General features: G+C 43.9%; 5 protein-coding genes across 6 annotated transcripts; 3 read left to right on the forward strand and 2 right to left on the reverse strand.

Annotated features, from left to right (window-relative positions):
* Positions 1-2988: 2988 nt before the first annotated feature.
* LOC116491895 (putative Dol-P-Glc:Glc(2)Man(9)GlcNAc(2)-PP-Dol alpha-1,2-glucosyltransferase) lies at positions 2989-30571 on the reverse strand. 2 transcript variants are annotated; one of them, XM_032192265.1, is made up of 3 exons: positions 30379-30571; positions 29723-29920; positions 2989-3263 (listed from the first exon to the last, which is right to left on the reverse strand). In XM_032192265.1, the coding sequence occupies exons 1-3, from the start codon at positions 30541-30543 to the stop codon at positions 3207-3209; spliced, it is 420 nt and encodes a 139-aa protein (XP_032048156.1). In that variant the 5' UTR covers positions 30544-30571; the 3' UTR covers positions 2989-3206. The 2 variants fall into 2 exon arrangements, with proteins under 2 accessions (XP_032048156.1, XP_032048149.1); XM_032192258.1 differs by lacking the exon at positions 2989-3263 and adding an exon at positions 26054-27127.
* Positions 30572-30686: 115 nt separating this feature from the next.
* Positions 30687-34805, forward strand: TPRKB (TP53RK binding protein). The gene is made up of 4 exons (XM_032192276.1): positions 30687-31005; positions 31653-31775; positions 32078-32254; positions 32657-34805. The coding sequence occupies exons 1-4, from the start codon at positions 30841-30843 to the stop codon at positions 32738-32740; spliced, it is 549 nt and encodes a 182-aa protein (XP_032048167.1). The 5' UTR covers positions 30687-30840; the 3' UTR covers positions 32741-34805.
* Positions 34806-44309: 9504 nt separating this feature from the next.
* GTSE1 (G2 and S-phase expressed 1) lies at positions 44310-55884 on the forward strand. The gene is made up of 12 exons (XM_032208083.1): positions 44310-44330; positions 45474-45557; positions 46270-46333; positions 46413-47028; positions 48227-48394; positions 49418-49550; positions 50715-51092; positions 51283-51355; positions 51755-52000; positions 53030-53204; positions 54294-54434; positions 55412-55884. Exons 2-12 carry the CDS (start codon positions 45479-45481, stop codon positions 55493-55495), a joined length of 2157 nt encoding a protein of 718 aa, XP_032063974.1. The 5' UTR covers positions 44310-44330; positions 45474-45478; the 3' UTR covers positions 55496-55884.
* A 1571-nt stretch (positions 55885-57455) lies between these two features.
* Positions 57456-69844, forward strand: TRMU (tRNA 5-methylaminomethyl-2-thiouridylate methyltransferase). The gene is made up of 11 exons (XM_032207781.1): positions 57456-57569; positions 57894-58059; positions 59887-59993; positions 60469-60591; positions 62467-62639; positions 63846-63899; positions 64371-64437; positions 64941-65041; positions 66496-66640; positions 66904-66986; positions 68083-69844. The coding sequence occupies exons 1-11, from the start codon at positions 57479-57481 to the stop codon at positions 68227-68229; spliced, it is 1257 nt and encodes a 418-aa protein (XP_032063672.1). The 5' UTR covers positions 57456-57478; the 3' UTR covers positions 68230-69844.
* An 11209-nt stretch (positions 69845-81053) lies between these two features.
* Positions 81054-240408, reverse strand: CELSR1 (cadherin EGF LAG seven-pass G-type receptor 1). Its single transcript, XM_032201043.1, has 35 exons — positions 237219-240408; positions 173341-173979; positions 153656-153878; positions 148812-148927; positions 145402-145490; positions 126785-126942; positions 125536-125699; positions 124110-124235; positions 122366-122532; positions 121742-121927; positions 121331-121444; positions 120791-120965; positions 119858-119999; positions 117985-118105; positions 116575-116758; positions 115670-115771; positions 113813-113907; positions 112829-113038; positions 110037-110220; positions 107655-107798; positions 106293-106494; positions 105797-105964; positions 103161-103287; positions 102601-102801; positions 97771-97945; positions 92970-93082; positions 91573-91652; positions 90131-90257; positions 88098-88223; positions 86415-86551; positions 85803-85906; positions 84819-84986; positions 83866-84108; positions 83309-83573; positions 81054-81670 (listed from the first exon to the last, which is right to left on the reverse strand). The coding sequence occupies exons 1-35, from the start codon at positions 240406-240408 to the stop codon at positions 81646-81648; spliced, it is 8790 nt and encodes a 2929-aa protein (XP_032056934.1). The 3' UTR covers positions 81054-81645.
* Between the last annotated feature and the right edge of the window lie 21636 nt (positions 240409-262044).

Genomic DNA, 262044 nt, shown 5'->3' on the forward strand with positions numbered 1-262044 from the left:
AAAAGGAGCTGCAGAGCAGAGGACAGCCAGGGGAGCCACGGGCTCGATCAGCATCAGACCTCCCCCAGCAGAGGCTGCAAATGAACTGCAATAAATTTCCACCACCTTCCCGTGTCTCTCCCCAAGGAGAAATTTGTAGCACTGCAGCTTAGATGGAGTTACAGAATCACAGAATCACAGAGAGCTGAGGCTGGCGGGACCCTCTGGAGGCCGGCTGCTCCACCCCTGCCCAAGCAGGGACACCCAGAGCAGGCTGCCCAGGACCACGTCCAGGCAGCTTCTGAAGGTCTCCAAGGAGGAGACCCCACAGCCTCTGTGGGCAGCCTATGCCAGTGCTCAGTCACCCACACAGCGCAGAAGTGCTCCTGGTGGTCAGACAGAGCCTCCTGTGTCCCAGGTTGTGCCCACCACCTCTTCTCCCAGCAACGGGCACCACTGAAATGAGGCTGGCTTTGACTTCATCACATCCTCCCTTCAAGTATTTACATACATTGATGAGATATCCCCTTAGCCTTGTCTTCTCCAGACTAAAAAGCACCAACAGTCTTAGCCTTTTCTCATCAGAGAGATCCCAGTCCCTTCATCACCTTTGTGGCCCTACGCTGGACTTTTTCCAGTGTGTCCATGTTGCCCGTACTGGGTTTTCTGTCTTGTACTCAAGTATTTCTGCACATCTATGCTAGCAAGGCTTTCACCCACATCACCTGTTCTTCTGCCAGCCAAAATGTGCATCATCCACCATTCCTGAGTGCACAATGAATTGCTCCCAGCACCTCCAGTGGGGAACTTCTGGTGCACAGCATGAGGCCCAGTGGTCCCAGCTACCTTCTACAACTCCCTGGTGTCTTGCTGCAGCTGGGGATGAGCATTACTTCATCATCTGAAATGCCAAGCAAATACATTTTAATTTGATTCAGAGTTGATCATAATATTGATTAAAGCTGGAAGATAGCCTGTGCTTTTCTGTGCATGCAGGCAAGACATATTTGAATGAAGAGGAGCCATTTACAGCTACCCAAGGGAGAATAATTCTAGCTATAAATGATGTTTGCCAAAATACATTACCTAGCATTATAGACAGAGGGTATAAATTAATATCATGATTACCTTTTTTAAATCTGATAAGTTATCCAGGGCTTGCAGTGCGGATTCCTTTATGCTCAGTCTGTGTAAATGAGCTGAAAGATATATAGCCTTTGCCCAAGTCCTTATAGATGAGCAATGTCCCTGAAGTCTAGTCCCAGTGTATGCCTTTAGCAGGTGTTTGTTTGTTTTTTTTTTTTTAATATTTTTTTCATTCTAGGGCTATATTTAGGAGTATGTAAGAAACAGAGCTGAATTTTCTTGCTCTCATTTTAAGTGAGAACAAATCTGGTGTAGCTGCTACTGATGTATATTGATACAAGGCTCTGGAAATGATGGGTGGATGAGAGGAGATGGGTTTCTCCCACATAATTAACAAGCAAAACAAACACATTCTCAGTGCTGATCTTATGGGAACAACAAATTTCCTCTGACATTGCAGCTATAAATTCTATAAATTCTGAAGTTGTTTTTTTTTTTTTCATCAGAAGTTTAAGGAAACTGAGAAAAGTTTAAGTTTATTGTACCATACCAGATGGTTAAAAGCTCTGTGTGCAGGAGCACCATATATTAGAAGTTATCCACTCTTTCAAGGGAGAAATAATGTCAGAGTTGAAGCTATCAGTCACCACTTACCTGTTTTATCAACTAGCAGCCAGACTTGGACTTCATCAACACTGGGACTGATCCTGACAAGCTCAGTTTGACTGTAGGTAAGCTAATATTACGGGAGGAAATGTGAGTACCAAATCAGTCTCAGAATGCAGGTTCTTCTGGGTGTATTTAGCGTGGCTGACAAATATCTGGGGCTGGGAAGAGAGGGGATTGTCAATGACATTTACAAGCATGAGGTGGGCTTCATCTCACCCCATTCAAGCTTCTGAAGCTGTGAGGACACATCTCTATTGCTAAATAAAAGCAGGTCTGATTCCTGGCTCTGAAGCCAGGTGATTGTCTCAATTCATTTGTGTGAGGGCAGGATCTTCTAGGGCCATGTCAGCTCCACGGGACCCCAAGACTTGAGTCTCTGCTGGACTCGGTGTGATGCACCTGTAGACCTAAAATGTCATTATTCTTGTGTGTGTGTTCCTTTTCAGTTCAAAGGCTCTGAAATGACATGAGGGCTGTGCTGCTGCCTGCCGTGCTTGTGTTGTTACATCCCAGTTGTATCAATGCATGTTGCATGCTGTGGGGATGCTGTGAGACATATGCAGGGTACTCGAGGTCACAATTTCTGCACAGATAACACTGGCAAAGAGAGGAAGGTAGAGGGAGTCAGACCTGATTCTTTTCCTGGAGGGAATTATCCAGCAACCATGGCTACGTTTTCCAGGAAAGGGCTGGCAGGGATGGCCCAAGGCAGAGCCAGAGAACGAGCCAGCAGGTCAAGGAACGTTCTTAATAGTTTTTAAGTTTGTGATTCCTTTTAGAGTTGTAAAATAATCAAATACATATGTGTAAAGATACATGTTTGTACTTTATCTATCTATATATATGTATACATAAGTACTGTGTCTATTATCCTAGATAAGTAGGTATCTAAGTAAGCAATAATAAAGCATATTGTAGGATACCCAACTGGCAAGCATGGGAGCTACCAAAATATCTGGAAGTCTTCCAGATTATGCTAATTTATACAAAAGAAAAAGCAGCTCCATACATTCAAAGAAAAAACAGATTTTCTTACTATTTTTTGAGCACTGACAGTGTGCTCATCTCTGAAAACCTTATCTCCAAGCATCTTACCAGTGAAGGACTGTAATCAGATCCTGATCCTCTATATGAGAATTGAGTCACAGGGCTAAGCAGTAGTTAAACATCACCCTTAAAATGTGAATATTATTATTAATTTTAATATAAAGACTGCTATGCATCATTATTTCTTGCTTTCTGTGTTTATTGTTTAATATTCACCTGTTCATCACAGCTTTTTTCTCTGATGCAATATTTTTGAGCAGTAAATAACACTTCAAAATGTGTGCACATTTCTGAAATAAAATAAGAAAATAGTGTATTTGAACAGATTTCATTTTGCTTTAAATCTGCAGAATCCTTCAACACGGTCTTTTTCCAGGTCAGCCTGGGGTACGCCTTCTGTTCATTTTGGTTTATTAATTAGTCTCCTATGCTCTTCTGGAAATCAGGATACACAGTTGTCTGATTTTGATGTAAGACAAAGCCTGAAAAAAAATGATATTTCCTTAGTTCGTTTCTCTTCATTTAAATTAAATGTAATTTAAATAGCATCTGAAATAAAGGTATGCAACTGGCTGGGTGTAGGTCATGATTCATATGCCTTTCATAAACAGCAGGGAAATAATAGCTATTCTGACTGCTATTGCATATATTTTTGGCTTCAGAAACCCATCTACCATGTCAGTTAATAGTCACTATTTGAGCCAAAAATAACTGTCACTTTTTCATTTTTAATTACTGCATCTGTTATCCTATTTAATCTTGGCATAATAACACAATAGGACATTGCCAAAAATAATGCCACAAATTATTTCCAGGCTCACGAAGAAACCACCGGTGGATTTGCATAGCAAGAAGGCAGACCCACAGAAAGGGTTGCAGCAGTAAACACTGCTTTTTCGGGTGCAGAAATGTTCCTAGTTAACAACCAGGTGCTTCTCTAACTGAATATGCCTTGGTGGCATCTCTGACTTGTGGCACTCACCAGGGATGCTCTGGTCCATGAGAGGAGGTGGGATGGGAGCTGATGATGTGCCCAAGCAGTACGTGGTACTAGAGCCACAGTGCTGTCTCCCTCCACTAACTAAAGTCATTAATGACACCCATGGGATCGCCCAGTCCTCTCCAGGCTCTCCAGCAGGAATTGGTTCCATTTTGGGTCCCTTTAGATCATGCTGTGTTGAGTGGATGTGGAGATGGGCTAGAAAAGTGGGGGGATGCAGGTGATGCTGAGAGTCCAACCTGGCCCCTGGGACTGGTCACTAGTGGAGTCCCCCAGGGCTCAGTACTGGGGCCAGTTCTCTTTAATATCTTTATTTGTTTTAATGGAATAATTTTAGCATAGGGCTAGAGTGGAGAGAGAATTCATAACCAAGATGGGCGGTTAAGCTGGATTCTCTGATTTCTCTACAAAGCTGCTATTGATGTTCTTTCTATTCAAGGAATGTTTAGGAAACCTTTTCTTTTGGTCTTCAACGTATGAAGATGTAGCAGTGTACATGTGAAGTCTAGTGGCTGTCTTCCCCAGCAAATTGAAATGTATTTTGACAAAGCAACTAGCAAAAGCACTGTAAAATTTTCTAAGTATGGTATAGGTTATCAGTAGTTGCTGGGTCCTGCTTGGATTATTATTGTCATTTTAAATGAAAATATCTGTAGAATGATTTATGACACTTACGTTTTGTTTTCATCTGCCTTGGGAGTTTTGGAAGTTAATAAAATCAACCTGCATATCTCAGTAATTTTGTTTACAGAAAGCTAGTCTTTAAATTCAGATTTTTTGCTTAATATTGTAAGATTACTGTCTTCAATTGCTCAATTAGCCATTCTAAGCATTTTCTTTTTGCTGGAAACTTCAAATAAGTTAACAGATTTATCTGCACATATCAAGTATATAAGATACAGTGTTTATTTTCCCTCCTTTTAGGATAATAACGTCTGTGGGGAATGCTGGAAGCTGTTTTTTAAGATGTTGCAGAGCAGAAGCAGTGAGAGGGGAGAAAGCAAAGCATTGAGAACACAGAAAGAGAGAGAAAGAGACTGAGCTTTATTCAAATAATTGGCTCCCGGTGGCAAAAAAAAAAAAAAAAAAAAAAAAAAAAAAAAATCAGAACCCCATTGCTGACAATTTAGAGGTAAAAGCTTTGAGAGAGTTGTGCCTTCATTTAATCTCAATGTCAGTCCCTGCGTGCTGAAGCCAGCTGAATTACACAGCCATATCCTTCACACGAGCAGCACAGCTGTATCTTTTGCTGAGTAGTGAGCTGTAACAGGTTGATGTTGTGTTTGAATGGGCGGCTCTAAGGTGGCAACATCACAAGAAGATAAAACATCCGCTAGCAGCCAAGACTAGTAGGTCTGACCCAATCGTGCTTTTATAAATATTCTCCAGAAATTCTGGGCTTGATTTACAGTGATTTGAAAGCTGCGTTTTCTAGTCATCAAATGAAATTATCAGAAGGAAACTACTTCAGATAAATACATCACTTGAAATGCTGATGAGTGCATTTCTGGCATTTAGGGAGCATTTCAATCAGCAATAACAACATACCCCTTTTGGGTATATTACAGGACAGATTACGAAACTCCTCTAGCATGCCATACCAAGAAGATAACTAATATAAACTGGATCATCTTTGAGGGTGCCAGCAATAATGTTATGGACTGGAGATTAACCATGAAAAACATATTCAGTAAATGCTAGAAACTGTGCTTGTCTCATGAGAGAGAATATCTTAGGAAAAAAAAAAAAAAAAAAAAAAAAGAGGATGTATTATGGAAACAAGATGAAAATGATGTTCTTTTAAGTTAAAGTGATTGCCTGCTGCACTGTACAGTACATGACTGGAAATCCTTTTCATAAATTCATCCATTTTGATCAGACAGTGTTTCCAGACTTTGGAGAGCTGTATGTGTTTGACCTCATGGCTACACCTATTGGGATCACGGTGAATGCACCCAAGCACCCATGTGTATAAATACCATACACGTTGTCACTCCTGCTCCCCTGGTCTCCCGCTTCATCTTCATTCAGAATCCCATCCTCAACCAACATCATGTGAATGCGGTATGGACCTGTGCATACACAAACTTCTCCCAGTTTTCATTTCTAAGATTTTTTTTCACCTACTTCAGGCTTTCAGAAAATCTTACAAAGCATTTCTCGGGTACTGCGTCTTGTTCTTAGCAGTAAGGACAAGGTTTGACTAACCTGAGCAGTGTGGGGGTTAGTTCTGAGAGAAGCTCTGGAGGTCCTGCCTCAGCCCCAGGAGAGATGGTTTGCTCTGTCCTCCTGGGGCCAGGAGAAGATCAACCTTTGCAGTTAAGCCAGAGCCCTCCTTGGGACTTGTGTCCCTTGTCATGCTGGCCATGGGGTCATCTGGTTCTGCAGAGCTGCTCTGTAGACCTCATCCTGGCCCTGTTGAGAGCTAGGGCAGTTGTGCAGTTCATTTAGCAAACCAGGAGTTTCCCTCATTTCCTTCCTCGGGCTGGGTACCAGCACCCTACAGCATTGCTGGGATGGAGGCTGGTCTGAAATGGGGCCCTGGGCCCTGGGCAAGGCCCAGGGCAGGTGGGCAGGGACATGAGTGCCCTCAGGGCCCTGCCATAGCCAGAGGCCTGCCTGTCATCACGGGGTGATAAAAACAGGGCTATAGAAAACATGATCTGCTGTCTTTACCACAGAATAAGCAATACTTTCTCTTACATTCAGGACATGATAAATACAGAGAATTATGGAGCATTTTGCCGTGATGCTACCTGACTACCTCTGTGATTTTTTTCTCTAGGTGATCCCTTTTTAAGTTACTACATTTCACTGAGACATCTTCACAATTCTGTTCTTGCCTAAATCTGCTCTTTGTCGTGTCCTGCTGCTTCCTTTCTTCCTCCTTGGTTGGACTGTCTGATCCATTACCCTAACAGCTCAAATCACAGGCTGCTTTGTAGCATCTGAGTTGAGAGCATTCCTGCTCACAGAAAAAAAGTCTTTGCTGGGCTTTATCCATCCCTGGAAGCTGTTATTCTTTTCTTCTTTGCTTGCCCGTCTATTGAAGAAAGATTTTTCATCTGTTGCTTTCCTAGAGCTACATAACGGTTACTAATCCTAATCCATTTCCTACACGGAAAAATGCAGGAAAGTAATAAGACTTTTAAAGCTGCTTCTGAAGCCTTTGAGGGGTCATCAGAGAGCCCAGGCAGGTGGGTCCTGCTGCTAGAAGACATTTTTTCAATATTTTGGCAATGACTCCATAACAAGCTAAAATTTAGAGAGTAAAAGCGTTAATGAAAACCAGAGAAAGCAGGAGAATCTTGATGTAATGAAATCACTAGCAAATATTTTTCCTGGTAACATTTCACATATTTTGTCCAACATGAAATAAAATGAGGAGGTGATTTTAAAAATTACACACACACAAACAAAAACCAACTAACAGTCTGAGGAATAAGGAGGCAATGATTTTCTTTCCATAAAATATTTAAAGAAATTCTTCTGTACTCAAAAGCTCAAAAGACTCTTAACATGCTAAATTTCTGTTGTAACCTTATCAAGGACCTACAGCATAAATGTTCTGATTACTTATAGGCTGGTATTTATTTTCTGGGAGCAAATTCAAACTTGCTAGGAAATTTTTTATGAAATTGCAAAAAAGTTCCCCATATTACAAGGTACAACAGCACCAGTAAAAATCCATTTACTATTGCTGTTAATATAAAATAGTTGAAATGGTGGTGTTATGAGGTACAGGTGTAGCTAAGCTCTACTACAAAGAGAATTAAATTGGGTTTTAGAAGCAGCCAGACTAGAGGGCCCATGCCTAGATGACTTCATTCAAGTCCCAAGACACGTCTTCCTGGTCATTTGGTCATCACATGTTTTAACAAAAGGATTCTGATAGAGTTTAGGTAGAGCAGAAAGAAATTAAAAGCAATAAAAGGAAAGGAGGCAAGGCAATACAAGACTGCCAATCAAAACATTGATCCCTGTCCATACAAGTGTATCAATATGAGTCAACTTTTTGATTTTTCAAGCCAGTGGGTCAAATCAAGTTAAATTATTCCATCTTGTTGCATGTTCCAGAACTGAATACAAAGGCAATTTTAAGATTTCTTGGACAGATCCAGTGGACAGGTTTTCAATTTGTTTTAGCACAAGGCACTTGCTATAAGGCTTATTAAACTTTTGCATTCTGTACAAACTTGCTTAAAGGAACTCCTTTCTTCTGTAGAAACATGTTTGTAGTCTTGGAAATAAAGGTCCATCAGTTTGTATGAAAAGTACTTGCACAACCAATGTTCAGACAGTCTTGGAACTAGTACAGTGCAGGATATGACAACTTTGGAAGTCAGTTTTGAGTCACTAAGAGCCCCATGTGTCCTAACCACCTGTGACTCTTTGGGTAGCAAATTCACTGTAGGGAGCAGATTACAGGAACCAAAGTGACCCTTTAGTTCTCAGCTATGCCCCAAGGCAGCCAGATATTTGTACACATTCACACCACGAGCAGCTGCTCAGGGGAGCACACAGAGTGCAGCACACTCAGGTTTTGCAGGGTGAAACACCTGCACTGCATCAGAAAGGTGAGGGGGCAGCATCTCCGTGTGCTCCGCAAGCTTTCTGCAACTTCAGGATGCTGTGCTCAGCTCCGAAAGAGCTGAGCACATTTTAGACAGATCTGGTAAACTTGAAACCTGTCAGTGACAGATGGCTTTCTTTCAGGACAAAAGAGCCAGCTCCCAGGACTCAAAGCCACCAAAGCAGCCTGGTCAAATACAGAGGGATCTGCTTTAAAGCATTTGTGGTAGGAGAAGCTCTTAGGAGGAGACGCTAAGCAAGTACAAAGGGAATATGAAGGGATGGAAGGAGTACGTATTTCTGTCACACAAAGCACAGTTTGTCTCTTACAAAAGTCTTCGGTTATTTGTAATAAGAGATTAAACCTATGTTTAAGAAGTGATTTCTAAATTGATGGCTCTACAATCCTTCTCCTGCTGCATGTACATAAACAATACCGAGTACCAACATTAGCAGGAATAAGTTTGTTTCCCTGGTCTTCTCAGTAGAAGATCTTCACTGGAATAGTAATGAATGTCCCATTAGCCTCTTCAGCCTTCCCTTCCCCCTGTTACCTTGAAATCTGATGTCCCCCTTCAATTTGTTTGTGTTTTACGGGACGACATGTAGCCTTTGACTCTAACCCAAAGAGATGCACTTCACTACAGATCAAAGGAAGGCTGGTTTCAGAGGGCTTATTTTAGATTCACGACCACGGGCTTAACTAAGGCAAAGCAAGAGCAGGAGGCTATAGCCTGCCTTGTGGTGGGTATCTCATCCAGGGTGCTCAGCTGAGCGTGGAGATCAGGCTACGTGTACCACCGCTGGCATGAAGGCAGCCAGAAAACAGCAGATGTTCACCATGACCCAGACAGACTGGCTTAAAAATGACATATCCATGTACTCAAACATGCATTCCCGAGGTCTGGAATTTGCTGTAGGCCACTTAGATATGGCTGACGAGGTTCCTGGCCAGAGCTGATCTCATTTCTCAGGTTTGCAGAAGAGGGAACCATTCCCAAATGCAGGCTGCCCTGCAAGATCTGTTTATTTCCTCTTTTCCATCCAAATCCTGCAGTAAAACACCACTTTTAACCTTTGTAATAATCCAGAAGCACAGTCACTGACTTGAGTGTCCTGGACTTCCCAAGGAGGGTCTGCTCTTTCACTGGTGACCATGCTGGAGCCCACCAAGACCAGCTTTCCATCTCCTTCCATGGTTTGGGAGCCTCAGGACAGACAGCATGGAGCCCCTCTTTTCTGTGCTCTACACTCACACAAGGTGTTAACTCATTTTCCTAAATGAGGGATAAATATGCGAGTGGGTGTTCTTTCTGACCTATTTCTCCTGTCAGTTTACTGTTTGTCACCATATTTTCAAGGCAGTGCCTGGGGTCGTGGCTGCGTTATCCCTGCTTGAGCCGACGGAGAGCGCGGGGCAGCCTTTGGAAATGCAGCAGCTCAAGTGCCAACATCAACACAGACTGATTTCATTAAGCTGCATAAGCTGTCTGATGCTATTTAAAGCTCTCTTCAGCAAGACCTATGGACAACGGGCATGCTTGTGAAGGGAGGTTATTTAAAAATACACCAACTTTTTTTCACCTGGCAGCATACCCTGCCTTGCCATCCAAGGAAAGCTCCTGCATCGCTCTCCAGCAAGGAACAAGGTGTCTGTCCCCACAGGGCAATGCCAACACTGTCCTCATAGTGCTCGGATGAAGGCCAGGAGGGACCCTGAGTCCTGGCAGAGCCTTTTGGCACATCTCCCCAAGTCCTTTTTCTTTCCCAGTCCAAACCTTGCAGGGAGCACTGCTGGGGTGATGGGTCGCACCTCCTGCAGCCTGAGGGGCAACCAGGGTGCTCAGCAGCTGAATTCTCATTAGCAATGAATTAAAATGAAAGGCAAACCCTTATGGCCAAGATTAGGAAACTGAAATACAAATTTCAGGTCTCTGTGGTACAGCTTTCTACCTTACTCATGCATCTTCCTCAAAGCCGAGTCTATTTTTCTCCGTTTCATGCTGTTAAAAATAGCTCTGAGAATGTGGCTTTTAAGTGCTATAGAGATGATGACACGATACAATACAGGGCACTTTTTTCACTGTTTTGTAGCTGATTAAAATAGAAGATCGAAAGTGCTACTTACTATAATATTAATCTCCTACACAAAGACTATTTATCCCTCCTCCCCCAAAGTAAATTGCAGGCTTCGTTACTAAAATAGTGAATCAATTTGTAGACATGCCCGAGTCATTGATAACTTTGCAATCTTCTAACCCTGCTAGGATTATTTAGGGTATATTTTGGCTCCCAATTACCAGACAGCATTTATATATGAGTTCATATTCCTTGCAAGTCTTCACTATTTTATATCAAGAATAGAATTATCCAAGCCCTCCTCTGGGATCCTGATGCTACAGGCAAATTCTTCATTATTTTGGGGAAGGTGTGCTCTGTAGAAAAAGAATGCCCCATCAAAGTTTTAGCATGCATTATAGTAAAGAGAAGTTATGGTTTTAAAGGAGAAATAAAAATGAAAATCCAATTATTTTTTAATTCTAGAATATGGAGTTTATTGTTGCACTGTGATTGGTACTAGATTTATGGGTCAAGTAAGAATTTACAATAAAGTAGATAAATTAGAATTAGATACGTTTTGGGCCAGATACTGCAATATCCTGTGAACCCTTACAGGCTAGCAATCAACAAATTGATTGTGATGGATGCTGGTAACATTAACGGCGAAACGTTATGACTGTTGATCACCAAGTGTGTCATCATCAGCTTCAATTACAATAATTTGTCTCTAGTCAGGTAGATCAAAATCTGAGTGATTTTCGCTATGAAAAATGCACATGCCTTCAACTGACTGTTAAAGACATCCTAATTAAATCCGCGTGGCTCAAATCAGACTACATTGTTTTGGTTTAAATCTCAGGGGATCAGAAGGCTCTTTCTCCCTGAGCTAAATCACAGCAGTTATTTATGAGAGACTGATGCACTGATATAGAGAACTGCTTCTGATCCATTACTAGGTCTAAAATATCAGAGGAAGAACTAAACACAAGGACAAAGGATGAAGTTAAATTTTCCTTTAAGATGAATGTCTTTTGGAAATTTTGGCTTTTTGGAAACTAGTTAAGTCATCAGCTATTACCTCTGCCTGGATTCTGACCACAAGAACATGACAGACTTATTTTCTTTGCATCTTGTTTAATTAACGTGCCTTCAGAGGAGCAGTGGCAGTGGCAGCACGGCCCACCCCTGACACTCACTGAATTCCAATCAGCATCTTCTGTCCTCCTGCAGACAGCCTTTATTTGACAAGCTCTTTCTGGCTGACTAATGCGCCTTGGGTCATGTTCATGGTTAGCATAGATACTTGTAGAGCAGATATGACTTATTACAACATGTGCCACTTGTAATGAAAATCTCATACTCTCTAGGAGAGGGGGAAAAAAAAAAAAAAAAAGAAACAAGCAACAGCTTTATAAAGGAATGTCTTTTGAGCTGTTATGTTTAGGCAACACCTAATTCCATGCATACCAGCATTTTATTTTCATTCAGACAAAAAATAATTACTTTTGGAAGCAGGATTGCTTTGTGTTAGAGAAATGCTGTTTTAAAATGCATTACGTTTCTAGAAATGCCAGGGATTAAAGAGAAATACAGCACCATTTGCAATGAACTGGAAAACTAACATGAAAGAGGCAGTGCTAAGGCCTCTGCTTTTTCCTTATTATCAGTGTTGTACAGTAATAGGTGAGGTGAAGAGCGAAAAATGTCAGTGTTTGAATCAGGAGTGCCCAGAGCTGTGGTTTTCATCAGTAGGTCACCTACTTGCTCTCAAGTTTTAAATCATCAGCAATTATTTTAAAGTTTCCATGAGGGAAAATTGTCCCAGATAATCACAGAACAGGAAAACTTTACATTTGCTAACACTGCACTGTACAGTTTTGTGTGTTTCTTGGACTCACTTTGACATCAGATTTATGTCATCACTGCACAGCTATTACAAGGACAATTGGAAGAGCATCCTCTTTCTCCCGGGTTAATACTAGGCTAAATAAAACCTTGAGCTGCACAGTAAGTCGTGCACCAGTGAGCATAAGCAGAGGCATGGCCACTTCTCCCCCCATCCAGCGACACCGATTGCCATGTCTCTGTGCTGCTTTTCAGGCAGAAACACGTGTGTTTGTGCTTTGCTGTGTGAGGGTATAAACCTGGCGTGCCTGGGATGCTCCCGACTGGCTGCCTGTGTGCGGTGGGGCTGATCTGCACACAGGACTGAGTTCACTTGGAAATCCTACCCAAGTTTTTCAAATCCTCTAACACTATGTGAGCGAGACTTTCAGCTGGAGAAAGAGGATGTTCCTAGGAAAACAAAGGCATGTGCTCTGTCTCCATATCCATCTGGGCTCCTGCACAGCATCAAAACCTTCCAAAAACGTTTGATTTTCTCTCCTGTGCAATGATTTGTGAGGTGCACGGAGATAATAGGTAGCTACAGCCACCCACAGAGCAGGTGCAGGGGTAGCTCCAGCACCTCCATGGAGAAGATGTGTGCTTTTAACAGCGTGCAGCCAATGTGCTCTGAGAGCTGCACTTCAGGGGCTACTGCAGCATTTTTAGGTGATCACTGCAAGTCTGTGCCAGAGCTTATAACCGCAGTGAGTTTTTAACAGGGAAAGATAGGGAAACAAGTGCTATAGGAAAGGAGGAGCGCGGGAGGGAGCAGGATGTGCTTCTCTTCTCAGGCTGCCACCAGCAGCCCCAGCAACATCTGGTTCAAACCACAGTGCTGCCAGTTTCCCAAGCAGCTAGTGCTCCTTTTCCTTCCCTTTTTCTTGTAAATATTCAGGGGCTTATGAGCTCTGGTTACCGCTGTATCACCCCTGGTGTTTCTAATTGCTACAACAGTCGCTCACCCTGCAGCAGGTTGTTGTGGGTTGGGGCTGGGGCTGGGGCTCCTCCCTTGGCTGCAGGATACTTGTCAGATGCTCTGACATTCACAGCAACAGCACCAACTTCATTACCTATCATTGCCTTTTGCACTCATGTTTGGCCTTGTTATACATCTGTTTGTCTCTTGGTGCAAGGACTTTCATCCCCGTGGTTATTTATATAGTACATTTTATATATATCTTCATTACAGTGTTAGTAAGAATATTCTTTGCCCATTTTAACTATCATTTCAGCAAGTCCAAATCCAAGCCTTGAAGGTGTTGTCCTTTTAGTAATGTCCATTAGGCATTTTTACGTATTTTTTAACTTTTTATAGACATTCCTTTAACAAACCTGAATGCTGTGGGCTCTCATTCATGACTTTAAGACGTACTTTAACTTCTAACAGTCAAATCCTGGTTTACTGTCTGCCATTACTACAACAGGCATGTCATCCTAGTAAATACAAATTTCATTCTTGAAAGCCCTCATTTACCAGAGTATTTTCTAGCAATGTTATTTCTGAAAAGTAACGATCTGGTATAACTCTACTTCTCTGTTAAAAAAAAAATAAATATAAATATAAAAATAAATCCATGTTAGCTTTGTGTCTGATATATCTGGAATTCCCACCAGAGGCTATATTCCTTTTCAGTAGCTTCATTTGCCTACAGGTATGGCATAAAGCTTGATTGAACCTTTCCAGTCATGTCCTGCACCTGTTACCATTCCCAGCTGCTGCAAAGCCCTGTTATAAGCCCCTGTCATTTATGACCCCAGCCAGTGGCTTCTTTGCTGGTTTTGCCCCAGTTCCAGTAGCAGATTTTGCTATTCACCATCGCTTAGCTATGATGGCAGAAAATGCCAAAATAGATCAGAAGAAATAGCTACTATAAAAATGCCAAATGGGCAGTTTCCCCTGAACCAGGGTGAGGAGAGAGCAAGTTAAGCTTATAATGAGAAAAGCCAAAATCTGGGCTCAGCTGGTGGGAGGTCAGCTCTCCAGGAAACACAGAAAGTATTGCAATGGGTGTGTGGACTTCTTGCACACCATCACAGCACCCCTGCTCACTCCTGTGAAGGACCTCTTCAGATGGCAGGAAATAACCTTATTAGAAGTTTGGAAACTCAAAGATCTGTTAACAGCCAACACTACTTAACACCCTGGTTTCTCTTCATTTACCCATTATTTTTTTTTAATTGTCCAGAAGCATTATTTTTATGTGTATGTATCATTTGCAAATTATTTTTTTAAGGGGACCAACAAAGAGAAGGTTTTATAGGAGCAGCAGAGATTAGAGGATATTGACTCCTGCCGTCCAAGAGGAGAATAATACCAGTCTGTGCCTTGTGAGAGGAGCCAAAACATGAAGGTCAGCTTTTACAACCCCACTATTTCCAAACAAAGTCTCTTTTATCGTTAGTGATAAAAGATAAGTCTTCAGTCTAATGTTTTTCCTTCAGTGAGGATTTTTTTTAATCCACAAAGGAAGAAAACTATACGATATATTTCCTTTAAAAAGCACTGGTTATAAGTCTTTGTTGGGTTATATGTATCCTAAACAGATTTTAAATATTGCAAATTAAAAATAAATAAAAAAGGAATGAGAGAACAACACAGTTCTACCTAATTAACTCTTATCTTCACTTTATACTAAAACATTTTTTTGCCATAAGATAAAGGAAAAAATAAAAAGTAACACAAAATTGGAAAAAATATCCTTCTCCAGTAAGAGGAAAGACAACGAGACTAGTTTGCCACATATCACAGATGAAATACAAAAAGAAGAAAGCAACTAGAAATGAAAGAAAAAAAGTCATTTCCAAATGCCACTTATCCTCTAACAGCAGCTGCACTCATGCATTTTGAAGAACATCAAACTATAATGGGCCACCGAGAGAATCTGTCTCACTAGAAAAAAAATAAAAAAAAATAAAAAAGTAAAATTTTCTAATCTTTTACAGGGATACATGTGCATGGAGAGCAATGAAAAGTGAATTTTATTCTGTAGGCATATTTCTAGTGAAGAAATATCCTTTTGTGCATTATCTCATTCTGTCTTGACTACCTCCGGTGGGACACTGCACAGAACAAAAAGGAACACCACCGAAAAAGTGTTACAAGGTCATCTGGCATACTTCAGTTTTCCACATCCATGGATATTTCCATAATCATGCCACTTTTAACAAAACTACATTTAGTGAATCTCTGAGTCTGAGAGATTAAGAACACCTGACAGAAATTGTCCTTTCCTTTAATTTTGAGCCACAGGATTTCTGGAACTTGAATCATAATAATTTAGTGCTTGCGACTGGCAGGTATGTATTTGTGTCTTTGAAGTCATCTTCCAGCAGTGGTTTAGTGACACAGTTTACACTAGCTCCAGTCCGAGTTAAACCGTTAGCAAGTTCTGAAAACACTGAAATGCAGCCCCTGGATCTTGGGTTGCTCAAGAGCTACACATCTCCAGGACGAGTAGGTTGGGACACCACAGCACCTCAGACGAGGAAGCCTAAGGGCTAACAAGTTGCTGGTAATTTTGGGGCTGTCTGTAACACTTGTTGAGGGTGGAGCAATGCAATCTGCTGAGCTCGGCCACTTTGTAGCTGCCATTTTAGGACTAAGGAGAAAGGGCTTTCAGCTCCTCCCAGCTAAAATGGCACAATCATCTGGAGAGGCCTGTGAAAATCAAGACCAGCAAAGCCTCCCTCTGCAAATTTTGCTTCTGACAGCTAGGCAGGATCATCACGCACTCCTTTCCCCAGGCAAATCTTTTCCTATTGAGGTGCCATCCCACCACGCTGATGATAAGTACAGCCTACGTTCAGATTTCTTGAAGTCCTTGCCAGAAGGAGCTCTGGATTCTGTTTTTCAGTAGCAAAAATGATGGCAGGGGATGGCCTCAGGTTGCCAGGTGGTCAGTATGAAGTCAGTATGACTGCAGATGGCCTGTGGCATGTGCTTATGTGAAGAAGAGAAAGTTGCACCAAAGGAGGAACAGTCAAGCAGCTGCAGGAGGTGTAGGGGCTAAGATGTGGAGAGACAGGGCAAGAGATGGGGATCTCCAGAAGAGGGGGATTTAGGAATATGAAAGAGAATTGAGAGCTTGAGGAATTTGTGCCATGGAAGCCAGCAATAGGAGGCCTGGGGAGCTCTGCTTAAGGTGATAAAAAATGCAGGAATTTGCTCAGTTGCTGAAGGTGGATGGCAGGAATGATGGGTCCTTGGGTCAGGCAAAGATAGGCCTGAGGTGGGAAAAAGAGGGATGGCCTATGACGGGAGGAATGGGTTCATCCTGCAGAGGGATGAAACTGGATGCTGAGGGGCCAGGGTTGCCATTACCACAGAATATATTCCTGGCCCAAACTCTCTGCAGACACATACACGATTATTTTCATCTTTCTTCTCTTCCATGGGACCACCAGGCACAGCCCTCACTTTATTCTCTTATTTGTTAACAAAATACAGAAGTCCTAATGACGGTTCAAAGAAAAAGATCAGATTTGTTAAGGTATTTAGGTCCACATAAATGGTGATGAGCACCTGCACTATGAGGTCCTACTTTTTTAGATTCAATCCACATCTGTTTTCTACCTTATCAGAGCTGATGATAGAAAAACTGTTACAAAAAAATAAATAAATAAAAAAAAAAAAGTCTTTTCAGCTTATTTCCCTATATATTATCTGATTGTTTTAAATATTAAATGGTACCTTGCATAAAAAAAAAGCAGTCACTGCTGTGAGTTTTACTTCATTTTTTTGTATCATTTCGTATTTTACTAAATAGACCAAATCCAAAAATCTTCCAAGGTCTTCATGACTGCTTTTTCAGTTTGTAAGACTGAGAGTATGTGGCTGAAGTGTTTGAAGAAGGCATTATTATTTCTTTAGTGTGCAAGTTCCTGTTGATTTAGATCCTCCAGATAGTGTCCTTGGAGAATGCGGTATTGAAATGAAAATAGATCCATCTCATGAAGTTGTACTTACAACAATTTCAATTAACTTAGTGTGTGAGTAATGGAAAAGAGAGTTAGATTGTAATTATCTTCCTCAACTCTGCCTCAGAAGTGTATGTTCAAAGCACCCAAAAAAATTGTCAATATCCATACACTTTCAGAGTAACATTAAAGGTTAAATCTGATTCCCAATTATTCTGCTTACTTTATGTTAGATGTAATGAGAAAATAAAGTATTGAATGTAGGCTGTCAACAAGTGCCACGGCCTGCGTTTCGATTACAGCGTATAGGTCCGCTTCTAACTCCGGCATTAACATTGCAGCAGCACTGCAAAGGCAGTAGGGATCTTTCTCAATGTTCCTTGTAACTTTGAATAACTACCTCGGTGTCATGTAATTAAACATCTTACCACAGATGCTGATGCTATAGACTGCAAGTTCCTAGCTGTTAAAAATGTGTGCAGAACCACTCGCTCACTTATGTATACTCTCCTTTACCTTTACCTTAGTTAAGAAGACCCCCAAATCAGGTGTTCATCTAAGAGCTAATAAAGCCAAATACTGCAAAAAGGATCCTACAAAAAGAAAAAAACAAAAAGGGCTGAAGAGCATTTACCCTGAGTTCCATCACAGCAAAAACTACCAGAAATCTTCTAGTGCTGCTTACAGAAAGAAAGGTGTTGACTACCAGCTGATTTTGACATGCTATTTTTTTCCCCGAGTAACTGCAGACTATCAAGATTTTATAGCTGACTTTAAAGCTTTTTCTTGTTTGTTTGCTTACTCTCTGGCAAAATGATGGGCAAGAAAATTCAAGAGCATCAAGTCCTCTATTATGTATGACTTAAATAGCAAGTTGGAATCTTTGCAAGTGTTTAACATCTTTGACTCAGATTCAGTCACAAACAACTTACGTTAACTGATCTGTACCATAATTGTATGCCAAGGTTTATAGAAGCCTTAATTGCTGGCAAGATTGACATTTATTTTACAGAAAGGCTCCCTATTCACAAAGTTTTAATTATAAAGCTAGGATTTGAAAATGCAAGAGGAATGTGCCCACGAGTTTTGGTGGCAGAGTTAATTTGGTTTTAGAAATCAAAGGTTTCTTGCCAAGTTAAAATGAATAAAACAAAGCCATAAACCCACAAGTGGACTGGCTTCATGGTTAGAGAGTAGTTAGAGCCCCATCAGGGCAATTGCAATTTGACTTAATCAAGCTAAGGAAAAGGAAAGGTGGTCTTCCAGAGCCACCCCATCATCTGGATACCTCTACTTCAAACCACACAGGAAACAAAAAATGATGTGCTCAAATTCCACAACGAAATCATATCTTGAGGCAAATATAAGAAGCTTCTCAATACAACAGCAAGCTACTCAAGGTAGCCCTGGCTCTACAGACCAAGACAGCAGACGGTCTACCCAATTTACCTCCCTAAGCATTTAAGGAGTTCTAGGGGAGGGGAAACAGCCAAATCATTAGCTGCTTGGCCAAACCTCACATGCTGTTCCCCTTTCTCTAGCCACAGCAAAGCAGTTGTTATGGGACTTGTTAGGAAGTCTAAGTTGTATTTTCTGGTATTTTTCCATTACCATGACCTTAGAAGTCCAAAAGCAATGCTTCACCTACAAGATAATGGGCACACTGTTCAAAATAAGGGTATACAGACAAGGTGCCATGGAGCTTGCCTTGCCTAAGTAGAGCAAGCTGTATGTATGCCTAGGTTGATGATACTGCTTCTATACAAAACAGAACAAAACAAAACAAAACCAAGAAAATAAAAATGAAGAAAATAGAAGAACAGAAGAGGTCAAAAGTGTTGTTCTGACATCAATTCTGGTGACCATATTTGTTCACATGTTGGGAAGAAAAAAAAAAAAAAAGAAAAAAAAAACACACAAAGCCAGAGGAAGAACTATCTGGAAGGAAAGAGTCCTCATGGTTTTGTGGGTCAGTAGGTTAAGACATTGGTGGGTTGTGATCTGCATGTAGCAGCATAAATGGAAGCGAGCATATCCAGAGGTACAAGAGGAAAATGGGGAGATCTATCTGTCTGCACACAGATGTAGCATAAAGCCAATAACCAGAGGAAAAAAGCTTTTTTTTTTTCCTAGTAAAAGTTATTATATCTTTGAAAAAGCTTGTCAAAGGGCATAGCGAATTCATCACTACTTGATGGCATTAAATAGAGTGTGTTTTCAGAAGATGTGCTCCATTTCAGCCACAAGATATTAAACTCTACAGGACTCATAATTTGGAAGCTAATTCCCTCTCAGTGGAAGTTGCTGGATGAAGTTCGATGGCCTACTGCCATGCATCAGCTGGATTGGGTCATTACAACGCTGCCTCCTCCGCCGCCCCCTCCAAAATTTAAGCAGCGTATATTGTACAAGCAGCAAAGGAGGGAGGTGGGAAATTAATAGTATTTATCTTGGAGGCAAACTTAAAGCTCCCTCCAGACATCAGAGAGCCCCAAAATCCCAAACATTATTTCTTCTTAATTCTTTAGGAAAGTGCAAGTTTTTCTTTTGGCTTTTAAGCAATGAGCTATCACTCTTCCCCATTTCAGAAAAGAATGCAGAAAATGTTTCCATCTTAGTGATAATTAACTGAACAAAACTCACTGTTGTTGAAGCAAATCTGTACCAGTATATTTTTAGCACAGACACATCCAACTCCATGCTGATTATAGTAATAATCAGCAAATAAATTCCTTTTCCTTTGACAGGCTGCTGGTTCTTCTGTAGGAAGGGAACTGGACAGGGCAAGTTATTCCCCAACTTTTCTTGAGACTTTAAAAACAAGCTAACATTTCACACTGAGCTGAAAGTTTCCACGTTTAGCCAGCAGAGCGGTTATCGGGGAAATCAGCTCAAACCTTGGTCCTTCTGGCCTAACTGCTGGCTGTGGGGGCCTCCCCAGCTCACAATACACTGCCAAAACACACCGGGCTCTGGAAAGTAGGTGCCAGCAGCAGGTAGCTTTGGCAAGACGCCTGACAGATGAATTCCTACCTTCATAGCTATCTCAGTTGACCACTGCCATAAAATCATCTCCTTGGTAATGAGAAGCATACAGTGTTTTTTTAACAGTGCACAAGTGCACAGAGTAAGGAATCCTATCTGAAACAAAGAAAATGTTAGATAAAAAGCAGCCAGGCTGCTCCTGGCCAGCACTACCGTTCTGAAGTGCCTCCTCCCACCCAGCACCAATGCTGTGGCATTTGCTCAGCACTGACCCAGAGGGCAAAATGCTCTCTCTGAAATCAGTAATATTCCTGGGCGTCTCTCCTTTGTTCTTTTCGAGCTTGTCATTTAGATTCCAATTCAACCAGGCAGTGTTTTGTTTGAGATTCGACGGGAACCCAGGAAAATGCAGCACGAGTTACGTGTCTGAAATGTGCAGGTCTGAAGCAGTGCCCTAAAATTAGAGACTCTTGTCAGCGATAATCACCATAAACATTCCTTTTGCGCTGTGCAGGCACAAGATTATTTCTATGACAATACTTCTAGGACAGTTGATACGAAAACATGGAAACGTAATCTCGTTAGAGAAGATCTGAAGGTAGCTAAGGACACAAACTTCTGCAATTACATCTTTGAGAAGATACAGTGCTACCACTAATACCAATTCATACTGATTCCAGTCAAATGCACTGTGTATTAATCTACATCTGCGTAGATCCAGGAAATAAAGCACATGCAAAGACTGTTTTCAAAGTTTATTTTTTTAAGATATGAGATTTTTTTGCTTTATAAATACAGCAGAGTATCTGGACAACAAATGATCTGAAAACAAAAGCAACCCCTTCCCCACTACTGACACAGGGGTGCAATTCAAGTAGGCTCATATTTCTTGAAAACCTTAAAGTTATAGATCCACATCTATGTAGCAGAAACATCATTTGATAAACCAATTAATTGCCAGGTTTACCAAGACCGTTCTACCAGTGATCAGGCCAGCTCCAGCAACAGGCAGCCTCTCCTTCCTGTGGAGAAGACATTTTCCCTCAGGCATGGCAAACCCCTCTCCCACACCACCACACGCTTAACCGAGCTACAGAGCACTGCTCAGTGCAGCAGTGCCCCAGAGCATCCCATCCATGTCTGCTGCTGGTAGTGTTGCAACAACAATTGGCTGTAGCAATCCTTTCCCTTTTGCTTCCTGCTCCTGAAATTCCAACTTTCCCCGGAGCTAAGGAACAGCATGAGGTCCTGAGCACACTCTGAGATTAAGCACAAAGCCCAGTGACAAAAACTCACAAATTAAGGACATTTTAGCTACAGGTTGCCAGCTAGGTTAGCATTTCTGTCTCATGGACAGATTCCTTTTGTCTGCAAAATGATGTTTGCTAGTAAAAAACAGTTCTCTGGATTCATCTAAAGCATACTTTTAAGAGTTTTGTTTGTTTGTTTGTTTCCTATAAAAGACATCTCAGCTGACGTACAAATGTCACTGACTCAAAAATAAAAGGTGTATACAAACCAACAAGGAAAGCAAAGCTTTTTTAAGGAAAGAAAACAAAACAAAAAAAAAAAAACAGGGCAGTGAATAGAAACACAGAATTTGAGGTAATTGGAAGCAGATATTTTCATGGACTCTGGCTACAGACTTTTTCATTACACAAAAAGCAGATGATGCATATAAAATGCTGTGTGTCAGCTACTACAGGGCTAACAGACATTTGAACATTTGTATTTTGTATGCGCATCATCTAACAAAAAGAGCGAATACTTCAGAAAATCACCATGTGTCAGTCTCAAAAGTATAATTACTTTGCTTTCCTCAGTTTGTCCTCCAATGTATTTTTCTTATTTTAAATGGCAATTAATGGACCATATGAAGGAAATAACAATCTGTGAAAGTCCGTAATAAAAGCAGAAGGAAATCTAACTTTCTAAGCAACTGTAGTGTTTAAAGTATTGACATCATGTCAAGAATAAGCTTTCAAATTTCATTTTTGTTATCTAAGACCTGACATGAAAACTTGATAAACAAAAATATCAAATAAAAATATCAAATACATTTTAAAGATGAGCAAAACCAGTGCTTCTTCTAAAACTTATCATACACTCTAAATTGATAATTAAAAACATGAACGTTTTAGCTAAACCAGTTACTGAAACAAGCACTCAGCCATGACAGAACTCGAAGTTTTCTAATTCTCAGGAAATAGCCAAGCTAAGAAACCTGATGCTGTGATTTCAAGCAGCATTGCATTAAGCAGTTGGTCACCCCAACAGGATGGCACAAGGCTGCCACCTTGTGAAAAAATGCAAACCAGCATTGAGAGAGCAAAAATCAACAGTCTTGTCTCTAGGCTATAGAAGACTTTTTCCTACAGTATTTTAACAGAAGTAATCCTTCTGGTTTACCTACTTGCAATCAAAGTAATAGGTAAAAAAAAATCTTTCAGCATGCACATATTGCTTTTGGTGTAAAATTCATACTAATTTTGAACACAAACATGTTGTCAAAGGACTTTAGAGGAACAAAACCAATACAGAATACTCACAAATAACAGAAAATACAGGTTACTGTTTACAAACAATCTACCTACCTTCCCAAATAACCACCTATATGTAACTTCAAAAGTTTTCCATTACTTTCCTTGTGTTTTTCACCTCAAAACAATTCAGCCACACTGTGGCTGTTCAGTTCTCTGCTTGGGTTCTTCTGAGAATGATTGAAAAATCGCCTTCTTTCTGTCTCAGGAAAACTGAACCTGAGCCTTTATTTTTCAATGGCAATTATAAAATTGTTAGCTGCATTTTCTTTTAATCTCAGACATTACATTTCAACGAATTACTGCAGCTTTTTTCTCTAAATGGATAGCTGATTAATAAAATTTACAGTGATAATTGTTTTAATGCTGTTGGAAGTAATTTCATTGCCAATTTACACCAGCGCAGGAATTAACCAGAAGTAATTCCTCCTGAAGCTAGAAGACCATGGCAACAAAACCAGGATAAACACAGCCCTTTCTGCATGTCTCTACACCGAATGGGTCATGCATTACAAACAGCCACAATGGAAATATTGCAGAAGCAAAATACTAAGATGAATTTTCCAAGAGATGCTCCAAGATTATCCAAGTATGTTAAACGAATTCTTATATCTAGATTTTAAAACTGCCACTGCTACTGATACTTCTGAAATGTCTAGGAAACACTTTCTTTGTGATTAATCATAATGTAATTACAACCATCTTGATTTATGAAACTGAATCAGACTAATACCTGTAAAGTCCCTCTGGCTCATCAGCAAAAGTGAAAATACAGCTTTACTCCAAAAACAAATTTCTTCTTTCATGTTTTAATAATTCATGGATTTTCATATTTCTTATTATAACTTGTAACTTATTTCAACTCAGCTTGATTTAACTTTGCAAAAAACATTGAGAAGAATTGTACAGTTACATTAAAATATACAAGTACATTGGTGAATCCCATTATAAAATATTATGCTGTCTTACAACGTTCTTAAAAAACAAATTAATAAAACAGCTCACAGAAACCTCTCTCTATATAATTTTTCCAGTATCTTTTAACATGGTCATTAGTCATTATCATGGTCATTTGTGGGTCTTTTGCATTCACTTTTCTTTTTGAAATAAATGTTTAGTTGCATTAAATAGCATTTATCTAAACTAATTTCTTTTCACTGGAAACATGGCTGCTATCTCAGTTGAGGGTAAGTTTGAAGCATAAGCACTCTCATCATTAACAGATGATTACAGGCATTCAAATACCAACATGGATAGACATCATGGACAAAATAAAACAGCCGTGCCCTATAGAAGTACAGGAATGTTTTCATTTTGTCGAGGAAATGAACAACAGCTCCTCTATATAAGCCAAAAAAATCAAAGAGATCTTGAAGACAGGTCAAAGTAGTGTCCAGGGCCCCATCACTTCCCACGTTACCCTTCCAACTCATTCAGTACCACAAGTTGAGGACACAAATGCAGTTGCACTGAAACATGCATATATGCTCTTTACCTTGTTTACATTTTTGTAATGTTATAGAAAAGCAAAACTGGATGCAGAAGGCATGCAAGACTTCCCCCCAAACCCATCATAATAAAATCACTGCACAGCATCCTGGCTTCTGCAAGAACCATGCTGGATGCTTGAAAAGCAAGCCAATTCAGGCTTCTCTTGGCCTGTCAGCTTGATACAAAGCCAAACAGGGAGTGATGGAAAATTGCTTTCCCTATTGTACGCACGTTGTCAGCAAATTACCATACTGGCAACAGGGCAAAAAGAAAGCAGTGACCTGGCAAATGTTTCAAATGCAATATAAATAAACCTACTCATTGAGTAGCTTTAAGGTTTCCTTAGAAGAAACAGGGTTGCAAAGACAGTGGACAGGAGAATCTGAGCCAAGCACACTCTTCATGGTGTTAGTACAGAGAAGGGCTCAGAGCCAGAACATTGATCTGTATACTATAAAGAAAACAAAAAATAACAGCACTGCTGCGAGTACTGACCTTTCGAAGCGCAATTCCATTTCAGAGTGACTGGAGTGGCAATAAGATAATATGTTTGCATAGATGTGACTGCAGTATTTTCATTACAGGGCAAGAAAGACCTTAGAGATGTTAAACAGTATGTGAAGCTTTGCATCTCCCCAGCACATAATTTAGTTATATTTATAAAACCGTTCAACTGTTAACTTGAGGTGATCAAATATTTTTTAGTCTAATTAAAGACATTTACTGACAGGAACCATTACAGTACTCAAACTTCTTTTATTCTGAAGATAATGTGCTAGATGCTTTAAAAAAATCACATACATTGTATTTTACCTTTGTAAAACAAAATATATACTCCCTTGTTCCATTAGATTTGTACATATAAGAAAAACATTTAAAAGAACAATTCAGTAATGCCATTAGTGCTTATTTAAGATTGCACGGCAAAGATCTTAGAAACACCGAGTTCAACTTGGGAGTGTACTCATATCCTACACTTCAATACAAATCTGCAAGCACAGAACTTCAGGACATAAAAGCCTTATTATTTGGAAGGGTATTCATTATACCGCATTCCACTGTGTAACGACACATTTCAGTCTGACACACGTAAATTGCTCCCCTTCTAATAGGCCACATTATCAACTGCAATTTATCTTTTGTTGTACAATAACATTTATTCCCCCAACGAAGGTAGATGCATACAGCTTCCACTGTATTTTCTAAATATCAGTTGGAAGTAAAATTTTCCAAATGTCCTAATCATTAAAGAGCCTACATTCTGTTTGCAAAACTAATGTAAGCGTTTATTGACAAAAAAACTCATGAAAATTCAGTGGGACGTAGGTGTTTTTGCAAACATTATACTTTAGCAGTGTTTCATACCTTGACCTTTAGCAGCCGTAGATGGAAGCGGCCCGTTCCAGTGAGTAAACATGCACCCAGAAGTAACAAGGAGGTTAAACACTTAGGTACTCTGTTTTAAAGAGAAGCCTCTGAAACATCAACTGTCATATCTTCAAGTACATTAGAGAATATATTATAATGCGAAATGACTGTAAACATCCCCCATATTTCACATTAATTACTGGAAAGTGTTCTCAAATTTCCTCTCCTACTGAATTTGTTAATTCCAGGAGCTCAGAAATTCAATATTTATAATACCTTCACTTTACGAGATACCAGACCTCACATTCAGTTCCAAGAACATAAGCAACTTCCTTCCTTCCCCAATCCCCACTGGGGCATAAATGTTCATACATAATGCAAAACACAGTACTTCATTCCAGAGTGCACAGCCTTGAAATGGTACTGGCTTTTCCTCAAGGTATGAAGGTTAAAAAAAAAAAAAAAAAAGTCACCACATAAACCTCTGGACTTCCACGCTATTTGGCCATTGAAATGTTTTGTTTAGAAAAAGAAAAAAAGCTACCATGTTCACAGCAATATAAAAAGCCAACTCAAGGAGTTGTCTGGAAAGAGAGGGAAATGGAATATTGAGCCTGTATACTAGGAATGGTAAAATAAAGTAACGAAATTCTAGCAGCTTTTGAGGAACGGTGACTGCTAATAAGCACACAGAATACATTAAGGTCCAGAATACTGGTTTTGTTTTTAGGGTATCAAAAAAACTCCAGCCAGCAAATATATAGGCTGGAACTAATGCATATTTAACAAGTTCGTGCCTTTGGAAGATTTTTCTCCAGACATAGAACGTGTAATGTCTGTTATCTGCTAGTAAATACTTATGAACGTAGGTAAATTTCCAAACCAGGAATAAAGAGATGACGGTGATTAAGCCGTATTGCACAGGGTGTTTCCGCAACGACAGAAGGAATTTGCTGATTTTAGTAGGGGTCAGTAAGTGAGGGAAGGAAAAAAAGACAGTAAAGGACAGAAAATAGAACAGCTGAGGAAAGTGCAAACAGGCTTCGTGGCTACTTCTGTCACCAACAACTATCCCACCATTGACGAAGACAAAAACAAAGAACGCAGTGACTAATATGATATACGGCCAAGTTAAAGCAACAAGCGTAACTAAGTTTTTAGGTGATGTAAGATATTCAATAAGAAACTTCAATACTCTGATCAGATCTGGAAACGATCCTTTCATGGCAGAGATCTTTTCATCTTTCTTTTTCAGTAACTCTGTCTTCCAGGCTTCATTCAGCTTCTCTGCAACAACATTTCCAGCACAAAAAACTGTCCACACAATATTTGTCTGGCGAAACATGAAGCCACAAAATCCGAGCAGAGCTGAAGCTTTATGGTTACCATAAAGGCACATTAAATATGCAAAGAGAGTAAAAAATACTGATCCCGGGTCCGTATAATAAAGGAATGTAAAAAAATAAAGGGTGGGAAATATTGCAAGAGTCAATGCAGACAAAATTCTCTGGAAACCAGACACAGCCTAGAGAAAAAGCAGAAAAATGTGATTAGTAACATCCAATAAATTTATATATATTATTTGTGAGAATTCAATTACCACAATATAGCATCTCTAATGCTCTTTGATTCCATTGCTGCACGAGCACACACGCTAGTTTTGTTAAGCTCCTGCTATGTTAATATAGAGTGCTGGATGATACAATGGTAAAAGACAAACGAGAACATGGCACGTTATTGCTGGTGAGATAAAATACGGCGAAGAAAATGCACCAACTCCTTTCATAAGTCAAGTGTTCACAGATTTGTGGTATCAAAATTATTATGGGAGTATAACTGCTCCCATACCTAGGATAAAAGAACTATAACAGACAAAATAAAGAGGGAAAAAAAAATCAGTTCTTCACCAGGTTCTGTTTGTGAGACAGCAGAACACATCATTCTGTGCTTTTACTATTGCATCTTTTGAGGCCAGCACACGAAACAGTCAGTTCAAGTTTCTAATCTTTGGTGCAGCTTTTGTTTTTTATTTTCATTATAATCCACAATTTAAAAAAAAAAAAAAAAAAAAAGAAACTTTAAAGAAGGTAGGAGATCATATAGTTAAAAACTCCTCCCAAGTATGCCACTCACTACATGACATGATGCAACTCACAGTGTTAAAAAATGCTGCGTGTTCCTGAAGGATGTAGTCTGAGATGAAACAGACGGTCACCACCAAACAGAAAGGAGAATACAGAAAACGCTCAGAGCTCAAAGTGGCAACAACACAAGCACATTTTCTCACACTTATACTACTATCAAGAAACTTTTTGTTTGCTTATATTTATATTCCCACTTCCAAACATAAACTTATTTGTACCAAAAAAAGAAACAATGTATTGAATTTGACCTAATTCTGTGTCTTATCCTGTGCTTACGCATGAAGAGTTTTCTGTATGATAACACATCAGAGGAAGTTTTCTTTACAGTAGTGGAATCCTTGAATTAACAGAGAGCAAGAAAAAATGTTCTTATGGTTAAAAGAGAAACAAAAGAACTTTCACTAAGGCAAGAGGTTTTGAATAGGCCATAAACCACTGTAACAATTTACCTACAAGAGTGGTAGATACTCCATCATTTTAAAAATACAATAGTCTTGTATCCAAGTTGGAATGTTATGTTCTGGATGGGTGAATAGCTACACAGGTAAAAAATTGGCTGGATCAGTGTACCCAAAGATTACAAGAATATTGCAGAGATCTGTACTAGTATCTGTCCTGTTTAACATTAACATTTGTTGATGATCTGAAACAACAGAGTACAACTTCATCACGTTTGTAGGTGATGCTAACCTGTGGGGACTTGGGCAGTATGCTCAAGGGAAGGGCTGCCACCCAGAGTGACCTGCACGGGCCAGAGGAAGGGTGCAACAGAAGTCTTATGAAATTCAACAATGGCTTATAGCAAATGCCAGCATCTGGGAAAGCAGACCCCTTACAATGATACAACCTGAGCATGGAGTAGCTGAGGATCTGCTGCACTTTGGAAATTGACCTGGGGTTCTCAGCAGGCAGCAAGGTGAACATAAGCTAGCAGGACACATTGGCAGCAAAGGAACAGCAAGAACCTCTTGAGCTGCTTTAACAATAGGGTAGCAGCAGATCAAGGAAAGTGACTATCCCTTTTTACTCCGTATTTGTCAGGCTGCATTTAGCGTACCGTGTCCAGTTTTGTGCTCCACGATATAAAAAAGTCATCACTAAACTGGAAGAAGTTTAAGGCTACCTGCAAGCAAAGGGCTACCAGGAGAGACAAGGGCTGAAGCACCTGGCCTGGGAGGAGAGGCTGAGAGGGCTGGCCTTGTTCAGCCTGGAGAACAGATGGATTTGGGGTGTCTGAACAGCAGCCTACCAGTACCTATAGGGAGGTTAAGGCAAAGCGAGGTAAATGGAGCCAGGATTCTCAAATGGTGCATGGTGGGAGAACAAGAGACAATGGGTATAAATTGAAATGAGAGGCTCAGACTGGATGTAAAAAAATATATATAAATAAAAAAGAACCCACCCACACACTCCTTTTCCACCACAAGGACAGTCAGGCAGTGGAACACGTTGCCCAGTGCGGTTGTGCAGTCATTCTCCATCCTTGGAGATTTTTCCAGTCCCCACCCTGAGCAACCTGGTCTGATCTCAGGGCTTGCCTGCTTTGTGCTAGAGACCTCATGAGATCCCTTCTAACTTGGATTATTCTCCAGTTCTAAATATTGACATCAAATGTGGTATATTTCTAAAGAACGTATTTTGGTTCACACACAGCTTACAGGGCTGCATTCAGGATTCGGTGGTTAAAAGTTTTGTGGAGAATCTTAACCAACTAGATGAGTTAGTATCTAATAATTTTAATTTATATGTGTATTTCAATGGGACTACTTATAGTTACGCGTAACGCTGAAGTTTTAGAGGATCACACCCTGACAGAGAAAAAATACTACGTTTTTAAAAGAAAAGGAATGACTAAACTGGTAGGAGTACCTGCAGTTATTTAAAACTGACAGTAGCTCATATATGTAGTGAAGTAAACACACAGAGTCAAGAAGTTGTTTGTACTAGTGCATAAAATAACACAACTTTGACCGTACCTTATTTTTCTGGTGGATCTTTAGGAGCAGTAAATAGAGCAGGTAGAAGTTGCCAGCGCTGAAGAGGAGGTTGATAAAGCGGAGCATTCCCGTGGAGCACACGATGGGGCCCGTCCACCCGAAGAGCCAGGCCGCAGGTTTCACCACGCCGACCGACAGCAGGTACAGACCCGGCAGGGTCGTGATCATGGGGTCCCACTGGAGGATGGGGACAAGCAGAGAGGGGGGTCAAAGATGTGTGACAGAGACCTGAGACGTGCAGCAGGGTTAGGATATGCAATGTCAACCCCCGCTCTGTTTCATCGTGTGGGTCAGGGAGTTATTATGGTTGGAGATGCCCTCCAAGCCCACCTGGTCCAACCACCCCCTGCCACCAATGTCACCACTAACCCATGTCCCCAGGCACCACGTCCAACCCCTCCTTGAACACCCCCAGGGACGGTGACCCCACCACCTCCCTGGGCAACCCGTCCCGATGTCTGAGCACTGTTTCTGAGCAGAAAATGCCGTTTTGTTGGACTTGAGGCGTTCTTAGCCCCAGATCTCCTTCATGGTTGACCTCGCGTCCCACCGCCCTCGCTCGCCCCACCCGCGGCAACAAGCGGGCAGGGCTCGGGGAGCAGCCGAGCCCGGGGGAGAGGAGGGAGCCGGGGCACCTGCAGGAAGCTGCCATGGCAGTAAGCTTGTGCCTGGGGGACGTGGAAGACCTCGTCCATGTAGGGCTCCCGCAGGCGGCGGTTGAACGCCGCGAAGAGCAGGGAGGAGACGAGGAAGGCGCCGCTCATGGCGGCGGAGAAGCCGTACGCCTCCACGCCCTCCATGCTGCCGGCCGGGGAGGGCAGGACGGACAGGGGGAAGGAAGAATGGACGGAGGAAGAGGAGGAGGAAGAGGAGGAGGAAAAGGAGGAGCCAGGCGCAGGCTCCCGCTGCTGTGCAGGAAGGAGCGCGTGGTGCTGCAGGCGGATCGGGGGTTTTTAGGGGTGCCGCAGCCGGTTTTTCCCCCTTCACCAGCACCCCTAGGCGGGTGCGTGCAGCGAGGGCTCTGTTTGCTGTGAGAAAAGGGCGAAAGGGTCCCACAGCCCTGCGGGCAGCAGCCCCACGGCCGCCCAGCCTCGGGCATGGAGGCGCCCCGTGAGGCGGGGCTGGAGCTGCAGCAGGAGCTGGAGCTCTTCCCCGGCCGCAGCGTCGCCCTCCTCCTCTTCACCGGCGTGCAAAACGCGGCCGCCCTGCGGAGGAAAGCCATGGAGGGGGCCGTGGAAGGAGCGCTCCTCAACCCCGCCATGGTGAGGGGGGCCCGGTGCTAGCGGGGGGCGGTGCGGAGGGGCCGCCGGGCGCCCCCCTGCAGGCGCCATGGCGGGGCCGCCACGGGGCCGCTGCCCCCGCGGGGCCCTTCAGCGTCGTGCGAGGGTTTCTGTGTAAAACATGCTGCCAGGGAAGGATGAGAGGCATAAAAAGGTGTCTTCTTGGTTCCCGTGGCATCTGATTTCCTAGAGTTATTTAAATGTAGCGCCACCTGCGGAATGTATTATGAGCTGTGCGCTGCTCTTGTCAAAAATCAATGGTGTGCAGAGCCTTAGGGCTTGTGTAAACTCCTTACTACTTTCTGAACCGATTGTTTGTTGTCACTAGAATTAGCAAAGCAGTAGTCATGAAGGAAAACAAGATTTGAATCTGTCAACTTACCCATAGGAGATTTATTAACGCGATTATTTTTCATAAGATTCCAGTAATCTGACTGACAGTGTAATCATTATTTTTACATCAAGCATTGCCCCTCTCAGTAAGCCATCCCACTCGCTTTGGAAGAACAAGAATTGCTAAAAACATAAAGTACACTTAATTGCTCACTCTTAAAATTACAGACTCAAGCCATCAAAGTTATTTGGTCAGTTATGTTGAATTTCTGTTTAATTTATGTCATATTTTACAGATTGTAGATCCTTTTCAAGTTCTTGTGGCAGCCAACAAAGCAGTTCATCTACAAACGATAGGTAAAATGAAGACCAGATCTCTCAACGCAGAAATTATTTTCAGCCTTTCACCAAACAACAACGTAAGATTTACTGATCAAATATCATTTTTGCCAAAGAAGCTTGCTAATATCCCTGCAGCCAGATTAAATACAGGTATCCACCTAACAGTTTACCTGGAATACTAATAGAAGTTACTGTTATTTTTAGTAACGCTGATATGCTGTTATTTCTTGTAAGCTTATCAGAATTCCATTATCATAAAATGTTTGTTAATTTATACTTCGGGTTTATTTGATCCAGTAGCTGAAAAGATTGTTTAGATGTAGTGAGAAAATGACTTGCAGTATTTTGATCTTTTCCATCTTTTTCCATCTTTTCATAGATTTCAGATGCATTTAAAAAGTTTGGCATTTCAGACAGTGACACAGCAGTACTCATTGTTCTGGTTGTAGACAGAGAAAAACCTCTAAATCTGGAGGATATAGCATCTCATGTAGAAGGCCAACAGGTTGCTCTAGATGAACTTTCCCAACTGACAGACACTGCCAAAGTTAAAAAGGTATGTAACAAAAAGAGATGACGGGTAGAGAAAAGAAATAACGTATATAAATTGTCTATGTATATGCTTCAATTTACATAATTCACGTAGGGTTTGCTTTTCTTTACTATGACTGAAAACTTGTTTTACATGCAGCTTTTTCTTATAATGCTTTTTTACTCTGGAAAAAAGTTGTAGTCCTAATGCTCTGACATCACAAATTTTAAGCTGTCAGATTCTTAATGTTGTCAGGAAATTGAAACATAAAAAATGAATTCCAGATTCATTTTGATTTTCGAGGGGGAAATCTTTGTGTATGTGTACTTTTTTTAAACGTATGCAATGGACTTTTCTTCCTGCCACAGCTTTCATGTTTTTCTTTCTTTTTTTTTTTTTTTTGTTTTTGTTTTTGTTTTCCTGCAGATGTACAAGATTACTCCACAGGAAGAAAAAATGGGCACCTTATTAGACAGTATTGTTTGCAGAATGTCAACAAAAGATGTTTAGCGAAAATGTGGAAATAAATTTATTTTGAAGGAAAAAGTGGACTTCTGAAGATGTAAAAACACTTTGCAACTCTGTATCTCAAGACAGTATGGTGTAGTACTGAGTTGTTGGTTACATCTGAGCTTTAACTGAGTAAGCTTGGATGCGGGGGTTATCCGGGCTGTATTCTAAGCACAGAGATTAGTTTGGCTGTGCTAAACAGAATTTGCCATTGACAAATTGTTCATTTTCCTAATGATAAAAAATGACTTTTGCCAGAACCTTAAGCTGATCATAAACAGAAAGTTTGGAAATTTGTACTTACTTTTTTTTTTCCAGCAAATGTTCTGTTATCCCTCCACAGGTTTCAGATATTTTTTATCAACCCTACCTTGATTTGATACCTGAATTTGATGCACAATATCATTTTAATGATACTGCTGTCATATTTTTCTGTCTCTGTAGTGTGAAGTATTGCTGATGGCCTAGGAAAATGGAAAGTTTCTATAAACTGTCTTCAGTACTGTCTTTCTACTAATGGGACAGTCATTGCCCAGCATTTGGGAAAAGGAATGGGGGTGCATCGTGGCACCCAGCAATGTGTGCAGAGGTGCATTGTGGAGCAGGGGTTTCAGTGATGTGCTGAGGAATGATTAAGGTCAGTATGGATGGTGTTAGCACCAGACAATCTGATGTCATAGGATGCAGTGTTGTGCTGAAATACTGCTGGATTGCTGAGTTATTTTAGTGTTAGGTTTAAAGGATAATGAGAGCTTCTTTTACTGTATAACACCAAGCGGCAGTGCTGACATCTGAAAGCTTGGTTCCAGGTACAGAATTCACAGAGAAGTTTGCACCGTAGATTTACTCACTTTACATTGTGGATATAATTTACGTGGCATTCCAAAAGAATTGTTGAAATAATTTTGCTTGGCAGAACCACTGTTAGGAAAGAGCATCAAAGGCAGCTAAAGAGAATGCTGATTTCCAGCAGTCACCAGGTCTGAGTGCCCTGAGTATCATTTGATCACAGGCACCCTGATTAAGACAAATGACTGTCCTAATTAGGTAGCAGTCTTTAGTTTACTGTTATGCTTTATTGTTTTTCTGGGACATGTATAAAACTGTATATTTCTCTGCATTTTTTTCCCGATGTTCTGAGTTGTTAGGTTTTTTGTACTGTAGCCCTGTGATGGAAGCATTATTAGGACATTATTATGGGTTCAAATCCTTCTTCTGGATTGTTGCAATTAGAGATCTTAATGAATTGATTAGAGGTCCTTTGCAGCCATTTTTTCTAGGATATAGCCAATACTTAGCAAATGCTAAGGGAATGGCAAGGTTTATCAAAATAAAATATTCAAGAGAAGTGGGTGTGCTGATTTCTTGATATGAAAATGGTTTTACAGAATGTGTTATCCTTTCTAAAGGAAATGTGAGGCATTATTAAGAGATGGAGCTTAGGCAGGGCTTGAGTCTTCCTGACATAAAATGTGAGTTACATCAGCATGGCAGAATGACTGTGGAAAATAAAAGACTTGTTTTTATTTTATGACAGTCCAGTTGGTACATGGAGTATGTCATCAGATTTGCTGGCTCAACTGCTGACATCGGTTTGAGTAGTTTAGAATAACAGCAGACAGGTATGCTTAAACCACAGCCTTTTTTGAACGTGTATAAATCATCAGTCTGGTCTGGTTAATATAAAAGAAATATTAATGAAAAGATCACTGTGTAATAACCGATACACACATTCCAAACGTGGGTTCTCAGTTTTTAATTCTAGTGAGGTTACTTCATTGGTGCAGAACCCATAACTAGTTTGTTACTGTTGTCATGTATTCTGAGTTAGATTATGAAAGTGATTTACTGTGGGAGCTGTTTTCCTGGGTGGATTTACAGGGAATGATTTCAAGAGCTGTAGACTCCATAACATTCGGTCAGAGAGGTGATTTGGATCTGTTGACAGAGAGGGACTGTGCCATCACCCTACTTGACCACATTTTTCCCCTACCCATGACTGCGTTATCAACTTATTTACAAAAATAAAAACAGTAATAAATGTAGATTCTGTTGACCCTGCAAATTTCTGTTTGTCTTTCTGAATACATTAAATATTAGTGAGTTTATTCCTATAATTTAACTGTTAGTCAACTACCCCTTCTATCCAGCAAGGCAAAAGTTTGAGAAAAAATATTTAACACTTTGTAACTTACAGTATTGATGCATCCAAGCCAGCCTAGATACATTTAACAGCTTAAGATACTATTTGATGGTACAGATAAGCCAGTCTAAGAGTCCACTCTTGCTGGAAGGCCGTGGTCTGATTTCCCCTTTGATTCACGTTCTCACAATTTTCCTCGTTTGTCCCAGCATGCGTTGGACTAGCTACGTCAAGTCAATTTGCAGAACAGTAATCCAAAAAAGAAGTGGGTTGCTTTCTGCCACATTAACGTGCCAAGTCAGGAGAGCCAGCATGGGAGCAGTGAAAGGGTACGTCTAGAGAGAAGAACACCCCAGCTGTCCCAGCATTTCCACGGCTGTTCCCAGTGCTGCCTTAGCCATCAAGTGCGACTCTGCTTCTTTGTCAAAAAACGTGGCTAGCCACTGGGGCAAAAGTGAGCCACCAGTTACCATGTTCTCTCTCAGGGTGGTGCCATTTATTCTGCTAGTAATCTTTAATATGACTTCTTTGTTCCATTTCACAGAATCACAGAAAGGCTGAGGTTAGCAGGGCCCTCTGGAGGCCAGCTGCTCTAACCCCTGCCCAAGCAGGGACACCCAGAGAAGCCTGTCCAGGACCATGTCCAGATGGCTTTTAAGTATCTCCAGGAAGGGAGACTCCACAGCCTCTCTGGGCAGTTGAATTTCATTTATTAGGAAACTTAATTCAGTACAGTCTTTCACACACAAAGAAATCTTACAAGTACACCTGTCCTACCTCTGAAAAGTACAGTACTAGATTGCTTTCAGAGTCCTCAGTATAACTGAGAGTACTTTTCCACAAAGCTCAATGATGAAGTCTGAGATATGATTATGGAGGAATCTGAAAGAGACGTCTTGTGATCAACATCAGTGCAGCAAGTGATTATTCCCCACTCTCCTGCTGCATTGCAATCCTTAGCTAAGGAGAGTGGGGAAAAATCATGAACACAATCTTTTTATAAGGAGGCTGTGAAAGGTACATTCTGCTTTCTCAACTTCATGGTGACCCCTGCTCCCCTTTTTTTTGGTGGTATCTCAAATTCCAGATACCTTTATGTATTCTTCAAGAAAATAGAGATTTTTTTTAATGAAGATGAAAATTTGGTGGTTTTCAAACCATTGAACTTTCTGCTATGTCCTCTGAACTTTCATGTTTTCTTCTCCTCTATCATAAGGTGAGAGAGAGGAAACAACCATTTTCAATACCCTATTTGGGTCTCCAGCGCTTCACAGGCAGGAATATATCTGCAGTATTTACAAAATCAGTGAATAAATCCTAAACTCTGATGTGCAGCCAATTGCTCTAGCCTTGTGTGTGTGGTGTGCAGCCAAATCCTCCAGCTCTGTTTGTGTGTGTGTGTGTGGTGGTGGTTCTTTTTGTTTGTGCCGCCCTTTCACTATTAGGTCTGTACATGACATGGATTGAACAAAACCAGCAGCCTGTGCTTCTAAAAGTCAATGACTAAAACCTCCTATTCTGTTGAACTCACTTTCCTGATTAAATGCTTTGCAATACACGAGTTTCTTGGAGGGGGACTATGTAGCAGAATACACAAAGCTGTATTTTACAATGAGGTTATAGTTCTTGCTAAAGCCAGCAAATCATTACTGTTTGAGTTAAAGATGATGCCAAGCTTTCAGCCTAGGCAGATCTGATACACGACACATCTGAACTACTGGCCAGTCCATCATGTAACAGGTGTATATAACCACTTCTGGGCACGTGGTGGATATATCCTTCAGGAAAACCTCATGCTCTCATGGCTGAGGCAGTCGTCCTCCCCTCAGGGGGCTGCAGACAGCCTTCACCTGTGGGATGGTGAAGGATCAGAAGTATACCCACCACATGGCTGGAGAAATGTACGTTTTGGCATAAGATGTGAGAGGTTCTTGAAGGAAAAAATCTGATGACAGATTCTTCAAGGAAAGAGAGAAGCAGAGAGTAGGCTGCCTGCACATCCAACCAATTCCACCTGATTGTGCTCTGGCCATATCCAAAAGCAACTGTGAAGAACATAGCACATAAAACATAGCATAGAACATAGATTACTTTTTCTCCAGTCCAGTTTATGAGCTGCAGCCTGTGCACCTCTGAACTATGTGTTTAATACCAACGAAATGTGTGTTTCTTAAAGCTGTGTATGTAGCTTATGATTCTGTACATCAGGTTCTTAGAACAAGTAGCCAATCTGATGCACAAAATCTTAAGCAAAGGAAAAAAGTGCTTCAGCCCTTGGTTAAGAGTTCAGCAAGTTAATTCCCTTCACCTTTGAGTGTGCCTGCTCCTTCTCTGTTCAGTGGCTTCCTCTCTTGTCATCCTAAGCCTCAATTGCCTGGTTTTACTTCCCCGAGCCCTTCACGGTTTACATCTGTCTCCTCAAGCATAAGCTTGTTCTCTTGCTTAGTTATGTTTTCAAAGCAGCAGCGTCAGGCCTCCTTCTGTGCCTACTTAAGCCAGGGGAAACTCTCTTCATCACTTTCAAAATAGGTGATTACAGAGGACCACTCCTTGACCTCTTGTCATAACCATCTCTCTCTCTCTCCTATAAAAGCTGTGATGATGGTAAACGTCCAGAGTGCTGAGCCCGGCGCCCATCTCACAGCCCTAGTAGCCTGTTTCTTTTCACACTGTTGTCAGGACATATAAATCCCTCTGTCTCCTCTTGTACTTAAAAGGTACATTAACAAGGGAAGGGACGGTGCTTGTGCTCTCACTTGTAATATTAATTCATCATCCGTGCTTTATGACTGGACCTGTGTGTTCTATGGCAATGTATTTAATACACCAAGCATCTGTTTTCTTATTCCCATGTGTGCTGCTCTTCAGGCAGCATTATCAAAGCTCAGCTCTCATCACAAACCACGAAGAGATGCTGCCTTACCCAGGGTGTTTACCTGGGGCTGCAGGAGCACTGATTCCACACTGGCCTGCTTACAGCCGACTTGGGTCTCTGCTCGGGGCTGCACTGAGCTTTGTGAATACTCCTTGGGGTAACTCATGTAGGCCTTCTCAGAAACATCTTCGTTTCCATACCCCTCCTGGTTATGCATAGATAGCAGAATAAAGTACATTGTGCTTACAGGAATTGTGTGAATACGGTGGTAGCTTAATCTCGATTTCCAATATCCTCTTTTTACACATCCAACAATCACAAACCCTATTGGCTCTAGTAGCACACTCAGAGCTCACATTGAGTTGTTGTCTGCTATAACAGCCAAAGCTTTGGGTGGTTTTTGTTTGTTTCCTTTGTATTGCTACTTCCTAGGACAGAATCCTCTGTCCTTTAATATGACTTAAGTCTTCTCCATACAAGCGTACCATCTGCCCAGATTCCAAGGAGGAAAGTCGTCTGCAGCTACTACTTAATTAAAAACATGTATCTATCCCTAAATATTAAAGATGTCTTGCAGTTCTTTAGTTATTGGAATATTATTTGTTAGTTTAGGCAATGCTGAAATCTAGAAACTAAGCTAAGTTTGAGCTCCAAAGGATCAGACTCTGTTCCCAACAGCCGCTGCCCTTCAGAGCTGCCAATCAACCTGAACTAATCAGGGCTAGGTTACCATGCAAAGCTGAAGACTGAGCCACATGGTCCTGCAACAAAGGATGCTTAGAAATACAGTTTATTTCATGGGTTCATTCCTGAGGTTACACCAGAAGTTGAACGCATGCAGATGCAAGCCCCGTCATCCATATAAACTCCCTTCAGCAACTGAGATGAGAATTTGATTTGTTCAGAAGTCCTTTGTCTGCAGGATAGCTGTTTTTATCGATTGATTAATTTATTTTTTTTTTCCTATGTTGTTGTGGCAAGGCAGATAGTTGCCTGTTCATAAAGCATGTTTTACCATGGATTTGGACAGGTAATCTTAGCAGAGGTAGAGACTGGACAACGTAAGATTAGAAAATGGAAAACTGCTTTGATATACTAAACACTGACAGATAAAAATACATGTATTAGTTGAACTCTTCTTCCCAAGAGTGTATTATGCTTAGAATGTTTCATATACATGCAAAGGGTACTACAAACAAGTTTATATGTTATATACAAACACTTATATTATTCACAATGTCATGTTCTGTACATTGCCTATTAAATCTCTTCACAGCTTCAGTTCCACAAGTAGCAGTAGTCTAAGCAGTTTCAAGTACACCATAATAGGCAGGGACCATTCTTTGTGTACCTCCTGGGTACAAATAATCAATACGAGTATTTTTTTTTAATATTTGACAAAGAAAGCGTACTGCTACTACTATATGTATGAATCCTTCCTTGTCCAGGCTCCCCAGATTGCCATCAAAAGGACCATGACGATCACTGTGTAAAGCGTAAGGACTGTAGCAAGCTCATCTCCACGCTGTCGCTTGAACCCAGAGGTACTGTGCCAGTTCTCGTGTGTGTTGGCATTGTTTCTCTGTCTGTTGTGAGCACGGAGCGAATGTATCCTACCACAAAAAAAAAAAAAAAAAAAAAAAAAAAGATAAAAACAAAACCGATTCTGTTTATTAACAGTTCAATAGTGTTTATAACGAGTCCAGAGTGTGCGTTGAATCACAGGCTAGATTTGGGAAAGAGCTCTTCAAAGTGGATGGGGCTAATAAAGGAATTTCCATAATTGGAAACGCAGAACATTTACTGGCCGTTTGGTATATCTCTCCCACTGACACGCAGAGAGATTGGACACAGGCTCCTGAGAGGATGCACAGTGCTCTTATTCTCTGCTGTTGATACAGATCAGTTTTATGAGAAAAAACACACCCTTATGTTTGGCAATATTATGCAAGTGGCACGGTGAAAAAGAAAACAAGCAAACAAAAAAACACAACAATTTCTAAAGCTTTAATCCATGGGAATAAGCACAGCATATGCTGTGAGAGTTTCCCATTCTGCTCTGATGATGGGTTTCTCTCTCTGCTTTTTAAAGGGGATTACCCCCAGTGATCTATGTCACCGTATTCTTTAGCCAGCGATACCAGTCAGGAGCAAATACACAAACAGTATCTCCAGTGTTCTCTGAAGTAACATTTTATTCTCTCTGATGCGGATTCTACATTGCTTTGCCACCTTTCCCAAATGGTTTGAAAGTGGAAGTGCTAGTCTAGAGTAAGTGACCTCCAGCTATTGTTATCTCAACTGAAAAATTGCCTGTTAAGCTCCAGTGAACCTGCTTTCTATTTATTTATTTATTTGTTTATAGAGAGAAAAATGTTAAATGCCTACAGTTTCTCTTAAATGGAACGCCAAAGGGAGATCAATCAGCCTGTGACTTTGCTGTATCTTAGGAAGGGGTCTGAGGAGTATTAGACGCATTACAGCTCTGGTTCATGCATTTTTCTGCTGTCATTATCACAAAAGAGTAGGAGTTACCAAGAAAAATGTTATGGCAGATACAGCCTATAAATAAAGAGCTTTAAATACAAACTATATTTAGATACCTATGCACTCTTGGAAGAGAGCTGTCAGAACCGAAAGAATGAAAAATGAGGAAGTGCAATCTGCAAAGGTAATTCATCAATAAAAGAGAAGTTCTGCAGCTGAGATTTTACAGGAATTTGTTTTAGAATAAGAAATGCACATTTATCAATGGTATAAGGACAAGGGCTACCTTCTGTGTAATCAAAAACTAGGTAACATAGATCATGATTATCTGGCAGCATTATGTTAAGACTGCGAGGTGAATGTTGTCAATATTTTGCTTTCCCATTTCTACCTGCCTGAAGTGAATGCAGCTTACCTCCTGCAAGCATTCATGGTATCGTAGTGATTGTGTTCCCAATGAATCGGATTTCTTCTCGCAGAGAGGAAGAAGTAGTCCTTGTTTATCCTCTTCTCTCCTTTCACAAAAGAGGAAAATCTTCACTCTACCAGCAAAAAGAATCTTTCTTCTGAGCGCACCAATTTGACCAACGCTGGTCTGGGAGTGCCTGATATGTGTCCATCAAAGCTCTCAAATTGCTGGTCTTCTAAAGCTAATTTTGACACAATTCTTCAAGAAATTCCCTGGAGCAGCTCACCAGGCAAGTGATGAGTAATCCCAATGACTGACTTCTAGCTGCTGGGATCCCTTCTTATAAACAGTGGCTAGCTGCTAACATGCTGCCAGATTCATAGCAACAGAAGTAACGCACAGATGGAGGGTGCTGCTGGTGAAACATGCAGGATGAGCTGTAACTCAGAACTTTCTATTAGATCACAGGCTATTTTTGTGTAAAACTTAGTTCCTTTCTATAATTGTAATTGGGTTTAACTTGCCTAGAGTGAAATTTCAAGCTACCACCACTTAGATGTACTCTAATATTCAAACATTTTAATGAAAAATATGAATCTTCTTTAATAATTTGTTGATTTTTATAAGACAATCATATTCTATAAGCAGTCAATAGCCAGTATATCAGCACAAAACAAAATATTTGGGCATTTAGGATTAATAAATAAGTCACATACATCCTATTCTTCCCTGCTCACCAGAAACCATCATTAACAAGAGACTGTGCTAATAGAAAAGTTCTCCCCAAAATTGTGCATTGCATCATTAGCTGGGTTTATGATGGTTTAAACATAATAAGTCAAACAGGCCATCAAGCATTTGTAGGGCTCATTAATAGAGGGGATTTAAATTTGTAGTTTAGAGAAACAGCCAAAAGCCTTTCTTTCCTGATAGAAAATCTGAACATCATGCATCATCTTTAAAATGCCGCACAAATAAAATAACCTTACTACTTATTTAAATGTTACTATAACCTTATTGTCACATTTAATTGCTGTTGACTTAAGACAATTCCAAACTTGTACTTCTGGTACGTGTGTAAAGGTTTTTGCCATTCTCTCCCATGGCGTTTTTGTATAAATCGTATTTGATTCCTTTAGTTTTACTAAAATCATTACCAATGCCCAAATATCTCTTGGGATATCACTTACACTCTAGAAAGTCTGTTAGATAAAATTTAAAATACAAAATAAATGTTCAAGTTTACAGAATTAAATGCTTTAAATCTTGAGACTGAGCTTGTTTACTCATGCTCTCATCTGTCTTAAAACTCTATTCTGTGAATACCATTTGTAAAAAAGGGCTATTTTGTTCTCATCAAGACTGTACCGGTTTAATAGAAACTGTTTGGAGTCTCCATTTCCTTTAAATGAAGGCACTGCAACTATAAAGGCAGTACATCAGTGTGCACTTCTACAGGCGTGCATGTGCCCTTTACGTCACAGCTATGTGAGGAGCAACACAGTGTCCCTGTAACCAGTGGTGTTACTGAGGGTATCGCATTTTTCATTATTGAGAATATTTTAAGCATAGAATAACAGAAATATTACAGTGACTTCAAGGTAGAAATGTAGACATCAGTAAAAAATTATAGGCTTCCACTGATTTTAATCAGTTATAGCTTTTACAGATCTCGTTCTGAGGATATAGACAGTTACAATTTTTGGATTCTGCAAAAAGAGCTGGATGCCTGTATTCTTAAACAATATATGCAGAGGGGTAGATGCCACAATAAAAGCTGTACGCTATTTTTTTTCTGTATATTTTTAGTTTTCATCATTGTTTGTTTTGTTTTGTTTTGTTTTGTTTTTTCTACTTTAATCCTAAGATCTATACCACTTGCTGCCTACTTGTCCCTTTCTCCATTAGTTTCATCTCATTTTTCTGCTTCTTTTTGATCATTTCACTTTTTGACTGAACTAAGCAAAAATAAGTAGGTGGAAGCCTAATGTTAGAAGTGTGAGATTGATGATCTTTGGACACGCAATAAACTTTTGAGATCTCCCAAATTTTCTTCATCACTCTGTTTCTATCTCTTTCTGTCTCTTTCCCATCCAGTATCATAATTTTCTGTGGGGAGTATTATCCTTTATAGTGCACATGGCCCAGTTTTGTTAATACAGGCACGGATGCTTGCTCATCTTTATGGAAAAATAATCACTGTTGAGCTGTTGGTGAAACATTCTCTAGGATAAAGCAATGCAAGAGAAGAAAGGTAAAAGCATAGAATTGAAATGGTTACATCAGTAATAGTAATTCAGGGACCCATGAGAAAAACACAAAAGGGAACAGCTATAAAATCCTGAGAGAAAAAGCCAGAAGTTGAAAGATAGCAATTCTTAATTAGCAAAGATTTGTCCTTTTTACAAGCAACAAAACCAGACAATTCCCACCTCACTGACAAGCGCCTGCCAGGGAAGACTCAGGTACTTTTGCTGGGTGATGGGGAGAGAGGGAGAGATGGAGGGATGTGAGCATGTTAATTTTCAGCCTGGTGGTCTATTAGTCCCATTCATTTACTGTTGATAAGACAAGAAATAGGACATTTGTAATAACACTCAAGTTGCGTATATACTGCTTTGAAGTCTCCATCAACAGTGAAAGACAACAGAATTGGTGGCCAGGTAGAGATAGAGTTACACAATATTTTCTTTGCCTATATGAAAATCTGCAGGTCATGATTAATTATTGTTATTCAGCTCCTAAATTCCAATCCAGTGATTTAGATAGTCATAGTCGAATGCTCAGAAAAAAATACACCACTTGACTTTTATTTCTGAGACAATGTAAACCCGTATATATCTTAGGAGACAACCCTGAGCGCTGTGTAGCACAGGATTATCTGTCAAGAGGTAATGGGCACAACACAGGAGGTGCTGCCTGAACATCAGGAAGCACTTCTTTATCGTGTGGGTGACTGAGCACTGGCACAGGTTGCCCTGAGATGTGGTGTATAGTTTCTGTCCTTGGAGACCTTCAGAAGCCGCCTGGACGTGGTCCTGGGCAGCCTGCTCTGGGTGTCCCTGCTTGGGCAGGGATTGGAGCACCTGTCTGCAGAGGGCACTGCCAGCCTCAGCCATGCTGCGATTTGGTTAGAACTGTTAAAAAGCGGCGTTGTCCTGGTGTTTCTTAGTGGCATTACTCTAAATCTACCACATTGATCAGACAGCCCATTTCAGCTGGCGCTGACAGGGATTGACATCCAGGAACGTCACCGCTCCTTGTAACCTCCCTGCACGGGATTTTTCCCTCGTGTGCATGCTGCCGGGGTCAGGCAGGTGAACAAGAAGCGGGGATGACATTTCAAGCCCCTGAACTTGAGGGATGTCAAGTGTTGAGGGGTGGCCAGCTGTGTGCGCCCAAGTGGAGCAGGAGGAGCCACCGCCTTGGGCATGTGCGCCACAGCAGCCCCCGAAGACCCTGTGACTCTCCAGGGGAGCCATCCTAATTGCAGGTGACTAATGACGTGTGTTTAATTCGTTAAAAACTGGCCGCTGTGGGAGCCGCCGGGGTCCCGCGGCCAACTACAACCCCCACAATGCCCCGAGGCGAAGCCGTATCGTTCGAACGGGCCAATGGCGGCGCGCGGGGGGCGTCACGTGAGGGGGCCGCCATTTCAAACGGCAGCCCCGCGGAGGTGAGGCGGCTGAGCGGGGACGGGTGGGCGCCGTGTGAAGGGCCCGCTGAGGGGGGCTGGGCTGGGCTTTATTATTATTATTATTATTATTTTAAATATATATCCCGGCTGATTTATTTTTAATTTAGAGCTGTGGAAGGTGCTCGTAGCCTTGGGGGCGGTGGGGTTCTGGTACAGGGCTCTAGGAGCGTTGCCCACCTCAGTTGTGTGAGTCTAGCTGTAGAGCTTCGAAGTTCTTAAGGAATTTCGTTTAAGGAATTAAGGAATTTCATGAGTCTTAGGCATTGCTGCCATGTTTGAAGGCTTTTTATAAAGGTTGCAGAACCGTATGTATCTATATGGTCTATATCTATCCACATGTATTCATATGGATATATATCTATATGTTTAAACGTGTGTATATATATATAATCAGATAATTCAATACTTCATTTCAAAAGAGTGTGGTGAGATCTTTCTCGTAAGCCATGTTTATGTGGCTGTCACTCACCATTACATATAGGGATGTGTGATGGTTTTACCCAGCTGAGCTCTGCCACTCTCACCCCTCAAAGGGAAAAGGGGAGAAAATCTGATGGAAGGGGCTCCACAGGCTGCAGGGAAGCTTCAGATGAAGCTTAAGAAACTTCATGGTGGAGTTGGACTCAATGATCCTTATGGGTCCCTTCCAACTTGGGATATTCCGTGATTCTATGATTCTGCTCTGGCACCTGGAGCACCTCCTGCCCTCCTTCTGCACTGACCTTGGTGTCTGCAGGGCTGTTCCTCACTCCTCTCTCCCAGCAGCTGTTGCGTAGCAGTTTTTTTTTTTTGTTTTGTTTTGTTTTTTTTTTCCCTGCTGTTAAATCTGCCCTCACAGAGGCACAACCATCATCACTTACTGGCTCTGCTCTGGCCAGCAGTGGGCCCCTTTGGAGCTGGCTGGAACTGGCCTGTATCTGACATGGGGCAGCTGCTGAGCACATCTCACAGAGGCCACTCCTGCAACCCCCCTGCTATCAAAACCTTGTAAACCCAATACAGGATCTTCAAACAGAATGTTCACCTCCTTACTAAGTTGGTGGTAACAAAAAAAAAAAAAAAATCTGTGACCTAATTGTTGCTTTTAAAACCCAACTGCATAGGTAATTCTTTGTTTTTTAGACGTTATGGAGGAAGGAAAGGAAACGGTATCACGTCACTCAAGTTGTGTGATTGAAGAAAAACTGGGTATTTGCATGAGCGATGGTAGGTGGAAGAGATAATGGGATATTTTCTAGCTATTCCTCATTAAAAATTAAGACAGTTCAGATTGTTAGACCTCTTGTAATTGCTTAGCATCTTGTTCTGTGTACTTCTTTTCTTCGTTACCGGTTTCAGGCTTAAATGTCCTCAAGATGTTGTGGAACTCTGGTTTTTAGAGTATGCAGTGATGTGGGTGACACGAGGTCATCAACTTTTCTCCTATATACCCAATCTGAGCTCTTCTCTTTTCCTTATCTGCCTGCTGCTGATTCAATTAGTATTCAGTGTATATATTAGTTAACAGGAAAACTTCTTCTCATTGCCTCGTCTTAATGTTATGTAGCGGTCTCAACTGGAAGAGAACTGACTGGCTGGATGTCTGGCTTGTCATCTAGCTTTTGATTATGTATTCTCAATTTTCGTGATTGGGGGCTGCTGATAACCCTTTCCCACAGTCAGATCCTATGGTACTGGTATGGATGCTTAGAAGTTACTGTCTAGATCTTTCATGATGTTTGGGAATCTGTCACAATTATGATCATATTTGCAGCTGTACCTTTAAAATAATAAAAAAACATGTTCAAAGAAGTTACATAAACCTGACAACTAAAATGTCCTTTGCCATCTGACATTGGCTTCACAGAGTTACAAAAACATAATGTAGTAATTTTTATTGAAAATCTACACTGACAGAATTCTAATGAAGTTGTTGTAGTTTCAGACATTCCTCTTCTGACTGATGAGAAGTTTGATTTTGACCTTTCACTCTCTCCTGCGAGGTATGTTAAGTGCATACAGGTAAATAAACCTTTTAACACATACATAATAAGCTCTTGATTTACTTATTTTTCTTTATAGTGGAAATGAAGATGAAGTTTTTGTTGGACCTTTGGGACACAAAGAAAAATGTATTGCTGTCAGTATTGAAGCAAAAAAATGCACTGAAAGGAGTGAACCTGCTTCTGATGAGAAACTCATGTGGAGCCCACTGACAGGAGAGAAATTTGTGCAAATTTTCAAAGAAGCTCACTTGTTAGCTCTGCAAATAGAAAGAGGAAGTAAGACTGAACAGGATAAAATAAGCCAGGCAGAAGAACAGGAAAAGCAGACTATAGAAAAATTTGTTGAGGACTCAAAATCAAAGCTAAAAATACTGAGAAATGAAAATATAGAGCAAAGTCCCAGGGCTGTTAAGAGGGAGACGTACTGCGTGTGGGATAGCCCAGCATCAAATCTGCCGCCTGTTTTTCAGAAGGGATCAGATAAACTTTTGTCAGGTAACGAAACATACGTTCTTCATACTCCTTCAGACAGAAGCCCCGTCAAAATTCATTTATCTCCTGCAAAAATCACTGGCACCCCTCTGACCCAAGAACAGAAAACTAAAGAAGAAAATAAGAAAGCAGCTGGCAAACTGCCAATGGCTAAGCCTTCAGCTACTCTTGGAAAGAGCATTATGTTGACTGTAGAAAAGGTAAAGACATATCTGGGTAATGATGTTTTCCTTAAACATGCCCTTTTTTACAGGAACACTTAAACTGCCTATGAGGTTTTTATTTTTATAAGTTAACTTTAATCTTCAGGGGTTTTTCTACTTCTTAAAATCCTCAGGCAGGAAATTTGCACGTTCAAAAGGAAAGTGGGCAGGTAGTATAGTTCAGAAGCCAGCTACTTTACCTATTATGGTGATGTAGAGTAACTGCTGGCAAACTTCTTTTCCATTGTATTCTGTTTTGGGGAATACCTTTATTCCTGGCTTCTGTTTAAATGCTGTTGTTTGGTGGTTTGTTTCTGCTTGTAAAATTACTGTCTGTTCTTTGCAACTTACTGTGCAAAAATGGGTTTGTGCTGATAACTCGTAAAGGGAGCTAAGGAAAAATGCAAATTATTTTGATATGACAGGATTTTTTTTTTAGTTCTGGATCTTGTTCATATCTCTTCCCCAATTGTGGGAAGGACTGATGAGTGGTATAAGATTTAGGTTGTGGCTATGGGACAAACTGAAAATAGAATTCTAGGAAAAATTATCAGAATTGTAAGGGAACAGGTGTTTGCTAGTGACCTTGTGCATACAAATCCCAGTCTAGTATACCTTCTGGATTTTAATGCTCTGTATTTTATGACTTAGGTTCCATTATGTAATCCAGATTTTACTAAAAATGGGAAATTTCCATCACCTATAAAAATGGAAGATTTTTTTTTTCAGGTGCTTTGAGAAAAAGCACAGACTTAATGCTTTAAGTAGCCAAATTTTACACTATTGCCAGCCTAAATAGGCACTTCAGATAATGCGATCTACTATTATAGTCTCATCCTTTGCAAGTTTAGAGTAAAGCAGAAGAGTACGCATTAAATGGAGATCTTAAAGGTGTAAAAAACAGCCATTACAGCATGCAGGTAAACATGATTACATGAAGTGTGCTGATGACAGTTGCAGAACTGTCATTTGGTTGATTTCTAATCTGTTCAAGGCTGTTCTAATAACTTACCAAATATACTTGCTAGTCTAAGATAAACTATATGGTATAAAGACTAAGTAAGGGCTTGACTGGATTCAACAGCTGTTTTATTGTCTATTGTCTTGGTTTCTTAACAAAACAGCTTGAGCAAAACCTTTGTAGTGGTTTCTAGAAACACTTGCGGCTTTTAAAATGTTGTGTTGAAATTTGCAGCCCAAACAAGGAAAACCTAGTACTTCTGCAAAAAGAGATGTGACCAGCGTGGGATCATCTGAAGATCTAACTTCTGATAAATCAAGTGCTGCTTCAGATGTCTTTGAGTCTTCGTTCAGTGGCAGTTCCTCAGTGCAAGGCAAAAAAGTCCTTCCTGCACCAAGTAAGGTAATGGCAAGCATTCTTAATATGAAATTTGTCTTTCTGATGCTCCTGTAAGATGAGAAAACTGAATCTAGCTTGCTTTCTTATTTAAACCTGTATTTCTGCATGTGATGGGTTCAAGGAAAGGTAGCTCCTATGCTGTAATTGTCATCTTGACTGTGTCTTCTATGTCAATAACACAATGAACATACTTGAGAGCAACTAAAATGCATTGGAGTAGTAAGCACTGCCTTTGTTTTTAAAGCACGAGCTGCAGATAAGGGATTGGCAGTTTGCTGTAAGCAGCAGTGTGTAGTACTACCTGAAAAGGCTGCCGTAACTTCCTAGAAGGAAGGAAACCTATAGCTGTCATTTCATTTGCAGCTGTAGACATCTGCTTAGCCCTGGGTGCCACTACTCTGCTGCTTTACACTTCTTTCAGTATGGTGCTGCAGTTTCCTTGAGGATGGTGTGGGTGGTGTAGAAAGGTAGAAGGAAGAAGGCATGAGATGTGTAGCAGAAGACAGATCAGTGGAACTTGGCGTTGGGTTTGGCTCGTGTGCACTTGTGGGGACTGGTTGCCATCTAGTTGGCCTTTCTGTAAGTGGCAGTAGCTTGCTTGCTTCTAAGCAGATGGCAGCGTATTTAACAGAAGGTATTTGTTCACCCTCACATGACAGCATAGCCCTACGGTCCTGAAAAATTACTCAGTGTCGTGGCATCTACTTAATTAAAATAATGCAGAGAAGTTTGTAGGAGTCCTGTATAATATTTACAAGAGGATAAGTAAGATACAGAAAGTCCTTTTAAGTCTACACTTAGGTTTCTGACAGAAATAGAAATCATGTTCCTAGATCTTGTATTCCAGTTCTATATAACGACCCAGTTATAATGAACTGTTTCCACGAAAATTCACTTTTTAAACTGTAATTTGAGGAAAGAATTTTTCCAATGGTCACTAGCAAATTACTGTAATGCCCAGCAGAAGCATAGCAGAGTAATGTGTTGAATAATCTTTCTGCTCACAAATGATATCTTCTGATTCAGCCTGATCTCAAGAAAACACATCTGAAACTTCCTGGTGTTGCCAGTCGACTCCCATGGAAAACTAGTTCCTCGTCATCTTTGTCAGTTTCCAGCCTGAACTCAAGTTTGCCCATTTCTCCCATAGGAAAGAATGGTAAATGCTCTTACTACAGAAATCAATTCTGAAGTAGATAAGTGTCTCTTGGCCTGTGGGTTTGAATGTTTTTAATGGTGTCTAGTACATCCAAGCAGTAAGAAATGTTTTGAGTGGAAAATAATATTTTTTAGGCTACCCAAATAAATCCCTGTGGACTAAAGATAAAATTTTAAGCTTCTGTTGCTGGTGATAAATAGATTCAGGTATGCATGATACCTCCATGTGAGTGACACAGCTAGAAAGTAAGCAATGCCTCAGGAAAACGGCTTTTGTTGTGTGCTATCTTTTATTATAGCCAAGCGTGTGAGCTTCTGAATGTTGTAAGCTTATCCAACTTTGAATTTAAAAAAGAAAACAACCAATACAAAACACCTGGAACTACAGAAGTGAGATGGAAAGCCTAGTTCCAGGTACTGAGTTTCTGTAAGACTAATAAAAATTCAAGCAGATTGAAAAGACTCTGGAGATAATCCTCTTGGTTGTATTCAGTTTTTTATTCCTTACTGTAGTAAGGATATTAATTTGACCCTTACAGTAAGCCTCAGAGGATCAAGAAAAAAGTCTCCTAAAAGCACTGACAGATGTCACCACACTTCTTGTAGATGTAGCAATATGCTAAATTACAGCAAATTTTTATCATGTACTTTTTCTGGACAGACTATAAGGTATCAGTAGAAGTTAAGCCTTGGTAAGAATTTTTATGAGAGGAAGTATATAGTCAAGATTCATCCTAGTCTGTAGGTTGCTTTCTGTAGAAGAAGTAAGAACCATGCTGAAAACTGAAAAAGCACCTATGGGGTAGTTCAGGTTGTGCTGTTAATCAGCATAACTTAAAGCATTAACCACTAAATGTCTGTTTAAGGGAATGATCCCAACTCTGCAGAGCAAAAATGATGAAAATGTAACTTGGATCTGCTAGCTGTTTTGGCGTTCTTTGAAGAGTATTATTTGACTTAATTGCAGTAATTCAGGTAGTGAGAAGAGTTTCCAAAGCAAACAACACTGAGTGTTCAGGGAGTAAGTTTTCAACAGTTGTATATTTTGTCCTTAAACCTGAGTTGTTTGAATATAAATTGCTGTTTTCCTGTGTGAGCTTAATCATTTTGATTTAGCCAAAAACTTGTTATTTCTGAATCATTGCTTGTTGTCTTTCTATTTCAGGAAAATCAAGCACATCTTCAAAAGCTAGCATGAGTGGCTCTAAACTTTCAACTGGTACGAATAGGCTGGCCCTGGTCAGACCTACTAGGGTGTCATCTCTGCAGTCTGTCAGTACTGAGAGATCCAGCAAGCAAGAAAGATCAGCTAGTACTCCCAAACAATCTAGTGCTGTAAGCCTGGCTAAACCTTCAGCTTCTGCAATGTCATCTGATACTGTAGGCAGTGGAATTCAGAGGATGAGCTCTCTTCCCAATCTGCGTAAGCTATGCCAACAAAGTAAAGATGGAAGTGCAATAAAAGGAAGCCTGTTTCAGAAGCCCAAGTCTAGAGTTTTGTCCGTTCTTCCAAGTCAAAATAAGGGTCCAGTGAAAGCTGGAGGTAAGCATATGCTTTACATGGCCTGTCTTCTACTGACTTGGCTGTTAAATGTTCCTTTGATTGCTTGTTGTTCATTTCACCATACTTCTATCTACCTCTTGGTAGAAACAGGTATTTTAATCAAAAGGTATCTGTAGTTATAAAAAGCAATACGAATGTGAATAGCAATTAACGAAGTGTTTCTTTTTAGATACAACACCAAACAAGTTGGCACCAAAAGTAGCACCATCTCTTGGATTAACGTTTTGTGGCACAATTGGAAGGTAGGTCCAGGTTGAATGTACCAAAGTATACTTAGAATGCAACATGGACGGTTGGTGCAACAATCTTTAAAAGTTCTAACTACTTTGAAAGAAACTTCCTCTAGCCCCTTAAGACCCTCCAGGTTAGGCTGTGTTAATGGTTATAGGAACCAATTTCAAAATTAAAAAAACACTACAACCAAAGCACTTGAGAAAGAGGGTCACTTTTGTAGGGCTAAACTAGAGTTGTTCATGGAAGGATTGTGAAGTCCCTATAGTAATGTAGTTATTGACTTCACAATATTGCTGTTCTTTTATTGAACAAAGGCTAATTGATTTCTATTGTCTGGTTTAAAAAAAAAAAAAAATTGAATAAAACTGTTTCTAGGAGCTTTTGGTTAGCATGTGTTCCTTTCTTAGTGCCATGGCAGTCAGCACTCCCGTGAAAGCTTCAGAAGATGGGGTATTTCAGAATTCTGGTGTTCGTGAGAGGTCCGTCTCCGTGACTCCTGCCAGTCTGAAACAGTCTGCCTTACCCACACCTGTCCGTCGTATCTCGGGATTTCCAGCAGCGACTCCTAGAACTGCACCAAGAATGGCATCTTCTCCATGTGTTGCATCTATTCAAAGCTCTAGCTTTTCTACCAAGAAGACGCATACAAATGGGTAAGGAACACCACCACCATCCCCCCAAAACTAAGTATTGTAGGCAAACTGCCTCTGAATAAAGTTTAATGACTTTCAGGCTTCAGGGTTCTCAGCTAAATGTGAGAATATAGCACTTGAGCATTGAGATGCTGTATAGGACAAGTGTGTGTGTGTGTATCTTGTGATTAGTAAAATACTGTCAGCCTTCAGATAAACCAACATTAAAGAACTATAGGAATTACTTGTATTTCTTGAGCTAGTGGGCAACTTAAAACTTGTGTCTGATGGTTTGACTGAAAACCAGATTTTTAGCTGGTGGTATTTTTGCTATTGTCTTTTGTTGAAGAGAATTAAGTAGATAAAATTAATTTTGCCCCATGCTGTCGCTAATGGTTCTGTAAAATTCCTTGGAAGCATCAGTCAAAAGGTCAAGGATTTAGTTGACAGCTTCAGTTTGAGATTTCCATTGATGTAATGGCTTGTACAAAGGGGGAATCCTATGCAGGTAGTTAGCAACAGCAGGTTTTCTGTGAAGAGAATGTTATTGCCTTCTTATTAACTCAGCATCTTCTCACAAGTGCCATATATACACTTGCAGGCTTGCTTCAGGTTTGGTGGTGGTGAACACTCTAAGAGATCAGGCATCATTCCTACTTTGTCATGTTACTTAAGCCAAACGTCCCAAATAGTCTTTTTCTCTCAACGAAACAAAATTTCTGTAATCTTCAAGATTACAATTCCTTACAAAAACCGATGTGTGAAACAGACAGCATGTATATGTCAATTTAAGATTAAAGTCTTCACCATCCTAGCTCACTTCTTTGCTATAGGCTATAAATTTATTGCAGCACAAGATATTTTGTGTTTTTCAATTAACTAGCATGCTTTTGGATCAAAATATGGGAAGCTGTATAGCCATTAAAACTTGGGGTGAAGAAAAAGAGAAAATGAAGTTAGAGTGCTGCAGCTTTTCTGGAACAGTTTGATTTTATCTGTCTTTCATATTTCCTGCTGAGTAAAGAACTCAGCCCGTGTTCTTCTCCCTAGTTCTAAACAGGTGAAGGATGCACAAATATCTTCCTCAGAAGATGATATATCTCCTCCACCCGTGCTGCCTCTTATGCTTGACTTCTCACCAGAAAAACCTGCAACAGAAATAGAAGAAAAATCAAAAGAGGCTGAAGTACAAAATCAGCTGGCTGAAGAGAAACAAACTAAGGAGGTAAGAAATGAGAATCCGTTTTTCTACAGAACTAAAACTGCTTGAAAATAAATTAATTCAAGCCAAGGGATAAGTAGGAAAAAACACTTCAGTACACACCATTAAAAATGGGTTAGCTTGAAGTGTGCACCCTCTAGTGTCTACTTCTAGTACTGAACATTTAGGTTTATACACTGTTTAATCCTGTGTCAAAGCCAAGTGGTCACATACTTGCAGGTTGTAGAATTAAACTTCTAGATAAGCACTGCAAAGTCTTTGGATTCGGTTAGGGAAGCAGTGTCACAGGGTGGCTCCTAACACAAAGCTCAAGCTTTTTAGAGGAAAAAAATGCACTGAAGTAGAGAAATACAGTTGCTTAGCAGCGATGCAAATCTACATACAATGCTTAAGGATTAAACCCCAAAGTTCATGTAGCAATAAACTTAGTTAACTGTCACCTACTTAGTCCAGCAAATGCTGTGTTATCCCCACTGTCAGTAAAATTAATCTGGCTTCATGTTGAAAGCTGGCACTCAACAGGTATTAAGGAAAAAATCTTTCAGATGTACCAGTTCAGACCTATTAACCTGTCAAAATGTGGCTATAGGTTTCCAAGTATTCAGGCGTAGAATAAAAGTTGTAGATGAATTACATGTTATTGTGTCAGTTTCTTACTGCATTAGCTTGACCTACTGACAGACTTGAAGTATCTGTTACAGAATTACTTAGTACATGGATAGAGAAGCTAAGCCAGACAAAATGTAACAAAGTCTGGAGCTCTTCAGATTTTGTTTAAATAGTCAAGTCTTAAATATTTTTATTACTCTTATGTTCTAAATTTGACTTAATTTACAAGGAAAAAAAGTGTTTTATGTTCCAGATTTCTTTTGCTTTGCCTTACTGTATCTTCCCTATTTGTGGTGCTAGCCATTGGCAGAACAAAAGCTGAGTTTTCATAATGTGTGCAAACAATTCTGCAAGAAAAATACCCAAACTTTAAACTAAACCTGTCCTGTGATTATTATAGCTGTGTAAACCAAATTGACTGTATAAGTGCTTATGAAGGAAGCATGGAAAACAGAAGAAAACCTTGAACTATTTTTTTTTCAGGTGTTACTGATAGATATTGAAGTAGATAAATCTCCCCCAGAAGCTTTGGAATGTGAAAGTAGACCTCTGATTGATCTTTCCAATACACCTGAGTTCAATAAGATTATTCCCCTAAAGCCTACGTTCTCAGGGCAGGTAAAGGTAAGTTGTATTCATGTCCTCTGGAGAAAAAAATAACAAACTGGTGCAGATATGCTAGCAGAAAAACGTCAGGTGGCTGCATATGCTTGTCTGCAGAGCAGCTCTACAGTAGTGTAGGAATTAATACCAGCTCAATATGTTCAGTATGATGCCGGATGTTAATCTGCTCTTCAGTAAAGAACATAATGTTTAAAATCTATGTGCACTGAACTAGAGCTGAGTGAACAGTTTGCAAATAAGAAAGAGGAGGAGGCTGGAGAAGAGCCTAATGCTTAAAGTATTTGTTAAAGAATGAAACTGTTCCTGAAGCAGGAAGTGAATTCTGTCTTCAGTAGAGTAGGCATGGTGACTACAAGTCTGTCTCTCCTGTGTAACTCCTCTCCTAAACTCCTCCTCATCTGGAAGATGTGTTGGAACCCAGTCTAAATTTGACAAGAATTTCTTGGCATTTTTTTTTTTGTACAAAAGTGGCTTGAAGGTGCATTCCTCCAGATGCTTTCAGATGAATGGTGGTAACTATGAGGATGTAGCCTCTGACATTAGATGTACTTGAGATCAATTTAATATCAGGCACTTTAAAACTTCAAAGCATCCTCAAAAGAGGATCACAGAAGTCTGACTTCATATGATGTTTGGGGCTATGTTTAGAGGGGTTCAGAAATGCTCTGCCCTGCCTGGATGATAGTGTCACTTGAATATGCATAGTAGTGAAACCTAAAAGCATTTTAGGTTTTTAAAGGTAAGCATGGGGGAATATCTACCTTGTAAGAAGCTTTGAGAAGCTTGTGCTTGTCTAAGAATGAGCTAGATCTTTTTTTTTAAAAAATACTAATCTGAACCTTAATGCTTGAGCACAGTGCTTGTATCTGTACTTTGGATACTAATAGGAATTCTAAACGAAAATTTAGAATGTTAATAGAGACTAGCTCTTTGTACATTATTAGTGGTGTTAAACTTTATCGTTTATTTTCTTTCAGTTAATTGATTTGAGTTCTCCTCTTATCACTCTGAGTCCTGATGTAAACAAAGAAAATCTGGATTCCCCTCTGCTGAAGTTCTGAACTTGGACTGCAATGAAGAGTTCCTAGTATCTGTGATTTTTAAAGTCTTAGGTGCTACTCTTCACTCACACAGCTTTATGAAGATGAATGATGAAATGGTGTAGCAATAGAATTCTAACAGTCCTTATACAGTAAAACTCAATCTGACGTGGTATATCCATGAGGAAAACCTTAACGGCGTATTTAAACTTAAGTCAGGGATAGTCTCTGTATTGGAAGCCTGCCTTTTTTAAAGTTTCCTAGTAGTTGTCCTTTGCCTCTATTTCCTATGTGCAATGAAGATGTAACTTAAAAATAAATCGGTTTAACTAACAAACTTTTGTACAAAATAGGAACCTTTTATTACAGGATTTGGTCAGACTATTTTAGCATTTCACTAAAATCTTAAAATGCAGGTGAAACTAGTGGATTTCAGTTTTTAATGCAAAACTATTGCAAGTCAGGGAATAAATTCTTTACTGTTGAATTAGTGGAATATACTAATGTTATTAGCTGAATGGTTGTATGATTCAAAGAAGAAAGCAACAGCATGTTATTGCCAGATGGCTTGGTCTTGACATTTGAAGACTTAAATTTCTCCCTTTCAAATAGCAAAAAAAAAATAGAGTTTGCAACACTTTCATGATATGTGGAAACTTTAAATACAGAGAGGTGAGTGGAAATGAAAATGTACGCAATAGTAGCATAACTGTTGAAGTGAGATACCTGTTTTGGAGACCAGAAGCTTCTGCTGTGCATATATTAGCTTAGTATGTCAATGTATAAAAGGTAATCAGCTTCTGGAAATATTCTACCCATGGATAACTTTGAGACCAACAGTCTAAATAGGAGAAAGTGTTCAGGGAAGTTTGGTAAACACTCATGTTGAACAAGGCTGCTTTAGCTGGAGGTACTTTACTTTTTACCTTTCCTGTGGTTGCTGCAGTGTCAGACTTGTGAACCAAGACTTTGGCAAGGTTGTGAAGACATTCTGAGTCAGAGGGAACAACCATGCCACCTCCTCCTACTAAGTGTGACCCACAGTCATGTAGAATGTGTATACTTTTTTTTTTGGTTGTTCCTGCTTTCCCTCTGCAAAAAATGAGATGGATAACCAAGGCATTTATTAAACTTTCACTTATGAGTCAGTGCTGCTCAGTTAAAGCAATACTCAAACCATGTCTTTATATAACCTTTAAGCAGGGACCAGAAATCAGTTCTTTGTACAGTTCCAAATGAAAACAAAGAGACTTGAAAAACAAAAACAACCACCAAGGAAATGCCACACACACTCTTTCTCATGTTATTGGTGTATTTGTGATTTCCTTTCAAATCAGGTTATGCCCTATTTCAGAAACTGAGAGAATCAACGGTTAGGTGTCAGTTAAGCACAGTTATGGGGCGTGACCATAACAATAACTATTCTACTGGCAATTCTCAGTGGGCTGTGTGAGCTGCACTGCAAGGTCCTAAAGGTCCTGAATAGTTTTGGGATTCCCTAAGAGCTGAAGGAGAGCTAGGTATGTAGATACATCCTGCTTGCCCAAACTTCACAGTAATTAGTCCAGAATGGGTGCAGGCTGCCCTGACCTGCAGCCTGTGGCACAGCTCCTGGCTCATTAAATAGTGACGACCGTGAAGCAGTCGATCCTAGACATTAATATTTTCACCGGGTGTAACCGGGGCTTGGTTTGTCCGGTACAACTGGAGTCCTGCTGCCGGTGAGCAGCTGGCAGGGGTGGCTCCCACTGACTGCGTAGGGGGTCAAGGGCAGCAAATTCAGGCAACCTCCTCTAACTTTCACACCTTAATTACCTTAATAACACCTCTTCCACCCACCTCAGATAACCCCCGGTGCCCAAAAAACCTCCCCGGGCTCGCCAGCAGCGGCCAAGCCCCACTCCCCTCACGCCAATCCCGCCCCCGTGGCCATGGCGGCGGAAGGGGCGGGCGGCGGGGAGGAAGGGGCGGTGGAGCCGGGCCGGGCCGATCGTGGCCGTGGCGATGCTGAGGGCGGCGGGGGGTCGCCATGTCGCCTGCGCCGTGTCCGGCGGGGTGGACAGCGCCGTGGCAGCGCTGCTGCTGAGGCGCCGAGGTGCGAGAGGGCGGCCGGGGCCCCGCCGGGTCCCCCCGGGGCTGAGGGGGAGAGCGGGAGGCAGGGCGGGGGGAGCCGGAGCGACTCCGCGTTGTGTGGTGTCACCGTGAGGGGTTTCATAAACGGCTGATCTGGGTGCCAGCCATCGCTCTGCCCTCAGCAAAAATAATATGTGGTAGCACTGCTGCAGAACTCCTGACAGGCTGCATGCGTAATGCGGGGTTTCTCACGTATGAAGGACGCGGTTGCCTTGAAAAACACAATTTGAAAGCCCACCCCATAAGAGTTTGAGTTTATCAGTCACTCCCTGCCTTCCCTTGGTAGGCTACCAAGTGACGGGCGTCTTCATGAAGAACTGGGACCCTCTGGATGAGCAGGGAGCTTGCTCCGTCGACAGAGACTGTGAAGATGCTTACCGGGTCTGCCAGAAGCTCGACATCCCTTTCCACCAGGTTTCCTACGTGAAGGAGTACTGGAACGAAGTGTTCAGGTAGAAACCCACTGAAACAGGTGGTCTTTCGGAAATAGATGAACGTAGTGCCCTGTTCCTGTGAAAAGTGAGGATGGCAAAGGCAGCTTATTGCAGTATTATCGGTGCTAAAAGGAAGTACCGATGCTCCTTAAACGCAGAATTGTGTCCTCGTTCATGTTTAACATCGCATGAATGAGAGAAATACTGGTTTTAATGTACTCATTAATTTTGAAATTAATAGGTTTATCCACAGTTATTACAAATGTGTAGTAATTCCATTGTTGCAGCTCATTTCTTTTTCCTACGTACTGGCCCAACCTTATCGTAGCTTGAGGAAAAATTATGTTATGGGATGCTATTACCCTTGTTTGTTTTATGTAATTTATGCAGTCCATTGTACATTATATTAATATATACTGAATCCAGTTTACCACAGAGCAATCATGACTTAGCCTTATTAAAATTTCTGACAAATTTGAAGTTGTTCTTTAAAGTGGATGTTCAAATTTGCTCTTCCTATGGCTTTGTTCCACTGTAATGGAAGAAAGTTATGCATGGAGAAAGCAGAAAGATTTTATTGGAAGGGAGAAAAAGGGAAATATTGGTGTAACAACCAAGTTTCTCTTCTACTTATTCAACATAAGCTCATCTTCATCCTTCTTAAAGTAGTGCTGTTGTTAACTTGTCTTCGAAGAAACTAAGGAGTAACCTGGTTGTTCTGTTTCTGTGCCACATTGCAGTGGCATCAAATTAAGCACAAAACTTTTACAGTCAGTGAAGAAAACGGTCCTGATCTGGGAAGGCTCACTCTGTTTTCCCTCTTGGTGCGACAGAATGAATGAATGGTATCAAAACTCGTGTGGGTTGGGGGATGGCTGTAAATGATGAATCAAAGGTCACAGAAGATCAGCTTTCCTTTTTTGCTTCTCATCATTTATTAGTACAGCATTTTGGTTTGTTCCAGAAGCCTTTTTTCCTTACTGTCATCGTTGAGCTTGAATTTGTTCCCTGAAGTTTCTCTTTAAAGGATTATTCAGTAAAAAATACCTTTTATCAAGAGAAGTATCTCAGGTCTTGTCTTTCCCATGGTTTGTACAGAGTCTGTTCTATGTCTTTGCATCAGAGAGATTCAGTAGGTCTTTTAAATACAGGTAAAGATGGTTTATCACGCTCTGCCCTTCATCCCTCTTGACTTGAGTGACCACCAAGGGCAAGCAAAATAAAGCAAACATTGGGCCTTCTGCTCTGTGCATCACTGTATGCTAGTTTAATTTTATTAGTAATTAAATGTTTTCAAGTAAACAACGCTAAGCAGTTTAGTTAAATGAAAGTGTAAAAACTAGAACTCGGCTATGAGAAACTGTACTTATTTTTTGAGGTGGGGGGAAGCAGGAAAAATGTCTATGAAAGTTAAGGCAAGGTCCCATGACTGCTTATCATATGCTCTTACAGATTAAGCTAGTGTCCTTGCAGATGAAACACAATATCTTCTGGTGCATGCTGCACTGCTCTGCTGCTTTGAAAAATTGATTAAGCTTGTTTAATTCTGAAAAGCATTTTGTAAGGGATGAGTAGGATGTGCACAGTGCATAGCCATGTCTCCCCCGAGTAATGGTAGTTTAATAAATCAGCTGTACAGTACAAGATTGTGAGTTAGATTTTGACCATGCCCTCAGTCTGTAGCGTTGTTTTTTATAGGTTAAAAGCTAATGGATATTTTATCTCTTGCATAAAATGCTTCATATGACTGGGTCTCAAGTTTTCAGGTTTAGCAGATCTTCCAGTCTTGGAGAGTATTATGTGATGTTAATAATGTTAATATACACGTGACTCTTTATTTTACAGTGACTTCTTAAAAGAATATGAATTGGGAAGGACGCCTAATCCTGATATTGTGTGTAACAAGCATATAAAATTCAACTACTTTCTTCACTATGCTATGGATAACCTAGGTAAGGCTTTTTGAAGTGTGTCAGTACACAGCGTATGTGGGGGATGTGCTAAGATGGTAGCAGCTTTTGGAAAGGTGGGGAAAAACAGGAATTCACTTGCATGCATAAATTGTGCATCTCTGTAGCAGTATTTCAATATTTGCAAAGTATTTGGGATTGAATTTACTATTATATATGTAGGAATAGGTTTAAATCAGGGATGCATATTGACCTGAGCATTAAATTTTACATTCTTAGATGTTCCTTAAAGTACAAAAACACAAGTTCCAACATGCTGATGAACAGTTCATGTTGATTAAATAGCAGGACTGTGATGCCTGTCAGTATAAGACTTCTTAGTATTAGACTTAGGCTTCTTCCTTCATTGTTTTCTGCTTTTTTCCTAGATGTTTGTAGCCCTGCTTTACGCTGTGAATTTCAAATATGTGCCTTTGTGAGTTTTTTGTTTATGTTTTGCCTTTTTTTTCCTTGCTAGGAGCTGATGCAATTGCTACTGGGCATTACGCTAGGACGTCACTGGAGGATGAGGAAGTTTTTAAACAGAAATATACTAAAAGACCACAAGGGCTTTTCCGAAACCGGTTTGAAGTTAGAAATAGTAAGTAGTTTTATATTTCATCCCAGGTATCAAAGAGAAATTTAAACTATATTTTGTGTCACATAACTGGGGAAGCGAGTGACTTCACATGCTTCACATGTGCTGATTACTGTTTAAACCCCAGCCTCTAGAAGGCTGATTGGGCAAAAACAGGAGATTTGCCTCACTGAGAATTATACTGACCAGTCAAGTGTTATGTTTGCTAATCCAGGTGCAGAGGGGTAAGAATAAGCATTTCAGGAGTAATCAGCATTCTGGAGGAGCTGTAACATGGATTAAGGAGACAGGGCTATCTTCCACACCCTGGAGAAGTATTTCAGGAAATCTTTGTCAAGTTTTTCAGTGACTTGTGTAAAAATTACTCGATGTGTTTCTTCTATTTTCATGAATGCTTTCTTTGGCTATTCAGTATATAGCATAGATAAACCTTATCGTGGGGATATGCTTAGGTAGTATCTTCAGATTTAAGACCTTTGAAACATTAAAATTAATAACATTGTTTTATACGGTAATTGGACTCTGTATTATTTTACTGGGGGGAAAAAAGAATCTTTCATTCAGTGCCTTCTCCATTCTTCTGTAGAAGCCAGATTTTCCCAGGCAGATTAAGGTTCTGCCTACGCTGAAATTGGAAGGTACAAGTGCAGCACGTGTAGATGTTTTTAAGGCTGCAATTCCCAGCTCAGCAAAGGTACTAACAGCAGCAGCAGGTTTTGCTCTTCACTTTAATAGGCTGCCTGTGGCTGTACATAATCAGAAGTTGATACCAGCACTGCAGTCGTTCTGTTGTTACCAGTACCTGAGCCAGCTTGATTAATGCTGTTCTGGGTCTGACTCTGCATGGAACTATTGCGGTTTGGATGGCAATGTAGGCATCTCCCAAACAGCTCTGCTGTGGGCCATAAGGCAGGAAAATAACTCAGCTGATGCTCTGATGAAGCACATAGTACACCTAAAGGGAAAGAAACCTGCAGACTACCTCTCTTGCAAACGTGCCACAGTGATGTTTGTATATTACAGCTTCTTGACTTCCGTTCCTTTGTTCTGGACTTAAGGGGCTTTATATGTTTCGTTGTTTTGGATTTTATTTCTGGGAAGTTGAAACAGCTCCAGTGGGACCAATGGTCTGTCCTTGTGGCAGCCTGATTCAGTTGTAATATCTTGTAATATTCTAAGCAGGCTTCCTGCCCTGTTACTGAGAATTTGTAACAGTTGTGACTGAGCTACTGGCCTGTAGTAAGTGTTCACTTGAGCTGAGAAATGCATCAGTAGAGTTTGTACCTCCCCAGAGGTATGAGCTCTTAAAGAAAGTGGACAGAACATGACTGAAAAACTGCACTGAATTTATTTCATCTGGGTTATCAGGAGGCTTCATTTACTGTTCACTTTTTATATGAAAGAAGGAAGTCAAACTCCTCTCCTTAGATCATCTATTGGAAATAGCTGCAATGGCTGTTCAAATCACTGAGTTATAGCAGTGTGATTTCTGTGCAAAAATTGATTTATTTTAAGAACAGGATGCTCTAGCATGTTTCAATATTCATTCTCCCTTTCACATGAAACATGAAAGCTGTTTTCATCTTCCATACTGTTGATGTCCTTGCAAGTGAAACTTGCAGTAGTGTAATAGATGGGGCAGTGTAAGACTCTTTCAGATTCTGCGTTGTACAAGATCAGAATGTTTCTGTACCTTTTCAGGGGTAAGGAAATACTCAAACATTTTCAATTAGATTTTGAAAATCCTGAACAATGCTGTCTCTCACATGTATTTGAAAATAATAAAAATTAAAGTGTTGATTACTGAACGAAATGCTAAAGGAAGTTGAGATATTAAAGGCAGTTACTGAATTGTTTTTTGTGTTTTGTGCTTTGCAGCTGTAAAACTTCTTCAAGGAGCTGACCTCTTTAAAGACCAGACCTTCTTTCTAAGTCAGGTCTCCCAGGATGCTTTGAGGAAAACCATTTTTCCTTTAGGGGATTTAACAAAAAGCTTCGTAAAGAAGATAGCATCGGAACATGGCCTTCATCATGTGCTAAAGAAAAAAGAGGCATGGTAACACTTAAACTCTTTTGATTTGTATTTATCTCCGAAATGGACTTTTCTGAATTTCCTGAACCTTAATCTCTGAGAAATCAGCTGTTTAAGCAAACAATAATAGAATAGGTTGGGAAGCAGTTTTATAGTTGTCTGCCTGCTTAAAAGTACTTTTATGAGCTTGCGGTTAGTTCTGTATTTTAGCTAGCAGATAATTTGTGTGCCATTGTGTCTGAGAAGAGCTAAGGTGGGAGTGAGTGTGAGAGGAAGCTGTAAGCCTTAAAGAAAGTGTTCTCTGTTACAGCAGGTGAGAAGCCTTGATGTTTATTTCCTGTAGCTTTCAAGGGCTTCTGCACTAGAAGTGTTTCTGAATATGCCTTCACAGAGACTGGGTCATACTGTTCTTCAGTCACTTTGTTGAAATAAATAAATAAATAAATAAATCTGTTTCCCTGGCTAAGAGCTTACACTTCATGATTTGATCCTAACAAACATGATGCAGGCAGCAATTGTAGGTTGATATGGTCTTGACTGCTCGAAATGTTCATATTTCTCCACGTAAATGGTTATCTGAAGAATGTAGGCAGTAACTGAAAGGAAAATCTGTTTGTTTACAGAATCACAGAATCACAGAATTTCTAGGTTGGAAGAGACCTCAAGATCATTGAGTCCAACCTCTACCTAACGCTAACAATCCCCACTAAACCATATCCCTAAGCTCTACGTCTAAACGTCTTTTAAAGACTTCCAGGGATGGTGACTCCACCACTTCCCTGGGCAGCCTGTTCCAATGCCACACAACCCTTTCAGTAAAGAAGTTCTTCCTAACATCTAACCTAAAACTCCCCTGGCGCAGTTGACTTTGGTGACTAGCTGACTTTGGTATTTCAGACAATTCTTATTTAAGTTTTACTTCAAGACATAGACTGAGTCTACATAATTTGTCAGTTTTGTATGTTATCTGAAAGAGACTTATGTTTATAATATATCTACGACGTAGTCACCAATGTTTTAACCTATGCTTTTACTGAACAAGTTCTAAATTTATTATTTCTCTTCTGTGCTCGTGGCTCTCACTGATACTGTATAGGAGTTGTTTACATATGTTGGAGAAGATGTTGTGGGTTTGTTCTTTTTATGAGATTACATAAGTAATATGCGTTACTTCCAGTGTTTTTCTCTGCTTTTCTATGGATTCAGTACCGCATTTCCTTTTCAGAGTATGGGAGTTTGTTTCATTGGTGAAAGAAACTTCAAGAAATTCCTTCTTGAGGTGAGTAACATTAAACCTACGGCAATGTCTGTGTTCTGTTCTGGTTCTGTCTACAGAAGAATCTCTGCCAGCTGGTGGCTGGCACTTTGTAGCATCTCCCTTGGCAGTCCCAAGCCTACCAGAAGCTAACACCAGCAACCTGTATGAGGAAGCTCGCCCCTGCCCCTCCACCTGTGCATAGCTGCTAGGCTCTGACATGCGACTGGGATACGAGAGGGGCAAATGGTTGAAACCTGCTGTTCCCTGCCATAGATGAGGATGGGGGGAGTGAAGCACAGAATTAGTGCTGATAGGGACTGCCCCTCCTGCTTTTCTCCCTCAGGCAGCCTGAGGGAAGAAGCAGCAAGCTGCTTGAACGGTGCTTGCTTGTTGAACAGCTATTTTCCAACTCCAGGAGAGCTCAGTGACAGAACTTGAATCACATTTTGTTTGGAGATCATCTTGTGACTTAAATCTCTTCCTATTTGGTAGTATTTAGAACCTCGACCAGGGAACTTTGTTTCCATTGAGGATAAGAAGGTGCTGGGAACACACAAAGGTAATTGGCTAACCCACCTTGATAACGGCTTTTAGCGAAATATTGCTTACATTTAGGAGAACAAAGTTTTTGTGAAATTCCAAAGATTTATTCTAGTTTGATTTCTCTAATAATCATGGAAAACTTGCTCTGTACAGCATGTACAACCTTGAAACCCCTAGTAAGGGGAAATACTAAGACTGAAAGATAGCAAAACCACAAGTTGAAACTGAAATAGAGAAATATTTGTCTCTTGTAAGAGTACCACAATAGAAATGGATTAGTTTGAAATCGTGTGCTTCAGGTACAGATAGAAACTTTCAGGTAGATGTTGTCTTAACTTGTGATTGGCACGCTTCTCTAAAGCACTTGGTTCTTTATTCTTTGCTTAGTGGTAAAGCTTTGGCTTTTAATATATTAAAAAAAAAAAAAAAAAAAAGCTTTGCTTTGAATACATTTTAAATTATTTTTTGAAAGTAAAAGATTAAAAGATGCTAGCAACACTCCATTTTCCTGTTTTTTAGGTTGGTTCCTCTACACAATAGGCCAGAGGGCTGGGCTAACAAATGTGAAGGATGCTTGGTTTGTTGTAGATAAAGATGTCAGCACTGGAGATATCTTTGTGGTGAGTTAATTAACACTGGTGTTGTGAATGCCTCATGCAAGCATTTCATGACTCCTGCTGTACGGAATGTGATCTGAGTTTGGGCAGAATTCCTGGCTCTGCTGCTGGGGGAAACAAGTGCCAGCTAGCGCCGCATCTGCGGGTTTCAAACACCTTGTCCAGACTGGCTGTTGGTGAGTGGAAGATTGCCTTAGATGTTGGCAGCAAGCTTTTTCCAGTTAAATGGCAAACACTGCAAAAACTCAACCAGCCTACTGAGCTCTCATTTTTTACTCCAAAAATAAGAGTTTTCCGTAATAATTGTGACACAGTACATAAAATGTGTATTGTCTTGGTTCGCTATGTTTTGCTATTTTGTTTTTTGGGTAAGGGAGGTAACAGCCAATAATACAGTTTTATCATTTTGAAAACTGAGGCAGAATATAATATTGTGAATCATTGGCGTTTTAATGACTAATCATAGGAGATGATTGGAGCTCTGCACCTCACCAGCTTCGTTAATGTTTCCTGCTGTTCTTAAAGTTGTTATTTTGATACTGACATGATTATAATGAGGTGTGTTGCTACTTGCAGACTTGCCTGAGGGGGAAAAAAATTGTAATCAAAACAGAGGTGAGAGGAAGCAGACAGGACCACTAAGAATTTAAGGCTGTGTGTGTGCAACACCTTCCCAACAAAGGAGTGACTGGGGCTTGGCAGGCCACCCTTTATACAGACTTTGATTTCGTTCAGTAATGATGTACAAAATATGAGATTTACCCTTGTTTTCACACAGTGCTTCTCCCTGCTTTTTCCCATTGTGAGAAACGACTTGAAGGTTTTAAATTCTGCTTTTCTACAAGGCACATCCTCTTGATTTCAGTGAAGATGTCTGACTTGCATCTTCAATTGTATTTCTCATATGACAGCAGTAGGTTTTGGAGGGTAAAAAAAAAAAAAGTATGAGGGATTGCATTTATAATGTTCTTTCCTCAGTTCTAAGGACAGTCCCTGTCCAGAAGTGGGATACTGAAGATTTGATTTGTAGCGTAGCCTATATTATAAACATATACTGTCTTGTGTATTTTTTCTGCCAAATGAAAGAGCTTCTTCATTATATTGCAGCACTAGAAATACACTTTTTGCTTCTAGAACGAAAGGAAGAGTGTTACAAATCAACAAGGGATCTGAACTCAGCCTGAAGAAGGCAGAAATAGGACTGGAGAAAAAAATATAAGTGACATAGCTCTTGAGATGTAGAGGACTGACAAATAATTCAGGCTTGCTTTAGCATATTATTTCATTAAAGGCTTCCACCTGGAAGCTGGTAAATGCTAATAAATTCTTGATTTTGTACTCATTTTGCCTTTATTTTGTTGTAGCTTGATGCTGCTTCTATATTTCATGCTTTACTTCACAGCAGTCCTAGGCTCTTTGGCAAAAACATCACCACTGAGTGAACGTTGTATTTGCAGGCACCATCAACAAATCACCCTGCTCTGTACAGAGACCTGTTGCGGACAAATCGAGTGCACTGGATAGCAGAGGAACCTCCTGCAGAGCTCGTTAGGGATAAAATGATGGAATGTCATTTCAGGTTTCAGCACCAGATGGCACTGGGTAATCAAACCTTGTTCTGTTTTTCTTGTGGCTTTTTTATTTTTTTAATTCATTTTTTTTTATTCTAGTATTGTGTTCAGTGTAGTTTTGCAGAAACAGCTGAAATGTTTGGTTTGCCTTTCTGTTTCTGTAGTAGCTTTATCAAACAATTCTGTGTGGTGGTGTGTTGACTTAGATCTGTTTAACCTGGTGATGAAAGTTGGTTTTGTTTTAATGTGAACATAAGGATTAACTGGCAGGTGTTTGGCCATTTTCTGCTCCAGTGCCTTGTGTGCTGACTCTGAACCAAGATGGGAGTGTGTGGGTGACACTGGTGAAGCCAACAAGAGCTCTCACACCTGGGCAGGTGAGTTATTAAAGTGACTTTCTTTCCATTTTGGGGTGTTAAAATAGAGTAACTAGTAAAACAGAGAAGTGTTTTTAATAGCTGGAGCAAAATAGGTGATTTATTTGCATGTGAGAGCAGTTAGTTTTATTTTGGTTATTCATCCACTACTTTACAAGATGTTTGTTTCCAGCTTAAGGTAATTTTAGAAGTATACGAAAAGATTTTGGATAATCAGTTTTATATGCAGAAATGGTATCTGTTGTCCTCAAGAAATAGATTTTAGAAGTCATTAGGTTGTGTCATGTGGGTTTAGTGTTCAAATTTGTTTAGTGAGGGTCTGTGTTCAGCAAACCTTGTTTTCCAGGGTGGGTTATGTGCAGTGATGCCTCTCAGCACCACTGATAGAAGGGTATGCTCCGTCCCATTATGAATTAAAGGGTTTCAAACATCTCCTGCATGCCCCAAAACTGGGCCTCTGTGGGATACATCCTGAGGCCAATTGTCTGAGGGCTGTTTGTAACAGAGAGGGACGAAGTAAGAGAAGCGAGCTGAGCTGTGAAGACTCCTGCCAGAATGGATGGTAGGTTTGAGAAACCCCTGAGTGCCTGGAGCCAGTAACTGTTTTTTTTTCCTCAGAGGGACAGGCCGGGAGGTCTGTGCTCCTCCTCTCCTGCACAAACCTGCACATGAGTCCCAGCTGCTTCCTCCAGGTGGATTGCCTCAGTAGTCCTTAACAGCAGGCTACCTTGGTCCCCTCCTTTTTTGAGAAGTGCTGTGGTAGCCTGGGCAGAGTTGTCAAAGGAAAGTCCAGTGAAAATGCAGGTGAATTTATGTGTGTCATCTCCCTTGGGAAAGGAAGCTTTTTGGAACAAAACATTCCACCACAGTAACTGAAGAGTTTTCAGATAATCTTGCAGAAGTTCATGAGGGAATTCCTACTAACATACTGACATTTAGACTCTTGTGAGTCGGCAATTCCTGTACATTTTTCTTTTTTTTTTTTCTTGAGATTTGGCTAGAACAAACATAAATGCATACAGTCACTGTCCAGCAGGCATTGCACAGCCTGCAGTTGCAGAAGCTGAAAAATACTTTCCCTGTTTTCATCTCCTAGTTTGCTGTGTTCTACAAGGGTGATGAATGCCTCGGCAGTGGGAAGATCCTAAGGCTGGGCCCATCGGTGTTCACCCTGCAACAGGGCAAAAACCGAGAGGAGGGTGCAAAGAAGGAAGACATTGATACAGTAGAACCTGCAACATAGCGTCTGCGTTTGCTTATTGAAGGACTTTGAAAAAAATGCTGCCTGAGAATGAGAAAAACAATAATAAAAATATTTTTATTGATCTGTATGTTCTGAAGGTCAGTTGGCTATCTAGTCCCAGCTCTTGACTGTTAGCACTGAAGAGGCTTAAAACAAAAGCTTTGGTACAATGTTATTGAACTGGGTGGTGATATTTATGTTAATACATATCAAGGAATATCTTAAAGTTGTTTGGTAATAGTAGTTGCAAATACAAGAATTTTAATATAAAAAGAATCATGGCTGAAATTGCGAACTTATATTTTATGTATAAGTGAGATATTTTTTTTCTTGAAGATACCTGGTTTCTAGGTAAAGTCTGTGGGTTTTACAGTAAATGTGTGCTCATGCATTGAACTCTGGGAAGGGAATGAATGATGCGTAAGTCCAGTATTTTGCCTGAAGACTGAGCAACAGATATTTATTTTTAATCTGATATAGTTTTATAAAGAATGTTCTAGATTCTTAAACTGTACTAAGTAATGTTTTAAAACATTTGCTATTCAGAAATAGAGATCTAGGAGCTTTAAAACAGTCTTAATATTTATTTTTTTCACATGATTGACTAATTTTCTGTTAACTACTGAGAGCAGAGGCTGTTTTCTGTCCTGGAAGAGAGAATATGTTGTTGTGCTTCAGAAAAATGCAATTTCGTATGCATTTCTTTATTATATAGCTAACTTAATATAGATCAGATAATAATTCAATCTTGGATTGTGCCAGGTGTCAAAATGGAGTGGTTATTAGGAAGAACCAAATACCTCTGTCCAAATTATGCACAGGACTGAGTGTATATCACAAACACCCTACACTTTCAATAAAACTTCATTATAGCAAGTCAACAAAAATAAATTCCTGTATTTCCACACAGTAGTAGAAGGTAACTCATTAAAGTTCATCTCTGCAGGAGCAAGATTTATTAAATGGGTGTAGAATTTTGAAATTGCATCCAATTTGGGCAGTAGGAAAGCTCTAACATGAATAGATCTTTTCAGCAGATTTGAAAGCTTGGGTTACACATCACCTCCTGTCCTTTTCTGGTGTTTTAGTTTTTTCTAAGAATTCCTTTTATTCCTTCTTGTGAGAAAAGTTACAAGTAATCGCTTTTCTCCAAAGTGTGGAAATAAAAGGGGAAGAAGGCACTTTTATGTGTCCAACCTGGCAAAGTTAAACACACAGTTCAGGGAGCATTGTGGGGGGAAGAAAAAAACAGGACTGTTAAAATTTTCGGTATTTGTTTGACATAACAAAAGATATGTTTGAGAGCAGGAAAAAGCCATCCTTTTTCACTGGTGCTGAAATCGATCTAATTTAAGTCTGTGTTCAGAGTGCCTGGCCATGTGCAGGCTGACAGTAAAGACTGTTGATGCTTCATGTCAGCTCTTGACTTGTGTTAGGGTAGTCATGTTACAGGTCTTGGTCATGATTGTGTTTTCCCAGTATTCCCCTCGTCTTTCCTGAATTTTTTCTTCACAAAATGTGTCATTAATTGCTAATGTGTTAATGCTCTGTGTTTTCCTCATCTGAATTTTCCAGCCAATGTCCCAATTAAAATCTTCAGAGATGTTTTGTGTAATACTGGTGTGGTTTTCATTGTTACTTCCTCTTACATCACTCACAGGTATGTTTGTTACTTGATACATTCCTGGTAGAGATAGCTTTAACTGTGACTACAAGAAAAAGGACACAGATATTTCCGTGTCCAAAATTCACTTTCTTTAAAATTCACAGGATTGCAGAAGTTGGAAGGAACCTCTGGAGAACATGTAGTCCAACTCCTCTGCTCAAAGCAGGGGCAGCTAGAGCTGATTGCTTAGGACCATATCGTCAGGTTTTGAATATCTCCAAGGATGGAGACTCCACAAACCTGCATTGATAAGATCCCTCTAACCCTTCCTTTCTAAAGGCTGGGTAGTCACAGCTTCTTCATGTCTGACAGATGCTCCAATCTCCCCTCATCGGCTCTTCCGTATCTGGGTCAGAAAGTTATCGTCAACACTCCAGAGACCTCCTGGTGCCTTAGTGCTGTCCCTCCAGCAACTATTGGGGTGGTTGAAGTCCACTATGGGGAGCAGGGCCTGTAAACACGAGACTTTTTCCAGTTGGCTGAAGAAGGCCTCACCTAGTTCTTCCTGATTATGCAGTCTGTAGCAGACATGCACAGCAACATCACCCATGTAGGTCAGGCCCCTAATCCTAATACATAACCCTGAGGTAGCTCCCTGCCCACCCCCAGGCAGAGCTCCACGCTATCCTGCTGCTCTCTAACGTCCTAGGAGGCAAGCACAGCAAAAAAACACTGAGGTGTGTTCGCTTGGCTAAGGCACAGTTGATGCAGAAGTCACGAGTGCGTTCAACATCTGTGTGAGGACTTCAGCAGTTCTGGCAAGGACATCCCACTTCTGCTCATGGCAGGAGAGTTTCCCAGAGCTTCTTGTAGTGCAGCTACATTAGGGGGGAGGTGTGCTTCCCTGCTTTTCTTTAAGCGTTCTTAAAACTGGATACAGCAGCAATCCAGGATGGCCAGTGTAGAAAAGTAAGTAGAAATTCGTTGTTTAAAGAATGGAGGCTGCAGTTTCGGTGCAGTTTAGCCCTCGTGCCCTGGTGATGAGCAAAGAGCTTCGACACAGTAAAGCAACTGCTGATACTGCTCACAGTGAATCTCACTGTACCTCTGAGAGAAATAAATCAGCAGGCATTTGTGAAATTCACATTGCATGGGGTGTTTTACAACAGGTTGCACGCTGAGCAACATGAGGTTGCATGTTTAAAGCTCAGCGTTTCCAAATAGCTTGCACTGGTTGAAGGGGACAGTACCATTTCTCTTTCCTTCCCACACATTTCTCCCAGGTAAGGATCTCGACCACTCCTTGCTCCTCTCCCACGTAGGCTCTCTGGCGCAGTGAATTTTATTTTCTGAGGCACATTTCTAACACTGAACCTAGGCTGTGATACAGAAGCTGACCGCATTTGTGCAGAGAGGGGTGGTTTCAGTGCTAGCAGGCAGCGCCGAGATGAGGATTCAGTGGCCTGAATCCTGCCCAGCCCTGAGGCCTGCAGCCTGGCCAGGCCTGTTGTGAAATGGTGGTGAAAATGGTGAAGAAACAGCTGTAACACACCTTGGCAGCACCAAGGAAAGAGTTCAGTGCTTGAGGGCTTGGCCACCACGATGGCAGTGCCTGTGGGGCAGCCGGGCCTGGTGCTGAGCCGCCACGGTCTCCTCAATGGCAGCACCTGTGGAGCAGCTGGGCCTGGTGCTGATGCTGTCTCTCACAGGAAACCTTTGTCAAGACTGGAACTTGGCTTGGTTTAGATCAAATTTGGTAGGAACGGGCTGGCTGGCATGTGAATTTTCATTTTGCTCTCCTGTGGAAGTCCTCAAGTAGATCAGTATCTGCATGCTTTTTAAAACGCATTGGATTTTTGTCATTTTTCTCCCACTTCAGGCAGCAAACTGGAAGCAGGTGATTTCACCTTCAAGTTGTCATTAAGCTTTTTAGGTCTTGAAATACTTGGCTTCAGAGACTTAAGTGAATAACTTTAAAAAAGGACTTTTCCCTTCCAGAGTAGAGAAAAGGATAACAAGATTTGGGTCACAGAACTGAAAAACCATGACTTATTCCAGCTAACTGAATAGAAATTGCTCTTGTACCCCATGAGCATGTTTAAAACCCGTGTTGCTGAGTGTATAATGTCTGAAAACTTGCACCCCGAGTGCAGCCTTTTTTCTAAAAGTGTTTGTGTTAAAGCTGGCTTCATGGCTCTCCTGGCTTTCCTCATTCTCCAGTCAAGGGACACTGTGGCAGCACCCCCACCTGTGGCTGGCCCTGCAGAGCTGCAGGACGGGGATGTTCCCACAGGCATTACAATCAAGAGTCTCCTCTAACTTTTTTCACCTGAGCAGCTTTTTGGAAAGGTGAGGCATCTCTCAGGAGTTGTGAAGGGCTGAATTCACACTGCAGCAGCTCAGTATTTGGGGTCTGGCAATAAAAGCACTGGCTCCTGGTGTTCAAATGAGCTTGTAGGGCTGGAAGCAGCTTTCATCTCTCTGCTTCAAAATTAAATTAGCTGGAAACCACCACAGGAAACACAGTTAATTTTTATTTTGGGATAGATCTATCTTTTCAGCATATTTGTAACAACAAAAAAAATAACAGCTTTGGATCTGGTGTCAACATTTGGATTTGTACATCTATATTGAGATTCGTCCCTTGTGGACAGAGCTGAGCTCTCCTTGGGATCTGGAGCGTAGTAACAGGGCACAAGGCAATAGTTTTAGACTAAAAGGGGAGATTTAGATGAGATGTTAGGAGGAAATTCTTCACTCAGAGGGTGGGGAGGCCCTGGCACAGGCTGCTCAGAGAAGCTGTGGATGCCCCATCCCTGGAGGTGCTCAAGGCCAGGCTGGATGGGGCTTTGGGCAACCTGGTCTGGTGGGAGGTGTCCCTGCCCATGGCAGGGGGTTGGAGTTAGATGACCTTTAAGGTCCCTTCCAACCCAAAGCATTCTGTGATTCTATGTTGCAGCCACCTCACTCCAGCAGGTGAGGGGAAGGACCACTGTGAAGATTCACATGGGTTTCAGGGTCCTGCCCTTTCAGATTTAAGCATACAACCTCCTCCTCCTCCACCTTTATTTCCAAAACTGTATTTTCACATCCCTTTTCCTTTGCCCCAACAAACAAACCCATTTTCAGCTTGGACACTCCAGCACAGGAAGGTGCAGTGAAGGACTGTGCTGCCACTTTCCTATGTGGGAAGTCTTTGGGTTCTGTAGCAAGGGACAGCAGAATAAGCTACAAAGGCCTCTCTGTGTTACCAAACAGCCTCTGGGGCAGGCAAATCTGTAAAGCAGGCCATGGCAAGCGTGCAGCACCATCTGCTCTGCAGGGATGCCTTCCTCAGGCTGGATCCCCTTTAAAGGATGGAACTGCTACCAGGAGATGGAGCCTTTCCATCTCCCACCTGCTGGTCCTGATGCTGATGAGCATTTCTTCAGCTTCTCCAGAGGTCTGGTGAGCTGGAGACCAGGGAATCACTTCTGAATGAAGGAGGCTGTTCAAGGGAAGGGGGCTTATAAGAAAAGCTGGTGTGGAGGGAGGCTAAGGTGTGTGAGCTGGGAGGTTTGGGGCCAGCTGATAGCTCCGTCAGTCAGTACGAGCATGGGTGGAGGAAGTCAGGTTGAAACTGCAGATTTTTCTGAATTTTTCTGAATGCAGGTTTTTCTGAACCCAGCCTTAGGTGCTGGGTTCCTTAACTAAAGCCAGATTGTTCAATTTCTCCAAGCAAAGCAAATCAGAGAGCCCTGGATACTCCCAAATCCTCTGCACCACCACTGCAATACCACCAGAAAACTAAACCTCAAGCCCAACCAGTTATATAAATGAAAAAGTTAGGCTACGTGCCCATAACGAAGCAGGTTTTCCAGTTTTTAGATTTTGCTGAGCCAGCCATTTCTGTGCATTAAAACCTTTTCTGATTTTAACAGAATTTGGCCAGGACAGCAGTGAGAGGTTCATCTAAATCCTCTGGGAGAGGGAACGAAGCTGCCCACGTGCTCCTCTGCCCTGCGGTAGGTGCAGGGAAGGTCCTGTCTCTGTATCCCAGTCTGTTGCATGCTCCAGGGCTGATGCATGCCAGCACAGCAGGGAAATCCTGGGCTGGCCGCTGCTCACTGCAACACACGAGGGTTTCAGCAAGAGATGTAAGGGTTGAACCATCCCTGTAACATTTCATTTCTTATTTCAAGCAGTTCAGGGAGATTTCCATCTGGAAATGAGTTAGTAGCACAGATCTCTGACCACCCGCACGCCTCGAAGGATGAGTCCCCAGTCCTGCTGCAGCTCCTGCCCGATGGCAATGCTCAGCCACCCTGGTGCAGGTTTGTGCTGCTGGGTGAGGAGCTATATAAAATTGTAAACATCAAAGAAGGGTGGATTATAAATGCAAAAAAAAAGACAGCAACGTGCCATAACTAGATATGATGAGGCATCTGGTGGATTTAAGTTTGGTGCTGGATTAAAGGTAGATTTTATTTTAATCTAGTTACTTAAGGTGGAAGGTTTTTTTTTCCTGCACACACATTTATCTATCGCTCCTCCCTAGGAGTACATAAGGACTCTGCAGGTCGTGTCATGCCAGCCAGCTCCATGGCAGAGGAACTCAGCGAATTTGCTGTGTGCAGTGAAAACATGCAATTCATTTATTTCGAGGCTGAAAGGTTTGGCAATAACGACATGGCTTTAAAACTGGAGATCAATTTTTTATTACACAGAAACAAACAAAGAAAAAATAGACATATATAGAGAGATAAACGTTGCAAAAATGATAGAATCAGAATAGCCTACACTGGTTTAAAATACTAAAGGAGGTGATTTTATGGTAAAAGATTTTAACACTGAACAAGTTTTGCACCTAGCTTTTACAGGAGGAGATAACAGAAGAAAAATCTCTGTGAACTGGTTTGCAGCTGGGTGTTAAACTGTATTTAGGTAACGTGGCCATTTCATGGAGCAGAGACCAGCCACGCTTGGTGTGTGTTGTCTGCACTCAAGGCTAACACCTGTGTTTGAAATGCAGAAAAGAGAATGCGCTCCTTAGAGGGGATGTTTGGAGAGGTGAGGGCTTTAAGGTAGTTCTGTGCCAGTTTGCTCCTTATTTTTCCTGAACCTTTCTATCCGCAACCTCTCCACCCCAAAATGTGTTCCCTGTGCAGCTGGAAGGGAAGGAGTTAACCATCCAAGGTTTCTTATTTGGTTTGTCCAGTGAATTGAAATGCGTAATAAAATTTTTGGATTTTTCTCCAAGTGAAGGTGTGTTGTGCAGGGGTGATTTACTGCTTCGCCTGGAAAACTGTCCGCTTCGCTTGCTCTCCAGCACAGCTGGGGCTGCCTCCTACCAGATTTGGTGGGATGTTCCTCACCTGAAGGGAATGAATTCAGGTAAGAGGGATATTTATTTCCTTTAAAGCCAGGTATTCTTCACCCGCTTTGAACATGCAGGCCTTTCAGGAGCTGCTTTTATAACGAATGAAGTTACTGCCCTAGGTTCCTTTTATAAAAAAAAAAAAAAAAAAAAAAAGAAGAAATCTGATGAGCAGGCTCTAGAAGTGCAGCTATTCTGATTGAAGAGCATTCTCATCTCTGTACCTTCAGGGTGCTTGCTCCATCAGAGCTATTTTATGATGGGTGGCTTACCATGTGCTGTCAACGTGTTCTTCCTTCTTTTTCTTTCCGAGTAATCACGCCATGGCAGAATCTGCCTGACTTTCTATTGCAGACCTCTTGGGCAGATTTGTACCTCGCCCACTAGTGCCGAAGGTTTTGCTGCTTCTGAGCGATTTTATGGGAACCCCTCCTTGCTGGTGTGCTGGCTGGTTGAGAATAACGTAGGGCATCGTGCACACCTAACCTCTGCATTTCTCTCACCCTTTTATTCCTGATGCAGGGGATGCTCTTCCAAGCTCCACCAGGGCAGTTGCAGCACCCTCAGCTGTGGTCCGTGTGCATCCCTCACCCTGCATGGCCCTGGAGTCACTACCAGGCTATAAATCCTTTCATTGCATTAAAAAAATAAAAGTTTATATGTGCACAGAACTTCACATGCTCGTTATTTTTTTGAGTCTGTTGATATCTAACAAAAGGATTCTTTTAAAAACTAAGTTCTTTACTTGGGAAGTGCTATAGCCTTAAAACATAAACAAGATTATTAAAGACATACATATGAAGAGTTGCTGTTAAATGACCGAAAGCAAGAGGTTTTCCTACATGCTAGCCAAAGAGGCTGGCATTTTTGCAAGCTGTTATATTTGTAGGGAAAAAAAAAATGACAAAACAACCCTATAAGAAATTAATTCTGGAAACAACCCAGCTGGACACACAGCAACTATTTTAATGAAAGAGAGTGGCAGCACCTGGAAAGCTCCAGCTTTGAGTTCATTTCTGTTTCCCGAGTGGAACTGACTTAAAATACTGGCTTTGCACAGGTCCAGACGGGCTCCTGAAGCTGTAGCCTGTGTGGATGGGAGGAGGAGTCCCACTTTTCTCTCTTTTTATTTCTTTTCCTTGCCCTGGCAGCCTTTCAGGGCTTGCTGCAGCGGATTTGTTCTTGGGTTGGTTTGAACCCCATTTTTCAGCAGCCCATGGGTGGCACTGGGTTTTCCCAGCTGGGCTCCCTGCTGAGCACCCAGCAGGGAGGTCGCTGGGCCCAGCTCTACCCATGCCACATCTCCTGGCTCAGCTCCAGGCCTTGGCTGCCTTCACCAGCTCACACAGGCACCAGGCACCCTTCAGGTACAGAAAATATGCTCAGAATACATCAGAATTGTGGCCAGCAGGGCGAGGGAGGGGATTGTCCTCTCTGCTCTGCTCTCCTGAGACCCCACCTGGAGCCCTGCGCTCAGCTCTGGGGCCTCCAGCACAAGAAGGACATGGATGGATTGGAACAAGTCCAGAGGAGGGCCATGAGGATGATCAGAGGGCTGGAGCACCTCTCCTGTGAAGAGAGGCTGAGGGAGTTGGGGTTGTTCAGCATGGAGAAGGCTCCAGGGAGACCTTACAGCAGCCTGCCAGTGCCTAAAGGGGGCCTGCAGGAAAGCTGGGGAGGGAATCTTTGTCAGGGGTGTAGGGATAGGACAAGGGGAAGTGGCTTTAAACTAAAAAAGGGCAGACTTAGGTGTTTGGAATAAATTCTTCACTGTGAGGGTGGTGAGGCCCTGGCACAGGCTGCCCAGAGAAGCTGTGGCTGCCCCATCCCTGGAGGTGCTCAAGGCCAGGCTGGATGGGGCTTTGGGCAGCCTGGGCTGGTGGGAGGTGTCCCTGCCCATGGCAGGGGGGTGGAATTGGATGATCTTTAAGGTCCCTTCCATCCCAAACCATTCTGTGATTTGAAGTAATATTTGGGTGTGAGGAGCAGATACCCCAGGTGACTCCAGGCCCCACCAGAGGACCTGCAGCAGCTGCTGGCTCTGGCCAAGAGGACAGACACAGGCCTGGCACAGAGCCCCAGAGGGGCCCTAGGGACACTTAGAAATACTTTGTTTTTCCAAGCCACTAATGAGTTAACGTGGGCTCTGCAACACACATCAGACTAATCTAATTTTCTTCTTTCCTGCGGTGCCTGGTGTGTTGGATAAAGGAGCAGCAGCAGATGGGACACGTCTTCAAGGAAAGTCTTTGATACTGCCCGGCACCATGTTCCCTCACACCAAACACAGGCAGTGAGGGCCAATGTTATTCGATATGAGGTAGGTGCAAAATTCTCTGGGCAAGAGAGGATGTTTTACAAGATCCCTCTTGGGCTCGGTTTTATGTGGTATTTTCATTCACAGGCTGGAAGATGAAATGGAAGGTAGCCTGTAAAATCTGCAGATGTTGCCAAAGGACTCCAGGCATCCTCACAGACAGGATTAAGATTCAAAACGAGTATGAGAAAATGGAGAATGGATCCAAAATCAAGAGGCTGAAATGGAAAATGAGAACAGTGCGAATTGCTTCTTACGGGGAGGGAAGGCGAACTGCCTAAGTGCAAACTGGGCCATAAAGGCGAGGCAGGAGAACATCATTAGGGCCGCGGGGCCCAAATGCATCCTGGCCTGGCCCTGGCTCTGCTGGCTATTGGCAGATATATTGGGATTGTCATTTAGGACTTTCAAGAACGTGTTAGACAAATCCACATGTGCATTTGATTCTGGATTGTTGGAGGGGGCTGAGCTATGTCAGCTCTTAGGTTACTTCAGCCTTATCGTGCCATGTTGCTGTCACTGGTGCATCTTCCAGACTCTTTCTTCCTGCACTTTGCTTAGGGCAAATCTATTTTTTTGGCTGTTGGTAGGCCCGTCTCTTGCATTTTGTGGGCAGCTCTGATCTCTTTTGTCTCCCTTCTATCTCAAAAAAAGGATGCTTTAGACCTGGGAAGAGATGGAAGAAGGGCAAGAAGGAAGGCTGAACACGAGTTAAGACCATTTCCTTGCTGCTTGTGACTGAATCAGGCAAGCCATTGTGCACCAGAAGTCTGCATGGGTCCAAAAGCAGTAAGACAAATTATTGAGAGCTTCAGTGCTGCAACTTGCTGGGGGCTCGGCCCCTGCTGGGGACTGTGGACCCTGCGGGGCCACCTCACTGTGTAACAGCGCTGTGATATTCCTCTTTTCCTAAACATCTGCTGTTAGTTGGTACTGGAGACAGGACCCTGGGCTGTCCCATACCAGTCCTGCTGATGTGAAAGCCTGGGTCTTTTGTAATGTTCTTCTGCAGAAAAGTGGGCTTTGTGTAAATGAGACCAAACAAGTCCACCAAAAGTGAACTTGTACAATAAAATCTAAAAACGGTTTCCCTTTGGGCTAATTGCTTGGGTTGGTTTAGTGGTTTGTAAATCAAAGCTCCCCATCTTTGATTTTGCCCCTAAATCATTCCAGTAACCAGTCTTTCGCCTCCTGACCTCACATGCTGCCAGGTTATTGCCTAATGTTTAGGAACACTTACAAAAAAGCTGGATGATATTGGGAAATACTTTATTTCCAGAACGCTGGCAGACGCTTGCAGGTCCCTGCTGTGCCTTTAACGAAGAAGACCTGCACAACAGCCTAAAAAGTACAGCATGAGCAGCATGAGCAAGACCCTGGCTTAGTGAGAGCTGGGCTAAGAAAGCCAAGAACGGAGCCAACGAAGTCAGAAAATGTTCTTCTCATCGCAGGCTTTCATTGGCTCCCCTACCCTGACCAAACTCAGGGTCTGCCATATCATGGCATATCATGGGATGTTTGCAAGCAGATTTTTCCCCTCCATGGAAATTGGGTGAACAGGAAGCCGAGGTTTGGCTTGCATGGATGTCAACGCACCGGTGTCCTGGGGTTTCATCAGTGCAAATTCTGCAGGAACAAGGAATGTGCTTGGTAAAAGAACAAAAACCAAACCCCAAAGAAAACAGAAGCCCCCAAACCCAGCCTTCCTCCCAAACTAAGACTCAGCCTCATGGTGAACTTAGAGCATCTGCAAAAGAGGACTACAAAGGCTTTTCCAGAACCATGTGCTTAATGCCTGTCTGACCCAGAGCAGAGCCTTCTGTGGTGCTTCAGGAAGGATGGGACAGAGGCTCTGCTCCTCGCAGCCCAAACCTGATGCCTGGTGCACATCAGGGGCACCTGATTGTAAGGGAGTGGTAGGGGTGAAGCTTTCAGCCTCTGCTTCCTTGGGAAGATCAATGGGTACCAGCCCATCTCCCCTCCTGCTACTTTGTAAATCCCTAAAAATGCCCCTTGGGCCCTCAGCATCCATTCGGCACTGAAAATAAACTCCAGAAGTTCAAAAAAAAAATTCTTAATTTATTGTAAATTCTCCTTTCATCTGTGCTGCAATTCCAGTGTTCTGCACATTAATAAATACACATTTGTTAAAAAAAAAAAAAAAAGAAAACAAAACCAAAAAACCTCCAGTGTCTAATCTGCCATAAAGCTTTAAAAAAGTCATAAAAATAGGTTTTAATTTTTTTTGTCATTAACACAACTGACCCTCCTTTACTGCAACAATTCTGATCAAAATAAGAACTACCTACATCTCACTGGGACAAAATATACATACACAGATGTGAAAACAACTAGCAGGGGTTATACACAACGCCTGAGCACACAGCCAAGTGTCAGGCACCTAAAACATTCAGAACTTTTTTGTCAGCCAGAAAATTTCACACAGCATGTTGCTGAATTTGTACAGGACCAGTACCCTTCCTCCCCCTCCCTTCCCAAAGACATTTCCTAAATGCATTTAAAGGTGCATAGGGATGCGACAAAACCCAGATTGCTCTATATTTGCCTTTAGTTTTGTTTTGTTTTTCTTGATCTCCTGCATTCTATTTAGGGTGATTTTCTGTACCTTCCCTTTCACATATGCACTCATACATGAGCTGGTATTTTCCCAAAGGGCTGCTCTGGAGCGCGGGGAGCTCCTGAGAGCCCTGGTGGTCACGGCCGTACCATTGAACATGAAACCTGAACCCTTCCACGTGCTTTTGGACACACCAGGAAGGCCAGGGATTTCTCAGAGAGCTGGGAAATGAAGCCTGGCCATCCTTCCAGCCTCGTGTTTCTGCTTTGATTAGCAACGTGCTGACTCCAGAGGGAGAGAAAGCAGCAGTAAACTAAAATGCCTGCTCCTCGTGCAGAACCTGGGAGGAGGACCCTCTTCTCAGGAGGCTGTTTTGTCCCTGAGCCAGACCAGCAGTGTCCGAGAAATCCACTCCACAGCTACACCACTTGTTTTCCTCTTCTTGCTGTGGGAAATATTGGTTTAACTTCTTCCACGCAAGGACTGTGTTGAAATCTTAAGACTAAGACACAACTTATTTTTAGCCCTGAAGTTCAGTTTCTGAACATTTCAATGCACTTGAGAGAAGAGGCCAAAACACCAAAAAAAAAATTAAAAAAAAAACATTTTTTTTCTTTAGTTTTAGAAGAGGTTACGAAAAAACATACTGTGTCCTTAAAGTCTTCCAAAATCTGTCAACAAAACTTATAAATTATCTTCCTGGATTTAGAAATAATCTTTACTGTCTTATTTTGAAAACTGCATTGCATCTGAAGGTGGTTTCCATGCAAAGTTACTTTAAATGCCAGTTACTTTATCAAATGCCAAATTCAAGTAAGATTGTGCAATGTTTATATAAAAAATATCAAAAACTCTTTTAATCGATTTCCTATTATCAAATTGAGAAGATCAGTATAAATGTAAAATATACAAAGGAACTTTTTCTTTAGCATCACCATACAAAATATATAAAAGTATCTACACTTTATATATATATATATATATAAAGGATTTTTATTTTTATTTTCTGAAGACGACGTGTTCATGGGGGTTTGGAGAGAGATGCTGGCATAGAAACTAAAGGACACTTGTTGGGATATTCCTCCCCAGAGCCCAGCACGCCGAATGGTTCACGCTGTAGCTGGAGAAAAGTTCGCGAGAGGCATCTCCTGGTGCTTGCCTTGAGGCGGACGGGTTGTCTTCCTGTAGGTCCACTGCAGTAGCTTGTTTTTTTCTCCCCAGCAGCTGAGCAGCTCCTGCAGCACTGTCCACACTGCAAGAAGGAACTCAATCCTTTCTAGGAATCCTTGTGGGAATCCTTGGGGCCATTTCCATGCTTTTTGGCACAGGTTCGCGTCACGTGCGGCGTGATCACAGAGCGGCCCCATCACGGGCAGCTGGGCACCGTGCCTCCGCTGCGAGCAGCCAGGAGTCTGCCAGAGCATGAAACCACGCGGGAGTCAGAGCCACCTTCGTCCTCCTGGCTGTGCGGAGACGCCGGAGAAGTCCGAGGCGGCCAGGCAGTGACCCTGCGGTGAGGAGTCCAGAGCTCGCAGCAGCGCTCACGGTTTCCTGATGGTTCAAATTGAGGTTTCGTTACTGCCTCTGTTAGTGGGAAGAAGCAATCATGCAGGCTTGGGGTTAGACAGGCACAGGCAAACAACTCCGCCCCAATCTACCTCATCCCTTTTCGTAAGGGCTCGTGCTCTGTGAAATGACCAAACATCCCCAGGGGATGCTGCCCTTGAGGAGCGTTATTTACAGGCGGTACCCAAGAGATGCACTATTTAGAGAGAACTTTACCGAGTGCTTGTGTTTGGCTAACGCTTAGGTGAAGATGTGAGGTTCACATGAAACCTTGCAAGTTGTTAGAAGCCTGGTATTTCAGACAGGTTCATGCATTCTGCTGTCAAACAGTTTTACCGTATGCAAAAGGTGCAGAGAACAGAAGAGTTGTTTAGGACACCAAGCTGGCTCACTTTTCCCCAGTACAGAACCTATTACCTGGTGGCAGCAAGCAGTTATTGCTTGTTAAAGACACCTCTGTTTCCTGGCTAACCAGGAGATATTCAGCAGCCAGTCCCCAGCAATCCAAATTTTTGTAGCGAGCTGAAAATGGTCTGCACACCCTAGAACAGCAATGGGTGTCTAATGCCTGATGGTAGAGTTAAAGATGGGTGAGAAATTTTCTCTGTGTTTGGAGAAGGAGTGAGCCTATTATTTGTACTAATAAAGGGAAGACTGTGTGTGTAAAATGTTTACACGGATTTACTTAAGGCCGTCCTCGCTTTGAATGTGAAAACTGCGATGAGTAATGAGGTTTCTGAGGACACCCGTTGGTTGGAAGCTTGCTCAGCCTTTCGTTGGTGTTTGATTTCATTTGGAACAGCAAATACTCACTCTGTGCAGTGGGTGGGAATCACACACCTGCTAATTTAGGGTTAGTGGCTCGACACGACACTTCTCTCTGCAGCCACTGGATCTCACACCCAGGTAACACCCCCCCCTGCTTGGCTGGATCTCCCCATGTCCCCCCCAGGCTCACCCCACAAAATGCTGAGCTTCCTCCGGGTCCTGCTCACTCATGTCTTGCCCCTGCCTGCCTTCCTCCAGCTGCCTGCTGGAAACCCACTGCACCTCTTGCTGGACACGCACTGAGAAATGCTGCTCTGTGTTTGCCCTGCTCTGATCCTCCTCCTAGGGTGCCTGCTCCTGGCCACGTTATCATTAATTGCACCCCATTAGTGACAGATCCCTAATGGCCCCAAACACCCTCCTTGCTACAAAATGGGAGAATTGGTGAAAAAGAGGGGAAAAGAATGCTCCATTGGTCCAAGGCGTGTGAAGGTGAGAGGCTGGGAGCACAGAGGTGGAAGCAGGAGGCAGCCCTGAGCAGAGCACCCCTGAGCAAACCCCACACCAAGGAGCTGGGGCAGAGCTACGTTCCTCATGCCACTGTGCCAGTAACAATCCAGTTTGCAAGTTCAGAGCACACCAAGGTGACTGGTGACAGGTTTCTATCATGGCACCTTGCCTGTGATACCTGTTTTTGGCCTTCTTGTCAGTAAAACACTGTGGTGTGGGGACGTGGTGTGGGCAAACAATCAGCAAGGCCACTGGTGAAGGACTCAAGTGCAGTCCCCAGGCGAAATCCTTGCTCATGTGGGATTTTGGGGCTGGAAAGTGGACGGAGAGACCAGAACCATGGGAGCTCTGCCAGGGCATCCTACTCGTGGTACTTACTCTGAGTCTGAGGTCTCAGCATGTCCTGTTCCCACGTGGACGTTCATGGCCATGCCGTTGAGCTGGTCTCGAGACTGCTCCCTCCGAGCGTTTTTTACTGTCACCCCCGAGTCCGAAGGAGAGCGGACCCCATCGTTGGTCCCCAGGGAAGTAGTCCTGGATGAGATCGTGGTCTGGTTATAATCCGACAGCTTTTCCCGCAGGCGATTCTTCATATTCTTGTCCATCAGAGGGGGAGGGTAGGTGACTTTGTTCTTTAAGATGCCTGTTAGAGAAGAGAGGGAAGAATCAGAATTTTGAAACGTATCAGTAAATTCATTTACCAAGCTGAGCACATGCAAAAAGTGACATTTTATAGTTCTTAATCAGAATTCCGCTTTGCCACTTTATTTTGAAACCAAAAGATTAGACTTCACCAGCTGCCTACTGGCTTTAGTTGGTTACACAGGTTGAAGCCATTTGGAGATTGCTCTTTCCCCGTGCAGCTGCTGCATTAACTGATGCTCATTAACGCCCCGGCCCCCCAGCGTGCTGTGACGTGGTGCTGGCCACCTTACCTTTCCTCTGCTCTGGCTGCTGGTTATTCTGGTGGGACAGGGGCCTGTTCTCCTTCTGCTGCCCTTCGTTCTCTTTGTCCTGCAGCGCTTCGTTGTTGTGGTTCATCTGGTTTTCCCTGTGGAGCTCCACGTTGACCTTGGTCTCCACTTTGAGTTTCTGCTTGCCGCTGGGGTCCTCGCTGTCGCTGGCCGTTATGCACTCTGTGGGCCAATAGGGTTTCACATGATTGGGAAGGGTATCGACTGCAATGCAAAAAAACACTAGCTCGAAAACCACTGTTTGATAGGCTTTCACAGCCACTGCCCAGCCTGTCTCATCTCCTGCAGCCGGGGAGTAGCTGAGTGGCAGACCAGAGCAATGCTTTCGACGATCTTCGCTGGATTACACTACTCTGGGGTGCAGCAAACCCCCCAAAACACTTTTGTCAGGATGAGAGGGTGTCCCTGCGAGGCTGCTGGCAATCTGAGAGGTGTGAGACCAATCTGCCCTCCCAGCTGTCCAGGGATGGCAATCCCTCGGGCTCCCTGGGGATGGTGGTTTTTTAGGGATGAGGGCACCTGAGGAACTTTGTGCTGTGTCTGTGCAGAGCACGCAGCTCGGACACCCCCTTACCCCTTTGCCTAAGCTAACTAACCTTCCGAAGACAAACTGCACCTAGGAATGGCCATACCCTGCCACACAGCGCTGGTACTGGTGGCCAGTGCTTTGGTTCTGCGACCTCTCCTGACCCTGCTGAATCCACAAGCATCTGCTGCATGAAGAGAGGCAGGTATTTCTTCCTCCTGCCTTCAAAAGAAGCAGCAAAATAACCCTTCTTCCTTCACGTGAGATTTTGCTGGCTGTGTAACACCATTTCCAAACGTTGTATGCTAGCCTGATAAATTCGTTCCACCTACTCTAAAGCTATTTTAAATAAGATACACCCATTGCTGTTCCCTCCCACCAGGAGTACCTTTAGGTGTGCTGTGGAGAGGGCCACGCTCATTATTTTTCGAAGTGGATGTGTTCCACTTTTTCTCTGGCTCAAGCCCATCTTCCTCGCTGTCCGATGAATGGGAGGAGGCGTAGGAGCTGCTGTGTTCGTCGAGGGACAGCTCGCTGTCAGAGTCCGAATCATGCTCTACAGACGTGGAAAGGGGAAACAGAGCAATGAGAGGGTGAGCAGGAGCTGGACACGTCAGTCTGATTGCATGAACACAAAGACAAGGCAGGCGTCTGGTTTAGGGCATGCCAGGGAAGAGCACTTCCAGCCACAGGTGTTCTCAGGATTAACTCACAAGGACTGTGGCATCCACCTAAGGAATTATGGAAGCACGCTGCTCTGCTCAGCTAATGGGCAAGACCCTTTTTTTCTTCAAGGGGGCTGCAGAACAGAACGGGGATGCTTTTTTCACTAGTCAATACACAGAACAGCAGCTCCACAGCATCTCAGCCAACACAACACGCTGGCAGAGGTACCTAAAAATATCAGGAAATCTGCAAATGCACTCTTAAACACTGCTACAAGGCAACAAAATTTAACATCAAGACCCCAAATGAAAGGAAACCAGCCAAGAGACAGTTCTCATTTTCTTGTACAAAACACATAGCTGTAAAAGAGGATATTGCCTCAAGGTCTCAAACATGAAAAGATGTCCAATTAAAAATCAAGAGCAGCAGCGCATAATTCGTGAGAAAGAAGAGGGACGCCAGAAACCATCAACAGTTGTGACAGCTGTCAGCTTAAAACTGAGCCATCACAAGAAGCAGAAAGATCATTCCATTCCAGAATTCCCTGGTAAGGCAACCACTGCACAGCTCGTTATGCCAACAGCACAAGGGGAACGAGGCACACCGAGTCGGAGTAACTGCTCCTCCTCTTACAGAAGCCTTTGAAAAAACTGCTGAGAAGGAAAAGGTTCACAACTGGGTCAAAGCATTTTAAAGAAATTCTTACCGTTGGATTTAGATGGATTCCTATGAAAAATGGAGGAATCTGCTTCAGTCTGACCAGCCCTTGCTTGACTTGAGGATCCACTGAGCTTATGAGCAGCATCATCCCTTAGAGAATAAAAACAGGGGACAACTTTCTTGGTCACTTCACTGTTCCTAACAACAAGGCAGACATGCAGATGAGATTCTTCTGGTCACAGACAGCTGCAGCACATGCTAATTAACCTGCGCTTAACTGATTTTCAGAGTAGGTACTTTCACAGCAAGACAGGTTATGTCTGCCTTTGGAGACATGAATTGCACCCTGAAAAAGCCTGATGTTAATAAGCTAAGTCCCACTCCTTGAGACACATCTGTATTTTACCAGGCAAGCAGCACAGCCCAAATAGTTAACAAAATAGCCACGTTAACCACTGCACTAGTGGAAGTCCCCACTGAAGATGCATGCAAAAGAAAACACACAAAAGTAAATGACAGTCACACGAAGCAGAACGGTTACAACATAAAACAAGATGCACTTGAACCAAAACATTTCTGTTTGGCTTTTTCTTTTCCACAAGAGGAATGAAAAGGGAAAGGCAAGCACCTGAAAGCCATGCACCTGCCACCTGATTACCTGAGAATATAAGCAAGGTAGCTATTGTGGCTCTTGGCTGACCTGACGGTGCTTTCTAGGGAGACAGTGGATTCCCCAAGGGTCGTGCGATACATATTTGGCTCTTCTATGTACGTGTTGTTACAGTTCAGAGATCGCTGAAGGAGAAAAAGACACAAAGCAGTAGTGAATGACAAGAAGAACTTGTTTAAGCAGCATAATGCAGTGGATTCCTAACCTTCCCAGGCAGCCCTCTCTGTTCAGCAGGGCACACTAACAGGGACAGAGGGCAATGCACAGCACCGATGCAGAAGCTTGAGCCTGAGATCTGTAATTGATTTTCTTTCTTCAGAAATTTTGTTCAAAAGACTCAGACCACCCTTCCTTACATCTCCTCTCCTACAATTGATGTAACCAACTGTAGAGTGTCGTGCCTGAGAAATGGAGTTGGTGATGGTCTCCTTCAGCTTATTGCTTCTGGTGGCCGGCTGGGCACTGGGCACTGTGTGCCTTTATGGCAGAAAGATTTGAAACGTGACTTGAGACTCTGCTCTGAGCCATTGAGGACATTGGAGAGAAAGCCTGCTAATTTTTGCATTGTTTAACTCGAGTCCACATGTCTCATTAACATTACCGCAAGCAGATGGGTAATCAGATCAAAGCAAGATTTTTTTTTATCTTTTTAGTGTTTTTCACCAGGGTCTGTGGGCAGAGACCTGGTTATTCAGCGCAGTGCTCTGAATGCCCATGACTTGTGAAACCCAGGCTCACAGGCCCTGCTCATCAAAGGAGTGTCAGTGCCTTACTTCCACTGAACCCAACTGCTTAAAAACCATTGCAGAACTAGGCCTTAATACCTCTTCCTCAATTTCCCACCTGATAATAAAATCTAAGTATGAAGGACTTACATTTCCTGGTTAAAATAGATTTAAGCAATGTCTGTGTTGTAAACCAGATGAGCAAAGGCTTGTTCTCTGTTTTGAGAGTAAATGGCAGTGCATAGCACAACTCTAGTCCGCATTATTGAACTTTTTTTTCCTCCCCAAAACAAGATTGCCAAATCCACATTGCCTCTTTGGGAACATGCCTTGGCCCATGCTGGCCTCTCTCATCCCCAGCCATCCCTATACTCTGGGAGATTAGCTGCAAGCTGGCACAGCCAGAACCATGTCAGGGGATGCACTCACAGTTAAATCTCATGGACAGCTGCAGGCCAGGGCTCAAGCCCATGATCTGATCCTATTTACTGGTGTAGATGCCACCAGGTTTGCAATAAAGTTGGAGGGGTAACCAATTACTTCAATTTACAAGTTTCAGACTGTCCATCATATAAGTCAACAGGACTATAACCAGAACAGTGCAAGGACCAAGGTGGTTCAGCACACCCCATATACACTTTCTGTCTTTGAATTTTGCAAGAATAAAAAATAATCAATTCCTACTGAAAGTCCACGTTACCCATCAAAAGCCTCAAAGGAACCAAGTGGTTTTTGATGCCAAGGAAAAAAAAATCCCTCTCAGATGTTTTAACTGAAGCAGTAATCAAAACTTTTGAGAGAAGCCATCAGTAATCTTTGTAAAAGTCACTTAAATAAATCAGACAATTTGCTTAGTTATGGACAAGCCACCTGCAAGTGCATTTTTGGTAACTTCTACCAGCATGAAGGAAGTTCTTTTCCCTTTTTTTTTTTTTTTTTTCCTTACAGTTAATAATGTAGCTCTTGTGGCAGTGGAATCATCTGGAAGAGGTTTCTTGCCAGTTAAAGTGTTCTTCAAATGCTTCCTGACTTCTTTGTTAAACACGCAGTGGAAGAAGAAAATGAACAGCCCCTGGATCATTTCAGAGAAAGGAAGAACAAATATAAATGATTCAATACTACCAAACTGCAGATACAAATAGGTATTAGAGCACAGTTGTTTTGAACCAACCCCTGAATTCTAGGTCACAGTCAGTGATTTCAATAGCAATAACTATTTCCTGCCTTTGACTGAAATAGCATTGACTGATCTCCTAGGGCTTCTTCAATATTTGCTTCCAAGTTTAAATGTGCATCAAGGGCCTTGGAAAATATATACAATGATGTATTCCTCCAGGGTTTACAGAGCAGAGCTCATGGCAGGTCTCACCCTGCCCCATGGTTTGGTAAGGAACATTTTTCTCAATATGTCCAGTGAGGACCTCAGTGTCCCACTGATGGACATTCCAGGGAGTTTCAGGGCTGTACATGTTAAGATTTTAGAGCTTTTAACACTGATGATGAGACAAAATCAATAGCAGCACATCAAAAATATCACAGCCTTTAGTGAAAACCTCTGGCAATGGGGAACTTCTGTGGTAGGTGTCCTTATTACTGTTGCTAAGAGAACCTTAGAAAGCTTTGTAAGACACGGAGAGGTACTGGGGGTGGAGAGGTCCCAACTTGTGTCCCCTACGTTCATCCATTCAGCAATATCTCAAGGAGGGAAAACTGCCCAAATCCCCAGGACTGGGCAGCTATTGGCCCGCCAGGAACACCCAACGATAACTTTCTTTGGGGGTGGGGGACATGCACGTGTATGTTTTCAGATGTATTTGCTCTGAAGGAATTCATGCAGCTGCCAAATGGTTATCAATTCTGGTAGGAGATATAGTTTATAGAAGCCAATCACTCATGAAGTTGCAGCTGTACCAACATCACACGATGCCTGCATTTCATGACTTCAGCCAAAGCAATTGACTTAGAGTAACTTTAAACTTCAAGTTCACTTTCTAAACATTCAATCAAATGCAATCTTAGTTGGCATTAGCACTTGGGGATTATTCATTAATAAAACTCACATAAATGTCTCTTTAAGTTCAAAGAAGGTAATGACGTGAAACGCCACATACCACGGTGCCTCTCTGGGCAAATTTGGAGAATTCCAGCTGCTGGCTTTCCTCCCTCTCATTGGGTTTATATTTAATTTAATTTTATCCTAGGCTCGTGGAAGCCTGGTTTTACAGCCTGAGTGGGTATCTTTATTTCAGAGCACACCAGTTGCAGTGGCAAAATATCCTTCCTCCAGGCTGGTCCATCTGATGTGCTTCCCAGGCATGGACAGGCATGGGAGAAGACCCACCAGGCTTCTTTTTCTCCTTGGTTGCAATTTGTGGCTGTTGTGCTGCAACCAACAGGAATGGCCTGCTAGCAGCAGCTGTTTGAATATTGCAGGCACTTGCCATGACAGTTTCTGCCATCTTTGGTCACTTTCAAGTCATGACTATATGACTTCCTGACTACTTCCACGCCAGGTCTCCTACAAAAACTGTTCTGCATCTTTAGTCAACAACTGTGCACACCGGGACAAGTGATCCAGTAATCCTTAATACGAGTTGTGTTTGGAGATCATTATTTGACTCATTTTCTTAAACAGTAACTTCCTTTGTGGAAGCAACAGGATGACTGTTAACTGTAAGCATGCAGAAGAGAGTAGCAAAGATTTTCCCTCTGGGAAGACAGAGGTATAATTGCCTACTGTTATTTGTCTGTCACAGGTTACAATATTAGAGCACTTATCTTAGAATGACTGAAAGTGAGAGATGCAATTACTGAAAGTGATGACTTTGGTGAAAAGAACCCTCCCTTTGAGAAAAGAGACCAAAAATTGTACTTAACATCTTAACAACATCTCAGTTACCAAGTTAGCCAATGTTTATCTATTTTGGGGGCACAGCAGTGCACTCAGTGAGGTTTGCCCCTGGCAAAATGCTAACTTACCTGCAGGCAGCTGAAGATGGCAAAGAGATAGTGAAACGTCATGACATCGCTGTTCACTGCCATCAGCCCCAGCAGCCACGTGGCGCTGATGAGCAGCAGGAGCAGGAATGCCGTCCGCAGCACGGAGCTGTAAAGCACACAGGGGGGTTGCAGCATGAGAGGAGACATGAGGAAAGCCCGGCTTCCCAACAGGGGTGGGACCACGTGGAAGTTCAAGTGCCCTTTCCTCCCTGAGAGCACACACAGACATGGTGAGGAGCACGCCTACAATTTGGGATCTAGAAGGGCCCTTTGGGCAGTGCCCACCAGCCCCCTGTTCCCAACTCCCTCCTTATGCTACTCAGTGACTTCGAACATTCGGGTGATAAAAAAGGTGATTTCTTTTCAAGTCTGCTTCCAAGGTTTCCTTCAAACAAACACGGCTGTTCGCCAAGCCCTACGGTTCAGTCTTGTTGACTGTGAGGAAGAGATGTGTGGGGTGAATGGTCAGGTCCATCTCATTTCTGCTTGTTGAGTCCACCTTCACATTCTTTCTCCATGTTACAGCCCACGGCTCTGGATTGAGAGCACTCAGGGGAGTATTTGTTTGCCTAAAAGCATTATTTCCACAGGCAATTGCAAAGGTTGGTCACAATTCTAGTGGCAAAAGTTTTGTGTTATGAGTAAAATAGCTGCTATTAAGTAGCAATTACACTCCATTTGTTTAGGAACGTTTAAAAAAGAAACTGAAAAAAAATCACCTGACAGCCGATGCTGAGTAAATAGCTTGAAGAAGCCTTTTGTAATCTCATTCAGCTACCTGTTTGGAAACAGGGGCTGTCTTGCCACTAGCTAATCGCATTATAGCTCGCATGTAAATTCTGAGCTTTGGGCAAAATCAGAGTTAATGGGAACAGGCTGCCAGGACAGCCTGGAAAGGCGGCAGGTTTCAGCTTGTGGGCTTTCTGCTCATCCCACGGGGAGCAGGCTGGGCGTGGAGGCTGGTCCTCAGCACAGGAGCCTCAGTGTGTCCCTGCCTGACACAGCTGGTCATCCTGGCGTTCATTGGGGAGAGCTTTCTGAGCCATGGGTGGCCACAGGGAGACCCAGAATTATACCTACCAGGAAATGCCAGGGTTGAGGTTAAGGGACAGTGTAGTAGGGAGTATGATGAAAGACCTGGAAGACTGTAATGACACCACACAGAGACTGATCCTTTCTCTCTTCCCTCTCTTCTCCTGCCTACACTTGTCAGCAGTGCATAGCACTGTGGTGGTTTTACACCAAGGGTACCCAGGGATAGGTGCTGGTAAAGAAACTCCAATCGCCTCTGCCAATGCAGACCGGCTCCTTCTCCAAATATCTTACTTATTCCAACCCTGATGCCTGCTTTTAAGCAATTCTGTCCCTTTGTTATTCTTGACCAGATTTATTTTTCTACAGGTTTTTGAACGCCAACTTACATGACTCCAGTTTTTTCAAATGAACGTTGCCTTCGTCTGCACGATGCTTTCATTGCTAGTATGAAGATGACAGTGTTTATCTGGAAGGGAAATTGAAATAACAGCATGGGTTCTTTCTCTTATTTTGTCAGAGCTCAGTTTTCAATGACAATAGAATTTTTATCTTAACATGGTTTGTGGTGCTAAGAATATTTTTCCTTTAATTTACATGTCTCTTCCAGTTCCAAAATTCATCCTGTTTCAAGCCCACATCAGTCAAGAATGTCCTGGGACTCAGCCTGGATGAAACACAGCAGTAAGATTGCTTGAAAGCTTGAATGAAACAAAACCTCAAGAATAAACTCAAGAATGGCTGTTCCTGTCCAGACCAGAGTCCACTCGCCCAGCATCTTGTTTCAGCTGGGGCCAAAGCAGAATATAAGAATTTAATAACAGGGTTTGGTGATAATTCCTCAGAAAGCCCCTCCAGCCTCTGCTGATTTCCAGAGGTGGGATATACTCGGTGGGATGTTTGTACTTAATCACTCATTATGAATAGTGATGCTGTGAGTTTGTTCAGTCACTCACTTCCTGAAACCACACAGAGCTCCACCATTGCTATCATCTGGTTTCTGGGAGTTTCTAACTCACCTCCCTGTGGAGCGATCCTGTTTGCTCTGAACCTGCCACCTCCTGCTACTATTTGTGTTAGAAAAGACAAAGCTGGCTCCTCAGTTACATTTTCCAGGCTACTACACTATTACAGACTTCTCCCTGTCCCCTTCTCTGCAGCTTTCTTCTCTTAAGGCTGAAGGTTCTGGTCCACTTAGATGCTCCTCCAGCAGGGGCTGTCCCCTGTCTCTGATAACTCACAACCCCAATCCACACTGCTTCCAGGTCTACTTCATACTTTTTCTGTTGAGGAGACCAGAACTGCACTTGGTATACAAGATACAGTCACATGGATATTTATCTTCTGGTGATCTGTTACTGAGAGAAGTTTTGAGGGAGACAAACTCCAGCCAGTTCTTTAGAGTTCCTGACTTACGACTTACTTAATATTTCTTTAGGACCTCTGGATGAAGTGACTTGTTACAGCTCATTCTATTGACTTGTTTTATAAGCTCCCTGACCAACAATTCAAATATGGAACAAGGCAAATGTGAAAAAATAAGCATCTTTCTAGCCACAGAGATATTTATCAACAATCTTTGCACTGGCAAGCAGCCCTCTAATTTCCAAGAGCTTAGTTTAGCTCCTATCTTATTTCTTTAAGCAGAAGATGCAAACTTGAGCACGTTGGCTTCAAATGTAAAGAATACTGCTGCTTTGGGTTGTGATTACTGGTTGACAAAACATAAAGGAAGAGGTAGTAGTAGGGAAAAGACAGTTCAGGATGCCAACTCCACCATACTTACAACTACAACGATTACGATGGGTCCCGCAAAACTCCAGATCAGGGTGTCATGAACAGACAACCAGCAGAAATCAGGGTTCCCATAGCCTTGTGGATCCAGACCAACAGCAAGCCCTGGGTCACAAGATGGGGAAAAAGGACATCAGAAATGTGCTGGTGAGATCTTTTATACAAGCAGGCACAGCAGTAACATTTTGAAATCACTGTCCAACAAACAGAAGGATAGTGGCAAGATGTGTTCAGTAGGACAGTCTGGGAAGTCAAAGTCAAGACAAGCATCGAAATAAAACTTTTGTAAACCAAAACCTTTACACTGGTCATCCCATACCAAATGACACATCCCACATCAGATGAGTTTTGCCTATCAGAATAAAGCTCAGCTACATAAAAACTGCAGTAAATGCAGGTCCCAAGTTAATTCTGTTCCAACACAATTTTATAGTCATATTCACACAGAGCGATGAAGCCTTCAGGGTGAATGACAAGCAGAGGAATTTCAATAAGCCTGTGCAGTAGAATGACATGAATCATAACCGAGGAGATGTCTATACTACAAAAAAGTGCATTCTTAACTGCTGTGAGCTTACTGTCACTAAAATAACACCAGAGACAAAGGAACTTGGGAACTCACGGGATTTAACTGCTTGAGCTCAGGAGCGGAGGCTGAGACTCCCTCTGAGCCAGGTGAGTGCTCACCTCACCTTGCTTTCAGCACTGCTTGAAATGGAGTTTGGTGATGCCCCCAAGGCAATTGAGTTAAGAACACACCTTTTATTGTTTTGTTTTTCAAAGCCTGGATATTTCCTGGGGATTCTCAGTCCAACCTCCACCTACTGGTTTGCTGTGCCCTCTGATTTTGTGACCTACACCTTGTGCCCATATGGCAACAGGCCAGGATTTCTGCCTTTGACCTGCAAAATACTGCAGAGTTCCTCCTTCTTCAAGAGGCAGAAATTGATCCCTGTGAAGCCTTTGGCCAGTGCCATATGGTAAATGGCTGCAGCGCGTTGTTTGGGCACTGGGGCACCTACTGAGCTGAGCGTATGCCCTGCCTCAAGCAGGCATCCAAGGTTCACGGCAGTGCCCTTCTCCATAACGAGGATTCATGCGTATTAATAAACACCTTTTGGAACTGAAGCCTGTGTACTTTGACAAAAAGACACCAAAAAAAAAAAAAAAAGGGAGAGGTAGTGGTGTTTCACCCTCTCTGCATAAAACTGGCCCACAGCCAGTACTCACATCTGGTACGGGCCCATGGTCTATGAAAATTAAACTGGCTTTTTGGCAAAGCGGTGGATATCGGATCTGTTTTCTCTGAAGTGTGGAATGAGATGGGCTGGTCTCTCCCTCTGCTCCCATTGGCCCTTCCACCACTGCCTTCAGCAGTTGCCATCCAGAAAGAATTAGCCATAAATGATTAAGGGACCATAAAGTATTTTATACAGATGTAATTCTATAGACACAGGCTGTTTCCCAGGACTTGATTTCCCCATTAGTGGGACTTAAACTACGGTTCGACCAAACATCTGGCTCGGAGAGTAACTGGCACACTGCAACATTTTTTCACTCCCCAAATCTGACCCTAAAGTTCTCCATTAAACAAATAGGGCAAATTTCGGTCTTCAGGTAGGCGGTTCAGATTTTACTGGACTCAACAATACGTGAAATAACACTTCACCCAAAGGCAGAATTAAGCCAATGGCAATTTAATATAAAGAACCATTCTGGCACACTGGTTAAACGCTACAGGCTTTAAGGACTAGACCGAGTGTGCGGGCTGCACGACAGCTCACTGGTGCTCATGGGAACCAGGACTGAGCCCAGCAGCCTGTGGGGACCAGCACCTATCCCAGCAGCATGCCAGGAGCACACCGTGGGGGCATGCTTTGACTCTTCTGAGCTCCTGCAGGCTCTGCAGCAACTGCACATCAGCCTTGCCTTTTTCCTGATTCATCACCTTGCTTAGTATTTATAGCAAATTTGGAAAATGCCATTATTTGGGGTATACTGATGTTAGGGTGACATAAGAACCTGTTTTAACATGAGCACACCCCATGGCAAGCAGTTACTGCATGTATATGCCAACTAGTTAGCATGTTGCCACAAAGAGGGGTCTTGCTCAGTGCCAAATCCAGCCCTTCGCTTCTGAGGCAAGGAAGTCATAAAATCCCTTTCCTAGATGGATCAAACTACATCTTAAAATGAGCCAGCTTAAAGCGATTTAATTTGCTTTAAGCAAATTCCACTATTGCTCCCCATGGAGGAATATTCCAGATCCTTACGCTTTTCATGGCTGTAAGCCTTCTCTCAACTCCATCCTACATTTATTCGCAGCAATTTGCTTTTGTATGGTGTGATTAAATGGGGGTCTTCACCACTGGAGTATTCTCTAGGTAAACATTTTGCTAAGATTTTTTCTTCCCGAAGTTCAAGATTCCTGTTTTTAAGCAGCCTGGTCCCATCGCAGACCCCTTAGACTACATCCCAGTCTGAAGTGAATGTCATTTTGAGCATGGAAGATAGGAAAAAAATGAACAAAACAGGGTAAATCAACTGCTACTATCAGTTCATTTTTTTTCAGGAGAGCCGTAATAGAGATATATAGGGCTAAGTATCTTTTAAATAAAATTATAAAGCCATTTGGATGCCCAAGACTAAAATTCTTTCCCATATCTAGACTTTTCCATTATTGAGAAACATACACAATCCTTCTTTCATAAAAAAAATAAATTAAAGAAATCATGTTTAAGAGGCGTATTAAAGAAGTTGGAACCTTCTTATTCTTTAGATATTAAACTTTAAAATGTATAAAAGAAGCTTATTTGAAATACATACAGTAACAAAGCTATCCAGGGGCAAGAAATACCACATTGTGCTTTTTATGATGAAAGATTTTTCTCTTCAGATGATTTCTAAACCTGGAAGGGCAAGCTAATGGCTTAGCTTTCTTCACTCTTCATTCAGCAAAATCCTCTGACTTTCTCAGTAACAGAGACCTGACATTTTATTTAAGTGAACTGTCAATCAGTAGATTCAGAGTTCATGGTACAGGAGACAAACTGGAACCACAATTCATAATGTATGCATGATTTTAATACTGAAAAACAGTTCCATATTACAGAGAAAAATATCTGATTGGAAAAATGTAAAAATGGGTAATATTGTAATATTCATGTTGCATAATACTGCTGTTGAGAAAGTCCCAATTCATTTAAAATTCGGGAGAAACCAAACGTGAAATAGAAAATCCTTCAGATGAAACTACTGAAGAGTTATGTGTTCTGAAATGCTAATTGTTTACTTCCTTTAAAAATATTACTTCTTTTCTACCCGAAATGATGCTGCCAATTATCTCATGACACTTAATATTCCTGAGTGCATTGCAGTAGTCTTGTGGGTACTGATAACAGTTACGCAGGTCTGAAATGCTAGAGAAAACAAAGACAATTTCTATCTGAACTGTCAGGAGTATGTCCAGAGTGGCAGAGCCTTCTGAGCTGCATCTTCTGGTGTGTCCTGGATAAACTGATATAATTGGAAAATATTTATGCACAACTTGATATGGAAAAACTTACCACCTCTCCAGAAAGGACACCCTTTCTCACCTATGCTATGTTTTTGTATTACTCTTCCTTATGTCAAACAGGAAAAAAAAAAAAAAAAAAAAAAAAAAAAACAACAAAACCAACAAAACTCATGTAATTGCAGAAGTCTAACTTGTTCCATAATATTTTTGCAAGCGTACATGATTGATAGCTATTTATTTGATCTGAGAGACATCTAAATCTCTGTCATTGCTGACGGTATGTTGTTATCTGCAAAAATAAAAGCAACTGGGTAAAAGTTAACTGTCTGCCTATGATTTGATTTCCCATATGGCAACAGATACATGCTGAAATAGCTGAAGCAAAAAACCCCACTCCAACTGTTCTGCGAAGCACGCTTCCCAAGGAGCTGTCTGCCTGCATTAACGCAGCGCCATGTGCTTGGGTATCACTGGAAATGTCTGACTGCAAAAATAGCCACGGTGAGGGCGGAGATAGATGTGCTCCCGCGGATCACCCTGGAACAGTTTAAAAGATTACTGCCTCCAGCTTTTCATTACTTTTCCACAACTGAAAGTTATTGCCTTTGTATCTGAAATGATGTAAAAGGCTGCTTGAGTATTCCCAGCTCATTTTCATGCCAAGTAAAACAGAGCTGCTGAAAACCCCTTCAGGGAGCGTTTACTGTTGGTCAAGGGTTCTGCAGTGGGAATGTCCAGGGAGGGGAATACAATGTCCTGTGGGACCATCACTTCTGAAGCCACTGGAGCTACCTCTCCTGGGACTGTGTGTCCATATCCTGGGGCTAACAGCACAGGGAAGGAAAATTTACGAAGACTACAAGCAAAGTTGTTAAAATAAAAACACTCTTGTTCCCAAGCAATGTTAACAATTCCTGTTTTAATCTGGGTGCAATTATGTTTGTAAAACCCTCAGTATCATTTCAGCTGGCACTACAGACATTTGGTGTGCAGATCTGCCAAATTCAGGCTGACTTTCTGCTAATCGTGACTTGGTGATGCCCTCATGCAGGAAAGCACTCAAGTAACAGCAGTAGTGGAGTGCATCCGTAGCTGGATGGCGTAACTTTTATGGTTTAGTGGAGGACTTGTGTGTGGTAGGTCAGAGGTTGGACTAGGTGATCTTGGAGATCTCTTCCAACCAAGATGGTTCTGTGATTCTGTCAACTTTCCTGTATCTGGCCAGCGGAGATGACAGAGAAAGCAAACAAAGCAGTGTGTGGGCAGCTGAGGGTACCTGTTATAATGGCAGGAATGCCCCAGCCAACAACGTAGTAGAATCGCATGTGCCCAAAGTTGATGTTCCTCACTTCGGTCAGCATCCGGTAGATGTGGAGCTGCTCCACGAACATCCATGCAAAGGTGCTCATGTAGAAGTAATGCAGGAGGATGGCAATCACCGTGCACACAAACTGCAGAAGGGAAAGGGCATGGAAATTAAAATTGCTCTTCTGAATCATGCAGCCTGGTGAGTCACCAGCCCCCAAGTGCAGATAAAAAAAAGTGTAATAAAAAGGTTTTGGCAGAAAGAACATACTACCGTTAATTTACGTTTCTGTCATTTCTTCAGAGTTTCAGAAAAGCTGTTCATATTGTGAAAGCCATATATTTTTATATTGTTATGTGGCCTGTTCTGAGTCTGGCTTGGCTTTACCCTATTGGTTCAATGTGCTGTTGGTCGCTGCCCTTGCCCTTGCCCTCCAGGTTCTGTGCTTAATTTCTCTGTGCATATTTGCTGCCCAGGTGACAATTTTGGCTCTTCTGACTGAATTCCTTCTGCTCACAGGCAGGACAGGGCTGGCAGAGCTCCCAGCTCTTTCTCCTGATGTGGAGCAGGAGGTGAGGATGCCGCTGTGGAAGGTGTAGACCCTCTGCCCTGCCTCATGCATGAGTCCCTCCTGTGTAACACTATTCCAGCAAATTCTGCAACAGCGTGTTTAACTGCATCAGCTAACCCAGCCTCACTGCAAAGGCAACAAATTGCTCCTGAGAACTGTCATCCACATCTCTATACTGACTTGGTGTCACCTGTTTCCACATCAAGGGCCAGACTATAGGTTTTCTGTTACTTTTCCAGTGAGAGAGCTATTTCTCCAAGGAATTGTGCTTAATTTGGTACAATTTTGTTTTGTTTTAAATTAGACAATGTGTTGTGCTTGATATTAGTAAAGAAAAGTACATGGAAACTCTGCTTTTGTTTGGCAAAGGTAGACAGGAGGTGAGAGAGAGAGCTTAGATTTTCAGTTCAGGACCTCCTTGCCCTAAAAAAACTTAATTTCTGGGGAGAGAAACTGATGCAGTTTCAGACCAGGAAGAGTGAGCATGCTGAACGTGAGCAATAGAAATGAATCCAGCCTTTCTTGGAGGTATTTTCTTACTAGTTAAATGAAATGTCTCTCACAAATAGGCAGAATTTGATGTGATCTTACGTGTTACTTGCCATGGCAGTAACTCAGGAATGAGCACTGACAGAAATGATATGAAAAGGAGACAGTGAAGTTGCATTAATATGAACGTAAATAGGTAGGCATGAGACTGTTTGGCCATGCTATTATTATTCTCAAAGCTGGAATAAAAATGAACAAGAAGGGTGATGATTTTCATTTGGAAAGGGATAGCAAGATAAAGGTCTGTTTCATTTACAGTCTACAGGAAGTCTTTAAAAAAACTTGAGAAGCAAAGGCATGGACACATCCACAGGCTAAAGCAGTGGCTATCGCAATGACATCGTGACAGTCCCAGGTCAGGATTTGATTTTTATGCCCCACCAGCAGTACAATGAGGACCACTCAGCTCTGCCAGCTGGAGAGCTGCAAAAATTAAGGACCTGCTGAAGCCAAAGGAACTGGGTCCTCAATATGACTAAGAGAAACAGCAACAGTGGGCAAACTGGCAGCTGAAGTCAACTTTGTGGCCAAATGGACACCCTGAACCATCTGACTTTCACAGATTTGCATTTTGGCAATATCTGCCAACCAAGTTTTTCTCCCAACTAAATAGTTTGATAGCTGAAAATAGGAATGACCACAAGATTCCTACAGATGAGATAAAATCTATTCATTAACCTCCTTTCAGAAACAAAGCAAAGGATTCTGCCAAGGATCTGTTGATAATCTTGAATTAAGACCACTTTGAGAAACCACACAATTTTTGTTTCAAAGTATTTTACATAGTGTTTTTGATTTCAGTGTTCCTTTTTAGCATTACTTTTGGTGTTACTTGTGTTCTTCCGTGCCATAACACTCAAAACCTTAATCCATGCTTCTCTGTTAAATTTTACTGAATAAGGGAATCATATAAAGATCGCCAGCTTTCTGAATTCACTCACTGTATCAGCTTTATTCCAACATCAAGTGTAAAACTGTAGCTCACCAAACAGAAGACCTTTCCTCCCTCTGTGTAAGCAGGGCTTTTGTTATTTCTACCTGCACATGTATATGAGTAGACTGTTGCCCTGAACATTACCTTTTTCAGGTAATGGCAAAAAAGACAAAAAAAAAAAAAAAAAAAAAAGAAATCACTTTCTATCAATAGTCCAGGGAAAGATTAAAACCTCACCCAGAAATGTGACTGTTAATTTACAGAAACCCATAAAAGCCAGGCTGGATGCCAAGTAGCACAGCATTATTTGTGCTCCAGCATTCTTTCCCTCTTTATGTTCATCAGTGCATGACTCGTTAGACAACTCTCATTCCATACAGACAGATGAATAATTGTCTCAAGTAGACATGGTTTATGGCCCTTCTAACTTCTCAAATTGACTAGGTAGGCTGTAAGGAGCGGCTTTTTGCTCTATGAAATATATTCTGCAACTTAAAAGAACTTTATAAGTGGGTTAAGGGTTTGGGGCATTTCGCTAAGTCCTGGTAACAGCATAGGACAGGATCACACCAGGAGCCCTGAAACATGAAAATGTTCTCAGAAGAGAACAACCTCACAAAGTACAACCATCAGTAGTTGTGGTACTGCTGAAGTGAACTGTTTTGCTGCTCATAAGCATTTGCTTGGTACTTCATGCTATTAGAAAAGGAATCTGGAAATGAGCAGCCATCACTTACTACCTGACTTTTGGTAAGATGCTTCAGGGATGTGGGCTTGTCCCCCTGCTCCATGGTATTCATGTCAAAGAACTGAAAGTATATAAACTTCCTGTAGTGAAAGGCAATGAAAAATGGGTGTTGTGCTCAAGAAGGCATGGGAAAGGTCAAGTTACACAGAGTGCCGTGGATCAATTGGCAAGGTGAGTTCGTTTGAGCAAGTTATTTTAAGATGCAAACTCATATATTATGAAACAAAGACAATGCAGGTCAAACATGATATGAGACCATATCCCAAGGGGCAGGTCATTGCAAAAAACCTGACTGTAATAGCAGCTAAGGGACTGGAGTTCCTGGTGCAGGTAAATATCTGAATACGGGACTGAAAGCAGCACTGTGAGCTGAAAAGTTTTGTCCAGTTTAGTGCTGACAATCTTCCAAAAGGTAAAGTGGAGGAAAAAAGCCCAGAAAAAAAGGCATTATAGAAATGTGAGTCTTAGAAACTGAAGAAATTAAGCAGCTCACTTTTACTTAGTTTTCCAAATGAAATACTGTTGATTAGAGGCTTCTTGGGAAGACAGTTTTTATAACAGAGGTCTTTCAAATCCATTATGAAAAGGTCTTGACAGCATCCAGGTATTGGAAGCTGAAATTAGACAAAATCCGGCAGAATCTTTAACTGGGATGAGACACTCTGGCACCTTAAACTAACAGAAGTAAGGAACTCTGCCATCCCATCAAATCTCTAAGTCAAGATACTTTCTAAAATATATGTTACAACGCACATGAATATCAGAATCCAGGGTGATATTTTAGGCTTAAGTTACACAGAAAGTGAGACTACATGGTTAGGCATATTGGTGTCATTACCATAACAGTACTGAAACTCATGGAGTGTAGGCATTTTCTCCCATTTCTGTTGCTTGGACAATGTGGAATCAGCAGGGTTCATTTATTTTTTTATGTGTGTTTTCATCTTAAGATTGTGCTTCCCTTTCAAGATTTAGATTAAAACATGTACAGTAAAGGACTTCTAGAAGATACATATTCTGTAGGGTGTTCAGATGATCCCTATGCTGATATTTTGCATATTTTTCATATCTGTAAAAACAAACTTGTATAATTTCACATGCTCTTTCTTGCATCTCATCTCCTGTATGTCTGCTGATTGTTTGGTAAAGGAGCCTGAGAAGCTTGGAAGTTCTGGAACCCTTGCCTGCTTGTCTCCTACCTATCTGCATGGCAATGATGACTTTTGAGATGTCTACTCCTAAGAATTAAGAGCAATACTACATATAAGACTACATAACTAAGATAGCAATGAGGTCCTAGGTAAAGAACACACTTCGTGTGTGCTGTATATCTCATATTCCGTTCATTCATGGCTTGTGTTTCTTGACTTGCACAATGCTGGAGGTGTCTGCACTAAGCTTTGGCAAAAGGTATGATGAGCTGAAGCCAACGGTCACTGTGGCTGGAAATCACAAAACAAGGTGACAGGTTTCCTATTGATTCTTGGATGTAGCAAGCTGTCCCCTGCCTGGCAAGTGGCTTCTCCAGCATGGCCATGATGGGTGTGAGACATGCATACAAACACCTGCACAGCAGTGCCTCACTGACAACCTACCAGGAGCCAACACCAGAAGCCGTTTGGGCTTGTGGGGTACCTGCTGCAGGAGAAACTGGAGAGCCTTCTACTGGACAGACAAAGCAAGACAGAAAGCATTCTGATGGAAAGGAAGGAAGAAATCGGTATTCAGGGTTCATTTCCTGGGATAAGCCTTCAACAGGGCTGCTGTCATGTTTTTCCTCTGAAAACAGCCCATAGATCTATATCCTGGCATTGCTATTCATCACACAAAATACAAAAGAAGATAATCAAACTGTGATGTTTTTCAAAAGACTGTTTAAGCCAAGCAGAAGTAAAAAAGAAGAGAAAGTGAAACAGATGGGAGCAGATAAAAGTCACAATATGAGCCCCTAATTAAAGCTTGACAACACTCTAGCAAAAAGGATGAAGTAACTCTTACCGGGTTATCAGTCTGGTTGATTCCAATGAGAAAGACAAGCTCGGAGAAGAAAAGGGCAGCCACCAGGTTTTTGTGGATGCTGTGCAAGTTGGAGCGCAGCGTGCGGATCAGGACCAGCAGGATGAAGGTGATCAGCAAAGCCACCAGCGAGATGGAAACGGTTGTGTAAGTGACAATCTTCAGGGGAAGCACCTCCCCATTCTGCAGACAGACAGATTGACACAGCCTCTGTGAGTTTTTCCTTTCTTTTCCTCCAATCAACTCTATGTGCTTTCATTACTACTGAGTCAATCTAGAGATCTGCTTTAGGACCAAGAGGAGTGGGTCATGCCATCTCTTGAGTCACTCAACATTTTGAGAGTGTATGAGCCGTACCCAGAGGGAGCAGGGTTAAGCAAGAATCCCAGTGAATTTGAGGCTGGATTGCCCATGTTGAGGCTGCCTTGAGATGCTGAAAACCTGACGGTGTTTATGTCCTTGTTCATGCCATTGTAATGCTAGATGTACCTAATAAGCCCTTGAAGACCAAAGGCCTTGAAAATCACACTGGGATCACCCACCTCTCGTTTTGAAATGTCCATCAGGACGGCAAAGCTGGTCAGGTGGCTGCACTGGCACGCAATATGGCTCTGGTTTCTGGAAAACAGCTCGCATCCCCGGGAGGACCAGGCACCTGTTCCGCCAATCCTGGGGGGAAAAAAGGCATTTCTGGGAGCCATCCTCTGCTCTCGCCCGTGCCTCCTGCTGTGATTACTCTCCAAGACAGTTCTTGCTCCACTACCAGAGAGGAATGTAAGTACCAAGACAGAAATATTTGTAGCTGTCACCTGCCTGAAAATGTCATCAACTTAAAAAACCTTGAATTGATGTATTTTCTGATGTGACACCTGACTTTGCCTGCCAGCCTTTGTGTTTTTGTAACCTTCTGGTTTGAGTTTAAAATAATCTTTTGAAAAATTCACTTTTGTGTCAGTGACCACACAAGCAAGATGAGGAAGCAACTGCACAGAGCAAACTGACCATAACAGGGTGCTGCCACCTCTATGAGGTAAAAAATACCCAAAACACAGACATATTTTTCAGTCATCTCTATTTCCCTAGACTTAGACATTGCTTGTAAAGCTCTTACGTGAAATACATTTCTGCAGAAATATGATTTTGTCATGAAGTTTCTCTAGAAAGAAGACAAGAAGTTAAAAACAATAAATAATATTTTGTATCCAGAAATCTCTTGTATTAACATAATGGAGGAACTGCTCCCTTAAAAATTCTTTCCTTTTCAGCCTTGTGTAACTCCAGTGATGGCAGAAATGATTTTGTATCAATGTTAATTATTCTATTCTGAGGTTAATGAGTAATAAAAACAATGTTGTAGTTACTGAAGGAGTTTTTCTCTTTCAGATATATCACAGTGATCTTCTCCATTCAGGAATAAAACACTTGTAAAACAGCTTTAATATCACTTTCTCTTGAAAAGTACTCACTTTAAAAAAAAAAAAAAAAAAAAAAAAAGCTCTTTTATTATGTTTAAAAGCTGCTTTATAATTGTGGCTGTAAGAAATCACAGACAACAATGCCACTGAAGTTGCCAGCAAATAGCAAATGGATGAATCATGTTTGAGCTAATGAGTTCTTCAAGCCTATACGATGTTTAAAAATTTATGAAAAAGGACTTGCCATTCCCTCATAATTGGCAGAATCATCTATACCTACAAGCAAATAGCACATCAAGAAATTGCTTATCTAACCTTTGTCCTGATATCATCTCAGACTACTTTACATGCAGGCAAGTGGAGTAGTTTATTATTGCTAAGATAATAGATTTCTGTTGCCTCTTCAATCCTTTTAATGATATAATCTTCTTAAGCGTTTGACTAGGAGGCAAACATTTCCTAGGCTAGTGTGCTCTTTTATTTCCAGCACAGGATATTGCCTTTTAGTGAATTTTTCCATAGGTTTACTAGAGTTTTGGGGTCATTAGGACGTGAGTAACAGCTCTTCCTCCTAGCATGGGCTGATAATATCATCTTCTCACTATATACCTGGTTTTATGATTATATATGTAATATTTAAAATATTAAATCTTTACTTGCAGAACATGTAGCCACCTCTGGACACACTTTCTTTTGTTTTATCCACACTCCTGAAATATCTCCAACAGGACTATGCTGCTTCCACAATCCCATAAACTCAACAAAACACTCATGAGAATATACAATTCTTCACATTTTGTAGATCTTCAAGAACTATATGTCTGTATTTTTAACTTTACTAAATACAAGAGACCTAAATGAACTATTTTTGAATATTTCATCTCCTCACTCACACTTCCTTCCTAGAGTCAAACACCCTCTGCTTATGTTTGCTGTCCTGTATCAAAACTGCTTTCTAACAACAGCAAGAGGTCTAAGGTCCCAAAGAAGGTATTTTCTTCCAGTTTTCACTAATATAAATAAAAACAAATACTTAATGGATGATGGAAGGAAAGGTAAGTTGCTTATCAGTGTCACTTTCTTTGGGTTGACTTTTGATTCAAAAATGATCTTTCAGATTTATAACCTTTAATCTTATCATTTTATCTGCAAAGCCTCAGTTCCTTTTACCAATGTGAAGGCTCATTTGTTTGTTTGTTTGTTTTAATATTTTTTGCACTGGCCCCAGCTGAGGCATCAAGGGTGAGTGCCTGTTTGCCTTGCACTCTGTCCATAGTCACTAGGGTGTGATAGAAGATGCAGCCTATATACAAGCTGAATCATCTTCTGGAGATGACCTCTTAAGAGGAGGGCACGGGGCAGTTAGAGTCCTGACTTAAGAACCTCAGCTAAGTCATGAATCCAGGCACTGGAGCTAGACCACAATGAAGCTAGGTACAAATTCGTGGGCAAAAAGAGTGAGCAAACATATGAAGATTGTGAGATTTATTATTGCTGGGTGAAAACAAACCCTAGAAAGACATGATGGCACTGCGTCTGTTAGAAACCACATGGCCAGCCATTTCTTTGAAGAGTTATGGTGATTATTTTTATTTTTCTCAGGTTGATGGGAAGGGAGTACTTGGCTCCATTCCACCAGGAACTAGTTGCCACTTGAATAAACTAAGTGAAAAAGGTTTTCCTCCAGAATTATCCTCCTAGCCAGGACTTCTCTGCTACCGAGACAGTTGCCTTGCACAGCCTTAGAGAAAGCAGAGACATACGTGATGGAGTGATTCCAGAAGACACAGACAGGCTTCGTTCTCTCCTCCGTTTCCAGCATGGCATACTCCACTATGATGGGCTTTTCCACCAGATTGGGAGGAAGCTCCCTGTCACTGTGAATGGCTGTGCTCACTACGGGTGTATTGATAATAGGGCGGTTTGGTAATCTGCAGAAGGAGAAAAAAATCACAAAAATGAGCTAAACGTTAAGATGCAAAGCACAGATTTGGTAGGTTCTGTAAATAAAAGATTTCCAGTTGCTTCAGCTCAGACAGAGAGGTAGTTGCACCATCAGCCTTTCACATAGCTGTGTTTCCAAGGCCTGTTGGCTCTACTGTTGCAGTTGGGCTCCTACAAGGTGCCAGAGGAGGACAAGAGACAGCACTGCAGTGAGAACTGCAGCACAGATGACATTTGGTTCATATAAAAGCAGCTCTGACTTCTCTGCATGCTCAGAGAAAGGCTGGACAATTCACAAAAAGGTTTAAAGCTCACCTCAAGCTCCTTCGGTCGGGATCATAATTTTCTGGCAGGAGATGTCCTAGGGACCGGTAGATAATGACCATGGCAACAGTATGATGGCTTGAGTCATCTGGGTGTCGCTTCCTTCTCTTTGCAAATGTGCTCTCAGGGCTTAGTGCATCACTGTTCACCTTGGAGGATAATTTTTGATTTGAAGGCTTCATTGTAGGTACTGCTATGGAATTAACACAAATATTAAATTCCTTCCACACAACATCAAAGCTATCACTGAAACTGGTAATTTTGCTTTGCAAAGATTCAGAAATATTTCCATTGTTATAATGCTAAGTTTACAGCGCTGAGCATGCTCCTAATGTCACATTCTGTATTTTAATAAAATTTTAACACATTTCATGGTTATAAAACTAAATCATATATCCATTGAACCGTGAATAAGCATTTTGCCTGACTACAAAATAAGCCATTTCTAAGCTAGAAGATCTGTAAGTACATAAATAATCTGTGCATGATTTAGGGAGAACACTGAAACAACATCCATGTCATTATATTGCACATATTTATGACAGAACTAATGATAGTTACAAATACAATAGGTCACACAGGATTGCTGTGTGCTAATTCTTTTGTATAGTGAGCATCCAGTTTTGGCAAGAATCTCTTAAAATTCACATTCCTTTTTTTGTTACAGAAAGGATACTCTATGCAAGCAGGTGCCTCATTTCTGAGGAAGAAGACATACAGATGTACAAGTTTACTCATTATCGTGTGTTATTTGCAAAAATGTTATTATTTCCCAATTCCAAGGATATTCAGCCACGGTACTTGTATAATTACTGCAGAATTACTCTCTATTGTCCCTTGTCCAAGATGCTGTGGTTTCCTCTCAACCATCTCCAGGTACTTCAGAGGCATGGCAGGTACCCCATGGACTCCACAACGTGCCCCCCGTCCCCCTGCCCTACTCAGGACCTTTTTATTTGCTTTCAGGCTGCGACTGCGCAGCTCTGCTCCCAGCTGGGGATCCCCCACCTCCCACGCCCCCTCCTTCCATCTCTGCAGGGACCAGGGAAGGTGGCCGCGGGGGGAACGTCTTGGTGGGAACGGAGGCAGCGCATTTCTCTTGCCTCGACACGGCGGTTCGAGGGGCCGCCAGCGGGACCTGACAGACGAGTACAGCCAGTCACGCAGCCCCCCGCGCTCCCCTCGCTGCCAGCAGGCAAAATGCCTCAGAGGTATGCACAGCTGCTCCGGCCCTAAATAATGTTCGCTTGTGCAGGCAATCGCCCCGCTCTCACCCCAGTTCCACCACGACCAACCACGTGTCCTTGGGAGCTGGTCAAAGTTGCCACCCGAATGTCAGCAGAAGGATTTTACCTTTCCGGTCTGAAGGTCTGAACAGCGTATCTGGGAAGATAACAGATGATTCCAGATCTTTTGGATAATCTTCCTTAATCTCATGAAATCGTGGTATTCTAGCTCCCGTAAAATTAGACTTGTCAAAGATGTCAACAGCAATAACTGAAGGAAAAAAAAAAAAAGTTTGACATAAAACTCACTTTAATTCTTTCAAATGTAATATTGCAACAAAACGGAACATGACTGAGGGGGTAAAATATCTCCACAACACAGAGAAGGGATTTAAAACCCGCAATATAGAGTCAAATCTCTCTCAATTAATGCTTTGAATGACAACTAAAAGTCTGTGTGTCACCATTGATAAATTTATAAAATCACTAATTTATATGGATTGTGTAGGCAAAGAAAAGGCATGTACAGCCCAGTACTGCAAACATTGGAAATAAAAGTGGTATGTTCCAATATCAGACTTGCTTCTGTGGGGAAGGCCAGATCTGCTGCTTCAGGAATATACTTTTTCTACATCTGCTTATCTGATTTTGCAGTTTAAAGAAAACAGCCTGGATTTTACCTGCGAATACTCCTTAGTCCTCCAGCTCCCTTTCCTCTACACTAACAGTTATTCTCTGGCTCACCTCATCAGCTCTGGCTGCTGTCTAACTGCCAAAATATTTAAATGCGGCTGAGTTGGCTTGAACTTTCCCATTTATGAAAAGTCACCGAGTGCCAATTTAGATGTTATAATAAAAGTGAGAAGCTGGAAGTCCTGGGGGTAACCCTACACCAATAGCTGTGATCCATAGCAAGTTCCTATATGAAGAAATATCCAAGTTAAGATCTGCAAATTCCCATTCCTTTCCTAGTCCCTAAATAACTCCCAGATGAGCCATTAGGAAACTCCATTAACACCAAGTTCACCTGGAAAAACTGTTCAAACGAAAACAGAACCCTTTCAGTGCAGGGTTGCCTCATCCCTCCCAAGCTCATGACTTTTTACACAGGAAGAGCTGGTCAAAGAAATCAGGGTTTACAACCTGCAAGAAATTCTGGGGTTTGTTTTCATCTCAGTTCAGTTAAAACACTGAACACATGTTTTTCTGAATGTGAAGATAAAACCATTTTGATTCTGATACTCCTAAATGAAAAGGAAATCTTTTGCTTTGGTTTATCAAAGAGAATCAAAGTATTTGAATTTGGCTCAGTTCAACAACAATCCTTCTCCCCTGGAGTCGATGCAGGACTTTATCATAAACTTTGTAGTTTGACTGCCTCATGCCTCTGCTTTCCTCTGGAAGCTGGGATACGCTGACTCCCATGCTGAGCTCTGCCCATGTGTGGACACAAAGCCCTCAGGCCAAGGTTTGTAGGCAAAGGTGAATTTGCTTCCTATACCAACTGGTGTAGTTGGGAAAATCAGGCAAGCTTTTGCTCTTTCTTCAGGTCTGAAAACACAAGCTGAGGTTGATAATAATTCAGACCACCTGTGAAAGAAAAACAGAACTGCAGAGCCATGGAAATGCTGCTTGGGAGTGACCTCTGAAGGTCATCCAGCCCAGTCTCTTAGAGCAGAGCTGTCACCAACACCCAACCAGCTCAGACTGTTGGTGCCTGGGGAGAAAATGGAATAGAGAGGGAACAGGAGAAGGGGAAAGAGGCAGACCAGGCTGTGATTGCTGTGTTTGACTTGCAGATGTACTGTGGGGACATCTGTGAAGTATGTTACAGCCCTGAAAGTGCAGGTACTGCTATTAGGGGAGGCATTTACTGTGATCGGTAGGGAAAGAGTCTTGGTATGCCTGATGTTTACTTCTCAGTTGAGACCCATTGAGGATTTATTGGACCCCAAGGATCTTGCTCTGGTGATGGGTTTTGCAAGGCTGGGAGGGGTGTTTGAAAGCTTGGATGGATGATTCTGAGAAAATATCTTTCAGCACAGGAACTTCTACAGAACATGAGTTTGTGGATAGGTTTCAGGTTGGTAATGTGGTATATGATCAATAGCAGATTTTCATTTGTTTGTTTTTGCAGAGTAGTAATTCTTCAGGAGGTGGTGTGATGATTCTTAGAAACACATGACCCAGTACGTTCAACTGTAGCAGGTGGTCTCAAAAGGCATCACCTTTACTTACAAACTTTGTCCACCCTATCGTCTGGAAACCATTGTGCCAGAGTAGTGGCACAGCCCAAATGGAAAGCAGATGAGACATCTCCCAGAAAGCCCCCACGGCAACTGAGAGGTATGGATCAAGGCTCAATTGACTTGAAACGAATGCACTGATTAAATCAGAAAGTTCAACGTTTTTGTTTCTCAGTGGGTACTATTAAAAATAGTTAGTACTTCTGTCTAGAACACTTTTAAAGCACTAATACAAAACAGGCATTTTCAACACAGATACTTACTCATGTTAGTAGCAACGATGACAAAAGGTCTCATGTAGGTTTTCTTCATGTTCTGGGCCACGTTGTTGAAATAATCCTCGTAGTGTCTCAGCAGGTGAGCTGTGCCACCCTCTGTTCGCTGAATGTGTTCCCACTGCTCCTTATTGCTGGGATCCAGTAGGGCACTGCCCACTTTGATAATGTTCTGAGAAGCAAAGGACAAACGTAAATTATGAGGCAAACGAAGCACTGGATTCTGAGTAAGGAATATTGAAAATGATTGGCATTACTGCCCCAGGCGAGTGTATAATGAAATATTTTAATGTAGGCACGTTTTTCTTGCTCTTGACCATGTCCAAGTGGCTTCTAAAGATCTCCAAGGAGGAGACCCCACAGCCTCTCTGGGCAGCCTGTGCCATGCTCAGTCACCCACACAGCACAGAAGTGCTGCCTGATGTTTATACAGAACCTCCTGTGTTCCACATTGTACCGATTGTCTCAGAGAGATGAGAGACAAGAAAAGCAGAGTGCTTGGTTTGTACACTACAGCACTCACCTAGGGAACTGAAAATAATGGGATGTTAAAAAAAAAAAACAAACAGCTACTGAAAGAAGTACTGTTTCCTCATCTATTTTTTTTTCTAATTTATTTACCTGATTCTTGGATAATTATGTGAATTTCCATGAAGAATAACAAAAGCAATTTCCAAAAAGAATAACAAATATTAACTTGCATTTACACATAAGACAAATTATGTTGTTCTCCCCCTGTATTTACGTTTCTCCCCCATGTTTATGTTTCTTACAAACACTTTTAAAAAGGAGGTTCTAGATAAGGACCTGCTGCTTCTGCTCTTTGCTATGAGAATATTCAAAGGAACCTTAAAGAAGAATGGAAGAACAGACAACAAGAACCCCTAAAACAGTGTTAAATGGCTTAAATGGGAAAGATACAGGGTTTAAATGGGAAAGGAGCAGTGTTTAATCTTGGTATACATATGGACTACATTATTGTGTTAAAATCTAATTCCTAACTCAGGTAAAATTGTAATAAATGATGATAGAATTAATCACCTCAAGCTCTACAGTAGCAGAGGGAAGTATCTGGATGTACATAACCCTTCTTTTAGAAGCAGACAGGGAAAGTGCTGTATTCCCTAAGTATTCCCTGAAGCTGCAAGCTTGTATTTTGGATAAAAAAGGCTGCCTTTATCTAGGATGAGAAGCACTACATGGTTCCCCAGGAACGAGGAGACACATGCTGTACTTGGTACCAGGCCTCCTCACCACTTGTGAATGTTATTTATGTTTTTTGGATCTGTTATATTTTTCAGGCTTCTTCCAAAGACTATTAAAAAAAAATCCTTTTTCTCATGAGCATTACTGATTAGTTTTCAAATTCTTGACCTACCCTAAAAATATTTAGGGAGTTTTTGAAAACATCATCCGTATGCATTTTAGTTCCAAGTGCAGAGAATAATAAATTAAAGCAGCCTCCTTTTTTACTTTTGTTCTTATTTTTTCTTAAGAAAGCATGTTAAAAATTCAGTTCCTTCTCAAGATCTGAATAGGGGAGTTCATTCACCCCAGAGCCAACAGTTTGTCAGCAAACAGTCTCCTTATGGAAGGAAACATGGAATCTCTTTAAACCTGGTTTATCTAAGATGATAAATGTTTTCGAAGTTCTTCATTGTCTGTTGACTGCACAGCCCAAGACACCAAGGAATTTTCTTAGCCATGTTCCCATCTACTCCCACCTCATGGGGAGGTGGCGCAGCTCCCTGGCTTCCTGGTGCATCCTGGTTCTGCACAAGGTCTCCGAGTTCACCCTAACATCTGCCAGAGCTGGCTGGTTCCACTGGAGCCCCTGGAGTGGTGAGCTAGGTGTAGCACGCCTTTGGAGGGAGCCAGACCACCTCTGGCTGGCGCAAAGGCTGGTCTTAGCCTAAGGAGGGTTGCTCCAGCATCCCTATGCTGGCACAATTCCAGCTTGGGCTCTGTATTGTGCCACGGTTGGGATCTTGGGAGCAGCATTGCCAAATGTGGGCAGCAATATCCCGTACTGCATGCGGGATTGAGGGGAGCTCTGCCAGGCTGAGCACGGGACATCTCACCTGGTCACAGAAAAAACACAACTTCCTCCATGTCTGACATTTTTCCACCACAACAACAGGTTCCCCCTGTCAAAGAGGGTGCTACAGCTTGTTCTCTACACCTCACCAGGTCTTTGGTAATAACTGGGTCTTTCATGAAGGTACTGACTAGCAGAAGCCCTCTGGCATGCATTTCCAGTATTTGCATGTGCCTGTATCACTTAAAATTTCAATATAGTTTGGAGTCTCTTTCAGCATACCAACTGCTTAACAGATATGATTCGAGTGTTTCCAAAGTTGAATTGTAAAAAAACTTCAGAGTCAGTAGCTGGCTCAGATTTCACTACATATTTAAATGAAAATGATCAAATTAGGCAGGTTTTCCAACAAAATTAAATACAGTAGACAAAACCAGGACTATCCAGGAATAGTACATCAACTTGATTAGTTTTTAATTTGAGGAATTTTACTTTTGGATGTTAATATTATGCGATTTATTGTAACAGTGCTTTCTACACATGATGTGCTTTCTTCACACATGATGCATAACCAACTTCCCACTCTAAATTGAGAAGACTGACTCATTTGTGAGACAGGTTAGAACAATTACATAACGTTCACTCCTTGGTCTAAGACAAATTCAATTATCAGTTTTCAATTCTCACACAACTTTTCAGGGGAACTGTAAAGGCTGAGCACAGTGCATACTATCGCTCTTACCTCATTGAATTCCACATCCCTCGTGGCTGCTAGGTCAAACCCTTGCTGCTGGCTCTCATACTTTAGGACCCGGATCATCATCTGGTAAGCTGTCCTCACATCATTGCCATACAAGCTGTGGGTGTATTTGGTGGCGTTCTGCAACACTCTCACAATCCGTATGGTTTTGTCTCCATCCAGCTTGGTCTCATTGCGATGTAACTTCTCATTCTGAACCAGAGACAAGAATGAAGGAAAAAAAAAACAACAACGTGTGATTTATGTATGTATGTATGTATGTATTTATTTATTTACACTCTTCATTTAGGGAACTTCGACACAAAAGTGTCATCTGATCCAAATGGTGCTTGTCTTGAGGAAGGGTTGATAGGACAGCTCAATGGAAAATGTAACTCAAGAGCCAGAAAAGCACAAAGGTCCAGATGGGAAATGAGAGGGTCAAGGATTTGGTCAAAGGATGGAGTTCAGGGACTTCAAACTGGAGTCTTACAGATGATCATTTATAAAATAAAGACAGAAACTATAGGATATCTTATGAAGTGTAAATATTAAAAACATGTTTATTAGTGCTGAGAAAAATTAAGCAACAGGAGAGCAACTAGAAACAAGGTAAAACAAGAAAATAAAGAAATGTCTTTAAATTTAAGGAAAAATTACAATGGATCACTGGAAAAAAAATGATCATTGTGCTGGATTATTATCTATGTAAATCAACGCTGTCCATACGAAGTCAATGACAACATGAAAATTCATATCAAATAGGGATTTGGACTACAGTGTCAATAGTCACTGGATGCTACAGTGCACACCTCAAAATATGGTTATGAGGTTATCAAGAATAAATATATCCTTTCTAGACTTAACTGGATTGGAGAAACTGTAGATTTCATAGTGTTCTGGGTGTGTTCATTATATGCAAACACTGCTGGGTCCTGACAGGCTGGTCAGACTCTGGAGGACTAAACACAAGAAAACACAGCTTACCATGATTTTAAGATCCACAAAAGTGTTGGTGGTACAGTTGAAAAGCTCAGGAGGCAGCCAGCCTTTCTCAATGTTACAGTGGCGAACGGCATTTCCTGAAGGAGACAATGCATGAATAGTAAATAACATCCTGAATTGCTCTGGATAAACCTTCATAGATTTCTGTTTTCAGATTTCTTAGCGATATACACATACTTCCCTTCCCAAACTGGCATTCCTTCCTGAGAAAAGTTAAAAGTTAGACAAGCTTCAGATCCACCCAACCACTCTCAGCCGCCCTGCCCCAATGTTCTCTAACAAATTCACCAATTTATTTATATCAAACATGAGAACGACTGTGCATTTCCTAAATATTTATGAAAACATAACCCTGCTCAGATTTCTGTGCAATAGCCTGTATAGGAAGACCACCCCGATAAATGCTATTTTCATGTCAATACATGCTGGTGCCTTCACACACAGCGCGCAGTAGACACTTCAGCCAACACAAATAATTTCCTTTTGCCACTTGTGAGTGGTTTGTGAGCGGCCTGCTGTTTAACCTACTATATTTTACTATTTGTCAAATCATTTTAAAAGGTGATTCTTGGCTGTGAATCCTTCAAAACGAATCGCAAGTTATCAAATTCAAAACTAACATTGTGCTAGTTAACTTTGGATACACATTGCATGTGTCTAAGCAATGTAATTACTACTATCTAAATAACAGAACTGTAACTGATAGAACAATAACTATATTAATTCTTTTCCATGAATACACATTCAAGCCTCAAATTCCTAATTGAATATTCATTATTATAAAGCCGACTTTCTTTGAATTCACTGTAAAACATATTCTGTAAAATTCACTTAAAATGTGCATCCTAAGAGCATCCCTGACTGCTATTTGCTAGAAGAGACACTGGCGTCAACCACAGGAACAGTGTGCATTTAGTGAGAAAGCTTATTTTAATTCAACTTTAAGGTGTTTAGCAATGCAAATACTGTCTAATTAAAAAAAAAAAAAAAAAAAGTGTGGGGAGAATTTTACATCTTAAAATCTTCAGAAGTGGAACTTGGGTGACCATGACTCTTCTGAACTCCTGCATCCTCCCAAGTAATAATTGGAAAAGTTACACAGTCATTGTAATTCATTGAACCTGAAGAGTGCAGGTAAGAGTTCCTGGGTCTAGAAATTAGACAGAATTTTGTTTCTGACAGAAGAGCCTTAGGAAAAGATTGTGAACACTTGTTTTCAAAAATCTGCTTTGGTTTTCTGTAAGATAAATGTTTTCAGGGACATGCATGAAAAAACAGATTGCTATTCATTCACAGTACAAAATGACACAGCTCATATGCTCGGTAAAATACGTCTTTCAGGCATGTGAATTATGGTTTGCAGAAAAGATATCTGGCAGAAAAACGCAAGTTCTGCTGTACCTCTTAGCACTGCTAGTCTGCAATGCCAATAAAGTGATCACCATGCAAACATTTTTCATCATTTTATCTTTGCCCAGAGGAGCTGTGTTGCTGGAGATGATGTGTAAGTCACTAGAAACTAAAAGTTACATTGGTAAGAAGTGTTTGAACAACAGTAACCAGAATATTGGACTGTGCTTTTCTGAAAATACGGATACAGAATTTCTGTTCTTTGTGTGTGTTTACCTGCTGCACTTTCGTATTTATATTTTGGATATTTCAAATGTATTTTAACAGTTCTTGAGTTTCAGCTAAAGTTTTGTCCTTGTGACATGCATAAGCTATGTGGTAATCTCTAGACTCAATGAATTAACACCATTCCCTATGCACACATTTTTTGCTGTTCCCCCTGTGCCCACATGTAGATAAAGCAGTTAATGTTTTCCCCAGGGAACTTACCCACTGATCCCTTAGGACACGGCACGGCAGCTGGCTGGCCAAACTTGGTCTGTGGCCACCAAATACCAGCCTCGAAAGCTTTGGGACACCCATTATAAATTACTGAAAGCAGAAGAAGAAATGATGCAATTTTTTGGAGAAATTAAAATCACAGAGGAACAACTAGAAGGTATTCCAGATTGCCAAAGGGACCTTCCAACCGTTTCCAAGCCCCAATAGGATGCTTGCTCTTTGCAGCGCCTCCCAAGCTTTAGCCCATCACCTGCTCCTGGTTCAGCAGCACAGTTGGACAGGTACAGGCATAGGAGACCTCAGGGTGATTATGGGGCTCTGCATCTTGGTTCTGCATCTCTCTGCCTGATCCTTTATTGTGGGAACACATTTCCCCGTCATTTCACCCACACGCTGCGGTGAGATGACTGCTGCAGCTGCTTTGTGCTGATTGCAGGTGGAGGGTGGGCGGGTGAGAGGACAGGCAGGACAGGCAAGGCAGGGAAGAAAGGCAGCTGGAGTGTGGCACAGGACGTGAGGGCTTTCACCCACCCCGTCAGCTGTGGCACAGCCACATTATTCTGTACTGGTAGATGAAGTCAGGCTTCTTGCAAAATTAGGATTAGGGTGTTTTGCTGTTTCCCTCTAAGCTAGCTATATTTCCACTTGATGGAAATATGAATTATTTTTTCCTTTTTTTTTCCCCAGCCCCTGTGAGTCATACTGGCACAAATTTAGGAGAAGGGGTGCAGATTTAGGCTACTGCACCCCTATTGCCCTGCTAGAGCCACCCCACTGGCCTCACAGGCACCCCAGCAGGCAGCAGCACACCCAGCACTGCGCTCCCCACATCTCCCCACTGCCCTCAGCTCCAATCCTGCAGCCCCAGCCCGGCACTGCTGGACGGGGTGTACCTTCACAGCCCTTCAGGGTGACTTCGGCAAAGGGGTTGTCACAGCGGTTGCACTGCCGCCCTATGACTCCGGGTTTGCAGGGACACTGCCCCGTCTCCATGTCGCAGGTGCGCGTGTGGGAGCCCGAGGGGAAGCAGTCGCAGGGATAGCAGGTGTCGCTGCTCTGTGGCCGGTAGTAATTCGCCTAGAGAAGCAGAAAAGGACAGACGATGAGGTATTTTACTTGTATCCCAAATATAAGCATTTGCTCGTGTTTCTGAAATGCTGGTCTAGCAGCACGTGCTTCATAAAAGGGCTCATTGAGCCGAGCACAGGATAATGATGGTGTTGCAATTAACAGAAAACATAACGTTTGACCATTCTTTCTGCTAGCCCATAGTTATCTCACTGTGTTGGGCAGACTGAGCACAGCAGGGGTTGCTGGGCTGCCCAGGCCCAGGGCACAGGCTGCTGATTGCAGTGGGGGCACAGGGCCCACATCTCTCATTATGTACTTGCTGCCTGTGCCCAGCGACAACATTCTTGAAGGATCTGCAGTTTTCTCTGCTTTGCAGTTCGACTCCTGCCTAGCATGGAGAAGCCAGGAAGAAAACTTCTTGCGCTGTCCATTTATGTCGCATGTACAGGGCAGGGAGAAATCAATGATCGTGTATTCAAATTGCATCTGCAACTGCTTTTGATCTGCGGAGTTACACGATTACACGAGACAATGGTGCTGGCACCCCGCTGACTCGATTTAACGCAACAGTTGCTGTGTGTCCTGCTGGCATTTAGGAAAGAAGTGCTGGGCCAGATTCGCTGCTGCTGGTTCAAATAGGCAGGACTCCTCTGAGGTCATGCAAATCTATTGTAAAACCTATTGTGGACAGCCCATTGTAAAACCTCCAGGAGGGAGGCGCCTCCCTTCCCCACTCTCTGCTCCGTCCCCATATGTCTGCAAAAAGCCTTGAGAGAGCAGTCCCTGAGGAAAGCGTTCAACCTCTCATTTTATTCAACTCTTCCAAGCTGCGAGGTCTTTGCTGACCTGCTGCAGACGACAGCTTCACCCAGCCAGCCCAAGCTGCGGCCCGGAGATCGCTTGCTTGTGACACAAAACCCACCACCAGCATTCCTCTCCGCCCAGGTCTGATCTCCCCCAGTAAATCAGGCTGCACTTCAGAGAGAGATCAGAGCCAGGCTTTCCTTCTCTCCGTTTTGCTTTACAAAGGCAAATAAGATAAGGGCTGCACAGTATGATTTGGTGAAGGGCAGTGCCAGCAAAATGTTTTAGGTAAACATTAACTGTGGTGTGCACATATAGGATACAAAGCACAGCTCTGTATACTTTGTCTGGGTTGCTGCAGTTATTAGTGATGTAGTTACTTTTTAAGCTAAAGAATTTTTTACTTCAGACTGCTGCTTTTTGCTTACCTTGCAGTGGCATTCCCCATTGGTCTTATTGCAATCAGGATCAAACCCTTTACTCGTCTCACAATTACACGGGCCGCAGATAGGATTTCCCCACCAGCCTCTGGGACAAGGCAAGTCAATCCTATAAAAGAAAATCACATCCAGAGAAAGTTCTTTTAAGATTCCTCTTAAAAGGTGGGAAAAAAGAGCTTTGGGCCAAATCTGCACTCAATTCCATCTGCTTATAGGGTGCAACGTACCTCACTGCAGCAGCCAACACTTTATATATGTGTGCGTGTGTGTTCACTGTAATAATAAAGATAAAGAATATCAGTTCTACAAAAGCCTAGTGGGAATACTTCTCTAAAAGTTTTCAGGACCAGCTCCTCTATATATCTATATGAGCAAATAGTGTTCTTTCCTCTAGGAGAGGGTGATGGCACCCACGTTGCCTCCTGGAAGTGGTCCCTGGTCCCAGCAGCCCCACAGCTGGGCGCTGCTGGGCTCAGCACTGGCTGGGGCAGGCTGGACAGCCCATGCCAGGCTGTGCTAACCTTCCAGCATCCCGTGCCCTGTCCCTAACTTACCCATCACCACCAGCACAACCTCAGGCTGTGTTTCCCCAATGCTTTACACCTACGTGAGGGCTGCTGTCTGGTTCTGTCCCCTCCCTATGCATTCCTGCCCCATGGTGCAGGAAAAAGCAGGTACAGCAAGCCAGAGGCTGGGCATCAACCCAAAAGCTGAAACATATCCCTTGGTTTTGCTGGTTCTTTTTCTCCAGAATAAACTTCTGAGCAGGTTTGTCCCACAGCCACTGCTGCCAAGGATGCCCTGGGGTGGGATGAGGTAGTGATCAAGGGAGCCTGATGGCTGGAAGTGCATCAAGATGTAGCCTGAAGGATGATGCTGCCGAGGCTGCCCTCAGCAATAATGCAGAAAGGAATTCCTTCCCTGCTGTTCACCTACAGGGAGAAAAGCTGCTCGCTGTCTGTTCCAAAGACCACACTGAATTTTGTTTATGGTAATTGCTTGCCTTGTACTTCTATGCTTTATAATACAGGAAAAAAATCAGCAATGCTGCACTTGACATGAAGTCAGCAGATAATGACAAGGGACTACTTCTCTTTGTTGCTAATCCAGAGGAGTGACAGACGAATCTGGCAACAGCAATGTCAGTGTTTGCAAGCCCACACAACAAAAGGCAGAGGAAGAAGCTTGCAGTTTTCAAAGGGAAGGAAACAACATCACATGAGCTATTCCTAAATGTGTAGACAAATGCCCTCAAATGAATGATGTGCATTCATTTGCACATCATGAATGGCCCACATTAGAGCAAATCAAAATGCCATCTTGGGGATAGGGCTGGTTGCTGAATGCTTATCTGAGACCAGGAAGCTGCTGATGAGGGAATCTGCACGTTTCCACCACACAGAGACAGGGCACAGACCTCCTAGGCTGTCCAGAAGACATAGATTTTTGCCAGCCCAGGGTCCAGAGCCAATCTCCAAAGCCATTTTATGTGGCCAGGCCACTAAGTGGGTGCATTGATCTCTGAGCGTGTTGGGGCAGCTGAAGGGGAAGCTCAGAGCCAGCTTTGGCCAAGCCTACCAAAAGGTACAGGTTAGAGGCCATGCTGTGTAATGCAGCACAATTAGCCTAGCCCCTGAACTGCTCGTGAAGGGAAGTGGCCCCTGAGTGTATGGAAGTTTGTCTGGTATCTGGGAAGAGAGCTTGGGAGCACCGAAGGACAGGGGGCCTGCAAATACCATCTACTAGGAACATGTGAAGTAGAACAGGAAAGCTAACTAAAGCATAAAAGAAATTGATGGACTGCTCCCTTAGGAGGAGAGGCAGCTGGGAGGATCAAGGAACCAAAGAATAATTCTCCTACTTGCTCTCGCAGTACTGCCCGTAGTAGCTCTGTCCACATTCGCAGGTGTAGCCATGGGATGAGCTAGGTTTGTGCACACACGTGGAGACATGCTCACATGGGTTCAGGTTACATACATCAACACAGTCTCTTCCAAAGTACCCTGGGGAGACAAGGTCATAAAATTACAGCAACCATTGTAATTTACGATTTGCATGTCTCTAAACGACCATCTATTTTATGCTCATACACTAATAACACATCTTCAATAATCAGTAGATTCTCCCTGAGATACTGTCAGAAGAAGGTACTCTTTTCCCTCTCAGCCAAAAATATAGTGGGCTGTTCTTTTCGACAGCCTGTTAACATGCTTCAGGCACCCTTGTGTCTCTGGTTCCCAATTTTATATTCAGGGCATGTGTTACAAATAGTTTTGTATTCTCTCCCTGCACGTACGGGAGGTGACTGTGCTGGGTGCTGACAGCATGTGCTGGCTACATGCACCAAAACAGAGAAAACATTCAAAGTATCTCGATTAGGATGCAGGCTGTGAGACTGAAATCCAACAGCAGAAAATGCTGGGAAAGAAAAAGGGAGAAAAGAAAAAGAAAAGAGAAGAGAAAGAAAAAGAAAACAGAAGAAAAGAAGAAAAGGGGAAGTGCACAGAAAGAGCCCTTTGGACCAGAAACTGTCTTTCTGTTTGGTTGACACATTTCCTAGAACAAATGATCCTTAGCCCGTGACTGTAGTTGCAAGGGTGGTACAGTAGGGCAAAGAAGGATTGGATGCTGATTGGAAGGAGAAGAAGCACTAGATGAGCACCACCACCAGCAGCAGCAGGAGGTGGCAAAGTGCTTGCAAAACATCCTGCCACGGTGGCTGCTTCTCTTCTGATGAGCACAGGGAGATGGGCTCCAGCTCCTGCCTGAGTGCACGGGGCGGTCAGTGGGTTACCTGGGTCACACACGCAGGAGTAGCTGTCCCAGTCGTCGCTGCAGTAGCTGTGCTGGGGACACGGGTTGGAGTCGCAGGGGTTATCCACTTCACAGCCCTCCTTCACGTTGATCTTGATAGCCTGTTTCATGTTGAGTGTGGCTATATTTGTAGACGTCTCTCCCATTCTTACTCCCTGGTGACAAAAGACAATTATTTTTAATTTAGAGTTCTCATTCTGAATACAGTACGATGTGTTTCACTACTTCCATTAATCCTTGAGGCTGCATTTTACAGAAACATCACCTGATCAGTCAAAACCAGATTTTTTTCAAATGCTTGTCTCTGATTAAATCAAAGAAGCAAAAGAAAAGGGATGTTGCTGTGTGAGACCAGATTTGTACCTGGGAAAGTGGGCAGACTTTACTATTTTGATTCTTAGATATTTTGATGGAGGAAATAGAAATGTTTGGGGAAGGATTAAAAAAGAAAAAATATGCATTTTCATATGGGTATTTTCTTAGAAGATCAATATTTGCCTCTATTATTCTCATTTCCTACCTGCATACAGCCATAAAACCCCTGCTGAACAGAGATTTGGTCACCAGAGACACCTCCCACAATGATGCTTTTCATTTTTAGTCCGGGTAGTTGATTTCCAATTTGCACAGTGCTCTGTTGAGGAAAAGGACAGTTGATAAGAAGCACTATCATCCTCTGCAACACAGACAGCTACTTTCTCTAGTGATAGAATCAAACAGTAGCTGACTGTACATTTTGGAAAAAAATATTGAAGAAGTGAGGAGCTTGGATTTGTTCACAAGATATATTATCATTAGGTTTAATAAATTAATTTAGCTTCTTTAGGCACTAGGCACTGCAGAACATCTCTCAGAGCATAAGTATTTGTCCACAGTCTCCCTACAAAATATTTTTGTTGTGCTTAGTGGCAAAGTTATAATGCTGCCATACCTGGTACATCCCATAGTCCAAGGACATGACGGCCAGGTACTTGATGTCTTTTCCATCTTTAGCACTCTTTAGCTCAATTAATAAATGATGCCATTCCCCATCACTGACTCGTGTCTGGGTCATCTTCAAACTAGCAACCTGGCTCAGGCCACTGTACACTTCAAACTGCACATAGTTGTTCAGTATCTGTTGGGAAAAAAAATCATGTCTATTCTTTGTGACATGGTTAGATTTGGTGGGACAGAAGACAAGATAAAAAACATTTCCTTAGAAAACCCCAAAGGAAAAGAATACAATAAAAAAAGAGAACACTTGCAATAACTCCTTGTATAATTTCAGACATTCAGTTTCTAACTTACCCTAGTGGGAGGTGAGGGAGAAGACAACAGAGAGATTCTTTTCATTTGTATTAATGCACACTACTAACTTTGTTTAGGAAACCTTAAACCACAGAATTTCAAGTTTAGAATGATCAAAAGTAGAAGGCTGAAGAAATCATTTGTATTTACTGATGTGCATTTAGCAGAGTGGATGAAGCTGTGTAGTTCATGTGGCCGTATCCACTGATAGGGATGGGGGAGAATCTCTTACTACTTTTCTAAGCATAAAAGGCCACATTTCTACCTGGATGTTGATCTTGGATGCAGCTCCAGCATTTGCTTGCATTAACATGCCATTGACTTTCCGGGTTCTGAACATCAGCCCAATGTACCACGGCACAGAGATGGTAATGTCAAGGTCACTCCAAATGATGATGCTCTCTCCACTGAAACGCTGAGGAGAAGGCATTACTGTAAAACAAAAAAACATGACAGAAACACTTTATATCCTTCAGGACAGAGGTTAAGAGTAGAAATAACGTGGTATCACGGTGGTGGCACGAGGCAGCACCTCCACACTGCTACTGCATTATAGAGGCGAGAGACATTCCTAGAAAGGCAAGCTTTGGGATCTCTGCTGATAGATTTCTGCTGGTGAGTGGGTGGACAAAGCAGGAAACACAAGGCCAAAACTTGCTGCAGATGCTTTCAACATATCCTTGATTACCTGCTTCTAATTAGCAGATTAAACGCAGAGGAAAAGGCTCTGAGGCAACAGGAAATATAAATTAATTATAAATAAGCCGGGGCCAAATTATTCAGCTGTCTCAACTATGTGGTCTTTTTGCAGGGAGAAAGCTCGTGAGGAGTCACCAGAGCCATCTGCCTTAGACATCTCGAGCCGATAGCTGAAGTGTTGCCCTGATGTCTAACCCTGCATGAGTATGTGGTGGCTTTGGTGTGGGATCTGCAGCCAGGCAGCTCCTGAGTGATGTCCTCGCTTCCAGCAATGGTGCAGCAGCTTTTTCCAAGTGGAAGCTGGCCCCTTCACCCAGGGATAGGTGCAGGAAGCCTCAAGGAACACCTGCTCAGGCTTCTACAAACACAAGCGGGGGCATGGGGTGGGACAACTAAAGCATGGCCTGGTCTTGGAATCCACAGAGCAATTTAAAAGTTATCCATTGTACATAGACCACAGAGTCACAGAGGGGGGCCGGGGCACACCTTCCCCTGCTTCTAAACCAGAAATCTCTGTCCCCCAGAGCTTTGGCCTCTGGCATCCCCCCACCTCCGGCCCTTCCCCATGCCTGGGACTGAGGGGCTGCAGGTGCCAGTGCCCCCAGATGGGACCTGATCAGCCCTGCCACCTCAGGGAGGGGGACACGTGCTTCAGAGCATCCTCCTGCCACCAGCAAGGCAGTGATGCAGCAATGCGAGCTGTCTGCTCAGGGCTTGTCACTTTGAAGTGCTGCCTGTGTATCTACATAGACATTAAGAGACTCCTACATTGAAAAGGTCAACAGAGGGGGGGACCTTGGAAACACGCTGCCAACACACACCACACACACACACACACGCAATGTGTTCAATCAAAGAAAAACCCAGCAAAACTGAAAGTGCTGGTGCTCAGCAGAGGCTGCCTTCTTGCCAAGGAAGTGGTGATTAAAAATGCACATTCAACCCCGGTCTGAGTCAAAGCCTAATAAAATCAGCGGGATTCTTTCCAGTGATTTAAGGGGGCTTAGGATCAGGCATTTTTACTATAAACAAATTACTAAATACTGCCAAGTTCTGTGGAACTCCTTTGGTCTCGTAAATAAATCAATGAAAGCTGCTGTTACTCATGACAGTAAGTCGGCTATCATATTTACTCTAGAGGTGATCTCACGATCATTTCAAATAGATGAGAGGTGATTTTTAGTCTCAGTTGCAATCTTCTGTTACCTATCCCTTAAACATCACAGCGGGACATACATGCTCTGGGATGTCAATGGCTGGTAACGAGACGTGCACACATGACTTCACACCAAGGGGCCCCTGCGTCCTACCTTGCTCGCAGTTTTTGCCCCCGTACCGTACGGGGCACTCGCAGATGTAGGTGTTCCACTTGTTGACACACGTGCCTCCGTTCTGGCACCAGTTGGCTTCGCAATAGTTCCTCTGTGCTGCACAGCCTGGAAGTCAGGAAAACGGTCACTTTGCATGGCTTTAGCAAAAAAAAAGGGCTCTGGATGACTGACTGTGTCTGAGTTTCTTTGCAAAAAGCAGACACAAACACTACAGTATTTTTTTTTTTTTAATATACTTGAAGTCAGTGCAGCAAAATGTGGATGGCAAATGTTTTCATGAGCTGGGCAAGTGTTACATTCATAAAGACAAATCTATCAATGGCAATTCAATACAGTCACCGAGCTGTAAATCTCTGGGTGGTAAGAGAAAATTTGGGGCACATATCTGGCAGCAACTGCTGCAGACAGCCAGATAGACCAGCGCTGTGACTCAGCAGCGTGGTTCTCAGTTTACTGTCATGTAACCAAGGAACCAACGTGTAGTGTTACGCAGAGTAGTAACACTATTGTAGGTCAATGTTTTAAACCATGTGGGAACATGCTTTGAAATGAGGAAAAGAAATCCATCCTAAAGAAAACATTTCTTTTATCATGCCCTTCCTGATGTGTATTTCCACAAGATAAAAACTTGTGTTTAATTAACATTAGAGATGTGAATGTTAAAAAAATGCTCCAAAACAAAATTGTAAATTTAAGCTTCTGCCACCACTTCCTTCTTAATCCATGATCTGTGCCAAGATCATACATATAAGAACCAAAATTTAGGTCTTACATGGAGCTTCAGCAGGGTGGGAGGAAAGGACTTGCCATTCTTCTGCGTAAGAGACATTTCTATGTTGATGGAGCACTTTGTATATGAGCTAACCCTCATCATTGATCCAGGGACTAGAAACCAAACCAGAAACTCCAACAGGCTGCTGCATGAAGCAGGCTTCAGATTTGAAGGACTGCAAAATATGTCTTACAGGATAAACTTCATTTATGAAAAAAATCATTACATACATTGCTTTTTTCATGAACTAATCCCATTGGCTTTCAGAGCAAAGTAACATTGAAAAGGTAATCTAAAAAAAAAAGAAAAAAAAAAAAAGCCTAAGAGGAGGAGTAAATTCCCTGTGCAAATTCCTGGGTGAAACTCATAATGATGCAGAAGGTTTAAACAAGCCCAGTTCTTTTCTGCATGGCACTTAATCCTTTAAGTGTGCACCTTGCCACAGGCTACTGTGTGTGTCCTTGGCACAGGCACTGACCGCACCCTGATCAAACAAACGAGGTGTGTTGAGCAGGTCTGGCTGCAGCTATGCCAGCGAGGGGGCCCCTTGAAATGCTGAAATGCTTTTTTTTATATACAGCTATGGCAGAGAGTTTTCTACTGCTGATTTTTTAGGTTTTTGGTTGTTCATACCTGGCAGCGTCCCATTATTGGCGATGTAGCTGGCCATGTCGATCGGCTTGCTGTCAATAGAGAGGTTCCTCATGCAGCCGATAAACTGTCTATTGTGCACTGGGAAATCTTCTGGCAAGTTTGGGACCCCGCCAAGCAAAAGAGGGCCAGTCAGGTCCAAAGATCTGAAGAAACAAAGAAATAGTCACTATTTCCTGCACACAATTTGTTTGTTTTTCTTCCTTATCCTACTGTTTCCATAAGTACATCGGAGATGTTGAGTTTACTCGTGTTGCCACACAACTCCCTCTGCTACATCAGTGCTTTCAGAGCTCATAATCAAGTGACTTTCTGGTAAAACAGCTGATCTCAGTGTGCAGAAACACCATAATCTGTAATTTAGGAGTTGATGGATCCACACAAAATTCAATGACCTGTCTCTGTGGCTTATAGATGGCTTACAGTCTGCAACAAAAGGGTTGAGGTGCTGTAGTTTTTAATACAGTGACTTCATTACTCTACAGTGCCAGCCCTTTTTAAATCTTCTGAAGATCTTAGTCTTCATAACATTTGGTGGAAGTAGGTTCTGCTGATCAACTCCATGCTGTATGAAAAGTTTATCATTTGGTCAGTTTGAATTAGCCTTAATTTTTATGATGTGCCCTCCTCTTGGGATTTTAGAACAGCACATGCCTATCAATGGCCTTTCTGCTATCAGTCATTATTTTATACGCCTACCGTGTTGCTTGCTATCCATCTCCTCTTTAAACTCAACAGTAATAACCTTTTTTGGTCTTTCCTCATGGGAAAGCTTTTTCTTTTTTCTTTTTTCTTTTTTTTTTAACACTAAATGATTTTTTCCATGCCCTTTGAAGATAGGACTGTTAACTTAAATTATGTAAGTAATAAGCTCTTCAGCAGTCCCCTTCCTAATAACTTGTAACATTTTATTTGCCCTGCTCTCTAAATGTTCATACTGAGTAGATAGTGTTGGGATGCCATCTGCAATGTTTTCCAGTTCTTTTTGTTGCATTTTACAAGCAATTTAGGCACATGTCTGTATCTATGTGAAATTGTGCATTCCACCCAGTGTGCCAACACTTGCAGTAGCCTCCACCAAATTTCATTTGCTGAACTAAAACTTGTAATTTTTTCTTGTTAAGTTGTATCCCTTTTTCTAACTTAATTTGTTTGGCAGTTAACCTCGTATTGTTGACTCTCCCCTGGAAGAAGAGAACGATTGGAAAACACAGATAGAGGAAATCCTTACTTCTTTGAGCCAGTCTGAGTCCCCTGGGCAGCACAGGTGTAGTTCCCAATGAGACTCCCGAAGCGCACGGCCACCGCTGTGTCACAGTCATCCACGGTCACCACTGCCACCTTCTCCCCTGAAGGCCCGTGGGGAATTCCTAAACGCCCAATGTTGGGCTTCAAAGAGTAAATGGCACATGTCACACAACACTGTATACACACAGGATTTAAACGCTGGTTCAGCCAGCTCAACAACATCTTCCTCTCAAAAAGGGACTCAAATAGGATGTGTAAATGAAGTAGCAGAAGCTAAGTTGACCTATGAAACTGCGGCAAGAAAATAAACCAACAGATGGATGACTTTATAGGGTTCATACACGCCCCAGGTGATACACAGCATGGTCAGAAGTGGCCTCAGTCTTTGCCACTGCTGAACCACTTTGGTGATTGCAACAGAAAGGGATGCCTATGGGACTGAGAATCCAGACCCAATCACCTCCACCACAAGCACATCCTTCATCTCTGGTACGCGTCCCTTAATTTCCCAGTGGAGGGGCACAAGCTTTACCCCAGCGTGGCTGACGGGAGAGCACATCTGCTACACAGAAGCTCAACAGCTGCCACTTCTCTGGTGGAGGGATGCACCACTATGGTTAAAAAAGGGACCACGTATACATGTCAGCGTAATAGCCTTGGTGAAGACCTAAGAAATTGTATAAGGAAATTCTTTTTCCTGTTTAGTGTTTGTAGAGAGCTGCAGAGTCCTAATCGACCACTGGTACTGGATCTCTGAGGATGTTTTAGGCGAAAGAGAAGCAATGAGCTGAACTTCCCTGGCTTTGCTGCTGCTCCTCTATGGGCAAAGGGACACCTCACAGGAGGGAATTCATGAAGATCTGACCCAAACGTGTAGCATAACTGAAAGCCAAGAGATATTTTTATAATGTGTTGATCAACAAGGCTTGTAACCATATGAAAATGGAAGATGGCTGGGCGTTACACCCTAGTTTGCTGTACACTTTAAAACAAATATAGCTCAATTGTGTACCAAAATCCCTATTATTATTAAATAAAATTTCTAGAGCAAACAGGGAAGCAGCATGGGGATAAAAGCCTATTCTTACTGCTTCAGTTGTACAGACATAAATTTATTAAAATACTTAAAATCGTATCACCATATGTAAAGAGATACAGATTAATTTTTAAGGGTAATTATCCTAATGTATAAAAAAAATTAAAAGGATATTTCCTGGTGTCGATTCCAGTTAGAAAGTATTTTCCATTTCCTCTACCTAACGTGAACACACAGTCTGGCCGTTATACAGTATAAGGTTTTGACCTCTCCTAATTGATATTAAGGCAGATTTTATTTTTCCAATACTCCATTTGTTGCTGCCTAGCTTGGAAAGACAGGAAGCAGACACAGTTGCACTGCTGAAAATATTGTATGCAATGATGGAAATGTTAGAGAGCAGCTTTTCAAAGCAAATGAAAAAATACTTAAAAAATAAACTAGCCGACGGGCAAACTTTCCCTTCCAAAATTAAAATGTTTACATTCTGGGTGCTACTTCTATTCATTCGGAGGAATGATTTGATTAACATTCATGTTCTCTTGCTTCACTGAAATAATCTATTGTTTCTTACATGGGAGCCCTGACAAAGGGAGGGTATTTATTCTCGCAGCAGGGGGGATCTGCCCAACGTTAATCAAGACTGCAACCTGATGAGACTCATCAGTTTGCAGCTGCTCCTTCACAGTCAAGTAGTTGCAGTGGCAAATGGAGCTTTTTTTTTTTTTTTTTTTCTACTTTTATTTAACATCGAAATTGCAAGGCTTTTCTCTAGATGTTGACTGGTAACTGCAGTGCGGGCCTCTGGCATCTGATGACCACACAGAACCACAAGATGAAGCAAAGTAAATGGATTATTCAAGTGGACAAAAACAAACCTGCATGCAGTTCAAACTCTTAGTTCAAATGTCTCTTCCAACCTAGAAATTCTGTGATTCTGTGATTCTGTGATAATTTTCTGACCACATTAAAATACTCATTTGATAGAAAAGGCTAGAAATTCAACAATATGTTGCTGGGAAAGGAAAGAGATTCTCTGAGTGATTTCATGTGAGCTGGATTTCTTTTTTTCTTTTCTATGTCACAAGTACTACACCACTCATCTTTTCAGCCCCTAGCTTAGGGAATACTTTGTAACTGAAGTAATGTGAACAAAAATAAAAAGCTGGAATGGAGGGAGCCTAAATTAGGAGTTCATGCAGAACTGAATCATGAAACTGATTTTATTCATTTAATATTTTGATTAATACTGAATATATTATTATTTTTTTGGTAACTGAAAGGGTATTTAGAGTATCATGCATTATTAAAAAAAAAGATTCACTTTATATACCTGAGTCCTAGAAAGAGAATTAATCACACAATATGAAACTTGGGATCTAATGACAAGAATTTCTACTGTAAGCTTAGAGATTGTCAGCCAAAAATGATGAAAAGTATGGAAGAATTAACCGTATTAGCCGTGGCTACAAAACAATTACGAAGCATGGTGTGATTAAAATGTAAAACTGGCAATGCAATAGCGGGTTGTTGCAAGGATGGGTATTAGGCAAATTTTATGACAATGAATAGCATAAATGTTGTAGACAAATTTGAGTTCATTTATTAAAAATAACTTCAAACCAGAGCAGATGCACAAAAGTACAGCCAAGGCAATGTAGAGCTTACCTTATCAATCAGACTAAAAAGTTTCAGCATGTTTAGGCTAGCAAGGTAAAAGGCTGAGGAAGGGTTTTGGAACTGAGAAGACTATCACTGCAATGGACACATTACAAGAACAATTGGGTAGAAGATGCCTGTGAGTTACATAGGCTGGAAATCACAAGGTGATGCCCAGCCATCAGAAGGGTCATCTTTGGGAAAGTAGCAGGGGCAAAAATGATAAAAAAGAACTTAATTTATTGGTGGTTATAGGAGCTGCTGTTAGCAGAGAACTGACCTATGTTCTTAAGAAAATAAATCTAAGTAATTAATACTTGGAAAATGCACTAGAAAGTGAATTCCCAACACTAAAGGACAGTACAAACATCTACATTTCAGGCACGAGCTTTGCTTCTGTGCAATACAACTGGAGCAAGACTGATCCCTAACAGTAGGAACAGCTAACACAAACCAGCATTAATTCACACTATTATTTTCTGGAAATATGTTCAAGGAATTAAAAGCCAGACTTTCATCTGGGTACTTAGCAGTCCTTTCTGCCTGTCAGACTCATCTCCTGAAGCACCATGCTACCAAAAAGGCAAGTTTCATTAGCTGTGCCAATTCTGCACTCATGAGTAAATGTTCAGTGTGGTGTACAGGAATTTACCAGCATGACCCCCATTAATGGCAATGCAAGTCATGTAACTAAGTTCCTGCTCATGGAGCTGAAAATTTACCTTGTGCTGCCTACCCCTAAAGACTGCCTTTTAATTTAGCGCTTGTCCAGAAAGAGGTTGGGATTCAGACTTCAAAGACCACATGCTGTAAAAGCGAGTAGCAAGCAGAGGAACCAAACAGTGCCAGAGAGCGCACTGGGTCTCATTTAAACAAACTATGAAAGAAATGTACTCCTCCTAGACTGGGGGGGGGGGGGGGGGGGAATATTCTGAGTGTTGCAGAATTTTATCACCATCATGTATGTAATGATTCTTCAAACATTCAGTGTATAGAATCATAGAATCACAGAATATCCTTGTGGGAAGGGGCAGAGAGTCCAACTCCTGGGCCCGCATGTGTCCAAGAGCGTTGTCCTAATGTTTCTTGAACTCCACCAGGCTCGGTGCCATGTCTACTGCCCTGGGGAGCCTGTCCCAATGCCTGACCACCCTCTGGGTGCAGACCCTTTCCCTAACCCCCAGCCTGACCCTCCCCTGTCCCAGCTCCATGCCGTTCCCTCGGGTCCTGTCGCTGTCCCCAGAGAGCAGAGCTCAGCGCCTGCCCCTCCACTCCCCTCGTGAGGGAGCTGCAGGCCGCCACGAGGCCTCCCCTCAGCCTGCTCTGCTCTGGGCTGAGCAAACCCAAGGACTTCAGCTGCTCCTCATGCATCTTGCCCTCTAGGCCCATCTGTATGCATAGCCAGGGCATCCCATATTAAAATCTGCTGCACTGACATCTATGCTTGCTTGTCAGAACTACATACAGAGTCTTTTGTCAAAGTGAAAGAAGCAGGGCCCTGACACATGAAGGAAGCCCCTATATTTCTCTTTTTCTTTAAAACAAGATGAATGATATTTATGTTTCTCAAATAATGGCAATAAGTATAAAAAATAGTAAATAGTGACATGAAACTTAAGTTAATCTCTCCAAGTTTGCAGGAAGGAGATTAGAAGTTTTGATCTATGGGTGGATAATCTCAGATTTCAGGTCTAATGCATGGCATTCTCCCTGGCCCAGACAAAGTCACAGGAATGGCAGTGTCCCAGGAGGGCTTGAAAACCGCAGCATCCTTCCCAACCAGAGCAGAACTAATAGTGAGATGTCCCACACATCTACTGTCCTCAGTGGTGACCTGGAGGGATGACCTTCTCAAGCTGCGAAGGTGATACAAATCCCTTGGCAGCCGACATGGCCACAGGCCACCTGGGCGATTTCCTGTGGTCTCGGTGGTGGAGCGAGAGAACGCCACCCCGAAGATATTTCACTAGAGGTGCCAAATCTGATTTTAGTGAAACCCAAGGACGGAACAATGAACTGTTTTGACTTTCCCCCACAATTTCAACAGAAAGAAACACGTGGAGATTCTCACAGGTGCATGTTAAATGCTGGAAAGCTTCATCTGTGAACTTGCTTTGTATAAATGGAGACTGGAGAGAGGAGAGAAGGTCATCAAAACACATCTGTTTATAGTTTGCATATCTACTGCACAAATCTACTCCCATTCCACTTAAAATATCACAGAGATATTCTGATGCATCTCAGTTTCATTTAGATCCTCTGTTATGTTAAAGTAAATATTTAAACTGCTGGAACCCACAGAGTTACTTATTAAGGATACAGATGACCTAATAATGCATAGGGAATGGAAAAGACATACAGATTAATGGATAATGGAAGCCTTTTCTTATATACTTAACTATCTTATTTTTACATTAGAAATAATAGTTTCCAAAGTCATAATGCAAAATGTTGGAGAGGTTTAAGCAAACAGTTGATTTATTTTTAATTAAGCCAGACTAGATGCTGTAGATGTAAAAATATTACAAAGTGCAAATGTTTGTTTAGTTAATCGGCTGCAGCAATGAGGATTAGGTGTCTGGATCTCACCCCATATTAGTTAATCCGCAAGATACCAGGGCTTTTCCAAGGGTCTCACAAATGTCTACTCCATCAGGAACATCTTCCAAATTCCTAGTTCCAGTCTCATATTAAAAAAAAAAAAGTCATTTGAATTTTTGCAGGGATGGGAAGAGGGATACTCTTGCATTTTTGTCACCTACAGGAGAGTGCTCAAACTTCACTGATATTTCCTGTACTCAGACTCAAAGCTGTGCTCTTCAGTCCGAGCCTCGGCCACGATTACTTCCGTCTGCTTCAGCCACCCCATTGAGACTATTGAAGGAGCTGACAGCAGAGGAGAGGACTCAGTAGCAATCTGTAAATGTGGCCAAGAATTTGAGAACACAATGGGAACTCTCGAAAGCGAGACCCCACTGATCTAGCAATGCTTGGCATCAGGAGACTTGTTTTTCTCAGAGGACAGATATGTCCCCATGCTGTAAGCACTGCCCTTCCTCAGCTCACTGTACACATAAAAAAAAAATCTGTTTTAGAAAGCTGGTCTTTTATCCAAACGCTTTGTGTGCCATGGCTTAATATGCAGAGCTTGCCTTGTTTGTCTTTAAATAAGTCCAAATCTGTAAAAAGAAAAGCCATCCTGAAGTCAGTGCCAGCCTTTTAGTGTTTCCAAGAGTTTGCTTACTGGACGATAAGTTACCCTTCTGTTTTTGTTAATCAGTAGCTAATGATTTATTGACTGTTAGGAGTGGTTAAAGGTTAAAAAGAATCTGTTTCCTAGCTATTTTTAATACAAAACAACACTCCTCTGCATTGCTAACGTGCCAGTTCAGCCCCCAAAACCCCGTGGTGCTCAGCGCAGAGCACCTCACCCTCACACCCTCTGGGGCTCTTTTCTTCCCAGCTCCTCCAGCTAGGGCGATAATGGGGGAAAATGGAGCCAGTGCAGGAGGGATGCTGCTGTCGGGGTCTGTCCCCCCTCGCTGGCTCCCTGGAGCTCATTAGGCAGCCTGCCAGCCCCCCCAGCTCCTTCATTAACCCCCCGGCCCCTGCTCCACTATCCAGCGCCTGTAAGGGAGCGAAGCTCTCTGATTCCCAGGCGATGCCGTGCTGCTTCAGTGGTCAAAAAGCTCATTAACCGCCTGCCGCCATGGCCTGCCTGGGCCAGCGGCCTGAGTCCAGCCCCCACAAGGACGATAAATAAATAAACAAGCAGGAAAAAAACCAAATGCATCAGCCAGCAGCAGGCAATGCAGGGAGGAGAGGCTAGGAAATGCCACAGGAGCTTAGTGCCGGGATGTGAACTTTTCTGATCAGTCGGGAAACTCCAAATTAGGCTAGATTAAGAGACACCATTAATGTTAATCTCTGCCTTTTTTCGAGTTTCCCCCTAGAGATTTCCAAAGCAACTTTAAAATTAGCTGGTGTGAAGAACAGAAAATCTCTTACACACATCCACTGGATCCCTCCTGATTAGTCACCAGGGAAAAGCGGGCTGCATCATTTCACATAAAACCCTTCTTCCTTTGATGTATGTATCCCCTTTACTCCCTGAATATTTTAATGGCATTTCTTTATACAAACTTGGCTCGAGCCTGTAGAGAAACATGAGAGCCTGTGACAGTGAAAAGGAAAACCCCAAATCTTCCCATCAGTGAGTCAAAAATGCAAATCCTGAAAAGCCACCAGACCAGTTCCTTTTCCTAGACAAACTCCCTGCAACACCGCAGGGTTGCAGGGAGTCCGGATCCAGGCTGGGCAACAAAGCCGAGCGAGTTTTGCTACTGATTTGTTATCTCCTGCCTGGCTGCATCCAGAAGCTAAGCTTTCGACACAGCCAGGAGATGTGGCACGTGGCAGCAGTGGTGCCCAACGAGCTGCTGCTCTCCTGGTGGTACAGCAGGGACGGGGAGCAGCCTTCCCATCCCACCAGGAGTGTCCCACCACGTGGCAATGGCATGGTGCTTCATGACAAAGCTGTGAAAAGCCACGGGTACCTGCACACGGCATCCAGCAGTGCACCTTTAGTCCACGGTGTAACCTTCACAAAGAGCATACAGCTCCTGCCAGGGGCAAGCTCTTGGATTTGACTCTTTTTGGCCATGTCAGCTATAGTGCTGACGGGAAGAAGGAGACTTCCCTGCCTGAAAGGGAAATTTTATTCCCTATTTGTATTATTAGATGCTCCTCAGCTCTTTGATGCTGAATCAGCGAGGCAGCAAGAAGGACTTGTTTTGGCTGCCAGGAGACCTTGCCCACCCCTCTGACAACATCCAGCTTGCCGCGTGGAGGACACCAAGCACACTGTTGCTCTGCTGCAGGACCCCTTGTCTGCCCTCCATGGCCCTTTCCTCCTCCCTGGGCTGACCCTGTGGCTGTGCTCCTTTTCTCTGCCCCCTCCTGCCCTCTGAACCCTTTTTCTGCCTTTTTTTGCTTCCTCCCTCCCTTCCACATGCTATTCTTTTGCATGCTCTCCTCTCCCACTTCAGCAAACCCTTCCTCATTCCCCACTTGTCCCTATGCCAGAACACTACTCCCAAACATTTTTGGCTTTATATAGATACAGCATTTTTTATATCTTAATTTTGCATCCAGGACACAAATGTTATTGCTCTCAGAGTGCAGGAAACACCTAGAAATAATAGCACGACATACCAGCCAACTCCTTCTCCTTAACCTAGTCCCTGGGGACACCTTGCCAAGTGTGCTGAAGCTCGGTGTGGGTGATGGGGACACAGCTGGGTCCATCCCAGGGGTCCCACACTGCTGCATGGGCTGCCCCCAGCTCTTGGCGAGGGTCTCCCAGACCCCTGAATGCCCAGGTAATTGCAAAGCCCTGCTTCCCCTCCTTCCACAGACAGAAGCAAAATACCTGAAAAGTTCCCCATGAATCAGCGAGTTACTGTAGATTTAGTGTGTGATTAAAGGGAGATAGCAGTGCACTTCAAAGCCCTTGCACCAAATTCCTGAGGTGCCATTTCAATGACTCTGCTAGAAGCAGTGTGCCATGCTAAATCGGCGATTCACCCCCACCAAAAGAGAAGAGAGGGTGAAAACACTCCTTTGCCACAATAAAAGGCACGGGGCATTTTCTGAAAGAACTGCATACTTGCTCTGAAATGGAAGAGCACAAAACGGTGTTTGGGGACGGGAAATGGTTGTAAATGCAGGTGGAACTCTACTGGCAGGAGCACAAACCTGTCAAACCTGAAGGAAATGATGCAGTGCCACAGCGCCAGTGAAACCAGAACCAAGTGCCCCCACCGCTGGATGTCACTTGGTACCCCTGCCACACGTCCCCTGTCCCCAACTGGCTTTGCAGGAGAGCTCAGCTCGCCAGCCTGCACAGCAAGCTTTCCAGCACACTCTTCAAGACCTGATGATTAAAGACCCTTCAGGCTGTGCCACCCTCCCACCTCCTCAGTTTTCGGAGGAGCTGAAAATCACCGTTTGGGGAGGTGCCCCTGAACCTCTGAGTTGTGTGGTGTGGAGGTGGCAGGCAGCTTGAGCTAAGCAGGCTGACGGAGGGCTGCCTGCTACCAGCTCCCATGGGTCCAGAAAGCCCAAAGCCCTGGGTGAAGCCTCACAGCCGAGACCCAGCCAGGAGAATGGACCCAGGCCTTGAGCTCTGCTTGGTTGTGGCTTGCAGGCCTGGTCCATGACGCCAATCCTCTGCGTGAAGACCCTGGGGAGCGCTTCTGAAAAAGTCCTTTTTATATGCAAATTGCTGCTAAAACAGGTATTTTCAGGTGTTGTGTGCAAATTCCGCAGCAATAACACTTCAAAAAGCACACAGGGGAGAAAAAGACGGGAAAGCCTTCGGTACTGGCCTGGTGTGCTGCTTCCCTAGCAGTGCAGGGGAATCCTCCGAGCTGTTACAGATAGCTGAGTGATCCGGGGCTGGGGAGCAGGACACGCTCTGCATCTCAATGACCTCCGAGTGACTTTCACTGCTTTACACTTTCATTTCCTGAGACACAGATTTAGAGGCCAGTTATTTGTTATTGTGTGTCAAGACAATGGAATGTCGCTCTGCAGCCAAGCCCCGGTTTCCTTTCTCAGGTATTAATCACTTTTCACTTACCCTTTACCAGAAAAAAATAAAAAATAAATAAAAAATCAACAAAAACAATTACTACTAACCGAAATCTGAACGAATAAATATCCTGTTCTGCAAGGGCAGATGGGATACCCCCTGTTATATCCCCCAAAACCTTCAAAGGCTCTGCATCCACGTCAGAGCAGGACCAAAAAAAAGCAAATATCAGCCAGGCGGCCCTGTGGTGATTTTTAGGAAGTGTTGGGTGTGTAGGAAAGGTTGCCACCAGCCAGCCCAAGTCCTGCTGAGGGAGCGTTAGGTGCACGTGGAGGAGCACAAGGCCAGCACAACCCTACAGGGACGTTTCTCCTGTCTTCCCGGCTCTTGCCTTTCCCACCTGCAGCACTGCAGGTGGAGCTCTGGATGGGTTTGCACAGAATTTTATGGATGAAAGGGACTAATTTGATTAGCTTCTCGTGCTTTTGGCTTCTACAACCACAGAACCGGTGAGTCCTGCCTCAACAACGTGGCTTCACCTGAGCTAAAATATTCCCCGAGAAAGGGAAATGCTGACTCCATTTAATGACTTCAAAGGCTGGTAAAACTGCCAGAATTTGGGCAGATAACCCTGCGGATTATATTCCTTCACCGTTAATGACATTGTGTGGTATTTCTGATCAGAATTTGTCAAAGGCTTTAGTTTCTCTATATCAAATTTATGATCTCATCCAGACTAGGACTTCCATTGATGATCCTCAGGATTTGGGTGGGAGATGATGAGTTGGGCCTCAGCAAGGATGGGAGGCTCGAAATCTTCAGCCAGGATGCCAGGAAATGACTCAGAAACTGAACTATTTCTGCAAAGATTACCTTTTCACATGGCAATTTAAAAGTTGGGTTTTGAGCACGTAGGAAACGACATGTTTTGCATTCAGACATTGGGAACATTTTATGTGTTTGACTGGAACAGCATTTTGAACTTTAAATGTAAAATCTTGGCATGCACTCAGCAACGGGAAATCTAATTTCTTTCCCTTCCTCTAGATGCTTGTAATTTTAATTGCTACAATTTTATTTATTTTTTTTCAAACAGCCGTGCCCACTAGCATCAAAATACATAATGGTATAAAGATAAATGCAAGATAAATAACACAAGTGCATAGAGACAAATTCCTCTCATTAACAGGTCATACCCCATATCATGCAGGTGCCTCCAGCACTAGCTACTGTCATGCTTCATAAGCATACAACTCTGTCCACCAAAAGGCACAAAAATCCACTGATGCAGTAACTTTGATTCTTTTAAGAAAGTTGTCAAAAAATTATCATGATGGGATCTGACTACAATATTGGTAAATCTGTAAAAACTTCTTTACCTCTTAAGTTGGAAAGTAAATTAAACACGCATGCCCCTCAGTACACTGTTAAAAATTCTGGCCCTGGATAGCAAAGCAAGTGATTTTTTCAGTGAAATTGCTTTTCTTCCTTGTATAACAGAAGAAACTCCTTTCTCTTTGAAAAGGAGGCCCCATCCTTTTCCAGGTAACCACAGACAAATCGCTGCCAAGACCAGAGGTAACGACTCGGCTATAGTCCCATTCCCAGTGCCCTACAAACTGCCCCATACCTAAGCCATGCAAGAACTTCTGACCCCATGAAAACTCTGGAGAAGGAAGGCATCCAGCACAAAGCGATGATCTCTTAGTTTCTTAGAGATGTTATAGATTTAGCTTTGGAAATGCAGATTTGAAAAAAAAAAAAAACCTTCTGGAAAAAAAAATGCCCAGAGAAGTGGTTTGTCCCTAGCTGAATGACTTTTCTAGTGTTCATAGCACCCCTCCCTGTCCCCACCCCCCAGTATTTGCTTAACATTGCGATTAATGCTCTGCATTTTTCTCCTCCAGGCAATGCCAAGAACTGCGAGGGCAGGGCCGAGCTGACCACGGCTGCTGCAGGCACAGCGAGTCACTCTGAGCCAGCAGAAGTCAAACTCTGGCAGGGCCCACATCTGATCAACAGTGGCATTATCATAACCTTCAACAACCGCTTTGTTTATTTAGAAAATCTCTCTCAATCCTTCAACAAATTAGTTTGGAAGCCACCGGGAGGATTAACTTCAGAAATTCTCCCTCAGATCGCAATTATGTCTGCTCAGATGTCACGAGTGATAGACATTTACATAAGCCGTATCCAATCTTTATTGCAAATTACATTTCCAATCATTTGACTTGTGTTGGGATCTGTCTCTTCCAAGAGAGCTCCAAAAAAATGACAGGGGGAAGGGAGGGGAAGCCTCAGCAGGTGCTCCCCAGCACAAGCTGTAATACCCAATACCTACCAAAGAATTTCCTTCTCAGGTGCTTCTTTTGACTGTTCAAATGATACTGGGTGGCATCCTGGATCCTTTTGGGGCAAAATCTTTCACCCAGGGTCCAATGACTAAACGTTATGCCTAGCTGGTGGCAGCTCCGTGGCTTTTGTCCAAGGAGCTGGTAATCTCTATTCAGCTGCAGGCATGTGCCTGCCTCGTAAATCACCGGGGCTGCTGGCAGCCTCACTGGCTGGAGGGGAAACCAAGGGCTGGGCAAGCAATGCCTTCGAGCCCAACGGGGACAGGGGACAGGCAGTGGTGGGGACACAAGGAAGGCTGTGCTGAGCCCCTGTGCCATCCCTAGCCCATGGCAGGGGGTTGGCACTAGGTGATCTTTGAGGTCCCTTCCAACCCAAGCTGTTCTGCAACTCTAATTCAGCCTGTGTTGAAGAAATGGAGTAGAAGTGGAGCCTTGCCCAAACACTGCTGCTAGCCCTGCTGCACAGAGCTCCCATGCAACTTTCTTCTTTAACCCCAACTCATTCTCTAAAGAATCAAGTGAAGCCCTGACCTGGCTTGTGGCTGCCTTTTTCTTCCTGATTTTACCTTCTTGCCCCTGTCCTTCTACTTCATCCCGAGTCCCAAGCAAATGCAGACAGGATTTGTTCCTCTGCCCAGAGGCCCCCCACCTCCACCACCGATGCTGACGCTCCATGGTGCGTGCGACTCGTGGGCGCAGACCCCAGATCACTCATTCTGCTGATGCTGTGTCGCAGCCGTACAGGCACAGTTAAATCACCACTCGGGATCAGCCAGGCCGGCCAAGCATGACATGAGAGCTGCAACATGCACCCAAGGTGCGGAAAATCAATTACAGCATGGGTCTTGGCACTGCAGCGGAGGGGATTTTGGCACCAGGAACCAGCCTTCAGTTGAGGGATAGGCGCAAGCTCTCCAGGAAGGAAAGGCACTGGCAAATTCTAGCCCTGGAGTGGGCTGAGAGCTAAATCTCTGCAGCATGAGCTCAGTCATCGGCAGCGCTCAAGCTCCAGCTTGCCCCAGCTGAAGGCCAGCTAACTCCATCGCGCACCACAGGCAGGAGGTTTTTGAAAGCATGTGCAGCTCTGATTTAGAGCAGCTCACGCACTGCGCTTTGAATTCACGGCACGCTGAAGATCAGCCCGGAGCAGCTCTCGTTTCTTTCAAGTTTATCTCCAGCTGAAGAATTTGCCTGTTTTCTCCGGAGGCTGTCTCCAGGCGAGGCGCAGGTCTGGGCTCTGCCGGCTGGGAGCACACAGCAGTGGAAAGCAGCAGGTCCCTGCTGCCTGTAACCACTCCGAAATTGGGGCTGCTCCCCAGGCAGTCAAGGATCTGAATTAACAACCTCAGTGCTCCCCAGCAGCCTCAGGGAATGCAAGGAAGGAGTTAAAAAAAGGCACCTTGCTATCTGTTGGCACAGGTGAGAAGAAACCTTGGTCCAGTTATGTAAAAAACATGATGTTTGTCCCCAGTATCTCCTTGCAAGGAGGTGGAGGCTTGAGTGACCAGTACAGCCAGGACTCCAAAATGCCTGGCACCCGTTGTGTTTGCACCTCTGGGCTGTGGAGGAGCATCTCACACACGCTGCCCCATCTCAGTCCCATATCTCAGTGTTTCTTCTGTGAGTCACTCTGTGAGTCATCTAGGGATTTGTTATCCCCTCCTCCACAACTGCTACTGCACATCGGCCACCCTGTAATAGCTTATTTCTCTCTGCCCTGCTCAGGTTTTCCGTCATTTAGGTAAAATTTTCCTGTGCTCCTTTAAACAGGAGCAGAAGGAGCTTCTGCCTACAGAAGAGTAACGTCCTTAAGCGACTTTGATGTCATGTATATGTAAGTAATATATGAGATACACAGTACATAAATATACATGTACATGCCCTCTATAATTAAAGGAACATGTCCATACGTAAAACATTTTTATCTTGTGCCAAATGATGAATTCTACCCTGAGGTGATGAGTCAGGTAAAACATTAACATAAATTTGATGGAGTATCTTAAATTCTGAACAAAATTGTGTTTCTATCAGAAGTTTGGGAGAACAGCTTGAAGTTTTCACTTAATTAAAAACATTACCCACTACCCAGGCTGAAGAGAACCCCCCAGACCGGGCACATCCTACATTGATACGTGTCCCTGGTGCTGTATGTGCAGTGAACAGCAGCTCCTTGCTGTGATATCACTGATACTGAGCATTGCTACCATCAAACGTCCCGGTGGTTTTGGTCATATTCCAAACTGACAAATGCCAGCATCATCAAACCTATTGACTGTCGTTCACCCCAATAGGCTCAGGAGAGCCACAGGACTGAATAAAGATCAAACTCTCTCTCTTTCTCTCTCTGATGTGCTCTCCACTGATAGGAATCAGGCCACCAAGGCAAAGAGAGCAGCTCGTTTCACTGCTGCCCCTTACACCAGTTGTCCTGTGAGCAAGCAGCAAGTTACTTCTATTTCTCATCAATGTTTTGTTTGTCAGGTTCATAATCTTCCCCTTTCTCCCACCTTTCCTTCCAAACTAACAACAATATCCCATTTCTTCTTATTTTCTTGTAGATATGTCTACCTCTCAAGAAAGCAGGTCGTGCAGGTCACCCTTAATTCCATGCCACCCGTTGATTTTACTGGCTGCAGGATCAGGATCCCAGAAGTTAACGTGTTTTAGCTAACAGACGTGGTGAATGGCTGTCCTCCCTGCCTTCCCCCCAGCTGTCAGCAAACAGCTATAATTGCAGAAACCACCACTAACAGGTAAACTGATACCTTGCTACTGGGGAGCTGACAAGACTTTTAATATAGAACTGAAACTAGAGAACAGTTATAAAACACTCCTTTAGCTCTTATAGCTACTAATTCTTTCCCCTTGGTGTTTTGCCTCCCAGAAACCCAATACAGAGCCAACACTTACTTAGTGAGACATCTATTTGACTCCCTTAGGCATTTCCACCGAAACCAAGTGTGGCAACGGGAAGCATCCATTTCCATCACTGTACGCTGCATGAAACAACGCTGCTTCCTGTCTTCTTCTGATATAGCCTGGTTTGTTTCTGCAGTGTGTCACAGTGCCTGCACATGCTTGTTTTTTGGGAGAAAGCACCAAGTACTTGGTCTGGTACAGAACTGCTTTGCTGCTTCTCCACAAACACCACCATGAGTGGATGGGGTTGGATGAGAAATTGCAGTGGGCATTGCCTACTGGTCAGAGATCAAAGAATCATAGAATGGCTTGGGTTGGAAGGGACCTTAAACATCACCTAATTCAACCCCACCACCACAGGCAGGGATGCCACCCACTAGATTAGATTAGTCAAAGCCCCATCCAGCCTGGCCTCGAGCACCTCCAGGGATGGGGCAGCCACAGCTTCTCTGAGCAGCCTGTGCCAGGGCCTCACCACCCTCAGAGTGAAGAATTTCCTCCTAATGTCTAGTCCAAATCTCCCCTCTTTTAGATTAAGACCATTTCCCCTTGTCCTATCATTATTTACCTGAGTAAAAAGTCCTTCTCCATCTTTTTCATAAGACCCTTTTAAGTATTGAAAGGCCAGAAGGAGATTTCCCTGGAGCCTTCTCTTCTTCAGGTTGAACATCTTTAGCTCTCTCAGCATGTCTTCACAGGAGAGATCAGCCCTCTGATCATCTTCGTGTCCCTCCTCTGGACCCCTTCTAACAGCCCCACATCCTTCTTGTGCTGGAGGTCCCAGACCTGGATGCAGGGCTCCAGGTGGGGCCTCATGAGGGCAGGATAAAAGGGGACACTCACCTCCCTCACCCTGATGGTCACACATCTTTTAATGCAGCCCAGGACGCAGTTGGCCTGGGCTGCAGGCACACACTGCTGGCTCATGTCAAGTCTTTCGACCACCAGAGCCCCCAAGTCCTTCTCTGCAGGGCTGCTCTGTGGAGCAATGCCCGTGACTGGCTGCAGTGGGCCTACCTCTGTTTTTTCTGACTTGCACTCTGTATTCAAAAGGGCATCTAGCCACAAGAGAGACTTGCTGCAAGAATAACATTTATTTGTGTGAAGGGCAGGCACAGACTGTCAGTGACAGGTCTGAGAGGGGTCTTGACTGACCTTTTCTTACCAAGTCCAAAACATTTGTCCCTCAGGGGTAGGAGACCCATACAATGAGGAGTTAATTATAAAACAACATTTTTTAGAGAGCTCTTAAGGTATCTTTAATTTTACCAAGCACACTTCTGAGTTGAACAGAGAAAATAATCTGCAGCAGTCACTTCTACACTTACTCCATGTTTAATTATCTTTATTACCAAGCTGACCCTGCAGCAAGGCACCAGCTCCAGGGTGGCAGCATCATGTTGCAGGACCGCGGGCTGTGCTAAGGAAATAGCTGCTGCAGAGGTTTCCTGCCAGGGTTACCCCCTGCGTCCAAGTCACCCCCTCCTGGAATCCAAATTTCAGTGACACTCAGCAAAATATCATCCACAGAGCTGCAGATGCCAAAAACCATTCAAACTTTGCTCGTATCCAGCCGCAACCAACTCAGGTTTCAAGAACAGCTTTCAGAGCTGTGAAAACTCATCTATAAAAATTTGCTTTGGACTGAAGTGATCCATATTATGTGTCAAAGCCTGTTAGCCCCTCTCCTCAAAAACTTCAGATGAAAAATTAACCTCAGCTGTGAAGAAACCTAATACTGCTTCTGAGAAGTGCAGCAGTATCCGGAAGCTCCACACAAGGCTGGGCACCTTTTTTTATATTACATGTATAAATGCAGAAAGAGGGAAATAACCCGAACGGTTTCTAGCTTTAAAGAAGTTTAACAGGAAAAAGGAACTGAGGTAGAAGGATGAAGCTAAGAGTACTGCTGCTCGGGGTGGCTGTGCTGTGCCTCAGCAGGGGAAAGGGGCAGAAGCAGCAATGGAACGAGGATCTGCCACTGTGCAGCAGGATTTTGGGAACAGTGGAAGGATGCATCACCTCCAAAACAATAAGAGAGCAGGACACAGTGCAACCCGTGTCCTGCCCCTGCCAGCCTGCAAGCTGTGTGTAATTTAAGCCAAGTCATGAGTTTTGGGCCCTCTGTTACTCAAACATGTCTTAGCTACATCAAGTTTAGACGCAGCATCCCATTTAACTTGGCACAACACAACCCCCTAAATTATCTCTGCCTTCAGCCTCCTCGCAGGGATTTTTCTTCCAAGTTGGTTAAAACACGAAGTAGCCAGGGAACTGCTCTGCAAACAACTAGCAGCTGGCACCAAGGACACCAAGCCCCACAGGGCTGCCTCTGCTGCATCTTTCACCACTGGTATGGAAAGGTGGTGAGATCAGTGGTGGTTCTCCCCCTGCTCTCCCTTTCTCCCCTGAATTTCGCCTTGTGCAATGGGGACCGATTCATTCTCCTTGAAAGAGGAAGAATTCGTTCTCCTTGGGCTGAGGAAGAAAATGATGACAGGGCGTCCGTGTTAACGCCAGGAAAACACCATTCCCTGCACCGCTAGCACAGCTCACCTACCAGTCCGGCTGAAAATGAGGCAGGGGGTTATTTTTAACACCCGTGTCAGTTCTCTTTGCCTTTTAAAGAGTGTCCCAGGCCCCTTATCTGCTTGACAGCGTGCCAGCAAGCTGCTCCAGTGGCCGTGCTGCAGCCATCACCTCCTTGCCCCCTGGGGAGCCCGAGAGCTGGAGCATCTCTCCACCAACTCTGCAAGTGCTGTTTGCTCTTCATTAAGGAAAATGCAGGGAATGGGAATGCATTTTGCACTCTGTAAGAAAGGCCTCGTGGTGTCCACAGATGCAAGCACGGTGACACACCAAGCTTCACTTCTCTGTGTCTCAGACAGTACAGAGCTAAAAGTATATTGGTTTTAAGCAAAATATATATATATTTTTATTTCCTCAGTAAAATATCCTTCAGCTAGGAGACCCTTTGGACCAGGAGTCCAAATAAAACTGTAATCCTTGCATTCAATCTGCTGTACAAACTGTGATGAAAGGATGCAGCAGTGGGAAATCAAGAACTTGCTGATCATATTAATCCTTCATCTTCCATTCAGCTTCCCACATTAGTATCCTGTTTCCTTTTTAACAGCCAACAATGCTGCTCTATTTCCTTATGTAATCCCTCATAGTGCTATCACAGCAGACTTAAAAGCAGCGCTCCTTGGGAACTAAATGAATTCTCTTATTTTTGCTATAGATGACAAGCTTTGACATCTCTCTGCACACAGTGACACTGCACACCCTAAAAGCCTGCACTTTGCTCTTCCTGAAGCGGCCGGTTTGCACAAATCCCCATCCAGTCAAACCAAACCTACGTGTGACAGCTTCCAAGAGAGCAGATGTGTGACCGGGTCCTCTGGGGACTGCACCTCTGAGTGCCCTGATGGCATGGAGCAATGCTTGCTGCTTTTCTCTTGTACATCCTCTCAAAGAGCAGACAAAAACGATGTAGTAAAATAGCTCCTGATTACTGAAAAAGTGTCAAACATTTCACAACCAAATTTTTCAAACCACAGAGGCTGGCACTAACTAAACAGGTTATTTTATGCAAGAAAATAGAGATATATGGAGCAATTTTGTTTTGCCTCAGAAAATTCTGTGTCAGTGGTTTGTAGTTACTGTGCTGAAGGGTCCTGCACTGTGCAATTCTTCAGAAACATCCAAGTCAGTGCATCAGTCATTTTAGATACATTGACACTTGAAAGGGTTTGAAGAACTGAAAACTAAAGGAGTTGCGGGTACCTGGAGGTATCCCTGGTGGTATTTCTGGGGAGGACACACTAGGTCAGATTTTGCCTTCTTGAGACAACGCTCAAAAGCCCTCAAAAGGATTTTTTGATCCAGGCAAGGTGAGTGAGACCAGCACCATTTTTGCAGAGCTGGTTAAATAAATAAAACTCGGGTCAACTGCATACATCAGTAGAGCTCAATGACCCATGCCTCTATTACTTTACAAATCATAGGGGCATTGCCAACGTGATTTCTCTTACCTTGTTGTAGTACTGCACCTGGACCGAGTGCCACTGCCCATCACTGACCCCTCCAGGAACGAATGGTGCCACCGTTGTGGTTGTTTCCCCTGCAAGGACAGGTAGAAGAAAAAAATCAGTCAGTGCAACTGCAAGCTCCACTTCACCCTAGACTGCAACATGGAGTGACCCGCATCAGGCACAGGATGTGGTGGTCTTAACTCATCATGGAGGAATTCGGGTTTTTGTCTCGTGAGGAGGCAACTCATCGCTACAAGAAGGACACTGAGGTGCTCGAGAGAGTCCAGAGAAGGGCAACAGAGCTGGTGAGGGGTCTGGAGAACAAGTCTTATGAGGAGCGGCTGAGGGAGCCGGGATTGTTCAGCCTGGAGAAGAGGAGGCTCAGGGGCGACCTTATCGCTCTCTATAGGTACCTCAAGGGAGGCTGTAGCGAGGTGGGGGTTGGTCTGTTCTCCCACGTGCCTGGTGACAGGATGAGGGGGAATGGGCTAAAGTTGCACCAGGGGAGTTTTAGGTTGGATATTAGGAAGAAATTCTTTACTGAGAGGGTTGTGAGGCATTGGAATGGGCTGCCCAGGGAAGTGGTGGAGTCACCATCCCTGCAGGTCTTTAAAAGACGTTTAGATGTAGAGCTTAGGGATATGGTGTAGTGGAGGACTTGTTAGTGTTAGGTCAGAGGTTGGACTCAGTGATCTTGAGGTCTCTTCCAACCTAGATGATTCTGTGATTCTGTAAAATCCTCAGTTTCATGGAAATAGTTTGGTGCACAAACACAGAAATAGCTTCTGACCCGTTCTGGTGAACTGTGTTACTTTCTGTTAGGCTTTTGCAGAGTGCTGAAGCATCGGGTAGATACAGCCACCGCTGCAACAGCCAACAGGAGTTTTTCTACATGTCTGACAAAAGCAGCATGTTGGAGTTTTTAAATATGAGGGGTATCACGCCGGGATATTTGTCAGGGAGGGAAGCCTGCTTCTAGGCAGCGGGGAGGAATTGAAATGCGACTGTGCTCCCTATTAGACAGGTACGTGTATTAAACATGTGGACAGGAACCTTAGGTCTTGGCAAAATTTTACTAGTAATTTATGAAATTATGGGCGGCCTTTCAGTATTTAAATTAGAAAGCGAGTTCTTCACATTGCAATTGTAAAGCAGAAGCCTTCAAATCAGGCCTGAATCAGCACAAGCAGCTCAGTAACCAGGCATATCTGTGCCGAGGTAGCAACAAAATAAACATTCGTGTTGAAAGGACATAAAAGGCCTGGCACGGAGAGCAGATTGCTAGGCTTTGTCTTTTTTTTTTTTTTCTTTTTCCTTTCTTTTTCTTTTTTTAAAAAACAGTTGGAAAATTCAACATCATAAACCACAGGAAAATAACTCTCTTCCATAAGCCAACATTATTGCTGCGCTTAAAACATACTCTTTATTTACAACTAATGCTTTATTCCTACGTCCTCTGCTTTCCTTTAGCTCTTGTCTTATATAATTCTGTTAATTAAAAACCACAGATTTCAGTTTAACACATTGCTGAGATTTTTTTTTTAATCATTTACTGATTAAAAAAATATGCGGTTAAAAATATTTTTGTTATTCAGTTAGAAAGCTTCCCCAAAAGGAAGCTCCTGGGTCTCCAGTCCTTTTGCTTTGCTTTCTGTGAAAAAGTTGTTGCGACAAGTAGAGCAGTCAGATCGGATGTCCAAAAATTGCATTGTTCGTTAAATGCCACTTAAAACTATAAAACATAAACCATTCCCCTTCCAAAGAAAATACCATTTGTAACGTGCAGGACCAGACCTGCTCTCAGGTGCAGTAGTGCAAATCTAAATTTAGTTTCCTGTATTTTAAAGGAGTTCCTCCACATTTAAATGCATATAAGTGCAAGTAGATTTTTTTTTTTCCCCCTCATTCATCCTCAGGGTGCCTGCCTAGTGATTTGGTTCAAGTTTAGACAGGCGGAGCACAGAAAGCAAATCTCTCCACCGGCAGCATGCTACTTCATTACACTAATCCATTCAAAAGCCTACGTCAAAATCTAATTTGTGCATCTTCTGGTTAATAAAGGAGAAACGAAAGCAGAGTATCTTTAACCCAAAGGGCCCAAATATGCACTTAAGCATCACTGGTAAATCAGTGGGGTCACATGGGATTTCCTGTGGGGTCTGATGGCCATGGGCTCTGGTTCTTGGGCTCTACCTCCATGCTTCCTTGACTGTACAACAAGAACATGTAGGGACAACAGCCCTTCCCAGTTATTTGTTTCTGTCCCAATGGAAAGCATCCCCTAAACCTGTGCCAACTAGAGGTTGCTTGCCCTAATGAGATTTAGCAAAGCTACCGAAGTCTCCACACTGAACTCCCAACTGGGCTAATGCAGGAATGCGAGAGGTTTACCAAGAGCATCAGCAATCCTGCTGTAGTCTGGAGGATCATTTCTGGTGGCTTCAATGTGCTTCAGCTGCATGCTTCAGAAGCTGACAGCTTCTTGTGCTACCCCTACTGTGGAAACTAGCGTTGCTGGTCATGATTTCTTGATGGAACTAGTTTATTGGCTTTGTTTGTTTTTAAACCCAGAAAACATCCCTATGTTAAGGCTGGATGAGGAAGAGCTCGTTGTAATTGTGCATTCATCAGGAGAAAGGTTGTCACTGCCAGGACTGATTTTCTGGAGCAAACCTCTCCCCTGGGAGAAGGCCACAGTGACAGTGACATGGTCCGTCCTGAGTATCATTTATTGGCCTTCCACTCTCCCTGCTCCTGGAAGCACTAAAAGATGCCAAGTTTGTCCTTAAGCAGAAAGAAAGAAAATGCCAAAGCCTCCAGTCTGTGTCTTCTAGCCCACCCTGGCAATGAGAGGGCAGCTTTGTTCTCATAAATACACTGTGGCTTGCATGAAGGAGAGCTGCTGTCAGAGGGCATCAGCGGATTCCAGCGATGCATTGCTTGTCATGAGGCAATAAAGAACAGCAGGCATTTTTCTTTTGTCTGTTAGCTTGTCCTTTGGCTCAAGTGTGTTTTTTAGACAAGTTATGCACCTAGTTTTACTGATAGTGTAGTTTAAAAGCGCATAAACACACAAGATTTATCACAGCATCATAAAATGAAGATTCATTTACACAAACATTGGCTGTCAGACTAGTGCCAATCTTTTATAGTCCTCATAAACTCTGGGTTTTATAACTGATACGTTGACAAGCTCCTGCCTATGACAGCGAGTGTTACTACCACAAACTGCTACAATCTGGATTATTTTGCAAAACCCTCCATCAGTTATAAACCGTACAACGTCAGCCAGTTACTCAATTAATGAGGCAGCAAATAGCTGTATAAAGACATGGAAGCACATTTCCAACCAGACTGAGACGATCTCAGGACCCAAAGTAGAAGTGGGTGACACTGGGGTGACAGCTCACCTGCAGAGAACGTGAGCTGTATCTGCTCCTCGATGATCTCCAGCGCAATGAAGTCGTGCTTCTCGTTGAAACGCCCGTTGTAGAGGAGGAGGGCATTCCTTTCCCTGGTGGCGAACCTGGAACACAGAGACCAGTAGTCAGGTAACGCTCCCAGAAATGCAAGACTTTGACTCCTTCTTTAGACAGAAAATTATACAATTAATTAAGAGAGAGGTCAAATACTTTATTTCACAACCAACAGAGGCAGCATGATGGAAATTAGGGGAATCTCTGCAGAGATCTGCTGTGGATGCTGGCCCTAACGAAAGGTAAAATGATGCAGAGACACAACTCAGAGTGAGTATCTGACTCTGCCCAAACAGTAGCAGTTATTACGCTTTGCAGGGTTGAAAAGCCAGAAAGCATTTTGACATCAAAGGCGGGGTACTTGCTGCCTGCTTACTGTCTACTTGCTGCATGCTACAAGGAGAGTCATAAACTGATCAAAAAGAACTGCTGGGGAGGCAAGGGGAAAAGAAAGATAAGAGGCATTTTAATAATGCCGTGCAGATAATCAGGGTTCCTCAATCAACAGATAAGTCACTTGGAGGGAGGAAAATAAACACTTTAATGAGTCCAGCTCCAATGGGTGTTTTTTTGTTCCTATTTTTCTTGTGTTTCCAATATGGGATGTATCACACCTTTCCTGCAAAAATAGAGGCAAATCCACTTTCAGAAAAGCCTGCTTTTTGGTCAGCACAGAACATTTTTTGACAATTTCTGTGTGTTCTGTGCATTTTATAATTTTGAATTGAATCCTGTTATCTTTGGGGATTTACAGACAGCTCTCATCTATTTACAAAAGCAAAAATTTGTGACACATCACATAAACACTTTCACGAAGATTAATATATAAAGGGGGAAAGACAGGGAAACCATGGGAGTTTCTTGTGTTTCCAAATGGCAGCGTAGTTTGATTTTGTATTTTGAACTTCAGGAAATATGCCTGATTTAAATTAACCCACTTTTCCCACAAATGAATCAACTGCTGAGCACAGCCAGTGAAAACTGCTTTCCGCAGACAGAAGAAATTACTCTTGTGCGTGTCAAGAAATATCTGCTAGCAAGGCTGTCATGCAGTGCAACAAAAACTGCATTCAGAGATTATGAAAAAACATCGAGATCTGGTATTTGAAGTAAATTTTTTCAAGACCAAAGAACATTTTTAAACAAAAATTGATTGTCAGACATATGTATGCAGTGGATCACACAGAGTAGAGATCTGTCAGAACTACGGGCCTGAATTTCGGCTACATGGAAATGGGAATTTTTTGGTCTATAAAATGTATTATTTTGAAGGAGGAGAATTAATTGGTCTGGTTCAAAACATGTAAGTCAAATTCTTGAAATTTCCAATAAAGTAAAAATTGAAAAGAATATGCATTATATTCAATCAAAATATTATATTACCATTTTGGCTACTTTTAACCATTTAAAATACATATATTTATTTCTAAATATATTTAACAATATAAAATAATACTTAAGTAAAAGTTAAACTAAATGAATTAAGACAATACAGCTGAAATATTTCAATAGTATCAAAATACTGATTTAGATTTTACTTTTCACAGTCAAGTCTTTCATCCAAAGCAGTAAATCCCTGTAAAACATTTCACAAGAACTGCATTTTTCAGTGGATATCTGCTTCATCAAAGCTGTTTTGATCAGATCTAACTGGAATATGTCTATATGCAAAAGAAATGGGAAATGTATGAGTAATGCTTCCTTAGTGGGCAGAAAGAGTTATTTTAACCAGCAATAACAGGATCTTTACTTCTGTTTGAAAATATTTTGTTGGATATGCTTACAACTGTCTGCCATCATTTTAACTTGAAAAAGGCAAAGTATCTTTCTACTTCTCTACCTGTTAACTGCGTGTGTATTCAGTTCCACTCCTTGCCACTAGCCCAAGGCACCTTTTGCATCGTGCTATTAACTCAGCGCTGCTACTTTTGAACTTGCTGAGGTGTCACCAGCCGGGGAATAAAAATATTTTTTTTTTAGTAGAAGGGATCTTTTTAAACTCAGGACATAGGAAATGAAAGACAAACTTTCTGGAAGGGTTTTGAATAAATGGTGAGAAAACATCTCCACTGACTGTGTCTCGGAGTGAAGAAGGAGTAGCAACTGCTGGGAGGAGGCAGGGAAGAGGTACAGTGCTGGGAGCAGAAAGACATGCCTGGTCAGTACCCAACATAACCGCATGACACAGCAAACAGGAAAAGTGTTTGGGGTAAATGTGCTCACGTGTTTTTGCTCTTCTACCCCTTTCATTAGGAATATTGTGGCATTTATCCTGCTAGCAGCACCACATGCTATATAAAATCCATGTGCCCCAAACCATTTTTGCACTGGAGGTGTTCGCTGCTCTGCTAAGCTCGTAACAATTATATGGACTTCAAAGAAAGAGCAACATATATTAGTTACTGTACTGGAGTACACAAACATGCTGCTTTTTGTCAGGAGCAGGTTGTGAGTCTCTGGAGGCTGAAGGAAGCTGGACACCCTGTCATATGAAGAATACTCCCGAATCACAAAATATGAAGTGGCAAATTCTTTGCCTAATCAAACCACTGATTCTTGCTTATCCTCATGTTTTCCACCTGCACTGAAGGATAATAAAAGCCAGAGAAATAACAAGTGTGAAAAAAGTGAACTGCAGGTATGAAAAGCTAAATGTGTCCCCATCCTGGACAGCGTGGGATGAAGCCCTGGATGACCAAGGCTTTTTATAATCACACTGCCTGGACTGTGCAGTGTTTAGCTCGGGACTAAATATGCCATCTTGGTTTAAAGACGGTGAAGAAATCCCAGTGCAAGCACTGCCATGTGAAGGCAGCTCGCCGTTTCTCAATAACCCCCACGCAGAGAATTTGAGTCACTTTAACTTGAAGCACCCTACACATCAAAGCTCTCTTCCCGAAAGCCTGAAAAATGACACCATGTGGCTGCGGGGACAATCCAAGGGTAGTGCAGGTAATTTATGCTGGCAGCCAGCCTAGACCGCTCCTTTGTTTGCACTTACTGTGGGTCTGACAAGTCCAACGGAGCCTTTTGCTTCTCAGCTTTTCCCGGTGCTTAGATCTAAACCAAACTTCTCAGGCGAAATTCGTCCCTGCCTTGGCTTGCAAGAAAACCGTGTCTGCACATCCTGATTTAACCAAAATTTCAAGAGTCCATAACATTTCTGGCCAGAAATTGCCCGTCCCCTGCCAGGTGTAAAACACCAAACAGCTGCTGGTTGAAGGATGGGACAGGTGCCTGATTTTGCCTGTCCTGAGCACTTTCTCTAGACGGACACACAAACATGTCTGTTGTTCTACCGACCAACAAACCCCTGACCTTGCCCTCCGGGGTGAGGGCTAACACGTTTTGTGCTATTTGCTCAAAGTCAGCCCTGAGGGACAACCAAAGGTCAATCCTGACCAGATAAGCCATGGGAAAGCTGCAAGCCTGCACCCTCTCCAGAGGAAACACCAGTGTCCATCCGGAGCTCTGACTCCACGGAGGATAAGCCCTATGCATGGCCTGAGCAAAGAAGTCTTCTCCAGAACATTTTTTTTTTAAACCTTGGGAAGTCTGAAGGGGGGAAGGAGAGCCCTGTTGCACACAGTGTGGCTGCCACCATCACTCCCCTCACCCCAGAGCTCCTCGATTGTCCCTATGGGAAAAGTGACAGATATTCCCAGAAAAATCTGTCCAAAGAGGATCTGTCAGGGCAGACAGGACAGGTATGAGGCTGCTCACACCTGGGAGCCAAGATGGGACCAGAAGCAGCAGGAGCTGGTCATGAAGGCCAGATGGAGTGAGGTGAGGAGTTGGGACAGTCAGGGTTGTCCCAGGCATGAGGCTGGGAACCAGAAGAGAGCAAGGACCTGAGGAGCACCAGGCTGCGCTCAGCCATGGCCTGACCAGACCTCGTCCTCTCACAGGCTGGTAAACAGGGGAGGGGAAGAATGCTCCCAAATAGGCAGCATGGATTCTCTGGGTCTGCAGCTGACCTGAGGGTCATGAGACCCAAAAAGCCTCCTAGAAAAATGCCTGACATGCTCTAGAGGAGGCAAACCCAGCACCCGCCCTCATACCTCTCAGAACAAGGGCTGCTGAGATGTGGCCAGAGGTTGTGGCCCGGCAACACCCCATGGCCTGGGAAGGCTCCGGGGTCCCCCCTCCCCACATTGCACAACCCACTGAGAGCACTGAAGCAGAGGAAGGTCAGGAGGACACAGGCAGCCCAGCTCCCTCCCTGAGAACCAGCACAGTCCCAAAACCAAGCAGGCAGGGACTGGACCCTCAGTAGGACACACTGCTCTGGTGGTGTCTCCTGAGCTGTGGTATCAGCTGCTGTCCAGATACCGTCACTGCTGCTGGTCCCCCCCAAACCTGTGAGGGTTGAGAGGAGCCCTCTCAGCTGTGTGCAGCACCTGGCAGCTCTTCACCAAGAAAGGACTATGCATACCCAAAATCTCCAAAGAAGAGGAGGTGAATAAACTGATTATTTTCAGTAAGGAAGTTTTTAGTAAAGGTCTGTAGTAAAAGAGGCTGTTAGCATCTCAACAGCATCCTCAGCAGGGCGGAATGATTTCAAGTAAGACAATTTTGCCCCACTTGAAGGAATCAATGCCAGAAATCCCTCATGGTGACCTCTACACACAGATAATTTGTTGAATGTAATGAAATTTAATGAATATGCCCCAAGCTGGAGCAGAGAAGCCACCAGACCCAGACATGTGCCACGACCCTTCCATATGGGGACAAACAGGGAGGCCAGGGACTTACAAACAGGGAGACCAGGGACTTACATGAGGGAGACGGTGAAGTGGAAGCGCTGCCGCAGCCCCTTGAAGGTGATGAAGGACTGCGGAGGGAAGCTCCTGGTGGTCATCTCGCAGTAGGGCCGCTCGTATTCTCCCGGGGGGCACTCGCACTTGAACCCCCCGATCAGCAGGTTGACGCAGGTTCCTCCGTTCTTACACACCCCTGGGGCGCAGCGGCCGGAACGGGAATTCACCTCGCAGTACTCCCCTGGAAGGGCAGAAGGAGACATCAGGGAAGGCAATATCCCACCCAAGCAGCAAGATGCAGGAGACGTCGGGACCCCAGTGCTTGTGGGACCCCCAACGCTAGAACTTCAGCTGCTTTCCAACATCTGTACCCAGCCCCATCTGCAACCGAGGCACAAATCCGCAGTTGCAAGGGACAAAGGATGCTGCATTGTCTTTCAAGTCTGAATTCTCGGGGTGGTTGAGAATATAATCCTCTTCCAAATATTTGGCAGTGTTGGCCCTAGTTTTCAGATTCCTTGGCCGCTTTCACAGCTGGTGATAAATATAAAGCTGGTGATAGATAGATCTGTATGGGAGAAGGTAGCACTACCATTTAAAAACTTGCACACTCCCTCTCAGCCGAAATATGCGTAAATTGTTCCAGCATTTCACTGCGGGTAGGAAATTGTGTAAACAGATAAGTGTTTGCACTTCAGCTCGGCTGGAATTCGGCTTTGCTGCCCATGTCAGAGGCAGGGCGCGGCAGAGCCTGTGACAACGCTTGCAAAGCATTTATAGAAAGAATGAGCAGGGTGCCGATGACATATGTATTGCTTCCATATTTCCAGCACATCCTGCAGGTGACAGTGATTTTCTGAACAGTTCAGCGATGGGCACATTAATCTATGCAGAATTTAAGGATTATGTGTACCACTTGCTGTAGCTGTTCCCCCCCCCCCCCCCCCAATGTTTCATCTTGTTTCTATTCAGAAGTCTGTATTAAGATGAACACATCTTAATGAACACATCTTAATACTGAAAAATCTTACTTTGTATGTACACTATAATCTTTCTGGCATTTTCCCTAAATCTGAATGTGGATTGTAGTTTAAAAAAAAAATCAATTTGCAATACATGGTTCGTAATGTACAGAGGACATTTAAAAAATCTGCTGTGGTTGGGACAAAAGCAGTTGCTCAATTAATCATTGTACAGAAATGTGGCCCTCTGTGTGAGTTAATTAGTTAACATTTATGCTTTGGCATGTGTCTTCCTAAGGTAACTGTGTGATGCTCTATTGCGTGTTCAGGTCCTGCCTGTAAAGCTGTTCACAGAAATTGGAGATGACTTGTAGAGATGAATTTTACTAGGTAAGTACAGTCTGACAACTAAACGCTACAGAGCACCAGTACCCAAGCCAGCCAGCTGAAGGAACACATTCCCATCAGTTTGATGTTTGCATGATGACTCGCTACAAGATTATACAATTACATTAATTCAAACACGGTTAAAATCGTGCAAACACATTCCTGGAGGAAAGCAAAAGCAGCAGGAACTGTGGGCAGCGACTCACAAACGAAGGCAAATTAAAACAGCAAGTTGTGCTGCAGCAGCTGCTCCCCCAGGTTCCCACGCCAGCCCCAGCCGTGGTGGAGCCGGGTGGGAGCTGCTCTGGGAGCATCGCCCTGATCTAGACCTGGGGCTGCACCTTTTTTCGGTGCCAGGCTGTCAGCTGCAGTGGTTTGCAGCCATTTTGCATGGTTTGGTAGCACCCTGGGGACAAGGCGAGGGAACAGCACTGCTGCATTTCTCTTCGCACATCAGCATCACGTGCCTTTCATGCCAGTTCAACGTGCACTGGTGAAATGCTTGAGCAAACTCAACAGTGCTCTGATCATTTATTGAGGGAAATGTATGCCATCCAGGTAGGTTCAGGTCCGGTGGCCTGCAGAGGACCGACCTCTGCTCCCTGTCCTGCTCCCATGACCAACAGAGTCACCAGACACTGTCTAAGACGAGCATGTTTGCAGGCATCTCCTTGCAGACAGGATACAGGGCTTTCCAGTATGATTTAGAAGGACATCATACGAGGCACAAGGGACCTAAACAAATATCGCTATAATAATAATTCTCACAGTTAACAAATTAAAAAATAAATCTTTCCCACCATCCTAGAGGGTGTGCAAACCCTAACTTCTGAAGCAATAAACCATGTAGCCGAGGGTTCAACTTCAAGCCTGTGCTTAGAGCTTTTCTGATTCACGACTGATGTTCTCATATTCTCTTTTTAACATTAAGATGAAATGCTGTGAAAAACACTTGATAAATATCTCCCCGTTTCCATTTATTAACTGTGAGTATCAGGTTAGGCAAGATTATGTGAAGACACCTTCCTTAAAAGTTTAATGAGGAACTCAGCAAGATTAAAATGCTCTGCAATGTGTTTCTTCTGAAAGAATGTTTATATCATCCGAGACAGAAAATGCCCTCAGTGTATTGAATATGCCAAAAATGCTCACACAGGGATCACATGCACAATGAGGACATTACAGAAAGTGCTTTTTGATGATGCGTGGCATTAGCAAAGTCAATCTGCCCTTAAACCAAGAATTGCACAAATCTTTGATACCAAAACTCTCCAAAAATTGGAAAAACAGAATTTCTGCATAAAGGCAAAATACAGGTTTATCCCTTTAAAAAAAGTACTAGGATATTTTATGAACTAACTCTCCAGCTTGAAGTGGAATCTAATCTTCCAGGCTTTCTGAAAACAGAATGATATATTTGGCAACAGCAAATAATGGGCAGACCTGAACACACAGGGAGAAAAAAAAACAAAACCCAAGCAAAAAGGAGAAATTCCTCTCACTGAAGCATGCTCTGGAAATGCCATGGCAATACAGAGGGGCAATATAAAAGCCTAAGCTGGAAGTCACTGCAGGTCCTGTATTAACTCTATGATATAACAAGAACCAATAGGCCATTTGTCTGGGTACCTACACAGACACAAAACTATTTAAGAGAAAAGAAAGCTCATAGAAAAGATCTATTTAATTATGTTTATTATTGCTTTTCATTATGATGCTTAAAGAAGCAGTTTAAAAAAAAATAGTAGTTCAACTTTAAATATGATCCTTTGCCCTATATTCATTCAGCTGTAGCATCGTTGATGTCCCAGTTCCTAAAATTATTCTGAATTCTCATTAGTCTGTAATGTAAATGAGAACTGAATTTGAGGAGCATTCTTTGATGCTGAATTTTCATATTTTGTGTATATTTACTGAAATATACTGAAACAGCATTTTTGCAATCTCTACAGTAGCTCCAAGGCTCCCCATGCTTTAAGGTGCAAGTCTACCAGGAAACTTGACAAATCCTTTTTTCTATTTTTCCAGACGTACAGAACAGTGCCTGGGCTTATTTGGAAACACGGCCATGGTGGCTTTATTACGTAGCCACCTGAGCAAGCACTTATTTGAAGCACTGCTTTGATCAGGAGCACCCAATCCATTTTGGCAACACAACACCCCCTTCGCGCAGCTCTGCAGCTTGTCACTCCCAAGGGCGGCCACCTCACCCCAGCCACATCTCCATCCCAAAGCACTGTCCTACGGGAGTGCTGAGGCCTGCAAAACATGCAAAAATTGAAGTGAATCCTGCGTGTACTTGAAGGAAGAGCTGGTTGCTGGCTGACGTGCAGAAGCCGAAGTTGGAAGCCCCTAAGGGAAGAACTCATGAAGGAGCCAGAACGGAAGGGATCTCCATCAGGCACAGCACCCGCATTCAGGATGAAGAATGAGGAGCCTGTGCGCCCGCTCCAGCTGAAGGTCAGAGGGCTGAGCCTGCAGAGGAGCCGGCATGGTTGGAGGCGATGTCTCGCAGTCCAGTGGGAAAAAATAGTACAGAGTGGAAGGCGAGCTGCTGCAGGGGGCTGCAGGGGCTCAGGTGAGAAGAGCACAGCCCAGAAGGCCACCACAGGCAGCCTGGGGATGGTTTGTGAAGCTGGAGATGTCGGCGTGGCTCACCCTGCCGCCCAGGCTGCCCTCCGCACCTCACCATGTTTCCTTTGTTAATATAATTTCATTTTTTTCCACGTTGGCCAACTTTGTAGAAATCACCTAAAAACTACTTATACATCACAACTCGGTGAAATCCACACAGGAAACATCAAGCTTAGTCCCTCCAGCTGCTAAATCCAGAGCATGTGCTGTCAGATAACACGGGCCGTGTCTGCCGGTTATCTGCTGGGCAGATTCTTGGGCTGTGAAAAGCTGCTGGACCAGGCCCGCATGTGGTTTACTGTTACAGGATAGTGGCTGATCTTATATTCTCTCCATTAATATTGATGACTCTTAAAGATACACATCCTGTGGCTTTTACATGGCCCTTTATGTCGCGTTTCCCAGTTTTAAAGCCCTTGAGATTACGATAGCTGTGCTTTTGACACTGATTCCTCCTCTAAATCGTACTGCCTTTCATATGCCTCTTCTTCAGTTTTTGGATTAACTTTACAAAGATGTTAATCATAACATTTCTCACAGGAATTATATGTAAGTGAGGGCACCATGGTATCAGGCATAATACAACAAGAACAGGCAAAGAAAAGATTGGCTAGAAAATGGCTTCATTTGGTTCCCCTCTGACACATCGTCCAAATAAAGTAATGGAATAGTTTGATGAATGAGCAATAAATGATGATAAACAAGTGGAAAGAAATAAAAGTAAGCTACTTCAAATATGAAATCATAATCTTATAAATGCAAATACGTTGTGAGCTGAACATTATGCACACCAACAGCACACTTGCATGCATCGGAGTCATCTTTCCAGAAACCCGCCTGTGGTTTTGTTGGTGAGTTGCTTGATGACCTTACAATGACAGACAGTGCATAATGTTGCGAAACTTGCTGGAAACAATGTGATGGCATTGGAATAAAGACAGAGTTATTCTACTCTTCAGTTTACTGCAATATCCCTGTTTAAGACTAAACCTCAAAACTTTGTACAATTCTCTGATGGTCTTCAGGTGGTACACTACGTTAAATATATATATTTACATGCAGACCTGCACTGATGTTCTTGTTTCTTTTTCTTTTGCAGGTTCCCCAGACACATATTAATTTTTCACTCAGTGTCTGTAATTGTTTGACTTGAATTGTTTCTTCTCTCCTTTCCTCCCTCCTGCCATTTGCTCTAGATACATACTAATCTCTTTCTCCACACTTGTAGTTGCTTAATCTGAATGGGAAGCACTTTGAGAAGCTGACTTAAGCAGCCAGCCTAAAATGACATACTTTAAAGTGGAAAGGAGAAACCACAAGAAATAGGGCAACTGAATTCTTCAAGAAATCCCCGTTGACCCATTGCCCTAATAAAGAAACAACCATAGTTAAAAGATTATTTGGTATCTTGCACATTAGGGGAAAATCAGTCCTCCTCTTCCTCTCCTCAAATATCTGATATCTGATTTTAAAATTTCCTTTGCAGTGGATGCACTGGATGGCAGAGATGCAAGATGACTCTTGGAGGAGAGATAGATGTGGTGGAGTGGCTGAAGCCAGGTCCATGGCCTCCCCTGTCACCTGTGAAAGCAAGACATGGCTTCCTCCCAATATTCCTCCTTTTTGTCCCACACTGCAGGACTCCCATTTATAGACCCATTGTCTTTACAAAATAATGCAGAATCAGCATGGAAATCTGTACTGGGATGAGATAAACAGGGTGGGATTCAACGCCCCCACTCTGGGGACAGTTTCACTGCTGTTTAGGCTGAGCAGAGTTACCACAGTCCTCTTTCCTCAATACAATGTACTTTCCTGCCCCTCCTTTGTACTCATGTAATCCTGAAGCAGGCTGATTTGCAGAGCTAATATGGCAAAACCCCACTGAGACTGACTTTTCTAATGTAGGGTTAATGATCTTCTGATTAGGCCCCTCCTAGGATCGATGGGATGAATAGCACAGCAGGCACAAAAGAAGGAGGCAGGAACATGCACCCAGTAATAAGAACGAAGGAATGGCCTTAGAAAGGTTTAACTGTTATGGAAATACTGCTTTAAGTTATTTTATACAGCTCACGACTGGGTGTAGTGGCTTACAGTTGACTTGGGTGAACTGGATCAACACCTACAGCAGACACCCACCTCCCTTCACAGACTGTGCAAGCACATACTGCAGGAAAATTGACTCCTGACACACCTCCAATGTAGGCACAAGTCAAGTAATGAAAATAAATAGGGGAAATATGCCCATAAAGAGAAATTAATGGCTTTGGTGACTCTGTGGGGTGTGAGTCTATTCCCAGAATCAAACGGGAGAAATCAGCCTTACTGTCCAGCACTGTCCATTTGCAAATGAAACATTAAACAAACAAACAAACAAACCCAGAAAAATGCTCTGTTGGTTTTATGGGAGAAGTCAGAGGGCAGTTACCCAAAGTTACCAAGCCATTCTGAATGAAGAAGTAGGATCAAAGAGAAATTGGAAGCCACCTGTGCATTGGTGACCGTGATTCATTAGGGGATGACTACATTCATGAACCACTTTACACAAACAACATAGAAGCGCTACTTGAAGAGCAGAGGCAAATTTGGGCTCCCTTAAAAATCAGTGGCCAAAGCCCTGCTGCCACTTCAATGCCAGAAGCGCTCATTAGACTTAATACTGACATTGGTGTTTGTTGCTTTGGGAGGTTCCTCCATTAGCCAGCTACTAAATGTTCAAATTAGAAAACACGCTTTGGTGTTTCCTTTCACATGTTAATGTAGGTTTTTGGATTTAGAATCGACCTAGGAAAATTAAAATCAGTCCCAACCTCCGTACAGGGATAAACATCAGCTTAATGTCCAGGGGTCTCCCTCCTCCCCCTTACTTTCTGCTCCCTTTGCTGCTTTCTGAACTATAGAGGCAGATCATGAGAAACATTGTAAAGTACAATAATACACGCATAAACCTACACAACCATACACCACATACAGATGTGTGCCTGTGTGTGCACACAAACACACTGTTTGGGACTAAATCCCACTGACTCACGACAGCTGGCCTTTGTAATTTAAGATGCTACCTGTTCCAGGCTTAAGAAGGTATATTTGCAAGAGAGTAACCTGAATTTAAAGCACTAAAATAACAATAAAAACACTCCTCTCACAACCTATATATAGCTTGCCAAGTAGCTCTCTGAGGTGATAGACAGAAAACGATCCTATAATGCTACTCAGAAAATTGCTGTTTTATCTCTGGATATGGTTTAATTTCTCTTGTGGGCACAAGCCCTAAGCTCTGAGCTGGTGGGAAGAGATGGCACAGAGCTAGCAGGGCTCTTCCAACTGTGTAGCACTGCTCTCCTCCATCACCACCCTGCTCCCCTCTCTGGGCCTTTTTCCATGAAGCTCCCCCCCCAGCATTCCTAACAAGTCACAAATCAGATTCCTAAATATCATAGGACTGGGTTAAAGGTCGTGTGATCTTTGATCATGAGATGCTCAAAAATAATGAACACGGGATGTTTTTTCATTTACTTTTATCTGCCCCTGAATCTATGGATGGCATCTGCTGGCTCCAAGGCATGTGAGAGCTCTTGGTGGTCAATTCCAGCCTGAAACACACATCAGAAAATGGCTGCTCCAAGGGTTCTCACAATTCCCACTCCCATCCCAAGGGGAAACTGCTACTCATCCTCTTCCCCATCCCTTCCCACTTCTTCTTCCCACAGGGGTCCTTGAAGTTGGCCACTGCACCCTGGCTGCCCCACGACCCTGAGATCTCCTGGGAGGAGGCCCACAACAGGAAACTCCCGTGGTCAAATGGGCAAGGGAAAAGCCAGAGCCCCATCCCACCTGCTGATCCTTGGGAAGGACCCTTCCCCTACAGTGCTAAAGAAGCACCACACCGTATTTTACAAAAACAAGAGCAGGGGAAGCTTAGGTCCCTTTCTCTCAAACTTTTTCAGACCATGCACTGCACATGGTGACGTGGCGCTGAGCTTCTAGTCATTCCAAAACCAGGCCCGTGCCCATGTGCAAAGCACCAACCTCAACAAAGATGTGCCTCTTTTCCTTACCTCTTCCTCTCCCTGATGATAAAACAAGGCAAAATAGAAGACACCCTGCAGGGGTGGATGCATGGATGGATGGATGAATGGATGGATGGATGGATGGATGGATGGATGGATGGATGGATGGATGGATGGATGGATGGATGATTTGGGATTTGGGGGCTTTGCATTTCAATGAAAAGGAATAATTGAAAAAAAAAAGGAACAACGCTAAGGAGGATTAGTGATATTTGGGGCACATCTGTTGGAGAAATTAATTAATCTGTTGATTTCAGGAACAATGAGCATGTTCTCAAGATGCTATGTGCTCTATTTGTATGGTCACTGCACCTTGTACCTCCCATGTAACTTCCATCCGTGTTGACAGGAACAGAGTACAGGCAAAAGTCATAACTGAGTCTTGGGACTTCACAACTCAGGCATTAGCATCAGTACTCCTTGAAAAGCCCCTCTGGGTTGTGGAGAACTCTTCAGGCCACGTCTATCACCCAGGACTATGTACAACACAAAATTACAGAAGAGGAAAAGGAAGCACACAGAAATTTCCAGTTCTTGTTGAGTTCTGTGGCAGATATATGTTATACAACTTATCGTAATGCAAATTGCACTGATTTGGGGTAAGATATGGTGATGAAGCACTGACTTTCAAAGGCCTAGGCTTTATCTCTGGATATATTTAGTAAGGAAAAAATTTGACTGTAGATGTTCAAGATAAAACCCTAATTAGCTTATGTCATTGTGTCTGCAATTTGCATCATCTCTTACCCGGAATAAACCTCGTGGAACAGACCTTCCTAAAAATCCTGCTTTCCTGCCATTCTGTTAAAACCAATGGGAAACCCGGAGGTGTAAGAACAAGACACTCCTCCACACAGCACAGGTAACTCATTTGCAGAGGAATATTCCTCCCTCCATTTATTTTTAAGAGAAACATTCTTCTCTACCTTTACTACATATACTCCCGATGTCATTTGTTTCTCTCTACTCTCTGTGCCACGTGGTTTATCTCTAACTGAGGAAGGGCACGTAGAGGGGTCCCAAGGGGTCCAAAGGCTGGAGCAGCCCCTGCAGCTCACAGGACGCGCTCCCTTAGGGACAGGTTTTGCAGCCTGGTCCTTATTTGCATCCATGTGCACCTGCATGCTCTGCAGCATGGGAACCAGCTGCCATACCTGGTTCTCACATCCTTCCACGGGCAGCCGGCGTAAGAAGGAAAAAGGTCACTCGTGACCTCAGCATGCAACTGCTCCAATGACAGAAAAGATTATTTCAGTAAAGTAGCAATTTTTATTGGGCACTGAATGCCACCATAGGCACCGAATGCCACCATGGGCACTGTAACTGCCCCAGGATGGTGTTTCACAGGCCACTTCAGACCCACACAGTGCTTTTCAGAATATATTAAACTATTTACCTGACTGGGGAATGAAAGCACATGGTGGCTGTGCTGTGTGTGTGCAGTAATGACTTTTATCAGCAGGAACTCAGAGTCGGAAAACTAGACATGCTTTCAGGCACAGCCCAACTTCCTGCCCGCTTTCAGCCTGTTTTTTTCCCTAAACTGCTTTCCATGGAGGAGGACACCAAAGGGCTGCAACTCCCAATTCCCAAATTGCAGGAAAACAGCTCTACAAACCTACAATAAAGGGATATTAGTGAGATTTCGCATTTTGTGTTTTCCACAAGCCTGAAATTTTTACAGAAAAATCTCCCTCTTGCATCTTCTGTGTAATCCAACACTCTGGTAAAAATGATGGCATCGGGGAAACAAGCAGACCTCAGACAAACTCATGCCCCTTAACGTCCTAGGTGGTCACAAAGCTTTGGTGGAATGAAGCATAATGGCCAATTAGTGAGAATACTCGAGGAGAAGCCATCAAATATTAATAAAGCAGCTGAAAAACATGCTTAAAGTAAATCTATTATTGTAATTACATCTTGGGAGGCTGGCATTTCAGAGCTTTGTATTTTCATTTTACAGGAGAAGTGTTAGGTTAACAGAAAGTTATGCTGGGAAGCACAATACAGCTTTCATTACTGCAGACCATGAGTTCAGAGGTTTTCCTTCATGGGGTATTTAGAACCAGCAAAAGCAAGCTGATGCTCATCAAATTCCCATTGTTATGCATTTAAGGGAAATTTTGGAGAAAAAAAAAAAAAAAAAAAAAGCTCCTTTACTTCCCAAATACAAAAGATTAGGGTTAAAAAATAATCTCATAATCTTATGTTTTAATAATCCAAAAAATATCTCTGACATGGGTCAGTAAAAACAAACTGAAAACAAAGCAGCTTAATCAGGGAAGCTGACGTTTTCTTACTGACTCTTGTCAAAAACATCGTGAAGTTACACATCCTGTGCTGAAAACCTTGAAATTGGTGTCTTTTTTAAAACAGTAGCTTTTAAAAAATTTTAAACAGACTAATTGATAACAAATGCAGCCAGCTTCCAGAGTGTAATCCTTCCTAAAACTGTTAATAGATTGAAATTCAGCCTTTTGTACAATAGTTTCACTTTGAAATCACTTTAAATGATTACCTAGTCTTGATAGAGTTAATATAGTTTACTGCGTCACCTAGATTGTGTTTAATTATTAATAAAAGACACTACTCGTCATAATAATGTTTCTTAAAATGAGCACATCGGTGTGCTGACCTCTTACAGGCCGGTTGCCCTAGCTACTCAAAGTATGTTTTTTAATTATTATATTGAAAATGTCTCTTACACGGTTAGCTAAAGAGAATTTGAGAGCCCAAAGTAATGTATCTTTACCTCGATTTTTAGAATCAAAGAGAAAATTCAGGCTGATGACTGCCCTGAAAGCTGGGCTGACCAGGGCAGGGTACAGTACCGGGTCCCCAGCGGGAGCAGGGGCTGCGGTGCAGGCAGTGAACCGTGATGCTCTAAACAAAAGAGCATTTGCACCAACAATGAGGCTGCGGTTCCCACCACGCTCTGCACCGCTGTATTGCGGAGTCGTAATTATCTTGATGTTCAAGGCCAAGTGCCTCAGCCTGGTGCCCAACTGTCGAAACTTTCAGTCATCGTAGCACAAAGGAGCGGCACACAAGGAGCCGCACTTTTTTTCCCCTCCCTAACAGGACATCACCCTGAGACCCTCCTCTCTGCACCCAACCATCCTTCCTGCTGGCCCTGCGATCGCTTTCCTGTTGTTGAGCTACTGATGAAAAGAGAAACGACTAACCCCGGAATTACAAATGTTTTTCACAATTCAGTCTTTTGTTCAGTTCTGTTTCCCAGTTATGTACTCACAGCCAGGAGAAAAGGAGGCCCATTACCTTGTTCCTTGGAAGTTACATTTCTTTTTATGTGTATATTGTTTCGGAAGATCTAAAATATTTAATTCCAACCTTCCTGGAACTCGATTTTTTAGCCTTCATCTCTGCTCTGAGAATTGTGAGGGGGTTTCCAGAACATGAAGTATGCTGGAAAAAACACTAGCTCGTGATGATTTTATCTTCCCCACAGCTAACAGAAAGGCAAGTGCTTTTTTTGTTGTCGGTGGGTTTTGCTTTTTCCCCCTTTTTTTCCTCTTCTCTTCTTTTTTTTTTTTCCTATTTGGATTATTTTCAGTGAGCAACAACCCATCGAGACACCTAGCAGTGGTAATAAAACACTTACAGAGTAGTCTAATGCATGGGCTACTCTGACACTTAGCAAGTACATGTTTTGATGTATTAGAATGAATTTGTGTGGCTTGCATACATTTTAAAATTTCATCCAGCGAGCCTGTCTTGACACACACACAGAAAAAATAAAACGATGAGAAAAAACCCCGAGTCATATGTTACACATGGCTCGACTTGGCTAAATTAATGAAAGCACAATCATAAACGATGGTCACGGAGAAATTTGCAGCAGTTTAATAAAATGCTATTTAAAATATTTTAATTAAAATTCACTTAGCGTGTGTAGTTTCTCTCAGATCAATGTTCTTCAATGGAAATACACATTCACAATGAAGGTAGTGTATGTGGGAACTTAGCTGCGTCACTAAGGAGGGTTTTTACATGTACCTGTAAAATTATAATATCAAATAGCTCCACTTTGTGTAATTACTTTCCACCTTCCCCCTTTTTTTTAGTTACACCAGTGAAGATAAGCAAATGCATTGCAACAAAGGTTTTCAAAAAGCCTGGGAGAATTGTGACTCCCATTTAGGTGTGGTAGCAGAAATCCCATTAATATAGAATCAGGAGTAAAAGTCAAAAGCAAGTACGAGCCCCCCAAAATGATGAAAATTCATGGAGCAAGACATTCAAAAAGACAAATACATACAACTGGTTAAATGCATTAAGAGAGAGTATTCATGTATGCTAGAAACAAGAAAGTCCTGAATTTTTAGAGAATCGCAATTTGTTATTAATTGGAATGGCAATAGGTATCAGAGGTGCTCAACCTGTATTTCTCTTCAATTGAAAAAAAAAAAAAGATAGGGTCACATTCATAGGACATATTCTTGCCGAGGGCAGGGAAGGAGAGGCCAGGTGCCAAAGCCAAGCAGGCAGCAATGCCAGGTCAGCAGCCTGCCTACTCATGTAACCGTGAGCACGCCAGTAAGAACCTACCCTGTCCCCAAATCACAATATAACACACGTCAATGGCATTAATAATGGGCAGGTGTAAAAATGTAATCGTAAGCATGGAATCCTCCAACAAGTTATTTCCCACATCCTTCAGACACTGATTTTTAGCTATATGCTACTTGACATTGTCAACAACTGGAAGGAAAGCCTACGATCGTCAGTGATAAATTCTGCAGGTGACTGATAATGAGAGCAGGGAAATGAAGGGAAGACCAGGCCAGCTACTCAACCATCTTAAGGAAGAGCAGAACAATGCAAGAGAAAACCCAAATGATGAGCTGTAGTCACTAGGCAGGATTTTCTAGACCCTAGAAATTTTGGACCCTGTAATTTTTCAAGACCTTAGACATTTTTGACCCTATAATTCATAATTGTTTTGGAGATGTATGACTAAAGTAGCTTCTGAAGGCAGGGCTAAGTGATTGTACTGGTGAGGGACCTGTTGCTTTCTTTTACAAAGCACCCTTCATGCACCTCGTCAGACCGCTGTAAAACTAATTGAAAAGACCAAACAAAGCAGTAAGTCCATAGCTAGGTTTCCAGATGACAGCGAAGGGCTTTGATCAGTGCAAGAATTTCCACGGGCAAGGAGGAGAAGACACGAGGCTCCAGAAGAGGCACCCAAACCGCCGGCAAATGCAAGACTTCAGCTGAACCAAAAACCATTCGTGGGCAGCAGCTGGGGTGGATGTAAGGGAGGGTTGGTGCACGTCTGGGAAGGCTTTCAGGCTTCAAACAGTAGCTAGTTGATACACATCAGGATGAGGGTAATGTGATAAAACTCTTTTCCGGGCTCTCGGAGAAGGCACAGCAGATTGATGTTAGGGCTGCAGGCCATTTACACAGTTTGAGAAGTGTCAACAAATACACCACAGTAATCCAATTAGAGCAGGCTTTCTGCATCCTGACAAGTGAGCATAGGTTGAAGATTAGTTGAAGGAAACATCCGTCAGGGAAAAATCCCGCTACAGGAGAGGGGGACCTCTGCAGGGATTCCTGTCATAATCTGATGCAAACTCCAGGCTCCAGATGTTCATCTCCTGAGATTCAGCAACATTTAGAGAAAAACAGTCGACAGGAGTGTGACAAAGTTTAAAAGTTTAATAAACTTCAGCTTTTGACTCTATTCTATAAAAATATAGCTTTACTCTGTATTAATTATTTCAGTTGCCTTATGGAGCAGTATTTCCATGGTCTTGCTATCAGCCTCAGGTCCCGCTGAGCACCAGGAGGTTCCAGCCCAGCCACGAAGCTGTTGTGTGCTGGCCCCATCCCTGCACGCCCTAACAGTGAGCAGCACTGCAAAAACAGGCAAGGACACATCTTAACGTGCAGGGGCACAAAAGATCTCTGCAGGAGAGTGTGTGAGAGCGCGTCAGGAAAGAAATCCCTTTCACAGGGCTCTCCTCCAGTTTTCCAGCCACCAGCAGCCCAGGCATGGCTCACAGGAGCTGCCCTTGCTGCTCGGGATTTTGGCACCAACTGCTTTTATGGGACCTAGAAGATGCTGTGCCATGGTTGCCACCCCTTGGAGTAGGGGGACAGCATTACTTTTTCTTAAAGGGGTGCCTCATGGCCTTCATCTGTTCAGAATAACTTTTTTGGAGTCCAAAGCAATCCTTGGATGAAAAGTGCTTTGTATGGATACGGCTTGTAACGAGCTGAAGTCATAGTTCCTTGACCACATGTATACCCAAAGGCAAGAATTTTGCCTGCTGATACCTCTTCATCTGAATATCCCAAGCCAGTACTTATTTTCAGAAATCCATGATGCAAAATGGGCATCACAGTAAAAAGAGAGAGAAGAAAGTAACTTGCACAATCGACTGCTGTGCTCTTCAAATGCAGCGTGCACTGTGTAATACTCAATGGAAGACTTATTATCCATGGCTAATTGCAAAGAATAGGTTGTATAAGTTCCTCCTCATATGTTTAGATATTAAGTCAGCTCATGAGACAACATCTGTGGTTCATTGCTCTGTGGCATGGGTAAATGCAATGGTCATATGGGGAAACTTCAAAGCACTGCGAGACAGATTTATGAGACGCTACGTCTCACAGTACATAGCTGAGTGGCAAAGATCATAAAAAGAGGAAAAGATAGGCTTTTGCAGCTCTTGCACCAGTCCTGCTCTGAGAAATGTTTGGAGGAGCTCTGCCTCTGTACTGCTCACAGAGCCCTCACCAGCTGGCCAAGCGCCGTGAGCTGCTGGGGCTTGGAGAGGTGCCGGTCTGTGCCCGGCTGCTGCCAGCAGCAGGGATAGAGCTTGCCATGTCCACATCAGCTCAGATGTCCGCTCAATCAGTAAAGGCAGAAGAGGGTTTTCCTTACACAAATTCCATGTGGATGAAACAGAGGAAGTTGAAGAAGTGGTGGGAAAACTGTGCAGAGAACAAAACTAAGGAGTGGTAATCCTAAGGAAGGATCCTGTACATGTACGTTCCTTTACCAGGAAACCAGGACTAAGGGACACCGTTTAGGTAGCACCAGTACAAAATAGTGTAGTAACTTCCTTTCATTCAGTTTAATACTTGAATGAGGTATCCTTCAGAGAGATGATCCATAAAGCTGACCCGTACTGTGGACGAGGCCCCTACATTCATGGAAGTGTTTGGGAATAACACAATTCCTTATGCAGTGTTTTGTGCTCAGGACAAACTTGGTCACAGGTGTCTGAAAGTGCTGGCAAATCCCCACGGCCCTGGGATGATAAACTTTCAGCCTTGCCATTGAAAATTTCCTAAAATATGAAGATATGCTGTACAAGACTTTGCTGTTACACACCTATGGGTACAGGGCTCTAGCAGAGCTGCAGAAGTGTAACCGAGACTGGAATTTCAGACACTCTCGCCCAAGATAAAATGCTCATTACAGCTACCCTGGCTGCCAGATTTCTGTACTTGAAAGCTAAAATTCTTCCAAATAAATCTCTCTGGCCTGAAAAATGAGAAACTAGTATCAGACCAAGCAATGAAATTACTATCTGAAGGATGAATATGAGTTAAGAAACCAGAGAACCAGATCTTCATGTTTGCTTTTACTGCTAGATGTTGTTTGAAAGAGCCAAACCCTGAGAACTTGCTGAGCACCATGAATAGGGCCTTCTGGCATGACTCTGCAAAACCAGCTACAATTACCTCCTAGTGGCACACACATAGAGAACTCACTGCGGTGAAGTTAGATGGCACGATTTCTCACATTAATATGGTATCACAAAAATAAATGAGGACTAAAAAAAAATATAACATGTAAAGGATCTCTAATTGCTGTATTTGATTACTACAAGATTTATGACCACTTAAGATTTCTCCCCTCTCTGAAGTGAAATCCAAGGAGAGATGCTGAGGATATGGGAAGTTCTCTGGCAATATCTTTTTTCCCCAGAAATTGCTCCTTGCTAGGGGAGAAGTAGCAAAGGAGGCTGAAAGAATGCACTGTGCTACGGAGAACTGTGGGAACATCAACTCTCTTCCTTATCTCAGAATTATTTTTTTTTTTCCCTTTGGATTGCTTTTGTTCTGTGTGGTTCAGTTTTACTTTGGGGGACTGGGACAGCAGAGGAGAACGCCGGTGGCTGCTGCTGAGCAGAAGGACCGCAGGCACCGAGCTGCCACGGGAGCTGATGGCAGGGCAGGAGATACACCCAAAGAGGTGTCCACAGCTATATGGCCTATAGGAGGCTCAACTGTTCCTGCAGCACTCAAAGATACACAGAACGTAGCTGGAAAAAAAAGAAACAGGTTTTCCACAGTGTCTGAGTTCATTCAGTCTGTTTGCTTAACTTAAATTATGTCCTTTAAGCCTGTAGTCATGCACACAGCTCCCTGCTGTCAATAGCACCATTGTCAGCCTGCACTGTTGTTCACTACTGTGCACGAGTTTCTATACAAAGAACAGAATTTAAAGCAGTTGCTGTTTTGAAAAACATGATTAAAAATATATGTCCTTGTTCCCTCACCTCCTTCCATCACAGGAAGTGAAGCTGATTCCAGCTCACCGAAAACTAGCCAGCGTTCAGGTTTCAAAAATATCTTATAAGAGCTCAGTTTACCTTTGTGCACGTAACAGAAGACTCCTGAAGACAGAGGAACTTTCATCATGTATAAATGACTAACAATTACTTCAAAACAAATGGAGGGCTTCAAAGCAGGGTGGAAAAATGGGGGGAAATTCCATCTGATTATGATAGGACATAATTATCTGCCACAGGAAATAAATGCTATATTTTTAACAGGTGACCAGTCAGATAGATTCAGTACAGGGTTATGATTGTGTAGTGATTTATCATCGAGTTTCAGTGTATGTTAGCAGAAAGATGATAGATCTTAGCATTTTCTTGCAATTATTTTTCGACATAGGCTCTTAATTGGGAAATTGAAACATGAGAGCTGCCAGAGCAGGCTGCATTTCATTGACAATTACCATTCATATTTCATCTTTTACAATTATTTCAGAGATTCATAAGTACTTCGTATTGATATGTTACTACTCTGAGTTTATCCCATGGAAACATGTCTGTAATGCCAGCATCTCCCAGTATTCAGCCTTAGCAATGCTCTGTCCATGCCATCAGCCACTGTTCTGCTTTTCCCATTCACAGTTGCTGCATTATGAGTCAATACACACTGCTGTTCTTGAAACAAACCTGTGCTGCTTAAATGTTAGATAGATATAAAATCTGTATTGTTGCAAACAATAAATATTTATATACAAGCAGCAAATGCAATATTATGATTAATAGATCATAAACCCAATTTACAAATCGATATTAACTTATTTAAAAAAAGGTCAAAAATTGTAGGCAGAATAATGCAGTTCTTAAAGGAGATCATGGACAAAATTCAACAATGGATCAAGTACTTTGTAAACTATTTTTGGTAATAGATTGCTTGTTGATAACATTTTCCACCTCGTTCTGTAAAAGGGGTGAAAAACAACCATCTAATGACCACCATATGTGGCCAAGTGTGTCAGGTCTGATGGAAAAAACATTGTCATGCAACACTGAGCCTAAAGGCACTAATGTAACATAAACCAACCACAGAGTGGATACTAAATGTCTACTGCATTCATTCGGCAATAAAACAGATATAGTCAATAATATTTGTATCAATTTACAGGATAAGGAATTCCAGAGCCCTCTTGAACACAGGGCAAACTGTCACTCCAAAAAATAAAGTTTCACTGAGGCATGGTTAACTCTGAAACCTAAAGTTGGCATGCCTATGAGCAGTGCACATTCCTTAATTTCTGATCACTTCAATATCCTGGCAGGACAGTTAATTTTTAACTCAAGAAATATGTACTGAAAACACAGTTACAGATCAAATCTTTCTTTGTGCATGAATATTATGCTGCTGAATATATGAATATTCATATTATATGAATAATATTCGTACAGTGACTGTTCTGACTACAGAATTAATTATTAAGTATGTTCATGAATTATTAATATAAAATTATCCTCTTTCATTTTTAAGCATATTTAGTCTTTTTATTCTGAAAATAGCAAAAGACCCTCAAAATTTGATAGGAGAATGGCATGTTTCTATCATTCTATGTCATTCCAAAACTTTCCAAGACCTTTACTCATGGATGAATTAAGTCTATTTATATGCATACCATTTTCAATGAAACTTGCTATTTCTAAGCATTCCTAATCATATATAGTATTACATAAACATGTTAAACTAAATGAACTGGTTATAAAATGTATTGTGTGATGCCAAGTGTTTTCCATATCATGCATCAACTGTATGCACAGAAAATGGACTTCATAATGCATTTCACTGTATAAGTCACACGCAAAAAGCCTCCCAGGAACAATCATTCCTCAGCAAAGACCAGAATCCCAGCCATCACAGACAGATTCAGGGTTTCAATGGTCAGGCAAAAAAATTGTCTCCAGCACCTTATGAAGATTCTGTTGCCCTGAGCCCCTCTCATCTCAGGGAGCATCTCCTGCCCCTGTGCTGGGGAAAGCCCAGTTCCCTTACTGATGCCATGTCCCTGCTGGCTGCTGGCTCCTTTCACCACTGCATTTTTAATTACAGTCCTGAGCCAACAGCCATGTAAAGTGAAGGAAAACCCTTCCGCCTAGAAGGCTGGATGCAGCACTGTAGGCATACACATCATGTTATTTTTTTATATGAAGACTTAAATAATTTATGTTTTCAATTTTTTATAACTTCAGCACTGAGAGGCCGCCTTGGGAACAGTCCCCTCTGCTTTACACCTCATTTGTGGGGGTCACAGCAGATGTTGACAAGCTGTCAGCATCAGTTACAGCCAGGCAGCACCTCAGCGCAGGATGCTCACATGCACGTGCAGCTTCAAACACTCAAATAAGCCCACTGCCTTTACTGAAGCACCAGAAAACATTCGGCTGGTGTTCCTCCCTAACATCTCAAGAATGTTTGAGAAGAAGCACTTTGATCTTCACTAGCTTTCTAGATCATGATGCGGCAAAGTGTGTTCCTCAACAGGCTGCTGGATATGGGCCTGGAAGAGGCTTTCTGGAGTCCACCTGGATGCTTACAAACTGGAGCTGCCTCGCAGTGCTTCCCATAAATGTATATTGTGGCAGTTTCTGGTCACCGTGAGCCACCCTCATGCTCTGCACTTGTCCCAAGGGTTGGTGACCTTACTGAGGCTGCCCACCCACACCATGCCCTGGTGGGCACTGCTGAGGTGCCAGGAAGGAGTTAATATGCAAAACCATGGGACAGGGCCCACCTTTTTCCTTCCAAGTATTTGGTAAAAGAAATACGATTGCACAAAGTGGGTAGAAATTCACATGAGGGAGATCATTTCAGTAGCTGTTGGTCCCCCTGGCACGGCCTGGAGCAAGGCACGGCTCCTGTCACGGCATGTCCCTGAGGATATCGGCCTTACCCCAAGTGATGTGTGGCACTCAGAAGCCTTCCCCCTCCCAGAAGGCACCACCAGGAGTTTTTCTCCCTTTGACTAAGAATGTCAGCAATTCCAGCTTGATACAGAGCTGGCCTGGTTGACGGGCTAACATATAAATCATGGGTCAAAGATAAGATAAACACATACCAGTGTAGTCCTCGTAGCACTCACAAGTGTAGCCCCCTTCTCGGCTCCGACACAGCCCGTTGCTCCCACAGGGGTTGGAGTAGCAGAGGTCGATCTCCGTCTCGCAGTAGTCACCGGTGAAGCCGGGCGGGCAGCGGCACCGCAGCCCATTGATGGGATGGATGGGGCGGAACAGGACCGTGTTGGAGCTGATGAACGGGGCCGAGCTGTCGAACTTGAGCACGGAGACGCACTTCATGTAGTTCTCGCAGGGCTCCCGCAAGCAGATGTTGTCATCAAAGGGCAGCACCCTCTGCGTGGAGATCAGGGTCAGCAGGGTCCTGTTGAGGTAGATCTGCTCCTGAAGGTCCTCGGAGGGGAAGAACTTGTTTCGGATGCCACCAGGGAGCAGAGCCGAGAAGGTCACATTCAGGATGTTGGAGCTGACGTCCGTGTCGTTTTGGATGTTGAACACAAAGATGCCATCCTTGGCGGTGGACAGCACTGTTGCCACGCCCTCCACGAAGAGGGACAGGAGGGGAGAAAGGAACCTCTCCTGGGACATGTTCTCCAGCCGCACCGTGATGCTGTTGGTGAGCATGTCGTCGGTGATGATGGTGACGCGCAGGGTGCAAACTGCTGTCACGCTGTGGACACCATCTGAAGGGAAAAGAGAAAGATTACAGCAGTGTCAGAGACCAGGCTTCAACCTATGGGCAAGGATGTCCCTGCAGTCTCCTAGAAATTAAATGGACCTGTGAGGCATTTCAGGGCACCAGAATTTGAGTAGGAAATGCATCCTTCTGCAGTGATTACCAATGCCTTTACTCAATAAAAATAAATAATAAAAATAAACAAACAAATTTTCTTAAGGATTGCAACTCAGATATCTCAAACAGCACACCCAGAGTACATCCCAGGCAAACAAATGGCGAGGGCTAGTGAGCAAACAGACAGCCTGACAGCCCTGGGATGACCAAGGGGGCTCTCCTGATAGCAACTGAAGGGATCTTAAATACAAGTCACGGCTAGTCTACAGCCGGTGCTGGGAAGCTGTTGCTTTTCACAGCACACCACCAAAATTATCTTCTCCAGGCACAGTCTCAGGGTTAAGGAGCCAGAACTATGCACAGACAGAGAGTTGTTACCAGAGCTTTAGATAAAAGCCACCTACGGAAATATTCACATTTAAACATCTGAATTCATTCATTCTACACACCTTCTTCAGAAAATGTTATGAAACTTAGAAAAAAAAAGTCAGTAATGAAAAGCAGACATTTAAAAACTCTTCAATTTAACCTTTATTTAAAGCATTTCTAGTACAGCTGTGGATGTTTTGCAATAAAACCCATAAATATGTGCATAGTAATAATACCTGACACTGGACTGAGAGATGTCACTGTAAAATCTTAATATACCCCAGGCTTACTGTAGTGTTATGAATGTACATTCTTTCTTTACAAAACATAATTATGATGATACAGTTAATGCTATAATTAATCCAAATTCAATGTGAGCATGGATTGGAAATTGCATCATCACCAAAATCAAACCACTTAGTCTGATTCTGTCTCCTTGCTAACATTAAGGACTCATTAAGAAAATACAGATCACATTACAGAAAATATGATTAGTATTACAGTAGCATCAAGAGATCCCAGGAGAGATTGAGACAGTTCTGATAAGAAATGTTCCCTCTCAAAGATCTTACAGAGCAAATAAACAACTAAATATGGGTGTGAGTTCATCTCATGAGGGATGAACTGGCTTGAGTGGCCACTATCCAGCCCACAGGGGTGTTAACAACAGAATCCAGCTCTCCTAGGTCCCAGCCTAGTCCCATAGACTTGGCCCAAAGCATCCCTGAAATAACAGTTTCACAAGTGACCTGCTATTGCATGTGTTTCAGTCAAACCATAATGCATGTGTGGAAATGGATTTTGCATTAATATATAATCACAGCAAAAACTGCATTTGAATCAATCTAAAACCAGTGTGAGATTAAAATTCTAACAGCACGGATTGCCAAAGGTCATCTTCCCAAGGACTGTTATCTGAAAGTGTAAGTTTATGATCCATTATGGTCTCTTCTAAAAGGTCTTCCAAGAACAGAAAAAACAGAATGGCTCTTTTCCCATTCACAGTTATCGCTGCACCCCAAGTGCTCTTTTTTCAAAAATAAATGTAGTGTTAATTGCTTATATTATATTAATAAATATATTGTTAATTATTGCATAATTAACCAAATGGCTTTCAACTCCATCCTCCCGATCAGGACATCTGTAAAAGCTCAGCTGTTGACTTTTTTTTTCACACTGAAGCAGCTTTAAGGCAAACAGAAAATTCTTCTCTCCTGTGTGTTACTTTACTACTGCCTAGCTAAAAGCAAACACTAAGAAGAGGTCATTATTGGGGGTGATCTTTTTGATGTGCCCAACATAGCTGCTCACGTGCCAGCTTTTGCTTTCTCCCAGAGATCCTTACCAACTCTTCCTTGGACTCACTCTAGAAACATTTCTGCTTCCACAAAGACCCAAAGACACTGAATGCAACCTTTAAGAAACATCAGTAGCCAAAATTGTCATGTATAACCACCTCTTCTGGGGTAGTCTGTGGATGTCTGGACAACAGCTAGTACAGGATGCATTTTATTTTCATAAACGACAGCCTCTGACTAGTTTACCCACTTCTGTCAACTGCACAGCTCGTTCCACTGAAAGAACAGAAGCAGAATAAACTATTCACATTTTTTTCCTAAAGCAATTGACATTTGATTGCCTGTCCCATAGGGTCCCTGAACTATTTTGCTATTTGTTGCACAATACCCTACAGAAGTGCTCTCATACCAGTGAGGAATGAGAATAGTGGACAATGGGTCCTTTTTTTTAAGAAAACACTATGATCTATAGTCCATGGTATGTATAGTAAGAAGACAAAATACTATCCACTGTCTGACAACACACTAGAGTCTACAAACTGTCATAATCAATATAAACTGTCACAATATACAAGAGCTTCCCAGCATTCACAACAGCTATTCTGACACAGTTAATAAATCACTGGAAAAAGCCCTGTGTCAGATACCACACAGCCTTGTTGTTCTGAAGGCAGCACAAAAGAAAATCGGGCACAGACATATAGTGATGGATTTTGCAAAATTAAGTTATGTTTCAAAAGCAAATTTGGCTTTGTTCAGCCCCATTGCAGAGCATTAAAATAAAAGAGAGTAGAAAGGAGCCAGGCATGTGTGCCATGGGCAACAAAAGACCGGCATGGCTATACAGCCTGCTGGACAAGCAGCTCTTTCATAACCCCAGTGGGTTTGAGAGCAGAATCACTGGATTTGATCATTCTATTCATTCAGAAATTCATGGAAAGCTGAAACAGTCTGTGGTTTTATGTGACCAAATTAGTATCTATTCTACTTTGAACAGGCAACATTCCCTTTGAGGGTCTGAAGCAAGTGCAACGAAGGAAGTGAAAATGTTGCCTTGTCCTTATCAGGAATTGAGTAAGTCTGACATACATGACAATATATGTGTTTTGAGCCTCTCAGATGAAATACTCCAAGAAAGTTTTAGAAGTTTACTGCCAGAAAATGGAGAAAAATAGTATTAGAAAGTATTATTTTATGGAGCAGTAATACTTCATGTCCTTTCACTGTCTGACATGCCTACCATATGCAGCTACCCGACACACAAGCACAACCAATCTGTTATTCTGCTAAAAAGGCTCTAACACAGCCTGATTTTTCAAAGGTCTGAGGATGCAGCTATAAAAAGCCTGCATCGTGTTTTGGCAGGTGCAAGATGGCTTCAGTCAGGGGTGTGAAACAACCTTCAAGGGATGCTACACAGGAGAAACGCTGGACACACTTTCCTCCTTGGAGCAGACCTAGGCACAGATGAACACGTCCGTGTGTGCAAGGCCTGGCTGTCACTGCTTCTCACAGCCATCATCTGCCTGGCTTCAACAAATGGGCTGGGTGCAGGAGTGTTTCTGAAGGAGCTCTGCAAACATGAGCCACGCTGGCAGATGAGATGTGTGGGCATCCTGCTAAGAGTGTCTTGAGTGGCCTGTGTGCATCTTAGCAGCCCAAGCCACTGGAAGGATGGATCAAGAAGAAAAATAGGGCTCCAAACATCGTTTTGTGGGATTGGCTCCTAAAACCTCTGTCACAGTGGCTTTTGTTGCTCTGTCCCGGAGTTTCTCTTATGTACATTGTGATAACAGCACTTATGTGTAAATTGTGGAGCATGGGATGCAGATGTTGAAATGCTGAGACACTGGGGTAATGAAGGCAACAAAAATACCCTAAAAAAATCATAAAATATTCTTTCAAAAGGTGTCACAAGTAAGTTTATCAAAAGCAAGGAGGAGAAAAATAAGGGGAAAAAAAAAAGTCTATTAATGTTTCACACTACTGTGAATGGACCAATATCTGTATTCTGGACATCCGGGTAATTGTAGAGGAAAGAGGCGTTCATTACAAACACAGTTCATGCACACTGAACTTATAGCCAGGCAATAATGTTCTACATATACTTTCTGCAAAAGACATCTCCAGAAGGTGGAAATCAAAGTAGACATATTTTGTGTCATTGTCATTGCTGAATATGCTCCTTAAAAAAAAAAAAAGAGCAACTAATCTTTACACTCCATCAAACTAAAGAAAAGATTTAATACAACTATTATTGACACATTACAAACAAAAGAGAATACAGTAAAAGCTGACAAAAGCACAAACCTCTCTAAAATACAGTAATAACTGAGAATTTATTAAATAGCCATTGTTTCATGATTACCTTTCCTTTACAACAAACCCAATCAAATTTGAGACCTTAATCTCAGCTTTCTATCTTCTGGCAGTCCATAAACCAAAGAATTTTATTATCTAGAAATGTAAACACAGCAATGTTTAACTGAAACACGTATTTGGCAATGGCAGCACCTGGCCAGAAAGGATCTTTTTGTTTGTTTTTGAAGTTGGCAGAAATAAAACAATTAACACTTTTTTTTTTTTTTTTTTGGCTTATTATATACAAGGGTCTTAGGGATAATTATCAAAGCTGTATATTTTATATAAATATTTTAGCATCAGAACGTTTTTTCATAGATATCCCAACCCACATCTATTCTAATCCTGCTTTATAATGTATCTGGAAATAGCAGATGCCAGAGTTTACAACACAGCCATGCAAACTCCTTGGCCAGAGAACAGAATAAGGACACTCCATAGGTTCACATAAACCTCTTGCTTTTCCCAGCTCGTAGGAATCAGGCATATCCATAGGCAGCAGACGTCATTTGGTAACATGCCTTTGAATGATCAGACTTCCATCCCTCACTGCTTGCAGCCGTGTCTTTACATATGGGAGCAGGCTACACTGTGCAGAGCTGCAATCCTCTGCAGGTCAGCAGAGAAGAAACAGATGGGTGGCAGTGGCTGCCAAAGAGAAAAGCCACAGTGGCAGTGAAATCTGCAAAAGGCCTCATTTTTTTTCACCTCTTTGCTTAACAAGTTCAGTTTGCTTAACAAGTTCAGTTCAGCCTTGAATTAATGTTGAAGATGCCATAGTTTTAGTGTCATCTCCACTGCTTGGGTGGCAGCAGCATGTAAGTAGCAGCAGCTCATAGCAGTGGAGACAGCAGGCAATATTTGGCTGCCTGAGCAGAGCTGGAACCTAAAACATGGGTTTCACTCAGCTGCCTGCTGAGCAAACAGCAGTAAAACCCAGCAGACATCCATAAAAGTGACATGAGCAGTCCTGCACTAAGTGTTGGTTGTTTGTTGCCTCGCAAAGTCTGCAGTGTAAAGCCCCTGCCTTGCATGTGTGCTTGCACACCATGGAAAAAGTTTTAAAATACATAAGATATTAGTGTATTAAAATTATCCCTTCCAAACCACTGCTGTATGCACTACAAAGCCATTCTATGATCAGACAAACTATAAGACAAACCCTTTAAAACATTGTCTACATTATGGAGAATTTCAGGGGCTTACAGCACAGAGAAAGCATCCTAAAAGGAAGTAAACTGCACAGAAAATGGAGGATGGGAACCTAAGCAAGATTCTATGCCAAAACAGGAGAAAAACTACCACAAAAGTAAAAGGAAAATAGGCAAAATTGTGAATTTAATTTTGGTCTTAGTTGTCCAAAAGGGCAGGACAAAGGTCCAGGGGCAACCATCCCTGAACATCCCCAAGCAGTCCTTGTTATGTAATAGAAATAGATGAAAATAAAAATTTCTCTTTTGCTAAAGGAAAGCAAATGTTGTGATAACTAAATGTTGTGATAACAAAAAAGGGGACAAAACAAAAAAGGGGACAAACTGAAGTCTTTGAGAAATACTCTCCATCACCTCGTTTTGGTGTAAACACATCTTGTATAACACCCTATCATTTCTTAGACAGGCAGTAATGGATCATGTTAAAGCTTCCTGCTCTGGGATCAGAAACGCTGCTGATGACCAATTCCTTCTTTACACCACATTGAATGAAACGACACAGGAATGATTCCCCTTGGCCATGGGAATTATGGCTTTTGTCCCTCCCTTCATTTCAGACTGCTGGTATCACATTTGCACGCTTAGGACCACTGACTGCCAAAGCAAGTTGTGGACTTTGGAAAGAATATATGAAAATAATTATCTATTATTCACACTACGTCAAATGTTTACATTAGAAACACTGGCCTGAAGAACATCAAGGCTGAGGCCTGCTCCAAAGCCCATTACGTCAACAGGAAGATTCCCATTGACTCCAGCAGGCTTTGCTCCTGGCCAAAATTGGGCCAGCGGCCCAAATCTATGTGCGCCCCTGCCAGCAGCCCATCGTGCTAGTGCAGAGCTTCCCTCCTGACCTGGCAGCCCCAGACATGAACCACAGTCTGTCAGGAAAGGGTAGTGGTTTAAAATCAAGACGTCGAGAGCAGAAATGAAAACATGAGGGGTGAGCAGGGCGAATGTGCAGATGGGAGCATACAGCCACTGTGGTTTATGTGCCACACGTAGCAGAGGTGAAAGCTGTGGCTGACCACACTGTGAACACTTTAGACAGACTACAACAGTCCAAATCCAAATTGTGGCTATGCCATGTCATGCCCTGCCACCATAGCAGTGTTGGCTATGACACACTTGTGGAGTGATGTCAGGGTCGGTGCAAGCAGAGGATCCTGACAAGCGTGTCCAGGCACAGAAAGCGTCTGGCTTCTCCCACATGCTGCCGAAGAGCTTTCAGGGAAAGCCACCTCTCACACCCCACAAGCTGCAGATGTTCTTGAAAACCCTTAAAATTAAGCTTTCATGTACTTATTTTTGCTTTCATGTAGTTGCTTGTGCAAGATGAGTCATCTCTTCATCCTGACAGAGACGGGTACCTGTGACACCTGGGGGATGGTGGAGCAGTGGGTCCCAAGGCAGCTCTCACCCACTGGTCCCCCTGGCAGCAACAACAGCAGTACGAGCTCAGTCAGACAGCTATGGAAAGGCAAGCTGTGGGAGGAGAAACTGCAGAAAGCAACCATGAATTCCTGGTGTGTTAAAAAAAAATATAATAATAATATTGACATCATTATCTTTAATTCAGCCTGTGCTATTCAGGCTTATTTACTTTGTACACAATATTGAAAAAAAAAAAAACAACAACGTATTTCAGTTTGCTGCCTGAACAATCACATAGGGGATTAAGAACAAATTGATGCCAACTGGATTGCTCAACACCACACAAGGTTGCCATTAACCCCTCTGAAACCAGCACCTGCGAGCTGCGAGTTTTGAAACACGAATTGGGTTGGTCATAGCAAGGAGTGTTTCCAGAGGGTGGGAAGTAAGGCACGTTGGATATGCTGGCAGGAATAAGCACCGTTGATTCTGACTGTGGTGAGGCTGAAAATATACCCAGCTTTCCTCAATATTTCCTTCCGGCATTGCTGCTTGCTCTCAGAGACCTGCTGCCCATAGGGTACAGTCGCGGTAAGGAGAGAGGTGTGGGCAGGGAAGCCAGCAGGGATGCACAGCCACAGGGCAGGCGGGGGAAACAAGTCCCCATCCTGAGCACAGGCTGGATGAGGGAAGGACACTGTGTAGGAAGGCAGCATGAGCACACTCACTGCCATCTCCTTCCAGACCATTTTCCTGACCAGGAGATTTTCCAGCTTGCCAAAATGTAAAGCCATTTTCCTTCCTGGGCTCTGCTCATCTCCCTGCACCTAAGCTGTCTTTCCCTACTAGCAAGGACTGGCAAGACTGCTCTACCTGGCCACGTTTGACAGCAGAGCTGTGCCAGCTCCCTGCACACCATCATCCTGCTGTCCCCAGCCCTGTCCCCAGCCCTTGGAGGGGGACAGCCCAGGATCCCACCCCAATGCCTCTCCCCCTCTCATGCAGCCTTTGGACTGCAGCTGGAGGGCCTGGTTCCCACTTCATGCTAATGCCCATGGAGACTGCACATATCACAGCACCCATCAGACCTGTCTGGATGAAAAATCCCACTGGAGATGGCTGCACCTGATACAGACACGGAGCGACTTGCTGGGGGCTCCACCGCCTTGCACAGGGCTTGATCTCGCTTCATACATAACCAAAACTATTGCCTAATTACCGTGATGATTTCCAAGCCTCTCTGAACTTTAAAGAGAGAAGGTTTTAATATCTTTTGCATTTTCATTCTGATTGAATGCATAGCTAAATATCCATAGCTAAAAGGCAAGAACTGGTTTCCCAGCCCATCACCTGGGTCCGCATCCCGCACCTCATTGCAGCGGTGGCTGCAGCAGCAGGGACAGCATAGGAGATGTGCCTGTCCCTGTCCCCTGGTCCCCCAGTCTTACAGAGGACTCAGACAGGCTTCTTAAGAACCATGAAAGCACCCAACAAACTGTAAACTTCAGAAGAGAAAGTACCCATTTGGGGTATCCCACTGTGCTGCCCACAGAGCTAACCAATGGCTGCTCACAAAATGCTTCATTCTCTTCCCTGCAAACGTTTTCACTCATCTGGCCTGATGACAGCAAGAACTTCCCCAGGCCTTGATAGATTAAAACAATTTTTGGGATGGGAAGACTTGGGGTGGGGGTCTGGGAGGTTCAAAACTAGGGGCAGCAATAAGGAAATAGCTTCTCTGCCTCGGTGTTCACACAGAAACTGAGTATTAGTGGCCTCAAAGGCCTCCTTTCAAAACAGTGTCAGCAACACAAAATCCATCACATTTATTTTTCCGAACGTCTCTATATTCCCACGTGTCATTTGCCTTGGGATACGCTTTGCTCTTTACTCCTACGAGGTCCGCAGCTCACAGTGAAAACCCAGGGATGCTTCCCGCTGGCCTGAGTTCAGATTTGCTATCTCGACTCAAAAACAAAGGAGGGAACACTGACAAAAGGCAACAGCCCCTTTTTCCTGATGTCACTTCTGTTTACAGCTCAGCTTTCAAAACAGTTGCGTATCAGCTGTAAGAGCCACTGATATGCTGGGCAATGCACAGCCTTGCCCACGTCCCTGAAGCAGAAAAAAACAAGAAAAATTCAGCTGTGACAGCTCAGCGGGCTGCTCACTGTGTTCATGATCTGCAGGAGCACAGCGTGGGAAACTCGGAGGGTTCCTAGGCATGTGTGCACTTTTTCCAGCTTTCTCTAGTTGCAGTCATCACAAGACCACTTGTAAATCAGTGCAGGATCAAAACAGGGGGCATCCATCTAGGGGAGGACAAGGGGAGGCTTCTTTTAGCAATAATGGCCATGCATCACCTTCCACACACACCAGGCATGGCAAAGGTTGCTCAGCTGCTCCTTCTGCTTGAACACGCTTCTCCCAAGGAGGGACCCAGACAAGCAGAGTTACCCCCTCATGCCCTCCCTGTGCCACCTCAATTCACATCGAAGCTCTAAATGCTGATGGGAGCAATGACTGGGGCATGGATGTCCCACCTGTAACAGGCATGCCTGAAGTGAAAGGTTTCAGAGCCTTTATCACTCCCTTTTGTCTTTCTCTCAAGTTCAATTAATGTTTAAGAGTTTTGTTTTGTTTTGTTTTGCTTTGCTTTTTTTTTTAATAAGAAGCAGATGAAAATCCAGAGGAGTGATGGGGAGCAGCCACCCCACAAATGAGCAGTGAGTAGTGTACTCAAGGTCCCTCCACTGGGATCCAACATAAAATACAACCATTTTCCATGTACTGAGGAATTCAGACTTTCAGTTAGCTCACCTCCATTAGAAATCCCCAGAATGAAAATAGTTTTGTCAACAAGATACCACCCTTTCCCCAGTTTTTGGTGTTAAAGGGAATAGGTATTCTTTACCCTTACTGTTATTTTCAACTGACCGGATTTGCTTATCTATTTTTTTTTAACAGAGGCCTCCTAAATTAAACAGAATAAGAAGCAAATAAGCAAAAGGAAACTTAAGCCAATAAGAAACTGCAATAAGATTTCTTTTGTATCATCTGAATAAAATAAATAGATAAATAGAACAAATAGAAGATAAAATAGGCAAAAACCTTTAAGGAACTTTTGTAGTTTTGGAAAAGACCGACCAGACACTGGCAATATTTATAGAAGAAATCCCACGTATTTTGTTCAGATTCTGTGTTTATAGGCAACACACACTATTTAAAAAAATATATGATTCGAAACCAAAAAATAACTTTGATTAGTTAACCAGCTACGTGTCACTGGCCACTGGCAATGAGATCATCGTGGTTTTGGCCGCATGGTCAATCGCAAAGGTTATTCTTGGATCCTGGCCATTAAAACTGGTATGCTGGACACTAATCAAAAAGGACAAAGCCCTCGTTTCCTGTTTCTGCAGTCTTGAACCTGGAGCGGGTGTTTTTCTCCTGTGGTTTGCTCTGCAAGACTCGCACAAAGAGGAAAGCGGCCCCACGGACCAAGTCAGAAGAATGCCAGAGCCTACCTCTTATCGCCGTGCGTCATCTTGGAAAGCCGAGGCAAAGAAATGGCACGTCAAGTTCTGACAGATTCGGATGGGTAACATCAGTGACTCTGAGCCACTGCTGAAGAGCAGAAACTACACTGATCTTCGGAAACGATACCGCAATCTCAAATGCCTATCTAATTATTCCCATTCAGCCGAGCTGTAGAAATGGATTTATAACTGCATGATTCACTTCGGCAGGAATCAGATAAAATTTTCTGCCAGACAGTTTGTAAGACACAGACCTTGAGTGAAGCATATTTTGCATTCTAGGACTAACATAAGGTGACCCAACAATTTCTATACATAGAAGGTTACCTTTAAAATAATTCACTTCAGTGAGTAAGAGAGGAAAATGCTGGAGCTCTCAATGCATCCTTGGTCTTCCACAGCATCAGCAGAGCAGCACCAGGAGCACTGTATTTTGTAATATTTCTAATTTTTCAAAATAAGCCTGCTGACATCTGAGGTGAGTACCTAAACCAGATAAATCCTCACAGCATTCACTGCTTGAAGCTTCTCGAATGTCTCACAGGTGGACCCTTGGGAAAGGGAAGCACAGATTTAAGATTTACGTGGAAAAAAGGAAATACTTCTTTTTGGACTTGACAGCTGGTGACAGGGAGAAAGGAAAAGCAGCTGCAACACGGGTCAGGAGAGGTTTATAATGTTGCTGAGTGTACAAGCAGCGCAGGCAGCAGTGGCACAGCATGGGGCAACGTCCTTTGAAAGGCCAGCAAAATTCCCATAAATACCGCCGGGAAGGGAGGGGGCTGTGGCATGCTGCAGGTCAGGGGCAGCACAGGCAGGTGATGCCTGGCTGTCACCCAACATGGCTCCACGATTTGTCACGCGGGTGTCATCTTCTGCATCAAACAAGGACAGACCAAGATGCACACAAAGGTCTCCCGACAGCTGGCCAAAATTGGGTGGTGGAGGAAAAACATTTCTACCCAAAATTTGTCAACACTGGGTCACCAAAACCAGTACCAGAAACACAGCTATTTCAGTGAATCTTTCATTGGGAATGACTTAGGTAATTTCTGCTGCCCCATAAATATATATTTAGTCTATATATCTATATCTAACTCAAAATCCTGTGCTGCTAAGGATGATCAGGTACAGTCTCTGCTCTTGACCTCCAGCTCAGGCGTCCCCCATCACAGCTGACTCCCACAACTGCCAACAAGAGGCTGAAGAGGCTCATCTTGCGATACCCCTCGAGAGCAGAGTCTTGCCCTAGAGAAGCTGGCTTTTGCTCCTCTTTTCCCCTTTCTGCCATCCCAGCCAAAACAAGCTGCTGCATTGGCACCTACAAGATGGTGGGAGGAGAATCAGACAGCTTACAAAAGTGAGCTGTGCTCAGCAGGGAAGGGGAAACAAACTTCCATAGTCTGTTTTGGGTGAGTGGGAAAGCCTGTGGGTTTGCGCTGTGTTCAGCCAGACCCTAGCCTTGATCACCTCTAACTTAGTTTAATTTCATTACAGTAAAACGTGAGAAAATTTAAAGGGCTTCTGCAGTTGCCAAGCATATCTCCTACCTCAGTTTCATTAAAACAAAACAAAACAAAACAACAAAAAAAAAGCCAAAAACCAACTCAACACTTTCTAATTAAGCATGGATATTTCCATACTTTTTTTTTTTTTTAATTTCACAGCAGGAAAATTTAAATAAATATTCAAGCTCAAAATAAAATATTCTAGTGCCCCCAAAAGCTACCAATGTGTTTTCCCCTCTTTCTCTTAGACCTGTTTGGCCAAGAAGACATTTCAGTTCCCTCCTATGGAAATCAAACTCCATGTTTGTGCTCCAGGACTGCTGCTGGCTCTGTGTTTCGTGGTTAAACCCTTCTGCATTCATCTCTGAAACAGGCTCCCGTGAGCAAGAAGCTGGGCTGCAACGCCAGGCTCCCATGCTGGGCATGTACTCTTTAAAAAAAAAAAAAAAAAAAGCCTAAGCTCTGTAAAATGACCTCTCCTGGCTCTCTGAGTAGGCTGATGACATCTCCTGCACTATTGTTCCTACAGCCGTAACCTGAGGCTTCAGAAAACGCCGTAACCTCGGTGGTTAAAGTTAAGTCAGTATCCCCACAGAGGAAATGTTTTCCCAGCCTGTACATTAAACTACATTTTTCCTTACATCCACACTTGTAACTACTTTTTTTTTTTTTTTTTTTTTTTTTTGAACATGTCCAAGGCCAATAGAAAGGATACTGCAATTTATTAACAGCTAATGCCATTCAGCATCTGCTGCATTCTGCCATCTGGGACGTGCAGGACACTTTGCAAACAGTGGGAGCCCAGGGGCTTCTTAGGTCTGTGAGTGTGCCCCTGCTCCACAAATGCTTTCATTTTCCCTTTAATTAATGACATTTCCATAATAACTTTAAAAGTACTGATCTCACTTGGTGCAGGCTGTGGTGATTCAGAACCAGTTTGTCAGTGGTGGGATTTGTAGAGAAGCTTCCCAACAGCAATCCCATGTTACCAGCAGAAAATCAATGAATCAGTAAGAAATAATGGACAACAATGAGGTCGTGTGGGCACGAAATGCACAACTACAAAGACTTAGGACTCTAAAATACACTTGGTGCTTCCCTGAGAGCACTCATGAGGACAGCTGCCACCCCAAGGAGGAGGTCAGAGGGATGGCCCTGCTGATCCTTCACCTCCCACAAGGTGCTAACACCCATGGGTGACTGGAGGTACGCTGGGTGTGCACACACGTACCACGAGCCAGAATCCGGCCAAAGCACTTTAAAAAGACTGAACTGCTTGAGATATTAAGGCCTGAGAGCCCACCTCTTAATACGCCATTGCTCTAATTTCTCTTCTTAAAGCATTTGCAGCAGTAATCAGAGGTGATTGCTCAGCTCCGTCCTGCACCTCTAATTAAAGTCTGTCTCTGAAAGCCCTGTCTAGAGGCTAATCCCTCTCTACTCAGCTGCTAGGTTTTCAAAGCAGGGCAGGGAGACAGATGCATGTTTTGGGAGGTGAACGGGGCCGGTCTGGTGTCCCAAGCTGTGACAAAACATCTCCTGATACTGAAGCCAACCAATTCACATGCAAATTGTCAGCGGTTAGTAGGGAAGTGGGGCAGAGACGCACAAGCAGGGCAAAAACAATGAATTGATATGTGAAAATGAATCGTTCAAGGGTAACTGCACATTATTTGAGTTCCACACTGATGGTTTGGGCTCAGGTCCTGTCCAGTCCTTGTCTGGCACAAGTGCTTCTGGTGGAGCAGATGCAGAGACCTGTGGAGCTTGCAAAGAAAATGGGCACCAAAGGTGCTGTAGGAAATCCTACCTACAAGATCTCAAAAGAGATGGGACAGAAGGGAGAACTGGCACACCAACAAGGGCAAATTTAGTTCTCAAAGTGGTTGTGTAGTGGCTCACATGGTCCTCGTGAGCTAAGGAGCTGTGTTGGAGAGCTCGTGCTTCAATATTGACACAGTGCTCTGCTAATATGACAGAGGTCAACCTCCTGGCATCAGAATTCCCCTGTGTTTCATCTCTCCTCTATCTGTCCCTTCCTCCACCTCTCAGAGTCCCATAGTCCTCCTTTCTATTCCCCCTGTATATTTCTCTCTCCTGCAACACCTACAGGAATCTGCCTTCCTGTAATGACAGCTGAGACCAGGCTCAATTGTTTTTATGTCTCTTCCACTGATGCTTTTTTCACACATTAATGTGGCTGAGAAAGTGTCTCACCTATAAACATACATGTAAATGTACTTTGGAGGTCCTTTTCCACCGGGCAGGGCCACCTGGAGCAGGTTGCTCAGGACCACATCCAGAATGAGCTGGACAGACATTTACTATATTTTTCCTTCAGCCCCAGGAGAGGAATTTCTGTTTTGTTTGTACATCTTTGCTTTGGGTCTCAGCAGGCTTCTAACATACAATAAGATAACAGTAACACATCAGAGGAGTCTCTGCAGAAAAGGATTTGTGGCCCCAGTGCATGTGCTTATGGAGAATTTACTTCATGGCTTAAGGATGGCTCAGGCTGGCTGGGCTGCAGCTACTCCAGGAGCTGCTGCATGGAAAAGAACAGAAAACTCTCCAAGCATACAGTTAGGATGAAAACACAAGACATTGAGGGGAGACAAAGAGGTAAAAGAAGTGACCATGATCAGCAACTTCTTAGTAAAGAGCCAGACCTGTGGCAGCACGGGCTGTGACACAGAAAATGGGGTATCATTGTGGGAGCCAGGATGGGATTAATACGATAAAACAATGGAAGGGAAACAACCTCAGCAATACAGAGGAATTTTTTGAGTCATTATCTCCAGGTGAAAACCAACGGGATGAGCAGAAGGCAAGCCAACACCTAGCAGGACCGGGCTAGAAGGGGAAGCCCTTTCCGTGATGGTGCTGGTCCATCCAGCGGCCTCAGGATGCTGGGGGACTGCCGAAAGGGACTTGCAGGGCAGAGCTCAGGGGGGCATTCTGCGATGAAAGGTCAGTGCTGAGATTAGACAGCCTTAAGCAAAGAGGGTGCTAACCTCCCCGTGTTCGCAGCTGACAGTTCAGAAGAGCTTCAAGATAAGTGGGGAAAAATGAGAGGGGCAGCGCTGCCTGGGCTCAGAGGTCTCACCACTGGCTCCAGCATAAAACTGAAGAAAAATTAATTACTTTTCTTACTGCCTAACTGTATACATCACACTTCTCAACTGCAATACACATGACGTGAAGCTAAGGTGCACATCATGTGCTGATGGCTTTTGTTTTTTTTTCCTCCATCGCTGGCAGCCCTGCAGCATGAAAACATCTTCCTAACACACACACACACACAAGTCTCAGGTCTGTGTAATATGGGTTTTCTGCAAGCCTGGGAGAACGGCTGAATATGTGACTCTGCAAATCCAACACTGCTGGCCCTTCTCATGGCTTAAAAAATCCTACAAGTTGTAAGGAAAACAGGAAAATGTAAGCGCTCAGTGGCAGCGAAGTTAATGTACACACACACAATGCAGAGGGTATGGGAAACAAGCAAGCTCTGGTAAAAACGTTAATAAATCATGCAATTTGTGACCTAGGCAACATCACTAAACAAAGAACAATGGTTCTTGGGCTGGCAACGGGGAAGGAGAATACAAAAAGAGGCGGTGGGGTGATGCAATGTTAGAAGTACAGACGTTGCTAGCAGAAAAAATTCTCTAACACGAAGAGCAGGGAGGTGAAACATTAAGGGAGTGAATGCATGGGATGAAAAACCAAAACAACTTTAAGTCAGAACTCACAGAGATCACAGCACAATACAAACCTGCTTAGCATTTTGCACTATGCAGGGGGATAGGGAATTTTAAGACACTACGTATTTTCACATGTGGTAGCAAAAATATCTTTATTTTCTGCTAGCAGAGCTGTAAAACTGCTGCGATACAGAAACGGCAGCATCTCGTGACAAAAGAAGAGGCTTGAGAGGTTCTTACAAGTGAAAACAAGAATAGCTGGCAATGCCACACCAGGTATTTTAGTACAAGTAATCATGGGCTAGTAACGAACACAGCAGTCAGCACTTTTAGGAGTGATTTGCAAAATACAAACGAATCTGTACTTCCAGTGACACTGCTATCTTCATGACTCAAACGTGATGCAAGCTGATTTAACCTACAAGTGTCACTGGCTGCAATTTCCTTACATAAAACAGGTCAACAGTTGGACGTGATGATCTGAGAGGTCTTTTCCAACCCAAACGATCCTCTGATTCTCTGATTTTAATGTTCCATGATGAAAGCTGGAGGTTTTACAAGTGTTCTTATTTGAGTTAAAGAAGCAACTTCATGTCTGCCTGGCCCTGAGAGATGACCACAACACTGAGCTTGCATCTGCTGCGTGTGAAAACGTGACTGCCAGCACCACACCTACCTACTCGGAGCTGTCGCCTCGTCCAGCTTCATTTCTCTCTCTGGCTGCTGGCCGCGGAGCAGCGTGTGGGCTTGGCTCTGGGCGCTAAATGAAGTCATTCTGAGAATGCACATTCAAAATTTCCAATCAGGACAGCACACCGAGGGCAGGTTTCATGTGCCCTGGGAAGGGAGACGGCTTTTCCCTCCAGCTAGCAACAGAGATTTAAGCTCCTGTGTTTATTATATTCTGGCTGGCTACAGAAATACATATGCCTGTATTCAGCCTGGTGACAAAGAGAATTAGAGGCACCAAATTATGCTTGCAGATTTTAGAGCTAGGAAATAGTTGGTTTCAGTTCACGATATCTTTGTTACACGAAGTGAGTGAATCACGTAGCTGAGTCCAGAAACACCAGGTGCTCTGGTTAATCTAGTTAATATGTTGATTAAAGTGAAATAATAGAGATGATTTTGAAAAGAATAATGAATATTTTTTTGTGATTCCCCTCTGTAAAGTCACCTCTGGAGCCACCTGATCACATTTGTAGACCCCACGCTGCATCGTCCCAGTAAAGTCTCTTTTCAAGCTCTGCCCACTGAGAGTATCCCAGCACCTTGCAGTCAGCTGGCGGCATCTTTTCCCAAAAAACAAACCCCAAACAGCCAAAAATCTCAATCAGGCTTCACACATCAAGCCTACACCAGCTCTGCCTTCCACAGCTGGCAGCACCCGATGGAGGCATCACCTCGGCTGCTGGCCTCACCTAGGCCACCACGCTCAGTAGCCTGCTCTTCTTGACGCTACCGAAAAAATGACAAATGTTGGCTTACGAGCTGGGAATTGCTTGAAGGGTGCTCCTCCTCCTCCTTGCAGGGTGAAGAGCTGAAAGGTGATGTGCGTGAGAGTCCCTTTGATAAGAGGCCAAGAACTGACACTAACAAGATAATCGGGCCTTCAAACCAGCCATGCACATCTGGGCTGGCTATCTGCTGCTTCCATCTGACAGGGGAATAATCCTATTAATATGAGTCTTTGACACCAGCTTGAGTGCCACGGCAAAAGGCAAAGACTACAAGCACTTAACTTGGCTTCCCTCTGACTTGTTGGTGTCCCAGACGCTGACTCATGAAGCAGGGGGTGGAGGGTTTTGCACCGAGCCTTTTTCTCGTGGATAGGTTCAATCTCAGCTCGGTCCCTCCAGGACATTTTGCATTAAAACTTCACCTACAGAAGTTATGAGGAAATACAACAGCCTCTCAGACACAACTGTGGGACTTCATATGGACCTTGCAAAAAGCTGAGCCCTGCACACCACCCCAATGGGGCTGTGCCCACACCACATGGTGTAGGACAGCCCTCTAGACCCTGCATGATGTGAGGTGCTACAGCCGGGTGAGGATGGCACCCGAGGGCACAACACAATGCCTCCTGCACAGGGCTGTGTACAGCAACACGAGCACCCACCCAGGCCTCTCACTATCAGCAGACACCACAAAACTTGCCACAATTTCTTTGTCAAAGTCTTGGGGTCTTGCCATGCTGGTGGCACCGGCTCGCACGCTGGGCTTTGTGGGAGCATTGGCTCATTTCATAACCATGAAGAAAAAAAGATGTTATTGTTCTTAGAAGATCTCCACAAGATGCAATTTCCATCCCACTTTGCTGTGTCCTTGCCTCCTTACCAATGGGTTTGGACCACAACTTTGCAGCCCAACACTGCCAGTTTTAGAGAAGCTCATCTCCAGCTTGTCTAACCCTTGTTTTCCTTCTCACAGAGCCAGCTAACCGTACCTCTGAACACACAAGACAATGAGAGAAAAACTGAATCCAGATGAGTCTTCAGGTCTTTCAACTGTTTTCCTGATCTGGCTTTCCCTGCCTCCCCCACCTTTGTTTTTTTCTCACCAGTCTGGTGTGGGTAATGAAGAGTGAATATGCATGTTGCCTCTAGCAAGAGTTTTTTTAGTTCACATCAGCTGCCTCTGACTGGAGTTGATGACATCTGGTACAAGAATGGGATGCAACCCACAGCAGACTGAAAGAAGAGAAACCCGAGGGCTAATTTACCAGGCTCTTCAAGAAGAGGCCATTCCCTGACCGCTCGCTGCCTGCAACACCCAGGTTGCTTTGACCTACCGCTGCTCTCCTGCAAAGAGCAAGACCGTACGTGTACCTACAGCCCTTAGAGAGGCTGCTTGAGAGGCTGAGATGCTGTCTGAGCTTTTGGAGACAACCAGAGGTCTCCTCACAAAGCTGGAGAAGGGGACTGTCCTGCAGGACAACCTGCTGCAGCTCCTGGGAAAGCCGAGCGTTCAGGTGAAACCCAGCTCCATTAAAAAAAAAAAACAACACAGCAATTAAAGTCCCACAGCTCTCAGTACAAGAAAATCAACTACCGCACCACTTGAAATGTAGCACATGTACATACATGAAAATACGAAAACGGAGCTTCAAAAGATATGCTGGGGAGGAAAGGAGGAGCTCGGGAGGCTGAGCGCTGCCCAGAAAAGAAGCCTACAGCAGTTTTTGTCTCAATGCCTCTGCCAATTGCCTTTCATAAACAATGTTTGGGAGAAAAAGCCTCCATAAATGTCAACAATTGCAGTTTATTACAAGATCCATGACCTATTTGTAAACTGACTCAATTTCTTAATTATATTCACCTTCAGATGGTAAGAACCATACAAAAAATTGGTATCTTTTGTGGAGCTCTAAGTGAGCAAATTACTGGCTTCCTGAGCCTTCCCAACCTTTCAGCGACTCCTGGCACAACTTCATTCACGGAAGAGCATGGAAAAATAACACGTTTGTGAGAAAGAATTCGTGCAGCCTCTTATTCCCATCTTGGTTCAAACCAGAGCAAACAGCCGGGCTCGGGGAAAGCTCAAGCGCCCACAACGTGCCTCCCGACAGCGCTGAAGAGGGAGAAAATTCGGAGGGCTAACTTGTAGGGACTAGCACTTGGAAGGTCTCAGAAACCTTTCTAAAACATGCTGCAAGACACACATTGATCTGTCTACACTAGACTAACACACACGGTAGCTCAGGGGTCGGCAGTCGTTCAAGGCTGGCACGCCAGATGCTGTTTTGCCTACTTGGATTAGAGACTGAATTTGCCAAGAGAAACAAAGCGAGCTCTTGGAGAAGCTGCTTCCAGAAGAGGTAACATGCAGCAGAGCCCTCGGTCAGTGATCAGTAGCATCAAGATCTAGGCAAGACAGTGGCACACTGCTGTGGACAGACTTCATTTATCGTTACCCCCCATTTGTTTTTCTTCATTTAGTGAATTTCAAGTGTTATTTTACAGGACAAAGAGAATTAACATGGTTAAACTGCAAATGTTGGTCAGGGAAAGACTTCTTAAAAACAAAGTTAAATAATTAAAACTTAAAGACTAGCCTTTTGGCACTGAATTAAAGTTCAGCTTACATGTTCAAGGATAATAAATTGAATAAAATAATGCATTAATGGAACACAGAACACCAGTGGGACATCTTTCCCTGCTTAACGCCTGATTCATTTCATGCTCCAGCCTATTTGGCTGATCATAACTCTACCACTTATCACACCACATAACAAAGAATTAAGAATAGAAAATGAAACACCTTGCTTTTTTTTTATTGTTATTATTTTATTTTTGTCTAATCTGGAGTATGCAGTTAGTTGTTATTAGGAGGCACAGCCCATTCCTAAACTACCCTTGCTTGCCTCTAAAAGTCCCGTTTGGGCTCCTTGACTCCTTTACACTCAAGCACTGGACTTTGCTGAAATGTCCCACGCTCAGCAGGCTGCTGAGCACTGAGCCAGCTAACACTCATTGAAGCCCCTCTATGTAAGTTTGCAGAAGCAATGCCCAGGATTTTTTGTGCCACCTGACTTCTCTGAGCACAGACGTGCAACCCTACCGGCAAACACTACGTTGAAAACCCTACATTTTCCAACGGGCACAGAAGAGTCTCCCCATGCTACGTTGCAGACCACTGTTGCAGACCACTGCAGCTCACGTTGGTGCAGAGCTCAGATCCAATTTGCTCAGAAGAATTTAAAGAGTAAGAGTTTCAAAAGCAAAGCTAGGCATATCGAAAAAAATAAAAGGAAACAACTCAAAAAATTATTAAAATGTCTTGTATCCTATTGCATGGTTTAAAAAAGGTTGGAGGATTCCCACCTTAAATTCCTTCCCAGTTCAATTTACAGCTGATTTTATACATTCAGATCTTCTCAAGTGATTTTTTTTTCCTAGGAAGGTACTTCCCTCCTCCCAAAAAGTCCATTAAAAACTTGGTTGTGAAAGGTTTACAAGATTCTTTTTTTTTGTTTTTAATGTGATGGAAATCTCATTATCTGCACTCCAGCCTCTCAGCATTTTAAGACTTGTTGCAACCTGTTTGTGGTGCATCCCTGGTTGCTTGGGAAGCAGCAGCTTACACGTACCAAATTCACGGCTGGTGACTAAACAGCACACAACGGGTATCTGCAGGGCACTAGTGAGGTACAGCAGGCCTCCATTTCCAGAAACTAATTCCCCCATCAGAAATCTGTGCTGAGGAGATCTCAGGGGAGCCAAGTGGTGTTAGCCCCTTCTGAAACTCCTCTGCACTGGTTTGGGAGGGTGATGGTGTGCAGCCTGGTGCCCCAAAGCTCCCCCATGACCCTCAGCCCTACAGAGCTCATGGAATGACCTCGGATGGGTTTGCAGACAGCCAGGATCCTCACCTCAATCAGGAACAGGGTAGCTTTTCCTTTTCTCTGCTCTGTACAAGGAAAATGGTCTTTCCAGTAAAGCCTTTGTTTATGAAGGGTGGAGACATTTGTTTTTACAGTCCTTACACAGATTATTTGTAAAACACATCTTTCTTGCGCTGTGTTGTGTAAACAGAGAGAAAAGATTTGCCTATCACTATTTGACTTTAGCTGTTAACAAGTAACCCACCTCTACTAAGCCTTTCGTAAAAGAAGGGATAAAAATACCCTATTACTATCCAAACAATCACAAGATTATTATTTGAGCAGTTCTGTTCTACTAAGCTTGTGTTCACGCATGTGAGAGGCCTCACAGAGAACATGAGGGACCACAGGTTTCGGATGAAATGCCATTATTTTCAAAACCCAATTTATTATGCAGAATTTTAGCCCAAATCAGAGCAGTGGCAAAATGCTGACCTCACAGCAATTACACAGAAATGCTGAAGGATGACACAAGTGGCAGCCAGCAAGCTGCCAGCCAGCAGTGCCTATTTTAAAAAAGATTTTTGTGTATACGTGTGCAAAAGGTGGTGGTACATTTCAGGGCCCAGTATGTAACACCCAAGGCAGTGCTATTTGCTGCGGTGCTGTGCAATACCTCGGATTTGTCACCACGTGCCATTCAAGAAACTAAATGTACTTAAACAGAAGCAGAGAGGTCTTTCTAAATCTGCAGGTAAAGGACAATTTTATCATCAATTTTTGAGTTGTAAGATCCTTTAAGATTGAAAACATGCTGGTCTGATGTACTTTTCCAGGGAAATGCTGCCCAGCAAGGGAGAACAAAGAGCAGCTACACACAATGCTGCAATGCATGATGAATGTAAAAAAAAAAACACCCAAAACCATCCAGACCTGGCTGGAGAAAAGCTGGTGAGCTTGCAGTGAGACAGAAGAAGCCAGACCTTTTTTATCTGTGTATTTGAAGTCGGGTGGAAGCTACTACATCCGTCCTCCTTGCACCCAAAGATGCCAACATGAGGCAATTCCATCGATTTGATGCGTTTCACACAATTTTTACTGAAGAGAGAAGTTGGCACCACTGACTTCCAACATAAAGCTGACTCAGCTTGGTGAGCCTCAACCCAGAGCTGAAACCCTAAAACAAGTGCCTTGGGAACAGGAGAATGAGCCGGAACACCCAGCCCAGCAAGACCCATCTCAAAAGTGCTTTTAGAGTTGAAACCTGGATTTGCATGTGTGGCAGCCCACCTGGGCTGGCATCCCGTGAGGGCTGTGCCGCCGGTTCTCAGCCCTGCACAGGCTGCTGAATTCGGGTTTCATCTCTTCCCTTTTGGCAATTCGCATTGAAGTTTATGTAGAATAAAAAGAAGGGGAAAAACCTACGGTGTCATTAATATTTACATCAACTGGTTTTATCTAATCTCATCTTTTTCTTGTCCATGCAGGGCAAACGCATGAAATATCTCACACTCCCTAGCAGCCACTGCACAGCCAGCACTTGGTGACCATGACGTGCTCTCTAGCCCCGTATTATCCCTATTACAAAACTGCCCTGCCTTTCAAATGAGGAAAATACAGTCCTTGTCAAGATGTCTTTAATCGACTGCAATATTTGCTGTTTGAAGTGGTAAAACAGAGCAGCAATGCTCCTGCAGCTATCCTGTATAAAAGCTGGAGGCGAATGCACTCGTGTCATAGCAGCACACAGCCAAAATGGAAGAACATGCACTGGTTCCCCACCACAAACACTGCAGACACAAATGCACATCATAAACAAAAACTAAATCCTAATCAGTCTGACTGACAGCAGTTGCACCCTGAAAGCCCCCAGTAGCTTCCATTTAATGCCCACTGATTTCCATCAGCAAAATCTGAGTCTTACAACAAGTCTTACAACATCTAAATCAAGTTTAGGATTTTTCAGCATGATGGAAATGTATAAATGACCAGAATGAGGTCCCCTGTGACTGACTGACTTTGTGGATACTGTTTAAGGTGCAGTCATTTAGATGCATACGTGACACCTGCAGCATCTGCACTGCCGGTGCTCCCAGATTTCAGCTGCAGGAACCTCTCTCAAGGGAAAAAGAAAGGATAGTTCAGTCTTTTTGTTTTTTCTTCCTCACTGAAACTTGATAATGGCAATCCCAGTGGCTGCCAAAATACAGAGACTATTTCCACGATCTGCGTTTGTCTCCATTGGTCTGGGGGTGAACGCTGCCAAGCACACTTCACAGAGGCCACGTAACAAAGACCACGGAATAACACTGGAATGTTTCCTTAAAATACAACCTGCATAATGTGTTTGATTTTTTACTATCCAAATACTAACTGTAATGTAACTGAAAGACCAATTATTTTCAATTAATTTGATACTAGAGAAACTCCTGGAAAAAAAAAAAAAAAAAAAAAAAAAAAAGAAGACAATGAACTAAGAATTGATTAGCAAATGAAAAGAAGAAAGTTTGGATACTATTGTTTGGCATAAAGAGAGAAATACAGTGATGTGAATGAGTTTAAATTTGTATTCATTTGCATAATAGCTTAGGTGCATTAAGTTGTTTCTTCACCGAGTTTCATTATAATGTATTTTAAATCTGTAATGACACCGTAATGGAAAGAGTGATTGTCAAGATCAAGATCAGAACGAGAAGAAGAATTCAAACTGGCATGATATCAACAAAGGTATTAATCCAGCTCCCAACAATAGGGCTCCTGGCATTAGCTGGAGTGGAAGCAGATCTGAGCCCAAGTATCTGCACTTTGGGACTTTGCACAACTCCTCTTTAGCTGCCAGCTTCAGCACTGACACCGTCCCACGCACCGACTGCCTCCCCTGTGAATCCCCTTTTTCAAAGGAAAGTATCTGTGTGCTTTATTTGTGGGTCTGAATTCAGGAGAGGAGCTAAAACATCAAAAGCGCTAGCCAAATGTTGTTCTCATGTTCCCAGACGCCAACATGAAGTAATCCCAGTGATTTTGATGAGGTTTATCCTATTCTGACTGAGAACAGATGCACGTGTGTATGTATATGGCAAACAGACAAACACCTTTACCTTGTTTAGAGTATTAAAGCTGGAGTTTTTAAAATAGAATGCACATTTCTGATATCCTGATTTTTTTCTTTTACTCAACTCCTTCTTTTCAAGGAGTTCTCACTTTCAGGTTTGAATGTGAACCACTTGCAGCTGCAGAATATGATAAATTTTCATTTATAGGAATATTTTTGTGTATTTTTTATTTAAAGAAGTATTTTTCTTCACCACTTTACATCTTGTCCAAATGCTATGAAGTATTTATAACAGTACTAGGCAATTTCTCACAGGTGGAGAACCCTCAAAACTCTTTTTACAGAATTGGAAGCTGCATTGCCCTATACAAGCCCAACATATGGTTATACATTACATGAACCCATACACACATATGCATTCGGGATAAATGCATAGTTTGACAGCCATTAACGCTCGTGTCCTTCACGTGCCAGGAAGCATAAGGGCTTCCAGCCCATCACGTGTTATTCCCACCCTATTTCCCCTTTCCATGTATTCCACCTCTTAATAAAGCTGTGAGCCCCATGAAAAGAAACCTCTAGGCTTTCAGCAGAGGTTTGGGGCACAAGATAGTTCTCACCGAAGAGGGCTGGGATGCTCAGAAGAGGCAAACCTCTGGGATTAAGTGAGCGTATCAAACACCAGCAGCTTCCTACAAGCGATAACCTTTTCCTCTCCCTCCCACTTCCCCCAGTTCTCATCCTTCCCTCCTTTACAGCGGTGGGCTGCTTTGCTTCACAGCCAGCTCCCGACTCTGCCTGGGGTTCCTGTTTGAATGAAGTCAGGATTATAAGGAAAATTAACTTTATTTCTTTTGGATTATAAACCCCTAGGCCCTGGGACCACAGCTTCTGGAGACAGTGCATCACAACCTTTTCCCACTGGGGCCAGGTTGCTGTTTCCTCTCCTGATCACCAAGCAACGAAGGTTTTCCCTATGTTATTCAATCCCACTTTTGTGAACCAGAACAAAATACGCTGCTTCATTTCTTTTAAAGAGGCTTTATCGTGACCCAGAGCTGGAAACACTTTATGTATGTGTCCGTACAAAGTACTCCATCACAAGCTTCAAAAGACCATCACCCAGAAAGCTGTGTACGTAAAAACAGACACGTCTCCCCAGCAATGTTATCTTTAAAGCCAAAGCAGCAGCCGTGCGAGTTACTGTCATGGTTCAGGCCTGAAGGACTCAAAGCAAAGCTTTCATCCTCCCAGGCAGCTCCTCCTCTGACGTGGTGCTCAAGCAAAGGGGTGAGCGGGGCTGTTTTATGCCACCACTGCATGGAAGTGTCCAGCGACTGCCAAAGCAAGAGGAAAAGCCCCTAGCAGGCAACACAGGATACAAGGACAGCAAATCTAAGAACTGTACATTTCAATGAGGTTAACCATCTATAATTATTTCTGTATTTTTTCCTTGCTCATATTTCTTTCTTTCTGTTCAAACAAAGAAGCAACTTCCACAAATATCTTTAGTGAATCTGCCTTAGTGCTTGTTTTAAATTAGTCTAATTATCAAATTTCTCCTTAGGCAAAATTTTTACACAGTTAACATGGATATCTAAGGGTTTGACATATGTACTTTTATACAGGTAAAAATCTGTTTTACTGTCTGGACAAAACTGCTGGGAAGAGAAAGGAGATTTGTCCAAGAAACCTAGAAGTGTGATGACTTTATAGATAATTGTTACTGAATTCATAAGCAAATTAAAACAATTTACTGCCTATCTGACTTGTTAATACTTTCTGAAAGAGACAGAGGTTGAGATAGCGCTTGACATATTCAGTTCATAACTACTCTGTTTAAATTAGCCAATTTCTACAGAACGGGAGATGAAGTGCAATAAAAAAAAAGGACTCAAGGGTAAGGTCTCTGCTATATGTAACTCAGAAACCGAAGGTTAAATGTCCAGGAGCTGCTTTTGAATCTAATAAAGTGGGAATCTCAGTAAAGTAAGCTGATTTCTTTCTCCCCATCACAGAAAGGGAGTTCTTCATTCATCACGGCAGCACGTCAACGAGCCCAAATCGTAGCTTGGAGAAGACCATTGTTATCGACACAAAGATAAAGACCTCCCGGGCTGAACAAAGTAATCAGCATTTTGAGATTAAGTCTCCACAGTTTTAATATTTTTCCTGGATTCAAAATCGTCTTTTAATACTTTTTCTCATTCTTGCACTGTCAAAATTAACACATAACTACAGAATGTCCTTGGTTTTAAACAAGACTGCAGCTCTCCAGCAGGCAAAGCTGTCACTATCCCTATTTAGGGCTTAAACAGCCCCATGTAAAATAACTTTCTGGGCTCACACTGCCTGTAGTTGTTTAAGGCCCTCTGTCCCCTTTCTGCTAGAACAATGATAAATCATTCTACGTTAGCTCACGCCTTTCTGCCTGATCACTTCCCAAAGCTAAGAATGCGTGGAATTGCTTTCCCCAAAAACACCCAACAATGCCAAGAATGCGCTCCTGCCTCAAGGTTTCTAAAAGCGGCACAAAAAGAGAAAAAGGGAGCTAACATTTCAAGGGAGAGACAGTCAATGAGCGGTGACCAAAGGGGACAGTTACATCACCCCAGAGAGGGATGTGCTGCTCTGACTGTACAACACGTGTCACTTGTGGGCTTTTAAACATCTACCCATCTCAGTGGGCAGTACAGAAAGCTCATAAACCCCGTTATCGAATGTGAAACAAACCCTTTCCCCTTCATCTTTTACTGCAGCACCCACCCGGCCCAGAAGCCAGGAGCTGTTTTCCCTCTGCCAGCCCTGCTGCTGGCAGGGCGCCGTGCTCAGCCAGCGCCGCCCTCGGTTTCACTCATCGGCTCCGGGTGAAAACACTTAGTCATCAGAACAGCAAAATATAATTAATGAAAGAGATCTCTATTAATAACCGAGAGCAGTACGTTGCACATAATTAAGCACTTTTCTTAACCGGGCGTATTATGCCGCTCAAATGATTTTTATTTTACTAGGTGAAAGTTTTAAAGGGGAATTTACAGATTCATTCTTTGTTTAACTTCGCAGAGGTTCCTGCTGCAAAGAGGAGCATACTTTCTCTTTCTATTATCTCCTGCTTTTCAATATTTCAACACTACCTGACACGGATTCCTCACTCAATACTTTGGAGAGTGCAAAAGGAATGAAATAAGATCTTTTTTTTTTTTTCCTCCTGTGTGGGAACAAGAATCACGTGAGGTCTTTCTATGCCACAGGGCCTGACAATCACACTGTGCAGGAGGTGGGGCAGATTTGGTGCCTACCATATCCCAGCAACCTTGCAAGCTGCAAGCAGAAACAAAGCGGGAGGCAGGACTGTGCCTGGCTGCTGCTCTGCACCGGTGCCTTGGTCATCAGTGCTGTCGGCTGACCTGTGGGATCTGAACAATCACATTTTAAAGCCTAAACACAGCTACTTTGGTGCCTGGATATGTTCATTTAACAGTCTAGAACCCCCTTTGTCTCTCTGCATGGCCGTAAGCAGGGGAGGAAGAGTAGGGAGCTGTTGGAGGATTTCCAGTGATGCCCATCCCCACAGCAGCCCAAATGGAAGCATATCCCAGGTTCTAACCCAGACCCTGGCCCAAGCTGAAAATATCACCCAAGCTTAGGTGAGGAACTTCTCTCTGGGGGAAGGAAAAGGATGAGAGGGGAGATGCTTAAGCAAAAGCACAGCCTGTCACTGCATGTGCATCCCACCACACCTGCAGCTCAGGCAGACAGTCGTCTTGAGCAGATGTTTTATGGTTAATTATGAGCACATTTTTTCTCTGCGTTTCACCAAAGGTTAACACCCCAATGAAAATCCTACCCCAAAAGGCAGAGCTGCTACAGGCACCTATGGGCCGCAATACGACAGATAACTATTTGCCAAGATAAAGTCAGAGAAATTAAACAAAATTATTGGGCTGGTATTTTATAAATAAACAGACCCTAGGTTATGCGCTTCCCTAGCCGCACAAAAAGTTCAGACGACGGACAAACCAACACATTGTGCAACCCTCGGGATCTGGGATTTGGGAAGCAAAGGTGATTTTAATGCTGGTTAGCTAATGGCTCTCCCTGCCCGGCACGTACGCGAGCTCTGTCACAGAACTTCCAGGCACCCTTCCTGGCCACAGCACCTGCTCCAGCATGAGCTGCAACACAGATGAGTGGAGAAGAGAAGGCAGCCAAAAGAGGCAACCTGGCTGGTCTGTGAACCAGCAAGTGAAGAGAGGAGGCAGATCCCAGTTCCTCGCCTCCTGATGCCTGCATGTTTGCCATTGGAAGAGGTTTTGTCCCATCTCGTTGGCTAATGCTGCTGCACTGAACCTTCCCGGTGCACCAGATGAGTTCCTTTCACAGAAGCAAAGCACGTGTGATTTGCCTTTATTTATTTATTTATTCAGGAGAAGACACTTCCTTCTCAGGCAAAAACCTCCATCCTCCAATCTTCCCTTGTCCCATCTCTCCCAGTTTGCTTTCCAGGCTCTGCAGGAGCAGGTCCCAAGGCCTCCTGTGCCCCTGGCTTCCAAATTCAAGGTGTTGGCCCCTGAGAAGAGTCACTGACCGTGTCAGGAGAGGGCTCAGCTGGGAACCCAACGTGACAGCTTCACGGTGACAAATGACAGGCAGAGAGATCTGCAGGGCAGCAGAACGCCTCTCAAAAAAAACCGCTATGACACTCATCAAAATACAATTAAGAAAAACTATTAAGAAAGCCATTTGACCAAGGAGTGCATTTATCTTTATGTCAGTCCGACGAGGATAAACTCTGTGGCATGTAATTCCCTCCTCTGAGCTACCTGCAAACATAACCTATTGAGGCAAGTTTGGCTGGGAGAGACACTTGCCGCTCCCTCTGAAGGAAAATCTGATGAAAGGTGTTTAGTGTGTTGTGTGTAAATAGACCTGAGAGGCGAATTTTGCTCATAAAGCATCTCCTGTTGAAAAATACTCAGTGAGGAGCCCCACCAGTAGGGAGACGTGAGGTGTCCTCGCGGGCTCCGCTGCTTTCCCTCACAGGGCTCTCCCATCACAAACCTCTTCAGATCCCAACAAGCTCAACTGTGGCACACGCAGCAGGCTTTATTTACAGCACAGGATTTAGGCTGGTTCGTTTATCGGTGTTAATTTCGAGCTGGCATTAGCTCCCTTTATTCCCACTCAGCGGCATCTACCCGCTGAAGCAGTTGCACCGAGGTCCACGTGTTTTATCATGAGAACGCGACCAACACCAGAGTTGCTCGACTGGTCCCTCCGAGCTCGGCAAACCGATCTTTATCTTGCTCTCAGCCAAGTCAAAGGAAAAATTCCCATCACTGCGAACAGTGCAGGCTCCAGCCCGCACCGCGCTCCTTCCACACCGCAGCTGACTTTTCCCATCCCGTTTTTACGGGCAGTTCCCAACGCCCTCAGCTTTGAGACAGAAAACAGCTTTATCTAGCCTTAAAATAAAATACAGGCTACAGAAAGGTCAATACTTCTTTTCAGGCTAACGAGAATCTTCCACCAGGAAATTAAACCCCACGTTCACTCCTAGTGTGCACGGACGCAGTCATGGCAATTGCCATATGACTGCTCCTGGAAGAAAGCGTTGCTTAACACAAACACGGCACAATTACGCCCTAGGTCTCTATTAAAACACAGCACAACTGACAGAGCAGGGCTTTTTCATAACAACGTGATCTTAAAATGAAATTGCAGTGGGTTGAGAAATCTTGTATTAAAGCCATTAGGCATTGGCTCATTAGGGTGGTTTAGGTTTTTTCATGCAAGCTCTCAATCTCACCCAGGCTGGAGACTTTTTTTACAAGGGATCACACTAGCAGTAATACCCAGGAACAACAGGCAGAGATAATGATGCCAAATCCTCTTTTTTTTTGAGAGAGAGGGCTTAAGCTGGACCCTTAACATTAGCTTAACACCATTTCCCCCTTCCTCTCTTCTTTTTTTTTTTTTTTTTTTTTTTTTATTTAGCCTAAGATGCTCAAAGTGATCTAAAGGACCTCATTCCCTGCCCCACCATCCCCCATGGGGAGATACACAGACAGCAAAGCTGCAAAGGTCCCCAGGGACACCACAACACCCAGGCACTGCAGCACTTGTAGGTATCTGCCCTCGTGAAGCTGGTTCCACCTTTTGTGCTCGGTCATGGTCACGTAATGCAATGGTGGCTGCAAAGCAGCAGATGGCTGGGGAAATGAGCAGCCCAGGTTAAAAAGCTTTGTGGTGTCCCTGCTGCTGTTCTCCTCGTGTGTTGCTCCAGCATGGCATGCTCAAACCTGATGAAGTGCCCTGACCTCGTGTTAAACGGTGTTTGTCATAAGGGGACGCGCTCTTGCCGTCGGGCCCACCTAAACCACCTAATTCCACCCATTTCAGCAAAGCTGGCCTGGTGTACACTGAGTCTGATGGCTAACAAGCAACGTCTCAACAGCCCAAATCCAGACTTAATGAATCCAGAACCTGACTCTGAAGATGTTTCTGATGGTATCAATAAAGGAGAAAGAAGAAAGGCCTGAGGCGCTTCCATGCTAATGTAGGAATATTAGCTCTCCCTGTTTGCCGCCCAAGAGACTTCATTTACAAAAGTATTTGAATGTTTATGATGCTTTTTCCAACCCCATGCATTCAAATGTCAGGCATTAAACCTCCAGAAGAACAAAGAAGTTCAGGCAAATAATAATAAATATTGGTATCTTACTATTTGCATTATAAAATTAAGCCATTAAATGGCAGCGGGGGCTGGGCAACTTCTGAAGCTTCTGTAGAAAAAGCATGTTTCTTAAAGAGGGAAAAAAAGCTTTTATTGTGAAATAGCAGAGCTCCAGGTGCAAGGGCATTAAGCAGTGTGACTGCCAGCAAGTTTCACACCAGAGAAAAGTGATAATGCTGTCTTCGTGCCATCCCACTTGGTACCAGAGGAGCGAGGACACACCTGCAGTCCCTGACGCCCAACTTGAGATGTGCCAGGGCAAATCTTTTCTTCTAGAAACCTGAGCACTGGTTTTACCAAGAAAGGGCAGGAAAATGCTACGAATTTACAGATACCAAATGATTTCATAATAAGAAACTTCCATACCTAGAATGAAAGAAGGTTTTAACCACTAGCAAAGCTGCCACGTTTAAGGAAAGGAAGAAGGACTTGCTGAAAGGCCAACAACTCAGGTACTTCTGTGAATTTGCTGGCTTGGTGAAATCTGACTGACTAACTCAGCAAGTCAAAAGTCCTTACGTGTGAGTCAGGACCTGCTTCACAAATTGATTTTTTAAGGCTGTTAATGTACTCATTACATCCCCAAAGCCCTACTAAACCACTCGCACTGCAGTTTGGGCCAAATTTGAGAACAAGGCAACATGTTTGTTTCTCTTACTAACACTGTAGTTTATCGCATTGTCTTAAGGAGTTTTATGGAGTTTTAAACTTCTTTTAAGAGAAATACTTACAGTATTGGCACATTCATGTATATAGGTATACAGAGACCGTTTATACAGAAAAATGCATAAAGGAAATGCAAGCCTGAACTCTGGTTAAATTTGGGCAAAACCACTATCTTGCATCCCATGAAAACAGACTGATCTAGAGCTACAGACAGCACGACGAACTCTCCTGTGACCTACAGCTACAGGCCTTTGGCTTCTGTATTTAGGTGCACATGAGGACCCTTCTCCTAGATCAACATCCACATCCAATGGGAAAGAGAGATGATCCACCAGGGTTTATCGGGAACCCAGTTAGCAAGAGCTACGTTGTCACTAACAAAGTCAGCAGAAGCCCAAGAAGGAAGTTTAGGAGAGTATTCATGATCTGAATTCATGGGAAGGGGTTTTGTTTTGTTTTAACTGCAGTGAACTGGTGCATGCCACCAAGCCGGAGGTAAATGACAGTGAAGAAAAGGCATTCATATTTTCTGTAAGGTCAGCTCCCAGGGCTCAGGAAGGAAAACTCCACTGACCTCAGCAAATTTGCAAGAGGATTATAGCAGTCCTTCATCTTCTCGGTACTGTGCCTTGGATAACTGAAGGGAACTATTTGAGTCACAACAAAAAGCACAGCCTACTTTCCATAGTGAAAACAACCCCAAGTAGGTATTTTAGGCAAGAAACTACTCTTGACGTTGCAAATAATTGAAGAAAAAATACAGAACTAATCTGCCGATAAAGTCTTTGCATCATTTCCAAAGCAGAAGTGCCACACAAGAGAAAGAAGATCCACCCAAGCTGGAGTTGCTACATATCTCCTGCTTACAATGTAAATGCCATCAGTGCATGTTTTAAAAAGCAATTACACCCTGAGGAAGAATTTTGCCTATAAATATTTGTTTCCTTTTTTTTTCCATATAGCCAATAACTGGAAACATCACTCGAAGTGTAGGTACCAAGAGCAGCCAGTGTCTCTCATCTTTCCAACAACCCGTGAGGCAGGTACAAAATCAAATAAAGAGGCAAAACAATTCTCCTGAGGAAGTCTTTGATTCCCCTGTCCCCCCTAAAGAGTTTATATAAATATTAAATAACACTAGCAGGACCTCGAATACCTTTCCACCAATAAATCACAACACAGAACAGAACCTGGGAACTTCCACAATAATAACAGTCAGCAAAATAATTTGGCTCTTTTTTTTTTTTTTTCAAAGTAAAAAGGACATTTTGGAAATTAAAAGCTTGAGATGGAAAAGGCCGAGTGCTCCCTGCACCAGCAGCCTTTGTGGGAGAGGCTGGTGCCCTCTGGAACGACATAACGAATTATCTGCTTTATATGTGTACGTGCACCATGTCTGGGTCATTATTACTCATCCTTGCAACTGTTTGAGCATTGGTGAAGGCAAAAGTTGGAGACAGGGCCAAGCACAAGGTGCTTATATGCACGTGAGGGCCTTAATGAAGCTGCCAGACAACACAGAAAAGATCAGCAGATGTTCCTGACGGCCTCACAACAATGGTTAATCCGACCCGCAGACAAATGCAAGAGACATGGAAACCTCGCAGAATCACTGTGCAAGTGACCTCAGCTTTTAGGTGTACAAATCACCACAAGGGTACGGCTTGTGTTGCAGTAACAGCTCCAAGCAGAACAAACTCAACAGAACAAAAAGGTTACAAAACCCCTACAAAACCCGTATGAACAGGAGACAAGCAACAGGGGTTGGACTCCTCACCAAAAATCACCCGCCCTCCTCAAAATGAATTAAAAACAGCAAAAAGCAATTTGCTGAAATAAACTCTGGCACCCTGTGGGAAAGGAAGACAAACAGTAGATCCGATCTGGCAACCTTCTTCCTACCCAGGCAGGTACACTGAAGTTAATGAAATTGCTCAAGGAAGAGAGGCCAGCTCACGCAGGTAAGAATTTGCAGTGTCAGTGCCCAGAGAGGTGTTTGCAAGGGACAGACAGCGTTTCTAGATTTGGAAAGGATTATAATAAACCTTCTGTGTCTATGTGCTCTACAGCGATTTGACTTGTTTATTCCAGAAAAAAATTGTTTTACTGCTTGCAACCAAATTATGTGTGTTCTAGTATTTCAGGTAGGAACAGCCGAGGCTATCATCACCAGTCACGTCAAATCTTGCTGAGTATCCCTGCAAAATTTATCCTCATTAGCACTGCTCTGAATCGTCTAATTGCAACGGAGCCTGTTTGCCAACAGTTTCCAGAAGTAATTTATTCTGAGAGTCAGCATCACAGGCCCACTGTCTGCGATGATGTGTGATGGCAGCACTGGCTGCAAGCAGTCGGTGTCTGCCTGGGAGCCGAGTTCCACCAAAAAGTGAAATTCAATGAGTATTTAACTCATAGCAGAAGGAGCAGTCAGACATAACTCAGCAAGTTTCTAACAGGTTTAAGGTATTATTTTTTTTTGCAAAGATAAAAGGTTTTTGATAGGATGGATTTCCCTAATGCAGGCAAAGCTACTTACATGAGTGTGATATTGCAGAGTATCTGCTATTTTAATTTTGATGATACAAAACTTGGATACTTTGGATGATTTTTGAATTAAACTAATGAATAATATAAACTCATATGCAACGGTTAACACTTATAAGCAAATATCTTATCCTAGTCCATACTGATGTGACACTACAGGAACTAGAAACAACACACCGCCAGTATGACAGTGATAGATTTCACTGTGACGTGAGCAAATATAAAGGGATGCATTTTATATCTAAAATAACTAAGATGTGCTATATGATGCGAGGTAACCAAAATGCACTGCCAGAGGATCAGAGACAGGCTGCTTACAAAAATAAAAGCCTGATGGGCTTCTTGGCTGCACTAAAAAGAATCACAGAATCATTAAGGTGGGAGAAGCCCTCCCAGATCACCTGGTCCAACCACCCCCTTCCACCAATGCCACCACTAACCCATGTCCCCAAGCACCACGTCCAACCTCTCCTTGAACACCCCCAGGGACGGTGACTCCACCACCTCCCTGGGCAACCCGTCCCAGTGCCTGACTGCTCTTTCTGAGCAGAAATGGCTCCTCATTGCCAGCCTGAACCCCTGGTGATGCCATAGCTGTCTTGCTACCTCCATACAGGGCTGTGTCCCCGCAGCCATACACAGTCCCAGCCCACCCCACCACCGTGCCCCCTTTACCCACACATCTGGCTGAGGACATCTTTCCATCACTCCAATTTTAAATGCATTGGGCAGGCCAGGGCTTATTAACTGTTGCCATTGACTGCACAAGTGCTGGCATACATGTATCTTTATATACATGTATGATATACATATATATTTATATACATGTATGATATACATATATCATACATGTGAGTTTTGAAAGTATGATATACATATATCATACATGTGAGTTTTGAAAGCAAAAAATGTGATGCCTTGCTGCTGATTTGGGTGTCACAGAATCACAGAATGGCTACTTGATGGCTCAAGCAGGGACACCCAGAGCAGGCTGCCCAGGACCACATCCAGGCGGCCTCTGAAGATCTCCAAAGAGGGAGAGCCACAGCCTCTCTGGGTGACCTGTGGCAGTGCTTGGTCCTTGCAATTCCTTACAAAAGGATTCAGAAGGAAAACGAAAAAGAAAACAATAGCAGAAGGAGGTTCCCAATTTGTGAATTAATTCTGAAAACTCCTGGTGGTTGGTAACAGATACGTGTGGTCTATGGATACAAACTCCTATGAAAAATAAACTTGTTAATATAACAAGGGATGTAAGACGAGCCACAATGGGAAATGAAGCGATGTTATCATGGCTCCAGCACCCAGACACTGAGTTTGGATCATGGAAAAATCCATCCCCAGATTTTTTAATAGGACTGCACAGGCCAGCCCTGAGCCCCTGCTCTGCAAACCTGCAACACTGCGGCACTCGCTGTGTTAATGGAGCTGGGCCTGACAGGTGATACCCTGGGGCAGGTATCAGCTGGCTACCACTGCTGAAAGGCTCATTAAAACGTTCTTGTTGTGAGCAGAGAAGCACAAATTTTGAGTGACCTTACAGCTCTGCAAACAGCCGGTGACAAAGCCCCGGCCAGCCCAGCCCTTGTATCGGTGTTACAGAAAACGAGCTCAACAAGAGCACAGCTGTAAATATCCTCATCTGGACACTCGAAACTTTTACATTTGCCATTGTTTCTCTAGCTGCAAAGCAGAGAGAGAGGCTTTCAGGCAGAACAAGCCCCCGTGCCCCCCGCCCCGTCTCAGATAACTTTTTTCAGCCCAGCTTTGCCTTTTCCAGGAGCTGCGGGAACGCCGCAGCGGCGCTGGGCACGGCCAAAGATCACATTTACAGGCGGGGTGCGATGCTGCCCGTAACCACAGAAACCCAAAGGCTCTGGTTTATGAGTAACCGCCAGGACAATATCCCCCCCTGCAAGCCAGGTGGGGGCCTAGGGGCTGCGGGATGAGACCAGCCATCAAGCAAAGCCTGAGCCCGGGGACACCGGCAGCTGGTGGTGGTCATCGTGATGGGCTTCTCCAAACACCTTCACTGTCCTCCCGTCCTAGTGAGTGTCTGTAGCATTTTCTTCCCTGGGAAATCAAATGCAAGTGTAACTTCAGCTGCAAAAATCTGCATGGGATGCAGATTTTGACTGCTCTTAACTTTAGGTATTAAGGAGAAAGTGCACAGACAAAAAATGTTTGTAACATTTTGACTGCAATTAACCTGTAGGAGCTGCTTTGCAAAACGCAATTCCGAGTCCACCATGTCATGCTGCATTAAAAATCTACCATCAAACGTATTTCCACTAGCCCAGGAATATTTCTTAAGCATGTAAAATCAGCTGCTGGTCTGAAAAGAAAAGCTTTTCTAGGAAAATACTAATGCAGTGGGTGCCGCAGTGTCCCAAGAGCAACAGAAGGTAAGTGCAGATGCCTGCAGAAAGGAGAAAACCTGCCTTGTGCTACCAAAGCTCTTGCAAGCTGTGATCCTCTGATGAATTTTTGTCACCTGATGGGACCCCATGGACTCACACACACCTCACGTGAGGCTAAGCCAGACACCCACACAAGTACAGAGAACTGGGAACCTCGGGGTCGAGCTCATGTCCAGGCTAACGTGGTGGCACACACACGTCCAGTGCAATAGGATCAGATCCATAGGGTAAAGAAGGAAGAGCTGACAACCTCTCAGTATGTATTTCAGGGGTTTCTCCCCTGGCCCTGTCCCCAGAACTGGCTGGCAGTGGTTAGTGTGCATCCCCTGGATTGATTTCTCCTGGAAGGCGCCTGGCTCACGGCTCCCAGACTGCTCCAGGATGCCCATCAAAGCGGAGAAAGTGGGAACAATCAGCAGGTTTCCTTCAAAAGCACACTCATAATTCAGACTAAGATGATAAAATGGATGTGCCCACTCCAAACCAGATTTAAACTCCACTGCGGCTTTGTCAATTCCCAGGACACCCTGGTGCAATATAAAAAATAGGCCCCGTTTCTCACCCAAAAGGATTTTCCCATGCCCGCTGATGCTGAAGTCACTATTTTAGACCTGATGAACTTTCATGCAGGGGATGAAAGTAAAATAAATGGCTCACAGGTCCTGCTCCTTTCAAGTCGATTGCAGAAGTCCCTTTGACTTCAGAGAGAACAATAAGAACAATAATAGGTTCTCATTAGGCCCCCTTCCCAGCAGGGCTTTGGGTACTTCCAGAAATAACAAGATCTTCCCAAAGGTCTATTCTTTGTCTCTTCCTTTAATCCCCAAGGGACTGGAATTTGGGGTTAATTTTGTTGCGGGAGCAGGCATAGAAATCCAGTGCAGCCTGCATCAACACCTCTCACTCTGCTATCATCTCCGAATGTCTCAGGATTAGACCTTTCTTTTTGGGCAGTCAGGTAAAAAAAAAAAAAAAAAAAAGAAGAAAAAAAAAAAGAAGTGGGTTTCTAACAGATGGCTCTGGGCTAGCCATGAGTTTAGTTTTGATCTAATTAATATTCCATGCATGTGCATGTGTTATGAAAGAATTTAAAGCAAGTGTATGGAAAAAAACCCAAGTACCGAAGGATATAATTGCCAGGAGGCTTCCACAACCTCACCCCGTCCCCTATGCGTATTTTATTCCTAGCTTAATTCTCTTCCAAACTTTTCCTAGATTATCCAGCATATGTATAGATTTCACTTGACTTTATAGTGAAGTTGCTAATCTTTTGGTAAGCAGAAATATAATGCAGATATAACAGTGATTCAAATGATTTATTACATCTGTATACAAAAATACTGATTAAATGCTATATTGCCAAATAAAAGTGATTTGTTTGTATTCCCAACTCTCTCTTTTGGCATTTCCACATGCAGACACACCGGTCATACGTGGGATCAGCCTGCCTGGGAGGTAACAGCCACGTCCCAACCTTTATTAGCTCTGCTCAGTTAAAAGACCAAACGTAGCAAGGAAAGATTTCCCAGGCTGTGCTTTTCAAGCCTGCTCAGAGCTCATTCAGGGCCAGGTTTGAGTGTCTTCTTCGGATCTTTCCCTGTTAATCTGGGGAGCCAAGCTGTGATCCTGGTTCAGCCCGAAAAACACCGAGCCTTGCAATAGCAAGAAATTGGAACTTAATTCCCATTGAGGCGTTTCTTGTAGAAAGTAATTAAAATAAGCATTGATACACAAACAGCACTCCAGAGGACTATTGTTTTACAAGTGACAGAAATCTGCATTTTGACAATGCCATAGGCTCTTCAATTTAAAGGGTCCCTTCCTTAAAAAAGGGACTACAAAGGTGCATCTTGCAGCCTACTTTTCCTGAGGAATGTCTATGAGGAGGTTTCAATCACTATGACAACCTCTTTTTAATGCCAATGCTTTTCTAGCCCAGACAACTCTTTCCTGAGAAAGGGCATGTTTCAAGGCTCTGCCAAAACTGTGGTTAAAAGCGGTACTGACAAGAAGATAATCTATGAGGTTACCGTTTTGGCAAACACCGGCTTTCTAAAAGAACTGGGAATTTTGCATTATTGCCGGCCAGAAGGTTGCTGCTGTAAAGGGAAAAAACAATACAGTGAATAAGTAAAAAATAAATAAATAAAAAAAATCTGTCATAAGCCCCGTGTATTTAAAGCACAGGCATCCTGGGTTCTAATGTTTTTGGCATCTGGGGTGCCTGCAGCCCTATAAAGATGCGTTGCAGAGGGGCAGATAAGGAGAACATGAGGCGCCCTCTCCAAATCTGCACTTTGTTTCAATCCACAACAAACAACCTCCAGCTTTTGCCGGAATATTTATGTGCTGAGTCTCTGCTACATCTCCATCAGAGAACAAGAAATCAAGAAGGACGCAAACGTTTCTCATGGCTCGTGTATTTACAGCACACATCTGGTCCTCTGTTGCCACTGCCCTCTAGAATAAGCAAATAAAGGTTTTCCCTTTCACCAGTCCTTCGATGCTGTTCTGCAGGAATTACCTCATGGGGAATATGATAAAAGAAACTCTTCAATATTCACAGCGCAGTCCCAGCCCTTGTCAATTTAGGGGCACATCAGCCCGGCCCTGTATGGGCTTCGCATTCCTACGAGCTGGCTGCAGCCATGTGGCCCCGTGGTTTTCCCGTTCAATGAGGGTTCACACACACTCAGGTTCTAGCAAACGTGTGCTCACTTTCTGCTCTGCTTTCTGACCTGTTACTACTTCCACAGGCAAATAAATTAACAGAGGGGGAGGATATAGGCACGGCCACAGGAGCTCGCAGTACATCCATGGCAAATTCCAGAGTACAAAGCGAGGATTTTGGAGCCCCCAGCCTCCACGAGCACTCTTGCTACCCACAGCCTGCTGCACGGGTGGATGATGGGCACGGCAAGCAGCAGGCAGAGAATGTTTTTGCAACCGTAGCCGGCACAAAAGCCCTTGCAGCTGTTGCTCTCGCATCTGAGGTATGGGAAAAGCCACACTTGCACTCCACCAACTGCTCGCGTTGGCGGCTGGTGGCAGCAGCAGCATCCCAGGAACTGTTTGCTTCTGCTGCAGTCATGTTCCTCATGCATGTGGGCATGCCCCAAATGCAGGGATTTCTGTTAGACAGTAACAAGCCAGTGCTTTACAACATACAACAACTATAAGAAAGGAGGTGATTTTATTTAAGAAGTGCCTGGGTAGAATATATGACTGCATTAAAAGCCGGGGTAGCCCCGCTGTACATGCTGAGAGTACAACTCAACTGTATTGAGCCTTGTCCTCTGGAAGCAGCACTTGTGTTGTAAGAAAAAGAGATGTTACAAACACAAAACCAGCAAATAAAGGGGCTGGAAAAACACCTTTGCTTCTGGAAGAATCCACGTGAAGCTGAATACCTGCATCTGTGACTCCCACTAGGATCTGTTACTTCAGAAAGCTGTCGACACGGTCGAACTAACAAGATATTGTCTCATGTTAGTGCTATTACTGACAAGATCAGAAGTAGGGTGGATCTCTCCGTATTTTGACCTCAGAAGTAGTTGCAGTGACATACTGGGATATGGCCATGTGCACACACACAAGTGAGCATGAGCAATGTTGTAATACCAGGATATTTATACACCTCGGAGTGAGTACACAGCATCCCAAATAACTGGTAGCACTTGTATTTCTGCCATGCAATCATCAGGGAAAAAAGGAAAAAAAAAAAAGAAAAAAGAAAAAAAAAAAAACACTAAGCTCCTAAGTATTCAGCCCGGGGATCTGAGGAATTTTTCCACAAAACATTTATGAATGGCTGTCCATCTGGGTGAAGAAAATCAGCTCTGTCAGAAAAATGAGATCAGCAGAGGGAAAGGCAGCCAGTTCCCAGTCACGACAGCCAGCCCAGGCTGCGTGTCCGCAGCTCTCCAGCCCACGCAGAAAGGGCTCTGCAGTGCAGACCTCAAGGAGGGGACAAGACACAGGACACAGGGCTGGCGATGGTGCTCCGTGCTCAGTTACCAGTGTGCCAGATTCCTTTCCCAAAACGCATCCTCTTGTTCCGGGGGCAGCAGGGCCAGCAGAGCTATGCGAGCATACATTTAGCCCTGGGCTATCTATAGTTTCTGCACACAGATGATACTGTCTCTCAGCTGAGAAGAAGGCTGGTCCTCGTCTATCCGTCCAGGACGGATGCTGGTCTGTCTGGGAGGAGGCTGACCAGTGACAAACTCACGTGTACGACAAATTCAGCTGATGCACAGGCGCAGGAAGCCAGGCAGAGCCCAACAGGTCTGCTGGCAGCGCTGGGAAAACATCAGCCCGGAGGCAACACAGCCCAGGCTACAGCTGGAGACACAGGCCCATCAGTTTAGGAAAGAGGTGCACAGAGAAGCCCAGTGAAAGGTCGACAGGCACAAACACGTGAACTAGTCTAGACCAGGAAATTAGAAAGGAGCAGTTTTCACTGGCATAGTGCTGCTGACCAGGTTGTTTGGGCACAGTGTGTTCATATTTGGAGACTCATGTCAGGATACCCTACCCACAGAGTGAGTACAGGTGCAGCACAACAGGTTTCAACATCCCCCGGGTTCCTGGAAGGTGAGCTTGGCCTCTCCAGGAGCTGACGGTGAGGAAAGGCTCCTGGTTCTGCTGATATCACTGCTTCCTCTGTCTCCAGGGTTTTGGCAACCTGGACAAATTCCTTCTGAAATGATCTTAGATCCAGATATTGCAGATATTGGCATCGAGGACATCACTTCTGCAGTGAAGGATGATGAAGGAGCTTTAAGCAGCAATATAAGCAAGAGGGTAGGGTGTCCAGACCCCAGCTGCAGATCAATTTGATAAGAACGGCGTGGCCACAGTCACTGAATGGGAGAAAAACCTCATTCACCAATGCAACAGATGCCATCTTGGGCCGTCCAGCTCCACAAGAAATGCAGTGGTGATACACATGAGATCATCTAGAGCAACATGGACTGTTCAGAAGAGGAACGTGCAGAGGAGAGGGCATCTCTCAGCACCAGTCAGGAGGGAACTGGTGGCCACAGTGGCCTGTTCTTCAGGCCTCAACCACATGGGAGGCCTTCAGATGTCTCCATCAAAGCTTTTCCTTGCATAAGGAAAGATGTGGAGCCTCATTTGGACGTTCAAGAGTCCACAATATTGCTCTATGCCAATGATACCCCAACCTGGCAGTGCCCAACCTCAGCAGAGATGCCTAGTTTAACGCTGATGACCCAGGTGTCAGCTGTATGGAGGGGCTAGCCAAAAGAAGAAATTTTATGATTCAGGTAAAGATGGAGATAGCCCACAGGACTTTTAGTAAGAGGTCTGCAGTAAGAGCTTTGCAGTCAGCTTCCAGTAAACCTGGGAACCCCAAGAACCACAAGCTGCCATGTTCCCTCCTACCCAGATGAGGGAATCAAGGGAGCTTCGTGGCCACTTTGCCCTGCATCTCTCTCACCAGCCAACTAAAGAGAGGCACAAGACCCTAACAAAAAACAATTGTTAGAAGTTCAATCTCCCATGACAGGTGCCTTGCAGGTGTCACCTGAAGGTCTGTGACACGACCACCACCCCCTGCTCAGTGACCTCCCTGCTCACTCCTGCCCCGTCCTCCAGAGGACCTCCCCTCCAGCTATCCTGTAGCAGGGCCCCTTGTGAACGAGCTTCCTGCATACTGAGCAGTCCCTGCTGTAATAAAGAGGCTGTTTAAGCCACAAAAAGCTCCTGAGTATTTCTAGGTCACGCTAACAACCGCAGTAACAGATCCTGCAGATCACCTGAAGGTGCTCATACACCTTTTGTCTCAAAGCTGGTGGGAGAATTACTGTTAGCTTCAGTGGGGGCAGGCAGGCAGAGTCTGGAAATGGCTTATTTTGGGGAGACACCAAAAGGGGTTTTAGCACCACAGGTGCTGCCCTGCGGGAGGGCAGCTAGGCCCTGCAGCACGGCGCTGGAGCTGCTCGGCCCAGACAAAAGGGACTCTGTGAGCCCTGCCTGAGGTGGCCAGGGGCTGACAAAAGGCCACTGGCAGTCCCCTGGCACGGTCTCGAGCAATCTGAACTCTCGGCAGCTTTTTGAGTAACACAGTGCACTTCAAGCTGACACAGGCAGGAACTTTGCAGTAATCCCCATGTTAGCTCTTGGGCTGGGTTAATAATTCCCTGCTCAATCATCTGTGGCCGCGGCACCACCAGTACAATCCCAGTTAAGTCCCACCTATTAAAAAGAGGAGTTAAAAACTTACACACAAGACTTTAAGAAAATTAAATGAAGCAAATGCTCTATCATTTGTGCATGCACAGAAGTGCAGAGCTGTTGGTTGCTTTTTTTTTCTCATTTTATTACAATGATTTGTAATCCAAAATGGGATCAATACCAAAGCCCTACACTTGACAAACAGAACAGGAACAGCAAATACTTCCTTTCTGATGTCCTCTGAGCAACATTGCTGGAGATTTTCTCATTTTCACTTTCCATCTTTTATAAAAAAGAGACAAATTCAAACCTAACACCTAAAATCAAAATGCATCCAATGCTGTGGGCCCTGAGAAAAGCTCTGAGATCCCATTTAGGGACGAGGTGTTCTCCAGCAGGCTGGTGACAGGGCCCCTGTGCAAAGCCTCTCCTTCACCACCATCAGGCTCCCAAAGCTCCTTGTACTTTCTAGATAATATTATCTGTGCTGGTTTGTTTATTTTTTTTTAATTGTTGTTGTTTGTTTTTTTTTTTTTTTTTGTCTTTTTTCTAAAGCCTTCAAAAATCTTCTTTCCTGAACGAACTTTGGCTTCGTAAAGAAATTCAGCATGTTCTGATACTGGTGGACAGATGTCTTGTAAAAAACAAACAGATATGTACACCCGCCCCAATTTTTCCATCATAAAGGGCTCACAAGGGGTCTGAAAAATTGGGCAGCTTTACCTGTCATACCTCAAAGCCAAGTGCCAGCCAGGAACACAGCATTAACAGTTCAGACGCACACCGGGATTTTCCTTAGTGATTCAAAGGCAATCCATGGAGCAATTAAAGTTCCAATCCAAATAGCAATTAAAATCGGGTTCAGATGCACTCACAATTCATGTGGTTATTGCAGCAGAAGTGCCCAGATACATAAACAAACAAATAACCTGACAAGGGGGGTGGAATATTTAGCTGGAGTCGATGCTCCCTGCCGTTGGTGTGGTGGCTCGGCTCTGCAGGTGGGATGCGCAGATACTGGGTTAAGGTGGGAAGAGCCCCTCAAGTCCTGGGCATCTCCCACCTCCCCCTCCTCCTGGGCATTTCTATAACCAGCAATTCCCAGGGGACAGGACGACGTGGAATCAAAAGTCAAGTGGGGACAAAAGCAGGAGAAGCAAATGTCTTAATTTCAACAAGAAACCCACTGCAGGTCCTGGCTGCCCTGCATCCCCTGCAGCAGGAGAGCAAACCCTGCGAGGCACAGCTCTCCCGCACTTGTGCTGGCAACCCACCAGCTCAGAGGCTGCCAACAAATACAAATAGAAATGTAAAAATACATTTGCTGCACCTGGTTCTTTATTCTCCTCTGAAATATATGACTAATCTCTCCTCCAACACGAGAGGGGAGGCGATATAGCGTGTATTTGTGTATTGAACTGGGTATTAACTGTATCCAAAACAGCCCGGTCAGGGGGATGAGCAAAGAGAATAACAAAATCTGGATGGGGCACCCTGCCGCCTTCCAGCCAGCAGCAGATACCCAGGGAGGGCTGCTTCTTCGGCCAAGGCTTTGCAGATTTTGTGGAGAAGGGTTTTTAAAGAATGATGTAAGCATAGCAAACATTTTGCATAAAAAATGCAGCTCAAAGCACCTGAGAACAATGCAGGCAGTTAACAGCCCTGTAATTTGTGCCTTCCCTGAATATGGTTTGGGCATAAATACACTAAGTTAGAGCGGGATGCTTTCATTTGCACCCTCCTGGGCAAGTCAGGCACATCTGCAGAAGCTGTCAAGGCCGTCTTCACAGCAGGGCACAAGACCAGGAGCACTCCCTCCAGGGTGGTCAGGCAGACAACCAAGGGGGGGTATGACAAGGAAATTTAAAATCACAAGAAGGGGAGCGGAGAACAAGTAATCCCTGTTCCTCACAGTGTACGAGCTAAAGATCGCCCAGTGAAATTATCAGGCAACGCGTTTTCATGGAAACAAAACACTTTCTGCAAGCGTGTGAGTCTAAACTGTGGGGACTCTGATGAGGCATTGGGCAAAGCAGAAATCTCAGAGAGGAATTAAATAAACTCAGAGATGAGCAGGCTGTAGAGCCCCAAAAGCCTTAAACATCTGCCTGCCAGCAGCTGGGACAGAGCAATAGAGGAAGGACCAGCCTGTACTTGTCCTGTTTCTCATACTCTCCCTAATATTTGTTACTAGGCAGAGCTAGAGCAGGGATATTAGCTCAGACACCCCTCTGGCCTCGTATAATTTAGCAGCGATGCTTGTGGTAGCAAATTAAGCAAGATCAGGATATAGGCACAGTGCGCGATCACCTGCAGCAGTGTCAGTGCTGGACCTGGAGCGTTTTTGGCAGGTTTTGGCAGCGCCCTGCCAGGCTGCCTCGCTCCCCAGGGACAGATCCTGGCCAGGCTGGGACAGGGCTGGGCAGGGGGAGCAGCACCAGCACAGCCAGGCTCTGCCATTTCTCCTCCGGGGCACGCCAGCATCCCTGCCTTGCTTAATGAGCTTCTGTAAACATCAGCAAGGGCAGGTCTTTTATACCATTAAATTACTTAAACATGCAAAACAGTGGTTAAAATCATCCAGGCTATTTTCTGCTATCTGTACTGCAAGTGGGCTCATTGATCTCGCACATCAATAGATGGGCCACTTAGGCTAATTGGAGGGTATACCTTAATTACCTACGCATGGTGCTGAATCAGAAAGGCAGTTGAGCTAAATCCTGGCCCCTGTGCAGCCCTCTGTCCCTAAAATTAGCTGTGCCAGATCCTCTTTGCCTGATTACCTGCCTCTCCTCCAGACTCATTTCTCCTGGAAGAGAAGGAAGAAGTCAAGTTTGCTTTTTGACTAACAAACTCATCCCAAAAGGGATGTAACTCCCAGAAACTGCAACTCCTTCACAAAGCAGGATATGCATAAAAACTTCTCTGGGGAGCACCAGCTTTTCCAGGGGGCTGCTCTGGGGCATGTTATATTCAGGAAGACGTTTTGTCTGGGTGATGAGGCTGCTCCTGTCTGGGAGAAGCCCTGGTGCAGTGATGGGTGGGAGCGAGCTCCAGGCTCCTACTCAGATGCCCACGGACTCGCAGGACCATGGGGCTGGCTCTGCCTCATCTAGAAATCAAATGAAATTCTCCTTGCTGGGCTTCTCAGCTGGGTCTACCTTTTATTTTACCTCTTACACAAGGTTTCCCAAGCCGGAGAAAGAGCATTGCTGGCTGGATTTCTCTTCTCTGACCAACCCATACTAAGGGACAGGATAATCCTAATGCCCGTGCTCTGCCTCCACTTCATTCCCGTGAGTCCATTAGGATGAAGGCTGTGGCTGTACACAACAAGAGAGGTGGAGAGCTCAGTGTGTGGTAAATATCTTTAATGCAAGGACTCTGGGGGGCAGAGTAAGAGGGAGGGTGGTTTGAAGTCAAAACACAGCTCAAGAGACATGAAAGCAGCTTTCCTCTTTGTGCTACACAAACCTGTCTCGAGGTAAACAGTTGCCACGCTTTCTAAACCAAAAATGATTAACAATTACAGACGGCTTAACCTCGTGCTACCTATTGTGCAAAGTCCTCCGTGGATGTTTGGAAACAAACAAATTATTTGGGCTTTTTTTGTCATCTTTGATGATGGAGAAAGCACAAAGGGAACCCCAGGTGCACGGACTTAACTTCATCCTTGGTGGTTGCCTTGGAGTAAGAGGAATTTCCCCACCTGGAGCCCCTTGGGAATTCAGTGTTGGCCAAGCAGAGCCACCTTTTGATCCGACGATGGTTGAAACAGAGTTTACTTGTTTTCTCCCACACCTCTGAAGAGCAGCAAACCAAAGGAAGGTAACAATTTCATGACAGTGACAGCCACTTCCAGCATTTCACACACATAAAGCAATTAACAGGAACCTGGTTCTGGTGAGTCACCCTCTTTGCTTTGACTCATCTCCATCACCACTCGTCACATGCGAGTGGCACGGGACAGACCCCGCATGGCTGATGCTGTCTCGTGAAGGCAGTTACAGCAAGCTGCTCCTCAGGCATCCTGCCTGCTCCTTCGTACCTGGGTGCAGCTTCCACCCGCACACGGGCACATCCTGCACGCCAGGTTTGTCCCCATCCTGGTTTATTTCATCCTCCACCTTTCCTAAAAACACTTATTCCCTGCCGTGTGCTTCAGACGAGACAAAGTAGGGGGAAAATAGGACAGGGCTCAAGGTAGCTCTAGATAAGATGACGCCTCAACCACCAGCAGCCTCCCTGGAGCCTCTCCGTTCCCTTTTCTAGCAACAAGCCTACCGGTGGAGCTGCACCAGTCTTTGCAAAGATAGAAACTTCTCTTTTTTGAAGCGTAGCCAGAATTATGAGCACAATCCTCTGAAGCCGGAAAGGTTTCCTGAAGTGTGAGAGAGGCCAGGGACCAGCCTTTTATATTCTCCCTCTTTGTTCAGATCAGGAATTTGCAATCCAAATCCCAGCCACACCAGGGCAGGCAGTGAGCCCAGCCACTGTGAGTAAGAAGCATCTTAAAGAGTTCACGAGGCTGCTTGCCAAGGAGCTGCTGTGAGACAAGGTGAGCGCAGCTTAAAAAGAACTGCATGCACATAATGCCATTAAGATAGCAAATAAGAAACCTGTCCTGCAATGCACAGGAATGTGATAGTTACCTACTGCTCCCCTACAGCTGCAAAGAGTCCTTGAAATATTAACAGGGTTATCAGCATGCACTTATCAGTTACAGTAGTGCCTAGATAACTCAGAGGACCGAGCCAGAGCATATAAAACATCCACTTTCTCAATGCAAAATCCTTATTATCATGAAATTTACCTTTTTAAGCCAGCATTTGTTAAAACTCTTATTAACAAAACCAGAAAGGCAGCAACCTACGGGGAATGAAGAACTAAATTAATTCAGCTGTTTGTTTCTGCATTCATTTGTAACAATATTTTCTTGGACTCTGGGTGTTTCCAAGATACGTGCTTTTAAACATGCTCACCAATTCTCCTGTGGTTTTGCAGTTAGCAATACAGGTGCATTTCACACCACAAAACCCGTGGTAGGTTCAAGCTGTAGGCAGAACTTTGTGCAGATGAAACCCGGGAGTTTTGTACCCACAGAAGAGCTGTGAGTGCAGACACACTCACCTACATGGGCTAGGTGCTAACCACTGTGCAAAGAGCACTGGAAGAAACTCTCCCCAAGTCCAAGTCAATGTGTCCATAAGCCAAAAGGACTTTCTAGAGACTTTCTTCCTTCCAGAAGAGACAAAAACCCAAACGTGGCCAAACATACATAATCTCCTGTAATAAGAAGTAGCAGAGAACCCACCAAGCTGAGGGCAAAACCTAAGCCCACCTAGTTGCTGCCTTCACGCCAGTTGCTGGCTTCACGCCAGCCCTGGCAGCCATACAACCATGTGCTGAACTCTTCTGGCACAAAGGAATAAAAATCTGATTTAAAAAAAAAAAAAAAGGAAAAAAAAAAAATGGTTTTTAGACATTGGTTGTGCATGCATGGCAGCCAGCCCTTAGATTATCTTAGTCCCATCTCTTGCACTGCACTAGTACTCATCTGATACTTCTTCAAACTGTTTCTTTCCACTGTCAGAGGGTTTTTTGGTTAGTTGGTTGGTTCATTTTAATTAGTACTTTGTTTTTTTATCAACTTTCACCCCCTTTTGCCACTGTGCTACTGCCTCTGATACTCCCTTGACACACCAAGATATTTCTTCTTGCTAAGTCAGAAGTCTGGCTTCTTTTCTTTTTCTTCTTCTTCTTCTTTTTTTTTTTTTTCTTTTTTCATTTTTTCTTTCTTTCCTTTTTCTCCTTTTTTTTTTTTTTTTTTTTTTTTATAATTGTGTGCTGCCTTTTCAGCAACGTAGTGCGTGGCAACAGCTCAGCACAAGGTCACCCAGGTACTGGGAAGGGTAGGACTGCCGCAGCCAGAAGCAAGATTCGCTCAGATTTGCTGCAACTTGCAGCCTGTGACATTTGTGAGCAACTTCCAGACCCATTAATTTACCTGCTGAACCACACTGCCTTGTGGATTCGTTATCTTCTTTTGATACCAAGTTTAGGAAAAGACAGCAATGCTGCTATCAACAGACAACAGCTCACACAAGCTAAGGCAGTTCAAAGGGCTAATGCATTTGCAATTTGTTAATGTGCGTGTTTAATTTCTGCAGCAAAAAGAGAATGGGAAGGAATTTTCCCATCAACGAGTTCAATTTGCTATTCAAGGAAGCTTCTCAAGGAAGTGTGTTCTATATACATAATATTAATCATCAACTATCAAGCGTTCCTTAATTTATCAAGCTTCATCTTAATCCCAGCTACGTTTCTTTGGATCCCTTCACAGAGAGGTTGCTCCACAAATCTGCTTCCCTAAAGGTTTCAAACTGCCTACTAACATCCCACCTAAATTTACTCAGAGTTTTTCTTTACTCAGACTTTTTCTTTACTTTAAACTCCTATGCTCTTAGCTTTACTTTCCATAAGTAATTCAGAGAGGTAGGCAGAGCAATCAGAGTCTTCCTTGGCTTTTATTCTGCAAAACGAAAGACACAATCTTCTGCCATGAACTGTACCTCCAGTGAAACCAAATCTCTCTTCCCCAACTTGTCCTCTTCACAGCATACATTAACTTTTCTAGAATGGGAACTAGCAGAACAGTACAGACATGAGACATCAGCGATGCCTGGTACGACAGCATGTACTACTTCACTTGCTTTAATAAAACCAGTCCATGTAACAAACCCCTGAAGCTGAAGACCCACGAATGCAGCTGTCCTGTTATTTCCTTCTTCCTCAACCAACTCAGACACATAGACAGGGGTTGAACAAGAAGAGTAAGTTACCTAACCAGTGTAATTTCAGAAAACTGAATAATTTTCCATGCCAGTATTGGATAATCCCTGATTATTCTCCCTTTCCTCATTTTGAATGCACAGCATGAAAAGAAAGATCGCGATTCCCTCGGCATTTTCAATATGCAGTGGCTCAGAAGCAGGGCTAAGAGGCTCATTCAGCCCAACCACGAGGGACCACCAGCAGTCCATCCCACAGGTCGCTTCTAGGGAGATGTTTGCCAAATGGTAATCTTGTTCTTTTCCACATTCTCCTAGTCTTAAAATTAAAGGAGTGCATGTGCCCACAGTGCAGACCTTTGCTGGTGGAGCCACATCTCTGTCTGGGAGGTGGTCTCCGTGTTCCTGGTGGGACCATGGCTTCAGAGGAGGGTGATGTATCTGGCAGGGATTAATCCTAAGGAAGAAACACTTAGAATACTACTTAATTAGGAGGAGGGCTATGTCTCCAAAGACAGAGCATATCATACCCACGTAGCAATGTATTACTTTTTAAAAAACGTTAGCATTGCCTCTACATAAGTGGCAACACACTGAGATGCAAAAGGTGCTGAAATGCCATCACACAGAGGCTAATATGTTCCAAGAGATTTCACGACTCATAAATTATCGAAGAGAAAATTAAATGCTACGAAATCCCTCTGAACAGAAATGAAAAATGAATTAAGGCATCTAACAAGGAACAGAAGCAGTGGCAATTTGTTAGTGTGGGATTATTAACTATTGTGCTTTCTAAAATTGAGACAGCACCCTGAAGCTCTAATGGACTGGCGTCTCACTCGAGCAGCAACAGCTCCTGGCTGCAAACTGGTGCCCCTCTGCCTCTCCCACCGCTCCCTGAGGATGGAGTGAGTGCCACATGGCAAAAACTCCTGCATCCCGTGACTGACCCTAGAGGCATCAGGAAGAAGGCACAGGCTGCCCAGAGAAGCTGTGGATGCCCCATCCCTGAAGATGTTCAAGGCCAGGCTGGATGTGGCTTTGGGCACCCTGGTCTGGTGGGAGATATCCCTGCCCTGGCAGGGGCTTAGAATTGGGTCATCCTTAATGACCTTTCCAACCCAAACCATGCTGTGATTCCACAACCCAGCCAGCTTGCTGCTGACTGCCAGAAGTGGGAAGTGTGGAAGGATCACGCTTGTTAAAACCAAGTCAGAGCCTTACTTTCAGTAATCACTGCACAGTAAAATGGAAAAGTACTGCAGAGAGGAAAAAGCACTAGAAAGGTGAGTAAGGACATGTGGCCCTAAAATCATCAGGCTGAGCTCTCTGCTGAATAAACGGAGGGAAGCAGTGACCTCGACAGAGCCCTACCTGGTGAATGAGAAAAGAATATGCCTTCCCAGGTATTGGGCAACATCATGTAATAGGAGTAATGTGGCACAAAAACCAACACTAGGTATTTCACAACTGCAGAAATCTCAGGCTGATTTCTTTGAAATTCAGTTTCATCACCTGAATAAAATTTAATTAGTCTTTTCTTATCATTAGCCATGTATATAACTTCTTTGAAATACCTCAAAATATACAATATGCCAACCTTATGCAGTGCTAACCCAGCAAAATGTCATCCTACATGATCAGTTTGGGATGTACAGAGCATGAGTTAAGTTGTTTACCTCAAGGGACAGTTTTCAATCTGAGTAGCACCAGCAACCAGGCCTGGGGGAAAGCTTTCCAATCAGCCAAAGTCATCACTTTACTTTCCCTTTAGGCCTTGAAAGAGCAACAGGATCCTGTGACAGCTCAAGGGTGATCAAGAGGACAACAGCAGAAAGGAGGGAGTAACCAGCACCACTTCCAAGCAGGCAAAACTGCTTCTTCTGGAGGATTTCCCGCAGAAAACAAAGGTATTGATGCTAGACTGCCACCCATGCTCTGAAGAATTTGGATAATTTTATCTAATCATCTCAGCACCTCATTTCAGAGCAGCCTGATGCATGTTCCCGCGCCAGGGAATGAATCAGCCATCTCGGCTTAAGAAATTCCCGACGATCTGGCAAAGGGACGTATTTTAAAAGCAACTGTAGAAAAGTTTGCAAAATTCACTCATCTAAAACAAGCTCACTGCATGCAATACAAAAAAAAAAAGTCCTCATTTCTCATTCCTCACCTGAGTTTATTGCTATTAATTGGTCATATCCATCAATGCTGCTGGTAGTAAATAGCAATTTCATAGTCTAAAGCCTTTTAAAGCTGAATGAAGTCCCAGGCACTGCTGTTAGCTGAGCTGTAAGGGAGACGAAGCATGAAGGCATCAGCTGCATGTGGCAGCAAAACCTCGATGGTACCACCACCACTTTATAGGTAACGTTAGTATTGTTAAGTATTAATCAAATTTAAAAGCTAACAATGTAAGGTAGCCTTGCATGTAGAAGCTGTAAGTTACCCTATCTTACCTAACTTTGCAAAAACACACAGAAATTTGCCCACATCACTTCAACTCTTAACAAATCCTTTTCCAAGGAGCCTGCAAAGCCCACCAGAATGAACCAGCAGGTTTGGTGATCTCAAGAACTGGAGTTAAAATGGGATTTAAACTCACAGGCAATTATCTGCCAGATGGGGAGCTCATCATGTAGAGCACACACTGCTAAATTATCCTGTGTCAATACAGGGAGGCCAGCATCAGAAATACACCCCATGGGAAGGGAAAATAAGCAAACCAAGGGGTTAGCTCGACCAAGACATCACTGCCAGGAGATCTTTACTGCATGTGTCATGACAATGTCGGCTAGCTGTAGCGTCAGTGAGCACATTGCGGGAACAGCCACAGGATCCCAGCAACAAGCAGGAACACGTTGGTAATTACCAGCAAGTCTATCATCACAGCAAACTGCAGTGAGAAAGAGAATTAAACGGTAGGTGAGGATGCCTCCAACTCTGGATGTTTAGCAGCGTTATTTAAGTCTGATCACACGAACCCTTCTGTAACTGGCCCTTTCATTAGTCAACGTGGGGGCTTCTCCACATAAAAGCAAGCCAGAGGAAGCGTTTTTTAAAGTACATCTACAAATAGTGAAAGCCAGAAAGCAAGCAAATCAGCCCTGATCGATAGGAGAGCACTCCCTGCAGAGCCCTGGGGTTCCTGTTTCTGCCACCTTTGAGTTCCCAGGTGGGAAGATCCAAGTCCCTGGCTACAGCCAGCGCTGACTTAGTCCTGATATGGCCTGAACATCTCATGCTCCAGCATTTATGGCAGCTAAAACAGACCCCAGCAGCTTCAGGTCAGGGCCAGGCTGCCTACACTGGGGCTCTGCTGAAGCGGAGGTGCCCAGACACAGGCCGTGAGCCAGGAAGCCTCGCCGGCGCGCGGCAAGTGTCAGCATGAGCCCAGAGCTTATGGCACTAACCCAAGAGATGGGAAATGTGAGGCCCACAGCTGCTTCTCTATCTTATTCGGTTCCTCTTTAATGCACAGCACAGTAAGAACTCTGAGATCAAGGCCTGGAGCCCGGCCCATCTGTGCCCTCGCTAAGTGTCCCGATCGCTGTGCTGAGTGAAGAGCCCAGGCTGCAGCGGGATGGTATTTCAAGTGCTCCCACTTTATAGGACACTTGACTGCCTAAATCAGGATACTGCTCCAGAGAGCGGACACCTAGCAGTGAGGCACCGTGGCATGTAATAGCTAGATATGTAAGTTTTCTCCTGGATCTGAGCTGCGAAAGGTGCCAAGCGCCTCTTCCCAGCCACGCTGAGAGAAGTTCGGCCACGCAGCCACGCCTGGTGCTGTCTGCAGGCTGGCAGTCACACGCTGCCAGAACAAACAATGCTCTGGTTAATGTGTGACAACTTTTACAGGATTTCAGCTAAATTCAGACAGCTATATAGAAACAGACAATACAGCTGGGGTGTTAAAAGGCCCGCTTTGGAATGACACCCAGCAGGATGAAAGCTGGAAGCACGTGAGTAATGAGGGGCTGGGTCTCATGGAAAACACAAAAGTGCCATGACATGAATTCAATCAAATACACTCAATGACTGGCTAATATCAGTTTTGAATAAGGTCAAGGACTGTGACCTGGAGCTCACACTGACGAGGCCACAGCTGGGGTGCTGTGCCCAGTCCTGGGCAAGTACAGACAGTACAAGACAGACGTGTACACAGGTGAGAGTCCAGCAAAGAGACATGATGAAGGGACTGAAGTACCTCTCCTATGAGCAGAGGCTGAGAGAGCTGGGACTTTTCAGTCTAGAGAAGAGGAGGGGACCTCATCAATGTAAATAAATGCCTGAAGATGCAAAAGAAGATGCAAAGAGGACAGGGCCAGGCTCTCTTCAGAGCACAGCTTGGGAGACAGGAGGTGCTGCCTGAACACCAGGAGTACTTCTGTGCTGTGTGGGTGACAGAGCACTGGCACAGGTGGCCCAGCAAGGCTGTGTATCTGCTTCCTTGGAGACCTTCAGAAGCTGCCTGGACATGGTCCTGGGCAGCCTGCTCTGGGTGTCCCTGCTTGGGCAGGGCTTGGAGCAGCTGGCTCCAGAGGGCCCTGCCAGCCTCAGCCTTTCTGTGATTCTGCCCCGAAAGAAAAGAGTGAACCCAACAAACCAAGCAACTTTTTGAACCCACGGTACATGCTTCAGTGGCCCAGCAGCTACTGAGAATCACCTTGATTATATTTGCTCCTTTACCAACATTCATTCTTCTGAAGACTTCTAAACCTAACTGTCCCTTGGGATTTAGCAGCAAAGACAGACTACTAGATGCTGGTCAACATGCCTGTGAAACTAAATTTGATGACATAGTCAGGGTCCAGATGGTTTTGCTTCTCCCTGAAACTGGATATAAACCGCAGACTCCACACTAGGAAAGAGATGCAGTGTTGACAAAGGTTGTTAACAATGGCCTTTCCTTCTCTCTCCCTCAAAAAGTGTTGAAATATTTTGACCAGATGTGTCATTTCCAAAAGTGCTAGAGATCTGATGGAATGTAGCATCCATCACACATTTGGCAATGGTGTTGAAAACAGATTACTTTTCTTTGTATTTGATAAGCATAACGTGTCTATGTTTATTATGTGGTCCCCTGAGGATGTATTACAGGTTTACCATTTCATTTATTTGCTTTTTCTGTACTTGGCAAGTGTAAATAGTAGAATAAATACGAAGGCAGTTACAGCTTAGCAGCATTAATGGCTTGTTGAAACAAAGTCCCAAAGTCTTCCTTTCTCTACAGCAAATCCTACTTTTCTGTCCAATTGCTTTTTTTTTTTTTTTTTTTTTTTCCAAGTGCAAAGATCACCTTTCTGAAGTATTACAGAGTTTTAGTTCTTTGTTGAATGCCAAATTCCCATAAAAGCATATTTTTCCTCTTCGTACACTTGAACACCTGAAAACATTTAAAGTATATCCTAACATTACTCATGGCGAAACATTTTCCTGCTTGCAAGTTATAGCCTCCCCCCATTCTTTCTATCTAGTCTGCTAAGCCTGTAAATACGGGTAGTTTGCTGTAACAGAAATAAGTACAGTCATCACTACAAAAGAAAACTAACCCTTCCTTCCTGGCACGTACAGTCAGGGTGGGTTCACCCTGCTGGGCTTTGGCCAAATAACAACAAGGCAATTAGCCCAAATCACTCACCTGTGTTCCCTCTTTAATCAGGGGGGTGAGGTGAGCACCTCCAGCCCACAGCCCTCCTGCCTAGCGACTAATCGTGGGTGGGACCTACATGTTTTACCTTATTTCTCTCGGGGGTGGTGCCACGTGACATAAATCTGACCATCAGAAACAAACCGTGCCTTTGATTATGCTATTTCAGTCCAACAAAATCAACAAGTTGCAATGAAATCTAAACCTAAGGCTATGCATCCATGCCTTATAAACAATTGTGTGAGACTAATCCTCACCAAACAAACAAGAAATCGCTGAATGATGGATTTCAAAATTTTCCATGAAGATTACATCCTGCCCCTGTTTGGAAACTTGTGTTACATCTATAAATAGTTCTGTGTTTTTCAACACTGGAAAAAGAGCTGCACTGGGGGAAAAAGCAGTAAAACTGTCACTTGTCACAGGAACGCAAAGTGGCAAAACTGAATTTAATCAGGTCTTAGACATTCTTTCTTTCAAGTGGACAACTACTGTGAACAAGGCTTTGAAGAACTGAGCCCCTTGTCAACTTGTTCTGTACTATGCTTTAAGCAATCTTTTGGCAAAATGGTCTTTAAGAAAGGAGCAGAAAACAAAAAAGCCAATTACTCATAAAGGACAGAATTGGCATAATTGTTTCTTAAATGTCAAAGTAGATGTCAGAGTAGTTTGAGTACTATTTTGCCTAAAAACATTACCATTCCCCTAGAAACTGGGACAGAATCATTATAACATGAACAATTGCCAAAAAGGCTCATAAGATCTGATCTGAGTATCTTCGGCTCTTTTAACCCTTCTACATTTCCTAGTGGCTCTCCATTGATATTTTTGGAAGTACAAGTCTATTTGCCAAAGGAAGCCAAGAGTTGCCCAAATCCTGTAAGTTAGGCAATACCGACTTAAGCACAGAAATTGCATTATCTCAAGCACTCAAATGAAGCAAGTCTGACCCCACCAACTGGCTCTCAAAATCCTGAGGGCTTTTCAAAGTGAAGGAGATGGGATGGAGAGTGTATAGATCGCGTGTTATGACTGACATTTGATCCTCCCCTGTCTCATCTTCTATGCATGAGCGTCACAGCTAGAGTTGCCTCTTAAATATTGAACAGGTATTTGTAGCACGTAGGTTTAGAAGAGGTCTCTGCTTCACATTTGCTCGTTTCCTGTCTAGAAAATGAAATCCAATGGGGGGTCCAATGAAATTGCCTTGCTTGTACCGAGGCCCTGCTATAGTGCAGTCACTGCGGTCTATACCCCAAATAACCAGATGCACGTGAGCTCAGATATACCTATGTATGCAGCAGATACACATCTGGCTGCACTGTAAACACAGCATGGGTGCTGCGTGCTTTCCTACCCAGAAGGGCAGTGAGTGTCCTACCTACTCTCTCTAGAGCCCAGCATTGCATTTCTCAGTCATGGCTTGTCTGACGCGTCACTGTGAATGGAGGTGTCTGAGAAAATCCATTCAGCTCAAAGATGGGAGTTTTAAGATATTGGGAATATGTGCTGCAGGAAAACAGACCACTCAATGAGCAAGTGTAAAATTATACACTTTATCAGCAGCCAGCTACTTCCTCGGGTTAGGATGTTGGAGATAATAAAGTATAAAATGCCACTGCTTCACATCACCTGCTTTCCTCATGACTACTTCTACTGCATGCTTGCTATCATCCTAACATCCAAACCCAGAAAACCGTTCCTTTATTCTAAACAAAAGGTTCTTTTGTCATTACCCTTTACTACAATTCAATATTTATTCTGTATGGGACCCTTGGCAGTCGGCTCCACAACCTCTGCCTAAAACAATTCTGAACCGCAGAGAAACGTGGGACCAGAACAGAACACATAGGGATTACTCCCAATCCCCAGGAGTAAATCACTTGAAGAAAAAGCATTTCATTAACTTCTCAGAAGGAAGAAAATCACAAGTGAATACAGCAAGGAAACCAATTCATGAACAAACCCTGAAGCTTAAAAAGCAATCCAGAAATAATAATAATAATAATAAAATTACAAATCCAATTTAAAATGGTTATTATCACTATCTCCTCATTTGCAAATAACTTGAAAATAGGGGAAAATAAGTTTTCCAGGTAGTATTTCTCTAATTTTCATTGGGGTCTCCTCAACATACGGCCAGGTTTAGGCTAAGTTGCCTGTCCCCAGCAGCTGTCCCTGGCACCCCTGCATCTCCATCAACCAGTTTCCCATCCGTAGAAAAGACATGTGTTATCCTACTTTATATACACATTTTTTTGTGTGTCAATTTTCAGGGACAGCAGCAATGCTGCTACATGCCAAATTCTGAGTTTGGTCCACAGACACAAGTGTTTTCTGGTTTGGGTACAGCAGTTTCCAAAGGAGGAGATAAGTGATGTGTTTTCATTGATTTTTTGTCGTGTTTTTCTCTTCAGGAACTGATTGCAACCCCTGGTATTTACAGTTCGAAGTTTCACTGTGTGGCATGAGGTTAAGAAGTGCCATCTGTATGTGCTTCAACCACTGAGATACACCAAGGTAGAAACATCTTTTTAAACACTGTGTAACCAAAAAATGGGTGTGTAGAGCACACACAAACAGGGAGAAACAAACATTTTTAGAGAGAGCTACTTTTATAGTAGCTTTTTAGCTAGTTTTATAGTAGCTTTTTCTGAAAGAAGCTGATGGACAAAACTGTCTGAGGTAAAACATCTCATTTACTTCCCAAGGTATGGTGTGGTAAACATTTCTTTTTTATAACTGGAGATCACTATTTTAGCAAAGAAATTGCTTATTTACTTTAGCTGCAGATAACTTGCTATTTATTTACATGCAGAAAACACCTTTTATCTCAGTAAAAAGTTTATTTTCTCAGTCAGACTTCTATTAAATATTTTTGCACCCGTAGCCATAGACGCTTTCCTGTCTCTGGAAACAAAAATACACCACTCCTATGAAATCCAGGAATGAGGTGGAAGGAAACACATACGAAAGCAACAAGGCAGCAGCAGCAGCAGCTTTTTATCAGCTGGACCAGATCATACAGGGGAGGAGGGCAAGTCTCCCACCCGTGACTTCTTTTACACGGGGGCAAGGAAGGCCTCAGGTAGCCGCAGCAGCCTGGTAGCTCCCCGACTTTAAAAGGATGGTCTTTATTTTGGATTCACTTTTTTAGGAACACAAACGTAAGTGTTCAAAAGCACTGTGTAAAGGCTGCTAGCCATTATTTCCCATTTTATACACAAAGCAATGACCATGGGCAGCAAACACACAGCCCAGGGTATCGCGGCCTGCTGCTTTCACAGTGAGGCCACTTGTTGCTTCCTCCCTGGCCTTTGCAGGCCCCTGGCTGCCCCTTTTCCTTCCCTTGCCCTCACGCTGGATGCACACATGCAATGCAAGCACAGGCAGGGCTGCACAAGCTCCCCAGGAACAGCCAAGTGCAAAATCCCTGTTCTGTCAGGAAATGTGCTCTGTAGGAAAGCCGCACCTCCGCTAACCGAGGGGAAGGTGCAGGGAGAAGCAGGGAGGGAGCATCCTCTCATTTCTATAATCCCGTAATTGTATAACCCGCAGGGTTTGCATCAAAGCTGTGTTTTAGGTGACATGAATTTACTTCCTTGGTGGATAGGGGAGGCCACAGAGGGTAGTTTGGGTGCCAATCCCTCCTCGATGATACCTAAAAGCGGTCTGGCTCCTCTGCATCCTGGCAGCATCTACCTGCTGACCACCAGAAGCATCTAATGTAGCAGAAGTGCATCAGAGCTGCTTTCTCTGCCCATCTGCACCCCAAAAACAGCCTCAGCAACCCCGTATACCCTCATCCAGAGGTGCTGGAGGCACAGCCTCCCTGAACATGGAGACAGGAGATCAGCACGCAGCTTGATGCTCCCAGCCCATATCCAGGGGCAGGGGCATTTTGGGGAGTGGGGCAGGGGAGTGCCAGCTCACACACACAAATAACACCCCATGCCACATATCTCAGGCACAACCATGGTCTTGAGTTTGTCCCAAGGGTTAAACCCAAGTGTTATGTCTCCTGTTACATTTGTATGGGGAAGGCATAGAGCTGGAGATCCAGGAGCATTAGCATAATGGCTTTTAAATTACAATAATAATGAAGATCCTTTACCAGCACAGGAGTTAAAAATAACAGAAGTTTATCGCACCAGGCAGGAGCTCTATCTTGATTTGTATTTGCTGATAGTCAATAATGTCACTGAATGCCAGTGGAGATTTAAAGTCAAAGAAATGTAAAGGCAATAGTTTAGCTTGCTTGGCCCCCCAAATGCTTGGGTATCTACCCCATGCTAGGGAAACCAGCCCATGTGAAAGCACAGAACTGAAGATCACTGCCTTCCAAAAATTACATGTTATATGACATTATTTTACATTTCTCTGGAGCATCCCAAAGCTCTAGCATACACTCAGGTTGACTTGTGCCTGCTCTGTTCCTCGAGGAGGGTGCACACACTTCTATTACGGTGCCTGGGTGAACTGTCAATAATGATGAGCAGGGCTGCTTGTGGCAGTAGCCACAGGTGCAGGCAGAGTGTGCAATGTGACACCCAAGCAAACTCGTGCAGCATCTGTGCACAGCTGAGGCCAGCACCAAGCTGCACAAGCAGGGACCACAGCACAACACTTAACACAGGCCAACATCGTGAGACTGGAGCAACATTCAACCAAAGAAGAAAAATCCCAAAGGAAACAGAATCAATTTGGCATTACTGTAAGCATCACTGTGGAATAAAAGTAACCTTTTCTAACAATCCTGTCAATTCAAGTTAGATATTTATTAATAACACTAAAAAGTCACAGACTGACCTATGCATACCAGAACCCCAGAGTAAAATTCTTCCCCCCTGGAAGGCAAGGGCAGGATTTCAGCAGGGTCCAAGTAGTTAACAGAAACCTAATGATGATATGTGCAGGCATGGCAATATGAGGCCAAGCTCTGCCTTCCTGCAGGAAAGCCTGGAAGGTATGAGGGAAACAGGAGAATGTGTCCTTCTAAGTGACCCCAAGCCTGCGCTGCGAGTACCAGCTCCCAGGGCAAAGTGTAGCTAAAAGGAGGGGGCTCTGAGGGATACATTACTAACCCTGTTCACCCCTCGCCAAGTGAAAAAAAAATCCACTGGGTGGAAAAGACCTTTTTTTTTCCTCCTTATTTATTTATTTATTTATTTATTTATTTATTTATATTTTTCTTTCTTTCCCCAGCAGTACTTGGGGGCTGTGTGAAAGGCTGGTGAGCGTAGGTGCCCACGCAAGGCGGCAGCAGCAGCCAGGAGCGGAGGTGGGCAGCGGGAGGCAGCTGGTGCAGGATGCTTGGGGCCAGTGTGGGATTTCCCTCGGGAGCTGCCATAGCCTGGCCCTGTGCACTCAACCCGGAGACAGAGCTGGGGCACTCGGGGCATGCCTGGAGCGCATCTGGATGAGCTTCATCCCAAAGCGGGCTGGTCCGCTCACTGCACGCGACAGGCACAGAAACCAGAGAGACTCGCTTCAAAAGAGCCTGACTTCAAAAGCTCCAGCTCGGGATCCAGCATGCAAATACCCACACGCCCACGGGAGCCCCACCATCCACATTCCTCCTTCCTCTCCTCGGCTCTGCTCCTGAGGGGCTGTGGGGGCACGGCCCTGCAGGACTCACGGCCCCAGCGTGGGTCTACACATGTAGGGCCTACACACTTAGGGCCTACACACGTAGGGCCTGCCAAGGGCAGTCCACGGCCCCACGCAGTGCTGAAGGTGTTTACTTTAGGTGAAGTTTTAAAAACTGCCACTCTCAAGTTTTTTTTAGACTAATTCTCTCAGTTTTCTTTTTTTTTTTTTTTTTTTTTTTTGTGACTTTTCAAGTTTTGTTTATATGCATGAGGACAAAATTACCATTCTTACTCAAACAATTCCCAAATCAAACCCAAGGATACTGGGCTTAGCTACATATCAGAGCCTCACAGTGATTGAACTGGATGGCACGGCTCCTCACCAGCCTCACGCACACTCACATGCCTCAGCAGCACAACGCAGCTCTAGGTGGAAACCAGATTTTTACAGCAGCACTGTCACTTCCGACTCGTATATAGATCAAATTCCCCAAGTTCATAAAGAGCGCAAATTCCTCCCTGACCTGCACAGCAGCTGCGTGCAGGGCAGGACTTTGTGTTTGTCTGGGTTGAGAGGTTAATGGCTACTGCATAGACACGTTTTTCAGTTAACTTGCAGGTCATTTTAGCAGATGATTTGCAGGTATTTTGCAATGCTTATAGATAACCAGGTGGAGCTCTGTCTGAGCTTTTTTTTTTTTTTTTTTTTTTTTTTTTCTTCTTTTTTTCTTTTTTTTTTTTTTTTGACTGTATCAGATAAACCAGAGAAAGCAAGCAGGTGAAAGTTTCCTGGATACAATCACAAACTGCAAGACTCCGCCCTTCTAGTTTCCAAACAGCCAGCTTCTCGAAACAAATACCACAGGGAGCTCAGTGCTTGTCGGAATTACTACAGACTCCTACTCATGAAAAGCCTTATTTCAGTTATCTCAGGACATGCAGCAGACAGACAGATCAACATCATAGAAGAGCTGCAAAGTTCAGACCTTCACCCAACATGAGAACGATGCAAAGCTCCAAGCATTATAAAACCAGAGGTCTCCAGTCCTTCATGTCCCTACCTGAGACTTCATGCACCTAAACTGCAGTCAGACTGTTCCTATAATCTATTTTTCTGTCCTGAATACTCTCTTCAGTCTAACAAAATGACTTCTTCAAGCTCCTTGCTCCAAGTCAAGTTCTTATCTTCTGCTATTAGCTCAAGAGCTACTGGTTTGGGCAGACAATGACCACGCAGCCACCTGAGCATTAATCCAAATGTTTTTTTAAGGCCACAAGCCAGTTGCTTGTTTTTTCTGCAAGTCCTCACAGGACACAAAAACGGCATTTATGAGCTAACTTACCACCTCAGCTGCCCCCCAGCATTTTGTAAGAAATAGGAGTCGCTTGTCAGGTGACGCACCCCCACAAATTCAATCAGTGCAGTTAATATCACTTTCATTTTCCTGAAGCAAAAAGGAACACAAGCCTGCAAACACAACAGAGAGCACGGCTCTGTCCCCTGAGGCCCCGCCGCACTTAATGACTACTTACAGTAACAAGCACTGCCAGGATTACGCCACAGTTTGGTATTTTTTTAATACAATCCTCAAAAAAAGAAGCATCTCCCAAAGTGTCGTTCTATGTGCCTAGTACTTGCAGCTATTTTATGCAAAAACGAGTACAAATATTAGCTTTAGGGTTGCACGGGGAGGCAGCGAGGAATGTATCTGGTTATAACGTTTGAAAGTCAACAGAAGTATGGGATCAGGTCCACTGTAAACTTTATAGAGTGGCACCTGCAGAGGAAATTACTCATAGCATGATTGATGCCACAATTAGAGGCATAAAAAGTAATTCCATGATAAACAAGCGACAGAGCAGAAAAAGAATATCCTAAGAGCGTATGCATGCTCACATAAAAGCACATATTGAACAGTCTACCTAACAGAAGAACCGGTTTTCACTGACACACACAAGTTCTCCAAGGCAGAAAATCACACAATACTCATCCCTCTTCGCCCCCACAACACTGGGATCTCTCAGTGCTGATTTTGGTGCTGTTGGGCCATTATCTGCCCTTCGCTCCGAGGCAGCAATCCCGGAGCAATGAGCCAAGTTACACAACTATTTCACAGCCTTATAGCTTCAAGAGTCACCGTGTCCCACAGCGGCACGGGCCAGCAGCACTCTGCTGGTCAAACCAGCACGGCCCCACTGGCCTCACATCTACCCAGGCCATGCCATCAGGGACCCGAGCCAAAACCTAAGGATTGACCAGCCAAACCTCCCAGTGTGCAGACGAGAATATCAACTGGCCTATGTCTTGTTAAAAAAGCATAGATACAAAATCTCACCCTTTTTTTAAAAAACAAAAGAGAATAGAAGGGTGAGAGGAGCTGGTTCTCCAAAGCCATCACGTCTTACCATTCGTAGGCTTAACCCCAAGCACTACAGATACATGCACATTCCCTGCATCTTTACAAGTTAGGTTAGTTACTCCCTTTATGCAACCACATCAGAAAAGCTTTAGCCAAAGTACCACCTAAACCGAGGGAATATATACCCCCCACATGTATTATTTACCCTCGTGATCCACATTTACTAAACAACTTCAATGCACCACTTCAATGCACAGCACATGGGCTCGATACATTTTTGTGGTTCCTCTCCAAGAACTTCACAGATAAATTGCTGCCTCAGGAAACTGAAAGCTGCACGTTAAACTGCTAGTAGCTTATTTCTGCCCATGCCCCCATGCTGGTCCAATGATCAGACACTTTATGAACCTCGAACGCTTGCTTACCTGAGACCGACACTTTCATGAGGGCTTCCAGGGGCCTGTTGTTGTCCAGATCTCGACTGAGTTTGAGTTCCCCAGTGGCAGAGTCCAAAAGGAGCAAGTTTAATTCGTTGCCTTGCACAAAGGTGTAGGCCAGGCTGTCAGACACATCGGGATCATGAGCAGGGATCTTGCCAATCACGCCAGAGGGGAAGCTGTTGGACTTGTTGGTCACGTAGTTGTTGAAGAGGATCTGGAAGTCCTGCAGCACCGGCGGGTTATCGTTCTGATCCAGGAGGCGGATGTGCACGGTCGCCCGGCTCACAAGAGGGGCCGAGGTGGCCTGCACCACAATCACGTACTCTGTCCGGCTCTCGTAATCCAGGTCCATCAGGGCCGTGAGGTCTCCATTCAGCAAGTCTAGCTGGAAGACCTCGGGGATGTTGCCCTCTACTATCTGGTACATGATCTGTGCGTTGGTCCCCTCATCGGGGTCAGCTGCGCTGATTCGTGCCACAATAGAGCCCACGGGGCTGTTTTCCTCCACAAAAATGTCAAATTCATCCTTCTCAAAGACAGGAGGGTTGTCGTTAATGTCCAGCACAGTCACCTGGATATCCACAGAGGCTTTCAGGGGTGGGCTGCCCCTGTCTACAGCAAAGGCCCGCAGGCTGTAGACAGCCACGTTCTCACGGTCCAGCTTGCGTAGTGTGCGTATCACGCCGGAAGTGGGTTCGATGTAGAAGTCTCCATCTCCATCATCACCGCCCTGGAACGTGTAGAGGAGACGGCCGTTGAGGCCCGAGTCACGGTCAGTGGCCGAGAGCTGCAGGACGCTGGTGGAGAGAGGCACGTCCTCGAAAACCGAGCCCTGGTAGCGGTCGCGCAGGAAGCGGGGTGCGTTGTCATTAGCATCCAGGATGAGGATCTCGACGTAGGTGGTGTCCGATTTCTGGGGGATGCCGTTGTCATGGGCTGTAATGGCCAACGTGTAGGAGGCTTGGTCCTCGTAGTCCAGCTCCATCAGGGTGGTGATGGTGCCGGTGTCGGGGTCGATGCGGAACTGGGGGATGTTATCATCCAAAATGTAAGTGATTCTCGCGTTCTCCCCCGTGTCTTCGTCGGTGGCACTGATGGTGACGATTGAGGTGCCAATGGGCTTGTCCTCACTGACGCTCACTGTGTAGTGGGAGCTCTGGAAGACCGGGCGGTGCGTGTTGGCATCCGTGACATTGATGAAGACCTGGACGGTGTCAAAGCGAGTGCCGTCAGAGGCAGTGACTGTGAGCACGTACTGCCGTTCCTGCTTGTAATCCAGGGGCAAGGCCAGCGTGATCAGGCCCCCTCCGCTCTGACTGGTGATGGCAAAACGGTTCCTCGTGTTGCCACTGGTGATCTGGTAAGTCACGACACTGTTCACGTCCCTGTCCACTGCCGTCAGGGTCAGGACGCTGCTGCCCACAGCCGCGTCCTCGTTCAGCCTGAGGTGGTACACCTTCTCGGTGAAGGTGGGGTTGTTGTCGTTCACGTCCAGGACGGTGATGGACACGCTGGCCGAGGAGGTCATGACCGGCACGCCGTGGTCCCTGGCCTCCACCCCAAAGTGATAGTTCTCCACAGTTTCTCGGTCCAGCTCTGCGGCCACTGTGATCCACCCCGTGCTGTTGTTGATCTGGAAAGGGAACCCCGAGTCACCCGCCGCAGGGGCACCCCCGGCGGGCGGTGCCATCTCTATGAGTTTGTACTCCAGGCGCGCGTTCTCCCCAGAGTCCGCATCCACGGCCTGGATGTGCAGTACCGAGTAGCCCAGGGGAACGTTCTCCAGCACCGTGGCCTGGAAGGGAGTGCTGACAAAGATGGGGGCGTTGTCGTTCACGTCCACGACCTGCACCGACACCATGCCACTGGAGTTGATTAAAGGAGGCCTGCCCCCGTCCTGGGCTTTGATCCGGAGTGTGTACTCCCGAATAGTCTCGTAATCCAGAGGGTTGATCAGGTCAATGGCACCGGAGAAGGAGTGGATGTAGAACTGACCTTTGAGGTTGCCGCTCACGATGCTGTAGTGCACCTGGGCATTGCTGCCCCGGTCCCGATCCGTGGCCTGCACCTGCAGTATCTGGCTGTTGACCGGGGCATCCTCTTGCACCTGGACCAGGTAGCGCTTCTCGCTGAACTGGGGGTAGTTGTCGTTCTCGTCCTCGACCGTGATGTGCACCATGGCCGTGGCGCTGCGCGGTCCTGGATCCTTGCCCTGGTCGTTAGCTTCCACCACCAGGTGATACTCAGAGACCTCCTCACGGTCCACCGGAGCTCGGGTCCTCACGACGCCCGAGCGTGGGTCGATCTCGAAGACCCCATCGCCCGCTCCCGGCTCCAGCAGGCGGTACAGCATGTTGGCATTGGCCGGGGCGTCGCCGTCGGTGGCGCGGATGGTCAGCACCTCGTAACCCACCTCCAGGTTCTCCCGAATGCTCTCCCGGTACTCGGGCTGCTCAAACACCGGCTCGTGGTCGTTGGTGTCGCTGACGGTCACCGTCAGGTAGGTGGTGGCCGAGCGGCGGCGCGGGGAGCCGTGATCGGAGGCGGTCACCTTCAGCACGTGGGTGTCCTTCGTCTCCCGGTCGAGGCTGCGGGCAGTGACCACGCTGCCCGTCTGGGCGTCGATGGAGAAGTAATCGTTGGAGCGCTCGTCGAAAAGCGCCTCCATGGAGTACGCCAGCCTGCCCGCTTCCCCTTCATCGGGGTCCTGGGCCCTCAGCACGATGACGGCCGTGCCGGCGGGCTCGTTCTCGGGGATGGACACCTGGTAGCTGGGCAGCTGGAACTGCGGCGGGCTGTTGGGGCTCCTCGCCCGCCGCGCTCCCCGCCGCCCCCAGCTCTCCGCACCGCTCCGGGGTGGCGGGGGGCAGCCTGCCGAGACCCCCCCGGCTCCGGGGGGCTCGGGGACCCCCCGCCGCCGGGCTCGCCGCGGGCAGAGCCCCCCACCTCGGGGCTCGGCGGGGCCGGGGGCTCGGCGCAGCGCGGTGCCCGCAGCCCTCAGGTGCCCGGCGGGCGGCAGCGCGGGGGGCTCGGGGGCGCGGCGCCCCGCAGCCCCCGGGGGCAGGTGGAGGAGCGGGGCGGTGCGGGGCGGCCGCAGCTCCCCGCCGCCCGCCGGGGCCAGGGCGCAGAGCAGAGCGGCCCAGGACACGCAGGAGGCGGCGGACAGCCGCGGCATCTCCGGGGCTCAGGAGGCAGAGACGGCGGGCAGGGGGCTGCCGCACAATCCATCCACCCGCCGGGCTGCCCAGCCGCCCTCATCCATCAGCCCCGGCCGCCGCCGCCGCCGCCTCCTCCCGGGCTCCTCGGACGCCCCGTCCCGGTGCCCGTCCCCGTCCGCGGGCGGCGGGTTGGAGAGCTCCAACTTTTCCACCTTCAACTTTGAAGTGAGTTCAAAATGGCTCCTCTCCTCCTCCTCCTCCTCCTCCTCCTCCCGCTGCTGCTCCCGAGAGGGCGATTAGCATAAACCTGCTGCTCGTCTCCTTCTCCAAAAAAAAAAAAAAAAAAATTAAATACCGAAGCACTCCCCCCTCTTTCTCCTCCTCCTCCTCTTCCTCCTCCTCCTCCTCCTCCTCCTCCTCCTCCTCCTCCTAGGGCGCAGCGCCCCCTCGGCGGGGCCGCCCCACGGACGGCTCGGTCCCGCGTGGTCCCTGCGGCCACCCCGTCCCCTTCCCGTCCCTGTCCCCGTCCCTGTCCCTTTCCCCGTCCCCGTCCCGTCCCCACAGCTCCGCGGCGGCGCGGGGGCTGCCCGGGGCGGGGATTCCCGACGGCCCCGCCCGGCCCCTCCCGGGTGGGGGCCGGGGGCCGGATCCTGCCCCCGGGGGCTCCCGCCCCGCTCAGCTCGGCGCCGGGCTCCGTGCCCCGGCCGGGCTCGGCACGGCTCGGCTCCGGGGGCAGGAGGAGGGAGAAGGTGCCCAGGGTGGCCGCGGAGCGAGCGGCTGGCTTCCCCGTGCGGCAGCCACCTGTCGCCTCGGGTTTGCCGTTTCAACCGAAATTAAAGGGATTGAAAAATACCTAAACGCAAATAAAATATATAGAGCGAAAGAAAAGAAACGTGGGATCGCTTTGCAGAGCGAGGGTAACTCCGGTTCCCCCCCAGCCGGAGCTGCGCTGTGCGCTCCCCGCCTTTCCCGGGGCTGCCGCTTTGCTGGAGAGCAGCAGGTAGGACCCGGAGCCTTCAACTAAGGATTTCTTTGGGGCGACTGCAAATAACGCACGAGCTGCAAAGTTAGGCAGTTTGCGAGCAGAAGCAAAGCCAAAGCCCAACGTTTCGCTGTTGCCCCGGTGAGCGCGGTGTCGCTCCTCTCTCTGACTTCCCGACGGGCACTTTCCGTCGCTGTGATTGCGCTATCCCCGGTGGGTTTGCAATGTTCCCGTTGGGTTTGCAGCATCCCCGTTGGGTTTGCAGTGTCCCCGTTGGGTTTGCAGCGTCCCCGTTGGGTTTGCAGTGTCCCCGTTGGGTTTGCAGTGTCCCCGTTGGGTTTGCAGTGCTCCCCTGTGGACGCCTGGCCCCATCCCCGCGGCTGCGGCGTCCCCTGCTGGGGGCGGCCAGAAGCGCGCAGGTTGCGCGCCCGCGCTGCCAACCGCAGCAGAGGGAGCAGGGAGCTGGGAGAAAGGAAAAAAAACGGGCCACAAATGCCAAAAAATGCCAGCAATACCAAAAAAGTGATGGCTCAGTTACAGAGAAAGCCAGCAAGAGGCAAGTGAGAAGACACCGAAGGTGCCACGCCGCGTTTCTGCGATGTGCTCTGCCCCGTGTAGGCACGACAGCAACTTTTAGGGCAAGTTGTTGCTCTTCGGATTAGGTTTTTCAAGATTAGGCTGTTCAGCACTCATGAGAAAGCTGTGTAAATTTAAAAAAAAAAAAAAAAAAAAAAAAAGATTCTTTCAACTGCTTTTTATCCCCGGAACTGCATTATTTCAAGGAGGAGGGAAAAAATGGATTATTGCCAATATGTCTGTCAGGAAATAAAAAAAAGCTTTATAAATTGCAGTTTTGGAAGGTGTTTAGCTGATTCAGCTTTACTCCATCAGATTTTTTTTAATGGAATTTAGAAGCTTAGTTGCCTTTTCTGATCCTCTGATGAAAACAGTAGTTCATGAAAAGGAAGAGGAAGAAAATAGGTTCAAAAGGAATTAAAAATAACTTCCCCATTATCACATTTGAGTGCATGTAGTGGTGCCTTTTATACTCACAAAAATCAAACAACTCACGCTGTACTTGATTTAATTCATATCAACATTAACTTGGCATCTGGATAAAAAACACCCTGGTGTTAAGTCTATGTTTTTCTCTCTTCATGCAATACTGAATGCCCACATCTTGAAGAATTTTTTTTTTTTAATTTTTTTTTTTGTGTTACAACACAATCCTTCTCTACAGGTTTTTTAATGTGAGTTCCAAGTACTTGTTTCAGGAGTTTTTATTAGGTTAAACAGATCCACAAGAAAAGAATGTTTAAACTTTTTTCTTCCCATTTTATTGCAGCAAGAGGCAACATCCAAGAGTCTGGAAAGGGAAGATATTGTAAAAGCATTTGTATGAAACTAATTATGAACATAATTACACAAAATCCTCTGTTCTGCTCCTTTTGTGTTACTTGCCTGCTTCTTTCTTGGAGCCACTTGCCAAGCAGTTAATTTTCTCTTGTTTATCTGACGTTTCACTGTTTTCTCATTAATTACACAATTCCTATTGTTCCGAAGCCCTTTCACGCATTCTACCACTTGTCATATAATCGTGCTGTAAAAATGTATTTCAAATGCTAAGCAGCAAATACAGTATTCAAATGCAAGGTCGACTCGTTGCCCTGGTGAAAGGAGTGGCTTATTTAACACATGGCAACTCAAATCTTTTCAGAAAATGGTGAAATGTCCCTGCCTGTCCCAATACTGCTCCGTTAAAACTGGGGTCATCGCTTGGGCAGGGGTCAGGCCTGGACCCATTCCTTTTTGCTGCTCTTTCTGTGGGGTCTTGCTTCCAGAGGGTTGGAGACGGTAACGGTGAAAGCCAACCGCTGGTAAAGGAAACTCAAGGTGGGGATGAAAATCAGAATTATGTTTCATGTTTTGGCTGGCAGGTTTTCAGCAAAGGCTGATCCTTCAAAGAAAATTAGATACTCCCTTTGGGTCTCATTCCTGGTATTAACTGTCCTTTTCTATAGAAGGAATCACACCGACATCAAGACGATGGGAGACTTCCATAAAAATATGTAAGTGGGCGAGGTTTTGCCTGACCCTTTGTTTTCTTGGTACCAACTGATGACATGTTCATTTCACGGTTCAAAAAATGCTCTGTTTCGACTTGCCTGGGAGTGGAGTATTTCAAGCTTCTTTCCAAAGTGAATTTAAAACAAAACTGAGATGCTAAAAAAGAAAAGAGATTTATATATATATATATATATAGCACTGTTACCCAGATCCATTCAGTGCTCAGCGCAACAAAAAATAAATTAAACTTCAAGAGATTTTCTTAAAACTTGAGGTTTAAAAGAGCAGGGAAAAGACCCTGTGAGTAGTGGAGAGAATTGCTCGTTGTTTTAAGTTCTGCTGTGAGATCTCCAGACCAAAGGAAGAGGAATGTGGAGCTGGAGTTGCCTGTGTCTGGGTCTGACAACAGTTTTTAAGGCTGATTCAGCATATCATCCATCTTTGTGAGGGAAATTGTTCTCTCGTTGCAAGAAAAAGGAGCTTTTCTCATCTCAGCCCATTAGAACATCAAGAGAATGCTTAAAAATTCATGTACATTAATTCTGTGTTACAAACGGTTCACTTTTTTTAAGAATAAGAGGGGTGAAAACCTTCCTGTCATGGGAATTTTCAAGTGTATTGCAAACAGGTAATGTGTGGCGTGCCCCCCCAGCACTCAGTGGTTTTATCTGCCTAATTTTTGCTTGGGGAGGGGCTGCACATATGAAAAATTATCCTCAGGTTTAGGCATCCGTGCAACACAAACTATATCTTGTACAGGATCTACATGTACATAACGTTAAACATAAATTTATACCTGTAACTTGTATTTATAACTGCATTTACTCACTTCGCAAATGCCCTGGTGATCTATTCCTGCTAAAGTAACGCTCTGAGAAAATAATGTTAGAAACCACAACAGCCAGTCATAAAGAAGCCTTTAACCACACTTTATTCATCAACTTTCCAATTTTCCAACACCTGTAGAGAAAATACAAGCTTTATGCCATACGTGAGGAGTGCATAAAGCTAAGTTCTGTAGGGGAACATTATCATCTCGGATACAACTAACAACACATTAGACGTGCAAACAAAGTGTGCCTGAATAACAAATAACTTGCTAGCTTTTAGGCCACCTGTTGGTGGGTCCTGATATCTCCTGCCCTGGACGTTTAGGTTGGCAATGAGGAGCCATTTCTGCTCAGAAAGAGCAGTCAGGCACTGGGACGGGTTGCCCAGGGAGGTGGTGGAGTCACCGTCCCTGGGGGTGTTCAAGGAGAGGTTGGATGTGGTGCTTGGGGACATGGGTTAGTGGTGGCATTGGTGGTAGGGGGTGGTTGGACCAGGTGATCTGGGAGGGCTTCTCCACATTAATGGTTCTGTGATTCTTTGTTATCCAGGATCTCACACCAGCACAGATTGGCCTGCTGGGATCCCAGATGAAGTCTAACAAAAAAGAGAGAAGCGAGCTGGGACGTGACACCTGTGCTGCTCCCCATGTGCCCATGGCAGCCAGAATCCGGTCCTGGGGAGGATGCAGGTGCCCTCCTAACACCACGTGGCGTGTGTTAGGAGGGCACCTACTGCCCTTAACATCCCCACCACGCGTGGTTGGGAGCCCCAGCCTGATGCTGACCGGCTCCTCCACAGCTGGGGCACCACGTGAAAGTCTCCTCCTGCCCGAAGCCCCAGCAAGAGACTGGGACCCAGTGCGGTGTGTCAAACTGGTCTGAGCACCAGGGCTGATTGGCAGGAAGAGTGGTTACCTGTGGCATCACTCCAGTGGGTTCATGCTGGATAAAGCCAGCATTTTAGACAATTGCTCTAATCGCTAGGAAGAAGCATGACAAAAGTTGGTGTATGGATGGGCATTTGGACCTCTAACTCCCATGGGAAGCTGTTCCCTTTCCAGTCCAAGGAGTCTCATATGAGCAAAAGTTATTACTTCTTTCACCTTTCGTCTGAGTTTATTTCGAGAACTGAAGAATTAGTTGGAGCTCCATGAGATGAAATCTGAACCTTCACCTATTGCAGGAACCACACAGGTTTGGAAAGGTTTCAGAAAACACTTCTGTTGCTAACAGTAATTATTCTTAAAGTCAAGAGCAGATTCCAAAATGCTGGGATCCTTCTTGCAGCAACAATGTTCAAGGCTTCTTGGCTGTGTGTAGCTTCTATTGTGTAGCGAGAGGAGAAACAATTTGGAGCTGTTAGGCAGGGAGTTTGCTTTAGCCTATCACATTGCTGCTTCTTTTAAAATCCTCTGTGGAGATAGCAGTGATTCGGTGTTGTAACTTGTTTATTTCCTTAGACTTAATACCATCCATTTATAATTTACCCTAAGGAGCTCAGCTCCACCCTTCTCAAATACTGTAGCCTGTGAATTTCCTCACTCCAAATAGGTTTGGTATTCTTTCCCCTCACTTACATTAGCTAAAGGTTCAACTAGTTAAAACATGCAAACAGACAAATACACCAATAGAAGAGCAAATCTCATGCCCAGAAGTTGCACGGCAGCTAAGAGCAAATAAAGTCTGAGTGTGGCTCGACTCTGATTTATGGGAAGACTGAGGTGGTGAGGAGGCGAATGCATCGTAAATGCAGTCCTAAAAACACTCTGTAACAGCAGAGTATGCCAAAACTGATGCTCCAGTTTAAATAAGAGATGTGGAAAGCCCTGATTTATAGATTTGTATGATGTTCTTACCTCAGAACCATAGGATCATTCAGGTTGGAAAAGACCTTCAAAGTCACCAAGTCCAACCATCAGCCTGACCTACAGAGACCCATCACTAAACCATGTCCCTCAGTGCCACATCCATGTGTCTCTCAAATACCTCCAGGGATGGGGACTCCACCCCTTCTCTGGGCAGAGTCTCGTGCTGTGCAACCAGGTCCAAAATCAGCTCTGGTGGCTTTGCCCAAGAGGCTCAGATGAGTTTGCTGAGGGAGCAGTACCTTCTCCCTAAATGAAGGAGCAGCACGACAGATGTGCTTGCTTTGCCAGCTCCTGATATGTAATCGGGGGATTAAGGGACTAGTTAATAAGAAAAGAGTGTGGAAGACAGACATATTTACCTGGGCTAAGAGACAGGACTGGAACAGGCGGGAGTCCAACACTGCCTTGCAGAAATTGTGTTCCTGTGGCACAGGAGCATCAGGAGCAATGAGGTGACATGTAAGAGGGAAACTAGACCGAATATTAGGGTCCCAGTTCTGGTACAGAGGGGTTTCTGTCTGTGAAGCAGCCTCCCAAAGGAAAGAGAAGAAGTACTGCACAGGACTGCACAATGTATTTGTGATGTAGGGTGTGTTCCGCTTTTACATAGGGTATGGATATTGAGTTTGGATACTCTCAGTTTCTCCTCTAATAATTCCTAAAGCTCTATTTACCCTTTTGGCACACATTTGATACCAAAATGCTGTTTTCCAGAGATTTGAATGTCTCCAAAATCTTTTTTTGTTTGTTTGTGGTTTTTTTTTTTTTTGTTTGTTTTTCTGGCTATAGCATTGCATTAGTAATATGTATTATTATGGAGCTAACATTAGGATTTTCCCATCATTTGCCACAAATTTGTGCTTCTCGGTGCAGCATCACCTGCCATTAGGTTGCCCGTTCACTCAGCGCTGCAAGATGTGTTGTCACCCCTCCAGAAGCTGGTTAGATTTGATAGCATCAGATTCATTCATCCTGGGTATTTCTGTGCCATCCACACACCCTCCTGTGCAAATCTTTCCCAGAAAAGGGGACCACTGCTCTGCAGCAGAGCCCCCTGCTGCCTTTTCCCGTGAGCTCTCCGTGCCCTGACTGCACTCAGACACAGAAGCCTTTACACAGAGAAATAATAAAATAAAATAAAATAAAATAAAATAAAATAAAAATTTCTTGCAAGTCTTTATTAAAAAACGTATCTAAAGAATGTCTGGTGGAGAAGCATGAAGGCAGAGTGAAAGCCAAGGCACCTTCAAATGGGTCTGAACTGCTGCTTTCCAGAAATTCAATTACATTCAAAGACAAAGTGTTTCGGGCTTTTATGGGAAGAAGCACACAGCTGTAATGAAACACTTTCAGGCAGGGGATTAGTCGCACTGCTGGAAAAATAAAATCATGGACCGAAATGCTTAACAAGAGGATATGAAGTCAGCGTGGCAGGTTGCTCATACAACAGCAGTGGCTGAGACCTTGCGGCTGTCTCAGCAAAACACTGGGAGTGTGACGTAGGTGTCCAGCACCTCTCCTAATCGCCCTGTTTCTGCACAAGGCATTACGGCTCTCACTGTTTCCTTCCCTCTCTCAGTGTTATTTTACACCCAGGGTTTGATGGAAAGGGACTGTCTTGATTTCTAGTCCTGGCCTAGAAGCTCACCTTGTACCACAATCACTTTTTCATCTTTTTTTCCAAGAGGCCTAGAAACAGCCTTACTTTTTTTCCTCCTAGATGCATTTGGCCATGTATTTCTGCATGTTCAGCATCTCGCCTGTAGCCTGACACCTTTGCATGTGAAAAAATATAAAGTGTTTGAAAAGCCAGCATGAAAAATTGCTTTACAAAGCATCAGCAGAGCAGACCCCTGGAGCCCACCTGCTCCAACCCCTGTCCAAGCAGGGCCACCTGGAGCAGGCTGCCCAGGCCCATCTCCAGGCAGTCCTTCAGCCTCTTCCAGCAGCCTTTATCCATCTCAGGCTCGGCACGTATCTGCAGATCACGTCTCTGGCTGCTGGATTTCTTCAGCAATCACTCAGTATCGTTTCATAAAGGAGAGGAAGAACATTCGCACTCCTAATGAATGTAGTTGTCATCACTTGTCAGTTTCGCGCACTGAGGTCTCAGTTAGGTAGAGTAATTATCATTATATTTATATATAGGTAATTATAATCTGGGAAACTTTCCAAATTCTTCTTTTAAATGAGATTGGTCAAGCCACTTTGCAGAGACTGGAGCCCCTCTGTGCCAGCATCCTGTGGCTGCGTGGAGGCAAGGAGATGGGCTTTCTTCCTCGGGCACCACCACAGGTCATGGCTTCTTCTCCTGGCACCCCCCAAAACACCCTTATCTTCAGACATTTTGGCCTGGAAGCTGTAATCAGGGAAGAGGACAAGAAGAGTCACAGTTTACATAGGCTGGGGATTGGGAACTGAGCTTCCAGGCTTGTTCTCCATCCCTCCTGCTGCTGGCAAGCTGTTTTCCCACACTGGCACACGCAGCCCCCACACCCCTCAAGAAGATGGTAATCCCAAAAGACAATTTCTTACGGTGAGCTTTGTCTTCAAATCCCACCAAAGTGTTCCCCACCTGCTGCTCCAGACCTGACCTATGGATATAAATGCTGTCTTGATGGTTTGTCTGACTTCAGGGGAACAAAATACATTTTCAGGTGCAAGACCTCCCGCGAGAACATTTCTAAAAAATCCCTCTGGGGCATTCAGCATCGTCCAGCTGCTGTATCTACAATTAGCAGCACCTTCTGCCATGGCACTTCAGGGAAACACAAGGCACCCTCTGCTTCTGCATGCCATGGGTGAAGAGCAGAGATGCCCAGCACCAGGCCTGCTGCTCGTGCAGGGAGCATCGCCACGACACCACAAAGCGCTCATTGCCATTTCCACCCACGGTGCCAAAAAATAAAATGTTTTTTGAGCTACGAGGAGGCTGGAAGACTTGCGACTAAAAATATTCCCACAGCTGCCACTGTCAGTGTTGAAAAAGGTTGTTCTGAAACTTTTAGCAGGCAAAACATGCTGTCAGCGCCAGCAGGGGCAGAGAAGGGTCCTGGGCTGTTCACGGGGCACAGTGTGGAGATGCTGGGTTTCTCATGGGTTGAAGCTGCTGAGCATTAATGGGTTGGTTTTTTTTGGGGGGGAAAAGGGAGGCATTCTGGCTTTTTGTTTGGAAAAAGGAATTCTCCTACTCACCCTCCACTTTCTCACCCATCATCTCACCCTAGGGATGCCAGAGCATTTGTACATGATGTAGCTGGTGGGAGCATATTGCCCTGTACCTGTGTTTTATTCTAAAACAAGAATTTTTCCCTGTACTAATCCATGGTCCCCATCTGCTGTACTGTGATTCTGCTGCATTGTGGTACTGTGTGGTATGTTCACCCCTAAGGCAGCATTTTTCTAAAATACAAAAGAGAAATACAATTCTAAAATACGAAAGGTCAGCCTTGCTCATGCACTAGTTAGGAGCTTGGTGGCTATTAGAGTACATTAAATGTAACCTCTGGTCTCAGGTGAGATCTGCAGCATCTCCTCCTTGTCCCATGCAGTGGAGGAATGTGTTTGTTGGTCAGGTTTTCTGCTTGGTATTTTGTAGAGTGTTTCTTTGCCTGATGTCCAGTGGTGACGTGTCCTTCTGGTGAGCAGAAGGAGGGTCAAAGTCGAGGGAGGAGACCCTTCGCCTCTCCTGAGCCCTGCTGAGGCCACACCTGCAGAGCTGTGCCCAGCTGTGGGCTCCCCAGATGGTCAGCCTCCCCTCTCTTCTGGCCACCTGAAACCAGGACATATTGAGATACGGTGCTGCAGTCAGAACTGGCTGCTAACTGATAAATGGCAATAATGTCACAGCTTGGCAGGCTCATTACCCGGTATGGAGCTTATGGGGATGGCTGTCAGCAGTCTGGCCATGCCAAGCCAGCTCTCCTCCTGTGACACCCATCCAGTGCTCCTGGAGGTGCCAGAAAGCTGCCCGGTGCCTTTGCTGTCCCTGCTCCTCATCACAGATGTGTCCATCCCTGGAACGGATACAGAGATCTCCTGTGGATGGTGGGGTGATCTGAGAGACGTGGCTCCTAACCTATCATTTTTCTGTGATTTTCCCTCTCTCTGGGAGTTTGAATCTGGCACTGGAACTGCTTCGGGGCACGAGCTTGCGGCCACACACCGCTGATCAGAAGCAGCTGGCACGTCAAAGCACAGGCAGTCCTCACCTGCAGTGTTTATTTAGATTGCTAAATTATCCCTTGACAGTTGTGCTAAGTGAGATACGCAGGGATGCGATAATCACAGCTGACAGGCTGTCTGCTGGCAGGTCTGAGCCCAGCTCCCTTGCGCCACTTGGATTGCCACCGTGTTACATCACTGCCACTGGGAGAGCTCATCCGTCACCCATCAGTGTATCAGAAAGCCATACAGAGTTGTCCTCCTGCTCTGAGAGCTGCCAGAGGCTGGCCATACAGCACCCTGCCCATGGTGGGTGCTCAGCATCCCTCTGGCCGGGCCTGCCGAGCACCCACACACACCACAGGCCACAATTGGGGTCTGGTGCTGTGGGAGCACTGCCCGCCCCAAAACATGGTCTGACTGAAGGGTGCTGGTGGATGGGAGCTTCTGGTGGGGTAGTGCCCATGAGTGGTGGGTGGATAGGAGCTTCTGGTGGGTCAGTGCCCGTGAGTGGCATTGGCCTTGCCCCTGTAGACAAACAGCTCCTGCTGAGGTTTCAGGTACAGTACAGCGTGATGTGCACTCCAGCAAAAGCTTCACAGCCTTTGGGGTCTTTTTTAAATGTAGAAAGTACAAAGAAGAAGCAGACCAAAGGGCCATCTTGCTCATTCCCCTGTTTCTGACTGTGGGCAGTTTGCAAGTCCTGCAGGAAGAGCACAAGAAGAGGACAGGCCCATACTGGTGCTTCCAGAAGGTTCTGTCGGACTGCAGTGACTCATGGTTCAAAGATCTCCTAACCAGAAATGATGCCTGTGTTTTTAATAGCACCAAAATGATTTTTTCCCCTCTTTTTCTTTCACAAATTTGTCTGATTGCTTTCTGAACTGTGTAAACTTCATCATCCTGCTGCAAGCTGTTACGATCAGTGCCCTCTGATCCCTTTCTTCACAGTGCTCAGAACACCACGAGTCCTCCTCAAAAACTGTTTTCAGGGTTCATGGTTGTGATTTTGTGTGTGTGTGTGTGTGTTTCTAATATATTTGCCATGGGATGAGGGTCCAGAACTACATATGGTATTTTGATTTGTAGTATGTTATATCAGGTGGTATCCCTGCATGCTGGAAGGTAGAACCGTGCTTTCTAATGGGTTTCACTTAAATTTATCAGCACTTCATCTGAAAATTTCATCTGCCATTTTACTGTCCTGTTTCTGGCTATGCTGAGACCCTTTTGTAACTTCAGAAGTAATTTTCATCCTGATTACTTTGGACAGCTTCGTGCACTTGGCCGATTTTGGCTGTAGCCCCCGAAGGCTTACTATTCATCTTCTTTTGCAGGATTTTTTAAAATCAGTTGGTCAGAGCAGCTGTAGTAGGACTCCAGCTGGGATTTCCCTTCCCTGCAAACACTGCCTGCCTATTCCCTTTTCTGTTTCCTATTTTTTGCCAATGGCTTGCTCACATTTAGGCACCCCCTTGTAATCCATGGCAGCTTCTTTACAAGCTGTTGAAGGAGCTTGCCCAGCGCCTTTTGAAAATCGAGGTGACTGCATATCCATAGATATGTGAGTCATGACTGCTCCGTACTGACTCTGCACTATAAATATATCATATGTATTCACATATCCACAACACAAATCCTATACATTTTTTTTTTTCCAGCAGACTGTGGAATGGGCAAAAGTGAGTCCAGAGATAGCCGTAGCTTAGTGTGGGTTTCATGTTTCTATATATTTTCTTCTGTTGTATTTTCTTCTGATATATTTTGTTACTGCAGAATTCCCACCAAAGGATAAAAAAAAAAAAAAAAAAAAAGGAACCATGCATTTCATCTTCCAGCCACTAGGTAGAGGCAAAAGCCACTGCAAAATACTCACCCAGGAGATAATGTAACAGTATTTCCAAAAAAGCCACTCTATTTGACATCAAATGAAAGCTTCTGGCCAATCTGTCTTCACGGTTCTTAAAATAGGTCTGGCCAAATTCGAATATAAAAATTAATTTTGAATCTCATTAGTTCTGTAGTCAATTAGTTAATTAGAAAGCAGTTGCAGACAATCTGTATGAAGAGCACTCTAATTATCCCTTCCTACCCAGTGCATGAAAAATTAATCGTGGTAGGGTTGTTCCACCTTTTAAGACAATGATAAAAGCAGTGGGGTGTTAGCCATCTCAAAGAGCATTCAGTGGAGCATTGTAGAAGGAGGCTTTTCTTTTTCATAGAAAAACTTAATAATTTGCCTATTAAGGGTTCTCGGAATCAGTCTTTTGAAATCTGGCTGTGTGAGAAGAGTCATAAAAAAAAAAAAAGACAAATATTAGCAGAAAAGCTCAACGGTATTAAATACAGAATATGCGGTACATGTGAATTACTGTGTGAAATACAGTATCTATATTCTGGTCATGGTCTTTCAAGGGGTTTGCAGGGGCTGCTTATAAGGAGGAGAAACATTTTTAAAACCCTAAATTGTTTGACTACCGAGGACAAAATTTAGACAAATCTCTATGCATATACTCTATGCAGGAACAGCACCAATCCTGACTTTCAAAGTCTTAAATCTATTCTTGATCTAATGCATCACCTGTAACTATTATTATTTGCATTGCAGCAGTCCAACAGAGCCCTTGGTGTGGATGAGGACTCCAGTACTCTGCAGGCTCTGCTATGAACTCAACAAGACTGTCCATAGTCCATGTCTGTCTTGGAAAGAGCAGGGTGGTAGATGTTCGGCTAGTAGCTCTCCCCAAAGATTCTTCCCCTCCCAAAAGCAAGCAAAACAAAACCAAAAACTTTTGAATGTACTTCTGTGTAGAGGTGGTTGGAAGCCTTGAAAGTCTACTAAAACTGCAGCCAAAGTACATCGGCATTTCAATTTACTGAAACTGGTGGATATTTAAATTTGTTTCAGATGTCATCACAGGAGATTGAACTTAGAAGAACTGTATGGAGAAGAATGAAGCAATATGCCTGCTGGTCTCCTGAAATATATCTGAGGACTAGAATCTGATTTATGCAGACTGATTTCCCTGCCTCCCTTCACAGCTCTGCTGAGGCTCGGAGGAAGCCACTTGGCCGGCTGCTGATGGTGAGGGAGGTTTTTGATTTCAGCTGCTGCCCTGGTGCCCAGGGAGGACAAACTTGCCTGCTCTTAGCACAAGTGTGTGCAGAACTTTGATGGTCCTGGAGGAGATGGGGAGTTACTGTGAAGTGTTCACCTCACCTGATTTATTTACTGTTTTTCAAACTACAGTGGGATAGATTTTGGCCATGAAACCTGAAAAGGAGGGTTGAAACTTCTTTTTATTTATTTACTTTTGCCTGATTGGTAAATGGGGAAAAGCCAGAGAAGAGCTCTGAGAGCCAGCAGTGAGTCAGCAATGCCAGGAGGGTGTGTTGGGAATACTGGGTTTCAGCTCCTTGCCTTTCCCAGCCTGTCTCCGAAGAGCAGCCTTCTGTAATCTTAGTTGTGATTGAATATTTAACTGTGTGAAAATGGTAGCCTGCACCTAATAATATCCCCTTGATGAAGACACTGCTTCAGACCTAGGATAGTGGTGCAGGCCAAGGCTTGGGTGAAGATCTGGGGCCCAGCAGCCATGTGAATGGAGCAGTTCCTGACCTTTCTTGTAATGAAAACATGATGGGCAGAAGGACAGGGCGTTATTCTGCAGATCCAAGCACGGCTTTGCCTTCTCCTGGTGGAGTTTCACAGCAGACAGCAGCTACAGCCCCCTTCCCTCCTCTCTGCCTGACTTTTGAGTGACTCACCCAAGCCCCACAGCATCCCAAAATGCTTCAGTGACCAGAAACACCAAATTACTTCCCTGCTTCACCTGAGCCATGAGGTATTCACCTTCTAAAAGGCAAACGAACATGAATGACGGCGATGTCCTAGGTGTGCCCAACTTCCTTGCCAGTACATAGAAATAAAGTGCGTGCTCTCACATTACAAGGCTGTGAAGTCCAGCCCCAAAATTCAGCGTGGATTTCACCTGTGTCAGCTTCTGTTTGCTCTAAGAGCAGGTGGTGTTGAAGCTGTCAGAGTGATAGGGGAGGAAAGCTGGAGCGACCTGGGCTGTCCTCCCTTTAGTGTCAGGAGGCTTGATGAAGACCTAAAATAACCCCCCACCTGCCTGTATCTCTGCACAGGTTTGTCAGCATCAAGGTGTTTTTAAGACATCTGCAAAGGGGAGAAATGGAGCTCCCACCTTTAAGGTGACTGTGCTGAGTGAAACCAGCGCCTGCCCTGCAGCTGGATAAAATCTGTCCTGCCTGGAAACATTTCATGCTCTACTTCATTTCCCCCCCTCAGGTGGCTTTGCCTTTCTCACGGTGGGATTTAGAAATGAGTGCTGTGTTTTCCTTTTTGCAAGAAGGCTTCCTGCAGGGAAGCAAGGCACTCCTGTGTGGTATGCGAGTGATGAAGAGCAGAGCCGTGGGCATCGTCTTCTCCAGAGGCTCTCCGCTGCCAGGAGACTACACCTGGGGTGTAGTTTACTTCGTCCCAGTGAAGGTCAGCAGGCTTACACCACCAAAATTCCTCCTTACCCCATGGGCCATACAGGCAAAGTGGAGTAAGGCCAAGTGAAGTGTCTCCAGAGGAGCTGGGTTCCTGCAGCTGCCAGCGTGTGTCAGGGCTGCAGCCTCCTCTGTTACGGGGCCAGGATGAGTACCTGTGCTTTGAGGGGCTTTGAGACAGATAAAAATCTCATTGCTTGAAGTTAAATCTGCTTCTGGGGGCAAACAGATTGTTAGGGAAGAAATGGTTGAAGACACCTGCAGTGGGGAGCAGAAGTAAATGAGAAGGTTAAGGGACACATTGCAGGAAAGATTTTGAACGTGACACCCAGCACTTGGCTGGAAAAGCTGGAAAGATGTGGGGGGCAAGGCAGGACGTAAGCAGATGTTGTCAGATGTGGTTTTATGCTGACAAAGCAGGCTGCAACCAGGGGTGTCATGTGCATGTCTACCAAGCAGTGGAGACTTGTTTCCTGCTAGCTGGATTCTGCTGCTGTTGCAGGATCATATAGGAACATAACATATAGGAACAGAGGTCATGGAAAACACTCTGCAGAGCCAGTTTTGCTTAGAAAACTGCTGTCTTCTGTGCAGAGCAGAGCAGCTATCATGCATAAATCCTGACCGTGCATATCACCTACAAATGGCCGCACATGGTGGTGCCACAGCAGCCTCTCTCCACAAGCCCCGTGCTCATGCTGCACCTCACCAACAGGGCACCACCGGGACTGCTGAAGAAGGAACAGATTGCAAAGTGTCTGTAAGCAGGCCAGGTCTGTGGAGCCAGGGACAGGCATTTGTCTTCTGGGTCCCTGGTGTCCAGCAGTGTGCCGCAGAGCCCTCCTGAGCGCTTCTCCTTGCTCTTCTGCCAGCCTGTCCTTGCACTGGTGGGTGAGCGCTCTGGCACAGAAACTGTTTTCTTTGCTGTAGAGACCTGCTCTCATTTGAATTATTTTAGCACCGCAGAAATAAAAATAAAATAATTGGGATGGGTGACATTCTTCTCGGTTTTATTTCATCACCGACACAAGTTGGCTGCATTTCAACGATCTGATTTATACCGAATAGCTCCCTGCTGTACCCACAGCTTATCTTTATCTGCAAGAATGAAAATAACTGTCGGCATCAGGCTTAGGGCAGCTCGTGTAGCAGCTGCTGGAAGTAGCTCTCTGTGTGTGTTGTCCTTCAGGGTCAGGGCTTTGGATCGGATTCCAGGTGAGGGTATTTGCTGTGCCCAAGGCTTTTTTCTCTGTGGCTGCCCTAGTGACTCAGCTCGTCAGCATGGCCTGGGCACTGTCTCAGTTCAGGGTCCAAAGCCCAGATGAGATCGCAGCCATTTCTGTGAGGACCAGGTACTGCCATCTTCGGTTTCGTGACTCATCACCTCGTGGGGGATGCTTAGCTGGCTGACTTGAAGGAGAGATCAGAGTCTAGGCAGATGAAAAATGATTTTTTCCACCTTGCTAAAAATAAGTTGGATTCTTAGTGAAATCCCACTTAATTATAACCCAAGGAGCTAATCAGGATCTTACACCAGGGCTTCCTGAGTACAGCTGCTGGGCCTCTAACAAATACTGCACAGGATGTGCAGTATTATCCACGCCATACTGGGTTATGGCGTGGATAATACTGCACATCCACATCTTAAATCTCAGTTGGTAGTGCTCGGTCACAGAGCTAGGAAGGTGCTAGTAAAGAATAAAAGTGGTCCTGCACAGTGAAACACAACCTAACACGTCCTGTGCCATGAAATCCCACAAGTGATCAAGGATGTCAGCTCAGCCACATGTCTTCTGATAAATCTTTCATAATTCCCTGGCAAACCTCATACCTTTCTGACTCTAGGGGGCTGGGAGGACTGTCTGATATTGCAGCTACCTCTCCTGGGTCAGTCCTCATCTGACAAGTGCAGGAACGCCACATAACCGGGATGTGGAGCGGACGCTGTTCTCGGTGTTAAGGTAGCACCAAGGGATTCCCTTTTAAACTGCCTGCAGGGACGGGCAAAAGACCTTCTGTAAAGGTTAATAATAACAACAACAACAGATGCTGCTATTACTAGTGCTTGGATCTTCAGACCTAGCTAAGGACAGGTCTGCTGTCTTGAATCCAGAATGAGAAGTGGGGTTTGGATTTCCACCTGTGTGCAGGCACTTAGCTGTGCTAGAGATGTGTGCGAGATTGAAGTGACACCTCATTTCCAAGGAGTCCTCCTCCTCTCCCAGACTGACCCCTTGTATAAAAATATTAGAAGGGACATGGAAGTCCTCCTGATGCTGAGCCTGGAGGTGAAAGCAACCACAGGGGAATGGACTTCTGCTCCAGGTCACTTGTACCTTTTTCATTAAGCATATAAGGGAAACAGTATTTAGGTATTGATCTGCTATTTCTTACTTTGGAAATGCTTCTTCTTTCATATATTTTCCCTATTTTATTTTTTTTTTCCAAACAGTGTCACAACATCAGCAGGAAGGGTAGCTTGGGATACCCTGGCCTGGGGTCAGGAAGTGGATGGCTACAGCCAGCAGTTCATGTGCTCCTCCTAATCACTGGTGGTTTTGGGGTGGGATAGGATCTCCTCCTGCTGCTCCCTTGCAACTAGTTAACTCTGCCATAAAGCAGAGAGCTCCCGTTGCTTACAAACTTGCATGTATTTAGCCTTTTGTCATTAAAATTCTCCTTGCCGTACACACTCCTAATCCCTTTAAAATACAGCCAAGCCCTCGGTTGCTGTGATACCCTGTGGCATGGGGGACCCTGTGTTCCTTCTTCACGGGGTGCAGCTGCTTGTGGGGAACTGTCCCTGCTGCTGTTATCCATCATCCCACATGAAAACGTGGAGTAACCCAAGTGGTGATTCGCTTCTGCTGGCTCTGAAAGAGAAATTGGTGCTGGTGGTGTCCTGTGAGGCCTAGTGTCTGCACATAAGGGTTATTAAACACCAGGAATGGCAGGCGTGCGAGGAGCGGTGGATTCGGGGGGCTGTAAGGGTTTTTGTCCCCTTGTATTGAAAGCCTGAGCAGAGGCGTGATGAGGAGAGGGGTGAGCTGCCCACTGCTGAGCCATAAAGGCTTCTTTGTGTGAATCAGCCAGGCTAAGAAGAGCTCGGGCTGTCCCCTGCTAACAGGCTGCTGACAGGCCCCACGGTGACCGCTTTTGTTAGCCCTGGGGCTGCAAAAGGGGATGGGGGGACCTGAATTTGAATTTCCTTCTTTTTATTTCCCACGGCTGAATTTTCCACATAAAGCTGCAGCTGGTTCACCCTAGATTTGGGCCCGAGGGCTGCAGCAGGCCTCAGGGTGAGCCCATGCAGATGTGGGTGGGATGTTGTCAGAAGGAAGGCGAAGGTGCTGCAGCTCCCAAATCTGCACCTGGATGTGACTCTTTGCTGCCTGAAGGACAGGAGGAAGAAGCTGTGGGACGGGCGTTGGTCCCAACAAAGCAACCTCTTGCCAAAAGCACCTGTCTGCCTCTCGACCTGCTCAGCCCATCCCTGCTGCAGCCCCCCAGCTTCCCACTTTGCCAGCACTAAAAAAACACTTCCTGCAAAGACCAGGTTTATTGAGATGGAGCTGCTCAATAGCCTGCTTTCATCGCTGCCCGTGAGACCAGGCTTGCTTGGAACCCTTGGATGCTGCACCACTCCACAGAGGCAAAAATCCTATAAAAGGCAGGAGGTAAACAGCAACTGCAGCCTCTTATTTCCTTCATTTTAGTTAAACTGCATGTGATGCTCTTATGTTCCCTTCTTCTGTTGATCACCAACCTAAGGGGAACCCAGGAAACATGACTGAGGACATCACAGCACCGTCCCTCATCCTCAAAAATCAACCCAAAGATGGAAACCTGTCCCCTGGTGTGTGTGTGATGGACAGACGGCTTGGATACACCAATCTCACGTGGGTACAAGAATATGAGCATGAGGGAGTCATGGTGATCAACCCAGCTTTGGACATACCTTCTGTGCCCTTCTCTTGCTGGCAGTGGCTTTGCTCTGCCTCCTGTGTGTGCTGGCATCTTGTGGGCTCCTCATCGGGGTCCCAGCAGTGCCTGCAAACCTTACAGCATTCACTCACAGTCTCCTGTTCCTTCTGGAGCCTCACACCCATCCATTGCCACTCTTTCTCCATGCTTAACAATCTTCTCTTTTCTATTACAGCTCTCTAGAAGACAGCTAAATCTGGAAGAAAATTTTTCTGAATGAATTTTGTAAGAGCTTCTGTAGAAGATTTTAGGGGAGGATTAGTCTTACGGACATTAAAAAGCAGGAAATTGTGTATATATTTATATATATATTTTAAAACAACTGTATCAAGAAAACGAGAAATGTTTGAGAACAGTTTTCCTTTATATGAGAAAGCAGAAGCTCCTCTCTCTTTCTCACACCATCTGTGTTTATTAACTCTATTTTAGAAACAAAACATCTCTTACATCTTTCTTGCAAGCCAGCCTCACTCAATCCACATAACCATCAAGGCAAGCGAAGGAACAATGTAGAAAAGAAAGAGAAAAGGCTTTCTTTTATGCTCTCTTCTTAGGCCTCTTCTTCAGAGGCCTAGGAGAACTGCTTGAAACTCTCAACAGTTCAGGAGGAGTCAAGGCAGGCATTACCTGAGTTTATGTAGATGTCCTTTGGTCCATCCAACCCAACATCTTGTTTCCAGCACTGACCATGAGTGAACAGGCAAGAAAGATTGAAGGAATAGTGCAGAATAATGTAATAACTACCTATTTAATCATTTTAAACATAATTTATATGTGTTTAGTACCTCTCAGTGAATTTCTCTTCCACTAATTTGTCCTTGAACCAAATTTGACCTCCAAAATCCTTTGGCAAAGGGCTCAAGAGGTAAAGTGCCCGTTTCATCAAGTTTTCTCCTTTTCACTTGTTTTAAACCTGGTTCCCTCAGTTTCTTTTGATGTTCCTGAGTATTTGGTTCTGCCAACAGCCTTAGCCATGAGGCACCCGTGTTCAGCTTACGGTCTTGGAATAACCAGGTCATAATAACTGAATAATAACGGAGTAACCAAGACAAAATGGTGGCTCCCTTCTCCCAGCATCCTGAGGGAGCACAGCCACAGGTTTTGCTCTAGCTGTTGTAACCTGGTCTGGGTTTTCCCAAGGCCCAGGTGTCAGCTCTGTTATGAAAGCACCTTGTGGGTGCTGCTCTGCAAAGGGCTATCAATGTGGGAATCAGCAGTTAACAGTATTTTTTTTTCTCTGGAAGGAAATACTCCAGGTTCAGATCAGTTAATTACAAGGCGTGTTTTCTCCAAGTGCTGCTTTTCCCAAATTATCTTAAACTGATGACTCTGTTTTTAGAGAAACTTGAAACCTCTTTAGCTCTGATTTCTCTTATACAGCACCTCTGAAGTCTGAGTTTGTGTCTCCAGCACATGGCATTGGCAAAGCACACACGTTTCCCACTGCAGTGAGTGCATTACCATGCTGATGTCCAGCCGATAGATAAGCTTTTCACTTGAGAGTACTTACGGATAATTCTTTAAAAGGAAGCTCTTTCTCTTCCTGGGGTTTTCAGACGCTACATCTTATTCCATATCTGCTGCTTGTAAGCTTCTCATGGTCCAAAGAAAGATGTTTCTGGCAGCAGGGATCACTGAGTCAGATAAAGAGAAATTCTGAAGGTGCATGAAACACTTCTCTAACCTCACAGTGCTTCTGTCTGTGCAAGGGGAAGGTGTTGTCCCTTGGGATTTATAGGACAGGTGCCAGGCAGTGTACACCACAGGCAAGGACCGGCTGCGTGCAGCAAGGAGAGGTGGGTTTGATGCAGCCTGTACTGGGGACAGGGTGGCTGGTGGCAGCACACTGAATGTGCTCCACACTGTGACACCAGCAGCTGTCCCCTCCCTGGGACACAGCTCATGGCAGACACAGAGGATCATACATATGCACAGCTGACTGTGTCACGTCTCTGCTTGGTGCCAGAGGTGGCTGTGGGAGGTCAAGCTGCTTTTTTGCCATCCTCCTCCTCACCCTGAGGTGAAGATGGATGAACCAGCAGCAGAGTGAGATGGCTCAGCTCTGCCCTGGGCAGGTTGGGTTCTGGGACTGCTTGGGTTCCCCGAGCCCGAGACACTGAAGGAAATATGATGGAGAGTGAGAAACGTTGGGCTGGGAGGCCCCGTGATGTGGCAGAAGCAAAGAGGCCTGAGAGCTGTGTCTCACCTGACTTCCATCAGGTCTGCATTTATGTTTTATTCATACACTTAACAGAAAACAGAATTAGCTGTAACATATGCCCTAAAACAATGGTGATATAACATAGGTTGTACAGTATGTAACACGTATTCTCGGAAAAGATCTGTGCACGCAAGCCCACAAGATACCATGCACGGCTAGCAAGCAGGAGAGATTGCCCCCCGGCACTAGTCAGAGGGCACTCCCCCGGATCCTGGTAGCAAGTGAGTTTTATTGTTCATTTCACAGTCTTTCTTTCCCTGTAAACAATTTGCTCTGGATGTAAACTGTCAGAGGGCGCGCTGACGGGGCGAAGGCTCAGGGCTGTGCACAAGCCATGCCAAGCTTGGCGTGGTGTGGTGGGGCGCGGGGACACGGGGCTGCCTGGCACTTGTCAGGGGCACTTGTCCTCTGCCTGCTGCTACTCGTGTTCTCCACATGCTTGACTCAAAACCTACCTGGCCTGAGTGGGAGGAAACCCCCAGACCGAGCACGCAGCCACTCAGCATTTCTGCGGGCTTAGACCTGCTGTGGCGGGTGGGCTTTAGGGAAGCAGGTTGGAAAACCACAAGTAGATCTATCGCAAAAATTTCTCTCCGAAATTGTACATGAAAACAAGTAGCTTAGTGCAATGACCTCCATTAACACGGGGTTAGTCTCAATGCAGTGTTATTCTTCTGCTGTTTCCTTTTCTAACTTTCAATCTGCAGCTGATTTGTTTAATTTATTTATTGGTAAGACATGGGAATGTGCCAGAAATGCTTCTGGAGCTGCAGTTGGAATAAGGTGGGGTCAGGGGGGCTTGGTGTATTATCTTCATTGTTCAACTGTTGTATTGGTTCCAGAGCTGGAAAGACATATTTTGAAAAAGCACCGATCCTGAAGTATGACCCCCCTTCCCTGCAGAACCCCTCCTTGCCAGGGATCTGTGGAACAGGCCACACCTCAGCTTAATAAATTGAAAATTGACACTATGATCTTTGAATTTTTAGAACATTTGCTATTGTCTCTACTTTTAAGGC

Source organism: Aythya fuligula, chromosome 1 (genome assembly GCF_009819795.1).
Source record: "Aythya fuligula isolate bAytFul2 chromosome 1, bAytFul2.pri, whole genome shotgun sequence".
Classification (NCBI taxonomy): Eukaryota; Metazoa; Chordata; class Aves; order Anseriformes; family Anatidae; genus Aythya; species Aythya fuligula.

Coding starts and splice junctions, on each gene's coding strand:
- TPRKB (XM_032192276.1), top strand. CDS start 30,841: ATGGAGGCGCCCCGTGAGGCGGGGCTGGAGCTGCAGCAGGAGCTGGAG. Junction 31,006..31,652: donor CGCTCCTCAACCCCGCCATG/GTGAGGGGGGCC, acceptor CATATTTTACAG/ATTGTAGATCCTTTTCAAGT. Junction 32,255..32,656: donor ACACTGCCAAAGTTAAAAAG/GTATGTAACAAA, acceptor GTTTTCCTGCAG/ATGTACAAGATTACTCCACA.
- TRMU (XM_032207781.1), top strand. CDS start 57,479: ATGCTGAGGGCGGCGGGGGGTCGCCATGTCGCCTGCGCCGTGTCCGGC. Junction 59,994..60,468: donor CTATGCTATGGATAACCTAG/GTAAGGCTTTTT, acceptor TTTCCTTGCTAG/GAGCTGATGCAATTGCTACT. Junction 65,042..66,495: donor GCACTGGAGATATCTTTGTG/GTGAGTTAATTA, acceptor TTGTATTTGCAG/GCACCATCAACAAATCACCC.
- CELSR1 (XM_032201043.1), bottom strand. CDS start 240,408: ATGCCGCGGCTGTCCGCCGCCTCCTGCGTGTCCTGGGCCGCTCTGCTC. Junction 173,980..237,218: donor CATGAAAGTGTCGGTCTCAG/GTAAGCAAGCGT, acceptor TTTTCCCTTCAG/ATGGTGTCCACAGCGTGACA. Junction 107,799..110,036: donor CATCGTTGCTACTAACATGA/GTAAGTATCTGT, acceptor TTTTTCCTTCAG/TTATTGCTGTTGACATCTTT.
- LOC116491895 (XM_032192258.1), bottom strand. CDS start 30,543: ATGGAGGGCGTGGAGGCGTACGGCTTCTCCGCCGCCATGAGCGGCGCC. Junction 29,921..30,378: donor GCCATGGCAGCTTCCTGCAG/GTGCCCCGGCTC, acceptor CCCATCCTCCAG/TGGGACCCCATGATCACGAC. Junction 27,128..29,722: donor AGATCCACCAGAAAAATAAG/GTACGGTCAAAG, acceptor CTTTTTCTCTAG/GCTGTGTCTGGTTTCCAGAG.
- GTSE1 (XM_032208083.1), top strand. CDS start 45,479: ATGGAGGAAGGAAAGGAAACGGTATCACGTCACTCAAGTTGTGTGATT. Junction 46,334..46,412: donor CTTTCACTCTCTCCTGCGAG/GTATGTTAAGTG, acceptor TTTTCTTTATAG/TGGAAATGAAGATGAAGTTT. Junction 52,001..53,029: donor AAGAAGACGCATACAAATGG/GTAAGGAACACC, acceptor TCTTCTCCCTAG/TTCTAAACAGGTGAAGGATG.